This window comes from Calypte anna, chromosome Z (genome assembly GCF_003957555.1).
Source record: "Calypte anna isolate BGI_N300 chromosome Z, bCalAnn1_v1.p, whole genome shotgun sequence".
In the NCBI taxonomy this organism is placed as follows: Eukaryota; Metazoa; Chordata; class Aves; order Apodiformes; family Trochilidae; genus Calypte; species Calypte anna.
In genome coordinates, this window is record NC_044274.1 from 66,859,039 (window position 1) to 67,068,334 (window position 209,296).

General features: G+C 39.3%; 3 protein-coding genes across 5 annotated transcripts in view; all 3 read left to right on the forward strand.

The window, feature by feature from the left end:
• MSH3 (mutS homolog 3) overlaps positions 1 to 22,816 on the forward strand; it is a 96,615-nt gene extending 73,799 nt beyond the window's left edge. The window contains exons 20-24 of the mRNA XM_030467628.1: positions 944 to 1,088; positions 15,167 to 15,353; positions 15,550 to 15,679; positions 18,174 to 18,348; positions 21,634 to 22,816. Of these exons, the coding sequence (XP_030323488.1) occupies positions 944 to 1,088; positions 15,167 to 15,353; positions 15,550 to 15,679; positions 18,174 to 18,348; positions 21,634 to 21,724 (728 nt within the window). The 3' untranslated portion in view covers positions 21,725 to 22,816. The remainder of the gene's footprint in view (positions 1 to 943; positions 1,089 to 15,166; positions 15,354 to 15,549; positions 15,680 to 18,173; positions 18,349 to 21,633) is intronic.
• A 27,624-nt stretch (positions 22,817 to 50,440) lies between these two features.
• RASGRF2 (Ras protein specific guanine nucleotide releasing factor 2) lies at positions 50,441 to 172,414 on the forward strand. Its single transcript, XM_030467765.1, has 27 exons — positions 50,441 to 50,725; positions 91,616 to 91,722; positions 99,818 to 99,965; positions 100,566 to 100,655; positions 102,543 to 102,796; positions 103,954 to 104,033; positions 104,474 to 104,667; positions 106,160 to 106,269; positions 110,067 to 110,185; positions 114,993 to 115,153; positions 116,124 to 116,190; positions 116,962 to 117,098; positions 119,991 to 120,073; positions 122,164 to 122,412; positions 122,702 to 123,090; positions 125,960 to 126,085; positions 129,230 to 129,319; positions 147,932 to 148,038; positions 158,006 to 158,118; positions 164,212 to 164,272; positions 164,930 to 165,033; positions 165,646 to 165,730; positions 166,321 to 166,518; positions 168,414 to 168,493; positions 170,314 to 170,431; positions 171,202 to 171,270; positions 171,975 to 172,414. The coding sequence occupies exons 1-27, from the start codon at positions 50,441 to 50,443 to the stop codon at positions 172,065 to 172,067; spliced, it is 3,717 nt and encodes a 1,238-aa protein (XP_030323625.1). The 3' UTR covers positions 172,068 to 172,414.
• A 7,871-nt stretch (positions 172,415 to 180,285) lies between these two features.
• CKMT2 (creatine kinase, mitochondrial 2) lies at positions 180,286 to 207,056 on the forward strand. Of its 3 annotated transcripts, none has more exons than XM_030466774.1 (11): positions 180,288 to 180,388; positions 186,985 to 187,058; positions 191,115 to 191,287; positions 192,634 to 192,832; positions 194,075 to 194,170; positions 194,901 to 195,122; positions 198,597 to 198,682; positions 201,058 to 201,181; positions 202,567 to 202,701; positions 203,057 to 203,182; positions 206,822 to 207,056. In XM_030466774.1, the coding sequence occupies exons 3-11, from the start codon at positions 191,136 to 191,138 to the stop codon at positions 206,939 to 206,941; spliced, it is 1,260 nt and encodes a 419-aa protein (XP_030322634.1). In that variant the 5' UTR covers positions 180,288 to 180,388; positions 186,985 to 187,058; positions 191,115 to 191,135; the 3' UTR covers positions 206,942 to 207,056. The 3 variants fall into 3 exon arrangements, with proteins under 3 accessions (XP_030322636.1, XP_030322634.1, XP_030322635.1); XM_030466775.1 differs by having other exon boundaries at positions 180,345 to 180,388; positions 186,989 to 187,058; XM_030466776.1 differs by lacking the exon at positions 186,985 to 187,058 and having other exon boundaries at positions 180,286 to 180,388.
• Positions 207,057 to 209,296: the final 2,240 nt, after the last annotated feature.

Sequence of the window (209,296 nt, forward strand, 5' to 3'; positions counted from 1 at the left end):
TTGTGAGAAGGAAGCTCCTGTAAAGGCCAAGACATTTCATCACATAGTCCCTCTTAAGTGGGTAACTCAGTGTTTTGTGCTGTTCTGCCAGCTGGTGGCTGTACTTCTCTTGCTTCTTGTCCAAGTTTGCTCTGCTACTGCTCAGGTATTACCTTCAACAGATCCTGAAATCTGCAAAGCTAAGAGGTGTCAGGTGTTCTATTCCATTTAAATTTGTGAGCGTTGCTCACTCACATGGCAGAGAGCTTCATGTTACATCAAAAAGCAGAATATGAATGCCTGTTTGACTGATGTGGCTGGCAGTCTGCATTTCCATCATCCTGTGAGCAGAGACCCATGTCAGTCATGTGCAATTGGATCCACAAAGGTATAAGAGGAAAGGGCATTTACATATGCCAAAGTGACATTTATTGCATGAGTTACTGCAGCCATCATCCTTTCACCCATATTATTTCTTTGTTGGCACCTGAAAGAGAACCTATGGGAAAGAAAATAAGGGATTGTCTTTGACTGTGCCTTGATATGTTCATGAAAGGATGCAGGATACATGTAGCCTTGACCTGTTCCCATAACCCCTTCAAGAACTTCACATATCTCTGTTTCTGTGATCTGTGTGCAAGAGGTATTTCCCACTGATATATGATACTTTTTTGTTTGTTTGTTTTCCTTGTATCAGAAAGATCTTGTGTATTGTCAATGGCATTATTATCAGCTGAAGAACACAAACTTGAGATGCTGAGGACTCAGGAGAACATACATAATACGGTCAAAAAAAACTGGAGACAGCTTCTGACTGGCATATTGCTCTCTCCTTTGTAGGAGAAGTACAACTTTATTCCACCTACAAAGGCAGAACTGTGACTAGGTGTAGCAAATCCTTACATTTGGATCATCTGGTAGAGCACTCCTAGGTTGTATCTAAACCAGAATGCCCCTGTCACAGGACAGCAGTCTCAGCTTACAGGCTTTTGGGATGGTGGCATCACATGCACCCTCAGTAAGTTTGCTGAGGACACCAAGTTAGGTGGTGTGGTCAACATTCTGGAGGACAGGGAGGACATCCAGAGGGACCTTGAGAGGCTTGAGAGGTGGGCCCATGCAAATCTCATCAATATTCAGCAAGGCCAAATTCAAGGTCTTGCACCTGGGTCAAGGCAATCCCAAGCAAAAATACAGGATAGGCAGAGAATGGATTGAGAACAGCCCTGAGGAAATGGATTGTGGCTGTTAGCTGGTGACAAGCTATGAGCCAGCAGTGTGCACTTCCAGCCCAAAAAGCCAGCTGTGTTCTGGGCTGCATCAGTAGAAGAATGCCCAGCAAGTTGAAGAAGGTGATTCTTCCCTTCTGCTCTGGTGAGACCCCCACCTGGAGTATCGTGTCCAGTCCTGGAGCCCTCAACACATGAAAAATATAGAACACATGAAAAACAGGGAACTCACCCTGGAGTGAGTCCAGAGGAGGGTCATGAAAATGGTTGGAGGGCTGGAGTACAGTGTGAGAGAGTTGGGGTTGAGAAGAATGCTGGAGAAAAGAATTCTCAAGGGTGACCTTATTGTGGCCTTCCAGTACCTGAAGGGGCTACAAGAAAGCTGGGAGGGACTTTTTGTAAGGGCATGGAATGATAGGATGAGGGGAAATGGTTTCAATGTGAAAGGATAGATTTAAGTTGGATATTAGGAAGAAATTCTTGACTGTGAGGGTGGTGAGACCCTAGAATAGTTTGCACAGGGAAGCTGTGGCTGCCACCTCTGTGGCGGTATCCAAGGCCAGGTTGGATGGGGCTTGGACCAACCTGATCTGGTGGGAGGTGTCCCTGCCCATGCAGGGAGGTTGGAACTAGATAATTTTTAGGGTCCCTTCCCACCCAAACACCGTTCTTTTAGGCTCTCAAATGCTTACCTTGTTTTGGCATGGGACTGGAAGATAAGATAATTTGGAAAGAAATATTGTTAAAGCTAGAGCACAGTTTAGGGATGAAAGGTTTATTCAAAGTAATCTAAAAAACCAAAGAATACTCAGCCCTTAGTAATCCATGTTTCTTTAAAGGCTGTGCATCAAATATGCCATAATGCTTTCTTCTGTATTTTTTATTCAAAATGTTACTTTGTCAGATCTCTAAATCATGGAATTGGCTTTCAAAAAAGTCAGATCTTACAAAAGATATACTTTGAATGTTACCTCCCTAAATACTTTAACAGCTATTTAATTCTGACAACTTGACAAACTTATATTACTGTTTTGTCAGGAGTGTGTGGAGCTAAAAGAAACTAGCAGACAAACCTCACTTTTTTTTTCTCTAGACAAACATACTTTCCTCTAACTGAATGAAGTGTAGATAGCTGTAGCATCATTAAAAGTTTTAATAAGATTAGAAAAGCAAATATTGTGTTAACATCAGCCAATATTTGGGAAATAATCTTTTTTGTGTTTATGGATATTTTTTCTTTGCTTCATTCTAAAGACATCACTGTCATTAAAATTTGAAAGATATTTAAAATTGTGTGATTTACTGTAATAGATTAAAATACTCAAAGGATTGTTTAATAAGAAATCTTGAGAAAAGCAGAAATCACAGGATGGAGTGGCGTGTGCAGCAGGAAAGAGAGAATATTTCATTTGGAAAGGAAATCTAGTGGAAGATGTTTTCCAGGTGTTTTTCACACAAAGTTAAAATCTGGGGTGAATCTCTTAAGAAAAATATCAAGGTAGTGCTTGCAAATATTAATGGAAAGGAATGTTCCATTGATCTGGATGGTGGTGGTAAAAGAAGAAAAAATGTCCCAATTTTTTGTAACTGGGCAAATAATCATAGAATCATATAATGGTTTGGGTTGGAAGGAACCTTAAAGATCTTCTACATTCAACCTCCCTGCCATGGGTAGGGACATCTTCCATAAGACCAGGTTGCTTCGAGCCCCATCCAGCCTGGCCTTGAATATTTCTAGACTGGATAATGTTGCACTTAATCTCACTCCAGTTTTACCAGCTGATCAATTATTCCAATGGTTCTGCACAGGAGAAGGGAAAAGTTTTGTATTTAAAACAGTAATTAACAAGCTTCATTGTATCACAGTTGCACAGCAGACATGGTGGGTTTTGCACCACAATAAGCAAACTAAGGTTAAAAAAGGAAAGTATTTTATGACCAGAATGCAGCTTATTATGTTGTTTGATACTTACGCATTGCTCCATTCATGGATAAGCTGAATTAGCAAAGAGACTGCCCACGAACTCACTTGATTAAATATGTTTCTGAAGAATTTTTCATTAGAAGTCTCTACATAGTAATTTCACTTAACACAATACAAAAATGGACCAGCTCCATCGTATTTAAACTTTACTGCTGAGGGGGCAGTATGCTGGTGACAAATTCTCTAGTATTATGCCAGAATAAGCATTAGCCTCTCATTTTTATAACAAATATAAATATTTTTGTTCTTTACTTAAAGGATCATTTACCAAACTAAGAAATTACTTAGAATCATAGAATCATAGAATTGGCTGGGTTGAAAGGGACCTCAGAGATCATCGAGTCCAACCCTTGAACCACCGTTGTGGTTGCTAGACTATGGCACTGAGTGCCACATCCAGTCTCTTTAAATATCTCCAGGGATGGAGAATCCACTACTTCCCTGGGTAGCCCGTTCCAATGCTTGATCACTCTCTTCTTAAAGAAATTCTTTCTAATATCTAACCTAAACTTCCCCTGGCACAACTTAAGACCATGCCCTCTTGTCTTGTTGAAAGTCGTCTGGCAAAAGAGACCAACCCCCACCTGGCTCCAACCTCCTTTCAGGGAGTTGTAGAGAGCGATGAGGTCTCCCCTGAGCCTCCTCTTCTCCAGGCTGAACAGCCCCAGCTCTTTCAGCCTCTCCTCATAGGGTCCGTGCTCGAGTCCCTTCACCAGCCTGGTTGCCCTCCTTTGGACCTGCTCCAGGACCTCAATCTCCTTCCTAAACTGAGGGGCCCAGAACTGGACACAGTACTCGAGGTGTGGCCTCACCAGGGCTGAGCACAGGGGCAGAATCACTTCTCTGGACCTGCTGGCCACGCTGTTCCTGATCCAGGCCAGGATGCCATTGGCCTTCTTGGCCACCTGGGCACACTGCTGGCTCATGTTCAGCTTCCTGTCAATCCAGACTCCCAGGTCCCTTTCAGCCTGGATGCTCTCCAGTCACTCTGTCCCCAGCCTATAGCACTGCATGGGGTTGTTGTGGCCAAAGTGCAGGACTTGCTTCCATTTCTTGGTTTGTTAAGCTTTATTGATTTCTTTGAGTCTTATGGGGTAGGATTATGAAAATTAGTTTTCCTGTCTGTCCTAGAAATACCTAGAAAAACCACAAAACCTGGCATAGAGATTCAGCTAGTCATCTTCTTCATACGTGTATTACAGAAATATAGGAAATTAAATTCTAATCTTGAGATGACAGCAGTGTTTGTCATGGCATTCTGCAAGCAAGGCATCTTGTGTAGTACAGAAATAACAGGAGGCTGAGTACTGAAGATGAACTGTGGAAGACTTTATCTCAGCAGAGCAACTTTTCTGTATGTTACATGTCCCTTTGGCCAGAAATGTGGCTGATACCTTATTAGATCATTTTTATTTTAATTATTCACACCTGAAGATAAATTTTTTTATTTGCCACTCAGATTCTTCTGTAAACAAAAACACCTAGAGTCTCTCGATTTACCTGTGCAGTTAAAAAGAGTAAAATAAATTAAAAGAAAAAATACTTTTTCACATCTTTGTTTGTTTTAGATATATCTGTAATAATGCCTACTGGTTTTAACATAGACATGAGTTTATGTGTTGTGCAGAAAAGAAGGGAACTGTTTACACAAAGCAATCCCAAGTCAACACAAGAATTTTATATACTGATATGTTAAACATGAATTGTTTGTATTGCTCTAGAAAGCAACAATGACAGTCAAACACAACTTATTACTTGTCAAGAACACAAAAGTAATTTTCAGAAATGCTTCTTCTTTATGGCACAGTAATTTGTTTCATTTTGTTCTTGCTTAATTGTATTTGTGTTTATTGCCAGAATAACAAAAATTGCTTAGGCCTTTCATTTATGCTTACAGTCATAAAGTTACACCTCTGGGGCAAATTATTCCTAGCTTTCACGGGGAAAATAGGATGGTGTATTAAATTCATTGCACCTATTTTATGTCATGTGGAGGTGTTCTTTTTGAAAAAGAAGTGGGTAAGTAGAAGTTGCTTTTAGAGTTGTTAAATCAAAAATTACTTAGTTCTTTTTTTTCTAGAAAACTTGTGTGTTGGACATACCCCATTACATTTGAGCTCTGTCAGGCTGGTGGTATTTGCCTTTCTAAAACTCTCCCGTGCTATAACTTAACCTGGTCACAATTTGAATTGGATTTTCTGTAGCATCCACAGGTTTAAAGGGGAAAAGTTCACTTGTGCTGAATGCTTCAGCTATTGTCCTTAGTCTGTTGCTATAGTTTCTGCTTTTTAATCCCCCCTTGGCCTCAATCCTTCAGCTACATATGCCCATTAACTTAATTACCTTGAGTTCCCTTGCTGGAATCTGAGAGTAGTAAGCATAAACCTGTGCGTGTATTAGGGCTGGGTTCTTTGTGTTCTTTATTTTTCTTCAGGCTAATAATGTTGATGGCTTGCAAATACACACCCTAATTTGAGTATCTATGCCTAATTTGTCCTTTGGCAAAATGAATGTATGTACTCTGTTACTCTCTTGACCATCAATATCATTGCATAAATGTTAATGGTTTCCTGCAGAGAAATCAGGGCAGAAGTGTGTATTTGGACCTCCAGTTGCCTAATGGAGCCTTCATACACTTCTCCATCTATTATTGACTTTATGGTATGCACTGCCTGTGCAGATCTCTTGGTCAGAGGGAGAAGCTGCAATAAAAACGTCAATTTGGTGCCTCTGTACAGAAAGAAATCATAGCTTCCCCACCGAGGGCAAGAAAAGGCAATGCTTAGCTCTGTGTTTGAGTAAATGTAAAAGCTGATGGATCTGTAGAAAGCAATGCAGTGATACATCACTTATAAAACCATTTGCATGTTAGGACATGAATTTTAAGCTATTGCTATTGTGTCCTTGTTCTGTTAGCAGACACCAGGTCTGCCAAGAGCTCACCCCTTTTCCCCTGACAAACATCTGGTGTATTGTGGCATGGAGAAAGTGGAACTGAGTCTTGAGCAAACCCAATTTTAAAATACAGCTCAAAAATTTAGAATTAAGCAGAAATATGCTGGATTATTTTAACAGTGAGTGATGTATTTGCCGTAGGTGATACAACAAGTATTTTTAAGGAACTCTCATATTATTGAGGGTATTCTTACTGAATTCAGGAAAAGAGCTTTTCTTTATGTAGTGTAAGCTTGTGGAAGAGCAACTGAATTTCTGTTGCTTTAGGAATGAGAGGATATTGGTTACTTCTTGTCACTCAGTGACTGTGTTGACTAGACTGATATTTTGGCTTCAGAACCCAGTCCTCTCTGTTCTGTCAGTCAAACTGAAGCTTTTAGATATTGAAAGTTCACTGCAATCCATGGATGTTTGTCTTTCCTCTGGCTTTCAGCAAAAAAATCAATGCAGTTCACATCTTCAGAGCTAATCCTGTCAGATATGTTTCTTTTAATATACTGGGGTGTTCGTGTGTGCAGAATGCCTTTGTTGGCCAAGTCTATAAGGTAATGAGGATTTAAGTGATTACCTATTCTGGCTATTTCAGTTGCTTAGTGATACAGGAAAGAAAAAAAAAAAAAAAAAAAAGGTAAAAAACACTATGAAACTGAGTATTAAAATAGCTTTGGCATCGCTTTTCTTTCCAGGATAATGCAAAGCATGTCTCCCTAGTGATCTGCAGTTTTTACTAGTTTCATTAACTTTCCAGTGTCTGAGACTATGATATGTCTACAATAATTTACAAAGCAAAAATTTATTTTACATTAAATGTGTAACGTATTTTGTCAGGCTTTTCAAAACAGAATAGAGCAGAACAACTGTTCTTCTGAAATGGGTAACCTACTGTCAGCATTTCTTCATTTAAAATTTGTAAATTGAGCATGTGTGTTCATGCTGACTGTCAATAGGTTAGTGTCATGAGCATCTGCTGATCTCCTGTCATCACTAGCCATGTAACTTCACACAGATTTACTTCTTAAAGTTGCCCATGAATAAATTAAAATGATTATCCTGGTAACTATGCTTTCTGTTATATTTAGGATAAGAAGTCTGTAATTGCAGTTTCTGCAAATTGTTTTTCTTATTGACAGAATTTGGTTTGAATCAGTGAGAGTTTGATGGAAATCAAGTGACTGATTTACCAGTACTCTGGGGGTGTGTGAAGCATTAGTTTCTTGCCAGTGAACTGTTATAAATTTGCAGATGCTGTCTTCTAAAACATTACTTGATAAACGTTCATTGTCTGTGGAAAGCAAACAGGTATTACAATATCCCAGTTGGCCTACTTTTATACTAACCACTGAGAAATTCTCGTTACTTGTCCAAGATTTTCTAAAATACACAGGGTTTCAAAAGCTTTTGTGGGCAGAAGTGGACAATTGTTCTGGTGAAAGGTGTTGGGATTATTGAGCTGCAGTAGGAGAGGACATGCAGTAATCAGCCTGCCAGTCCTCTGTTTAGGATGCCTGTTTTAATTTTCTTGCAGATCAACTTGCAAACTACTTTTGATTTTTAAACCTGTGAAGTCTCAATAGGTGCCTACTCAAAAGTCAATAACTTAGTTCAATGGGAGAAGATTTACAAAGGTGTTGGAATGAAACTCTGCTTGTGTTCTTCCATTCATGTCAGGATCAATATATAGTTTTCCTGTTCTCACGGACATAATTTTCAGTTAATAATCACACTTTTGCTATAATTTGTTTTCTGCAGACACCACATGAAACTTCAGCTGGGAAGAGTGTTTTCTGAGAAAAAATTTAAAGATACAGTTGTTATGAAATCTTTTTAAAAATATTAACTGTATAGTGTTGGTTCAAAATATGTAGAGAACAGTTCCATACAAGAAAAGAACCCATCTAATCCTTTCTTTTTGTAAACTAGTTATTTTAATTTGAATAATTCCTGTTCAAATACAATGATCTTTGAAATGACATTTTGAAGGGTTTTGTGTGAGGGGAGTGAGTGGATTCATAAAGTCATATTATGAATTTATTTTATTTGTGTTTTTCTCAGTGTTCTCTTTGAATCACAAGAGGAATGTCTTTGTCATTGGTGTTGTGAGAGCCAAATTCTGCACCTTACATTTCAGATTCTCAGAGAAAAGAGTAATTTTCTTTCAGTGCTAGTTGTTCTTGATGAATAAATAATTTGACTGTGAGTACATTCTGACACTAAGCATGACTTCAATTCTAATCCCTGGGAAGACAAACCATACCTGGAAACCTGAGTGCCTTCTCTTGAAAACAGCAAATGCAGTATGTAGAGACTATATTAATTAGGTTTATTCTTCAGTATCAGGTGTAAGGTTTCATTTCTCCAATAAGTATTTTAGATAAACTGTGAAAAAATCAAGGTCAAAAGTTTAAATTTAATTTTTTCCCAGCATTGTGTATTTATATTTTTTACTTACAATAATTTTTATTTATTTTAAGTCTTAATAAATAGCATGAAGATGTTGACAACTGTATAAAAGTAAGGCTTTAGGGCATGGTTTTGCACTCTTGTTTTCTAAGATTTGTTTCATGCCATCTACTTTTCATTACTACTGAGAGCTTTTGGGCTGCTTTTTCCTTCTCAAAAGCCATATGAGGTATTCACATAAGAGAACAATAAAATACCTGAGGTCCACAAAATGCTCTTAGTTTTATAACCAAACCACCTTAGAACACATTGGATAACTGGCCTCAAAAGGTAGCATGAAAAAAAGCCTTTACTACAAGCTTCTGGATATCAGATTAGTTTTTCTATTGGTAAATATTATTTCTTTTTTTTTTTTGCTGCCTTCTGTCATACTGGGACACTTTCTATTTTAAGTAATGTGTCATCCCTTTCACCCCTGGACTGCATAGGGTATCTCTAGCTCTCTAGGGATCTCTGCTGTGCTCCGTAGCAATGTATTGGGTTATTCTGTTGATCTTATGCCACTGTTAGTCAAGTCTGCCAATCTGTTCTCTTCTCCAGGATCCTCTGTTTTTTTCTGATGGTAGTAATAACAGGATGTTGAGAGAAGAAGCGTCAATAAAAGCTCAATAGTCTCGATTTAAATGTCCTGCTTCCATATAGATTTTTCATGGATGGCTGTCAAAGCCCTCGGACACATCTAGTTGGTCAAAAGCAAGAAAGCACCAGGCTGAGTTAACTTTCAAGGACACTCAGTTTTAGCAATATCAGTTTCTGCCTGTTGAGAGCAATGAATACTGATGACAAAATAATTCCTGAGATTCATGGAAAAAAGTTGTGCTCTTTAATTGTAGTGGTTTCTGAGTGGTATCGTATCTTGTATAATTGAAAAAAATGCAGACTTTTTTAGAGGCTCATATCACAAAATATAGGCTATCTTCCTGGGATGGTGAGCACATGCATTGGAAAAAGTCAGCATATATTGGCTTAGGAGAGCAGGTTAAAAATCCAGCCATTTGAATGCTGCTACTGAAGCACAAGAAAATCTGCATAATTTTCTCTTAAGAGTTCAGATACAGGTTAAGCATACAGCATTAGCTGGTTTACATAAAGCTAGCTACTTCTGCATATCATCTAACTTATCCTCCAAAAAGTAATTTAAGGAAGCACTGCCTCTTTTGGGTTTTTTTCTGAGGCTATAGACAAAAATCTTTACCACTTGAAACCTAGCACTGAAAGGAGATAATGCCTCCTTTATTTTTTTCTTCTTTTTATTTATTTTTTTTCCCCATTTTTTTTCTTATTCTTTTCTTTACATAATAAATGTGTGGAACATTATAAGATGAAGAGCTTTTAATTTTGTGAAGTTTGGTTGGCTGTTGAAGAGACATTATAACAAGTGGTTTCCAGCCAAATTGCATTTGCTAAGGAGTGATGGATCTCTTGCCAGCACTAAAGAGGCACTCTTCACTTTGGATATCTGCACACTCCTTGTGGGCAGAACACAGTAATCTTTCTGAACACAGACATTAGAAATTCCATAGCAGAAACTGAATTTTTTGTTTTAACTGTGTCACGAGTTTCAGCAGCTGGGGTTTTAACAAAGAGAGGAATAGAGCTGGTGAAGTTGGGTGGCATTATTCTTGCTCTAATGGTTTGCTTGTGTGGCTGTCTTATTATGTTTTAACCTTTTTTCCAGGATGCCTATTTATTTTTTTCCCCCTTTAATTAGGGAAGAAAGGAAAATTTGGGTAGTACATAACATGTCTGCTGCATCACTCAGGGATGACTCACACCTCTTCCTTCACATGTTTCACTATATTGTTGTCTACAGTAGTAAGGAATGCAGCATTAAAATGTAACAAAATAGTTATCTTTTGCATATTTAAAAGTTAGGAAAATGTCTGATCCTATGGCAGTCATCTTTCCAGAGAAAATGAGTCTTGACACTTTATTATTACTTTAGGAACACGTGTAAAAGCAAACAAAAAAAATATGGCTAAAGTGCTGTTAGCATTAAGGCTAAAAGGGGTATATGTAACATTTCTTTTAGCATTTTTACCCTTGTAATTCATAGGAATAGAATCCCAGGTGTTACCTATGGAGTGGCTGTTAGCAGTGGTAAATTTTCCAGATTCTATTAAATATTATAGGAAAAACAAATGTTTTGATGTATAAAAATACTTAGAAGGCAAGCTACATTGAAATGTAAGTTCAAAGCAACTGAATCTTGTAGAATTTTAGTGGGATTTATTACAGCTGTTTTAAACTTGAAGAAGAATGTTTTAAGAAGTTGGTGTTTTGAATCAAAAACTTTATTGTAACAGGAATATGGCATACAGTTAGGGAGCAATGCTTTGATATATATTAACTGTTAGTTTTATGAATGCAATCATCCGTGTTAAAATAGTTACCTTTAATTGTTTCTAGGATAATATTGCTTATTATGTTGGTTTAAAAAGCAGCCATGATTCTTCTAATGTTAAGCACAGAAGCAGAAAGAATAATTTTATCAGTTTTCAAAGGCTGACATTTAAGAGTTTTTATGTCATCTGTAGATAAGCCTGAGTTGGATTTGAATGTTTTAAGATGCTGGAAAGAAAGACTTCTCTTGCAGCTGTTGCCAAGAACAAGAGAAAGATAATACTCATTTCTGTTTGTATCTTGAGCATTTAGTGAGAAGCTCTGAGAATTATTTTTGTGAATGTAAATTAGATACAAAATGACTAAATGATTTTGAGGTCTCTATGGAAATGATGTAGTCCAAGAGAAAAATAGAACTGAGAAGTCTCAGTGTAATCATCATAGGTGTAGAACAGACAGCTGGTTAGCTGCTGTCTCTGTAATGAAAAGCTAACTAAAAGTGATAAAATAATAACACTAATAATCCTAGGGTTGGAAACTAGGGTTAAAGTTGCCCATTATGGAGCCAGAGATTGTTCTGATATAAAAAGTATTTGTCATTCTGGGGAACTTATTTGTAGCTAATAATGTTAAAATAGATCTAATTTACATTGTTCTCTGAAATCTGTGCAATGTTTCAATAAAGAGAGATTATTCTATTTCACAGTTGTACCATGATGGCTCAACCAAGCTAGAAAAGAAGCTGAGATGTGTTGGGGGCACCAAGAAATTGAGTAGTATGTTCATAGTTCTTATCCCAGTATTTAAAGGGATTACAGTAGTATGTGGCTTAATAAAATGTTAATTTCCCAATAACTCAGTATTGTGAGTCATATATTTAATTCACTGAAATTAATATAAAGTTTAATTAGCTTATGTGTAAAGCCAAATTTCTTTTTAAAGTATGTGGGAGTATACCTACTGTGTGTTAATGTAAGCACATACTCAATGAATTAAAAACACTCAGTTTGATGATTGTATCAGAATACCCATCTCCTATCAAAATTGTCTTATTGAAGATTTGTATACTGTGAACTTATGCATGCCACCATAACAAATTTCCAGGGCAGAAACCATATATCATGTAGAAAGTGTAGTTGTACTGTCTCCAGCCCACCAGGTTTTGGTATTGATAGTCAATTACTCCTGACAATCATAAGATCCTCATAAAATGATGAGTACCTTGCTAGTGCTTATTTAGGCAACAGAAGCAATTATATTAGAGACATCTACAGGAAAAGACTATGAGAAAAAAAGGCTATATTGGGATTCTCTTTATAGGTTTTCATTGGCTTTAAATATAGTTGTGGCCAGCTGCTGTGTTTGAAAATGTAATATGCTATGGTGTGAGTCAGTTTTCCTTAAATCAGTGTAGCTTGTATATATATTATTGGCTGATGAGAGTGAACAAATCAATTTTTGCAGACCTACACAGTAGTTTACTAGTGATAATCTATATCATAATGTAATGTGATTAATGCAACTGAAAAGTATATAGGAAAAGGAAATATTATTTCTACCACACAAAAAGTGTATTAATTGAATAGGTAAGGAAAGACATAGAAGAAGAAAAAAACAGGGTGTAACTACCAACAGGCTTCTGAGATCAAAGCTGTAGTTTCACAATTTGAGATGAAACCTGAGGATTCTATAAGGCTCAGTGCTGGGTCCTGCATTTCAGTCACAACACCAGGCAATGCTACAGCCTTGAGGAAGAGTGTCTGGGAAGCTGCTTGGAGAAAAAGGACTTGGGTGTGTTGGTTGACAGCTACTGAAGATGAGGCAGTGTGTGTGCCCAGATGGCCAAGAAGGCCAACAGCATCCTGGCTTGTATCAGAAGTAGTGTGGCCAGCAGGACTACAGCAGGGATTATCCCTGTGTGTGTTCAGCACAGGTGAGGCTGCACATCAAATCTTGTGTTCATTTTTTGAGCCCCTCACTACAAGAAGGACATCAGGGGGATGGAGTGTGTTGGGTAGAGGGCAACCAACCTGGTGAAAGGTCTGGTGAGCAGTCCCAGTGAGGAGCACCTGAGGGAACTGGAGTTGTTAAGTCTGAAGAAGAGGGAGTTGAGACCTTATTGCTCTCTACAGCTACCTGAAAGGAGGTTGTAGTGGCGTAGATGTTTGTCTTTTTTGTGACAGAACAAGAGAAAATGGCCTCAAGTTGTGCCAAGGAAGGTTTAGGTTGGATATTAGGAATAATTTTTTCACTGAAAGCGTTGTCAGGCATGGGATCAGGCTGCCCAAGGCAGTGGTGGAGTCACCATCCCTGAAGGGATATAAAAACTGAGTAGATGTGGAGTTGAGGGACATGGATCAGTGGTGGACTTGGCAGTGCTGAGTTAATGGTTGAACTTGCTGATTTTAAAATCCTTTTCCAACTGAAATGATTGAGTGAAGCTGAAACATTTACAAAAGACTTGTATGAAACATGAGGGACTTTTTGTGTGTGCATGTGTGTGTGTGTGTGTGTGTGTGTGTGTGTGTGTGTGTGTGTGTAGCAGAGAAGCTAACCTGCACAGAGACTGGCAAACTCAAGGACAGTTGTGTGAAAGGTTGAAGAGAAATCTTTGTCTTCAAATCATGTAAGCATGCTAGTTTAATTGTGTACCTGTGTGATTATGTTAAATGATTCTTACTTTGTTACTGCCTGTAGGAACTAACTGATCTTTCTGGATGCACAAATCCCTGGTCACATGAGTATCCACTCTACATGGAAATTCTGATATCTGATGCTTTCAGGTGTTGCTAATATTTTAAAAATACCAATCCAGGTCCTTGAACTGAACAAAAAAAAGTAAAATTCATTTTTACAGCTACCTTTGCTGGAATCCTCCTAGTGAGCTGATTGGTCTGAATTTCTACAGTCTTTTTTAAGGGAAGTGCAGGCTGCCTTGTACACTTTGCCAAGAAGGAAGAAATGCTCATTCTCCCTCAGCTCTGTAGTTGGCATGGAATGCTGTGATTTCTGCTCATGCAGAATCTTGGGACTAGATTACTGATGGTCCAGAAAAATTCTTTGCTGTCCCCATGGTCTTACCTCAGCCAGGTGTCAGTAGGATCCATATATATATGTTCCCCTGGGGAATGCATGCAAGCCATTATTTAATGGTAAATGAAGAGTTCCTTCTGGGCTTTCAGTTGTGTAGAGTACCCTTGCACCTGCACTGTGTGCTGTTGCTTTTTCTCCAATGCAATAGTTTTTTTCTGGAAGGTGAATGCTCTACCAAGGTTTTTCTGGTCTGCTTGGAGCAGCAGGAAGATATCTGCAGTAAATGGTTTCAGTATAATTTTTTTCAGAATTTTCTGGCATGTTTTTTTTTTTTTAACTTAAACTGATAACATGAGGCTTAGCAAGGCCAAATGCCAGGTCCTGCACTTTGGTATAACAGCAACCCCATGCAAAGCTACGGGCTTGGGGATGAGTGACTGGAAAGCTGCCAGATGGAAAAGGCCCTGGGGGTGGTGGCAAACACCCAGCTGAATGCAAGCCATCAGTGTGCCCAGGTAGCCAAGAAGGCCACCAGCATCCTGGCTTGTATCAGGACCGGTGTGGCCAGCAGGAGAAGGGCAATGATTCTGTCCCCATACTCTGCACTGGTGAGGTAGAGTACTGGGTGCAGTTCTGGGCCCCTCACTACAAGACATGGAGCTCCTGGAGTTAGTTCAGAGAAGGGCAGCAAAGCTGGTGAAGGGTCTGGAGAACAAGACTGTGAGGAGAGTCTGAGGGAATTGGGAATGTTTTGTTTAGAGAAGAGGTGACTGAGGGGAGACATCATTGCTCTCTACAACTACCTGAAAGGAGTTTGTGGGGAGGTGGGTGCTGGCCTCTTCTCTCAAGTAGTGATGGGACTAGAGAAAATGGCCTGAAGTTGCACCAAGGGAGGCTTAGCCTAGATTTGAGGAAGAATTTCTTTATTCTCAGAGTAACTGTGCATTAGAATGGGCTGCCCAGGGAGGTGGTGGAGTCACCATCCCTGAAGGTATATAAGAGCTGTGTAGATGAGGCACTTCAGGACATGCTTCAGTGGGCATGGTGATACAGATATAAATAAAGGTATTTTATATATTTTACAGGTGGGGGGGTGGGGAGTGGATGTTGATCACTGGACGTGATGATCTTAGAGGTCTTTTCCAACCATGGCAGTTCTGTGATCTCTTGTATCCCAATGCAGAATGGGTGCAGCAGACAACATTTACAAAGGCCGAAGTACCTTTATGGAAGAACTGACAGATACTGCTGAGATAATAAGAAAAGCAACTTCAAGATCACTAGTGATTTTGGATGAATTGGGAAGAGGCACTAGCACACATGATGGAATCGCTATTGCTTACGCTACACTTGAATATTTTATTAGAGATGTAAGTGATCAATCATACATATTCTTGTGAATGCTGTCCTATAACAGACTGTCTTTGACATGGTCTGTATTTCCTTGTGGAAATGTGGCATGACTAAACTCAGAGCAAAGAGATATTAGATAATAGATACCAATGCTATGCTGCTTTAAAAAAAAATAAAGCCAGACTTCCTTATGTGCCTTTTTCATCATTGTAGGTGGAGTCACTGACACTGTTTGTCACTCATTATCCCTCAGTTTGTGAGCTGGAAAAGGCATATCCAGAAAAAGTTGGTAATTACCACATGGCTTTCTTGGTAAATGAGGAGGAAAGTCCTGAACAAAAAGGTAAGGTTACATCTGCATGACACTTGGCACGATAGGGATAAGCACATGTTACAGTAATTTGAACCTCCACCTTAAAGTGATACATCCAAACTCATTACAATATCAGCCTTCACACACACTTTGGAGGGCTTGAAAACTGAACAACCATTTCCCTCTCACACTTAGTAGAAGGATGACTGAGCTAAGTCAGAGAAAAGATTCACTTCTTCCACTATCCAGATTCTCACCGTAGCCAAATACAAAGGATTAGGGAGCAGGGATTAGAAATCAAACGTATGGCAACTCTTTCACTTAACACTTGCTAGTTAGGAAGACTCAAGAGGTGGATGTGTTTTCTGCATTTTAGTATCTTCATTGGGTTTAATTTCAATGAGGTTGTCTGTGAATCCTGAGTATACTTGTATACTCTTAAGCATCTCCATAGTACTGTGTCATGCAGTTCCAAAATTCAATACTAGTGTGAAGAACCACCTCCTCTTTCTTGTTTTGAGATTCTTTTAAAATGTGTAGCTTCACTTAACAGTCCCAGTTCTTGAATGAGAAGAGGCAGAGAAATAATCTCTGTTTATCCTCTCTGTGTCATGCCTAATTTTGTAGATTGCTTATCAAAATCCCAGTCTGCTTGTTCTTAACAAGTAGAAGACTTACAGCATTTCTTCTTGTCACTGTTGCTCTCAACTGCTATTTTCAGTAAAGTTTGTTAGATGCTTTTTTCATTTGATAATGGGTACACTGAGCAGCTCTGACTGCAGTGATGGTCACCCTTCGTGGTGGGAGCTGACCTTTACCATCTGTTTTATATCTTTTAACCAATTATTTACAAATGCAAGGGACTTCCTTTTAGATTATGGCTGCTTAGTTTTCAGAGGAGCATTTGATGTAGTAAAGGTCAACAGCCTTTTAAAAATCCACGTAGGGTTTATCCACTGGATCTCTCTTACTCACGTCTTCCAGATTTGTAATGTGGGATTTCTCTCCATGTAAGCTGCTTGGATTTTTTTTCTCTTGAAGTTTCAGATTTAATGAGGTGCTGAAGAATTCTGTTCCCTGAATCATTCCTAGAATTTTTTTAAGAATTGATGTATTATTTGCCAGTAGCTTTCCCCCTCATTCATTCTTAATATTATATTGTCTGTATATGTTGTAGACTAATCAGGACAGGCTACTTAAGTATTTGCCACTAAGTAAATTACTTAAGTATATACCTCTCATTTTAAAATTATTTTCAGAGAGTTAGTTAAAAAACTATAAGAATTTTGCTGGTGGGAGACTTTAGGATTTGTATTCTGTTTAATGTTAGTAGCAGGGATCCCTGAATCTTTAAGTGCAAGTAGTTCAAAGTAATGTGTTTAGATTAGCACCAACTAAACCACACTGATGTTCCCAGTTAAGAGCATCACTCTCCTGAGGACCAGCATATCCTTTTCTCACAATGTTCAGTATCTGAACTCTTGATCTCTGATACTATCAAGCTGATGGGATATTGTCAATAATCAATATTCACTATTTCTTAACTACTGGGTCCATAAAACCCTTTGTTATGTTTCACTCTGCTGCTTCAACATTTCTACTTTCAAAGTTGGTTGACCAGAACCTTCAGGCCATGTGAGTCTTCCTTGCTTTGCTGCATAAAGCACAATGGCTTTAGTACCATAACCTGTGAGCAAAACCATATCTGTGTTTCTCACTCTGCCTGTATCTTTAGCACCTGTTATCTTAACATTCTAATTTTTTTTATTTAAAATGAGCTTGTGGCATGTTTTTTTCCCAGTCTTTGGCTTGAATCAGTCAGATCAAAACATCTTGAGTCATCAGCGTTTATGGAACTTTCCATTGTTTCCAAAAACCTGCATTTTTAAGACAGAAAAATGAGTGGCAGTGAATTACACCATAGTTTTCCTGCTCTTTACACAAAGCCTGTATTATGGAGAGATGCAACATCATTCTAAAGGAGAAGAGGAAGGAGTCATCAGATTTATAATGATGGCTCTTATGTTTCCATCTTATTGTCAGTGAATAGAAAGAAACCCTAGCAGAAGGTCCAGCATCCAAACCTTTGTTTTCTCCTAAGCATTTTTTTAAGGCTGCTAGCCTCCTGGTAGGCAGCACAACTTCTGCTGTGCTGTAGTTATGACAGTTCTGCTATTCTGTCATTGTTCAGCAGACATGAGATGCAATATCCCAGTTTCAGCATCACTAACTTAACTTGCAAAAGTAAAACAATCTGACATACAAAGATTCTAAGTTTTACACACACACACAACTCTGCTTAATAGGGTAAAAGTATAGTAAGGAGGATTTTTTCAGTCTCACAATGTTTAGGTAAAATATGAGGTGTCAAGGAAACATTTTTCTTTTGAATTTCTCAAATGGAGTAAGAAACACAGAAAGCATGAATGATAATGAGACCACAGTCTTTGCCATTTCCATCTTTGGTCTGCTACATTTTATTAACACAATAGAAGAGGTTTTAATTTTGATTTTGTATTTTCAGGATGTGAAGATGAAGAGAATCCTTCGTTTATCACTTTTCTTTACCAAATAACTAAAGGAGTCTCTGCAAGGAGTTATGGGCTAAATGTTGCGAAGCTGGCAGATATTCCTGAAGAAATCTTGAAGAAGGCAGCTTACAAATCAAAGGAATTGGAGACAACAGTGAATATGAAAAGGTCAGAAAAATTGTGATTTTTTTGTTTTGTTATGCCTCCAATAAAACATCAGCTGTGAATCAGAGAACCTGTCTTACCATGTGCATTAAAAAGAACAGTAAGAGCTTCTTTGAGTATCTTCCTGCCCTTAAGGGAAGAGACAGTGGAACAAAACTTTGAAAAAATATTTAGGAAATTCTTCTCTCCATTTCAGTCAATGCTTTAGATATTGCAGTTCTGTATTATGTCAGAAGTTAATTGCTGCCTTCTAAAACAAAAATGGTAAAAATAAATGAACATTGAACTAATGTTAGGAATAAACTAATTTTTATTATGGCAAGTACTAGCAAATACTTTCAGGTATGTAGTTTCACTGTTTGCAGGAAGATTAGTTTGAAATATAACTGTCTTCTAATAACTACTTCTGTTCTCACCTGTAGTGGTGAAAATATTAATATATTTTAATTCAGAAAATACTTTACCCATTTTGGAACTTGAAAGTGTATACACATACTACAGTGTAGAAGGAAATGCAAATATTCTTCTTGTGTAACTTAAAAATAAGTATTTTCAATGTATTATGATTGCACTCCCCAAACACACAAAATTTTACTAAGTCTAGAGATTTAATTTTTTTTTGTATATAATAAATTTTAATTTAGTATGTTACAGACTAGACTAGTTTTGAAAATTCCCATATGTATCAAATAACATGACCTTTGTGCAACCTGTAACATTATATATGGATTACATATAAATATGTGATAGTATTCATATTCATTTCCACTGAATTATTTCTTTTCAGTGGCAGTCCTATCAACACAATTCAAAAAGACCTTTTAGAATATAACAAATCAAGGTCTTTGTTGCTTAATGTCCACAGATAATCCTGACAGAATAATTTAATATAGGAAAATTTTAAGTACTAATTATTTGTAAGTTCAAGCACTTTTTTTGGAAACAAAACAGTGTTTAGTACTTAACACTAGTTTTATCTCTTTTTAAGAGGGTAAAATAAGCACATTCTGCTGAAGATACATAAGAGATTATGGGGAAAATAACTTGTTATCTTGTGTTAATTGCAAATCACAGTCTGCAGTTGACAAAAGTCAACAACAGCAAATTACTGGCAGTATCTTAACTCTGTTTTAGGGTATGTTTGGTTCTAAAATAAAGAAAAAAGTTGCTGTTAAGAAAGGTTAGGGTCTTGGGTAGAAGGCCAGAGCTATTATTTAATAAAAATAAGATGTGAAATAATATATGTTCCTTTGGTTTATCTTTTTTTTTTTTTTTTTTTTTTTTTTTTTTTTTTTTTTTTATGAAAAACATTCCAGCACATTACTTGGGCAGGACACAAATACAGTTCTAGCATGTTAAATTCTCCATTGCTAAAAAAGAGCGTTAGATGCACATAAAGCCTATGATCAGTAAAAACTATGTGCCATGATGTTGTTAGAGGGCTGATTTACAGTGCCCATAGAGGGGCAGAGTGAGAGGTGACTGAACAGTCTTAATTATGGAACTTAAATTGTGTCCCATTTTTTTAATGGGACCAGGCTTTGAATATAGAATCATAGAATCATAGAATTGGCTGGGTTGGAAGGGACCTCAGAGATCATCGAGTCCAACCCTTGATCCACTGTTGCGGTTGCTAGACCATGGCACTGAGTGCCACATCCAGTCTCTTTTTAAATATCTCCAGGGATGGAGAATCCCCCCTTCCCTGGGCAGCCCATTCCAATGTCTGATCACCCTCTCTGTAAAGAAATTCTTTCTAACACCTAACCTAAACTTCCTCTGGCACATGTAACCTACCATCTGTATTTTACCCTTCAGTATGTAATTTGTTTGTGTTCTTAAAGTGAAGAAGAATAAATACTTCATCTGTAGCTGTAATGAGTCCTAAATCCTGACTTATCACCCAGGCTGGAAGCTCTGCACCCACACTTCACTGCTCCATGAGCATGCATCCCTGGGAGGGAGCCTCTGGAGCAGGGTCCCGAAGCCCACCTCCTTCAGGATGCTCCTGGAGGGCATGTTTCTGGCCTTTTTCTCTGAGATGCCAAGTCTGGGTTCTGGATGACCACAAAACAGGCCAGGTCAGGGACTTGATCCAGCTGGGAAAGTGGTTCTTTCTCCAGTATCACACAAATTAAATTTCCTGGTGTTACATGTGAACAGGCATTACAACCCAAAGGACTGGAGCAAGACAAAGAGAAGGGCACTGATTCTGGCAGTGGAGTAAAGCTAACCTTGAGACTGCAGCCCTGCCTGCCAGACCAGCCTGCCCCATCTGTACTTTGACACTTTTGCCTCCCCTTTTAATGAGAGACAGCACACAGCAGTTGTTAATTCATTGGGATTGACCTGTACCAGGTTATTCCTTCACTGTAGACCACTTGCATACACTTTGGAGGGACCCTCATGCATCTATATAAATCTGGAGCTTAAGTTATTGAAACTGAAACAAATAAAAGTCAATGGTGTCAGTGATTTCACTGTGCATAAATTATTATAATTATGTAACTCTTAATTCTTCCAGTTCTTTTATGTAAGTCATTATAGAAATATTTCATTTATATGTTCCTGTTTATTTTCTCTTATTGCCATGATGTGATCTAAATGTCGTAGCATTCCTCTGTACTTTCTCCCCAAAAGAAAAATAAAGAATTTTTTAAAAGCATATGATAATTGGTAGCAAATGAAAATTATCATGATCCTAGGATTTAAATGCAGACCTCTTCGCAGTAGTATATGTGTGCTGTTGCAATAGCCACAGGCCAGATGCCTTCTCTCTTTTTTTTTTTTTTTAATATCACTTTCATATTCCTTAAAAAAATCCACTGGACAATTCCACACGGGCTTCACATGTTTTTCATCAGGAATTTTGTGTTAACCCATTTTAGATGTCTTGGTATTTGTCACAGCTCTTGTGAACTCTTTAAAAAATAATAACCAAAAAAAACCCAAAAAAACCCCAGGATGAATATGTGGAAGTGAATGCCAAAAAAAACCCAAACAGTAATACCATAATAGTGTTTATTTCCTGTAATGGTTTACTCACACTCATTGTTTTATTTCATCTTGTCAGTACTTATGGGTGTGTTAGTTAGTTATAAGATTAAATAGGTGACTGTCCTGAAGCTGGAATACATATGCTGAAAAATGTTAAATGATTGAGATATGCAAACTACTATTTTTGACTGTATATAAAATTTTTACAAAAGAATGCATGGTTTTCTAGGTCTGATGTCCCAATTTCCAAAATATTTTGATATTTTATTGGATTTTTTTTTCCTACCACAGAAAAAAGCTAAAGTCCTTTACGGAAGCATGGAAGATAAATGATTCTCAAGAACTACAAGAATGGAAAAGTATGTGTGAACCTGAAGATTAAAGAAAAGACAGTTTTTAATCAAATTCTCCTTAAAGATGGAAAATATTTGAGACACAAAATATGGAGGAGATTAGTAGAGTCTATCAAGGTGTAGTTTTGGTGCAATAAATTGACTTTTATGCCTTTTGAGAGACAAGAGTACTGCATTGTGTTATGATGTCCCACCTCCATTCCTGGTTATATGCAACTTTCTCACTCCGTGTTACTTCCCTGAGGTGGTTTCCAGCCTTTTCCTTAATTGCAGAATGTCAGCTGGCATTGGATTTAGTTTCTAATATATTTAGGAAACATTGAAATTACCTTGGTAAATTATTAGGCAAATGTTTTATAAATAAAATGATGTCTTTTAACTTTATTGTACTTCAGTTTCTAAAGAAATATTACTCTGCTTTGGGAAAATATAGCTGAATCTTGACTAGGACTTACTGCTTTGTAATTGTTAAGAATGAATATCATGTGAAACTTTCTTTTTGTTCTAATATTAATTCATTTAAAAATCACTGGGTTTGTAGAGCACCCAATTTTTTTTGTGCATAGTGAACTTAGGAAAGTGTCTGTTATGAGGCTGGATAGGAGACTGATGATAGTGCAACTAGTAGTTTTCAAAGCAGCAGCACGAGACTTGCATTAACTGCAATTTGTTTTCCCTCTTTTTCACTTTCATGGACTGTTTCCTTTTCAGCTTCAGTTTTTCTCCTGATCTTGGCCCTCTCTGGCATAGTCTGAAGTGTAACTCTAAATAATGTTAAGGTATTCTAAGATGAGGTGAAAGAAGCAATTCAAACTATGCAACTCCCTCTCCAGTGCTCTGTCAAATACAGAGTAAATCTGGGGAAAACAGAAATATTTTAAATTTTCTAAAATTTGCTGTTAATCAAGTCTAAATTTCAAATGGGAATGGGGTACCCAAATTGGTTTTCCTTTATAAACATAACCAAGTGAAATATCTTGCTATGAAAATGGTTCACGTGCTTCAACCTTGGCAAATATTTTGTTGTATTAAAAATATTTTATTAAGTAGTAAGAAATGAAATAAAGTATCATCTTGATTTTGCTGTAAGGTAAAGAATAAAATGAGGTTTTGTAATGAGACAGGAGAATCTTTCTAATTTTTTCAGTAAATGAGGGACTTTTTTTTCAAAATAATGCACGTCAGGTGAATATGAAATAACATCATCTCTGTGTCATCATTCAATATAGAAAACCTCATGCAGAAAAGTGTCTCATTTTCTTAGCTGTGATATACAATTGCTAACCTCCACAGAATACTTTTCTATATATGTTCTATATATGACAAGGCATCACTTGTACAAATGGTTTGCCTGCTACTCAAAAAGCAGGAACCAATACAAACCTCTCCTTCCACAGTGTTGCTATGTATTTATATATACTGAAAGAGCTCAAGAAGAAAACGAGCCTTTCAAGGTGTGGTTACATGTGTATTTATCTGTGCCACACATGGTGAAGCACAATGAGCCTAATACACCATTGTTAATGCACACAGATGCAGTGCATTGGATTTAAGGACCTCTGACCATAGTCTTCAAAGGGAATAAATGAGCCATTACTAAACTCCCATCTGTGCTAAATGTGCTTTTATTGAGACTGTGTTTGCCCTCAAGGGAGCATTCAGACTGTGCTCTTGACAAGAAAAAAACACCTGGATGCAGTCTGAAAAAAATAAGGAAGTACAATTAAGAATTGGGAAATGGACCCAGCATTACTGGGCTGCTCATACTATCAAGTAAAGAGCAGTTAAAACAGGCTTTTCTCTAATGTCTGTGGTCGTGTTGGGTTTTAGCCCTGCTCATCTTACCAAGGAGGCTATCTGGCTATCCCAAGAAGGTTTCTTTAGAGCTACTGTTTTATTCACTGCTGATTATTGTAATTCCTACCAGGTACGTAAGAAGTTGTGACCATTTGAGAATACACTATAAGGAGACACAAAAAGTTGTTACGTGTGTTTAGCCCTGGTTTTAGGATGCATTTGTAATGAATCATAGGGTACAGTACTCACTCACCTAGGTACAGGGAAGAATTTCCTTTCTGAGGGAGTAGTGGGGTGTTGGAATGGGCTGCCCAGGGAGGTGGTGGAGTCACCATTCCTGGAGTTATTTAAAACCAGTGTAGATGTGGCACTTTAGGACATTCTCTAGGTGGGCACCGTGTGTTTTTCTGGGTTGATGGTTGAACTCTGTGATCCTAGAGGTCTTTTCCAACTGTGACAATTCTGTCATTTCTGTGACCTTGTTCTGATGTGGAGCAGCCAGGCTCTTCAGCAGAGTGAGTGCCATGGGAGAGGGATTCAGAACTCATTGGGGTGAGATTTGCAGAACATGAGATCAAGTGTAGCCTTGGCAAGACAACCATAAAGGGATTCCTCTGGTAGCACAGAGTGCAAGAAGTGTATAAAGAAACAAGGACTTGCTGGAAAACAGGGAAAGGCATTATTTTTATTGGAGGCTTTTTAATTTCTTTTGTTGTGGTAAGTTGGGAGTTCTGTGTCTGTCATAGCCGGAGTCGTGCTAAGAGACAAAAAGATGAGAAGCTGCTCTTCTGTTTATCTGTTGGTTTGGGTTTTTTTCTATTTCCTTTTAAAATTATTTTCTTTTAAATTCCAGCACTCTAAGCCTCATCTTGAAGACAATTTGAAGTGCAGTTTTGGTAGTGGTATGATCTTGGAAATGAGCCATGTTTTTAAGCCAGAGTAACAAAATTTCAGCTGTGTACTGAGTCAGCATGTACTCTCCTTGGATACACTCCTGTGTATTCCTGCTTGTCAGGTAATGTAAGAGTACAGAAAAGGGGTAAAGAAAAGTGACCTGTACTTAGATGGTACTTGGTTGCAGGGGAATTCATGCTAGGCTTGAGTTTGCCTTCAGGAATGGAATGTCTAAATCTCTTTGTCTAAATACTATTTGGTTTGGAAGCCTGCACAGAGAGGGGCTCCTACTGCCTGTGCCAGCATGTCAGCAACATCATTAAAATTTAATATTGATGTGAAAAATACAGCTTTTTGCTATACATAAAGATACAGTCTGTATGAAAGACTTTAGTACTGTACGGCTTCAGTAATTTTTTTTTAAAGGTTTAACACTTTATTAAGCTTTTTCATTGTTCTCTGTTCCCTGATCTTAACATAAACTTTTGATGCCTTTTTGCATCTTTTCTTGAATGTGTTGCCTTTAGAAATCACAGTACCACAGATTAGCAACAGAAACTGGTATTTGATGGAAGAGTAGGAGTAAGGTCTTGATACACTGTCACTGCCTTTTTGTATTTGGTTAGTTAGAATGTTATTAAAGAATGCACAAAGTAAAATACATTACCACTAGCAATTACCTTTCTTTCTGGCATACATCTTTCACTGCATTAGTTCTCAAGAGGATTTTTCTTTGTATTGCAAAGTTTTCCAGAAGCACTTATAGAAATTACATTGATTTACCATCCAAGTAAGATTGTAACACATATAAACAAATTTAAAGATCACTGAAATGTCAGATGAGTCAGGTATTGCAATAAATATGTTCACTGCAATGAAAGTGATGATTATTTATGAAACATATTGAAAAGTCAGTTATCGAAATATTTCTACTATATGCAAAATTTAGTGAGAATTTAATTCAATTATTTCAGCTTCTCAGTAGTCTTGATATAAATACATGTTTCACAGGGTTTGCACTCAGAGAAGGAGGATCCAGAACGTGGATCCGGAACTTCAGAACCATTGTTGGAGAGCCTCCTGCCCCAGTCTCACCTCAAGTGGCCACTGCAATCTCCACCACAGTCCTGGCACACTAAGTCTTGGACAACAATCTGAAAAGTAATGCTGAGCTGCTTGTCTTTTTCCCTCCTTTCAGGTTTGGGAGCATATAAATGGAGTGGATGGTTTGCATCACCGTTTAATTGCTCCTAAACACAAAGGCCACAGCAAGCTGAAATTCACCAGCTCACGTTGGTTTTCCCATCTGTTTTCAAAGCTTTCCTCCAACTGCAAAATCTCTGGCAATCCCATCTAGATCAAATATTTGTTAAGTCCCCATTCAGTTCTGGGGAAAAAATTGCAATCTGCTGATCTGAATTTTAAGAAAGCATAGAGGCAGAGCCCCAAAAGAGGATTTATCTCCACTTTGTGGGTCACATGCACAACTGGTGTTATCGTTACTCGGGAAGGAGAAAGAATTCTTGCTCTTTCCTCAGCCCTGCACAGGGTCAGCAGAGAACAAAGTTTAGCCCTGAAATACATAACTTAGCCAGTCACTTAAATATGCATGTGTAAAATACTTTTCAGTAAAATGGCATAGTTTTCAAATATCTATGTTCTTTTGAACTGGCAAGGAATCAATAATAACATTTTCACTTCCATCCTTCCAGTGTTTGCTTGTAAGCAAAAGCATTTTAAAGGAATTATTAATTAAAATACTGGTAGCTGCATCTAGTACTAATAATGAAAAATATCTCTGATTTCCATGTGTTTTTAAACCTTTTTTCCCTACCCCCTTTTTTTTTTTTTTAAGCAGCCAGTTTTCATTACTTACATGCTATAAGAAAATGGGTGATTCCTAGGAAATAGGCCAATAAAAACCCCAATACACAGCAAATTTTAAGTACACAGTCTGCAGCAAGGAAATAGAAGTCAATGTTGCTTTTTACTTATAATAATCCAAATATCTAGGGTGGCATAAAACTCAGACTGTCCTGAATACTGGGAAGATTACTAGATATAATTATCTCACTTATGTAACACAAAAGTTTCAGTCAGGCTTCTGCCTACATACTGAAATATTTCTCTGCATACTCCTCTCTGGATAAAGCATTAGAAACTGACTATCATCTTACAGCATTTCAGAATGTCTCATGTATTGTCTGAGCTCATATTTATAGTTCTTCCAGTGCAGAGTGGGGAGAAAAAAAAATAATAAAAAGAAAATCACAGCAGCATGATGCTAATCATTAAAGGCAAGTATCCCTGGAATTCTCATGCAGGACCTCGTTTTGCTGGAAGGTTTGTCAGGGTGGTGGACTGGTAGCTGCTTTTACTTGGCTGTGCTGGACTGTCTTCCTCAGCCTGCCCCAGGGCTCTGGTCCTCTAGCAGGACCATGTCACTCGTAGGAGAAGAGGGAGAGCCAGGGGGGAGCACTGTCCCTCTGTGGACATGGGCACAGTGAGCCCGGGGGATCCAGCAGGACAGAGGGACCAGGCTGGTGTCCTCAGAGAGCAGGGGGGGTTGTTTAGTCAGCTGAGATTCTTGCTGCTGGGGAGGCTGGGAGAGGGGAAAGGTCTGTTCCTTGGTTAGGCTGAGTTTGATGCACCACAGGGGACAAAACCACAGATGGGATACAGAATGCAAATATTTATTTTGCAGTGAGAAGGCTAAAGATCAATCTTTAGATCCCTACTTGGATGTGCTAAGTCGGGCAGCTTGTCAGTCCCCCCTTTGTGCCTGAAACATCTCATTGGTAAACACTGGAAAAACAAGTGCTTCAGGGAGTGCAAAGAGGGGCTGGGGTGGGTACTTAGGGAGAAGGCCTTGAAAGAGCAATTTTTCTTGATTTGAGCTAGCCTACCCAAAAAGTGCATCCCCAGGGGGTGATAAGACTTGCAATTTGGATGTTTTTTAAAACTGATCTCGAAGTAAGTAAGTTATGTTAACACTCTGCAACACAACACCAGGGTATACTGGGCTGGCTTTTCTGTGCAGTCTAAGAATATTCCCAGCTATTACTGACACTGCAAGCAGTGTGGTGTCCAGTGAGACCACCGTCTTCCCAGCTGATTGGTGTCTGTGGTGTTTATGATTCTCCTTAGTTTTATGCACATTTCAAATTAATCTCATTTCATTGTGGCTCACAGTGAAAGTATGTGTGTATTAAGGGAAATACTGTGTTCTATTTGCAGCACTTAAGCAAGGACTATGTTAATGTGCTAAGTGGCTATACCAAATGATCTCATTTATGAAAGTTCCGGTTCTTAGTATTTTCCACACAGGAAAAGAAAACTTTGCTGGTCCTTTAATTAAATTTGCAACATAAAGTTGTGTAAACCTTTGATCATTTTGTTTTTATTGATAAGCCTTTAAAAGCAATCTGAAGCATGGGGCAGGTGATACACTTGGCTTGACATTGTGTTATGTCCAACAAGTTTGTGGGCTGAGAAGCTGCTTCTTTCCTTCTTTTTCTGTCCTCAGCAGTAAGAAAAAACTCCATCTGGTTCCCAAGTGATGTGTAGTATGCATACAGCATGCATGCAACTGTGTGTTGCACACAGGTTTTATCCATTCCTTCAGAGCTTCATACAGAGTCACAGAATCATCTGGGTTGGAAAGCACCTCTGAGATCATCAAGTCCAACCATTAATCCACTGCCACTGTGGTTCCCAGACCATGGCACTGAGTGCCACATTCAGTCTCTTCTTAAAAACCTCCAAGGATGGAGAATCCACCACCTCCCTGGGCAGCCCATTCCAGTGTCTGATCACGGTCTCTGTAAAGAATTTTTTCCTAATATCCAACATAAACCTCCCCTGGCAGAGCTTAAGTCCATGCCCTCTTGTCTTGCTGGGAGCTGCCTGGGAGAAGAGCCCAACCCCCTCTGGCTCCAACCTCCTTTCAGGGAGTTGTAGAGAGTGATGAGGTCTCCTCTGAGCCTCCTCTTCTCCAGGCTGAACACCCCCAGCTCCCTCAGCCCTTCCTCACAGGACTTGTGCTGGATCCCTTCACAGCCTCCTTGCTCTTCTCTGGACCTGCTCCAGCACCTCAGGAATGTCTTAGTTCCACTTTGGGCCTCTTCCAGGCACCTTTGCATCATAACATCCTCTCTACCCTCACAGACAAAATTCCCTAGGATCTTACTCTCTTTTCAGTGGTTCTAACAGGTTTCATGTCTGTTCTCATATACACTGTTTGTGTCTCAGCTGGAATGTGCTAGAACCATCTCATCCATTATTGCCTGACAGTATTTTGCTTCCTCCTGGTAAAAATGAAGGTTTTTCACCAAAAAATAAAAAAACCCCTGATTCTGCTCATCCTTAGGTGAATGGGTTCTGCAGTCTGTCTTTTCTTCCCCAGTTTCTGTAAAGGCCTCATAATCAGATGTGGGATTAATGGGACTGGTCACACAGTAAACAAGCTGTTCAGCTGCAGGGATCTCTTCCCTGCAGATTAGCAGACACTGGACCACATGTGTGCTTCCACCTTGCCAGTGTGAGTGATCTTACTGCTATCTGCAGTTTCTTAGCAGATCCTCAATTCTAAAAGTTTAATCTTCAGGGCCTCCTAAAAAGGCTCCCAGGGACGTTAGCAAGAGTAGATTTAGATTCTAGGTTAGAAATTGTTTTCTTATTTCCCTTGTGTAGCACAAAATCTCAGCTAGAATTGTCTGTATAGCTTTGTTTTTAACTTGCACCATATCTTTTTACACTAGTCTTCTGTATTTTGGAATTGCAGGTAAGAGAACAATAGGGAGGGGCATTTTGGCTCTTTACTCCACCTTCACACACCTTACACCTTAACACTGTGCTTATCACCATGGTATTAGAATAAAGGAATATCTGAAATCATATTTTCAATACTCAACCTCCCTTGGTTTCTCAGTTTTAGATCCACTAAGTTTTGAGGCAAGTTGAAAGCAAGTGGTCCAGTGCTGGGCATGCATTTCCCATACCTTGATTGACAGATTAAGCATTTAAAATTTTTCCCTTGCATTTTCCTGTCCCATTATCTTTTTGTGTAATAGATGACTGCCTTGTAAAGCACTTACTCAAAATAGGGTTTTGTTGTGTTTGTTTTGTTTTGTTTTTAAATGGTTTCTGTTTAAGGCCTCACTAATTTTCTGTAACAGACCTGACAGTGAAGCTGTATTACCACACAAATGCAGCTGCCTGGTGTCTCAGAGCCAGGCAGCTACACAACAGGGAGCACAGCACTGCAGTGAAAGAGGAACAGAGAAACTGAGGTTGACTGATCACATTGATATTGTACATTAACGAGCAGGGTGCTCCTACAGAGCACCACACAGGTGGGCAGTGCTCTAGGCTTGGACACATCCACGGTCTTGAAGGAGAGGAGAAGGTACCTGTGGTGTGTATATATACTGCAAATTCATGACGTTGCTTAAACCCCATCTTTCCCTTAGGAGATCTACATTGGCTTTATGTGTAACTCATTGCACAGAAGGTACATTTCCCCCAGTTAAAACTACATATCCTGATAAAAGATTTGTGCCTTATATATGGACTGGGTTTCCAAGTGAGGAAATGATTGCTTATTAAAGGACCCAAGGCAATATAACCTCTTCTGTGCTGGTGACAAGTCAGAAGTGTCAGGCTGGTTGATCATTTTCCAAACAGGGAGAGGAGGTGAATTATTTGCTAGAAATACTGGTCGTGTACAGGTGTCAAGTGGTCTTGTCACAGGTTACAAGATAAATGGTGTATTCACTGCTGCCTGCTTGCCTTAGAGGTTTGCCATCTATTGCAAAAAAAGCGATTGACATACTGAAGCTGCATGGAAGAGTGCACTTTTTGGTTACCTGACTCCATTCTTTTAGAAACCAAGGACTATACATTTTGTAAATGCTTTTTAACTGTCTCAAGGCAAGCACTGTAACTGACTGCAATTTTGGGCCATGTTTCACTTTATGAAGAAACTGATACTTAGGTAAGAGTTCACAGTGCTTTGGAGTTTGTGATAGGTAGGGATTCCTCTGAAATAAATGGGTTCGTTCATGAACTGAGGGTAGAACTGCCTTTAAGGAAGATTCAGCATTTTCAACAAATGCCTCAAAAAAGCCATGAAACTGGAATATTTGCTTTATGTCTCTGTGAGACTCTCCAAGTCTCTGCCTTAGAGGTAAAGCTGGGCAATTTCAGCATAGGTCAATATTCTGACATTCCTTCATGCATCACGTCAAGCTACTCTAAGGAACGGACTTTGTGATGGTCTCCCACCACTGTGGAAGTATGTGTGAGCCTGCTGTTACTGTGGGTGTGCTAAGGACAAAAGATTAAAAGAAGAAATTGGGCTTCTCTTAGAAGAAATTCTTTTGAAAATACGTTGTTCTGATTAGATTACATTCTTTCTGGATGCAACCATTTAAAAGTTCCCATTGGATTTCCTAGCACTGTGAATAATGCAGCACGTGTGAGTCCAGTCAGGGTGGTTTTCTTAATGACAAATGTCATGGCTCAGTACTGGCAGATGTGAAGGGTATGAGCCAGCTACCTGCACACAGGCAACCAATGCCATTTGAAATGCCCTGGGATAGCTGAGACATCCTCATGAGGCTGGCAGGTGTGGCAAAGCATACAAGAAAGAACCAAGCTTCTCAGCAGAGGTCTTGTCCTGGGGCATTTCAGAGAGGCTGAAAATACTACAGTTGACTCTATGGGACAGTCAAGCCCAAAGTGGCAGCAGACATTTTCCTGGCTCAGCATTTCTCTGGTTGTATCTGCAGCTTGTTTCATTGAGCAGCTGACACTGCTTGTGTAGGCACCTTGCTGCAGCGTTGATGAGCTAGGCCTCCTCTTCTTCATCTTTGACCATCTATATCTGGCCTCCCTCAGGTGACTGTGCCAGAGTATCAGTGCCATGGGTCACAGCCATTCATATGCAAAGAACTGCTCACAAAGTAAGATTAACTTCTAATACTTCCACTACTTGCTTGTTTCTAAAGGTAGACATCTGTGCAGAAAAGCACTGAAACAGGTTATACTGCACTGGTAGATTTATTTATGCAGTAAAATTCAAACTCAGTTCCCAAGATCTGTAAGTAACGTTTCAGTGTTTTGGCAAGTCACAACAGCCAGAGGTGCAAGGATTTAGTCATCTGGGCTCCCCAAGTCCATTCCAGAAAGAGAATGAGACTGAAGGCTTCTTTTACCCTAAACAGACCTCCTGTATGCAAACCTTCTCTCACATAAACCTTGTTCCTTCCTCTCTAAGATGCTAAGTAGCTTCAGCATATGGCACATCAGTGTATAATATTTTCTGAGCACTGCTGCCTGCTTTAAGCTGTGTCATGGACAAGATGCACTAATTGGCTTTAGGGGCCCAACGTCCCTATTGCTCCTCAAACAAGATCAACAATAATTCCTACTGAGAGACATCTTGCTGTTTTGATTGTTACCAAGGCTGCTTTCCTCCCCTCCCAATTAACCAGGAATTCATATTGCACTATAAACAAAGCATAACTCAAGGATTTTTTTTAATTATTCTGAGTGCTAAGCAGTGTGTTGCTATGTAAAAACTGAAAGTTTTTAAGAGGGCACTTTATTAGGACCTTCATGGAAAATACAAAACCAATGTGCCTAACTCTCAGCTGAGAATTATTTGTGTACTGTGGCAGTTAACTTGGCATAAGCCTTCACCTCATACATAAATAGTAGGTAACTGTCAGTCATCTCCTGTAAGAGTAGATATTTTTTGTCTGGCATTGGCAGCAATTTCATTTTTGTGCAAACTTGTCAGGGTAAATCTCTCCTAGGTGCACAGTATTTTAAACATTCATGGAAGCAACAGCATTATCAACAGTTTAGAGCCCAGAAACTGGAGTTTGCAATCAGAAATCTAGATTCTTTTCTCAAGATTTCTCTTCACTGGCCACCCATCTGGGCTTCATCTCCTCCATCTCCTTCATCTCTCCACTACAGAAAGGGAGATAGTGCAGGTGTAATTCAAAGTGGCAATGCAATGAGTGTTTGGTATAGGCTTTCTTGTAACATGCCTTGTGGAGTGGAAAGCAGCAGCTTCTAAAGGCAGTAGTCTGCATTGATTGAGGTTAATCAGGTAAATATTTTCAGCTTAGAGCTTACATAAAATAGGCATGTTGTGCCAAAGAATACTTTGCCTCTTTATCTCTTGTCCATGTTTTCCACAACATTTTTCATCTACTGAATTTTAAAAAAAAAAAAAACGGGGACAGAAATTTCCATGTCAAAGCATGGGTTTAGACCAAAGAGGCCCTCTTTGCATATGGCCAGGACATGGGAGAAGAAAACAGCCCGACATGGTCCTGTGGTGTCTGCTCTGTCCTGCATAGAAATTATCTTCTCCAGAATAACTTTTTCTCCTCTTTTGCCCAGTTTAACAGTCAAGAGGACCAACAAGCTTCTCCAAAAGATTGTTTGTCTCCAAAACCAGCCACAGATAGGGAGTAAGGTATGAGGCATGTGGCATGTTACAAGAAACTCCAGGTCATATTTCCTGCCTTTAAGTTCTCTTTTGGAACTTACTTGAAGCCCAGACCAAGGACTTTAAATGAGGGGAGTATTTGGGGGGGTGTGACTAGCTGTGCCTGCCACAGGCAAGTCCCAAAGTCTTCCTTCAGGCCGGATCTGCTGATGGGGCAGGATTCCCTCTGTGGTTCAGTGCTTCTGACAAGAGTCAATATTATGCAGCAAGTCATCTTTGTGCTGAGCAATTTTTATGCGACTAGAAATGTGTGTATGTAGACAAAGGAATGTAGGAGAGAAAACCTGGACTGAGTGGAGCTTAAACCCAATTACCTTGTTTTAACACAGTCCTGGACTTGGTTTAGCCCCACTGAGATGAGGTGAGGCTGGCTGACCTCACTATTCATGCTGAAACATCTTTCACCTGGTATGTTGCCCACAGGAACACAGCTTGTTTCCTTTCCTGCTCAGCCATGTTCTAGTTTATTTAGTTGCAACAAAAGTCAAGATTTAACCACCATTGCTACCCAAGATCTCTCAAGTGGCATAGCAAGTGCTTTGCTCCTGTCAGATCTGGAGAGCTGCTGCTTAAAAAGGACCCAGGCAGATCCTTGTTGCTCAGGGAGGTTCATCAAGGGAGGTTCAGCCCAAATCATTCAGTGATCGTGAAACAAGGGATTCAGCTTCCTGCTTAAAGGGTCCTCCTCTCACCCACATTTGCTGTACAGCAGCTCTCCACTAGAGGAGAGAAGTTAATGTTAAACTCATTATCTCACTGCTTTATGTGAGGAAAAAATTCAGTTATTTACAGATAATAATTTTATTAGGTTTTTAATTCACATAATTAATGACAGGTATGGTAATTTTTTGTTCTCATAGCTTGAGAGCTTTGCTCTTATTTATGTAATTATATGTATGAATGAAAATAAAATCTTGTGTCTGCTCTCATGCCTTAAAAAAAAAATGGCATTTTTGCATCTTGGGAATGAAGTAATGTCTCTGAATTTTTGGAGTGGCTGGAACAAAAACCAGCAGCTTTTAAAGTCAATAGCTTGTAATAGCACCTTGCTTCTCCCCACCTCTCTGTCATGAACTTGGGTAAGTGCTGTGTAAATCTGGGAATAGAGAGCTGCTATCATGGGAAGGAAATAACTTCAGGCTGAGCAAGCCTGTGGCTGCTGTGAAAAACACCATTCCTAAACAAGCTGTTTCAGGAAATCCTATGTGACAAAACTCCCAAGGAAAGAAACACCATTCCTGAGAGGACAACCATGAGATGCAGGAGTATGACGGGAAGGGCTTGTCAGGGATGAGCTCCCCTTCTTTCCAGACTATTGCTGAACAAAGTAATGGAAGCAGTGCCTGAAAAGGAAGCTTCAAACCTTTCTGTTCATCATGCCTGTGTCTCCTCTTACCATGCATTTAGAGGAGCAGGTATTGTTTCTCCAGGCTCAGGAGATTTTATTTTCTTGTGCAGTGCTAATTCCTTCAAGACTTCAGCTGTTTACGTATTCCCTACAAACACCAGTTGCAAACCAGATATCATCAATGTGTGCCTCAGCTTGGGTGGAAGACAAAGGTAACTTCCATTCCCTGGAAGTTAAACAATTTGTGCTGGTAGCATTTGTATCTTCCCTAACACTGAGGATGAGAAGCAACAGGACCTGCTGACAGTCCTAGGAGATTCTCTCCTGCTTGGTTTTTTATGTGTAGAAGAGATAGTAATTGAACCAAGATACTGTTCTGGATTGGGGCACACACACTGTTTTTTTCTACAGAACAGCAATATTTTAAAAATACAAACAAAATCAGTAATGAGGGAAACATACAGTGGCAAAAGAAAGGGCAAGGTGGAAGCTACATAGGGGATAAAAGTAGGTGGGATTAAGTTTAATTTAAATAGTCCACAGGACTCATAGAAGAAAATTTCTGTAGCAACAGAAAGATGAAAATAAATGTTCACGATACTGTGTAAGCTCTGCTGCAAACGTATAGAAGGTTTGGGGTTTTCAGTTTTCTGGATTTTTTCCTTCTGCACAGCTTTTCTCAGTTTGTCAGATATCAAAACCACATTATTCTAATTAGAAATCGGTTTGTTGAACTTGCTCAGAAGAACCACAGATGCATTATTTCAACAAAAGACACAATAAAGAGGTTCATTATAAGGTTCACAAATGAAAAAAAATAATTAAATTACTGTTTATCCTGATTTCAAAGCAGAATCTTACCACCTCGATTAGCAAAATGTAAGAGCACATCAAGATTTCTTGATATTACTGACTGGTGAGGGGGAGTTTTCACAGCAAATGATAATGATAAAAATAAAAATAATTTTTAAAGAAAGAGTTGATAAAAATATCAACTCTTTTTTTTTTTTTTTTTTCAGCATATGGAACCAGCAGCCTCTTATAACTCAGCTAAATTTGTTAAGAACTGAAGGCAACTGATGCAATACAATCTCAAGGGTTTCAAGATGAGTTTTTAATGCATTTTGCAAATAGAATAGCGTTGATTTATTTCAGAAACAATGAAAAAATCTATCTACTTTCGCTAATAAAACCACGGTATACCTCACTACAGTTATAGGCTGAAAATTACATTTATTTTTCACAAAATAAATTATATTATGTCAAGTTGCTAAAATGAACAATAGTTATTGTGGGGAAATAGGTTTAGATAAGTTGCGCAAACAACACTTCCTCCCTTAGATTTCCCCAAATTGAAATTGCAGATTTTGGCCTGGGGACAAAGTGTACTCTGAGCTCTCAAAATAATGGGAGATTCAGTTCGGGCTCATTTACATGGGTCTGTCAAAGGCTGTGAAACTGCCCTCAGCAGACCAAGCCCACAAGGTTTCCCTTCTCACTTCTGTCCTGAGACAGTCCTGCAGGAAATCAGTCACTGTTTTTAGTGATGCTGCCCATGGTACTTTGCTGTTCTTCAGACAAGGTGCCTGCACAGAAGAAATTACAGCGTGGGTGACACAAAATCAGATCCTCTTCTTTGTCTTGTAGCTGCAGAGCTCCCAGGAAGAGGACTGTGCCCACTAAAGCCATGAGAGAGCACCAAGGACTTGGGTCCATTTCTGTGTGTGGCCCTCAGTACAGCAATAGCCACAGAAATTGTGCCAACTGCAAGACATCTAATTAGGCTGTTTTGAATAAGTGCATGAAGCATAAACCAGCACCAGTGCTCTCTCTGGCTGCATGGCCTTCTGGTTTCCCTCTGGCTGACAGTAACTCTCAACTCTGCAAACCCCTTCACTGCATTTCCTGTTATAACAACAACAATTAGAACAGTAGCACAAGTCCCTTCTTATTTCATGAATAAAGCATATCAGTAATTAGATTATTCTTTCCCCCCAATATAACTAAGCCTGAACATCAAGATAGCAGAAAACAAAGTTTTTTGCACAAACTGGGTAAAACACCATGTCTAATGAACATCCAACATGCAGAAGTGTCAGGTGGTGAGTTGGAGGGATACAGCTGTAGAAATAGTACAACCACAAGGGACTCTTTAGTTTTCTAGATCAGTTATTCAAAACCTGCATTGAGAGATTTTCTCACAGGGAATAAAGGAGGGGAAAAGAAACTGCTGTAGCATGCGGCTGCTTCCGCCTGTCCCCACCCTTCGTCAGGTTTCCACCTGGTATGAGTGTCAGGAGTGTCAGCTGGGATGCAAGGAGGACACAGACACCATCACTCAGGTTTCTTGAAATGGTTATTTGTGGTTTATTTCATCACTCTCTCTGTGTCCATCTCCCACCTACTGTCAAAAACATGTTTCAGGAAAGATGATACAGGACATTCTGACATCATCCTCCAATTCTTTAGATGCCTGAGGTCCCGTTCCTCATTCCTTTTCTCTTCTCAGGCAGGTAACTAGCTGAAGAAAAATTAAAATGTGCAATATTTTCTTCTGCAGAGATTTACTGAAGTTTCTGCTGAATTTTCTGTAGTATGTGTTGGTCGTTAGCCATGGCCCTGTAGTTATAGAAAGGCATTTACATTAGTTAACAAATAAATATAGTTCCTTAAGTAATATTTATTAGCTAAAACATCTATGCACAGAATATCCTTGGTCTTTAAAGTCACCTTCAAAGTTACTGGGAAAAGAAGGTTGTATATAAACACCTTCTCACTCCAGCTGTGATTCAACTTTTCATGCTCTTAGAATGAAGAAATAAGAAATAAGCCCTAAAACTATGTTATAGAAATTTGTGCCAATTTTCCTGTGGAAAAAAGTTATGATTAAGTCTAAGGTATGTCTCCTGACCTGAATTCACTGAGGTTTCTGAACAAAAGCTTATGTTTGAAGATGAAGGAGGTGCAGCTAATTGTCTATAAAAGAAGACGGAAGAGAGAGAATAAGCTCAGCTCTGGAACTGCAGGAGAAGTCACTCAGTCCTGTACATGCTCTGCAGCCAGGAAGTGCCAATATTTTTAAAAGTTCTTTTTGGCAGTGAGGTTTTGTTGCCAGTTCACAAAGATAAGGGTTTCGTTTCATTAAATGGAATTGTGTCCCCTCCAGGACCTACTGCTCCCACTTAGAAAAGGTGCAGCTTCACCATTGGCTCAGATGCTCAAAGAGACACTGCTGCTGATGGAAGCTGTGTCATCCTCCCACTCCAAGCCCTGGACTACCTCCTTTTTGCATCACTGCTGACAACTGAGTGTCTGGAAGGCAAGAACTACTAATAGCTTTATTACTTGCAAACTGAACCAATGTACTTTACAGCCATGGGACTGCAATTGCCTAAATAAAGCAATTAGTAAAAATGTGTAGCTGTGACAGGAGAAAGGAAATGGTCTAAAATGAGAGTAAAGCCACTCTTCTTCAAGAAACCTGTAGTATTATAGCAAGTCTTGCTGAATGACATATTGTGCCTGAAGTGATGTGCAAACCTGGGTCGCCTGAGGCTCCAGTTCCACAAGCCTGTTTTTTCCAGAAAAATATCTGTGCTACCAAGAAAAATGGTCCTACTGTTCTCCATGCTCTCCCCTCCTATGAAATGGCCAAACATTTGTTTAAAATTTGAGGAAACTGATTGCAGGACCCCAAAACTGAACAGTTTGGAAATTGGTTTGTTTGGCTTTTTTTTGGTTGGTTGGTTGTTTTGGGTTGGTTTGGTTTTTTTTTTTCTTTCTTTTTTTCCCCCAAGCCTTACAGCCTTAACAGCAACAGTTCATCCTACAATCTGGTTTAGGTAGCAGTTTGCAGAAAAAAAAAAAAAAAAAGAAAAAAAAAAAAAAAAAGAAAAAAAAAGATCCAGAGCTTGTCATCAATCATCAACTGAATATGAGTCAATGGCACCATGCTGCTGTGAGAAAGGCAGACATTGGATGGATCTCAGATGAGTGCATCCTGCCAGACAGGTGACATCACCCTCCTGCTGTCCTCGGTGCCAGCGAAGCCGTTGAGTGAACGCCTGGTCCAGCTGTGGGCACCATTTCAAGAGAGACCATGGACCTACTGGAGTGAGACCTCAGAAGGGATGGGTAATGATGGGTTGCCTGGAAACAGGGCCAAGGGAAGTCCGTGCAGTGGTTTAACCTGGAGGAAGGAAGACATGGCGACAGTCTCCCGAAAGGTAAAAGGCTGCTGCAAGCACGAACCAGGCTGCTCTCCATGTCCCTTGGGGCTATGGAGGGACAGAGGCTTTGCTTTGTGGCAGCAAAGAAGATTCAACTCAAACATTATGGGAAAACTCCTAAAGGTAAGGTTAGCTGATCACTCGAACAGATGGTGTGGAGCACTTGGGGAAAATATGGTCTTGGGGACGGTGGAACCTGGTAAGATGAACACTGATCAGAGAAGATGCTGGCTTTTGCTGGAAGGGATTAGCTTTTTTAGTCCTTCCAAACTGTATGATTTAATGTCATCATAGTTATTGTGTGCATGTGGGGTTTCATACATACACTAATGAATAATAAATTCCTACATCGTGTACTACTATCACTGTGTTTTTGCAGGGAGTTTGTGTTTGTAGCAAGCTCGCTCGTTTCAGCAGTTGGGAAGACTGGTTTCCTGAAAAAAACGTTTCTCAAAAGCTAGAGAGTGTGTGATTTATTTGTTTTTTTTTTAACCACAGTAGGAAAAAAAAATTAAACAGCTTTGTAACAGAATAAAACAGAAGGTCCTCAATGCTTTTAGGACTTGAATTTGATGATGTGAATCTTTTCTGTCTCCTTACAGTACTACCTAAATGATAAAACTGTCTGCTGAACTCAGTTGCCTGTGTCACTCCCCTTCAAGAATTTGAAGCAGAGGAGTTGAGGGGAGAGCCATATGCTCTATTTCTTTCCTGATGAAATGTAGGCTCTCCTAGGACCAGGAGAGCACTGAAACCTGCATGCTTTCAGTCAGGACTAGCAGTTAGTCCCAGGCAGCATCCCTTTGCTATCATGTGCTCATCCTGCCAGCGCTGCAGCAGCCACGAATCCGCACCAAAGGGGCTCGGCACACGCCGATGGGAACAGACACAGCATCATCATCCAGACCTCTTGGCAAGGGCATGACAAGGTCTGCTTGGGGCTGCACATCCAGAGTATCTATGGCCAAGCAGCATAAGCCACGGCAGGGTCAGGCTTGCAGAAACTTGTGTGAGTTTGTAAGGTGCAGAGCCGGAGGAGGTGCCGCTGAAGATGCTTCAGTTGTAAGAGAGGGGTGGGAGAGCTGCTAAATGCAGCAAGTGCCTTTGCCAGCTGGGGTGCCTCTTCAGACACAGATGAAGAAACAGCACTGCCTCTCAGCCCAAGGATGACTACAGTCTGTTTTTTCTATGCAACCCTATAAAACAGACTGTAAAAAAAAAAAAAGAGGATCTTGTTTTCCGGGCCCTTTGAGTCTTCATAGTCTCTTAAAAAAAAAACCAAAACAACAAAGGTCTCAAAATAGAGTCGAATATGTTACTCAGATCATACACTTGTTTTGTGGACACATCTTGATTTATCTGGGGGAAGAGAGGAAGCAGTTGTAACTTCTTCTATCCATATGTGACTTGTTTGCTGCATTATGACACTACATCTCCACTGATATTTTTTTAAAAAACTGTTTGGATTTCAAGTATGTGATTGCCTTTATCACAAACTGTGTTAAGCCAAAACTTTCAATGCAATTGATTATAATGAAATGAATGTGTTTAGGGAATAAACTTTTGTTTTTAACGGAAATAGAGTCAAATTTCTGCTCATTTTTTCTAGATAGATGAGCGCTGCAGGAAATCTGTGCATAGGTGTATTTTTATTTGATTAATTAAGAAGGTTAGGTCAGAAAAATATGTTTTAGAGGTAGCAGAATAAACAGGCACATTGAGAATTTTTATCTTCCCTGAATATTTTCTTTAAGAAGAGTTTTGCTGTATCTGGGAAGAAAATAGCAGAGAGAATGACAGGAGTGACTATTACTAAGAAGTCTGAATGAAACCAGCACACTGTTATTTCATAATTTTGCTTTGTCCTTGTCTGCCAAACTCCTGTACTGTAAACTCCTGTAACTCCTTTTCTTGTCTATTCCTCAGCTATCCTAGTACTTCTAATTTTAACAACTATTCTGATGTATATATGTTAATAGACTTATATAACTGAAAGAGTACATCCCAGTAAGGCTGACAATGTACAGCTCACAGCTCAGCTCAAGCTAGAGCAGTATCTCAAGAAAGCACAGCATAAAATTTTGCAAAGAGAAATTAAATCAGAACTATTATTTTAATATTAATTCTATACATTTCGTCTATCTTTCATACCCTTTTTATGTAATAATTTTCACCATATATGATGCTTCTAATTTTAGGCAATTAGTATCTTTTAGCTGTTGTGGAAGAAGGGAATTTTGATAAAAAAAGATGGAGTGGCATAGAACTATAAAACCACTCTTTTCTGCACATGTATGTGACATATCCAAATGTGAGCCAATCTTTTCATCACAGTTATAAAGTATTCTGGCAACCATAGATGAACAAGCAATTGCAACATCATAAAATTAGTCCAACTGTGATGGTTGCCTAAAGCTCCTGCAAGCATGTAGGTAGGATTAATCATGTAGGATTCATTTCATTCCTGCCTACAGAGCTAGAAACAGGAAAATGCTGAGCAAATTTTATTTATTTATTTTTTAAATGCTATCTTCTGATCATTTAAGTACCATGACTGGTGCCATAGATGGGCTGGAAAAGGGGAAATGAGATGCTAAATTCACCAGCATGAGCCTGTTTGCACTTGTAGGATTCACCAGGGAAGCATTTCTCCTTTTTTTTTTTTCAAAAAAAAAACAACTTTACACCAGAGGAAGATAGCTGTAAATTGGGAGAGAATGTGACTTGACAGAGGTATCAGGCACTTTGACCTCCTCCATGATATTTCTCTTCCCCTTTCCATAGCTGTCTGTGATACCAAACTTCCTAGAAACAGGCAGGCTGCATTCACTCATTTACATTGCCTGCTGACCAGAGATACCAGAGAACAATTCAGAGACAAATGAGCAGTCATTTACTCCAGTGGAAATTCTATAACGTGTAGCAGGATTCGTCCTAATTACTGCCTTTTACTGAATATGAACCAGAAACCTGAGGGCATAAAGCTCTGTATCCCATTACTAATTTGATGAGCCATTCACTTACCTCACTTAGAGTATTTTAAAAGCTTTTCTGAAAAATAGGTTGGAAAACTTTCAGTACAGTGGCACAGACCCCACAGTCTATGCAGCCAAGCTGGCTGCCTTCTTTTGATGCTACCTGAGAAGCATATAAAAAACCTCTTATCAAAAGAATTTCAATACATCCTGTGTCTGCCAAATACACCAGTGTCCTGTACTATAGACCTTTCATTTTCCTTTCTTTCAGTTTCATTGCTTGTCAGCTTACATTAGATGAGTAGCACAGAAACACAAAGACATACCCTCTGGAAGAATAAAATGTGGTTTTATATCATGAACAAGTTCAATCATATATAGAAATTATATCAGTAAGTGGTAACAAGTGAAGTATCCAAAAATGCTACTTAAACCCAGTGGTCATAACATTTAAAAGATAAAGATATGCATAAATAACTAATAAAGATAATTACAATCCACATGAAGAAAGTGTACATCAAACTCACATACATATGAAAACCGTTCTGTCAAAAATGTCAGTAGCTGTTTCTCTGGGATACAAGTTAAAACTGTCTAAGAAGTCAGAAGACACCAGATGCCATGAAGAAGAACACAGGATGTATTTTACCTCCACAGGCCATCTCTAAGGCCAGTGACCTGGAAGAGAAGCAAGGTATCATGCAAGGAAGGTGTCACGAGCTCTTCAAACTGATACTAGTGGTGATTTTTCACAAAAAACCCACCACCACCACCAACAACAACAACAAAAAAACAAACAAAAAACCCCACAAAAAGTAAAAAAGACCCAACTTAAAATTAGGAAAATGCTTCTTGATTTTACACTTCCCCCATACTGCAGGATCACATTCCTACAGGATGTGTTAATTCCAGACCTTTGCTGCTCTTTCTGAAGAAGACTGGGGCATTGCCTAATAAGCCTCTTCCAAATATCTGACGAAATTACTGTTTAATAGCTATAACTGGTCTATATATCTACATATATGTCAGAAATTCATATTTAGTTCCTCAAAGCTATTATAAACCACAGCAAAAAATAAAAATAGCAATATAAATCAACAAGAGGAATATTTTCACATTACCTCTTTCTTTGGTAAAAAAAAAATGTCACTCAAACATGAAATAAGCTTACTTAAAATTTCTGAATGTTATACATCTAACTTCATGATCAAAATAAGAAAACAGGACTTCAAATTGCAATAAATACACCTTTTTACTTCCCTCAATACCACTAGTACTTAGCAAAAAGGCTGCGTAAATACTCAAAACAATACAGCTGACCCCCAAAAAATAAAATAACAGCCATACAAATGAGTGAACACAAATTTTATTTTTTAAATGATAATTTTTTTTTCACTTACATGCTTAATAGACATGCAAGAGGAACCAATGTGAAATAAATCATGACTTCTGCATTAAAAATGATTAGGTGTATTTTTATGGGCATTAAGGCCTCTACTCACTTTAGCATGGGACAGCACAATAAATGTTATTTTTGTGCTCTGTTTAAAAAAACCTATGCATTAATATGAAGTGCAATTAATATACTTCTACAGTGGAAAGCGTTCTACTATTTGTTTACATTTTTATGTGGTATTGAATATAATTGTAGTTGGATATTAGTTAGATTTTAAAAATTTTATTATTATCCCTTAGTTATTTTTCTCCTTTGTTCTTTTATTTTTTCTTGCTTTTCCTTTTCATCTCCTCCCCCCCCAAAAAAAAAAAAAAAAAAAAAGGGTATACTCCATAGCTCCCAAGCACCTTTGTGGTTTACCAGCTGAGAATCCAAACAACATAAATCTGGAACAGGAGGAATGTGCATTAGAAACAGCAGGTTGGAAATCACAGATACCTGCTACCTGTTTCCCACCTGAACAGAAATAAATCATCAAAACAAACAGCAACTGGATCTTAAGCTTAACTTCTTTCCTTGTGTTAAGCCAGATTCTTGTTTGGTGCCTTTTTGCCTGCATGTGTGGGGTGATAACTTTGGCTCAGACTGCTGTTTTCAGGGCTGCTATGCCTACAGCCTTTTAAGATAATTTTTTGTATGTGTGTGGTTACATACATTTTCTCCAGGTGTTTGTATAGTCCCAGCTGCATCTGAATGGATTCATTAAAATGATTTTTCAATGTATTGATTCTGTATTAAACATAAATGCAATGTTCTCATAAAAAGGCATAGTCTTAGAAGTCTCACCTGATCTTGATGTAATGGGGTACTCTGCAATGTTTGATTTCTATTAAGAGAACAGTGGATTCCATTTCCCATAAAACTGATTTTCAGGGTATATGGGTCTGCCTGCCTACAATGTAAGGTGCTGTACTTCTGGAAGCTGTTCAGCTGCACAGTACATTAAATGTCTCTCTCAAGGTGACGATGGGGAATGTTACTCCTAGTTTATCAAACCTATTTCTACTGAATTATGCACCTCTGTGGCAGATTATTTGCAGGCTTTATGCCAGATGGATAGAATTCTATCAGTATCGAGCCTTGTAAACATCACAAATTCTTCCCAGGGTTACTTACTTATTCCAGATGGCACACGCTTCTCTCTCTGTATCTTTCTTCCAATCTGTGGGGCTTATATTTTCCCAAGAAATGAGAATGCTTTTAATATTTTACATGTTTTTCCTATTTTTGTGCCAATGTGTTTGAGAGCATCTTGACAGAATAATCAAAAAGTAATTTGCATTTGTACTCTGTCCACACTGAGTAAGAGGAAGAGGAAATTTTATCCTACTACATCTATCTTCTTAATTCTAAAGTAATTTTCCTAGTTACCAAGGGCTTTCTGAAAGTTATAGTAATCATAGCCTAGTGTCTACTGAACCCCTTCTTCCAAGAGCTCACTCATCAGGCTGTCTCTCTTGACTCACATTTGGAGAACATTATGAAATCTGTGTTATGACATGCCAATGTCTTTGGAACATTTAAAGTACTAGTTTAAGCTGTCTCCCAAGAATGTTGAGACAGTTTCATGCTTTGGCTATTTGTGAGCTGTAGGACAGTGCTCTTCTTAAGGCTACCACACTAATCACAAGGTCTGTGAAATTGTCACTGCACAGATCTCAGAACAGGAAGAAAGAGCAATCAAACTTTAAAAATCAAGGCTCAGCCCTGACAATCATATTCCCCCTACGTGTGTATGTGCCTGAATATGAAAATCTTAGCCATGTGAAGAAAGTTTTAAAATATTATTTTCACTATGCTTTGCATCACAGATCTGATTCTTAGTTTATGTTTGTTGTATCTGAATTACATAAAATACTTCTGGAATTTTTAGTTAACTGAGAATGCCTTTAAACTGCTGGTCCACCAGCTGCACACTGGCTCTTCCATTCTAAGGCCCATCAGGGAAATTTGCTGCCTCCAGGGTAAAGGAACCAGCTGAAAAGAGGCTTAAGGAGAAAAGCTGTCTGCCTCTGCCTTTTCCTCCCCGTGTAATTTTCACACTCATTTGGACCATCAGTATTTACACATCTGAAATGCTGATTTCTTTTTCTGTGTCACCCTTGGTCTAACCCCTTCACTTCAGGGGCTGAAATGAACTGACTCTGCCCAGCTCTCCTCTTCCACTCCCAAATTACTGCCTAACAACCATCCTCAATCAATTGGTCTCATTTCAAAGTCTCATCCTTACCCCTGGGATCTCTGCAGGTGGTTTCCAACTTTTTTTTTGCCAAAAACTTGACTGCATAGGCACAAGTCTTGTGCTCAGTGGTTCCCAGCTTTGTCTTTTCTCCACAACTCTCTCTATCCTCAGCTCCCACTGCCACCCTCCTCTCTTCCTTGCTGTTAGGATCCTTGTGCTGCCTTCTCAATTCCCCAGATACTCTCAGCCCTCACTTACTAGCACTGCCTTCCTCTGCTCTTTATCTACTGTGCTCTCATTAACATTAGTCTGCCAAACAGGCTGAATTCTTCGATAACCCACTAGCTTTTTGCCTCCTAACTAAACAGTGCTATTTCTTCAATTTAATCGAGTTCCTTGATTCCAACTTTTGTCAGGCTTTTGTTTGTTATTTGTTTGGGGTTTTATTTTTGAGGTTTTTTTATTTCTCAGGTTTTTTTTATTTCTCAGGTTTGCTTGGTGGTGTTTTTTTGTTTGTTTGTTTTTTATTTTGTTTTTGTTTTGATTTTCTCCAGCCTGTGAGACAGCTTCTGCCATGCATTTTTTTTCCATTATTTCAATCATCCTTTCGTATTTTTCCATGCTCTCCCTGACCACATCAAAGAACTCCACTATGACCCCTACAGATATACCAAACCATTTCTTACAAGAATTCTTCTAAAACCTTCTTTTGCTGTTCTTCTGCCCAAATCTCAGCAACCAGCACACTAACTGTGTACAGAAGACACTGAATATCACACCAAGCAGTGCATTTACTAGTCCTTGTACTTCTTTTGACTGACCCTGGTGACCTAATCTTATGCTATACAAATTTGTTCCTGGCACAGATCCTTGTCTTGTGTTTATGCAGACATTAGCACGAAGAGACTTAGGGATTAAACCATGATGATAATATCTTCACCTGCATAACAGGTAAATGGTCTGCAGTTGCCTGCCTTCTGCTAAGGTCTCCCACTAAAAGAAAAGGTCTTTTTTCTGCCCTGTAATATGGCAGCAAAAATCCTTTCCTTAGAGTTTGCAAATGGTGTGAATCTGTGTTTGTGGATCTGTAAAAGTTGTGTGTGTTGTAATAAGGTGTCTCTGCCACACACGGAACTTCCATGCTCTTTTTGCTTAAATTGAGCCCAAATGCTCTGCCTTGGAGGGTTGTACAAGTGAACATCGGAAGTTCTACTCATGCTTTGCATGGAGTTGCTGTCAAATTATTCTCACTACCACTTTGTGGAAGACCTGGGAGGGATTGGCCTGGGATTCCTGAATCACAGAATCATAGAATTGGCTGGGTTGGAAGGGACCTCAGAGATCATCAAGTCCAACCCTTGATCCACTACCGCTGCAGTTCCCAGCCCATGGCACTGAGTGCCACATCCAGTCTCTTTTGAAATATCTCCAGGGATGGAGAATCCACTACTTCCCTGGGCAGCCCATTCCAATGTCTGATCACCCTCTCCGTAAAGAAATTCTTTCTAATGTCCAACCTAAACCTCCCCTGGCACAACTTGAGACCCTGCCCTCTTGTCTTGCTGAAGAAGGGAGGAAGAAGGGGATCTCATGAACAGTTGTTCCACTCACAAGATTGAGGGGTAGGTGTAGACATATCTCTCCCACAGAAAGGCTGAACCCAACGTTAGCTTCCAGTTGCTAAAAAATATGCAACCATAAGGAATAAATTGCTATGACCAGGTAAACACAGTCGTTTAAAATTGCTTAGCCAAGACAAACCCTCCAGTGTCTAGGTAAAATTGGACAAGTGAATCGTCTCGAATCATATCAAAAGCTAAATTAAGCAAGCACAAAATTGTCTGTAGTCATTTAAAAGGAGAATGATAAAAACTAAATGACATTTCCACACATATGAGAATATCCTGTTATTTTCAAAACTCAGGCCTTACTATACCAGTGATGTATCATATAATATAAAAATATTGTTGCTTTATCAGTTAACTATATTTTAGATGAATACTATAAATACGTATCAGATAGCCAAAACATCCTCTGCGCCTCAAAGAGTAAACCTTTATGTCAGCAAATGTGACAAATAACCATTCCAAATATATAACATAAATGCATGCAAGTTCAGACACAGGAACAATAGTGTAACACTTCTCCATTGCTTTAATCATTTTTTATTACCATTACATTAATAACACTTTTTTCCCAGGTGTTTTTCAGAACAGAGGCCTAAATTTTGCATATTTTCTGAAACAGGTTTTCCTGGCACCTGTCACTCAGAAGAGTTGCAGTTGTCCCCCAAGATCTCATGGTCACTTCTGGGTACCAGAATCAACAACTGCACTGTCATACCATGACATGTATTTTGTTATTTATGAAAGCTTTAAACAAAATATAATGAATTAATTCCCAATGGAAATTTCATGGTAAATGTAGGCTAAATGTACTAGATTTTCTCAGCTGTGTGAGAAACATAACATTCTCAGATATGTGACCACAACTTTCCACCATAGTTTTACAGAAAGCTCGTTGGAGCCTGTAATGACACAATACTTGAGAGTGTGGTTCTAGAAATTAATCCTCTGGGATGAGAATATATAAAAAGTAAGGGTTAAGGAAGATAGAAAAATAGTGTGCTCATCTTTATGTTCTTTTCTTGAGAGGCCTATGGAATAAATTATATCAGAAGATCCCTTTACATCAGTTCTCACATAAAGCTTGACCATGTTCATCCAAATCATTTTGGCCTATATTTTTTTTTAAACCACAAACAACCCCTTCTTTTTTCTTGGTAATTAAAAAATAAAGAAAACATCTTTACTTATATGTCTTTAGATGTATTAGATAGCATATAGGTACATATATACATGCAGTAGGTATTTAAAACAATATAAATATAAAACAGTTGTGCTGTGATGATAATAATCAAATAGTAAAGAAAATATGATTGAGAGAACTAAATCATACACTGAACAATAAATCACAGAAATTCATGACAAACTGGTGGTAACACTGTCAGTGTTCACTGTAGTGAACAGGAACACTAGATGCCCTGTAATTCCTGTGAATTGCTGTGCCATGACATACTCAACATTTTCAGCTTAGGACAAAGGCCTAAGAGAAAATTATGAAGTAAAAGGAAACCTTATCTTCATTTTGAGGTTAAGATTTAACTCCTGTAATTTTTTTTAGTGTATGTCTCAGGTGTTCTGAAAGACTAGATGGTGCATAAATAAGTTCTGTTTTATTAAAAATCTTTATTAATGTAAAAATTACATAACTCATGGCAAAAACTTGCAACCTGACCTTGGCAAAGATGGGTTCTGATTACAGCATTTAGTCATGATATACAACGTGTTTCTTTTGGAAACCACTAGTTATTCACTTGAAGTATTTGAAAACTCTCAAGTTGCAGTCTGCTTCTTTTTCTGGGTTTTACTGCCTTGCCACGAGATTACATCCAGAAGTACAGTGTCCCATGAAATTTCACACGTGGAATTAATTCTGACTTGGAATCAGTCCTAGCTGAATGAAACTTTATTAAAGATGCAAGTAAGTACCCTGTCATTGAGATGCATGGATATGAATGCAAATACATACATGCAAATCATCCAAATGACCCTCAGTCCCCCTCCCAAACTTGGACTTCCCTGGATATTACATGTTAAGCTCAAACTGCTTGATATGGAGCCAGTCCCAGCAGGATTTGCACATCTGTTTGCTTCTAATCCAAAGTCCTGTGTTCACTGAATGAGAGCCTTAAAACTCCACACGGGTCCAGCTCCTATAAATAACATTCAGAGTTGTAATTGCTGCCAGAGATCACACAGGGAATGTTTTCTATCTGGTTCTGTGCATTATACAGCATACCAAGTATTGTAACTTTCACATTTTTGCTTGGACAGTCAGGAAGAGAATAATTTTTCTTCCTTATTCATAAGACTCTGTAAAGCAAAAGAGACAGAGCTACACATGCAAAATACATTTTCAAATGAATTTCAAATGCCTTTCATGAAAGAACGTGAAAAAAATTGGGAAATTAAAGGCACGGAGTCCTCTAGGTGGAAGAGATTTCCATATTGCTTATGCTTTATATAAAAACATGATTGATATCAGCTCCTTTGGCAGAGCTTATTTTTTATAATTAACGTCATCCCCTGCCTCATTTCACTGTCCTGATTGCAGAAACAAATCCTTGCCTGCTGCTCGCCTTACTAAACTCGGTGTGAAAATAAACCTTAGGAACTCCTCTCCACACGCACCTCCCGGATTTGCTTTTCGAGAGGTGATGAGCCACTGTCTCCTCCCAGCTGTCCCCGCACACGCATCCCCCCGCACCCTCGGGAGCTGCAGGCTGTCCCCACCTCGATGCAGCTTCAGCGGCGGCATCAGCAGCCAGGTGGGATCCCTGCGTTGGTTCTGACACACGGCAGGCTCCCTGCGGTCTCTGCCGGGTTATTTGCTCGCAACACGGATGCTCAGGAAGGTGCGGGCACGTAGTTCCCCGGGGTGAGACCTCATGCAAGGCTCGCCTCCCCCTCCTTGCCTCTCACTTGGGTTTCACTTCTTGCATTGCTTTCACATGCCAGGCAGCACGCAGACGAAGTTGCCGACTCCCGCGGCCGCGTTCGCCCACCCCTGACGCTTCCCAAGCTTTTCACTCCAAAGAGGCGAAAACTATCGGGAAGCCAAACGCAACCCCCGAACCACCCAGCCCCTCCCGCCCCGTCCCGTCCAGCCCGAGCGCACGGGCTGCCCTCAGGAGCCCCATCCGACCCTCCCTCCTTCCCCATCCCCCCCACCCCTCATCCCCATCCCCATCCATCTCCATAGCCGCGCCCGTGCGGTGCCTCCCGTGTCGTCCCCCCCCTCCTTACTACCCCCGCCGTGGGTCGGGAGGCGGCTCCGCCGCCGGGCGGAGGGAGGGACCAGGGAGTTGCGGCGGCGACTTTGCTGTTTAAATCGCCTCTCCAAAGCGGATTACAGCTGATCCCTCCACGGCACGTCACGTCGGAGTTGCCCGGGGGGCAGTTCGCCGCCAGCGCCCCCTCTCCTCCCGCGGCGCGTTGGAGAGGCGAGGGCCGGGCAGAGAGAAAAGAGGAGGAGGAGGAGGAGGGAGAGGGAGAGGGAGAGGGAGGCGGGAGAGAAGGGGGCTATTTGGAGGTGGGGGGAATGCCGCGGCGGGTTTAGCAGCATCAGCCTCCCCCGGGGGGCGGGCAGAGGGGGGGGGGCGGGGGCCGCCCGTCGGTGCGGGGAAGCAATAAAGGGCCCGCGGAGGCTACGCTGAGCCCGGCGGGCTGCCGGCTGCCGGCCACCGGCCCCCCGGGCCACCAGCCCCCGGCCACCATGCAGAAGAGCGTGCGGTACAACGAGGGGCACGCCCTGTACCTGGCGCTGCTGGCCCGCAAGGAAGGCACCAAGCGGGGCTACCTGAGCAAGAAGACGGCGGAGACCAACCGCTGGCATGAGAAGTGGTTCGCCCTCTACCAAAACGTGCTCTTCTACTTCGAGGGCGAGCAGAGCGCCCGCCCTGCCGGCATGTACATGCTGGAGGGTTGCAACTGCGAGAGAGTGCCTGCTCCCAAGGTTTGCGCCTCCAGCAGCTCCAAGGATGCTGCGCTGGACAAGCAGGTACCCACCGGGGGTAGCGGGAAGGGGGGCAAGGGGCAATGGCCTCGTGGGAACAGTCGGAGTCCCCCCGCCGTCGGGGCGCCCGGGCCGCCTCTCCCCTGGGGGGAGAACAGTGACCGCCCGCGGTCCCCAAGTCCCTGCCCTGGCGGGGAGGTCAGTGCCTCTCCTGGAGCTCTCGAAGAAGAACTCAGAAAATGTCAATGCCAGCGGCTTTCCCATCCCGTCGGATGGCTCATCCTTCATCCTTGACTCCTATTTGTTCCCCAGTGTCTGCATGCCCTGGGCGTAACATCTCACAAACTAGTTAGGTCACCTGACGCTGACCGTTCTGTGATACATTTCCAATCAGAGCCATCAGGGGGTCTGAGTACCATAAAAGCATAAAGGAGCCAACTCACTGAGGCCGCCCCTGGGCACCTGTGAGGCTGCTGCCTCTCTCAGAAGCGCTCTGAGGGGTACCAGTCTCTCGACTCCCCCGCGGGAACCCCACCGACAGCCGGGCTGGTGTCTGGAAGGTGAGAGTGAGTGTGTCTCCTGATTTACAGCCTGTGCCATTCAGCAGAAGTTTTTAGCCCAGCAGGTATTGTAAAGCTGATGGTGCTGGAGGTAGAAACAGTGGCAGAGTGCTCGGGGGAGATCTGGAGTGGCTTTCTTTCCTGGGGTGAGGAACGCTGGAGGCTTTGGTGGGATGCGTTCCCATCAGGGGCGATGGTTCATAGGGTGTGAATTGCTGAATTCCCCCTCCAGGAAGATGAGCAGTTTGACATGTCTGTGTCCAATGAGCGGATGGTTAAATACTCACAGAGTATTGCATAACTGTGAGGAGGACACAGTAGCTGTTCAGTGTAGATAGAGATCAGGTACCTTAACCCCACACCTCCCTTTGCCTCATGTAAATTCTTGATCTTGTTTGCTGGCTGGTGGAGATTGGTTTGAATCTGTCTCTGGTGTGTCCTTGTGCCTTCCTCCCTGAACAGCAGAAACCAAACAGGTGTCCCAACTGGTTTGGGAGAGTTTGGGTAACCATAAGGAGGGTGGTTTTGAACTGCTGGCAGGTTTTTCCTGCTGACTGCAAGAAAGGGAGATGGACCTAAATCAGGTCCTGAAAACCAGCACCTCCACTTGCTGTGTGAGCCTGAGAACTTTGTGAGGAACCCTCAGAACCTTGTCTTAAGTTCGTGCTTCTTTGCCTATTTAGAGCAAGTACTCGTGTGCTTAAAGGAGCCTTTTTGAGATGGTACCTCAGATAAGGAAGTGAACTCTGGGAAGTTGGGATGGTTGTAGTTTTGTCATATTTGTCACGTTCTTGCCTGTTGCTTTGAGTCATGGTTTTGTGTGCATCAGTAAATGAAATACTGGAGGATTCCTTAGATTAAATTAAACACGAACATTTCTCTTTCTGCTTTAGATTGGCTTAGTGCATTTGTTTCTTGGCAGTGTTGTTAAATTGTGGCTTGACGAAGAGAACTGTGTGAAAACAATGCCTTTCCGTATCTGTTCCCTGGGTATCTTGTGCTTTTATAGTGATGAGTGTCTGGGTTGTTTGTAAGTACATGTAGTGTTGCAGAGACAAAGTAATTACAGGGAATGTAGCTGAATTTTGCGTTTCTTTAAACATCGACTATGTTCATGTTTGTAACAATAGTAGACTGCTATAAAAGAGGCAAAACCCTTAAAGGTTTTTTTTTCTTTTTGTGGGATCCTAGTCTGAATTTTTGAGGAAGATCATCCAAAGATATCTTCATTCCATCCCCTTTTCATATGATGTAAAATAAAGCTTTTGAGTATGAGTTTTTTCAGATGTTTACTCATTAAAATACACCCTTGTTTGTATACTCATATAGACACAAAGAATTTCTAAGGTGTACAGGAAATTCCTTCAGCAACTGAACCTGATCAATCACAAGATAAAAGGGAAATATTTGAAAACCAATCAGTCCCTTTTATTAATAAAATGTGCTCATATTGTTATAGGTGTAAAGTAATAAACTGTGAACCTTCAGTTTATTAACAGAGGAAGAGAAAGTTATTTTAATCAGATGATAATGAAAACTCAGTGCTGTACATCTTAACTACTGTCAGTGTAAAAATAATGCCTAGATTTAATTTGCTTTGATTTACACAGTGTGTTAATGATTGAGGGAAAAAAAAAAAGCTTTGTGCCAGTTTCTGAAGAACCAAATCTCTCTTATCCAAGAGAGAGAAGAAAAAAATAATCTCTTTTAGTTTGGGTTTTATTTACTTAGGTAATTTAGACATTTGGGTGATATGTGCTATAGAATTACAGAAATGAGTGAGACAGGAAGAATTAATCAGGAGAGGTTCATCAGCATCCTTTGAGTGGGTATTTGAAAAAGCAGTGCATTTTCTTTAAGTTACATAATTGAAGATCATGGAACAGACATGCAGAACAAATAGTTTTTGTTTTCCTTAGTTTGCAGATTCTTGTAATTTTAGTTATGAGCAGTTTAAGTATTGCTTGTCATGTCATATGCCAGGTAAGAACTGTGCTGAGAAGTAAGAGTTCAGTGGGGAGGGTGTCAGAGCAGTACTTGCCTATACAAGAGACTGTTTCAGTCAACAAATGTCTGTAGGTTTGGGCAAATATCTCCCTGCAAGTCCACCAGCTGAATGATTTCACATTTAAGCTCTCTTGGTACTGCTGTGCCCTTCCAGCAGTCCATCATGAGGAGATATTAAAGCATGTCAGGACCCATAGCACTGTTTTCCAGAAGATGCCAAATGTTTTCCTAAGATTTGCTGTAATACTGAAGTATTAAGAGCTTGGGAAAAAAAATTGCAATGACAAAATGGACTTTTTTTTCTTTTTTTCCATTAACATACTAGTGTATTTTTTCCCCTTCAGAATGTTGTTGGCTACAGAATAAATTCTTTTAAAAGTACAGTACCTTTCTTAGTATTAACAAACTGAAAAATACACGAATCAGTTGATATTCTGGGAATATGGGATCAAGTTGAGTATATTTCAGATACTGAATGATTTGTAGGGTGAGTTTTTATTTTTCAAAAAAAGCGTTTTGATCTCCCTCAGATTTTAGAGGAGTTTCTGTAAATGCCACATAGGTATTGCTACCCACTCTGATTTCACATTTCAGAGAAAAAAGATCTATTGAAAGAACAATGATGTGGAAGAAGCTGAGTTTCAAAACAGCAAATTAAGGTATGAAAATATTACATGTGAAAAGCTTTGATTCTGATACCAGTTAGATTGACTCTCCCTGCAGAAACTGTAGTCTGAAAACAAGTGCAGCTCCCAACAAGTCCTGCACTGTGACAACGACAGACTTGATGAGAATGAGTTTCAGCTTTTGTTTCAAAAACCATGGAAAGAGAATGGCTTTGTCACCATGACTGGCCAGTCTCTTTCAAAAGTAAAGTAAAATGCCTGAAAAATATGCTTTCTGCAGTGTTTCATAGGAGACTGGAACTTTTTTATCCAGCAAATTCACAGGTTTTCTTTTTGTTTGTTTGTTTGTTTGTTTGTTAGTTTGTTTTGGTTTTTTTTAGGACTATTGGAATTAAGAGAATAGAGGAATGTAAATATTATTATTATTATTATTATTGTCTGCATAGGGAGGAGGCTTATATGTTTGGTTTCTTTCATAACTGTGAATTGAATACATGGAAATGTTCTGATATGGTTATTAATAACTGTCTTAGTGTCTTTAAGCTTGTAAATGCTACATGATTTGATAAGAGACTATTCTTTGTATCTTGCCTACAATAATCTTCCTCCCACCTAGCAAAATTAAATGCAGTAGTAAGTTGATGTCCCCACAGATTAGCAGAATCCAATTATTTGAATTTTTCTGCTTGCTGTAGCACTGTATTTAGTTTTAAAAGGACATAGTGATTTCACAGTGTTCAAACCCTCTCTATTTTACATACATTCCTTGAAGCAATAGGGCAGACATACGCCACCATCAGCTTTTGCTATACCTTTCTGCTGTGCAGTGTGTATATAAAACCCATCAGTGGTGTGTAAGCATTTTTTCTCTGAAGTTGTAAAGAATTAAAAGTTAAACTCTTAGTTTTGTAAGGAGCAAGAAAAGCCCCATGTTGTTCAGCATCCTCTTATACAAATTAGATGGCTGAAAAGTGGTTTAACTTTCTGGAAAGACAGCTTGCACCTTCAGGTATACTGTTGTCCTTTAATCTCACTGCTGAAACTCCCTGGGATGTCCCAGTGCAGAGGCCTTCCAGAGATGCTCATGTTTTAGAAATTTCCCACAGCATTTAAAAAATAATAATTGAACTTGTCTTCCTGGTATTCTGAGAATAAAAAAAAAAAAAAATTAAAAAAAAAAAAGTGGTTTGGTTTTTTTTCCTTTATGTTTTTGGATGAACTACCTTCAACAGAAGGTGCTAATTAAAAGATGGCCAGTGGAAAAGTTTTAAGATACTAGTGCTGCTAAGATGGGTGTTTTTGTAAAACCTACTGGTGAGGGAGTCTCTAAATGGTTCTTGCATGAAGACAGCTTCAAAGTAACTAGTTCTTGTTTACTTTCCTGGATACAGACTCTGCTTCTGCTGTCATTTGGTCACTACCATCAGATGGTATAGTTTGTGAGCACATTATGCAAAGGCATTGGTTCAAGATGTTTTGATGTGCATTTAAGGAGTAACTGAAAAAACAAGTATTGTGCTTAGGAAAAGCTGCCTTGAAGTGGTTGCCTCAGGCTCCTTATGCAGAATGGTGAAAGTGAATTTACAGTGTGCTTTCTGGACCAAGGCAACAGGCAGTTAATAAATAGAAAAGTATAGCCCTTGTGATCTCTTCAGGGACTGAACTTTTGTAATTGGTGTTTTGTGTTTACCTGCTTGTTTAGCAATGAGCACTTTATGGGCATATAGAGAAAAACAGGAAATCTGGTTGCTGTGTTTATTGCTGTTTTGCCAAAATGCACACACTTCATTCTGATTCTTGGAAATGTAGATTTCTGGTGTGGTGTTAGGAAGCAGGCAGCTTGTAACTTAGTGGGAAATGTACCCAGCTGAGAAGTGAGCTACAGGTAGAACTAATTTATTTTTGACGTGCCTTCCTCTCGGGTATTGGTGCCACTGAACAATTTAACATTAAACCTTTGGCTACCTTAATCCATGACAAGTGACTCTGGTCAGGAACTGGAGATTGATCTGTTGTTTTCCATTCCTGAGTGTCTGTCATGCTTGAGGACAAAAGACAACAAAAGACACTGCCTGGATATCTTGGACTGAAAAGTAATTAAAAGAAGATTGGGACAGATGGTAATAAAACCAGATTTTGGTGGGACAACACATTATTGAAGAGAACCCACACAGTGAAGTCTCTTCACATTTCTCTGCTAACTATTGTAAGATCCTTAAATATTACCGTATGCTTTAACAGAAGTGCATTCTCCTTAATTAAGTTATTGGAAAAATAATTAGATCCCAAGGCAAATGACATTTGGCAAAGGCTTATTTGTGGAGTTGCTGGGAAATCCTTTTAGCTAACAGGTGAAATGTCAGCAAGTGAAAGACTGGCAGCAGGTTAGAACTAGATTAGAAATCCATCTGAAAGCTTAAAAACCAAAAATGTCACACCAACTCTTCACACGTAAGAATATTGTGCTCCACCTTCTCAGCTTCAAACATCACACACAGGCTGTGCAAAATGATCTGAACCCACATGCAGCAGTGTAGGTCACAACTGATGTGCATATGCAAATTGCATTTAAAATACAGTATTATGACAGTTTGAAACTTATTTCATTCTTTCACCAGTCTTATAGTCAATACTACTACTTTTTTCTTCCATTTTGTCTCCTTTATTGACGGAGTTGCATTGATTTTGCTTGATATGGTTAGTTCCTCAAATGGAAGACAACATTTCTAGACAATTAAAAAACTCTGAGCATAAAAAACGCAAGTTAGTCTGGAATTTACTTTATAATTATACACGATTTGTCTTAATTTGCCTTTATTTAAATTTTAAAGTAGATTCTTTTTTTTGTTTGTTTTCATCATCGTCTGACCATCAGTAAGGTGCATACCCTCTTCTCTGGTCACATTTTAATTTCTCACTTTGTAGCTGATTAGAAGATCCAGGCAGATCTTCTGTTTCTGTAGTAATCTGGCAACATTATCAGTCTTTATATAGTCATATATCATGCATTGCAAAGTCATAATTAGTAGTACAGCAGCATTTTTTTTTTTTTATCTACTTACTGAGGATTTTCCATCTTTAGAATCTGTGTGTACAATAAAAGCTCACATCATGGTTGCTCAGTTTAGCCACATATAATTACCAGTCTTGTTTTTCCACTTGCAATGCTTCTGCATTACTGAGGGGTTTGTGCAAGGAGGGAAGGGATGGTGCATGTTTAGGTGCATCCTGTTGTGATTCCTGGCAAGCACACCCATGCTGCACCTTGAGGAACAACAGCCCAGCCCTGTGGGTAGTGCCTCATGCATATGCAGGGAGCTGATTGCTACAGACCAGATGAACACCAGAAATAATCCCTTCAGTTAATCAATAACATAGACCTCATGCAACTGCTGAATATGGTGAGGTCTGAAAATATCAATCCACCACTTTTGGTCATTGTCAGCCAGCAGAATTTGCTGCTAGCAGTAGCAGACTTCTCCAGATCTGGTACTTCAGACCAAGTTTGGCCTCACAGAATGTGATGCAACACAAACTCATTTTTCAGTGTGAATGCTCTAAGCATGCTCATTGTGTGCTTCCTGAGATGTGATGGACTGGCCAAATTTAGGTACTCTTTCATACATTTGCTGCAGGCAGGGGTGTGAATATATGTTTTTCTGCATTGAAAACATTATTGATGCTTGCTTGTTGCTTGATCACTCACAGCAGTTCAGAAAGCCAATGTCACCTGCTTGTTCATAGACTTCAAGGAAAGTCAGATGCCACTTAATACCTCTTTTCAGTTTTTTCTCTCTACTAACCATTACTGATGCTGAAGATTGATTCAGGGACAGTTTTTTTAACACTGTGCTTCTGCACTAGGTGTCTAGGAACATGTGCTTACAATCTAGCTTCCAATATATATATCTATTGTTTTAAACTTATGAATCCCATAAGGTTTTCTGTTTGAGGCACACAGTCAGGATATAGAGAAGCAGAGGCTTCCACAGTTTAATCCAGCTATTTTAATCTATTGCATTTTCCATGAGTTCAGAACTGAGTTTTATTAGGAAATGTTTATGAACTCCTAGATCTGAACTGAACTGTATTGTTATGAACAACTTTACTTCTCCTGTTTTACAGTGGAAGCTTTTTATTGTGGCAGCTCTAAGCAGTTCCACTTCTTCTTTTGAAAACACAGATAGTGTTTTTAGAGTTAAATGCTGTAGCTATCAGAAAGAATCTATGGTTGTATTCTGTCTCCCTCCTGAAGTTTTCTCTTTTCTTCTCGTGGCACTGTGGAACGGTGACTTTTGTCCATTTTTTTGTCTATTGAGTTTTTGTCTGTGGTATAATGGCTGAGTAATGTGAATTATTTGTTGCTTTTACCTTGTGTAGTTCAAGTTCCTAAATTACTGCAAGATTTCCTTTGCACTACAGTGCTTCCTTTACAATCTTTTGAATTTGGCAAGATCATTATATTACCTTTTTTAAAATATTGTGCCTCTATTTAGCCTTCTGTGGATAAATTTTAAACTCTGTAAGTATCTGTATATTTGCAGCAATGGAATGTGGGGTAGTGTGCTACTCATGCAACTTTAGATGCCCCACACAAGCACATCCTCTGGCAGAGTCAGTGCAGTCTAGAGAACTCATCACCCTGCCCTAAATGGCCAATACTTGTTAAATTAAAAAGAACTTGGACATCTGGCTCACCTGTGTCCTGGGCACCTCAGATAATGTGTTCCGGTGCTTTCATGGGGGATATGTAATATTTTTTAACCTGCCCAGCCATGGGATTTTGATGCTTGTGACTCTAGACACAGTTATAAAATCTCCCGTGCTGGTTCCTAAAATTTACGATGTTATTGTTGGTTTGAGTTTGGTGTTTTAATTGTATACTGGATCCTCACATATTTTTAGGAAGTTTAGGATGATTGCTGTTGGTTCTTTTTCTTTCTGTTTTCAGTTCACTTTCTCTCCTTTACACAAGCTGTTTCTCCTGTTTCAGCAAATGCCAAAGATTTTATACTGTGGAGATTTCTGTCAGAGCTCTTGAGCTTTGACAGAGTCCCTCTGATGGCCCCTGGAAGGAGATCAGGAATTCAGTTTTAACCCTATGCATTCAGGGATTCTCAAGTATGACAAGAAAATTGCAGCTTTCTTTTCCACTAGTCATAGTCCCTTCCATTTGGCATTCACAGAACAATTCTAGAGAAAAATGAAAAATGTGTTTTCTAATAAACCTGTTGGGGAGAATGTAAAATTTATAGGCCACCTGCAAAACTGTCTTAAGAGAAAGATGAAGAAAAAACGGCAGAAGTGTGAAAGGGTTCCACATTGATATCTGTTCAATATCATCACTTGTGATGCAGATATTTGTGCGTTCAAAAGAAGAGCAGTACTGAATGGCACTGAGGTGATAATACTGCTTCTGCATTTCAGAGATAGCCTTGCATGTGTAATTTAAGAAGTGTAATTGTTGGTTTTGTGACTGTGGGTTCTTTTGGTCATAGCTTTCTGCCCTTAGGAGGGGTGAAGGGAACAGCAGGTATACTGGGGGACAGTGACAGGGGGAAAATACAGATGAATTGGTGCTTCCAGACCTGCAGAATCCAGGATTCTCCATGTTTTTGTGACAGCAGAGGTGAGGTGTGATACCTTCTGCCTTTTCCTTCTAGTGGCTATCGCACAGTGGGATGCTAGCCCAGCTACTGCTGTCATGATGCCAGCTCAATGTTGGACCCAAGTGTTCCTCACAAGTAATAGTGTGTGTTTGTGAATGTTCTCTGCATCCTTTGCTTTTCTGTGGAGCCCAAGGAGTTGTGTGCATGCACAGGGTGTATGAGCAGGCTGTAGGGATGCAGGATGGAGTGCCCAGCAGTCAGGACAAAGCTGTGACTCCTTGAACAGCTTAGCAGTCACTTTCTTCTATGTTACGATGAGCTCTGCAGTTTCAGGAGGTCTTCTTTCATTGAACATCTTTCTCATAATGTATCAAAGAGAAGAATTGCAATTAATGTCCTGAAGGAGGTAATTTTCTGCAGGGCTTTTCTGTTTGTCCCTCCTCCTCCTCTGAGCATTTTCAGGTACATGGGGTATGAGGCTGCAGGAATGGAAAAATTATTTCATGGTAAAATCAGACCACCACCTCTGGGGACTACATTCTGTCTTTTTGGCTATGATCTCTGTGAAAAATTGCATAAATCACACACATGAGGTGTTTTATGGTAATTAATAATTTCTTTTTTTTTGGGACCCCTCTTGGTATGAGAGAGCAGCACACAGGTAGAAAGCAGTGAATCTGTGAAAGCAGTAGTTGAAACAAGTAGAAGTGCCACTGAAACACTAAAGCTGATAATTTTTCAGATCAGTCATCCAAACTGAGTTGCATCTGAAACTGCTAATTTTTAAGGTGACTGTATTCCTTAAATGACTGTACTCATTCCTTCTTACCTCATTGGCTGTTGTGAAAGTAAAAGCATTCGTTCTAAGGAAGCATCTGCAAGATACTACGAGAAGTTTCACAGGACAGCATGTGGGAACTTTCTGAACTCTGCTGATGAATCTGCAATGGGTAAAGCAGGGTGAGGTGCATTCAAGAATTAAGATAAAGCATAATATGAAGTCATGTCTGACCTAGATGTGGTAACTGAGCTAAAATCTCCTGAGGGAAGAGTCATGTACTATAGAAAACTGTGATCATTATGCTTTCACACATGAGACTAAATTAACAATACACAAGGGAGCCTCAAACGTGGCACTCCTCCTAACTAACCTCTGTGTACCAGCATTTGCAATCTAATGCCAAAAACTGTAAACCAAAACCAAACAACCAACAAGAGCACATACAAAAAACCTCCAAACCCCAACCCAAATAAAGCAACCGGTACAAAAGGAAGGTGCAAATGGTTGTAAAAAAATTAATTTTTTTACCCATATGATTATCCTATAGAAACAACCAGATAGTGACAATTTATTTTGGTGCAGATTTGTTACTGCAGTAGGTGTAAGCTTGCAGGCCCTTGGACTAGTTTTTTTTTCTTGTATTTTTGCTGCCTGCTGCAGATGGAAGTTTCGTAAGTGCATTACTTGGTGGCCTGAGGGGAAGCCTAGCTAGCTGGTGTCCAGTATTATACAGTCCAAAATGTGCAGCGACCTGAGAGAGCTCCATCATCAGCAGTATGAAAATTTCAGTGGACCCACAGAGAAGTCATGTCTGTACAATGTACACTAATACCAAAATGCTTTCAGGAGAGATCACTCTTCCCTGAATGCTGCACTGCATTCTTGTAGCTTAGCAGCAGACAGCCTGGCTGCATGCCAGCGAAGTGAACCAAGGCGAGGCAGTCACTCAGATGTACTTGACAATGTGGGGTGATGCCAGGTGGTTCCACATGAAATAAATAAATAGATAAATTTTACTTTCAAAAAAAAAAAAAAAAAAAAAAAAAGAGAGAGAGAGAGAAAAAAAAGTTCATTGACATTTTGCAGATACCACTTCAATTTTTTTGTTTTTCAATTTTTACCACTTCAATTTTTATGTTTCTGAAGACATCTGAATCTCACTTGTGTTCATAAGTTGGGTGATATAGAGCAGAAGAATAGCTTTTTGTGTTATATATATGTCCTGGGTACATTTGCTTCCTCAGTCCCTCACTCCCTGTGGCTTCCTGGTGAATCAGTTTCTTGACTGCCTTACTTTTGCAGTAGTAAAACAGGCCTAATGGTGTTTCCCATATGCTAGCATATGGATAACACCATCTGCATGGGGATATTTGTTTATCCTTGTATTTTAGGGTGTTCAGCTGCAGCTGAACGGGCGAACACACAAGTGGTTATCGAGTTAGTCATAAGGTGTAACATGGATGTTTCTGCACACAGGAAAAGCACGTGGTAAGACCCGAGTAGTGCCTAGTCCTGCAACCTACAGCTGGGGTACTCCTTGTGTAAATCATTACTTTATTTCCTTCTGTTGGATCTGTTGGATATGCCTTGCAGTTTTGTCCTTGCAGGCAAAATGCTCTCACTGGTCCTGTTGACCTGAACTGCAGAACTTACTGTTTCTGGCAGTTTGGTTTTGATGCACTTAACTGATATTTGAAAGAGTATCACAAGAGTATTACAGAATGCTAGGGGCAGGAAGAAAGGTCTGGAGATCATCTACTCCAATCCAGAGCAGATTCACCTAGAGCAGGCTGCACAGGATGGTGTCCAGGTGAGTTTTCAATGTCTCCAAAGTTGGCGTCTCCGCAGCCTCTCTGGGCAGCCTGTTCCAGTGCTCTGCCACCCTCAAAGTAAGGAAGTTCCTCCTTGTGTTCAGATAGCCCTTCCTACATTCAAGTTTGTGCCACTTGTTCTGTCACCAGGCACCACTGAAAAAAGACTGTCCTCATCCTCCTGATACCCACCCCTTAAGTGTGTATAAGTGGGTGCTGAGACATATATAAACAATAACATTAGAAGGGTTGGACCAGATGATCCTGCAAGTCCCTTCCAGCCTGACATTCTGTGATTCTGTGAAGTGCTGGGAAGATCCCCCCTCAGTTTCTCCAGACTAAAAAGACCCAAGTCCCTCAACCTTTCCTCTTAGGGAAGATGTCCTGGTCTCCTTAGCATCTTTATATCCCTCTGCTGTACCCTTTCCAGTAGTTCCTTGTCCCTGAATTGGGAAGCCCAGAGCTGGACACAGTACTTACAATGTGGCCTTGCACAGGAGGAGAAGAACCTCTCCCAGCCTTCTCTTGACACTCTTCATGTTGCACCCTAGGATGCCATTGGCCTTTTTGGATGCAAGGAGACATTGCTGGCACGTGGTCCCATTCATTCTCATACTTTTTTGTGAATGAGTTATTTGTAATTATAATATGTCTGCTTAATACTGCTTACACTAGAAGGGTGTTTCTTCTCTGTTAAGACATGGGTTTTGTAATCATTGAAATTAATTGCTAGGCCAGTATTACATGGTTGTACACACATTTGCTTCATCTCTCTGCTGTCCTCTTCTTTTAGTCTTTCCCGTCTGTCTTTGCTTTGCCTTGTGTAAATTTCAAACTGCTTCTTTAGTTTTGTTTTCCTGGTCTAGCTTCTGCCCCACAAAATACTAATGCAGTGCTTCTGAGTTGTCTTGTGTGTGGGGAGCTGGGAATGCTGAATAACTTCACTTGGTCTCTTTGTTCCTCTCATTGAGATCATATTAGAATATGATTCAACGTGTTAGGAAGAAGGGACACAGGAACAAAACCAAGTACCTGTCTAAGATGTACTTTGTGATTTGTGTCCTTTCTCTTGGCCTTTCAGATGCATTGTGTCCTGCTTTTACAACTGTTTTCGTAGCTCCCAGGGCAAACCTATTTTATTTCTTGGTCTGCTGAGAGATCCTGGCTTTCTACTGTTGCTTTCAAGGTGGGTGGAGGAGTGTAGGCAACCAAGTCTTCTTATTCTGATAGTGTTGTGGTACACAGGGCATTACTTCAGAAACAAAAGAACTCCTGTGCTTCACTTAGCAGAGATCTTAGAGGAAAGCCCTGTGGTGTGAGGCCCAAGGAACTGTTGCAGAGAGTGTGCTGCAATGTCTAGATTACACCTGAGAGACTACAGCTGTAGTATTTGTAATGTCAATGGGAGTCCTTGGGTGTTCATGTGGCTTCTCACCTGTCTCACACTAACAGGTTTGTTTTCCGTGGTGGACACCCTTGCAGCCACAGTCCACTTTCTGATTCAGCCCCTTTCTTTAACTCATGCCTTGGCTACTTGGTCTTGCTATTGCTTTAATTTTCAGTATCAGTCATTAGATTTCCAAGGTGTGGGGAAAGTCTGAAACCTCAGGTGGAGACCTGATGAACTGTCTGTGTGACAAATGTAGGAGTCAATGTTTGGCTCTGCTTTAAATGGCTCATAGAATAAGCTAAATTTCCAGAAGGAGCTCTAATTGGTTTGACTTGCAAAGGTCATACAGAAACTTCAAGTCATTTTGAAAGCAATTCTGATTTTTATTGCTAATACTGTTTTTGACCTCTGTGGAGTGTGAGATTTGTTACTTAAATCTGGCAAGACCATGCAGCATGCAAGGTATCTCATCCTTTTGGATTGTGTTTTTTTCATCTTTCCTGATATCTCTAAATTATTGGACTTAGCCTTCTTACAGTAATGTCTCTATTTAACACATATATTCACATATATAACACATATATTCACATATATTCATATTTTCTTCCCTATAAATTATGCCAGTTTAATTAAAAAAAAATTTCTAAATTCTTGAGTTACTCAAGAACACAATTCTCCTTTACTTTTAATCCATCCATAGTCTTTAATAATGTCTTAATGCCGTTCAGTGGTATAGAATCATATCATAGAATTGGCTGGGTATCCAATTTTTTTCTTGCATGAGCCTTTTATCATAGGCTTGAAGACTTTTAAGGTTGCAGGGTGGTCTTTGTGAAGTTTCTGAAGTTCCTGAAGGCTGGAAGAGAGCAGGTATCATTTGTATCTTCAAGGAGTGCAAAAAGTAAGATCCAGGGAAGCCCAGGCCTGTCAGTCTCACCTTAGTACCTGGGAAGATGGTGAAAAAAATTGTCCTGAAGAGCATATCCAGCCATATGAGGATGAGAGAGTGATTTGGAGTGGTCAGCATTGATTTATAAAGGGGAAATCACACTTGACCAACCTGATAGCCTTCCATAATGAGGTGACTGACTTGATGGACCGGAGGAAAGTATTGGAGGTTTTTTTCCTTGGGCTCTAGTAAAGTCTTTGATCCCACAACATCATCATTATGAACAGCTGACAAAGCATGGGTTAGATAGGTGGACAGCAATGTGAATTATAAACTACCTGAATGACCAGGCTCAGAAAACAAGGTAAGTATGTCAGAGCTTCACCCAGGACATTTAGTTCTAAGACAGAGCTGCTGGCTTCAATTCTTTTAGTAAGTGAAAGTCTGTAGAGGAGAGGTCTCTGAAGAGACCTTCCAGTATCTGAAGGGGGCCTAAAAGAAAGCTGATGAGGGACTTTTTAGGATGTCAGGTAATGAATGATAGGATGAGGGGGAATGTATTCAAACCAGAGAAAGGGAGATTTAGATTCAAGAAGTTCTTCACCATGAGGGTGGTGAGGCACTGGCACAGGTTGCCCAGAGAGGAGGGGGAAGCCCCATCCCTGGAAGATTTTAAGGCCAAGCTGGACAGGGCTCTGAGCAACCTGATCTGGTGGGAGGTGTCCCTGCCCATGGCAGGAGGGTTGGAACTGGGTGATCTCAAAGGTCCCTTCCAGCCCTGACAATTCTATGATTCTGCAAAGCTTCCCACTTCACTTTGCTATATTTTCCTGTCTGCTTGTTGTCAGGAAGTAAAAACATGGGTGAAAGGAAATACATATTCCAGGACATTGTTTTAAGTTGGTGTGCAGTGATCTGTCTTTTCTTTCTCTGGAAGAAATTACTATTGGCTTAGCATCTTAACTGATGTGTTACTGAGACTCATGATAACAGTCTGAATTCAGAATTTCCAATAGTTTTCTGAAAAGTAAAAATATGAAAATTCTTTTTGTCTTTTGGTTCTGGTGATGTGGGGTTTTTTTGTTTGCTTGGTTTTTTTTGCATATAGTAGTGCAGTGTGTGTGTGACACATATTTTCTTCTTTTCTGTTTTGGAGGGGAGTGACTGGGGTTGTTTTCTTTTTAATAATTTCCCATCTGATTTAAATTTGAAGTAGTAGTTCTGGTTTAGGAAACTTTTAAATTGTAGCAGGAAAAAATTGTGCAACTAGAATAAATTTAACTTTAAACTTTTTGCTGTAATGAGCAGAGTGTGATATAACTGTTGCCAACTAAAGCTGAAGCCTTTTTTTTCTTCTCTTAATGTACTCGTACCGTTGCCATAATTCAGCATGTTTCTGCTTTGCTTTCTACTTGTGCTGAGCAGTAATAATATTTAAAAAAATACTTAGTTTTGCTGCCCTGGGAAATGTAACATAACTTCGGATCTTATTCAGGTTGTATTTATAGTAAAGAGAGAAGGATAGAGGAGCATTTGGTTGTGAAGCTTTACTTTATTCAAGAAACTATCAGAAGGGCAAGTGTTGGCTCTAGTGTGTATCACTTTGTTACCCTTTTTCTTCCCTAATTTCCTCTTATCCTTTCTGTTGTTTACTGCATTTGTCAGGTGACTTTTTCTGTCTGGTTTTTCTTTTTTTTTTTTTTTTTAATTTTTACCACACAGCTGCATAATGTCTAAAACTGGAACACCCCTGAGCACAGCTAAAGATTGAAAAGGTTTGTTTGTTCCTGCTTCACTTACTTTTACAAAAGTACTTTCGTGGTGGTTCTTACATCAGAAGCATAGAAGTAAGTGTCTCTCGTTCGCAGTGTGTGTGTATCTGACATAATTTCACTGGAGTGGATTATTTAAACTAAGTGACTTCAGAGTTTAGACTCTTCTAAATATATCAGGTGGGACTAGGTGCCTGATCTGCTTTAATGCCATGTACCTTTTATTAGGGTTTGATCAGCTGCCATTTCCATTTATATTTCCTGGTGTTCTTTCTTGATTCAAGGTTATTTTTAAGCAACCCAGGTCAGGAAGGATACGAGTGGGGTGGAGTGCAGTGGGAAATGGTGGGCAATTAATGGAAAACATTTGGAAGAGAATTTTGGGAGGTTCCAAAGAAGTGTATTCAGATGTAGTTGACTCATTCTTATCAGGATCAGGCTGCTCTTAAAGACCCCTGAGGGTAGCTAGAGCAAATTATTTATTACTGAGTGATATGTATCACTAACAGGATCCAGTTCTGCATGTATTGTATATATAACCTGCAACTTTTATTATGGGTTACTCATGTCGAGAGAATGTCATTGTATGTTAATTTCTAGTTATTATTTGGGATGGAGGAGTATTTCAAATCTACCTAAAATACCTGCAGTTTTCCATGAACCATTTTGAGAAAAGCACAAGGAGACTAAGGTAAAATTATGGAAAGTTTCAGGCTAGAGTTTGGCATTCTCTCTTGTTTACAGTGGGGTACAGCAGAGCACAACATTTGTTGTTGTTTTTGTATTTTTTTTTTTTAATTAAGGACTTAAAAGGTAACAACTAGTTTAGTGAGATACTTAAAACCTATTTTGTCACTGAGGGTAGGCATATCTGTGTAGAGTGTTTATGTTGAACACAAGCTGTCTCATAGCACAAATCACTCCTGTTACAGCTGTCAGTGGACTATAAAACCCCCTTCCTACCAGCACATCAAGAGTGGCACCAGAAAGTCTCAGTTCCTCTTTGTCTGTAGCTGCACTGGAAATCTTAGATCTCTCACTGCCTTAATAAAGTCCTCTTTGGCAGGCCAGTGTAACTGCAGGTTTTTGTTATGCAGACAACATTATCTGTTCCTAAACCCATCTCTTGCAAGTAACTGAGAAAATATGCAGCAAAATGTTCTGACATGAAAGGCTTGGTGTGTTGGTCGGGACCTTGGTACTCCCAATGATGATTGTGTTGGGCAACCTGTGAGTTCATCCCAGTTCCTGGGCGAGGTGGGTGTGGGGACAGTGTTGTTTGTAGAGATGTCATAAAAATTTTTCAAGTACCCTTAGCAAATAACCTCTTCCTCTTTACGTAGTAGCAGCAAATATTTACTTAGTAGGATTGATTAATTTAAACCTGTATCAGCCATTTGAGCATGCAGGAAGCCCTGATCAATTTCAGTGCCCTCTGTTAAATACTCAGAGAAGCTAAATTAGAAGATAGTGCTTGTATGTGTGTGTAGGAGCCAAAGCTCTGTAACTGTGGGCGTTTTAGAGCTCGGCATGCTTAGCTTACCATACATAGACACAGGAAGGCACAGCAAGATACAGCAGACATTCCAGATTGGATTAAATGGAAGTGTTGGCACCTGTTAGCATAATAAACATAGAGTATACAGCAAAAGTCCCTGTGATCAGTAAAACAAAATTTGCAATATGGGCTTAGAAGCATGGAGGGATGAGTTTGGTTTGTTTTTTTTTTTAAAGTTGATGTTGTTGCTGAAAACAGCTCTTAGGATGTCCTCAAACTGAGCACTTGAAGTGCTTGTTTTAAAATTAATTGGTTTTATGTACTGCTTAAGCAATATTGGCCAAATTTTTTGAAACATATGCCAGTACTCACTTTGAGTTGTTTCTGGAGCTGGAATACTGGAACACTGGGGTCTGCAGGTAAATTGAAGTGCTTAAAAATACCTTATTTTGCATGTTATTAAATAGTACACAAGGCTGAATTCATCTAGTGTTGCTAGGTATGAAATATACTAATATTTAGATCATGTCACTAAACCCCAAAGGTCTGGAAAATTCTCAAGTAACATTTCCCAAGTAAACACTGTTAACCCTCTCTCATCACCTAGAACAGCTCCTGCTTGAAATCCTGAAAGGTAGTTGATGAAATGTAGTTCATTAAATGTATTTTATGAATTCTTGTCTATTTAGCTATTGTTGTCAGGGACTTCTGCATATAGTAGTAATAATTCGCACTTACTGTACTTGGCACTCCTCTCACACTAACGGTTGTTCAGTATGTTTAAAATTAATATATAACTTTGCTATCCCTCATGCAAGTCAGGGTTTAAAAATAAAGGCTTGCACATCTCCTTTATGCTTAGCCTCATTACTAGGAAGCCAGCTAGATTTACCAGAATCAGTTGACAGCCAGCAAGAGCAATATGATTGTTTCAACTATATATTATCATCTAATGTATTAAGAAAAGTTCTGAAAATTTGCATTAAAATCGATTTCCTAGTCACACACCTACACTGAGATCTGGAAAGTGATGTCTGGTGGCTTGCTTGAGATGTTCTTACAGTTGCAGAATATTAGATAACTGACAATTATGGCACTCTTACCCAGCTAAACATTTCACAATAGATAATAAATCTTTGGAGTGGTTTTTTTTTCTGATTTTCTGCTCTAGTGATGCATCTTTGTCTAGATATGGTGAAATGCTGCTGCCTTCTCTTAGTTCTCTTCACTCTTTTCTTGAGACATTGTTGATATCCTGGCCATTAAGATCCTTACCAGCAATTTATTTGAGAACCTTTAAGTGGTGAGGATTGCATATGGCTAGAGACCTTTCATCTTAAAGCATTTTTCATCGTAATAGATAAAAGGGAGTGCCCCGTGTCTGTAGTGATGTCACATCAAACAATTTGTGGTTATCAGATAATGTTTGCATCTTGACTTGCCTCAGAGATGAGTGAGGTCAAAAATACCAACAGACATAATGCAACCCAGTTGTGTTAGCACTGCTCAAGGCAAACCACTGTGTGTTTGCTTTATTTAGCTTGTGGATGAGGAGATTACGGTGAATTAAGTAAGAATTCTCTTATAAGAATGCTCAGGGTCTGAGGGCACCAGACAACTTTTGAAAAGCTGTCACACACTTTTACTATCAACCCTGTGCTGTAAATCAGACTTAGTTACATGCCATTATAAGTGCTACATAATTCATTTTACAGAACCTTGCTTCTTTCTTGTTCCAGCAGCAAGAATTGAGTATGACACAAGTTTCAATAGAAGCTTGACCACCATCAGTCAGAAGTTTACTGAGCTCAACCCACACTCTTTCTCAGTGTATCAGGGTGTGTTGTATCAGGGTGTATGTGATGCTTTCTACAAAAGCTGCCTCCAGCAGCTTGCAGTCCTCAGACCCTGAGATGAAGTTCATGCCTTTGCAGTTAAGAGACATTTTTCTCCTAACACCTTGCCAAATGCCTTTGTGAATCCCTTCATACTTACTTGGAGAGTCTTCAGTGGCTGTTGCAAGTAGTTTTAAGTCTCACTGCATGTTATGATAAAGAAGCACCTTTCAACTTCTAACCAGCACCTTAATATTGTACTGGTTATCTCTGATTAATCTGCTGCCATGTCTGACTTGTATCAAGGCACACAGCCTTTGTGGCCCCATCAGAGCTTGGCCTGGACCTTCCACCCCCTTCAGGATATCAGTCCTCTATTTGCCTCTGAGGTGATCTAGAGAGCCTTTCCACTGACTCTCCTGGATGGGTTTCTCACACTATGTATTATTTTTTTCTTCTCCATTTTCTTCCTTCATGCTGTAGAATCGCAGCCTGTATAAGCATATTTGTACACAGAAACCATTTTACACCTTTCATTTTTTTCCTCTGCAACTTGCAGCTCTGTCCTTCCCTTACTGAGACGGACAGTCACAGACTCAGAATGGTATGGGTTGAAAGTGACCTTTAAAAGCTGACTAGTCCAACTTCCCTGCCATGGGCAGGGACATTTTATGCAAGATCAGGTTGCTTAAAGCCCTGTCTAACCTGTCCTAGAGCACTTCCAGTGATGGGGGACTTACAACTTCTCTAGGCAATGTGTTCCAGTGTCTGACCACCCTCATCATAAAAAAATTCTTCCTTGTATCCAATCTAAATCTACTTTCCTGCAGTTTCATTACAGGCCCTGGTAAAAAAATCTCTCTCCATCTTCTTGGAAGATTGCTTTCTATACTGAACAGCTGCACCAAGAAACCTGGGAAGGAATCTTTTAACAGGGCCTGTTGAAACAGGACAAGTCGAAATGGCTCTAAACTGAAAGAAGAGGAGTTAGACTAGATATTAGGAAGAAATTTTTCAGTAAGAAGGATGAAACACTGGAACAGGTTGTCCAGAGAGGTGTCCAGAAGCCCCCTGCCTGGAAACATTCAAGGCCAGGCCAGATGGGGCTTTGAGCAACCAAGAATCATAGAATGTTAGGATTGGCAGAGCCTGAGCTAGTTCTATGTTACTGAACTAGTTCTAGTCCCTGCTTACTGCAGGAGGGTTGGACTAGATGGTCTCTAAAGGCCCTTTCCGGCCCAAACTATGCTATGATTCTGTGATTCTAATTCTATCAGCCTGTCTTCATAGCAGACTTGTTCCAGCCCTCTCTTCATCTTCATGGGTCTCTTCTTGACTCGCTTCAAGAGCTCTGTGTCCTTATCTTGAGGGTTCCAGAACTGGACACAGTACTGCAGGTGGGGTCTCATGGACTATAGGGTATTAGAGGGGCAGAATCACCTCCCTAGACCTTCTGGCCACACTTTTTTTATATGCAGTCCAGCAGATGGTTGGTTTTCTGGGCTGCAAGCACACATTACCAGCTGATTTTTCATCTACTAGTACCCCTGAGTCCTTCTCTGCTTTTTTACCTGCCCACCCCTTAGTCCTGTCCAGGTCTCTTTAGATGCTTTCCCTTCCCTCTGGGTAACCAACCACACCACACAGCTTGGTGGCATCGAGCCAGGGTCTGCCTAGCACTGAAAATGTAAGGTCTTTTTCTGTTTTGGTCCCGTGCTGTTACCAGGATGTCTTTCTGATCAGTACCAAGACACAGATGTGAGTTTTTCCATTACAGCCCAAGGCCTGGTAAGTGCATAGTCAGCTCAGGGTTTGTTATTATGCATGTAAAGTACAGATTGTCTTTCACCATATACTTCTTTCCCTGTTTATTTGCACTGCATTTTGGCTGCTGTTTTAACATGCAGTTGGTTAATATTGTAAATCTTCCCTGTAGGTATTCAGAGGCAGTCTTGTTCTTTGCTACACTGAATACTAAATCTGTCAAGAAAACTACGCTGTTTGGGACATAAACTGCTAAGATAATTTATTATATCTTTTTCTTAGAGGAATAGTGACGTAGATATGAAGAAATATGTTACAATTTAATTAAAATGTGGTTATTTTTAATATGGATTTGCCTCCTACATTATAGTTTATGATGCATCTGCATTTGGGTCATCCTTATGCCAAAGTTCAGTGCATCAAACTGGTGGTAAAGTAATTCTAGTTTAGGTAGAAGTCTATGTTTTCTGTGACTAAGTGCCTGGGAACTAATTCAGTATCAATATATGCTTGTTTACATGTATTCTAGATGGCCATTTTGAGCATTTTCTGTTTTTTTAAGTATATAACAAGATTTGGCAAAAATTGACTGAAAATATCTTGAACCGCAGACTAAAAAGCTCACTGCTAAATGGAAAAGCTGCTAGCATTTAGGTTTATATGTGATTTAAAATTAAAATAAAAGTTAAAGGCATCTTGTGGACACATACAAAAATGTATTTACCTTAAAGTGAATGCCCCTTTTGTTATGTAACTATTTTGTATGTTTAAGTCGTGATGCAGGAAAAGAATTGTTTCTCAAAAGACGTATTTCAATTTTATGCAATCTATCTGATTCACATAATTGACTAGAAAAATGTTTTGTGTGTCATTTCAATTCTGAATAAGTCATATGTGTGCAAACAAGCATTGCAGTGATGGTGATCCTATGTCAAAAATAGTTCATTATCTTCAGTGATAAGTCTTGACAATAATCTCTACTAGTTTGACAAATGATATAGTTTAGTAACATGAACTCAAAGCTTTTTCATGTATCTGTATCTACATACATGGGCAGCAAACCACTTTGTTTGATAATCATAGCAAGGAACTTGGCAAATTTGGGCCAATGCTAACTAAAAACACAAGACAGACTGTAGCCTCCTAAGGATCAGATTTTTTTTTTCTTATTGCTTAAATTACCTGCTATAAAAAGTTTATGCTTTGCTACCCTGAAATGAGCTTTTTTTCTCAGTGCCTTTGGGGTCAGGGCTGCATCAGAGAAGAATTTTTTTCTTCACCAATGCTATGAGGTGTAGCTGTGCCCCATAAACAGCTGCATTCTCCAAGCTCTGGCATTCTGTACACTAGAGTGGAACAGTGTGCCCTTCTGCGGAAATGTTTTAAAGTAGTCTGCCCAGTAGTTTAAAACTACTATTTCATACTATTATGGTCTGTGCCTGTTTATCTGGTATTTGGCGTTCATTTGATGTTCCTCCTATGCTTGAGCAATAGTGGCTCGTGTGGGTTGTAATGGGCTAGGAGTGGCCTAGGATGGTGCTAGGAGATTGCTGTGCCATAATTGCTCCTAACTGGTCCTTCTGCAGGGGCTGAGAAGTGCTGAGTAATATGGCCTTAAGGCAGTAAAACAGATGAAGTTGCAGGTGGTCTAATATGACCTGTTAATCATGTTAGAGCTTCATGTTATGGTGAACCCAGTTGTGCGTCACAGTGGGCCGTGAAATGACTGATGCTTATCCTCTTCAGATACATTTCATAAAGTCATGAAATGACAGGATGAAGGGGAATGTTTTCAAGATGGAAGAGGGTAGATTTAGGTTAGACAGTAGGAAGATGTTCTTCCCTGTGAGGGTGGTGAGACACTGGCACAGCTACAGGGAAATTGTGGATGCCTCATCCAAAAGGCCAGGCTGGATGGGGCCTTTGAGCAACTTGGTCTATTGGGAGGTGTCCCTGCCCCTGCAGGGGGTTTGGATCTTGATGATCTTTGTGTCCCTTGCAACCCAAACCAGTTCGTGAATCTGTGATTCTGGTTTAAAAATCAGATTTTGGCTAGTGCTGAAGATAGCTTACTGATGTAGATAAATATTTACTTTTTCCAGGGTGACCAACTGAATTACCAAATTGACTAGCACTTCATTAGATCTTAGGAAGTTCCTCCATTACATAAAAAAAAAAAAACCTAGCATTTTATGTGTCTATAAAAAACTTCTTAAGTTGATACTAAACTTTTTTATTCTTATTTCAATTTGTTATATGAATGAGCCTTATGTGTTGCATGCATTTTTTTCCCCTCTAATACTCAGGGATGGAAAAAAAAATATCCAAGCAGGTGTAAGATATGAAATTTGTTTTCTTTAAGGTACTTGTAATTACTGCTTCATAATTGTAAAACCTGCCTGTGTATCTGTGTTTACACTTTTTGCTTTTATGTTTTGTGGCTTCTTTTTTCCAGAGATAATAAAATCTTTAGAACTTTTTAATAATGGGCTTGCTCTTCTGCTGGCTGAATAAATAATGCATGTCAAATTTTGGCAGTTTTCGTTTAGTTCTAGTTTTTAGTTTTTGCCTGCAATGTGAACTGCTTGCTTAAGGCATGCTCTCTCTGTGTGTAGGTTCTTTTAAAATTTGAGATGAGGGTAGTTTTTAGTGGGGGTGGTACACTGAAGGGGCTGCACAAGGAGAACAATTAGGTTGTTCAACATGATGGATTTTCAGTGTCTAGAAAATTCTTCAGGAGTTAATGCAGAAAGTTAGAAGGCTTAAAAAGGAATAATGAGTGATATTAATTGTAATGGCATCATTTTTACCTCAGGGTAAATGAAATAAGGGCCAGATCTAGAGACCCCCAAATACACTGCATTAAATAGAAGGTTTGCCATTTTTTTTGGATGTGAAAATATTTCATCCCGGCAGTTCTGATTTAGCCAGCTAAATGAGAGGACTGATACATCATTAGGATTTAAGCACTCACTATTCTTCATTGTTCTAGTAGAGCCAACAGTGCTGTGTGATCAGTGTTTTTCAGAGACATTTTGAAAATATTCATCCCAACTCTGTCTAGAAATATAAATGGCTGCATTTGAATTACTGACTTTCTCAGCAGGACATGGCATGTTCTTGCAAATTATAACATGTTACACTGGGACACCTCTCACCTTGTTATATCGCAAACTCATCTTTAGCTTGTCTTGTGAGAACTCTTGCTTTATAACTACTTTAGGTTAATGTCAGTATAATTACATTGCTGGGTCTTTTAGAAGAACAGGAATAAATTGCGCTTCAGTGGTTTCAATCCATGTGGCAGTGATTTAGCTGGATCAATGGTTTAGATTGGTACCTGTGTTGCTGAAGTGTAAAAAATTGTCAGAGATACACATTTACAAGAGATAGGTCTCAGTGATAACTTGAAATGTTTAAAAAGAAAACTTTTAAAACATAGAGCGCTGTGACATCGCTTTTACTGTTAAAATTTGTTCAACAATTAAGGCTCCTTTTGTAGTAGAAAAACATCACCTTTTTAATGATTGAGAGGTAAAAATGGTTAGTTGGTTTGCAAGAAAAGCACATGTACATACCTCTTAAGAAAATAATCATCTTGCAGTACTGATGGTGCAAGTAAAGCATTTAACATACTGTGTTTTGTTATGCCACATGCCTATCTTTTAAAATTATTAGAAAGGAGATAACTCCTGCTTCTCAAACACAAGATAGCCGCTGACAGCATCCAGGAGGTGGTGTTTTGGTAGTTTTATTGCTCAGTTTCACAGACAGCTTGTTCTTCCCTCTTTTTCTGAGTAATTTCATAGAAGCACAGAAAAGTTTCAGTTGGAAGGGACTTTAAAGATCATCTGGTTCCAACCCCCATGCATGGCCATGACCACCTCCCACCAGACCAGGTTGCTCCAAGCCCATCCAACTTGGCCTTCAACACTTCCAGGGGCGAGGAAGCCATAGCTTATGTGGGCAACCTGTGCCAATGTCTCACCACCCCCAAATTAAAGAATTTCTTCCTAATGTCTACTCTAAATCTTCCCTCTTTCATTTTAAAGCTATTATCCCTCATCCTGTCACTACCCGCCCTTGGAAAAGGTCCATCCCCTGCTTTCCTTGAAGTATTGAAATTTCCTTGAAGTATTGAAGTATCTAAGTGTTTCCTTTAAGTATTGTAAGGTTGCTACAAGGTCTTCCAGAGCCTTCTCCATGCTGAACAGCCTCAACTCTCTCAGCCTGTCTCAGCCTCTCATCATCTTTGTGGCCTCCTCTGGACTCAGTCCAAGAGCTCCGCATCCTTCCTGTATTGGGGCTCCAGAGCTGGACACAGTATTCCAGGTGGAATCTCACAAGGGTGGAGTAGGGAATCCCCTTCCTTGACCTGCTGGCCACGCTTCTTTTAATGCAGTCCAGGTCATGGTTGGCTTTCTGGGCTGGAAGTACACATTTTTGGCTCATGTTGAGCTTCTCATCAGTCAAGACCCTAAAGTGCTTTTTGAGATGCACAGCCTGTATTTGTACTTGTGGTTACTCTAACTCAAGTATAGGCCCTTGGACTTGGCCTGTTGAACATGAAGTTGGCATGGGCTTACCTCTCTGGGCTCTCAAGGCCCCTTTGGATGGCCTTCCTTCCTTCTAGAATATTAACCATACCACCCAGCTTAGTGTCATCAGCAGACATGCACTCACTTCTACTGTCCATGTCTCCAGCACATTATCAATCAGTCCCAGTATCAACCCTTGAGGAACAGCACTTGTCAGTGGTCTCCATTTGGACATCAAGCCATTAACCACTACTCTTTGAGTGTCACCATCCAGCCAGTTCCCTGTCCAGTGAGTGTTCCATCCATTGAGTTCACGTCTCTCCAATCTAGAGACCAGGATGTTGTGCAGGACAGTGTTGGATACTTTCCAGAAGTCCAGGTGGGTGTGTTAAAAACTGAAAACTGACACTTGCCACAATAGATAGGTGGCTAATTTGAACCAGGATGGCAAAACTGATAACCACAGGATGTTGACTGCCGTCTGTGCCCATGTGCTGTGTTGTTTTATAATGCTGTTGTATATCATGCTCTCACTCTGTAGTTTGTCTCCATAGAGCCAACAATGTTTTCTCGTAAAGAAACAGTGGGAGCAGAATAAAAATGGCCCTTTGGGTCTTGACTAGTGAGTTTAATCTAGGTCATGTGCTTGTTGATTGCATTTTGAATACCTTTGAGGCAGAAAATATGAGACAATCTTTCACATGTCACAATGTGCACTGGAGCTGTTTCTTTACATCACCTTGTTCCCAGGCTCACCTGAGACTTAATTCACTCAGTCTGCACTCAGACTTCTCTGTGCATCTCTTGTGCTCCATCCACAACTGAGGGATGTGGCCTGCAGCATGCTGTCAGCTCTGTACAATAAACTAACCTCCTAGCTTTGTATCTTGATGGGAAGGAATTGTTGCCTCCATATTTAGGCAGTGAGCAGTGAAGGCATAATTAAAGGTTGCACTACCTCAAACAAGTGTGCAAAAGTTATTGCCAAGAGTGTTACATTTTGCTTGAAGTGTTATTAAAGGTCAGTTCTCTATGCCTGCATCAGGCAGAACTTCCTCATACTATTCTTAATGGAAATTTGTCTGTATATGCTTACAGTGATGGTAATGTCACTTGGAAGCTGGAATTCTGTTGAAGGGCATTCTTCTGATTTTTATTTCCCATTGCAGCTGGCTATGCCATTCATGTTTCTGTAGCAGGCAAGTAAAGTCATGCATTTTTTATGCCACATCTCTCTTTTTTACATGACAATACAGAAATATGGTCTGTCTTTAATGCTACGAGTCAGTACATGGAAAATGCACTGTAAGCATCTCTATGAAAACAAATGTTTCCCCAGTCGTGTTCAAAAAGGGAACTCTGAAACTTCAATTTCAAAACTGTTAAGCTTCAGTTATCAAAAGCACGGTAGATACTTTTTGCATCTTTTTATCTTTGGAAGTGATAATTTTAAGGGCTTGACAGGGCCTGGTCTGTGAGCTTGGTTCTTCTGTTTAAGAGGCCTAAATGAGGTTGTCTTTCTGACACTGTATCAGGCAGTAGGATAGCAATCTCCCTAATTATTGCAACCTCTGTACTAGGAGTAGTATGCCATTTTTATGCAATTGACAGAACAAAAAAAGTTCTTAGGTTTTTAAATTACAAAAGTTAGAAAATGAGAGTGCAAGAATGAAAGCCACCAGGGTAGAAATCCAGCAAGTATTTCTTTGGATGGAGGTCTTCAACTTTTTTGTTAGAATTATTTTGCATGGAAAAAGTGGTTTCAAAAGATCCAAAAGTATTCTTGACCAATTTACTGCCATTTTCCCTATTTGATTAAGTGTATGTTTTCTGGTTTCTTCGATTTCATAAATCTATTTTTCATCTGACACAGGGTGAAATGTTTGGCTTTGATCTGAGCTGTATTAAATTTCATTGCTCTGTTGTGTTATGGTGGGTCAAGGGTCAAGGTAGCCTTTCACCTTTTCTTGGATATCTTGACTCATCAATGCCTCCAGTGCAGCTGAGAGCCATGTGTCATGGAAGACTTATGACCATAGATTTCCAGTGTGGAAAAGCAGCTTCTACAAGGAGTCCATCTCTGTGGGGCAGGAACTGCATTACATTCCCCTCTTGGCATGTATGGGGTGGTGTGGAGTAGGATTCATACATTGTGAGTTTTGGTTAGTCCATCACAGTTGGTTGATTCAACACAAAGCGTTAATAGCTTTTGGGTTTGTTTTTTTTTTTATTTTATGTTTCTGAGTAATTCTTGATATGATAAAAGCATTAGAATTTTCTGTAAGGAGAGAAATGTGGTGTTTTTCCTGTTACTACCCTCTCCCTTGCCTAAATGTGGTCTAAACGAGAGCAGAAAATGTGAGCATTATTTTTCATCTTACTAAAAATACTCATCAAGAAAAGGTGAGTTTGGGAATATTTTGCCTGTCATTGAAGAAAAAAAATATTCTAAAATTTCAGTAAGAAAATGGGTTGAAGCTTTTAATTGACCTAAAAGCTGTAGCTGATTTTTTTACTGTATTTTGACATTAAGCCACATGCCTGCAAGTGCAGAGAATATGTTCTTTTCATCATTTCCTTAGTACAGGGAATGCCTCTTGTAATCAGTGGCAAAACTGGATAGCTTTTCAGTCCTTAAACACTGCTATATGTATTTCTGTGCCTTTGAAACAGATATTATTCATGTGGGCTACAAAGATTCAAACAAGAGTGAACTGTGAGAAGAGAAACTGGATTTCTGGCATAGTCTTCCCACAACACATTCCAGTGACTTACAAAACAAAAAACCAACAGAAACTGTATTTATATGCAGCTATTGGTGGTGAACTGCTTTTCAGATGTTTTGGTTAAACTCGATGATTTCAGGATGTGGTGGTGTTTTTTTATGTGAACCTTTTTTTGAAAAAATGATCAGCTGTGGTTAAAATAAAAAATAGGCAGTTTATAATTTGAGAGGAGAAAGAATTTCAGACAAAAATAAGATTTTCAAGTGGCAGAAGAAATGTAAAGCAAATTGAATTTCAGCATTTTCCATGTGAATACTTCTTTGATCATTCAGGCTTTAGTATAATATTACATTAAAAATATGAATCATTAATACGATTTTGAGGAACTGCAGTGGGATAGCAGAGATCATAGCTTCTAGAACCTGATGCTGGCAGTACTAAAACAAAGTGCAAAAAACATGCTTTGAAATTATTCTGTTTGTATTCAAGCTGAAGCTGATTTTGTTGCTCTGCTTTTTTTGCCAGCCTAGATTTTTCAGCAATTTGTTATTGAAAGTGTTGTGAAACAGGCACAGTAGAAAGCAGAGCTTCACTTGTAAGAAAAGTTCCTTTGAATGTATGCCGAGAACTGCACATTTCTGTCAAACTGGCAAGAAATCAGTAACATTTGGCCACTAGCCTGCTACAAGAGAAAGATCAGGATGCTATTTTTCACTTCTCAAGCTCAGTCTTCATAGGCTTTACTGTGGAATAGCAACACCACTACTGTGATGGGAGGTTTTTCTTGTTCTAAAATGACCTCAATAGACCCAGATAATCTGCACAACCCAGAGAGGTTCTCCATCTCTGGAGACATTCAGAACCTCTCTGGACATGTTCCTGTGTGATCTACTCTAGGTGATCCTCCTCTATCTGGGGAATGGATGATCTTCAGAGATCCCTTACAACCCCTTAACATTCTGTGATTTCCCTCAGGAGCTCAAAGTCTCTCTGTTTATTCAGGTTAGTTTGAGAAACACAATGCTATCAAGGAGGTGGCTGAATAATAGGAAGCAAAATTTGAGGTTGTATAAGAGGGAGGTTGTGTAAGAAGGAGGAACATAGAATATTCTCTTTGTGGAAAATGAAAAGAAAATCTAGTTTTTCTGATTGCAATTTACGCTTTTGAGGGAGAGTGAAAATGATTCCTGTACTTTTCTGCCCCCTCTTTCCCAGCCATTTTGTGGCTCTTCTGCAAAATGATGATGCCAGCCTAGAATTGCTCTCAGTTCTCACTTTTGCCTGCTCCTTGCAGGGAGGTGATGGTTGACCAGCAGTTGTGCACAGATCAGCAAAGTTGTGTATGCTTTGAAATTCTCAGATCATGTCTGTGGACAGCAGAATCAGTCCTTATCACTACCCATTGTGTGCTGGATGTCCTGATAGCAAAATAGGCTGGATTGAAGTGACATGGCCATGGTCATTGTGCCTTGTCCTGAACAATAAAACAGAGCATGATCAGAAGAGCAAGTGGTGGCACTACTCAAATGGCAATGCAATCAGGGAGTTGTGGAACATCTGGAAGTGTCTCAGGTATCAGAAAGGTTCTTCCAAAGGTCATTACTAACCAACCAGGAGGCAGAATACTCTCATAAAATAGAATTAATGTCCAGCATGAATAAAATTGTTCTTCAACCTTTCTCTTGCAAATCCTTTGGTAAAGGTGCTGTGCAAAAAAAAAGCATCACACCTGTTTGCTTGACACCCTGAATTATCATAGATCCAAGGGAAGAAAGGGTCGATGAGAATGCTTTATCAGTAAATAGATATTTGAAAGTAGTTCGGTAACTTCTTATGGTATATTTGCTTAAAGACCAGTTCTGCACAAGCTGAATAATAGCACACAAAAGGTAGTTTTCATGCACACTTACAAATTTGTTTAGATCATCTCTGAAGGGAGGAGATGCCAGCTGGATAAATACAGCATATTTTACTGTAAGTTGTATCTGTAGAGGCACAAGAGAATAAATTGTCACCCTGAATAAGTAACATTGGTAATGAAATGATAAAATCTGGTACCTATAGCCAAAGAGGGACAGTGGGACAGATAGTTTTGTACCTCTTGAAGGTGTTTTGGCAGTATGCATATGTCTTGCAATGCCTTTATGCAGTGAAGGAAATGACAACTCTTAACATCTTTCTCTCTCAGAAGGTCTCTCCTCTGTTCAAAGTCTCCTCAGTTGAAGCTGCAGGTAATACAATCCCTGCATTAGTAAAACCAGTGAGTTTCAGGTGTGAAATGGAGGGAATCTGGAGGAAATCTGCAGCTATGAAGAGCTGCCCTTTCTCACACTCAGAGGTGAGAGAATTTTAGGTATTTGTGAGGTATGTGGAATTTAAGGTATTTGAACGGTTAAGAGGTCCTGGCAATGGATGTTAAGCATGGTTGAGTAAAATATGCATCCATCTGTGAATAGAAATGTGGATAATCCTGCCTCTCCACCTCTATAGTCTAGAAAGTAAGAAATAGATGATGATTACTACCCTAAGTAACTCCTGTTGCTTTCTGTGTAGAAACCTTGTGGTTTGAGTGATAAAGGTTGAATGATGTGTGATTGAAATCAGAGCATTCACAGACTGTTCTTAGGGGAACCAAAATCTAGGTACTCTCTAAAAGATGTGAAAAGTTTTACCCTGTTATCAGATGATTTGAGTACTTGCTGAATTACTTACAAAGAAAATTTCACTATGTCCTTCACTGTATGCATAGAACCATTTTGGTCAAGCACTGCCAAGACCAGCACTGAACCATGTCCTTCATGACACTGATTTGGGTAAAAAATCAGGAGTAATGTCTGAGTGTTTAAATTACTTCACACTGTGTAAACTGCTAAATATTTTTACTAGCAGACAATCTCTTGAATGTATCACAGCTAATGGTTTTACAGGTACTAGTAAAAACCTGAAAACATATGCTATAATTGCATTTGAGTAGATTTTTGAAAACTGAATGTACTCTTCCACAGAGTGGTGTAGAGTTTATTATAAAAAGTGTGGATTCTATCTCTAATACTGTTGGTTTTATAGCCTAAAAATGATTTTATTTTTACACAAACCATGAACACATTTCAGCATTCTTCATCCAAATTTTGAAAATGGATTTTCAGCTCACCTCTTCTGTGCTACAATTCACTTCTCACCTTTCATATAAATGTTAGTAGATGTGACACTCTTGTCACTGTGAGGTTTTTTCTTATATATACAGCATGGGTTAGTTGATTGGATTATTTTTGGTTTACTGGTACAGCATATCTAAACAGCTTCATCAGTTAAGAAAACTTCCCTGTACAAAACCAAGTTTTGACAGTGGATAGTCAGAAGTTGAAATAACACTACTGAAGATTAGAGAATAATTGTCTTATCATCCTAATTGTTGCTTGGTCACGGTGAGGTGCAGTGGATTTTTAAAAAAAAAAAAAATTTATTTATTTATTTTTTTTTGCCATTCATGAAAACTTTCAGAACTTGGATAGCAGTTACAAGACTGTGTTTGGAAATGTCACAGAGCTTTGATCCAAATATTTCTTGTGGGTGATTTGACATAGCTCATCCACTCTATCTTCAGTGTCCTGAGATGAGGTGAAGGCTTTCTTGCCCTGTGTGTACCCCATATACTTAGATGATTCTGAGACAGAGCTATCCAAGACATTGCCTTGTGGTTTTGAATGTCCAGGTGCCTTAACAGGCTTAGCAGTTCTCTCCAAATGTTTAAGCACTTCTTTTCTACTTAAAGACTTTACAGATGAGCTTGGGAAATGGAAGTTTAATGGAGAACTTGTTTCTGTCTGCGTTATAGTTAGAGAAACACTGTTTTCAGCTCTGTAGAGTTCATGAACTTTTTGAATGCCATTCCTTGGCTTCCTGAGTGTGGTCCAGGTGGGCAGACCAGCCAGTGCTCCTTTTGATGGAGTGTGAGTAAATAGAAGGTGGAGGTATAGGCAGATGAACATGTCTCCGGTGTTGGAATAATTTTCTCTTGCTTAATCCAAACTTCTGTCACTTTTCTCTCCTAGGTTTTTACTAGGTTGTGTCCAGGCTCCAGCCCCTGAGGCTGGCTAACCACAGAGTAGGGCTGCCAAGGAGCGTGGTGGCACCAAAAAGACATTTACAGTGGTCTTTTTTTTCTTCCTCAGGGCCTTGCAAATCTCTGGTGCTGGCAGGTGGACTGTACCAAGCTTGTTTCTTGTCTTAGAGAATACTGAAGCTGATTGAAATTTTGAGTGTTTATTTTTCCTGGAACTGTTTTTAGGTAAAAATGATGATACGTAATAGAGGTGTAAAAAGGCCTAGGATGTGCTGACTTCTTATTCTTGTTTCCCTAGCTTGTGTTGGCTCTCTTCAGGGAGAGAAGTTCTGTTTATAGCAATCTAGAGTTGAACTCATTTACAGCAGATCTATATTTGGGCATCTTTGCACATATCGTTGTGTTTAAAATGGGCATCATAATTCTTACCTTGCAGAGGAGTTAGAAAATTAATTACTGTTTGTAAATAGCTTTAAAAATAACAAATCCTGTGTTTTCATATCTTCAGAATAGAATTAGTCAATTAATCTGCTTCCTAGAAACTAACACTTCAAAATTATTTGCTCTATAAAAATTCTTTGTGTGCATGATTTGGGGTAGGTATACTTTTTTTTTTTCTTTTCGTATGTGATGGTGTTTACTGGGAAACCCAGGCTCCATTCTTGCATTACAGCCTGTGTCGATGCAATCTTCAAAATTGAGGCCCATTATGTAATTTCATTGTTTACCTGTTTACTCATAATTCAAAAGGAAGCTGCATGATTTTATACTTACAATAACTGAACATGGACTCAGGTGGGTTTTTCATTGCTTTTTATGTTAGGTTTCATTAAGGAGGGTCTGTATCTCACTTTGATCCTGTATGTTTGATGCAGGAGCTGTCTAATGAGGTCTTTCTGACCTGTATTAAATAAGCGATCAGACTAGAAGGTTCTAAATGTCCTTTCTGACCTTAAAAATCTGATCTTTTAATTAAAACACAGGGATGTCTTTTGCTTGGCAAAACAAACACTAAGATAGTTTATAGCTGAATTCATGCGGAGGAGTTCTGCATCATTATCAGATTTCAGACAAGCAAGCGCTCTGGCTTTGTTTGGACAAGCAGGCAAGGGCTGTCTGCACATGGAGAAAGGTGAGAGTTGCTAAGAATGGTGAAATAATGAGGTTGGTTAAGAAAAAGAACAACGTACAAGAAGCCTTAATTCCTGAGAAATCTATAAAGCTGCCGCTGATTAGAGCATTCCACGAGGTGTCTTTCTGTCTATTTTCCCATCTGTCCTTTGCCACTTTGACCAGCACAATTTCCTAATAGTACAGCTGTATTGTGCTTGTTTATGTAATAGGGTTCCAGTCTTGATTCCTTGTGCTGTGCTTGAGGAGGGACCAGGACTTGGATTAACTTGACCTGCTCTTTGGCCCCAGTGGAAGTGAAGCTAATGGAGAAATGGAGGCAGGGACCAAAAGTGAGTTGCTGTGTCCCCAGCATCCATGCTGGAATAGTAAGAATAAGGTGATTTCTTCGCTCCTTTTCCATAATTTTGTCTGCAAAAATTCCACTTCAAGAGACCAACGTACATTATCTTATGACACCAACATGTACATGACCATTTGTCAAGCTTTCCACATACAGGCTGAATGTGTGTGTTCTGAAAATGTCTCAATCTAAAATTAAAACTCTTTCAAAGGAAAAGATTTTCCCTTTGCATGCATTGGGAATATATTATAAAGATCCTGAAGACTGAAAGGGATCTGAGGCAATAAGTGGTAGCTAAAATTTAGAGGTTTGATCGCTAAGTGCAGACCTGAATGCCATGTCCTTTTTCCAATTCTTGGGAAGGTGAGAATCCTGGGAATGGGATAGAGGGCATGCAGTGGTGAGCAGAAGGATAGCTACACCATAAGGTATTAGGCAAAATTTTGTCTGTCTTGTTTTAGGCAGATTTGATATGGCTGTTGGTTGTAGAAGAGACTTTTCACTTTATAGAACTTTGGTCTAGAAAAAGTATCTTTCAGGACACAGCTACTGCATCAGTCATCTAAGGAAATCAGGGGTGGAGATTGATCCGTCAGTCCCAGAAGACCTTATACATGGGAGGAGATGATAACAGGTTTGCAGGGAAGCAGCAGCTGTGGGAACACTGTGAATGTTTACTAGTGAACATGCTGGTGTTGGGATTCAGCCCTTCAGGTCCCTAAAAAGTTAAATGATAGGCTTTGTGGATTGCTCTGCCAGACTCATGGGTGGTGGCACAGTGCAAGTCCTAGCTTAGCTGCCAGAAATGCAGTCTGTCTTGTATACAGCATTCCCAGCAAAATTAGACACTTAACCCGACTGTCCTGAATTCCAGTCCTGTACCTTTGTTATAGTTATAATTTTTGTTCAGTGCAAGGCTCTGGAGACAGCAGCAAATAAGGAATGTTGCAAGATGAGGGATGATATCCTTCAGCTAGGTAATGCGTAGCTGTCTAGGCGAGCAGCTTGTGATTTCTGGTAGGAAATTCCCACTGGACAATGTCAGATGCATTCTGATACTGAGGTACCCATGTTCAGTTGACTGTTAGTGAATAATTTAGCTGCACTTGCTTGCTGTGTTGTATTGATTCCTGTGGGCTTTACTTTGTGAAATATCCTTTCGTTTGGCAGAATTTTTCCCTGCTGATAAACTGTTGCTGAAGTACAAATGGTCTATGCTGAAAATACAGCAGATGGGGCCATATTAGCCTGATTCTCTCATCCATGAAATCAAATGCTATAGCCATTGTAATTTGGCATTTTTTGGTGCAAGACAAAAGATTTGCAGGAAAATTAAGGTCTGCAGTGACCTTTGTGTATTCCTTGATTTCTATTTTGCATGCATGTTGGGCGTGGTATTTTATTACTGAGAGATTAAGACTTTATAAAACAGGGTACATTTATGTATAATCTCTCTAATTCCAGAACTGCTGATTGCATACTTAAGTATAATGACCTCAGAATGCTGTTGCTCTTGACCCATACAATATTTGAGGGATTGCTCAGGAAGGAGATTCACTGTCAGACGCTAGAATAGATTTTATGCAGTAGGTTGTAACTTGATTAATCCAGTACTGGTTAAAGAGAGAAGTAATCAAGCCATCTCATCTAACATACAATATATATATACATGGCTATGTACATTTTTATATATATATATATGCATATATACTTACACATTATATATTTGGGAAGTGTTGCACAAAACCCAGACAAGATGCTACAGCCCAGCTCTCAATCTCTTCAGTATGGGAGGTGGTGATACAAACCAGAGCCCCTGGCTTAGTAGGTAAAAGCCCTATCCTCTGTTGCATCCTGTGGATTTCCAGATTTCTACCTACGAGTCTTGATGAAGTAACATTAGATGATAGCAAAACCCAAAATATGCAAGAAAAAAACAGACAATTAGTAGCAGCCAGTACTTTGTGAAAATGCCTATGTACCTTGTTTATAATAAAATGTAAAGCCTTTTGAGGGATTTAGAAGACTTCCATACCATCAAGTGAAGTATTAATTAGCTCCCATAAGACTGTGAGAAAGCTTTTATTTGAGTGGACCAAGGGCCCACCCAGTCTAATATCCTTAGATATTAGTCTTGCATTGTGGCCTCAAGTGCATGCTAGGGAAGGCATCAGCTTAGGTATGTATTTTCCTTTACCTCTCCTCTGAGATGACTTTAAGCTTCCAGTTATTTTCAGCTTCAGGCCTGTCTGAATTTTGAATATGTGAATTTTGTATGTTCAGTACCCCACGATTTCTGAACAGTGAGCTCTGTAGTCTCCTTGCAACCCGCTGGCACTCGATGTGTTTACTGCTTCTTTTGTCAAGGAGCAGCACATTACTACCAGTTGCCTGAGGAACTACTTTCCTCTGCTTGTTTTGCAGCTGGTTTCTATTATGTTCATTTAATAGATTTTTTTTTAATTGGAAGAGAAATAGACCAGTTGATGCTTATCCATCCCTTCCATATCTTTTGTGATACTCTTAATATTGTTCTTTACTTTATTCTGGAGAGTTTAATTTAGTTTTAACTTCTCTGGATATCTAATTTAAACAAGCAAGCATTTGCATACCTCTTTTATCTTTTTCTGAATCTCTCCCATTTTATGATTCCCTTTCTGTTACTGGAGGTACAAAACTACTTTAAAGCATTTGCTGTTTTGCAGCATAATGTGAATGTTTGCTTTGTTCTGTTTTTTTACTAATCATCCCTTCCACTCTGGTTTGTTTTACTTGGCATCTGCTGAGTTTTGGGATGGGGTTTTCATGGGGGTTACTCCAGAAACTTACTCCAGTTCTAGCACCAAGCACAGAGCCCACCTTTACGCGTGTGAAGCTTGAAATATTTTTCCTCACATATGCCATGAAATTTGTGTGCTGTTAATTTCATCTGCCATTTTACTGTGTTGAGTCTACAGTTCTCTGTAACAGGTTCTTATCATTGCTTCCTTGAATAATTAATGAAATTTGTCATCCTGTGTAACCCCTGTCCATATCCTCACTGCAGTTCCCTGAGAAAGTCCATTGATGGCTGCTTTTCATGGTAAGAATGACACATCATTCCATGTGTGTCCAGTTCCATGGATCCAATATTCCAGCACTGTTTCCTGGATTTTCATCGTATTATTTTTTTTATTTTTATTCCTGGAGGGATGTTCTTCTTGTAAATCCTAGATGCTCAGGCTTTTCCCTAAAAATCTGTCAAAAGCATTTTGAAAATCATATCATAATCCAAATACTTCTTGGCCCCTTCAGAGAACTGGTGGGCTTAAAAGACATGACATCCTTATCCAAAAGACTCTTCTCAAGTACATCATATTAATTCTAATACCCACTGATCTAGTTCTCATTATAGCTTCTGTTAATTGGCATGATACAAAGTGTATTGCCTTGGTAGATCACCCTGTAACTCTTGCAAAAACTGTCATGGTTTTCACCCTCCTGTCATCAGTTCATTTTCATGATAATTATCAGCAGTGGTCTACAAATTTCCTGCCAGTGCTAGTGGTACATGAAGTATCAAAACTTGGGAAAACCCAGCCCTGGCATTTGCCTTCTCTTGATTCAAGGCACAATACTTCCTGCTCATGTGGTGCTGATCCAGTGATGGGGAGAGAATGTTGCCTTCTCTCCAAAACGTGTTGCTTACCTCTGCACACTCATCTTTTTGCACCTTTTAGAGGTTCTGCCTTCCTCTAAGTATATTCTCTTTTCCTTCCCTCTCCCCAGGAGGTAAGAAATACAGAATACATGTGATGTTCTGTATTGTACATGTCAGTTTTGTATGTACTGACAGCTAGGCAAAATAATGTAAAGGGGTGCACATCTGAAAACTTAATGAGGTTAAATGTGCTCGATTAGTAAAAACTTTGATTTAGTCTGCAATTTGATGCTTTTCCTGCAAGAATTATTGAGATTTTTCAGTTGTTGCAGTCATTATCCCCTCCTGCCCAGTAATATACTAGTGCTTGAGGCTGCATTCGAGTTTCCAGATTCTGAAGTGTCCTTAGAAGTAAAAAATGAGAAATATTTTTATCTCATAATTTTAAATTTTAATAAATTGCCTCACCCATCTTTTTACCCTCAAAAATTTGTTAACATGCCCTTACAAATATCTGTTAGTAAATATAATAAATCTTAAAAACAGAGCAAATGATTAAGCTTCCTCATGCCTCACACAGAAGACAGACTTTCACTAAGCCTCCTGATTTTTGCTAACAGTCTTTATACACAGAATAATTTTTCACAGTTGTTTTGCATTAACAGTCTCCACTCTTACAAATATTTACAGCTCGAATTTTCTTTTAAAATTACTCGAAGTCCTGGCATGAACCATTATAGGAAAACTGTGCCATAAGTCACTGAATGATCAAGAAATAGGATGTAATGAAACCATGCCTTATTTAACCATTAAAAATTGTATTTTTATAGTATTTTATGGAGGGAATTAGATGTTTTATATTTAGCAAGAATGTTTAAGGAAAAGCAGTTTGTAGGCTATTACCACACAGTAATTATTTACAAGCCTACAGTATGTCAGGGTTCAGTAGTCACCTTGAAGACCTTTGAAACATAATTTGAAAGTTATCTGCCTTGCTGATGGAAGGATAAGATAACAAAACCACTGCTGATCATTTTTTCCAGTGTTTTTCCATCAGACACTCAAAACTGACCAAATTTACGAGGAGCTGAAGGCAAAAGTTTGCAGTAGGGGTTGTCAAGCAGTGTTATTATCTGGGGTAGCAGCTTTTCTGCCTATTAGAGGTAGCACCAGTGTGGGAAGATGAGTGCTCATCCTTCTTAGTCCTTCAGTGTTTTCAGTAGCTGAATTGTTGCAAGCATCAGTGCTAATCTACAGGTGGAAAAGACACGGGCTGCTACAACTGTGCTGTGTTGCAGTGATATGGAAGCTGAGCTATTTAGCAGGTTGAATGGCAGTGCTAAAATTATGTATGTCTATATATAAGTGTAGAGGCCCACTCACATACATCAGCAACTTGAGAATCTAATAATGCATTGCAGATATCATCTTATTTTCTCGTAGCAACTTAGTTCTGTAAATGATCAACTTTTATTTTAAAAAGAGAATTCAAGGTTGACTTAGAGATTCTTTTTAGAGGCATGTTACAATATTGAACTTTGCATACTCTACAGCTGACTACTCTGGTTAGCTGTTGTGATAGCTGATACTGGTGCTTAAGTGCAGCATACATGTTTCAAGGGGATGAAGGATATAGATGAGTTTTAATGTAGCTTCTGGAAACAAATGCATTTTATAATTTAGCTTTTGTTTCCTCTGTGTCCACTCATACTATAGTAGTCCTCTTAAGTTTTTTTGAATTTGTGCATTTTTTTTGGTCTAGCTAAGCGTTTAGACCATGCATATCACCATAGTAACTGCACACCCCTAAGTCTAAATTCTGCAACATGAAATTGATGAACGTCTTGCTCAACAGAAATCTGAGTTATTTCATTTCAAAAGTGAAGAGGACTGTAATATTGTCTCTCCCTTTAGCTTGAATTATACAATGGGGTTAAATCCAGTGCTTGTCTACACTTGTGAATTTATTCTAATTTAAATGTCTCCACTTTATGAAACACAAATAGCTCGTTACATAAAATGCAGCTCTAAAAAGTGTGATTTATCTTTAAATATACTGTTTAAAATAGACAATTCCAGTTTATAATCAGAGCACATTTGTGTGCAGTATTTCTACACTTCTTACTGTCCTGCAGGTTGCTTTCAACTGCATCGTGTTATAAAAGTTTTAATCTGTGTTATGGAGAATCATGTAATAATATAATGCACAAAGTAATAGATTTCTCTTTATGGAATGCCATCAGAGGTGTTCATGTTACCGAAAAAGAAACCAAAGATACAGGTGCACTTCTGTTCACAGAGGTAGCTGGGTTTTGTGAATTTGAAGTCCCTGGGTACAAATATTGGTGCAAATGCAGGTGCACAGACAGGGCTAGAGGCAGTGTAATGAATCCAGGCATCTCGGATATACTGAACCTGCTCTGGGCACACCACACAACCAATTTGTGTGTTGTACGTGCACAGCTGGCAGCCAGATGTTTTGGAAGGGGACAGTGTACGGCTGTAATAGTGTCCTTTTATATGGAGAAAATTATTTTTAAGTGTTTACAGTATCTGCAGCCGATTTGCCATAGGTAAAATTTCATCCTTCTGTTTCTGTTTATGCTTGTGTTCCTCCTGTCTTGGTTTTTAATTCAGGGGTGTTTTGTATTTGCTTGATCTCCAGCATGGTGTTTGGTTACAGGAAGGCTTTTTTCAGCTGAGCTGTGGGTCTGATAAGGAAAGCAGAATGTTTGTTGTCATCAGGTTTCTTACTGCTGTACGCAATGGCTAATGGCATGGGAGAACAAAAAATTATATACCTCGTGTGCTGACTGAAGTGTGTTTGGAATTTGCTGTTAAACACCAGAAAGCAATTGCTGGTTATATTCAGTTCCTTGTTAACTGGGATGGAGGTGGAAGAGGGGTTGAGAAGTTCTAAGCAATGAAAAGAACTGAGTGATCTGGTCCAGAGATTTTTGGACATTAAATCTCCTCAATAATGTTTGATCTAATAACAAGGTGGTTTTATGGCTGGGCAGGTCCCACACAGGTCCCACTGCCCACGAAACAGCTGGCTTACTAACAGTGCATTTAATGCATCTATGGAAACTACAGGTGTCTGCTTAGGTAGAATATTTTCATACCTATTTTCATCAACATTGGAAGTTGGAATGCAAGCTCTGTAAAATAAGGCTGTAAAATGCCGACATTGTGAAATGCATTTTGAGGTAGATAATTAGGAGATTCTCCCCTCCCCACCAGACATTATTATTTTTACTACATTCTGAAAATAGCAAAAACTTACCTGAAATTCTGTGTTCTGTAAAACAGTGACGGGCTACATCTTTCATATAGAAATGACATTGAAGCATATGACATTCCTGTGTGAGTAGCATTTGCTTATGAAAAGAAAAAGTTGTTGCAGTGGCAATTATTGGTGAGGCTTCCTGAGAGGAGGACAAAAATGTTTTGAGAGTGTGATGAATGAGAAGGGACACTCTCTGGTTCTTCTGAAAAGGTCAGGAAATCACCTAGAGCCAGTAGGTGGCAGTTCCAGATTTGTTAATCCCATGCTGACGTCTGTGAACAATGTAAGGTATAAGAGTGAGGGGAAAAAGAGATCCAGACACTCCATGACAGTCACATTATTGTATTTGACTGTAGGAGCTGCCTAGGGAATTACATTCTGTTGTCTTGTATGTGGGAGCCTAAGAGCAATAACTCACAGTAAGTATCACAAAAAGCTATTACCTTGATGCACGGGGGAATATGTTAAGGATACAGTTTCAACTTTAATCCATGTTTTGTGACTAGTAGCTCAAAACGCATTTTCCTAGTTTAGCAATACTTTAGGCTGTGTTTAAAAAGCCAGGGTTTGTGGGGTTTTTTTGTTTGTTTTGTTTTTTAGTTTTGTATATCTATTTTGTTTAAAAGAGTTTGTGAACATTCTTTTTCTCCTTCTAATTTGCAGCATTACTTTACCGTTCTTTTTGGCCATGAAGGGCAGAAGCCACTGGAACTCCGTTGTGATGATGAAGCAGATGGTGATGAATGGGTAGAAGCTATTCACCAAGCGAGGTATGAAACTTGTTTTTTAACCTAAACTTCATTTTATTGCAAATAAGTTGATAATAATTTGGAAGTATAAATTAACTCCCTAAATAGAAATAAATATTACAGTGCATTAGTTGTGTATTGTTTGCCATTCATGGGTATGTTATAGGAAAAAATGCCTATATGATTCATGTTTATGTCACTATATTTTATCTTTCATGAGTGAATGTGTTCCAGTTGAAATTAGTTCAATAGGTATACTCTTGTATTGTAAACAACTCCTAGGATTAGTCCTGTGCTAGAGACGAAGTGTGTTATATGAATAAAGTAGTAAGTGATATGCCAGGTGAATATAAGAATGCTTCTTAAAAAGCTCTTAGATAGAAATATATGTAAGAAAAAAGAGGTAAAGCTATTGTGATATGAAGAGGAACACATAAAATATCAGCTTCAAAAACTGAAGTCCTGAACAACGATCAGTCTTGTGAAAAGGAACAGAGTAGGAATTACAGCCATGCCATTATCTTTCTCTGAGAAAAGGTCTGCAAGGTGTATGGATGAGGTTTACAGTATTATCTAAATGAAAATCATCTGAGGGTTTGTGAAATAGTTTCTGGGGGCAAATCCCTTCGCTGAAATGCACTTTCTCCAGCCTCCTGTCATAGACACTCACCTCAGCTAATCCACAGTGCCATGGTAACGCACAGGGAACCAGGCAGTTCCTGAGTTGCTTAGGACATGAGCCGTGTAAACAGAAGTGATTTTACTTCATAACTAAAAACGAACACCACCAGCAAGTAGTTTTTATTCTAGAACTGGTGAAATAAGGTTCTGAAGCTTCAGATCTTATGTTGCCTGGGCATCCGGTCTTTGGATTTGCGTTCTTTTCTTAGCATTGGTTCCGAACTGAACAGGGTCTTGTGCTTGCTTGGATAACTGGGTTGCGGTACTTAGTGAACCACGTTTTGTGTGATATCCCTCTGAGTGAACTCATTATTTCAGGTCTTGAGAAGACAAAAGGCTTTGAACTTTCAGCCCATCCCAAGAAAAGATGTCCATGAGGGTATGTCTCATTGCTGAGGGAAGAGGAGAGGAGGTAGAGCTTTAACTTGTCTCTAGATCTGGTCCAATTTCTTTTTGGAATACCACTGAAAGGAAGTGAAAAATGGAGCATGATTTTTTGCTTTGTGGTAATTGGATTCACGGCAAGAACAAACCTGTACTTGTCTGTTCTCAGGATAATTTTTTTCTTGTCCATTTCCTGGTATAAAAGGCGTGTGAGCAAGAGATGCTTCATAACACTGAGTTAAAATTTCTCTCTGGGTAGTTCAGTTCATAAACATATTACACATGAAATTTCAAAGCAGAACTTAACAGAAAATTAAGCCAACATTAAAAAAACACACAGCTGAAAATACTGAGACCGTGTACTTGCTAAGAAGAAATTAGTTCCGAGATTCAGTCTTGGCATCCCTGAATTTTGACTCTACCAGAAAGTTGTGGCTGTAGCCTTCAGATGACAGTTGTGTCTCTTGTTGTAGCTTATAAGCAAGATCAGTCTTTTTATCTCACTCCCTTTTACTATTTGACATTTTCCACTTTATTTGTGCCCATCTGAAATGACAGTCCTAATAACATCGATCTATGTACGGCACTGTGAGGGATATTCTCTGAGCACTATATCATTTGGGTTTTTTTCTTAATCACGTTGCTGTGTGGGTCTCTTAAGTTTTGGGGGAGAATTTTTTTTTTCTGGTGGCTTGGACATGGCTTTTCTTGCTCTAGAACACTTTTTTTGAACAAAATATCCAGAAGTGACAAAAAAATTTCTGATATTTAGTTGCTAAACATAGAGTGTTGTATGCTGCTGTGATTACTTCATTGTTCTTATACTCTTCTACTTCACAGAAAGTTGCTTTTATTTGCTCTCCATTGTGTCTAGCAAAACAATGTGTAGTTGCATAATTAGTTACGTAACAATTGGGTCTTTTACCAAAATACATTAAAAAGTAAAAATAATAGTTTTAGACTGTTGCATAAGACTTTTCTTGCCAATGTTATTTAACAAAACGCAACAGATTTGATTCAGGAATTAAATTTTGCATGCATCATGGTTAGACATTTTTCCTTGAGTTTGTATTTTTGGCAAATGACACAAGCTTTGGCAACTTCTTCAGTGTCCAAGTGCATTTGAAGCTAGCACAAGACATTTCAGACCCTTTCCTCAGGTCTTTGTTCTGAATAGCTAAATGGCGTTTTGTGTACACCTTTGATGAAAGTCTTCTATTGTGTCTCAGATGTCTTAGGTAAAAATTCTAGGAATTACTGAGAACATTCCCCCTCCCCTTAAATTGAAAACAGGCCTGGAAATAACCTTTGAGTAGGTTGGCATTTGTGAAATGGAAATATTTAATTGCTTTCTGGAGGGTGTCATCCCCGAGAGCAGCTGTGGTAATCCATGTGTTTTAGCTGAGACAAAGTACTTGAGGCTTCTGTCATTTTTCCTTTTTTTTCTTTTTTCTTTTCTGAGATTGACATGTGCAAAATCTAATTTTGGATTGCTTTTTATGACTTTTTGCCAAATATGTGTTTGCAGCCATCCATTTTTTAAATTTATTTTGCAAGTATAAGTAGGCTATTAAAAAAATAACATGGTCTGACTGCATCCTGTGCCCCACTGTGGATAAATGGGTATTAGGTATGCATATTTGTTCAAGTCCTGCTTTGATTTCACCCCAGGAGTTGTGTCTTTCAAAAGAAAAACTGTTTCACCCTCAATACACTGAGGTGGACTTTTCACCCTCTCAAATTCTTCCATGGTTTTAAAATGAATTAATGTTTTTGCATTTAATTAAAAAAAATATGCTTCTTTTTCTTCTATATGGATGCAGAAATTGTAAAATTTGTTGCTCTCTTCTCTAACTTTGACTTGGAAAGTATTAAACTAAGTGCTTCAGGCTGTGGTTCCGTGTATGCTTTAGTCCTTCATAAGCCCACATTGCTGCTGAAGGAAGCAGCTGCCATTCTCATAAGTCAGCCATTCATTCCCACACCTTTACCAACCCTCTGCTCATGCAGGCACAAGTGTGAACTTAATTAGGAAACTAATTTGCACTAAAAGAATTATGAGACATGAGGCTGCCACCCTACCCAGTTTGAACCAGAAGTGATCCAGGACATGTAATTCCAGTACAAATGTGTGTACTGACAGCAGCAGAAAGCAGGGATCAGCACAGAGACATTCAGCGCTCAGTCGGGCACACACACCAGCAGCCTCCTCCCTTTCCCATCCCTGCCTGATCAGGATGAAAGTATGTTAGTGCAAAATACACACAATGCCTAGATACAGTATGGGTGTAAGTAGCCTAGCCATGAAATCTGCCCAGGAGCTGGTCCTAAATGCTCTGGCATTTAGGTTGCTGGCATCTGGAAGCACAAATCCCCTGTGCCTGCAGACCTTCTCCAATTGCTGGTACTCACAGGTTCGCATTCTCCCCTCTCCAGCACACTGTGCACCCCCAGGAACTGGTCTAAGACACTTAGTCTACCCCATGTACTTCCAGTTGTGAGTAATATGAGTAACATATTGGCTAAGGAGATGTGTTTTCAGGATTTTTTTCTTCTCACACAAGGGTAGCAGCCCCCTCCTCACACACCCCTGGTCCTAGAGTAAGCTATTCCCCAGCTGACATGCTTCAGATACACAAAACCACCCATGGTTGTTGGGGTCACCCTTCTGAAAGAGTCTCTATTCCAGTTTTGATTTTCCCCTCCCAGTTAAAAGGATCTTGTAGTGAAAATCATCTGGCATGTGGAATTCTCATGCTTCCTAATATATCACACAGTCCTACATACAGTCACCCCCTCTGATCCTAGTTTATGAAGTTGTTCAAATCTCCATCTTCCATTGCCCACCTGACTGGAAATCAGCAGACCCCTCTTAAACAGCCTTTCTGAACAGTTGTTCATGTGTTGTCTGAAAGCCCATCCTGATTTTGTTCCTTCTGGTAAATCAGCTCTGTAACCAGTACATAGGTGTCCTGTGATATCTCATGCCATGAAGGAGTTAATGGTACTTGGGTACAGGTGATCTCCCAAGTAACCTTGGTTAACGTCATAGGGATGGGTTGCATAAATTCTATTTTAACAGTTACTATCTCCACCTCTAGTGAGACGGTTGATGTGACATTAGACTTTAAAACCTGTCTCTAATCTATTCCTCCTCTGTTAAAAGAGTGCTATAGTTGCTTGCAGGTGGTTAATAGGGGCAGATGTAGGCAATGTTTTTTGCCTTATGACCCCCACGGCCCTGTTGCCTGATCTTCAGAAAAAACTGACGTTTGTGTGGTTTGCATTTCAAAAGAGTGATTTGATATGACTATAAATAGTTCTGCTGAGGTCCAGTGCCTGGTTCTTCCAGCTGCCTTAGCAACATTAGTATAGTTAACACAGAGTGATCTGATGGACCATAACACTGGTCTGATTTCCGTATAAAAATCTCATTTTTATACATTTGCTGGTAGCACTGCTGGAGCCTTTATCTGAGAGAACTGGTGAATGAAGATGCTAGGTCACTATCCATCAGATCTGAGAAGTCATGGAAGTTGGGTGAACTTCCTACTGATTGGAAGAGGGGAAACGTAACTTACAAATTTAAAAAGTGAAAAGAGGAGAAAAGAGGAAAGAGAAAAAAAAAAAAAAAGGAAAGGAAAATAAGGGAAAAGGGGGGAATTGTAGGCCAGTCAGTCTCAGCTCTGTGCCTGGCAACATCGTAGAGCAGGTACTCCTGAAAGCTGTGCTAAACCAGCTGCATCCTCTGCTGCATTAGAAGCGTGGCCAGCAGGTTGAGGGAGGTGATTCTCTCCCTCCCATCCACTCCTGTGAGATCCCACCTGTGTCCAGTTCTGGAGCCTCAGTATGGGAAGGACATGGAGCACTTGGAACAAGTCCAGAGGAGGGACACAAAGATGGTGAGAGGGTTGGAGTGTCTCTGTGACGGAGGGAGCAGTCTGAGAGAGTTGGGGTTGTTCGTCCTGGAGAAGTGAAGGCTCTAGGAGACCTTACAGCAACCTTCTGGTACTTAAGGTGGCCTACAGGAAATCTTCAGAGGGACTTTTTACAAAGGCATGTAGTGATAAAAAAAAAGGGTAATGGCTTCTGTCATGCAGAGGGTAGATTTGGATGAGATATTAGGAAGAAATTCCTCACTGTGAGGGTGTTGAGACATGGGCCCAGGTTTCCAAGGGAAGTTGTGGCTGCTCCCTCCCTGGATGTTTTCAGGGCCAGGTTGGATGATGCTCTATTCTTTTTATAATCTCCAAAGAGGAAAAACGTTTACTTCATGACAGCTATGGGAACCTATTCAAAGTATTTTAAATGAACTTTTTTTCCAAATGAAGTGTTGAATTTAATAGCTGTATTGGCCCCCTCCAGTATATAACAGCACTACTACTGATTTAAAGGGCAATAAATACATACAAAAAAAGATTAACTGGAGAGAATGCATGTTACTTCACTGTAACAAGCCTCATTGTATTTAATAGCAAATGTTCATTTTTTTATGAGTGCTGTAAGAAGTAGAAAGAAGTTTAAAAGGGAAGAGATGTGAAATCCAGAGATTCCTTCTGTCAAATGCTGTGCTAAATTGACAGTGGAAGAACATATGATAGCATTTTCAGTGCAGTATTTGATGAAAAAACAGTAACAGATCCCTTGTCAAAGATTAGGGCTGTATTTTTTGCAGTTTGATCTTTATTTTGTAGGGTTATTTAACCTCAGAGGATTACAAAGAAATTAGAAAAAGTGCATTTTTTTGAGTAATCCCAAAGTGGCCTAAAAGCACAATAGGTGTTAGCAAACTAAAACAAGTTATGGTGGAAATTCTTCCATAAAGAGATCTAACAGGTAAAGATAATAAGAAATAGTTCTGATTAAGTGCCAGATGTTCCCTTCAAGTCTTCCCAAAAGATGAAAAAAAGAGCAGCCCTTAAAATAAATACATTGAATTCATAGAATTTCTGGGCTTAGCCTGAGAACTAGAAGCTCATAAAAAGATCAGTGCAATTACCTCACTATCAGTAACTGGATACTGGGAGCCTGGATACCACTAGTGCCTGTGTATTAAAAGGATATTGAGCAATGTAAGTCAGGATGATCTGTGATCAAGCTATTCTTTATATACTAAGCCAAATAAACATGGTTTTACATGTTTGTAATTCGTAGAATGTTTATTGTGTAAATATAGAGCTGGCAAAAGCCCAGCTAGAACTCAATCTGGCCACTGTCATGAGACAACAAAAAAATGTTCTTACAAGTACATTAAATGCAAAAAGAGAGCCAGGGAGAATCTCCATCCCTTAATGAATACAGGGAGAGGGAGGAACATCGCAACCAAGAAAAGGCTGAGGTGCTTGATGCCTTCTTTGCCTTGGTTTTTAATAGTCAGACCAGTTATTCTCATAGTGTTCAGCCTCCTGAGCTGCAAGACAGGGATGGAGAGCAGAACTCCCCCATAATCCAGGAGGAGGCTGTTAATGACCTACTACAGCACCTGGGCACTTGCAGGTACATGGAGCCAGATGAGATCCACCCAAGAGTATTGAAGGAGCTGGCAGAGGAGCTCACCAAGCCTCTCTCCATCATTCATCAAGAGTCTTGGTTAACAGGGTAGGTCCCAGACAACTGGAGGGTTGCCAATGTAATGCCTTCTACAAGAAGGTCTGGAAGAAAGATCTGGGGAACTACAGGTCTGTCAGTCTGACTTTGATGCCCAAAAAAATTATGGTGAGGTTCATCTTGACTGCACTCACATTGCAAGTGCAGGACAGTCAGGGGATCAGGCCCAGCCAGCATGGGTTCAGGAAAGGCAGGTCCAACCTGATCTCATTGTGTGACCAAGTGACCTTCCTGGTGGATGAGGGAAAGGCTGTGCGTGGTGTCTTCCTGGATTTCAGTAAAGACTTTGACACCATCTCCCACAGCATCCTCCTAGAGGACAGCAGCTCGTGGCACAGGCAGGTGTGCTCTTCACTGGATAAAAAGCTGCCTGGAGGGCTGAGCCCAGGGAGTTGGAGCAAATGGAGTTAAATCCAGTTGGCTGGCAGTCACGAGTGGTGGGTCTTCCCCAGGGCTCAGCTGAGGGGCTGCTTGATAAATATCTTCATCAGTGATCTGGATGGGGGCACAGAGTGCTTCTCCAGCAAGTCTGCAGATGACACTAAGTTTGGTGGGAGTGTTGATCTGCCTGAGGGTAGGAAGGCTCTGCAGAGGGACCTGGAGATGTTGTACCACATGGATCAAGGCCAATGGTATGAGGTTCAACCAGGCCAAGAGTCAAGTCCTGAATTTTGGTCACAAAAACCCCAGGCAGTGCTACAGCCTTGGAGAAGAGTGGATGGAAAGCTGTCAAGCAGAAAAGGACCTGGGAGTGTGGTGTACACCCAGCTGAATGTAAGTCAGCAGTGTGTCCAGGTGGCCAAGAAGGCCACCAGCATCCTGGCTTGTATCAGGAATAATATGGCCAGGAGGAGCAGGAAGGTGATTTTGCCGCTGTACTCAGCACTGTTGAGGCTGCACTTCAAGTACTGTTTGCAGTTCTGGGCCCCTTGCTACAAGAAGGACATTGAGCTGCTGGGGCTTGTCCAGAAAAGAGCTAAAAAGCTGATGAGTGTCTGGAGCACAAGTCTTACGAGGAGTGATGGAGAGAATTGAGATTATTCAGTCTGGAAAAGAGAAGCTTAAGAGGGGACCTTACTGGTCTATACAGCTACCTGGAAGGAGGTTGTAGAGAGATGGGGGTTTGTCTCTTCTCCCACATAACTAGTGAGAGGAAATGGGCTCATGTGGCACCATCAGAGGTTTAGATTGGATGTTAGGAAAAATTTCGTTTTGGAAAGAGTGGTCAGGCATTGGAGCAGACTGCCCAAGGAGGTGTTGGAGGTGTTCAAAAAACTTGTGGATGGATCATTTGTGAACATGGTTTAGTTGGATGGTGGTGTTGAGTTGATGGTTGGACTAGAGGTCTTTCCCAACTGTAATGATTCTATGATTCTTTATCTTGTAAGAGGATATGGAAGACAATATTTGGCTATTTGTGCTAAATTAGTGTTTTGTCTTTTAGTTACTCAGATATTCTGATAGAGCGGGAGGTGTTAATGCAGAAGTACATTCATCTTGTCCAGATTGTAGAGACTGAAAAGATTGCAGCCAACCAGCTTCGACATCAGCTTGAAGATCAAGACACAGAAATTGAAAGACTTAAATCTGAGGTACGTGCCAGAGCCATCAAACAATTGCTTATAGCATTTTGCTGTGTTCAACATTTCTATAATGTTTGTGAAAATGAGGGAACCCACTAAGGTTAAGATGTCTCCCTGTGAACCCTTGACAAAATAATTTTCTTAGAAATACTGGAGACTGTTAAACTGATCAGATTGCTTCATTGTCAGGGGCTTTAAGATGACACATCGCTTTGCAGTATGGGTGCCACTGATTGCATTATTTCCTACCTGGCTTCACACAAGCAGTGTTATCCTGGACACATTGTCTTTTTTTATGGCAGTATTGAGAGGTATTCTAAATTGCTTTGTTTAACAGAATGTTAAAAATTTTGTTGCAGTCCTGAGGTGATAAAAGGCACACTCTGTTTTGAGAGGAGAACCAGCTGTCTTCTGGTCCTCCTCCATCTGGACCAAAAGCCTTGCTGGTTTTCAGAGACCTGTGTTCATGTCCCTGTGACCAAATAAATGCTTATCATTTTGTGCAGCTTTAATAGACTTGAAGAACGGGAAAATATTTTTCTGTGAGTTCTGTAACTGAGAATTTCATTAGCTTGAGAAAGCATCTAATGAATGTTTGTTTTTTATCAGATTGTGGCTCTCAATAAAACAAAAGAAAGAATGAGGCCCTATCAAGGCAATCAGGAAGATGAGGATCCAGATATTAAAAAAATTAAAAAGGTAAACATGAAGTCTTCTGTGCTTAACAGAACGGTGGAATGTGGGATGCACTTCTCTACTTTAGACTGTGTAGTTCTGTCTTTGTTTGCTTTCATTAAGTACAGTCAAACAGCAAGATTCCTTTTCCTTTACTTAAATATCTTAAATTATATCAGCTTCCTGTGCTTCAGTGTCACATTTATGCCATGGTGTATTTGTTGCTTAAGTATTAACCTTTATGTGGAAGATATATATTCAGTTTCATAAAGAAGCTTGCATTCAACTGCTTGTAAAGACTGAAATTAACTCATGGGCTATGTCCTGTGGGAAACAAATGTATAGTGACTTTATACTCCTTTCTTACAAAAATGCTTATAAAGATATGAAAGAATGACTTACATTGTCTCACTGCAGCTGGAATGCAAATACTGAAAATGCAAAAAGCAGTCTCAGTTTAGGCTGTCAGCCAGTCTGTTTCACAGTGGTTATTCTGGGACAGTATGGCCAGTGCTTTTAATAAGAGGGACAGAATTGTCCCAATCTGTGTGGCATTCACATGTGCAACTTCCAGTATATTGCTTAGGTCTGGGAATAACCAGGCTACAGAACTCTGCCTGTCACAGACTCCCACAAATCCTAATGTATGAGCTTGGATGGAATTCATGTTTGAAGATGGGGTCCAGTATGGGTCACCCTTGATTTCAGTGTTCATTCTGGCAGTGGAACAAGCACCCCAGGGAAGTGGTCATAGTACCAATCCTGATGGACTTTAAGAAGCACTTGCATGATGCTCTTAGGCACATGGTGTGATCCAGGGGGTGCCTTGCACAGGGACAGGCGTTGGACTTGATGATCCTGATGGATTCCTTCCAGCTCAGCAGATCCTATTACTCTATAATTCTGTTAAATTGCATAATATCATTTATGGTATGTGGACTTAGTTTCTGACTCTGAATCATACAGTCTGAGCAAGGGTCAATGCTTGACATGGTATCCTTGTGTGAATTTTCCTTTTCATATGGATTAAACATCTTGAGTGTTTTGATAACTGGGCCTCTTTTTTTTGGAAGCTCTTTATTAAGAGTAAACTCCTGTCAATCAGATTTTGCATTTTCTTTCAAGATGAATGATTTTCACATCATGATCAGGGCAAAGACATACTGAAATTTTCTGTCATCAGATATAGACCTTTTCTGTAATCTTGAATTCACTGTGTAGCTTTAATGGAAAAGGTAGATTTTAAGTAGATTTTTTAAGTAGATTTTCCCTCAGCATAGAAACAATTTTTTAAGAATGCCCAAAATCTGCCTTTACTGGGTAGCAGTCTTGATGGCCTAGGTGTCTGATGCCAAGCAGTATATTTAATCTTAGATTAAATACATATGCTAACTCATATTTATTCATACAGAAACTCAACTGAGTTTTACACCTACTTTAGGATTATGTCAATAATTATATAGCGTTAATAATTATATGTATGTCAATAACTATATATATATTCACTGCCTTGAAATGTGTTACCTGGAATGGTTGCACAACACTTCCAGGAGTATAAGAGAAATGTGTAAGAAGAGGCAGAAGAAGTTAAAAAACCTGCACCGTGGGTAGCACAGTTATGCTGGTAGGAAGGGCATATATGGCCTTGCAGTAGAAGGTACCTTGGCATGTATGTAATATCTTTCCAATCTGTTTCCTGGCAACAAAAATAACCAAGTAATTTTGAGGATTTGATTGACAAAAAATTTTTACATGTGCAAATAAGGAACAATTATTCATCAACAAGAACATGAGACTTTTTGTTTTTTTAAATGGACACATTTCATTTAGAGGGTTGTTTCTGCAATGAGGAGCTTCTCAGTTATGTAATATTTTTTCTCTTTTTTTTTTTCCTGTTTGGTTTGTTTTTAGGTCCAGAGCTTTATGCGAGGCTGGTTATGTAGAAGAAAATGGAAAACTATTGTCCAAGATTATATTTGTTCTCCCCATGCAGAAAGTATGAGAAAAAGAAATCAGATTGTTTTTAACATGGTGGAGGCTGAATCTGAATATGTGCATCAACTTTATGTTCTTGTGAACTGCTTTCTGCGTCCCTTAAGGATGGCTGCAAGTTCAAAGAAGCCACCTATCAGTCATGATGATGTTAGCAGCATTTTCCTCAACAGGTATGGGGGGTTCTCTGGCCATTTCTTTCTATTCTTTTTGCAGTAGTGAGGTCTGACACTGTTCTTTGGGTTTTTTTCTCTGATGTAAGCAATGTCACTGAGGTAGACCATTTTTCTAGGGGTAAAAGGAAAGGTGCAGTTGGTGATGCTGTTTGAAACCAGCTGGACCTCTTTGCCTCTGTGTATTTTATTTCTTCCTCTGCTAGAGTAAGAAAAGGACAAATCGTGCCTCTTGGGGCTGTTCTCCTAATGTGCTGTCACCTTTCCTGTTTCTTTTTCTCTTAAAAGAGCAAAATTTGATTTAGTGGCCTCATATGATCCAGATAAGATCCTGAGGATGAGTACACCAAATTTGCTATTTTCTGTTATCCTGCCTGAGGAGCCTCCTTCCCTCTCACTAGTCTTCTTATATCATGCAGAAAAGATTTGTTCTTTGCATTAAGCATCCAAGTACTATGTAATAAGTAATACTTGTAATAAGTATGTAGAGATGAACCAGTGGGCATCTAACATTTGATACAGGACTGGGATTATGTCCAAGTCTGTCCCAAATTTATAAGAAACATGACATGTTCCTTCAGTAATGAGACAAATTTCCACTTCATAGTGCATTCATGATCAATGTTCACTTTATGGCTTCTCTTACAAATGGGTTGTCCCCTACTTCCTTTGATCTCATCAGCTTAACCACAACATTAAGTTTCTATGTTTTAGAAAAGTTGTAAGCTTCAAATCTTAAAGCAGCAGCAAGCAAGGGTATAGATGACTATCATTGGCTTGAGATTTCTCCATTTTACAGTCCCTCTTAAAGCATTGAGCTCGTTGTCAAAGTTATTCTTGGAAAAACTATTATTTAAACTGTGTAGAACATGTTATTTAATGAATGTTTTTATTTAAAATAACTGAATATGTAGTATGTATAATATAATATATAATACATATGTAGAACATACTTTCTACACCAAGTACTATGTATTTTCAGACATACTGTACTAACATTTTTGAGCAGTACAATAAAAGGAAGCACTTACTTTCATAATAATAACAATCTTGCCTTTTTCTAGGAAAGTGCAAAACATACTGCTAATCAGAAATAAGTGTTTCCGTGTGGATTATTAACCAGGAAATAAAACCTGAATTGTCTTTTTGTTTTTCAGTGAAACAATCATGTTTCTTCATGAGATATTTCACCAGGGCTTAAAAGCAAGAATAGCTAACTGGCCTACTTTAATCCTAGGTACGTTACTATATTTTCTTTAGTGGTAAAGTTTTGGTATTTATTTTTCAAATTACAGTAAAGTCTTTTTTTAAAGAGAGGAGTTCTTTAAATTCTTTTTTTGAATTGAATGTGTTTCCAGAAGATCGTGTGTAGTGGGAGTCCCATGTGGGCAGTAATGACTGTCTTTCAGTCTGTAAATGAAAATTCCTCTGCCCTAAGCATTGATTAGACATGGGCCCCTGAATTTTTAGTGATGTCTGATGTCTGATCATTAGCTAACCAGAACAACCATGTTTTGTCAGGTGAAAGAGCCAGTTTTAATGTTTCTAAAATCTCAGTGTATTGGAAATAGAGATGATTACAGTAATTCACTTCTAGAGAACACAATGATTTCTTTGAAAATATATTTCAAGAGATGGGGAGCTGGGAAAACAAAAGCATTTCTTGACTTTTTCTAGCTGACTTATTTGACATTCTGCTGCCAATGCTGAACATATATCAAGAATTTGTTCGGAATCATCAATATAGTCTACAAGTACTGGCAAACTGTAAGCAAAACAGAGATTTTGACAAACTCTTGAAGCAGTATGAAGCCAACCCAGCATGTGAGGGGCGAATGCTGGAAACTTTCCTTACTTACCCCATGTTTCAGGTAGTCTCTGTATATTTTTTGTGGCTGTTTGTTTTTAATGTTCGGTTGATGCATTTTGTGATACTAAAATTACGACTGATTGAAGATTCTTCTTGGTTAACTAAAAGTACTCTCATGCAAATTAGTATATTTTTCATTTATTTTGTTATTGTACTGAAACTCTGCCTGTATTGATCTTTTCTGCAGCTATTCTGACTCATGTCTATTTAGAATCTTACGTATATTGAGGGGGAATATGTGGGATGAGGACTAGGGACAAAGGAAGAAACTGCTGAAAAACAGTTACTTGACTTCTTCCTGCTGTAGGGTTCTGAAGTAGTCTACAGAGGGATAATACACCTGGTATCACAAGTTAGAACAGCCACAAGCATTTAGCTAGGAATGCTTTTTGAATTTTTCCTCCTAGTTTGTTGTCCAGTTACCTAGTCTTTGAAACATATAGTGCAAATGTTTTAAAAACTTATTTAACTGTCTGATATTTTGTCTTCATCTGCCTGGATTAATTGTTTGTGACTGTTTTAAGAGGTGTGATACCATGTCTTTCACATTTAGCCTAGCATTTTAGTCATCAAGAGAACAGTTTTGTTTAGATCCTGGAAAACCAGGTAAAGAATAAAAACCAACCAAACAAAAAAGGTGCATGTGTGTTAGTGCTAGTTATCCAGATTAGCCTGAAGGGCCTCTGGCATCTGCAACAATTTTTTTTTCAGCTTTGGGCTTATATACTGTAAAGTTTTGGGATTTTTTTGGCTGAGCTGAAACAAGGCTGTAGCATCCTAGAAGGGAGAAAGTCCTGTCCCTGTGTGATGGAGGATGTAATTGCTGATGACTTTTCACTTCAGCATCACAAAAAGTGATGTCTTGTTCTCCCAGGAAAGTTCTATTTTGTGAAGGCAAGTTACACTGCAGTATCAAGTGTTTCTAGTTGCAAGCTTTGAAACTGCTTTAAGTAATAATGAGTGGATTTGGTCCTTGAGATGCCCTGTGCCCTTTGGTACTCATGTATTGACAAGTATATGCATGTTCTTCAGTGTTTTGATAGTGCAATGTAAATTTGACTAAATACTAGCAGGTCAGCTGGCATTTCCAAAGACAAAAGAAATTTAGATTCATGTATCCTTTAAAATTGAGGGAAGGCATATATGAATCTTCTAGGGAGCTTTGGAAGTGTTCTCCATTGAGATTTGGATATCAGCGTGAAGCAATGAAATTCAATGGCTTTTTTTGTGGCTGCCTCTGATCTGTTCTTTTGTTTAAAATGTAATGAATACATTGTGCGCTTCCCCAAACTGAAAACATGTTTATGCAGTCTCTGTCATCCAAAGGTTCAGTATTTTGTTGGCAATAGTTAAATTTAGAATGCATGTTTAATCATTTAGTTGTGGATATTAATGTTTGCAAAACATATTTTACAAGGCCAATATTTAACAAAAAGCTGTATTGGAATTATTCTTTTAAGGATTTACTGATTCTATACCTAATTTGTTTTAAGATTCCGAGATATATTATAACACTTCATGAACTTCTGGCTCACACACCACATGAACATGTTGAGCGAAAAAGCCTGGAATTTGCTAAATCTAAACTAGAAGAACTTTCAAGGTAAGATTTTATTACCTTACATTTAATAATCTTAAATAAAGGTTTTGAAATATAAAATCTGTTTTCTTTATTTTGGTTTAGCTTTGTTCTTTTTAAAAAAATTATTTTAAGCAACAGGGTCAAAACCAAAGCAAAGAGTATGAACTAAAACAAAAAAATACCACAACTTAATATTACTGTGCTTCTATTTTAATTTTTTTTTTTTTTTTTTTTTTTTTTTTGGCTAACATAGATCTACAAGTGTCTCCTTGTATTTTGAGTAGGGGAGAATAGGAGTTGCTATAGGAACCACCTACTCCTGTGTTCATAAGCCATTTGCATTACATAGAAAACTATATATTTTTTCACAGTTAAAGGAAAAAAGGGCATTTCTGTGCACTGTGTGACAACGGGAATCAATCATGATCTTGAAAAGTACCAAGCTCTCAGTCTGTATTATAGTTTACGTGCATTAATGGAACAACTGATTTTCACATGCTCTTCAAACTAGGCCTGGTAAACAGGAATTAAAGATTTATATTGAGAACTGGTGCACCCTGTAGAAAGTGAATCTTTCCCCTGAATTCCCAGGCCATTCTCAGATGTTCCCCTCTGTCAACCTAGTAAGAAATTTGTTTGTTATCTCTCCAAAACAGAATTTTCTGCTGTGAACAAAGAAATGCTGTTTGAACTGCAGAATATAAATCTTGGGTATCTGGAGTATTCACTGAAGATGTGCTTGGAGAATCTTTAGTTGTAAAAGAGGGATCACTTTATAGCTGTTGCTAATTGCATGATCTTGTCTGCTCTGTTTTCTTTCTCTGTTATGATGATGTTTAAGCCTAGATAGAATTAAATCTGGGACAACAAGGGTAATAAGAGGGCTTTCTGTAGGTACATCAGTGATAAGCCACAGATAAGGGAAAAAGCGAGCCCTCTCCAGAAGGAAGCAGGAGGCCTGGTCATGTGGGATATGGAGAAGAGGTACTCAATTACTTTTTTGCCTCAGTCTTCACCAGCAAGGGGCTCTGGCCACACCATCCAAGTCACAGAAGGCAAAGGTGGGCACTGGGAGAAGGAAGATCTGCCCACTGCTGGAGCAGGGGCACCTAAAGAACTCCCTAAAACCACCTAGGGGTACCCAGGGGCACCTAGAACCACCTAAAGAACCTGAAACGGCACAAGTCCATGGGACCTAACAAGATCAATCTGTGGCTTACTAAGGCAACTGGCAGATTAAGTTGCAAAGCCAGTTTCCATCATATTTGAAAAGTCATGACAGCCTGGTGAAGTTACCAGTGTCTGGAGAAGGGGAGGGATAGCCCCCATTTTCAAACAGGGAAGAAGAGGGAAAGAAGACCCAGGGAACTACAGGCCAATCAGTCTCACCTCTGTGCCTTGCAAGATTGTGGAGCTGATCCTCCTGAAGACTCTGCTGTGGCACATGGGGGTGGGGGTGGTTGGTTGCAGCCAGCAAGGCTTCACCAAGGGCAAGATAGTGCCTGAGAAATTTGGTGGCCTTTTATGATGGTGTCACAGAGTTGGTGGTCAAGGGAAGAGCAACTGACATCACCTACCTGGGCTTACATTCAAAAATGTCCCACATGATATCCTGGTCTCCCTATTGGAAGGATATAGACTCAATGAATGGGCCACTTGGATAAGGAATTGGGTGGATGGTTGCATCCAAAGAGTGGTGGTCAAGAGCTTGATGTCCAAATGGAGACCAGTGATGAGAGCTGTTCCTCAAAGGTTGGTACTGGGGCCAGTCCTGTTCGACATCTTTGTCAGAGACGTAGGACAGTGGGATTAAGTGCACCCTCAGCAAGTTTCCTGACAACACAAAGTTGTGTGGTGTGGTTAACCTATTGGAAGGAATGGAGGCCATCCAGAGGGACCTTGGCAGGCTTGACAGGTGGGACCATACAAACCTCATCAAGTTCAGTAAGGCCTAATGCAAAGTCCCGCACCTGAGTTGGGGACAGTCTCAAGCACAAATCCAGGCTGGGTAGAGAATGCATTAAGAATAACCTTAAGGAGAAGGACTTGGGGGTGCTGGGTGATGAGAAGCTCAACATGAACTGACAATGTGCACTTGAGGGGCAGAAAGCCAACTGTGTTCTGGGCTGCATCTAAAGAAGTGTGGCCAGCAGGTCAAGGGAGGGGATTCACCTTTTCTGCTCTGCTGTGCTCTCATGAGATCCCACTTGGAGTACTGTGTCCAGTTCTGGAATACCCAACACAGGAAAGTCATGGAGCTGTTAGACTGAGTCCAGAGGAGGGCCACAAAGATGATTAGAGTGCTGGAGCACCTCTGTTAGGGAGACAGGCTGAGAGAATTGGGGTAGTTCAGCCTGGAGAAGAGAAGGTTCCTCAGAGAGACCTCATAGCATCTTTTCAATACTTAAAGGAGGCGCACAGGAAAGCTAGGAAGGAACATTCTGTAAGGGCATGTAGTGAGAGGACAAGAGGTAATGGTTTTAAGCTAGAAGAAAGTAGATTTCTGTTAGATATTAGGAAGAAATTATTTCCTGTGAAGATAGGGAGACACTGGCACAGGCTGCCAAGAGAGCTTGTGGCTTTCCCATCTCTGGAAGTGTTAAGACCAGGTTGGATGGGGCTCTGAGCAATCTGATCTAGTGGTTGGTGTCCCTTCCCATACAGGGGCTTTGGGATTAGATGATCTTCAAGGTTCCTTGCCACTCAAACCATTCTGTGAATCTGTGATTTTTATTTTTTCCTATTTGTCCTGCTACATGTTTAACAGAGGTAGCTGTCTGAGCCAGGTCCTGTTTTGCCTCCTCTGCAAGCTCTTCAATCTCTAACTTAAAGATCTGAGCAAGCAACATCTCTTATGGAAATGTCTGTATTTGACTCCTCCAGTGTTTAGCAAATTTTGCACTTTTTTTGAGATGATCTGGAAACGACATCTCCTTTCCACTAAAGGAAGCAGAGAGTTTGTCTGACCAGGGTTATGTGTACAAGCAGATCAATCAGCTTTCCCTTGGCCTTATCTAATAAGTCAGAATTCATTGCTGATTCAACTGATTTGTCACTGAACATTCAGAACTGGAGGGTGATACTGATTGATCCTCTTCTGCTCATAAGGCAGGCAGTATAGACCATAAATGTAAAACTCTGTGACTCAGTTCCATCACTTTAAGGTAGTTCTGAGGGAGGAGGAACTTTCAAATAGCACAGTCCAGTCTCAGTTTAAAAAAACACCATATACATCAGAAAACCAGTTAAACTTCTGGGTTGGTTTCAGCCCTTAAAAAAATCTGCATTTCTCTGTGTAAGGGGAGGATGACCGTGAAAAGAAGTAGAATGAAATAAGTGGTGAGCTGTGGTTTTTACAAGGAAGCAAGGGAGAAGTGAATAATATATTGAGATGTAAATTGAAGAGGAGCAGAGTAGCAACCTAAAGACATGGGCAAGGACTCTGTGATGGGCTAAAACTAATACAAAATGCTAGGACAGAGTTGCCCGTTTCTGGCAGTCTAGTCTATTAAGAAGCAGTATTCTGTCATCTGTGAAGAGTTTTTAGCTTGGTGTGTTCAGGAGCACTCTAAAAAACAGTCTGCCAAAGCTGGTTCCACCACTGAAAAAATAAAAGGAATTGTTTGAAAGGGAAGGCAAAAATTAGCAAGAATTTTTTTTTAGGGTGATACTGTACTGCATGGATGCATCAGTTTTGGAGTAGGTGGCAAAGGACATCATCTACCTTCTGTGTCTTCATGGTGCTAGTGGAAACAAACACAACGGGTGCAAGATACATTTCAGGGAGTTAAAAGTGCATTTTCTATTGTGTCTGACAGGGTGATGCACGATGAAGTGAGTGATACAGAAAACATCCGGAAGAATCTAGCCATAGAAAGAACAATAGTAGAAGGCTGTGATATATTACTAGATACCAGCCAAACTTTTATACGCCAAGGTAAGACGTTCTTCTTTAAAATTATTTCTATGATCATGAACAGAATTGTGTTAAAACCAGCAGTATTCTTGTTGCTGTCATTGGGCAGGACACCACACATGGTAGGCAGCATCCTAACACTACCCCATGGTGCCTGGAGACTAGATCACAAAATGCCCAGGTAACTGTTAAATGCAGGCTGTGGTTGAAACCCCTTTCTGAATTTTTTCCTTCAAGAACCATGAAAAACAGCAGCCCATGAATGGTGAAGCACCCATGGGACAGCACTATATTCTGCCTGAGCTGTGGTCTTTAAAGGGATGGAAATTAACTGCAGCTCCACAGAGACCATGGCTACTTGGCTAGTCAACACAGTATTGCCAGCTGATTTGGGCAGAAGCCCAGGAGAAACTTGAAGCTTGTCAGTGGTAAAGTGTTGCTAGGAAAGAAAAGAGCTGTCTGTTATTCCCATTTTTCCCAGTGCTTTGGAAGCATCTCAGATTGGTAGTGCAGGCATAGTTATAATACCTGAGCATTCTCACTTTGCCTCTTGAGAGAGGCATTTTTTGCCTTTAGTATAACTGCAGGACAGATACAAAAAAGCCTTTCTGCAAGAAGTCAGGAAGAAAATATCTTCTGTTTTGCCGGGAGTTTAGGACTGCCTCTAATACCATAGTTAGAAAAACGAGAGGGGAAGAGCTGTACTGCATTATTTTCTGTCTATTCTTGGTGCTTTTGGAAACTCTCTCTATTGAGACTTTATTATAGCAGAGGTAGAATTTGTTGTTAGGTTCCACAAAATTCTGGTAAAATAACTTTTCCATTTAAAATAAGTCCAATTTTACCAAGTACTGCAAACTCATTGCACTTTTTATTTGGTGAGGTTTACTTTAATGTGAAACCAGGAATTGTAAAGACTTTATAACTACATATCTGTAATAATTTACTTCTGGGTCTTTTAAAACAAGTTCATGGGTCTACATGCAGTAACTATGGATCTGTAGTATAGGGTGTTAAATGGGTAAAAATGTGTCTGAAATGCATTAAGTGGATTTAGGAAAGGTTAGGAATATAATACAGGTGCATCCTTTCATGAGACCTTTCCAACGTAGCCTCAGCAGAACATTTGATATTTAATAAAGCCATATACACAGCTGGTAACTAACAGGCTTTCTCTATATTTTGAAATCCATTCTGTAGTGTTTCTATACTCATGTGGCCAGCTATGAAATTTTCTGTAATTACTTCCAAGACTATCTGTACAACAGGCACTACTGAATTTATTTTTTCATCACGCAATAAGTGCATTTGTTATAACTAAGGTATTTCAAGATTTGCGAATATGGCTTTGAGCAAAATATCACGCTGTTGTGTTGCATCTGCAGCCAGAAAATTACAGTGATTACCCCAGACTGACTTGTACAATCCAATTGATTTAAATTTTATAATATTTTTTCATGATTAAGATGATATTTTGTATTTATATACTGGTTGGATATTTTTTCCCCCTTAAGATTGGCTGGTATTGCTTTGTCTGTGTACCTAGTGTTTGATCAGTAAAAACCTGGGGATTTTTTCTGAGGTATTCAGTTTGCAAGAGATTTCTGTTGGAGTGTTAGACCCCAGTCAAACCCTTAGTTTAGGTAAATTAAATTCAGATTTATTTCTGGACACACAGTCAAAGGACAGTAGACAAGACTGTATGTTACAGAAAGCTGTATCACAGTTTATCTTTTGGAAGATCCATCGCATGTGATACTAGGTGAAGAAATTTGAGTGGAGCCAATGAAGTACTATAGAGCCCATTTTCCTTTCACACATGACATCACACTTAACTGTGATATCCATGTCCTCTGATTTCACTTAGCCTCTGTTCTTTGTGTTGAACGGTGTAGATGGATACAGGAAACCTCAGTTTAGAAAGGCTGAGAAGTGCCTTTCCCTTTGTTCAGGCTTTTTTCGTGAAGGTTAATTACGCCTTTGCCTTATGTTTTATACTTGACATTTATAAGAAAGGATTTATTCTGTTGAGTTATACACATTGAGGACATAGGGACTATCTCTGGAAGTACTTTGCATTGTACATTGTGCAGTACCCTTCAGTGTTCTTGAGGCCTCCTTTCCTGTCTGGCACACTACGCGTAATCACAGACACTTAAAGAACTTGAAGGGTCTAAAGGGAACACAAGGAGTCTCAACCAGCAATCCAGCATGACACCCAGACAACTGGGCATCTTGAGGTCCTTTAGATGTCTCCAAACTTTATTGTTCCTGCCATCAGCTGCTCTTGAGTTTACCTCTCCTGATAAATATACTACAATTATATCATCTTAGGAAATTGGAAGGGGCTTCTGGAAATTAACCAGTACAATCTCACCTGCTCAAAGCAGCATCAGCTTGAGAGGATTGCTTTGTACCATGTACCAGGTTCTGGTTGCTTCCAAGGCTGTAAACTCCAGAGCCTCTCTGAATGAGTAACCTGTTCCAGTGTTCGACCATCCTCGTGGTAAAATTAAAAGATCTCCAGAACACAGAAATCCAGACTGAACTGGTAAATCAGGAAGTTACATGGAGGCTACTTTTTTATTTTTTAAACATACAATGGTTTTATATTTCTTAGGTTGAAAAAGAGTAATAGAGTGAGCAGTCTGGAAGAACTAAGTACTGCCTGTACCTGGATAAAAGTTCCTGAAATTACACTGATCTTCCAAATTGTACTACTAATGAATCTTCTAAAATTAGCCTCACTTGCTCATTTCAACTGTACAGTGGCCAGTCATGACCATTTTTTCCTTAAGAGGAAATCCAGTAGAATACATAGTGAGCAAATGCCTAGTTTCATTAATCACAAAAGCTTGATAGGAATGCGTGAGGTCCTTGCTTGATGTCAGCCATGCTGCATATATAGGACATGTATTTCTCTCTGTAGATATTGAATATCAAAGAAAGATAATGCTGTATCTCTTTTCTGCATTAAAAAAAATCTTTTTTTTTTGACTAATCTTATTAACCAGTAACATTTCAGCTCTGTACAAGAGTAATGTTATACCTTTAGTCCATTTTAGCAGAACAGAATATGGTATTACTGAAAGGAAATTTACTATTCTATTAATTTATTACTCTAAGGTAATTAAAATAAAAAAAATAAAGTAAAAATAAAAATAATTTTAAAAGAATAAAAAACAAAAGAGAAAAAAATGTAACATTTACAATAAAATCTACCTGTAAAGCTGTATCTGTAAGATTCTCATAGTTATACAGATAATAATTCCAAAAAGCAAAGCAGAAATTAAACAGAGAAGTTGTCTTTCACCGCTGAGGCAGGTAGGTAGTTTTGTCCAGGGAAAACATACATCCACCAAAAGGTATTTATGCATTTTACTAAGAAGTCAAGTGAACTTAAAGTTGCAAATTTATAGAGTATAAAGTATAGAGTATAGAGTTACTGTTTTGTTGCAGTGACAGAAGTCACATTCTACACGTTTGATTTAAATGTGAATTGAGTGTCCTTAGCAGATTTACTGGTGTATGCTTTTCTTTGCCAGACCATATAGGCTTAAGATATATTAATAATTTAAGTATAACTAAATACGTAGAGGAAGATAAGTGTCTGAAAATGTAGCTTTTTCAGCTTAGTTTCTGTTTTTCTTAATTTAAGACTGTGTATGTGAAATTTGAACATGATTTTTTTGTAATTATTAAGAACTACTAATCTGACATCTGATTATTAATTCTTTTGGGTTTTCATTGTGTCAGGATGCTGCAGCTGGTTTGAGTTTTGATATAGGTGTGCTAGTCCAATACCTTGTTTTTTCTGAAAGAAGCAGGCAAATGCCCATCCCTTCATGCTTGTTCTGATGCTGCTACCTCCTTTGCATCATCACTGGTGCTTTTTTGACTGTGCACTGTGGCATGTCAGGAGCTAAGTGAGCTGCTTCTCTACTCTCCTACTGGTTTAGTTCAATTAGCTAGCTAATGTTGAAATAAGATGGGAGACAGTGTAAGGGTGATAATAAGGATAGATGTGTGGGAATTAGATTAGGAGGCCTCTGGGCTGCCCTGTGTGGTTAAGCAAGTTCTATCATATAATCTTTCCCTTTGATATGTAGAGAAATTGCACTTCACCTCCAAATTTAACTCCAGATCCAACTCTGGAAGTGATACACATGGTAATATCAACCTGGAGAAGTTGGTCAGAGACTGGTTTTGAGGTATGAAATGGCAGAGAAGCAAAGCTGTCCCCCATCTGGAATTCTGTGGACCACAAATTCGGACTTATGTAACAAGGTTCAATTTAGTTCAGAAGTGTTTCACTGGTAACACATTTTAGATAAGCTGTGAAAGCACTGAAAATTATGTGGGATAAGATAAGAAGAAGAAATGTGCTTCATTTTTGTCTTTCATGCTTACAGGCAGACACTCATACACCAACTCTTTTCCTTTGAAACCTTACCTTTAATCCTCTTTGGTTTGTAAATAATATAATTTTTGTAAGTGTGCCTGCTGTCAAAATGCAGCTTGCTGTTCATTTTCTGGTCAGTGGACTATTGTGAGCTTAGATTGTGTAAGAATTTGTCCAAGATCCAATCCTGCCATGTATGTAATATCTAGAATGTACTTGCTGGAGTCTGTTCATTGCAAAAATCAAAGCGAACTTTTGTAAAAAATGTTCATCAACTTATGCTTAAAATAGATGCTGATGTATATTGATACTTACTGCAACTGCAGATTGCATTAATTAAGATCATAATATTCAATGCATTTGCACTTTAAACACTGCATACTAAATATTACTATAGAACAATAAATCTTGTGTCTTTATTATCAGGTTCCCTTATTCAAGTCCCTTCAGTTGAGAGGGGAAAACTCAGTAAAGTGCGCCTGGGATCATTATCTTTGAAGAAAGAAGGAGAAAGGCAGTGCTTCTTATTTACAAAACATTTTTTGATTTGTACAAGAAGTTCAGGAGGAAAACTGCATCTTCTGAAGGTATAGACTTTACATTCTGACCCAGTGGAAGTGCAGCTGCAGTGGAATGTCAGTATTTATTATTTTATGGCTAGAACTGGAGATATGCATGTGTTGTATAAACAGAGGCTAGATGATGTGCAGTGGCAAACTGCGTTGTCTTCTCATGTTTAGTGAAAAAAGTTAGCCAAAGTTCTTCCTAACTAAAATTTTTTTTCTAAAACCATGTAATTATAATAAACTGAGGGTTAAAAACAAGATATTGTAATGCCTGTTTGTTTAAGCTAACATTAAATGTAAGTCAACTTTCAGTGCATAAATCAGTGATTACAATCCCGTGGAATTATCAAAGAATATTTTCCAGAATATTTTCTAACAAACTGATTTTGAAAGTCTATTCTGTTTTCCTTAACAACATATTTTCTTAAACTGAAAGCTGTTCTAAGAACAGTCTGGTTGTATTTGTTGAGAATCATGTTTTTGTGTTCACTTGCAAATGAAGAGTAGTTTGCAGAGTGGACTATGTTGAATAGAGTTTAATTTGACAAAGATGTCTCTGAGGGATCATTACGATTATTTGTATGCTTTCTCACTTTGCATCTCTTAAATAGTCCAAGTATTTTGCAAAGTAAAAAGAGTACAACTGAACCTTTAAAAAAATCTTATGTATGTTCACTTTAAATTAAGGAGAACATAAAATTCTAGTTACCTTTTTTGAAACCTGTGAACAAGTATTCAAGATAAATCATAGGATGAAAGATATTTTGTACTATGATTGTATTATTGATTTGTTTGATTAAGAAAGATGCTATATTTAATCTCTCTGAGTTTAGTCCCTGAGGAAAAATGTGTATCATGAAATTCATGTATCTTTCTAAGAGCTCTCTGTAATGTAAAATCTTAGAGTAAGATAAATCAAAGTTTAAAAATAACTATAATGACAAGTGGGAAGAAATGTCAAAATTTGTAAAAATGTGCTTTGTTTTCATAGACAGGAGGTGTTCTGTCTTTAATGGAGTGCACACTGGTTGAGGAGGCAGACACAAGTGACGATGATTGTAAGTTAAACTCAGCAGTTTATAGTAAGTGCACTTTCAAGTTTCTTAAAATTGGTACCCTTTGTTTATTTTTCATGAGCATTTTTTGTGTTCTCCATTTTCATGAAACTAAAAGAATACAGCTTTTAACTAAAACAGATGTTTTAATAATGGGCATGCTGACCTTGGCGTTGTTTTGTTTTGTTGTTTGTTCTTGCTGTTGATATCCTAGAAAAGATTTTCAAGTGGGCTGGCTGAAGGAATGTGTTGCTGACTATTGTCAAAGGATGTCTTGAAAGAAGAAGCAGATACTTTGGTTTCTCAAATACATGGGGGTTGAGTGACTTGGCAGAATTAGTGGAAAGTTTTTGTCTTGGACAGCCTACAAACGTTGGCTGAAAGCTTTCTCAAATGATACAACAGAACGCATTCCCAAGCTGATTTTATTGTTACTCCTTTTGGCTGCCATCCTGCAGTTTTAGGAAAATTCTGCATGTGAACTGTGAAAGTCATTAATTTTATTAGTTTGCAGAGTATATAAGTGTAGAAGTGCTAGAAAGAACATTAGCCTTATTTGGTATTTTAAAAAGTAATGTATAGCTACTGCACCATCGCATGCTTGCCTTCTGTGTATGTGGAAAAAAAATATCAGTTTTGAATCCTCAGTTGGATTTGCTTTTTGTCAGATAAAAGTTTTAAATTAACTCCCATTTTAAATCAAGCCATTATTTTCTTTGTCTTATAGTGTGAAGTCTCTCATTTTTATTTTGTTTTCTCCCTCTGGTTGTAAAGCAAAAGGTTCTGGACAAGTGTTTGGACACCTTGATTTCAAGCTTGTAGTTGAACCTGCAGATGGTCCTCCTTTTACTATTGTCCTTTTAGCCCCATCACGACAGGAGAAAGCTGCATGGACAAGTGATATAAGTCAGGTAGCTTAATGCATTCCTCATCTTCTTTGTATGGAAACTTATTTTGTTTTGTATTTCTGAAAACTAATCCAAAAGAGGAGTGTTGATTTCTTGAGGGCTGATTTGGTGTGATACATATGAAAAAAACACTGGTGTAAAGTGTTTTCTTTAAAATTTTGTCTTTGCATTTGAGTGATCAGTGAAATGTGTTTCTCAGTGACACAGATGGTATATAAATACCCATAACCATCAGTTGAAAAACATAATACTAATGGTAGTAATTTTTATGTCTGACAGCCCATCCAGATACATATTTTGATTTAAGGAGGATAGTGCTTGTTTGTTCATAACCATCATACAGATCAAAATATTCCTGAGAGTCCTGAGAGTGAATGATACCATATCACATCAATAATCATATCCTATTCAATGAGAAAAATTATATATACTCCATCTTCCACCAAAAAGAATACTAGGAAACCATTATACATAATTGCTAAGCATTCTTACTCTGTATACAAAAAAGAAAGATTTGGGATTTTTTAGTGCTTTTGTCTAAAAAAAGTAGTAGATGAATTTTTATCAGAAGATACTTGGGGAAACAAGTTGAATTAAGTGAATGTACTGTGATAAATCTGAACTATCAACTAACCAGATCTGAATTAGGTTGTTGTTATTTTGTTTATTCATGCAACCAGCGGGTACATAGTTCTTTCACAGTTCTGAATTTGAGTCCTATCCTCTGTAACTTCAAGAGAAAAAGTTGATTGAACAAGTACCAGTGCTGAATTTGATAGCTTTCTAAAGATGCTTCTGTTGCTGGCAGCATCTGTAGATGAGTTATCATGATAATGAGTAGAAGAGTTAAGGGGTCAAATATTAACTGAAGCTTGTCAGTGAAAGCTTGAGAAAAATGAGATCTATTAGCACTGAGAGACTGAAAAACATCTCCAGCTCTTCAAGGGAAGGGAAGCAAGAGATGCTGAGGGGATAGACAGCAGCTTAAGAGAGTGAGAAGAGGCACAAGATGCTGTGGAGACTGCAGAGACATTTTGGGCATGAATTGATGCTGTTGTTTACAAAGATCGACCAAGGCAATTAATTTAGTGCTTAGACTACATCTGGAGAGGAAGAAAGAATAAAATAACACAAGAAGCTCTCTCCACCTTCTGCTGGAGAGAGAAGGTTTGGGGTGAAAATTTAGATAATGCATGAGAACTTATAAACAGTCATGACCACTGGTCTCCTGAAAACCAGACTGAGTTTCTGACTGAGCCCATTGCAAGCAAAAACCTTTCTTGCCCAGAAACTTTTTGCTTTCTAAACCTGGCTACAGTCTTCAAGGAGAACATAGGAACTATACTGACAAAAAGGGTATTTAAAAAGTAATTTTTTAAAGCAAATATGTGTTCTTCTGTTTTAAAGTAAAAGAAGTGTACAAGTAGTTACTGTTCCCTCACAGCATTAGTCTTGCTGTCTGAATTACTGCTTCTCATTAAACTACATGTGCATAAGACATATAAGTCAGATTTATCTGTGTGTTCCTATGAGACTTCTTGAATTTATATTCCTTTCATACAAACCATGCACTTGTGAAAAATGTGTGGATTTTGTTGATGCTAAGGAAGCCTCCCCTCTTCTAGTTTGAGCTTGTTGTCCTTCAGCCCTACAACCCCGTTACACTCATTGCTCAGCTAGAATGATAGTATCTATCAGGGAGGTGATAAATGCCAGGCTTGTGCACACTGAGGATAGCAGTGCTGAATTGCATCAGGCAGTTTTATGATTGGTACTAAGGGCTTTGCAACATTTAAAATTCACATGGGGGAAATTACTTAGTTTTGTTAGGTGTGGTTTTCTCAGTGCTTTTAGGTAATTATTTGATAAAATCATAATGTTATTTGTTACAACTCAACTTTTCAAATAATCTTAAGTACTTGAATTTAAAGAGTAGACCATATTTTAAAAGTATAGCTACTCAGATATATTTTAAACCTTCAAAAATACCTCTGGTTATCTTGTTTGACCAATCTAACATCAGTCATTATTTTCTGAGATGTTCCAAAGCTGTCAGACTGTTTTTATTCTTGAAATCAAGGATAATGCAGATGATAATTTTGGAAATTCATTTTGTCTGAGGTACAGAAACAGTGTTTTATGTATGCATGTATCTTCTCCATGAATAAAATTACAAAATATTTCAAAGAGCTGAGTTCTGTAGTGTTGGGAAGCAGGTACTTGCTGCAGACTGCATAAGCCTGATCCATGGCAAACTGAATCCAAGATTAAGGCTTGTGGTGCTGTGTTACTGTAACTAGGCAGAAGGACAAACAAGAAGATAGTGATGTGCAAATAAATGGCTTTGTGCTATCCCTTTGCACTACCAGCACTGAGCTTGAAGAACAGTTTTTGCAGCACTCATTTGTAGACTTTTGCTGGCCACAGGACAGCCTGTAATTTCTAAAGCAATATGTGCTGCAGCCATACCCTGAAGTGTCTTTCCAGCTTCTAAAACCCAGCCCAAAACATTTATCCATGAGCTTTCAAGAAACTCCTTGAGCAGCATCTTCGTAGCTGTGTTTCACAATGACAGCCCCACTTTTCTTTGTGTTAACAAGTGTCTTTCTAGAAACTGTTTCTATTTCTTTTGGGCCTTTTTTGCATGGTGCAAAGGTTAAAGTATTAGTGTATTGGTCTGTGTGCAAAGCATTTGAAGCTTCCTGCAGTACTGACTCCTCAAGCTTAGCATTCATTCAGGAATGCTAGGGATGCTTAATTTTGTTCACTTTCAGAGGAAATTCAACAGAATGTTCACTTCCAGATAAAAATATTTAATCATGTGGGGAAAAAAGTGTGAAAGTAAGTCTCCTTACTGTGTGCTTTAATTTTGACTGTTTTCAATGTTTTTCACAGTGCATTGATAATATAAGGTGCAATGGTTTAATGACAATAGTGTTTGAAGAAAACTCCAAAGTCACAGTGCCACATATGATCAAGTAAGTGCAGATTTTTCACAGTGAACAAAAGAGCTTGCTGGGTTCTTTTCAATATACATTGTATTTGGAAAATACACCATTTCAATTAATTTTTTTCCCCACCATTTTTGTTGATTGAAATTAATTCTGCACTGCAACACAAATCTTTTAAAATCTCTCTCTAGAACTGTTTAAGGCAAGATTGGATGGGGCTTCAAGGAATCTGGTGTAGTGGGAGGTGTCCCTGTCTATGACAGGGGGATTGGAATTGGGTGATCTTTAAGGTCCCTTCCAAGTCTGAACCATTCTACAACTCAAGCATTCTAAATGGTAGAGTTTAGGGCAGGGATGACTCAAAATGGTAGGCCTAATTCACATTATTGGACTGTATAAGATCAGAGCTCAGATTTCTCTATAATTTGTAAAGTTTCATTCTCTATTAGCTTTTCACTGTCTTAACACTCATAGTTTTAATGGATATATTTTTAAATGTATTTGAAATTTAAATGCCTGCAGATAAGTATCATTTTGGTGTATAAGCCAAAATTTTTCTATTCTTTGTTTCCCTTATTTCTGAGAAAAAAAATATTTTTCTTAGAAAATTTTAACTGATCACAGCAAAGTAACGTAATTATTTATAAATGTTCTTCCTTCACCCTTGATTCTTTCAGTCATTTATTGTTTTAAGTAGTTCTTATTTCTAGAGAGTGATTTTCAGAAAAATTATTCTAGATTTCTAACCCAGTTCTACCTCTTGGATACTCTACAGATCATGACTCTTACCAACTGTTATCCAGTATAAATATTAAGGAATAGAATATAGGTATAGAAATATAATTATTTATAAATATTTCTGTCACTAAACAGTCTCTCCCTCTCATGGTTCTCAAATGCCTCTTTTGTAGTTGTTGTCTCTCCTCTCTCTGTATTTGTTTACAAATGAAAAAGAGATAATATCTATGGATACACTGTTAGTGGTCATATGTTTAATTCCTGGAAAGAAGGCATTTTATTGTCCAAAACATTGAATATTTTGAAATTGTAGAGTACAGCATGGTCTTAATCCCAATGTCAAGAGAAAGAAAACAATTCTAAGTAATATATGGGAATTTAACAGACACAAACTTAATGTTGACTTTCTGAGATTTTACTGATCTGATTTTTAGCACAGATTGACTTTTAAAGTCAGATGTCTTTGGAAGAATGAAAATATTGCTTTTCTGAGGATCCGGCTTTAGAAAAACATTTTTTTGTTGTTTCTTTTATGCAATGCAGTGTAGAAGCGTGTGGAATATCTTGATGCTGTACTCCTAAGACAATCCAGTCCTGTTTAACAAAAAGATCAGGCAGTATTGAAAGATACTTTATTTAGTATCCATGTCATTTTTTTAGAAACTAAGACTTCAACTAGACACACTTAAGCAAAACTGAATTTGGAAAAAATCCATCATGTGTGGGGCTAGGTGAATGAATGATTTTTGTTTTGGTGTCAAAACAAAAGTTTGTTGATTTTTTTTTTTTCACTGAAACAAAATCTCTCCATGGCTTCTTCTTTGAAATTAAGGAAAAAAAAATATAATTCTTGGAACCTGAGGTCAGATACTACCTTACAAGTGAGTCTTAGGCTTACCTAAGGGGTTAATTTTCCAGTCTTTTGGTAGGGTTTACTTTAGATAAAACTAGATCCTAGCAGACAAAAATAGCCATCAGTGCACTTTTGGTCTGTAGTGAGCCTCAAGTAATACTGGACTACAGGCCACAAAAGCCTGAAGGAGTCAAGAAGGAACAATTCTGCCTCCTCTTTCATTTCAGACACATAAGTATCATTAATGGCTTTTTAGTCTTTGAAACGTAGTTATTTGCCAAAAATAAATTATAAAATTTAAATCCCCTTTGTTGTGGCATATAGTTTAACTGAATGGAAACAGGTATCAACAGAAGTTGAGTTTTCTTGTGTTTATGAATACAAAAAAGCCATATATATTTTCAGCTTCTGTGTTGACAGGAGCAGCTAAAGTGATACCACTACTGTACCGTAATCTCTGTTCCTCTTTGGTAAAATGTTCTAAATCTATTTTTTTTTTTAATTTATTTATATTTTTTATGTGTAGATCTGATGCTCGTCTTCATAGAGATGACATTGATATCTGCTTCAGCAAAACACTGAATTCCTGCAAAGTACCCCAGATACGTTACGCGAGTGTCGACCGCCTTCTGGAGCGGCTGACAGACCTGAGATTTTTAAGTATTGATTTCCTGAATACTTTCCTACACACTTACCGCATATTTACTACAGCAGCTGTCGTGCTGGAGAAGCTTTCAGACATATACAGACGGCCCTTCACATCCATTCCTGTCAGGTGAGATTTGGGGTTTTTCCCTTTTACCATAGGTTCACTAAGGAATTAGCATGGCTAATCTTGTTAGGCTTCTTTAGCCACGATTTTCTGTTGTATAGCCTAAAAGGAAAGCTCTTACTTTTTTTAGTAGTGCATAAGATGTTGTGTAATTCTGTCTTTTTTCCTGCCCAGGCTTTGAGGACTAATTATGCAGTGCCACAAAAGTTTGCATAGAATTTATTTGTGTTTTCACTTAAATCTATTGTGTATTTGTTATAATCTGTTGCTTCTCTTTGTTTCTTGCTCTCAGGTCTTTGGAGTTGTTCTTTGCTACCAGTCAAAACAACAGAGGAGAATACCTGGGTGATGGGAAGTCACCACATCTCTGCCGCAAGTTTTCTTCTCCTCCTCCACTGTCACTCTCCAGAACTTCTTCACCTGTCAGAACACGAAAACTCTCACTGACCTCACCACTCAATTCCAGGATTGGTGCCCTTGACCTCTCTGCTTCGTCTGTGGCAAGCAGTCCTACCTCGTCCTACAGCCCAGCTACCTCCCCACCACCAACAGGTAGCAAAGTACCACTGGACCTTAGCAGAGGGCTCTCCTCTCCTGAGCAAAGCCCTGGCTCCATAGAGGAAAGCTTGGAGAACCCTCGTGTTGACCTCTGTAACAAGCTGAGGAGAAGCATTCGAAGAGGTATTCACTAAACACTGAATGTTACCTTTGATAAATAGGGTAGTCTCTAAGGTAAGGCTTGACTTTTACCAGATTGCTGCAGAGCAGTTGTTCCTCAAGGGGAGATTCACCTCCTTTGACTTTCTGGCCATGCTTCTTTCATTGCAGCCCCCACTTGGCTTTCAGCAGCTCACATTGAGCTTTTCATCAACCAACACCCTCAAGCCCTTCTCCTCAGGGCTGTTCTCATTCCACTCTCATGAGACCCCACCTGGGGCACCATGCCCAGTTCTGTAGCCCTCAACACAGCAGGGACATGGAGCTGATGGAGTGAGTCCAGAGGAGAGGCATGGATATAATGAGGGCTGGAGCACCTCTTCTGTAGTGGCAGATGTAGAGAATTGGGGTTGTTACACCTAAGGAGAAGACTTTTGGGGGACATCATAGCAGCTTTCCAGTACCTGAAGGGGACCTACAGAAAATCTGGGGAGGGACTGCTTACAAGGGCATGGTAGTGACAGCACAAAGGGGAATGGCTTTTAACTGGAAGAGGGGAGGGTTAGGTTAGACATTAGGAAGAAATTACCCACTGTGAGGGTGGTGAGACACTGGAACAGGTTGCCCAGGGAAGTTGTGGATTCCTCATCCCTTTAAGTGTTCAGGGCCAGGCTGGATGGAGCCTTCAACAACATGGTATGGTGGGAGGTGTCCCTGCCCATGCAGGGGGTTGGAACTGGATGATCTTTAAGGTCCCTTCCAACCCAAACCATTCTATAATTCTGTGATTCTATGAATGTCTAGATTGAATCAATTAATTGCTCCTGTGCAAGAGCCTGTTTTCCTCAGTGGTTTGTGTAAGGAACCTTGAAATAGCTACCACTTCTAGAAGGCTGAGGTTAGTTGATATAAACCTCACTATGAACATGTGGAGTGGGGTCATTATACATATAGATAGCAAAGCAAGAAAGTAGCTTTGATCTCATAGGCTTCACAAGTGTGTGCTTTTTTCTTTTTGGTCTTTGGGGATGGTCTTCCTGGATGAGAAGTATATAGTAATTTTTTATATTTTAAAATTAAACAGAAATGAGGAAAATTTTTTAGAATTGACATTCCTAAAATTCACATTTAGAAATTATCTGACATTCTGAAGAATTTGGACTGTAAGTGTGAAAAATTGTAGCTCAATTTTATTGCAAGTAATGTAACAATGAAAATTGATATAACCCAAGAGGAAAGAAGAAAAAATTACCAAACACAAACTAAGAAATACAGTGTTGAAATCTTATGTCGGCTGAATTGGATGAATTGGAATATGTGTACTGGTAAGAAATTTGATTCTATATTAAGCAGAGGGATTGTTTTCACAGGTTGTAGTTTATTATTTGACAAAATATTGACAAAAAACCAGGCAAGTTAGCCACATGAGCATTATAGGAGTCTATTTGTGCTTTCATACTTTGTGCTTTCGTACAAGCTGATTATTATATACTATTAGAAGCTATTATACTTAATCATTATATTTCTTTAGGCAGGATGTTTTTAAATTAATAGCATAACAAGATTTCTATGTATAAAATACAGTATTTACTCTGTAGAGTTGAACAAATTCTTCCTGTGCACTAGTGCAATCATATGCAAATCAATGTGTGTTCCAAAGAATAGGCCACACATTAAAATTTATTGTACACAGGTAAGTGCAGTTTTAGGATTAACAGTTTTTAGGATTTTTATATACTCTGTAAGTAAACTAGTAAGAGTGGGTTGTTCTGGTTTAGTGGTAGTACTAGGCAGTGTTGCTGAGGTAATTCATATTTTGCGTTCTAGTCTGTCAGTGCTGGAGCTATCATCTGGGTGTCTTGAGGAACATTCTTAAATGGCAAGAACCTCATATAAATGCTAAATTTCTGTGCAGTGTCTCCAGTCCCTTTGGGGATCTCCTGCTGAACAGTTCACACTCAGCTTGGAGGAATTTGCAGCTAGGTAGCTCCATTCTGTGGGGGAAAGTCCTTTAGTTACATGGCAGCAAATGGCATGTTGAGGAAGAGGAGGAAGTTTAACAAGAAATCCTACAAGGACCATGGAATAGGGTAATAAAAGAACTACAAAATGCTAATCTTCATGTTTTCTATCAGACTCAATGGGATTCTTTGTTTCTGAGACCAGTCCTGCTTCATCAGGAGCCACCAACCCATTACAGCTGACATTGTTGCTCTGCTACTGTCAGATTTCCAAAACTACTCTGGCTTGCTCTAAATCCAGTGTAGCCGTGCACATTCTGTTCCCCACCACATATTATTATGGAAGTTGTTGTTCTCTCAGCCAATCTGGAATGTCCACTTTCTTGGTCCAAAGTTTTTGTTTGTTTTCAAAATGTTTTTGTTATAAAAAGTTTTTGCTTCTATATACTTCTATATGTACAGGATTTATGCTGCAGGCACAGCTGTCATTCATGTCAAATGTAAGATATGTTTTACCAGCTTATTTTCCCTCCTTTTGGAACAAGAATTTCTGCAGTTCCTTTTTTATCCTTCTGCCAGAACTGCTCTGTGGGGTGACCTGCTATCCATTACATTTTAGCCACTTTATGTGGAAGCTTTCAATTACACATAGTCGTTGATTATTTTTCCTATCTCTTATAAAACCTGTGAGTTCAAGCATCCCTATTACATATGCATTTCACTGCATTTTCTGATGACTTAAAGTGCAGTCTTACCACATCTATTTTTAAAACTGGCAGCTTGGTCATAAATATAAGTTGTTACATATTTATAATGTAGCATAGCATAATGTATGGCGTTGTATCATATCATATCATATATCATTATACATCAAAGAGTTGTAGCTTGTGAAAGATCATCCCAGTACTAACATTTACTCTCTTTTAAAGCAGTAGTTCTTGATTCTGTGTCAGTGGACCGTACTATTCCTGAAAGCAGCTCAACAGTGGATACTACAGAGCTTTCCCCATGCAGATCCCCTTCAACTCCACGGCACCTCCGCTATCGTCAGCCAGGGGGTAAGAACCTGATATTTATTGTCTCTGTCATTCACACTGAAGAGTTTAAATAGTGTAACCACTGCACGGTATTAGAAATTAATAATGTTTGAATAATGTGGGTTTCCTTGCATTTTTCCTAATTTTGGGAGTATTAAAAAAAAAGCCATTAGAATGCAAATTACTCTGGTTGATGTGTACAGTAATAACAAGAGAAACTTGGAAGCATATTGGGACTTTGATGAAGTGTTCTTAAACAGCTCAAGCAGGCTGTGCCCAGGTTGAAGACTAATACTGAATCAGTTCTGTTCTCACAGAACTCTTGAGACTCTGACAGATTATTTTCAGCTAGTAAGGGGACATATTTTGGTCACCATATGTAGTCACGAACTACATAACACCCATTATTGTCAATGGGGAGTGACTATGTCTGCTTCTTTGTATAACACTGAGCATTTACAGATGGTGTCACGTTATTTGTTCCAAAATCTGAATAAACTCCACAATTGAAGAGGAAAAGTGGGAGATGAAGTTCCTCAAATAGCTCTCACATGGCTCTTTGAAGTCATTAGCAGAGCTGTGAGCTACATCCGTAAACACTTAAAATGCCGCCATCTCATGAAAGCTGGATTTCTAGGTAGTTATTTCATGGCTATGATTAAAAAAAAAGACCAAGCAGAGAGTTCTCAACTGTTAATAAGTTGCTGAGGTACTTTAGTTTTAAACCAATAGAAATCTTCAGTTACAGGGCATGTTAATAGTGAAATGGGAGGATCTGGGAACTGGAAACTGAGGTCAAGTGCCATAGTACCAGAGTGCTGCTCTGAAGCGGTGTTCATAACATTCTCTATAACACTGGGGAATTATAGAATGATAGAATGATGGAGTTATTTCAGTTGGAAGGTACCTTTCCAATCCGCCTGCATGGGCAGGGACACCTGACCCACCAGACCAGGTTGCTGGAGGTTCCATCCAGCCTGGTCCTGCACACTTGCAGGGATGAGGAATCCACAACTTCCCTGGGCAACCTGTTCCAGTGTCTCACTGCCCTTATTTCTTCCTAATGTCTAACCTAAACCTCCCCTCTTCCAGTTAAAAGCCATTCCCCTTTGTGCTGTCACTACCATGCCCTTGTGTCACGGTTTAATACTGACCTGGCAATTAAACCGAGTAACAGATGCTCTCTATTAATCTCTCTCTCCTCCCTGATAAAAAAATGAGAGAGAATAAGGGAGAGAGACTGATGGGTTGGAAACTAAACTACACAGCTTTAATGAAACAGTAGTGATAAATAGGAAAAATTACTAAATATATACAAATATACAGGAAAATGGAAACGACATTCCTCCCCCCATCTCTCCCAATAACTCTCACGTCACCACCGAGGCTGCAGGGCAGCCCTGGGAAAGTCCAGGCTGGACTCCTGGAGTCGGGAGCAGTCGGGAACTGGAGGCAGGAACACACAGATATGGGCTGGCACGGATCAGGACCACAGGCAGACGAACGGACGGAATCCTTCCAGATTCCGGGTGAAGGAAGGGAAGCAGGAAAAGGCATGAAGGGCAGGCAGCCTGAAGCTGGAAGCCTGAAGCCTTGGCTCTCATAAAGGCTTGGCTCTCATGATCCCTCAAATTTATACTGAGTATGACGTGTATGGGATGGAATACTCTGTTTGGTCAATTCTGGCATCTATCTTGTCTGTTCCTCCCCAAAGGAGGGCTCAGGTGGGACCTCTTGCTTCCTTCTGGAGGGTAAAAGTTTTCCTCAGAGCTGAGCAGTGTCCTTGGCTCTGCATACCAGTCTCTAGCAGTAACTATAAACATCAAGTGTTATCAGTCCTAGAGGCAGACACTGGCTGAGAAACTTGCTGTTAATTTCATTAAGTGCAACTACTTACAAGAGACTTCGCTAAAAGCAAAAGTACAGGACAGAAAATCACCTTTATCTTGGCCCAAACCAGGACAGCTTGTAAGCAGTTCCTCCCCAGGTTTTCTGTAGGTCCCCTTCAGGTATTGAAAAGCTGCTACAATGTCTCCCTGGAGCCTTCTCTTCTCTAGGCTGAACTACCCCAGTTCTCAGCCTGTGTCCCTAGGGGAGGTGCTCCAACCTTCTGATCATCTTTGTGTCCTTCCTTTGGACTCACTCTAAGACCTCTGTGTCCTTTCTGTGTTGGGTATTCCAGAACTGGACAGTCCAGGTGGAATCTCAAGAGAGACGAGCAGAAGGGGAGAATCCCCTCCCTTGACCTGCTGGCCACACTTCTTTAGATGCAGCCCAGAACACAGTTGGCTTTCTGCACTGCAAGTGCACATTGTCAGTTCATGCTGAGCTTCTCATCACCCAGCACACCCAAGTCCTTCTCCATAAGGCTGTTCTCAATCCATTCTCTACCCAGCCTGGGTTTGTGCTTGAGATTGCCCCAGCCCAGATGCACAACCTTGCACTTGGCCTTGTTGAAACTGATGATGTTTGCATGAGCCCATCTCTCAAACCTATCAAGGTCCCTCTGGATGGCCTCGCTTCCCTCTAGTTTTGTGTTGTCAGCAAAATTGCTGAGGGTGCACTTGGTCCTGCTGTCCCTGTCTCCGTGTTAGACAGCACCAGTACCAACCCTTGAGGAAAGTCACTCATCACTGGTCCCCACTTGGACATCAAGCTGTTGACCATTCCTCTTTACTGTCCAGCCAACTCCTGACCCACTGAGTGGTTCGCCCTTCAAATCCATGTCTTTCAGATTTAGAGACTTTGCAAAACTGTACTAATCCTAGGCAGTGATCTGGCATGATGTGTGAATCTCATGATCAGAAGTTGGTTAATATGCTTAGTTCTCTGACATGATCTTTTCTTGTTTATGCTAATTTTCCACATCATTGTTTCTTACCTTTTTTTTCTTTTTTCTCTTTCTGTTTGGTTACTCATTCTGTTTTATCTTGACTTCTGTTCCATAGCAACATTAATCGTACTGACCTGGACTTAAAACTCGAATCACAGATATGATCACAGTATTTTTATTTCCCTTAATATTAAGTCCTCTAGTAATGAAAACATAAAATGTTCATATTGTATAAACATTAGTGAACATTTTAATTATTTTTGTTGCTTAACTTGAAAAATATGAAAAGTATGTAAAGGCTGTTAACTTTTCTCTGTCTGTTCCCTTCACAGTACAAGCTGCTGACAACAGCCACTGTTCAGTTTCTCCTGCTTCTGCTTTTGCTATTGCTACAGCTGCAGCAGGGCATGGGAGCCCAACAGGTAAGAGAAATGTGCTAAACAGGAGATATCTTTTCTGTTATCTCTAATAATAAAATTCCTAGGTCTCAAAAGGTGATGCCACTCATTTAAAAGCAAGTGAAATTGACCCACAGAATGACTAGAATATAAAAAATATTAAAAATGTCAAAACTGTTCAGGTACATCCACCCTATTTCGTTTCCTGCTTTGGCAGTCTGAAATTTTGTACAATAAATAAATTCATGTCTCCAGAGAGTAAAGCCATCTTTTAAGCTGTTTATATATTAAACACCCTCTCCTTTTGATTTGCCAGAGACCATAGTCGTGTCTGCTTGAAAGAAAGAATGGATGAGAATAAATTCAGAAATATATTTTAGAACAAAATATGAAACCTAACAAAAAAAGAACTGCATATTATACCACATACTTTCAAGAAAATTATGTGAACTTCGTGTCTTTGTTTTGTGGGCACTAAGTTGTTGTAAAACCATTCAGTGAGATTTTGAACTATCATGGTATAAACCAATTACAACTTTTCTTGCTGACATAAATCAGAATTACATTTATCACTACATGTCTTTAGTTCATTTTGTATTAGCTGAAGTCATGTCCTGTCTTCAATATTTCTAGTTCAACCTATTAATGGAAGACACATTTTGCTGTACGAAATAATTCCAGTGTGTTTACAAATTGTTTAAAAAACACAGTAAGAACAAAAAATACTTTCTTTCCTCTAGGACAAATTCAATTAAAAATTACTGATTTTTTGTTGTTAAAAGCACAGCTTTTCAATATTTGTAGTATTCAATTATGAGAGAATATGAAGTCTACAAGTGTGTAGTCAACTGAATGAATATCAAAGCCTGAAGATATTGAAAAAAGAAAAAACAAACATTCCTAATATTCTTAAGTACTTTTTCTGTTGCTCTTTAAGTTAGTTCTGCATACAAAGGTCGTTCTCTTGAGTGATGTAAAAAAACAGTAAGAAGGTTCTGCAGCAAATCTGACAAGACAAGTGTGTGGTGAGGAATCTCAGGAAAACTGAGCAAGATTTTGTGATTAAAACAAAAATTCAAAGCTACAAAACACAGCTTAGACAGCTGAATCACCCGTATGGTAACTTGATGGAATCAATCGTGGTAGAGATAGAATTAAAGTTACAGGAGTCACACAGCTCAAATCTGGGTAATTCAACTAGTATTTATTTACTTCCCTTTATATGTGTTATCATAACTATGTGGGTTTTTTTTTTAAAAAAACACTGTGCTTCTATCAAGTTCATGGCATAGTGCTGACCTGATCCCTCAGTGAATAAGGTCTGGGTAGTGAATGAGAATTCGGGCTATTTTCTTTTTCTGTTTTTCCAGTTGGTCCTTGGCCTTGCTTCTGCAGACATTGTGATGTATGCCATTCAATATACTCCTACACAAACATAAATAGTATTACAAGTGAATTTCAGTGTTGATATAGATACTGAGTGATGCACATGAGGAAAAACAGTCTGACCTCTACACTTGAGAGGATGGGCTCTGTACTGGATGTTACTGCTCAGGGCTGAGCTCTGAGGATTACAATAGGTAGATAGTGTTCAGAAGGAGCCAAAAAAATAAAGGGAACATCAGTAATTGTTAGGAAAGGAACAGAGAACAAAGCAGAGATGACCATCATGCTACCACAGTATAAGTCCAGAACTTAAACAAGTATTGAAGACTATGTATGGCTGTGATGTGCCCTGTTTGGGATGAGGCAATGAGAACTATGGAACACTGAGAGTTTGCTATCAACTGAATTGTGGGATGGCTTCTGTGCATTGGAAGCTTAGAAAAGATACAACTTGGAGTTTAGATGAGAAAGTTCTGTGAAATCTGGGATGTCAGAGAAAGAGTTAGTTGGCATTTGTTACTCTTTTTTGATTCAAGAGGTTGGTAGGCATCAGATTAAAGCCCAGGTTCAAAACAAACACAATTATGCTGTTATTTGTGCATTGAGTGGAGGGCCAATGAGATTTTGCTGAGGGTTGTTGTGAAGGGAAGAGGTCAGGTTAAAAAAATGAACAGCTTTTAAAAAAATGTTTTTAAACAGCTTTAAAAAAGTTAATAGAGTCATTGGCAGATACTAGACAGGCAAAATAGAACAGATTAAGGAACTGAAATCAGTTGAGGTTTTAAGTATTAGGAGGCAAGAGACATCTGTGTGTCTTCTGTTCTCACTGTTCCCTGAATCCTTCTGGCCATTTTATTTTGGTTTTCTTTCCCAGGGTATTATCTCTAGCTGTTTTCAGCTTTCCATCTTCCAGATCTGACTGTTCAGGGGTGAACTGAGACAAGCTGGTTACCAGAATCATTGCAAAGCCCTATAGTCACACACTCTGCCAGATCCAGACATGAAGTTTATTCAATCATCTCTTGTGGAGAGTGCTGGCCATAACATTTTATAATTGCTGTCACCATGCAAAGATCAGTTTATATACTGATAAATATTCAAACCTCTGAACAGCTCTCCCAGGGCATATGCTTATTTTATTATAAAAAATGGTGGAAATGCTGCCTCTGTTGCACTAGTGTATGAACTTCTGAGGAGAACCATAGCATTGCTCTGCAGCATGTAGAGGTTCCTGCAGCAGATGGAACCTCCCTTTGAGCCAGGATAGTTCAGTTTTCATGACCTCCAGCAGTTTTTTTTTTTAATCTTACTAATTTTGTTACCATTAGTTTTACTTGTTTTACAGGAGGCTTTGGCCTTTATGGTGCCAAGCTGCACTACTTGTCCTAGTGTTTAGTCCATCAGTCTAGCTAAATGTTAATCTCCTTGTATCTTAAACACGTTTTCATTTATTCTTTTCCAGAAAAATTGCATGTTCTTTGTTTATTTGAAAAGCATGACAGAAATAAATAGAAATACCTAGGAGAAAGTGCAGATAAATAAAGCACTCCAGGTGCACTGTTTGGTGCCCTCATGAATGGTAATATGCCCAGTGGGGATAAATACAGCAAGTTGTGTCTTTAACGTGTCTTTTCTCTTTAGAGAGATGGGAAGGATGGCTTATGTCTTGCTGTAGTTTTAGTGCTCTGTCACCACTAATTGGTTGCTGCATAGCTTCATTCTTTTCCCAGGGTAACAATACTAACACATTCCATCATAGAAATGGACAGGTCAGATGATTTATATTCTCCAGTCTTCCATATCTTTCTTTCCTTTCATGGCACTAAAGCTCATTCTTCAAGCAAGGGAATAGAACAAAGTTATGCAAGCATCTTTCTCCAGAGTAGTGAGATACTCTTAATGACTGGATGTAAACTGACATCAACTCAAATTTTTGATACAGGAACACATATTCTTTACTTTTTCTGAATTATCATTTTCCTTCTCATGACTCTTTGTCATTGCTCCTAGCACTCTGGTTCACCCACATGCTTCTCAGAGTGGTAGATAAGCCCAGAGCAATCACACACATCTGCCTGCTCAGAGGCATCACTTTCTTTGCCCTGCATACATATGCCTCTAGAGAATTGCTTCTTAGTTTCTGCCTGAATCAGTGACAGATTCCAGAAGCAGCAAAGAGGTTATCCAGCAGCTCTGCTCCCATGTCTGCCTTTTAATATGGAAAAGTTCCTACCAATATGTTAATGGTCTGATCCTTATGAATGTCTTCCTGATCTCTTCTGCTTTTCAATGAGAGCTCAGTAGTTCCCAAGTGGAGCTGCAGTGTCTCATCAGGAGTGATCCTCCTTCTCTTCTCTAAAAGTCTGCCACACAGCCAGTAACAAAAAAAAAAAAAAAGGAGTGAGACTGGTAATGTAGGAGAGGAGCCTCCTGCCAAAAAGCTCACCCAACACTGGTAGTTTTGCTGCAAACATCCTACAGATGTTACAGAAATTCAGGAACAGCAATATAATTTATGAAGCACCCACACAGACCCTAATTAAATAGCAATTTGTATGGAAAATTTTTTTCTTTGATCTGTGACTTGTAGAGCTTGGTTTCCCTAGCTTATCTTTTTATAATTCTTCAAACATATTATGTCCCTTTTTAATTTATGTCTGTTGGGCAGAGAATTGGAGCACCTTCTCTGAATAAGTAAGATATGATGCACTGATTTTTAAAGAAAAACATCTTTTGGTGTCCCTTTACTGGACTTAGTTGCTCTGCATGCAGGTCCTTGTACTTAAGAATAAACGTAAACCATGAAAATGCACTATATGACTGGAAGAGATTAAAGCATTACTCAGTATCTCTTTAATAGTTGTATGAGTGAAGCCAAAGTAGCAAAGTAATGCTGTGTTGTTTTTGTAAAGGATGAATAAAGTAAAAAGTTCTTATATAAGCTTAGCAAATGTACAAATTTTTCTCTGCTGTGAATGTCTGACACATATAAAAAATATTTTTAAAATTGATAATTTTATTTGTACACAGCCCTACTGAGCATGGGCTTCAAGGGAACTGTTTTTGCAAAACATAAATTCAAGACCAAAATTGATCTTGTATACTCTTTATATTTTTAGTTTTCATAGCAGATATACTGGAAGAACTCATTTCTTCCTCAATTCAAACTCGACACGCAAATCTCCCAACAAGGAAAATGAATGTTAGAGAAGAATCGAGTACTCAAACCCAAACAAGCAGGTTGTTCCCTGAACATAGCTGCTTTATTTCAAAAGCTCTGTCATCCAATTTTGAGCTGGGTACGTCAGTATTTCCAGCGTGCCACATGCTTCAGAGCTGCCTTCCTCCTCCCACAGCAATGCCGATCCACGCTGTAGAGAATGTACCATTTTTCACAGGAACAAGGTGACATATTATGGGAGAGGATGGGAGTGGGATGGAAACTTGTGGTTGGCAGGAGGGCCTGGCTTCGTTAGTACCAGCATTTGTGTTTTAAAACACATGTTAAAGGGAGAAGAGAGAGTGAGAAAGAAGTAGGGGAAAAAAAGTCTTTGGGGGAGTATCTCTGACAAATGTGATTTGCACGTAGGAAAATCTGCCCCATTCTAGCAAGGAGGAAAGATGGTTTTATTCTCTCCAATTTTAGTGATTTTAGAAGCAATTATAATAACAGAAGCTTTTTGGCATCTGCACAAAAATTGATCTCTTATATACTGTCCTTTCAGTTAATTGCCTGCACATATCTCTGGTGCTAAATTACCTTTGACTTGAGAGGTTTACTTGAGTATTATTCAGGAGGGAGAATTTTTCCTAAAGCTTCTGGGTTTTGCATCTTGTATCCTGTCAAAGAACATTTCAAAAGATCTCTCAATCAGCCTGCAAATCCTTTCTTATGCAAAGAAACACCACCAGCTCCTTCCCTTTTCACAAGTGCATTCCAGTGGCTCAAGAAAGCAATCTTACTCTAAATTACCCTTAGTTTTAGTCTAGCAGAACTGATCAGCCTGGTTGCCAGACCGTTTTTGTGTATCATCTGCTTTTCCATAGCTCTTACAGTCTGTCTGCAGAAGTGATCATTCAAGTCCTGTGCAGCTGAAGCACATTGCCAACAAAGCAGGGCTCAAAACCTGATCCATTAATCTGCTGCAGCTGCTAAGTGCAAGCAGTATCTTCCCTTCAAAGCAATTCAGTGTGCCTGGGCATTGAAAAGTACCTTCTGGAGCTTCTTCCATGCACTGTAACTGAGTGGTTTCCGCTGTTGGCAGGGGATCTAATGCAGTCTGTGACTTCTGGATTGATGGTCCTGTGGCTACCTCGGTGTCTATGGTCAAGCTTCCTTCCTAATCTTATACTTCGTGTAAAAACTTAGTTATATGCTACTTTCCACTGATAAACAATTATGCATTAGTGCATTAATTGTATGTGTAAGTTGGATGCATAAAATGGAAAAGATGTATGGAGACAAGTGTATAATCCCTTTAAAGGACAAACATCTGATTTGATATGAGTTGGCTATTTTTATACTCATGATCACTGCCTGGGATGAAGCATTTTAGGCCCTTTCTGTCCTGTGTTTGACCAACGAAAGCTGCCAAACCTCTTGAATGCTTTTGAGAATAAACAGTGCTGAGATACTGATGTGAATGTATCAGCTCCAGAAGCCACTGAAATGAATACAGTCCACATCTCCTCAGAAGTGCTATAGTAGTTTGTCTGATGTAACATACCCTGATTGTGACAGTAATTACAAATATAAATGGACTTTTGTCAGTTCCAGCTAAGTTTTCCAGAATTTATAAGCACTGAAATGGAGCCAGATGACTTTCTGTGCGTTCTCAGCCTGACATACTTTATCCATGCTTGATTACTGTAAGATACTATATGGATAAAAATTAGCTAAAAGTAATAATTCATGTTTCGTAGGGATTGAGTTTATGCAGTAGGTCATGCGTAGGTCTTTCCATTCTGATAAATAAAACACAGATTGTTTAAGACTTATTTGAAGAGGCCAGAATTAGCATGAGAAAGCTTAACAAAGTGTTTAGTGAGAGCATCTTAGTTTATTTTAGGTTGTGACCATGGTGCTGTTCTGCAGTCATTCAAACAACTGGCCAGCTCCCAGTGTTACAATATTTTTGGTTTATTTCTTCTGGCACAAGCACTAATTGGAGTAATGGAATGACACAACTTGTGCCAAGTGATACAAGGGAAATGCATTCTTTGTTCCCATTTCTGAATCTGTGTCTCTGTGCAATAGAAGCTACTGGAGCTGCACGTGCTATTGCCAGGTGCATTCAGCACTTAAGCTGAATAATGTGACCTGGAGGTTGTACCATGCAAAATAATGAAGGCATACACTCCCAGTGGGATCCCACTGATCCCTGAAATGGAAAAGCATGTAGAAACATACATTATGCTTTAATCAGATAGGGTATTTTCTCACTGTCTTGCACAAAGATTTGTCAATTATATAGGTCCCTGATCAAGCATATCAGCTGTTTAGTATTTCCCAGATTCTGAAGAGAGAAATAATAATGTGGCATTGCAGCACTATGTTTTCTGAGGCGAAAATTCTGGAGTAGGCAGCTGAGATAGTATGGAATCTACTAAATATTAGAATTTAGGGAGGTCAGAAAAGGGGACTAATTTTTTTTTTTTCTCCGCTGTGAGAGGGCAGGCAAAGAGAGATTTCCTTGCTATGAGGACTGTTATGAGAAAGATGAGTGTGTATCTGATGATGTAGAAATGGGTCCTACAGTGTGTGGATAGCCCAGTAATGCACCTCTGTGTTCTGCTGCACTAAATGCTTCAAATTACATCAGTGGTTACAAGCTAACATTTAGAGTAGTATGTATGTCTTTCTGGCTTCTACATAAGTGTCTGTGCCTAAAGTAAAGCCAGAGGATGTATGGCAGTTTCTAGCTGATGCCCACTGAGATGTCATAAGCACTGCTATTAGCAGTAGTTACAGTAATTTTGCACTCCAGTTATAATTTTCTCAGATATAACATCTCATTCCCTGTACTGTAAACACTTCGTGGAACTTTGTTCTTCTGAGTCCGCTCCTGAATCAATCAATACTCAAGATGCAAAGAATTTCATCCTTTTGAGTCCGCATCTTATCCCAGTGGGACTCTGCTTCACAGGAGTAAATTGGCACTGCTGCAACAAGTAACACACAGACTGTTCCTGACCACTTGGAAGCAGACCTTAATTTTAACTGTAGTTCTTCAGGTTATGGGTTACCATGTGGAACTTCAAGATTGAATCTGCAGGTATCTAGTGTTTTTTCAGAGACATGGATTATACTCAAATCATTCAAATTATTCCAGGCATGGTTATCAGTACTGCTTAAGTTGTGACCCTTCCCAGTTCCCAAGTTTTATCAGGGATATGAGATTCTTAGTTCCAAAAAAAAAAAAAGAAAAAAGAGTTGGTGTAGAATTTGTTATCCTCTCCTGATCCTGTACACAGGACAACCGAGGTTTTTCACGTGTTGTTTTTCTTTGACTTGACTTTCTAGCCAGGAAGTGGGAAAGCGAGTACTAATTTCCTCTTGGGAACACTTTTTAATGATATTTCCAGACCAGTTTGAGCAGCTTCAGGGAGGTTTGATAAGCACTGAGATCTGACCACTGAATTTCCACAGAGTTCCCCATTTCCAGTTAAAATACTCCAGGTGGAAAGTACCCATTGACCTGCCTACAGCTGGCACTGTTTTCTTTCCTTCCTTGTGGCTGGAGCATTGTCAGGAGATGAACCAGGGCTCATTACCAAAGTAGAGGTGGTCAGTGCTAAGGTTGTGACAACCCCACAGAGCTGGCTGGGGGGCTTGAGGGCTGTGATGGATGTAGCCCATGGGGACTGACAGTGCCCAAGCAATGAGGGGAAATGGGTTTCTGTTCCAGGCTACATTTTTAACACTTATTCACCAGGCTGTTTTTATGAGACATTTGTGTCGTATCCTCCTGCCAGAGGGTATTTTTCTGGGAGATGAGTAGCAAAATGAAAACAGAGATTAAAACTAATTTGTTTGGAATCTGCTGTCTAATTCAATATCCCTGAATGTTATTCCTTTCTTCTGAATATTCACCTACTGTAGTTCATTAGAGTAGACTTCTCTTTTTTTTTTTTTTTTTTTTTTTTTTCTGAATTAGGAGACCTTTGAATTTAACAAATAGTTACTTAGCAATTTCTTTAACTGGATAAACATTCTTGTTAAAGTGGAGTTGAATCTCCCCTTGCATTTTTCTCAGAGCAAAAATTTTGGATTAAAACAATGACTTAAAGATGGAAGTTATTTTTGTCCCAAGTGGTCCCTGCTCTTGGGAATGAAGAGCCAGGGGAAAATTATGATTTTTTGTTTGTTTTTCACTTCAGCAGAAAATCAAGATCCTCTTTTTTCTTTTTTTTCTTTTTTTTGTTTTCTTTTTTTTTTTAATGTGTCCCTCTCTTTTAAATGGTTTTCTTATTCTCGTTCATTAGAGAAAAACTCAGGAAAGAACTACTTTCTCTGGGCATTTCCTAAGTGAGACACTGTGCTTTGTGTTTCTGGACCTGTTGCAGTCCTGAGCAGCTGGAGGGAACTATTCCTTCTTCATCTAAGAGGGAAGACTGATGCAGTCCCTATTCCTGCCCCTCCAAAACCAGGGGGGGATGTGTTGCATATGAGTTTTCAGGTGGTTCTGCAGCAAGCTCTTGGGTGCTTTGTTCTTCTGCTCTCCTAAGGTGAGGAGGAGAGTAGCTGGGACCTCTGCATGCAGAAAACCAGATCCAGGATGTTGATGTTGCAAGTGGGGACTTCAAAGCTCAAGGTCTGGGTTCATAATGAGGGCAGGTTTGCTTAGATCCCCTGTTGTCTTCCTCATATTTGGTGTACTCCATGGTTTGCTTAGGGTGGTTTTCCCCCCAAACCCTAAATGTTGCTCACCTAAATAATATTTGCTTATGATTCTATTTTGTTTCTTGATTTGTGGCCCAGTCATAAGGGTCTGGAAGCTGTTTGTGAGACAGACATTTTGTTCAGAGATTTCCATTCTGCCAATTTTTGTTTTGCATGACAGTCAAGTATCCATTCACAGATGGTCTCAAAAATCATAAATTTGGCTCTTTGCAGTTATCTCCTCCATTCCATTTAACCTTCACTCCTATTTTCATTCAAAAATCTAAACAATTTTGCAGGCTATTTCCTTGAGTTTATTTAAAAAACACAGACCAACTGAAGAAAAAAATTACACAATAATTTTTGGCAATTTTCTGGTTTTAGCTATACATTGTCAGTCTATTTTAACTTTTTATTTGTGATGGGGCATATGGAGCTGAAAAGTCTGAGAAGCTTACTTTGGATAGTTCTTGAAAAGAATGTGAGCATTATTCAAAAAAGGTCTGCTATGATCTTCATATTGCTGATAGAGCAGGTTGAGAATATACACCCGGTGTAATTAAAGAAATCAAGAGCTAGAGATCACTTGAAATGTAGCAATAGATCAGGAGGCTAAAAATTGCTTATCTGTTCCCCAAAGACTAAGAAACATAGTGGAAACACAGGCAAATGCACTTGGCTTACATACAAATTTAAAGAAATGTCAACTGCAGTATTGCCATTCTTGTCATTATTCATGGAAGATAAACATTACTGCAGTAAAACTAAACTAAAACTAAACTAAAGTGTCTAAGATGTACTAAAACAGTCACAAATATAATTGGCAAGGTAGTCTACTGAAGAAGGCTTTTCTTTGACAATTGTTCAAACATTTTTTTCATGTAGATAAGTCATGGAAAAAAATGTTGCTGTCACATTTGTCATTTGTCATATTATGCAGTAGGTAAACACAATTGTCAACAACAGTCTTTGAAATTCAGGGTCTGTTTTTTTTTTTTTTTTAGAGATACACCTATAAATAAAGATTTTCAGGGTTTCACCTAAAACGTTTCTTGAGAAACTGGCACAGGAGTTTACACATGCCTGCACACACACATATTTCCTGTGAGCAAACAAAAATTATTTTGAACACATATATAGGTACAGCAAAATTTGGCATTGATACTTACTACTTTCTGGCTCTCTCTGCCCTTGCTGAAAGAAGGAAAGAGTAGGATGTTGTCCAATAGTAATGGAGCCATCCTACAAAGGGCAGATGTCTAAAACTCCAGATACTCACTCTAAGTGTTGTTTCAATGTACATAAATGCTTATCCACACTGATGTTTTTTTTTTTCTTTCTTTAGTAAAAGTGAACAATGCTATGTTCTCTGAACCCATGGATTTATCAGATTATGCCAGAAATTCTGTCATATCTTACATTGCTGCTGATTTGCATTTAGGAGGGGAAAAAAAAAAAAAGCAAACTCTATGCTATTATAATATTGTTTTACTTCAAAGATGAGCAATGGATTTTTAATAATAAGTTGTGTAACTTCTAACTGCAATATGTTTTCAATCTTTAGCAGTTTTTAAGTGATATTCTTCAAAGTGTGAGACTCTATTATGGTCTCCTGAGAGAATAACTGTTAAAAAAATAGAGAAATCCCAAGACTGTATGCCAGTTATAGCTATAGCAATGAAATAACCCCTGTTTCAAGTATTTTGAAAGGACAAATTTTAACAGTTCTTTGAGTTTGAAGAAATATTTTCATTCTTCGTGGTACTCATGATTTAACCAAACAATCTCAAAGATTATTGTAATTCTCAGAGCAACCTTAGGTGTAGGAGTTAGAATGGTATATTGATCTTAATCATATTCTTTAGACATTTTGTGTGTGTCCATTAAACTAAAATTATTTTTTACTGTACTGACACTTCTTTAGATTTCTGGATCTAGTTCAAGCTTACAGCATAATCATGACATAACTTCTTTATCTCAATGCTGTATTCTTTAAATTTCTCTAATTAAAAAAAAAGAAAACTTTCCAAAACAATAGTAATTTAAAAGCAGTTTATCAACCTGTCTCTGAAATATTTTGCAGAAATTAAACACAGTCACTATATCTCTATCTGTGTTAAACTACTGTACATCAGCTGATGCATGTGAATCCATGGGATTTACTTTACTAAGACTATAATCCCTTGACTTGATTCGATAGTTAGATTGTGTTTGTGGCAGAGGCTTTAGGCAAAAGAATCAAATACATACTTAGAATTATTTCTGACGTGGATGGTCACAACAGGGATTTTCAGGGGCATAGTTCTTAGAAAAAAATAATTTCATATGTCCCAAGGACCAGTGAAAGTGAAATTAAAAGCCTGAAATGCACTGGACCCTTGATTTCTTGTGCTTTTTAATAGAATCTTCTTCTGAAATTGTGTGAGTTTTTGTGTGAAGCAAACTCCAACCCTGGCATACTGGCCAAGTTAAAAATGCCTGTCTCTTAAACTGAGGTGGCCCAAAAGTAATTGCTAGACTTGTTAGCCCCTACTTTCAAGCCTCAGACTGCTCATGTGATCTGCTCCATTATAAATCAGAATATGTACATTTCATGACTGTTATTTCATATAAAAAAAACCCAAGCAAAAAAACCTGAACTGTATTATTGATCAGCTACACAGTGAGTAGGAGTTCATCACCTGTATGCTAATTTAACATTAATAATCGATATTATATTATTGTAATTTGTATCATAATTATTTTGATAATCATTAATATTAGTAGTTTAATATTGTTTTCATTTCCAGTTTTTTCATTTTTCAGTTGGCTACTCTGTGGCAACCTGATACCATAATTAAAGAAACAAAGAGGAGAACAGAGTCATAGGCAGTTTCTTATAGATATTAGGCTCCACACTCTGACAGATTTCTTTGAAAATATGTGAATCCCAATGGCTTGCTTGAGAATGTATGTCAATAATGATGACTATCTTTGAACAGTCATCTCAAATATTTTAGCTATGTCAAGGAAAAGAATTTATTATCAGTTTTTCTATGATGCATATTTATTGGGAAGGCTTTTCTTTTGTGCTGAATATACTGGAGGTCTTTTGGGTTTTAATCTGTGGATGAAAACTGCTTTTCCCCAAGCCTGGGGTTTGTGTTTCATTCTTTATTCAGGTCAGAGAGTAACACGGATGTTTGCTGAGCCTAAGCTGGTAGGATTTGAGCCAGGCTGAATCACGAAACTGGCAGATAACTCATGAGTGTTTTTATCAGAAGAAAGAAAGACAAGAAAAAGCTAACCACAAGACAGAGAACTACATTTGACAATTTTTTAATATATATTTGTCATCTGTTTCATTATCCATGAATATTCCCACTTCACCTCCCTGAGAGTCTGTGGAGTTTTCTGTGGCTGATGCTAAGTGCAGTTTTCTCCTATGTTAGGTACCAACACAGCTTCACTGCACGATTCCAGAGCATTTCAGTGGAACTGACACATAAAATATTTTTCTGAAATGAATGTTTTTGCTAGGAAGGACACCAGAAACTTGATGAAGTCATTCTTCATAACTTCGAAAATCTCTAAATCCTCTGAACAGAAATTATTTTTTGTATAGATAAACCTGCAAGAGTAGATGTATAATCAAAACTTCTGACAAATCATCATGGTCAGGAATTGTGTCCTGCTGTATTAATGCAGAAAAACAAAATGCAGAGGATAGAGTTATTGTAACTAGACTGAGTTTTCAACATCTTAAGTGAAATAGATATTCAAAAATCCATAATTTAATTTCTTTAATCTCCATTGAGAAACTGAATGAAACAAATAGTTCATTTTAATTCCCCACACACACTCTTTGACTTTTGCCACCATCAATAATAGAATTTTTTATATTTATATTTATATATACAGTGAAGAATATAATACAATACAAATGTTCTTGGGTGAGGTGTGTTTTAATAGGACGAGCTATATATGTAGAAGCTATTGTCATAATTCAGTCTGGTTTTCTCTGCATCATCCTTTCAGCATTTTTTTTTTATATATAGTGGAAGCTATTACGATAGTATATTTGACTATAGTGCACATAGGAAAAACATCTGAAGGTGAAAATGGATTTTGCATAACATAATCTGAAGACAAGTACATGAGCAGAATGATTAAATTGTGTTGAAAGAAGTAATTCACTGAAACTAGCAATGGTGGCAGGTTAACGTTGTGTTTGACAGCCTGTGGTAAAAGTTCTGTATTGTTGTTATGTGAGGAAACTACTTCTGCTCATATTAGTCTTGAGAGATACTGGGGAAAAACATACTTTAAAGTAGCACTCAGTGGACTGGCTGCCCACTGAGATGATTAATGACTATAAATACTCCTGATATTTCTGATGTAGAAAGATTGTTTCTGTGAGGAGTGAAACAGATGTTAACCATGAAGTATTTCAGGTTATTTCAGCATGGGGCCTGGGTGTGGGCAGTTCCTTGCAGAATCATAATTGAAACCTTGCAAACTTTGGCATCCTCCTAGAGAGGACCTTTCACTTCTTTCCTCTCATGGAACCCCAGTAAAGATGAGCTTAGAGGAAATCATGACTTCCTCTCCCAGTGATCTAAGTGTAATATGTGCAGGCAGTCCCTAGGCTGCTCGCTGCCAAAGATAACACACTGCAGAAAGACTGAAGAGTCTTTTTTTTTTTTTTTTTTTTTTTTTTTTTTTTTTTTTTTTTTTAATCTTATGAAGATTTCTGAACCTTTTGAAGATTCATTCCAGAAGGATTTGGTTCTGGATGCTAAGACTGACAGAATCTCATCTGATCAGATACAGCTAATTTGTTAATCTTTCAACCCACCTATATTTAAAGCCTGGATGGCTAAGAGTGCCTCAAAGTCTGAGTCACGAAGGGGAGTGATTATTATTCTAGGGACTGTATAATCAGAAATAAAACCTGTTCCTATCCCTCAAATAGGTAGGAAAAGTATACAGGGAATACTAGAGTGCATGCAGCAGTGCGAGAAGAGTAACTGGAAACTAAATGATTTATCCCTTGTTACTCACACATCAACATCTGTCGTGAAGCCCTGGCTGCCAGATCTAGTCTGTGGATCAGCATCCTTTGTGCTATCCACCTACCTGAGCTAAACAATGACAAAGTTCAATATTTCATACTTTTTATAATCACTTAATGCAGATCCACTTCCACACCTACATACTGCTTTCACACACTTACTCATGGGTCTCAGTGCCATGCTCTGGGAATCACAGTGGATCAAGGGTTGGACTTGATGCTCTCAGAGGCCCTTTCAAACCCAGATGATTCTGTGATTCTGTGATATGGACAAATGGAGCAGGTGATGTGTGCCCAGCAAGGTTCTGGCTGTCTGCTGTGTTTTTGTAGCAGGCTAGGTAGCTTGGAGTTCCTGCTGGACAAGCACCACTGTCTCCTTTTGCAAAAATAGACAGGACTGGAGGATTTGGTTTGTCTTTTGCAGTGCAGGCAGCAGCAGGCACATGGGGTATCTGTAAGTGGTGGCATGAACCTGCAGAACCAGATGAGGTTGTATATTTGGCTTCTTGAAATATGCATGAACAACTATTCTCTGCACATGGACTAGTTAGAGTTGTCATGGTGGCTCAGAGTTTTGTTTGCAGTTATATTAGGAGAGGACTAGGTGGGCAGGAGACAGGAGGAAGTAAAAAGGAGCAGTAAAGCTGGGGTACTGAAAGTAATTTGAATCATAAACAGTGCAGGAAACAACTGATGGGAACATCAGAGTTCACTGGCACCTGCTGAGGTAGCTTCTGTAGTGGCTTCATCAGATCTTGGTCAGATCTCTCCTTTGCAGTTACTGTCCCACAGTCCAAATGACTTTGAAAGTCAGGAGGAGTAAAGGCAGTGCTAATTAAAGGCTAATTTTTTGCATGTTTCTGCTTCTACATTAATGCAGCTGTGGCATTAAGTTTTCTGGGTTTTTTTGTTTTGTTTTCTTAGTGTTTCCTTTATACCTTCCTTATCAAAGTTAGAAAACTAGAAAGTAACAATATTAGTGATCTTTTTTGTTTGAATCTGACATTTGTTTTATGTTTTGTAAGATCCTGAAATTAATATCACTCTATGCCGTTTCTTGAGATTGTTTTTTCTTGTATGTTTTTACCTTTTGGTTAATGAAAAGATCTATTCAGTGACTGTAGGAACTTCTGAGGTTTCTCTTGGTGTCTCTGTCAATATTCAATAACTTTAGTTTAATAATATGACATAATTATCCTGGTATTGGGAAGGATACAATATAGTACTTTGACTTTTGAGGTTTTTAGCTGTTGTTGTACTGACTGGAAGGGAGCTGTCACATTATTAATAGATTTGCTAGTATCAAAGGAAAACTTTACAGTTATGTAATCTTCTGATATATAGGTGAACAGATCAGAGAGAGTGTCTATTTTCTACAGTTTTAATGAAATAATTCATGTATATAAGCCCACATAACTTATCTAGTGAACAGTAGCAGTAATCAAATAATTTCTAATTTTGAGACTACTCAAATTTCCTCTGCCTGATGGGCATTTTGAGGATGTGGATGGTACCTGTCTCTGCCACATGCTGTCAGTCCTGGCGTCTGCTTCAGTTACAGGTCATTTTGGGATTGAAACACTAGGAGCGAGCAGTGTGCTAAACACCACTCCAGAGGTTCTGCAATATCTTCTGGAGTGCACCTGGAGGAGATCATAACACTTTGCTTCTTCAGATCTCTCCATACCAGTCAGTGATGACTTGCACACCTCTTGTCTTCATGAGGGGCAGTTACTCATCTTCATCTCCCTGGCATTGCCTGGAACACTGTCACTTGTTTTTATTGTGGGAGTATTTTCAGGACCCTTTGTCCTGTGTTCCTTCCGTGCTTAAGCAGAAGTGTTTGCTTAGAAATAGGGTGGTATTGTAGGAAAGAGCTGCTGTCAGTGGCTTTTTTTTTCTGCACACTAGAACCAGTAGCTTGTCCTTCAGCATCTGTTGTCTCAAGGAGATCCAAGAGCTCCATGTATTGTCCTCCAGAATACCTGGCTCTTGGCTTTTAGGGCCCAACTGTGCTGAGCTGTTCTCAAAGTTTCTGAATATGGAGCCTACTTGAGGAGAGCTGCTGGTCAAAACAAGTTTTGAGGGACAGCTTTGAGGTAAAGCCAGACATCCAAATGGCACTAAGTCAGAGAATATTGAGTATTCTGCTCCACTCCAGTTCCATGGGAAAATGACATAAACATGATATTCTTCAAACAGTGAGTGTTGCTTGAGGACTTGTGGCTTCTCTTTTGTTTCTTTAAAGAAAAGTAAATTTTGAAAGTTGTGCGAAGAAGGAAGGAAACATATCCTGGGTTTCTGAGTTGTTTGGTATTTAAAAACAAAATCAGAATAAAGGCTAGACTAGATACAGATTTCCAGTATTATTTAATTTTTTTTTCTGATTTAGTGATTTATTTGAAGTCTCACACCTGGAGATGTAGAGTCAGTCTTAGAGTTTAATTCACACACTTAGAGTTTAATTCACTTAAATTCACAATGTTCAGCTAAATTAATTTCTTACAAAACTGGAGATCCCCATGTATAGGTTTGAGACATTAAATTCTTACAATATGGATCTAAGTAAATGTGTGGTGCTTATTCTCTACAAGATAATTACTGTTTAAAAATTGATGAAATTCTGAGGACCATAGAAGTTTGCTGAAGTGATCTCAGGAGGTTTTCCTTTTTCCTTTCTTGCTCCTTTTGTTCTTTTAGTAGCTCACTGAAAACAGTCTCTGTAGCCTTCTTTCTGTTTTTCTTCCAGCTTTCTGGAGCTTCTTTCTCTTAATGCTACTTTGATAAAGATTTCACTGCTTTAATATATAATTTTCATTGTTACTTTCATTGCTGCAATTAAGTGCCTAATTGAACAGTTTATAATGTGTATGCCTAGCTGCTTCTGCACGAGGTTAACTGTGAAAGACACAGAAAATTAACACACAAAATGTTGCCTAGGTTACCTTTTAGTGAGTAAAGCCGCAGAGATTTTGTTTACTTTACTGTTTATGGGCAATGAAACTCCTGAAGATTTTTTAATATGAAGCTTCCTTCTTAGATGTCAGCTACAGTGTAATCTGTCATAGTTTAAAAAACTTCCATGAAACATAGGTGAAGAAAGTACCTTTGGGTCCAACCAGCAGTAAAAGTTGTAAGACAGCAATTAAACATTTATTTTCCTGCTTATCGTTCTAAAAACAGAGCATCAATTTGTATTTCATTTTTTGTCTTTAATAGAAATAAAGCAAAACTAATACTCACCTCTAAGACCACCTCTAATGGATTTCTCACAGAATAAATAGAAGTTTAATCTGCCTTTGCAGATTAGACACATTGGAACAACTGTTATACTGAAAAAATAGTGAAGTACTGGTAATGTGGAAGGATGTTTCTATCTGTTTCCCTGGATTCTGCCTAGAAAGAATGGAAAACATTAAATCAAATCTAAGAAAAACTTAGAAAAATATAAACTTCTCAAGTGCATCTTCAGAGCTGTTTTTTTTTAGAAGCAAGGGGTTTTAATAGCATAATTTTCTTTTTCTAAAATAATGTAGTTATTTAATATAGAGGTTAGGATACAACTGCAGCAAAATGAGAACAAGGAGAAGCAACAGTGTGAATGCAAAAAGAAACATTTTTTTAAATTGTTTAAATATAAGTAAATAGTGCTGACTAAAAAAAGTTGTCTTTACAAGATATGTGAGGATATGCTGCAGTTGGCAAATCTTTATTTTCAGGCAGCTGAGATTGTAAATGTGTTTTCTGTATGCCTTCCCACTTTCTTGTCACCACAAAGGTAAAAAAACAAAGAGCTTATTTGAAGAGTCTCTATTGACTAGCAGAGCCTGTACAAAACTGCTTTTAGTAAGGAACATTTCTCACGTTGACCTTCTCCTCTGTGCTTAAACGTTATCCTCTCATTTCTTTACCATTTCTGAACTTTACCACTTCCCTTTTCTAAGGGATGCTGCTCACTTTCCTTCTGTAATCCCCTTGATTACAAGCCTTCTACATTTTTGGTCTGCTCCTGGTTTTTACTGTTACATTCTCCTGTGAACTAAGAGAAACCTTGATGTTAATGAGGCAGGGAAATACTCTTAATCTTTCTAAAACTGCATGCTTACCCACTCAGTGTCTGTATTAGTTGTGATGGGCAAGGCTCTATTGTATTGATCTTGCAGAATTCCAGCAGTCTAAATGGTCATTGAAAATATATGTGTGTCTTTTACTACACATAAATGCTCTATGAATTTTTTAGCTTACCACTGTTACTCATACTGTATTTTAATTTCTGCTACCTCCTTTAAGTCCAACGTGTGTCCTTTCCTCACAGGATTCAACAGCTCTGAACGCATGTGTGACAAAGAGTTCATAATACGCCGAGCTGCCACAAATCGTGTCCTCAATGTCCTGCGCCACTGGGTCTCCAAGCATTCCCAGGTATTCTCCTGTTGCACTCTCCTCCTCTCCATCTGTACTGTGCCCACATTCTCCTTCCAAAATACATTTAGGTGGCTCTCCTGTGCAGTAGTGTAGCAGAGGTCAAACAGCCTGTAAAGTCAGTTTTGTAAAGATAATATTGAAAACTAGCTTGTAAAAACAAACTGCTGAGCAAGTGAAGAGTCCTTCATCCTGCCTTGCAAAGCTCTACTGGAAATACCATTGCAACTTTATTCTTGCTACCATTGCATGAGTGCTTTACTGTTGCCAGGTGAGTGGTGATGATACATGCACAGTGGGTTAATCTTCAGATTGTCAGCATCCATGCTAAAGGCAGCTTAGTTCAGTTAGTCTGATCAAATGGATTAAAATGCTTGTGCTTGCCTACATATGCTTAGTTATTTGTTGTGATGCTTATGTGGAAGGAGGCATCAGTCCTTTATGTTGGTCTCTGCAGCCATGACAGGACTGTGGGTGTGATGTGCAATGATTACACTGTGTTGACAGAGGGAGGGGGGGAAAAAAGGGAAATCTGAGCAGCTAGTGGTGTTCAGTAGATAGTTGTGTCCTTAGGGCTGCCAGAGGAGGCAAATGTTAGAAGATTTTGGCATGCATGCAGAAGACTACCAGGAAAATTATTAAAAGGAACAAAAAGGACCTCTCTTACTATCATGGGAATGAGTAAACACTTTGAGTTATTGAAAACAAACTACATACACTGAGTTCTCTTTGAGTACTTGCTAAATGAAAATTGCATGTCAAACTCTTGAGCTGTAGCAGGAATGGTGGTAATGTTAGGGCAGTGTGCTGTACCTGCTCATGGTGTCCCTGCCAGAGTTCGTATCAAGTAACCTCTTTGAGTTGAGCTGAACCTGTATACTAACTAAAGAATGTTTAATTAATGTGATTTTGAAAAAGTTAGGAGCCAACAGACTTCGTCTACATTAAAGCAAACCAGTTAGATCGAAGTTCAAGTTTTAGAGCTGCCCCTGATTGGGTTTTGATGATGATCATAAAGACAATGCAACTGTGAAGAGTGCAAGCTCTCTCATTGTAGCAATTTACAAAAACACACTTGCTTTCCTTAAAAATACCTGTTCTCTGTTTCCATTTCATAACTACCCATGATATGCAGGAATATAATACTGTTCTGAATAGTTTCCCACATATTTTACATAATGTTTACCATTAGTATTTCTTTAAAAATATTAAAAGTACAAAGGTAGTGAGTAAAAATTCAACACTGCATTTTCAAAGAGGAAGCTATTACCTGTACTCCCTAGGTTCTCTCTGCCTTTTATTTTTTTGTTATGGCAAGGGTTGCAGATTTTAATTTTATAGCTCTCTTAACCCAGTATTCCAATATAGCAAATATTTTAAAATACAAGGGCTTTGGTGTAGAAAATAATGAAAGCTACAGCAACAGAGCATGTAATCAGCTTTTTGTGTTGTTTACTTGTGAGACCAGGGAGGGAAAAGGGGCAAACCAGAAATGTCTGACTGGTTTCTGCCAAAAAAATATGGGACAGGACTCCTTTAAAGAAGGCAAGTGAGGAATTACTGTCTGGACAAACAGTATGAAATGTTGGCAGTAAAGACACAGAGTCCTGTGAGAGCAGTAGCTCAGAGCGTCATTTTACAGTAACAGCACAAACTGCAAGTCAGAGAACCCTTAGCCACCAGTGTCTGGTGAAGAAATGGTTATTAGGTTTTCAAAATGACAAAACACTGTAAGCATTAAAATTCTATGAGATCATCAGATCTGCCAAAACATTTATTACATTTTAAGGTATTTACATCATTCCCTGGCCACTTAGTGCATTTGAGACATCCTTCACCTTCAGCAGCAGCCAAGGGCAGGTTTTATTCTCTTATAAAAAACAAAACAAAAAAAAACCCAAAAACCCAAACCATAAACTAATTAAGTTGATATTCACAAATATAAATTTCCTATTCAGTATGCTTTGCTGATACTGTTTGCACTCCACTTGGCTTTGAGTTTGATTTGGCTGCAAAAATTCCATCATCAAACAGGCAATTTCTGCCCTCTGTGGAAGAAGCTTCTTCACTTCTCCCACTTTTCTCCTTTTGATGTGCTTGAGATCCTTGTGGCCGTTCCTATCCTGCACCTATACAAAAGGTCCCCTGACACACACATCTTTTTCTGCCGGATTGCCATTTCCTTATATTCAACAAGAAGCAAAGGCACTAGATGGGTAAACTCTGGGGCTCTCTTTAGTTCTCATTTTAGGATGTGAGATGCTACTACACAGGGGCTTAATGTTGCAGCATGTTAGTAACCCTACAGCATAACTAACTCTGTTCTGGTGCTCTGATCCCCAAGTGACAGTCAATTCTCTACAGATTTGTCTGCCTAAATTATTCCACTGATTTGTTGTGTTCCAGTTCTCAGAGCAGAGGAGCTGCTGCACAGTCACACAGAACTGTGCAGGCTATCTTGAGAAACATGTGCAATGTAAAGAAAATTGTGTACAAACGTCTGTTAAATGTGCTGCTATACATATCATCCCACTTATTTCTCCCCTGCCTTCCATTCCTTTCTCTGGGTCCCTTTGGCTTGCTTTAGTGTGCTGCTCTCAAGTGAAAAATAGCATGGGTCAGGTATAGTGCATGATCTGAGGAATGGAGGCATTATCCTAACAAGTGGTTCAGACCCTTGTGTTCCCTCACTCTCTTCCAGCAAATTCTTGGCCAGGTTTTGGAAGGTCTTTCCTCTGAAGGTCTATGGAATTAATTAACTTCCTACTATATGTTGCAGCTGTGTCAAAACAGTTGTGGGTGTTTCAGGGTTTGTGTCTGTTATTTAAAGTTTCACTCCATCTTCATAATATTTAATATATGAGATAGTCTGTGGACAGAAAACAGAAGCATTAAAAGTAAGAATTCAGCCTATTCAGTGAGGGTGTACTTTTATGAAGGAGGGGTTTTTACTTGAAATCATACAAAACAGTGTTTAGAAAAAGGATTAATTAAATTTAAAACTTGGGTCATACTCCCTAGGATTCTCACTTAAATTTCAAGTAAATATATAGTGAGAATGCCAAAACTGGAGCCCTTTCAGGAGGGCAGAGGAACTAATTAATGCACAGATAACAATTTGGAAGAAAACATCCTCACATAATACAACACATATATTTTGTTTTTCCTGCACTTAGCAAGAATAATAAAACCTATACTGTTCATCAGCCAAATCCAGCACAGTGTGAAACATATCTTGATTAGGTTTTCCAGGAGCTTGTTTACATTTTTTCTTCTTTTCACCCCCTCTCCCTCCTTTTTCTTTTTTCCTACTGTTCTCTGTCTTCTTCACTCAGCTGCCTACAAGCCAATAAATCTACCTTTTTTCCCAAAGTAACAGCAGAATGTTCATGATTATGTTTTTGTTTTGAGATGTAATTGAGAACAGTGTAGGATTCTCATGTTGTAAACAGTGAGAACACAAATGATGAGGCAGTAATTGTAAAGACAAGAGTGTTGCTGGGAATGAAGAGGGCTCAAGAGGAAAAAACTCGTTCTAGCTCTTGTAAAGATGGAAAAACACAAGGGAAAAGGAAGTCAAGAGGAGGAAGTCTCTGTATGATTTTCATTATCCTAGCAAGGTCTTGCAGCTTCATTTTCTTTGTTTAACAGTACTTCCATGCCTTTTATCTCAACATTTCATGTTACAAAATCAAGTTTTTCCTGCTTCTGAAGCAGATTGAAATGGAGCTTGTCCAGGGACAAAGCTTTCACATCCGGTGTTGAAGAAAGAGAGGTTGGCTTCTCCAGACTTCCCAGTTTTGAGTGACTGCTGGGTGCTTGTTCCTCTTGCTTGGCTTCTTTGAAAACAGGATAAATTGACAAATCTTAACTCTTACAAACTGCATGGCTACCAGACAGTGTCAGTGAGTTATGAGTTTGCCACAGAGTCCAGGGAGAAGATCAATATGGGCTTGAATTTCAGGAGTATAGGTCATGATCTCATGACCTGTGCCTCTCTGACTCCAGCTGTAAATTTATTACAAGTAAAATTCTTTTTTATACTGGCAAAGCTGTGTAGAGTTTTTAACATAACTTCTTGCAGATGTAGTTAGGGATAGCGTCTAGGGATTGTGGAGGACACCTGCGTAAAGAGAATTTTCCAAGCAAAGATTATTTCAGTTAGTTTAAAATAGCTTAGTGCACATGAATTGGCCAATTCCATTTTGTGCACTGGAATAAAAAAATAAAATACAGTTCTTTTATAGGAGCCCCACTTGGGTTGTGCTTAAATGCATAAAGTAATGAATGTATTTCCTGGGAAATTTATAGTAAGTTTATTGCAGTAATGCAAACAAACTAAAATTAAGCCACACTTACTGTATAATAGCAAGATATTCAGTATTTTAACTAAATTTCAAATAAATCCCTAGAATATATGGCCTTGAAACAGCAAAGAAATTTAATAGAATCATAGAATCACAGAATAGTTTGTGTTGGAAGGGACCTTATAGATCATCTATAACCCTCACCCCAGGTCCATGGCCACCTTTTCCTAGACCAGGCTGCTCCAAGCCCTGTCAAACCTGACCTTGAACACTTCCAGGGATGGGGCAGCCCCAGCTTCCCTGGGCATCCTGTCTCACCACCCTCACAACAAAGATTTTCTTCCTAATGTCTAATCTCAATCTGTCTTCTTCCAATTTGCCCCATTCAATTTGCTTGCACTATCACTCCATGCTCTTATAAAAAGTCCTTCTCTAGATTTCCTTTAGGCCCTTCAGATCCTAGGAAGTAACTCTATGGTCTTCCTGGAGTCTTCTCTTCTCCAGGCAGAACAACTCCAACTCTCATCCTTTGCCAGCCTTCTCATGATCTTTGTGCCTCTCCTCTGGACTTGCTCCAACATCTCCATGTCCTTCCTGAGTTGGGGGCTGCAGAACTGAACACAGTACTGCAGGTGGAGTAGCAGAGGCGGAGAATCCCTTTACAATTTGACCACGCTTCTTTTGATGGCTTTCAGGGCTGCAAGTGTACGTTGCTGGTTCATGTTGTGTTCCTGGGGTTCTTTCTGAAGTGAGTAATGACACAAATTGTGAACTGAAGAAACAAAGAAGTTGCCCCAGAGAGTGACAGACCTAGGGAACCCTGAGCAAGCCTTCCAACTTGCCATTGATCACTTGGTGGAGAAATCAAGTTTGCTTCAACTTCTGCCCTTTGTAGAATGTAATTATGCACTGGTAGCAATACACTTAATTGTTGCTATGAACTGTCCAAACATTGCAGGAGCATAAGGGTTTATTATCCCATGACCTTTCAGGGAACCTGAGTCACCTAAAGAATGGTAGCCAAGCTTGCAGTCAGACACAGTAATCAGCTTTACTCTGTACTCTCTGCTGCTGGAGTCTGGCAGGTCCTTCTTCACTGAGGTCTGAGAATACCACATCCCAAGACTTAGAGGCAGGGATGTCACATTTCTTATAGGTCCTCAACACTTTGATCTAAAAATACCAAATGGCTAAAACCAGTGCTTGGATAAGGAGAGGTTTATAATGTTTGTGATTAGAAGCTTAGGATTGCTCAGTTGTGCTCATAACACAGCTTAAATTTCCATCAGGTGTTTCAGGCTAGTGCTGATACTGTGGAATCAGGGCTGGTGCTCTTCCCCAAATGGCGACTGTCTCTTTGTGTTTGAAACTATTTGGAAGACAAAGCTGTTGTCCTTTGCTTGCTTCTTGAAGTTAGCCAGACTTAATTCAAGTACAGGGATTAAATTTCATGAGAGCCAATCATTATCTCTTCCTTCCTCCTCATTTTCTCTTATGTGTGCTTTATGGGTTGAAAAATTCTCACTGTGTAGTTACAAGATGAAGTGTTTAGGAACAGACTGCAGTGCACCAAGTGTTCTTTCTTGTGATGATAATATCAGCTACATCTGGGAGCATCTGTGGAAAGGCCATGGGCTGTGGGTGCCAAGGCTGGGAATCTGTGTTGGAAAGCAGCCCGCTCCTTTCTTTCCCACCTGGAAAAAATGTGTCCAACCTGGGAGGTTCTTGTTGATCTGGCAAGTGCTATCTTCCTGTCCATGACAAGCCCTGCCAGCTTCGGGTGTGATTCTTGGATGGGTGGCGTACATCTACCTGTGCTGGCACAAGCACCTGGAGAACCTTCCATTCTCTGGCCCCTTCAGAGCATAGCACAAAACATTAGGCTTTAAAAAGAGAAACTAATAAAATGAGTCCAAATGCATTCAGCAAAGCCTGTCATGAGGGGGTAGTGCTACATTTATCCTGACAGGCTGTGCTTCTCCTTCTTCCCCTGTACATGGCAATGGCAGGGCACTGAAGCTGTCCAGACACTCTTTTGCCTTGTAAGCAGGTGCCTGAGGAGTTGAAAAGTTGGCTCTGGTTTCAGAGCTAAACTTGGGTGAGATTATTTTTACATGAAGTATGTAGGGTTATGTTGACATTGGCTGATGTTACTCGGTAAAAGGGTTCCCTCTAGAATTTCATTGTGGTTTCTCCATGCATGGTTCCTTCCCCTCTCCCCTCCTTTCTTCTTGCTTTTTTCTGCCTCTGTTGCAGTCCTTTTTCTTCTGGCCAGTAATTCGCAATCCATCATCATTTTATTTTACTTTATTTTATTTTATTTTATTTTATTTTATTTTATTTTATTTTTATTTTTATTTATTTTATTTTTACTCAGCTGGAATAGGTTGCCACTGAAGGACTTCTCATTCTGCAGTACAAGACCAATCCCTTCCTCCTGGCAAGGGATTGTACTTGCACTTTGTAAAGAGAATATTTGTGCATGGTAGAGATCAACAGTCTGGTTATGAGTCTACTTAAAATGAAATCATGCCAATTTTGGTGCTGTATAGTTCCAAGGGAGGCTTTTTCTTCTATAGTGCAGGTGGATGACAGCAAACTTCATACATTTCTCTATGCCACTGCAGTTTTTTTCTGCTGAAAACTTTGTTATGTGGTACTGAATGTGGTGCACAGTGCTTGTGATAGGTTGGGAACTTCATACATCCTGTTCTTACCCAAGGTCACTGTGGTACAGACCTTCCACTTAACTCATCAGCTGTCATTTTTTCTTTACCTGCACATTTCATTAGTGGTTTTGCTGTATAAATATTAAATAAGTAGGGAAGGAAAATATTTCCTGTTACTGACAGTAATGGACTTAAAAATAAAAGTTTAAATTTAGCTGTTTGTCTGAAAATTTGGGCTTGGTTGCTAAGTGTTTTGGTGTTTGTCTAATGCTCATGTTAACCTTCCTCCGTAGAGATAAGTAAATGTACATGTTTAAGTGGAACAATTTCCCTAGATTATTTATGTCTTGCTCATCACACTGGCATCCCAATACACATGAAATCATGAACTTCAATGGAAAGACAAATTAACCCTCCATTTTTCTTCATCATTTCACCTTATTTTCTTTTTTTTTTTTTTTGTCCTCAAATTATATGAAGCAGCTGGTGCATTGCTATAAAAAACCTAATGCATCTGGGCACAAAAAAGAGATTTCATAAGACAACAGCTTACAAAATTGCATGGACAAAGAGCCAGGTCTGTCACATGGCAGGGCTGTGCTGTGAAGTGGCATTAGTTGTGGTCAGGCTGACACAGAGATGTGACAGCAGCTGGGACCAAAGGAGTCACACAAACCACTGCATCCTCTGTTGATAATCCCTAATGGTTTGGACTGCCTACACTGATAAGGGGTCAAAGATCTCCATTTTTCTGTGGCTAGAGATGTGGATTTTTCCACCATGAAGTCCCTTCCAGTGTAATTGAAAGCCAGTGTAATTGAAGTCGAAGATAGCCTTAACCCTAGGAACCAAGTGTTCATATAGCTTGCTGGATGAAAAAAAAAAAAGAACCAAACCCAAAAAAACAAGTCTTGAGTTTTTCCAGTGATTCCAGGACCACTCTCATGTGGAGATGACAAAATAATCATGTTTTGCTGTCCATGCATAATGTATTCATTCTCATTACTTATAAGAATTGTAAATTAATTGCACAAAAGGTAAAGTGCTTCGCTTTTTCTGAGTCCGAGATTAATAGGTGAGGCTCCCCCCTTTGAATAGCTTTTAACATAGAGACTTTCTCGACAAATTTAGTTGCAATAAAGCAAGAGAAATTTTCTCTTCTTGAGGAAAGTTATCCTGTGATGAAAATAGTCATCCCATTATGGTGGGAAAACTAATGGCCCCCGTCAGACTATAGGACAGACAGTACTGCTATTAATTATGCTGATTGCTTAAACTTGTGCAGACTCAAGGTTTCTGTAGCTAAATTTTTATAGTTTCAAATTCCAAATGGTTTTCTTTTAAAAAACACTGGAGTGAACAGTATGCTCATGTAGTTCAATTACATTCCTTATGCATTCACGGATGAGTCCTGCTTCCACGCCCTAAATAAATGAATAAAAATCTCTGTCATCTTTTGAAAACTGACTAAAACTGTTCCTGAAGGGGGAACTGCTTTTGGACGTTAGCTACAAGAAATATATTTTATAAAACAAACACAAGGCAATACCCTTAACTTTTTTTTTTTTTTTTTTTTTGCTAGTTTTTGAGGCATATTCAAAGCCTAATACTGCACAAGTTTCTGTTCTCCAGCATCCTTTAATATACAGAAACACCACTTAAAACTAAGACACAGATACTATTGGTTTTAAAATATGTATTAGCTCTGGCAGAGTTGAGACTTTTGAAGGGACATAATGGGGTGCCTGTACCAAGAAGAAAATGCCCAGGGCAGCAGGGAATTTCTGAGCACTGGCATTTTGAGCAGTAAGTTTTTTTAAAAAGTTCTGTAAGCATGGCTGTGACACCACTTTCTGTAAGAAATGTGCATCCTCCTTCCTTAAGTATTTAATCCCTTTTCCAAACTGAGCATCACCTTCCTGTGTGACTTTGGGTGCACTCTGACACTCAAACATCCCCTCAAGAGAAACGAGTGGTGTGAGAACGTGAGTCTTGACCAGAGGTGGTTCTCCTTAGAGACATATATCTGAAAAAAATCATCTGCCAATTTAGAAGCCTGTCACAACAGAAAGTGTTGTACCTGTTTCTTTCGGAAAATTAACATTTTTCCAGTTTGAGTAACTTTGTGGGTTCTGTTGCCATGGAAACAAGCAGGGGCTTTTTAGAAACATGGTCTTGCTTGCAAGTAACTGTGGGATATCAACGAAGATCTATTATGCACTACAGGACTGAAGGTTTGGGGTTTAGTTTTCTTTCCAAAAGCTCAATAAAAGCATTTTTGAAGTTTACTCCTGCCCATTCCCACCTTAAAGCTCATACATTGTTCTGTTGGATTTTCTCCAATATCAGAGATCAACAGAAATGGTTGTTGAGTTTTCCCCCAGTGTCAGATGTCAGACTGCCTCAGAAATAATTAAAATGCTGAAGCTCTTACGTGCAGTGCCAGAGAGCACTACTCTGATTTATTGTGCTTATATTAGGCTGAGCACTCCACTATGTGGAACAAAAAGCAGACCTTTGCAAAAGGGTGAGTATGAGATAAGAAATACTAGAGTGGGAGACAGATAAACAAAGAAACTTGAGAAAACAGTAAAAAATCACCAGTGTCTAGACTTACTAGGCAGTGGTCAGTGTTGCAGTTAAACTGTCCCTCTGAGAAGAGAGAACTAGGCATTTTATGTGTGTTGGTGAGATGCAGTTCCTACTTCAGAAGAGAAAGTTTAAGTGATTCGCCCATTTCCACACAAAAAACACAGGTCAGAAAACAAAGCAAACTACAGCTTTTTGGGCTCTCACTTCTGTAGCCTGTTGACTAAAACAGCTCTTCTAAATATTTGCAAAACTAGTAGCAAAAAAATCCAAGCAAGCAAAAAACCTAATCTCACAAAGCTATATTTTTCAGTTACTTGACCAACATTTGGTTGGCTTGCTGTTGGTTGTTTTGGTTTTGGCTTTTTTTTAAAAAAAAAACAAAATGTTTTTTCTTTGCAGGATTTCGAGCTGAACAATGAGCTAAAAATGAATGTGTTAAATTTGCTGGAAGAAGTCCTGAGAGATCCTGACCTTCTGCCACAAGAAAGGAAAGCTACTGCAAATATACTGAGGTAAATCACATTTCCAGTAATTATTGAAATGTTATGCTAACTATAGCAGGTAGAATAGTTAGGGGATCATGTGTCATAGTATTAACAGGTGGCTTTTTTTTCTCCAGAGTACTTGATTTTGAAGAATTACTAAGTGTTTCATTAACTATAAAACAGAATGTGCTTTAAAGTTCAATAAATAAAAGTATCTGCATTAGAAAACTCTTGCAGCAGAACAGCTGGCAGACATGGGCTCAGTTTTTCTGCAGCAGAGAAAAATGCTCCCCAGCAAAGCAACGAGGCCACTGCTGTGTGCCTGGAGTAGTGAGGGATGTAGTAACTATCTGAGTAACTACCCAACTACTCTGCTAAGCTCAGGAGAGGCTTGTGGTAGCCTAATGACTTGTGACATCCTAACAAGACCATGCTCACACTCTCCTTTATGTTAAAACCATGTCTAAAGTTCCTTGGGTAGCTTACAGGGAAGAATTTTTGCTTAATTAGTCCTGGGAAATAAAGAACCTCTAAGCTGCTTCATAACTCCAACTATTTAAATTAGGGTCATAGCACCTTATTTTGTTTCTTAGGGTTGGTATTACATAGTGGAGTGTATCTAGTCATGCCAAAGGGACAACTGTTTATAAATATTTATCAGTGCAAACATGTTTGCCTGTTAAATTTGAATGTGATACAGTGATTTTTAGGTAAATTCTTTTACATTACAAAGGAGCAGTAAACATTTAAAGAGTTGTCAGTTGTTAAAATAAGATACAAATTAAAAACAGATAAATCTGTGGCCTGCTTTGTTGGTTTTTTTTTAAGTGTTCTGCTGGAAAGGCAGGAAGGCTGCAATCAATGCAGTGTGTCTGAACCATTAGACAGGTTTCCCCATTAGATGATTACATGAAAAAGAATGTCAGAAAACTGAGGGAAAGGTTTTTCATCTGCAAGAAAGAAAAGTCAAACAAAGGATAGCAAACAAAGATAAGTTCTCAATAAAAGTAATTCATGTCAGTGTGATCCTACTTAATTTTTACATAAATAAAAATAATCCTTCTTTTTAATTATACTCTATCTGCTGTTACCTGAAATAAAAATAGCAAGTTTGCTTCAGGTATTTCCTTGGAAGAAACTAAACCTGCATTGGCTGTTCTTGGCAGAGTAATGTAATCCACTTACAGGCCTTTAACACACAAGTTTGTAAGCAATTTCCTGTATCCAGTTTCCAATTAGCCAGTTTCCATTAGATGCTGCATAAAATAATGGAGACCTAGGTAATTATGTGCAAACTTTGAGTTGCCCTTCCTTGCATCATTCCACTGCTAATCTAGGAAATGAGAGATATTGCTTGCACTCTCCTTCCTTCTAGAACTTTCTATTTTATTATCTAAACATGCTATATATGCTACTGGTACAATTAATCAGATACTACCATTAAATATTTTAAATTAAGACTGAATTTTTTACCATGGTATGATTTTTCATTAAAAAAAGAAAATATGAAGTTCAATTCAGTAAAAAATGAGAGTTTGAAAAAGTTATTTTTTTTTTAAACTGAGGAACAGGAAGAAGAAGATGGAAAAAGAAGGAGTAATGAAATAAATGGCTTTTTATTCCATTGTCAAGTCTCCCTCAAAGATGTCTCTGAAGATTACTACTTACTGTAGTAGGGTTAACCAAGACTAACTTCCTCTAGACCCAGAGCTGATATGCTTGAAGCAAAAGCTCACATGGTGCTCTGAGATGTTGTGCAGTTCTACAACCAAGTTCTACACCAGTGTAGCTCTAAAATGATTGTTTTATTTTTTTCTTCATCAGATTACAAATTTTCTGTCATTTGCCAACATGGCAGATTACAGTAAGTAAGTTGAATATTAAGAAAAGGCCTGTAATGGAAAAAAATATATATTTTTCTGGTGTTTCTTGAACTCTCCCTAAGTTATAATGACACCTCTCTGCATGGAGTTAGAAAAAATTCTACGGTGGGACCCAGTGGGTCTAAATGAAGCACCTGACATGAAACAATCTGTAGGCAGCTCACAAAGTACCCCTTCCAAGTTATCTGCCTGTCAAGAAGGAGATCTGTCCAGAACTGACTAAAGTGAGGCAAGATGACTTCTGCTCCAGAGATCACAGGACACAGAATAGAGGCAATGACTTGTGGAGGGTCTAAAACCCACCCTGGATGTCCTAAATGTATCAAGAGTCTTTCTTATAGAAACATGTAGAGGTTCTCCCAGGTGTGGTGTTCCTTTTTTGGTTCACCTACCAGTGCCTGGTTCAGTGAAATGCTGCTCAGAACATCACCACCCCATTCTTTGGTATATCTTTGTTATCTTTTTGGTTCTCCTCTAGAGGTAGGGATTTCATCTAATACTAATACTAATAGAGGAGGAATTTAAATTATGCACCTGGAACTGAGGGGATATTTTTACTGTTGCTAGAAACAAATTTGTTTGAGGAATTTTCACAGCATGTATATGAAAGCACAGAGTTATCGTAATTGGAAGTCTTGATTAAACTATCATTCAAAGGGCTTCTCTGGGACAGGATGAAAATGGGAAGGAGGGGTGAGCTTGTTCATATTCCCCTCATGAAAATAGCAATTCACTTAATTGCTAGCTAAGTGTTCAAAAATTGAATTTTTAGTGGTTGTGAAGAGGTGCTTGTTGCTGGCTTTTATATGTAAATGGCCTTATCAAAATATTTAGTCTATCAGAATTTTGGCTTCTCACCCTGTAGGCCTTGATTTCCCCACATTTCTGTATTCATTGTCGACTCTCAACTCTGAGAAGCAGAGGAATTCAGAGTTTAACAATAATTTCTTACCAAAATTCCGATTTCTTACCATAAGTTCCATTTTTTTACCATAAATCACCGAAGTTCGAACACTTGTGAAGGAAAGTTCATGCTTTCTGAGATGAAGTATAGGTATATTCCAAGGACTGTGTCCTTGAAGGATATTGGGTACAAATGCCTGTTTTTACAGACTGACACAGCCTTTGAGTGTATCTGTGGAAATGTACACACATTTCTTCAAAATCAGTGCCTTTGTTAGCAGAGACTGGAGGAGCAGGAAATGTTGGTTTGTGTTGTGGAGATGTTATGATCAGCTCTGGGAAAGCTCTGGATAGAATATGAATGGCAAGGAAAGTGTTTATGAGAGATATTGAGCTGCCTCATGCCTTCCTGAGTCATCAAACAGAACAGCTGCTATTTCTTGTGGGATGAGATTTTTTGCTGAATGGACAGGCAGGGTTTCTCTGATGGGTAAAAAAGCTTGGGTTTTTTCTTGTTATTCAATATCCATTCTGAAAGCCCAGCAAATTTACTGAATTATGTTTTGCTTGAGATTTTATCAGCCTTACTTACTAACTCCTGAAGTCTGAGTAGATTTGTATTGATGGTGAAGCAGGTAGGTATGAAGAACACCGGTGAGTGACTTTGATAAACATACCTATGTGAAGACAAAATGGGTGATTCAAGAAACAGTTCCTCTTACTTCTTCCTGAGAATAAATGCAAATTAAGTCCAGTGATATTCAGAGGTCAAAATTTGATGGATAATCAACTTTCTGCCTTGGATGATCTCACCAGACAATGCAATTCCTACGAACTTACACCAGTTCTAAAGTATTTTAAAATATTTTATGTATCATAAAGGGATGAGGAGACAAATTTTAATATTTTCCACAAGAAAATCACTTTAATATTTGTAAGACTAACAACCAATGTGTCCTCCCAGAGAGGGTACTGTTAAACACTCCAGCAGAATCTCTCCTTTGCTTTCTCTCATAACTCTATTCACATGGACTTTTTATACAGTTTCCAAGAGGCTGTCCAAGGAGTGGAATGGGAACTGCCCAAGTAGAACTGATCAGCTCAATGTACCTTCCTAGACTTTGTTGAAACTAGGCATCCCAAAGCTGACAGCAGGGCAGACTGAAGTGGAAGCTTCTATGGATGCTATCAAAAAGTAGCTTAATCCAGTCTAGAGATGGGTTGTCCTCTGCAGATTTAAACATGGAACACTTATGGATAAAAGGACAATTTGTTTTATGAGACACTGTGTTTAGAAAAAGAAAAGAACCAGTCATCTCTTCAGAATGAGGGATTATTAAGTCTACATACAATCTAAGATGTCATGTTGGAGTGTCAGGAAGCAAAGATAAGGACAAGTTAAATACTTTCAGCTTCTTAAGAATCTCATGTTTGTGATTTTGTTTTTAATTATGCAAACAAAATATTTTCTGCATCAAAGATAAGAACTCCAGCAATATAAAGTTATATGTCAGGAACATGAGTGATGATTTCACAAGATCCCTGAGAATACCTGGGGCAGAAGGGCAAGCCCTCTCCCTTTTTATTGCCAGGAAGCACATGCTCATGTCATATGATGAACAATTCCTTTCTGCAGACAATGAGTCCTGAGGTACAGCACAAAATAAGCTGCTCAGGAAAGACAGACTGCCAGTTTGTTTACAGTTTCTGAGGCTACACAGTTATTATCTGGAGAAGAATCTTGGGGTTCTCCTGAAGAATTAGACATTCAAGATTTTGCATGGCTTGCCCAGCAAACGTAAGGTATTTCCCTCTCCTTTTCAGAAAGGTCATTTGTGTGGATTTGACAGGCTGAAAATGAAGGCAAGGATGTTTCTTAGAGCCTTTCTCTTTGTATTTGCATTTGATTTCAACTTACTCCTCCAATTTGGCAAACCAAAAGGAAACAACAGCAACCCACAACAGAAGAACCTCGTGTACTAAGCATTAACACTTCCTCCCCACCCACATAGTACAAATGCCATTATCTTACACTCATATCTAAAGTCTCCAGGCAATATAGTCTTTTTTTTTTTTTTTTTTAACCCTTTCCCGTTTCCTTTTGTCTGTTGCTACAGAGTGCAAAAATAAAGAAGGGACTGTGAGAAAGTTCCAGTTACTGCGCTTTGCAGAATGATCACTCGGGCTGAATCTTCTTTGAAACCGGTCATCTAACCTTTCCTTGAAGGTTCAGCTTATGAGTAATTCTACACCTTCTGCAGAAAGCCTGTTTCATTGCTCACCCAGACTTGCAGTTGGAAAATGGAACTAAATATTGAAACTGAATCTCCTCTGATGTGAATCAGCTCCAGTGACTTCTTGCCATGTCATTAATATTTTTATAAGCAGTCTTTTACATGCCAACATACTGCACTGTCTCCCCAAATCTTCTATTTTCTGCACTATACAAATCCAGTCTATTCAAGGTTTATTTGAATCTGTATTTTCCACACAAAAGAGTAAGATCTTAGAATTATATGTCAAGATAATACATCAAGGTAGATGGACTTTGATGAGTACTTTTTACTTCTACTGGTTCATTTTTGTTGCATTACTCTGTGAGTAACCCTAATAGTCATGGGATTTCTATAGCAGAATTGGAAGCCTCAGTTAACACTTGTATTACTGAAAGCAAATCATGTACTTTCTACAAGTAGAATCTGCTAGCAATCTGTTGTCTGTTTCCACACTCACAGCTGGTTTTGTGGGGCACTGAATTGGACAGTATAGTGCCAGTAAACAAGAACACTTCCCAATGAGCTACTCGCTTTATGCATCCCTTTACTTTCACTGTCCTTCCTTCACTTCTAAAATGTTGATATTCGAAACATTTCTCCAAAGTACCATTTAGCACAGTAATTTAAGAATCTGAGAAAAGGCTTGAGATGTAATTTTCCACCATTTGGTTTTCTGGGATCATTCACAATTGAAGGCACCTGGTTAATAATAAGAACACCACCAACAAGCAACAACAATAACGTTAATGATATTTTATATTGTATAGTTTCATATTATTATTATTATTCAAGTAAGTACAGTAGTTATTGTAAATGATAATTCTGCAGTATATGTGGTTCTTAACACAGAGATTTTAAGCCATCATTAGCCTCATTTTATCTTATATGACAGGTGTTCTACCATTTTGTACACTTTTACTTAAGACATGAGATTTTAGGTACCACTATTAAGATTTATTTTAGATAAATTTATTTTAGTATTGACTATTTGTGATATGGATTTCCATAACCAATGCCCATTTAATTTATAAATTATGTTCTGCTACTTAATTTTTCAGAGCTCTTTCTCAGGATGATCAAGACGATACCCATTTAAAAATAGAGGATATAATTCAGATGGTAAGTTCATCCTGTAATTTAAACATAAATTCTCCTATAGAAATGTCATGGTTTAAGTCATTAAAATGTAGCACAGCTGCAGCTTTACATCTGAACAGAAGTACTGTTCCTTTACATCAGGAATGTACATTACTTTTTAGTGAGAGTAAGAATTTGGAGCCCATATTAAAGATAACAGGACAAAATTTTACAGTTTGGATTTCAAAAAAAGGATAGAAAAGGGGGAAATATATTAATATACATGAAGTAATAAACATTTGCTATCTCAGCTCCCATTAGAACCATAGCTGACCTTGACCAACAATGCCCATCCTCCAAGCTGTAGTCACTGGCACTGCATAGTGCATTGCATTGGTCTGAAGAAGAGTGCGGTCAATGAAGTAGATGCAGAGTGATAATGTGGAAAGTAATTCAGAATGCACAGACTCAAGCCTCTAGACATACTTATAATTTGCAATGTGCCTGTTGTCCTGTGAATTTCCAGCCTGATGTTTACCCTTATGTTGCTAAAAAATTTTTTTCCTTCTTATTTCTTTGTAGCAAAGAAGTTAGTGACAGCTCTGTGTTCAAAGTTCATAGGAAGTTCCTAATGCCCTGTGCTTTGAAATGTCCTTTGATGCAAAAAGAGATCATTAAGTGTTCTCCTTATTTTTGCAGTCCGATTGTCCAAAACCAGAGTGTTTTGAGACTTTGTCGGCCATGGAGCTTGCAGAGCAAATAACCCTTTTAGATCACGTAGTTTTCCGAAGCATACCCTATGAGTAAGTGTTCTCCTACGAGTGACTGAAGTGAGTGTGGTGGATGAGTTACTGACTGGCAATGTTAGGCACTACACTAATTCATGATAGTGACAAAAAGGTTTGCATATATAGCAGGATAATGTCCTCTGGCTGTTTTTCTCATTGCTTCTCACTGCCGTTTAATCTGATCGTGTTTTGAAAGACTGAGGTGTTTGCTAAGAAAGAAAAAAAACCAAACAAACTGTGTTCTAAGGCTCTGGGGGTGAATAGAGAATAGAAGTGCTGAGCCTCTAGGGAGGGAGTGTCAAATCAGCTTCTTTCATACAGCAATTTAGCATGGATATACCCATGTAAGCTGACAAGACCAGTTTCAAATAGGGTCACAATGTTGAAATTTGGATGGGGGGCCAGGGGAGGGGATTAAAAGAAAAAATAAATCTTCCTTATAATATTTACTGCTTCAGAAGACATTACAAGTGGTAGAGTGAAATGCTGGAACTAGTGTAAAGCTGTGTTATTAGCTTCTAACAAAATGAGGTAGACTTGAAATCCACCTTGGTTATGGTTAGAGACAGAGGCCATACTGTGTTTATTAAAAGCATTTTTGTTTGTTTCTCTCCCCTCAATTTGTAGAGAGTTTCTAGGGCAAGGCTGGATGAAAGTGGATAAAAATGAGAGAACACCCAATATTATGAAAACCAGTCAGCATTTTAACGACGTAAGTATTCTTCAGGATAAATTGCTTTCTAGGGAGTGTATTGGCACTGTCTATGACCTCTGGGACAGAAATATCTGTTTTCTTTACAATGTGATGCAACTTCTTATCTAGTAGTGGCTGAATGTTAAAGTTTTTTGTGATTAAACTTTTAAATCAAAGCACATGAAGATTCTCATTTTCAGGAACCTGCACCTATCGCATTTCAATGGCAATAGAGTAGAACATATTAAACTACTACAATGTCTTATTGCTTACAGAGGAAACAAAATTTTCTCCAGAGAGGGAAAATACAGCACCAAATCTATGTAATGATTTTTTTTTTTTTTTAACCACAGACACATCTTTGCTCTTTCTCATTTTTCTTGGATTTTACTGAGTGACCTTCCAGTTAGGTTTATTACTTCTTTCTTTTCATCATTCCCTTGTTCCAGTTGCCCCTACCATGCTGTTCTCAATACACTTTCCCTGGCTTTATTAAGAGCCATAATTCTGCTGTGCTTTAGGTTTTTTCTGCCTTGTTCATTAAATAATTATAGGCTGAAAGGGATTGTATTTAAATGTCCTAAAATTCTTCCACTTTCTTTGGCCAGATGAGTAACCTTGTTGCCTCCCAAATCATGAATTATGCTGATGTCAGCTCTCGGGCTAACTCGATTGAGAAGTGGGTAGCAGTAGCTGACATTTGTCGATGTCTGCACAATTATAATGGTGTGTTAGAAATTACATCAGCCTTGAACAGAAGTGCAATCTACCGACTTAAAAAAACTTGGAGTAAAGTATCCAAACAGGTAAGAAATATTCAATAACAAGTTGGGTTTCTAAATTTCGTGGGTTTATTGTTCAGAGAACAACAGGTTGAGAGGTGATTTGCCCTGTAAGTGTTGAGGCTTTTACAATACACTATTTGCTGCAAGCACTGAGTGGTACCAGTATTCCACATCAAGGTAATTTTTATTTAATTTTTCCTTTTTAAAATAATTTTTAAATGTCATTAATTAAATATCTGTCAGAACAAACTGGATTTCAATGGAATTAGCAGGTGCCTGAGACTACACTTGAGCCTGAAATATTGAAATATTTGAGAAGATTAGATTTGGATGCTTTCAGATATGCACATCTAGTTGGTTTCTAGTTGTAAGTAAAGTCAGGTCAGCTGCCTGAAATAGGAGCCATCTTTCCTTGTCTTCAGAAAACCAGTAGAGGTGCCAGCATTTCTTCTCACTGTGTCAAGTGTTTTGCTACACTGGAAGAGACAACCAATCTTTGCATTTAGAGGCCCAAGTTAAACCCTTGCCTTGCTGCTGAGGCTGTCAGCAGCATGACTAAGGCTGTGAGAAAGACTATCAGTAAAAGAAATGAGATGGACAAAGAGACGAGCCAGCTTGAGAAGTATCCAGTCTTTTATGTTCTCTGTTTTAAATGGTTTGGCAAAACTGGTTGAATAATTTAAATCTCATCTTTCTGCTATTTGAAAGAAAAGTAAGTGGTTTAGCACATGGAATAGCACAGCAAGGAGGTAAGTAGGACAGACTTGTAGTCAGACAGTCATTTATAACTTAGGGAGCATTTGGATAAATAGTGTACGTAAGCTACTTGGAAGATTTCAGGTTGCCCATTTTAGATCTGGATAACTAACATGCAAAAGATGGACTTTTGTCATAGCCTTTCCTCCTCTGTGTGTTTCTGCAGCTTTTGCAGATCACTAGAGTAACCCAAGCAATGAAATCCACTTAAAATACATTCTGACTGTACTGCCTTCTCAAGTCAGCTTTTATCACAGAATCATAGAATCATAGGTGGGAAGGGACTTTCAGCTGCTTTATAGATGGTGCTGCATTGTTTTACTCTGAAATATATAAAATCCTTTCAATGTAGACTGTTATTTAAGACATTATCTATAGAAAGTTTTATGTTTACAATTTGTTAGATTTTTAAACTTCTCAATAAAAAACAAGTGAAAAACAACAATGGATTCATGTTGTTGCACAATTCTCCAGTCCTTACTGGAAATGTAATCTGAGCTTACTATTGAGAAAAAAAAAAAAAAAAAAAAATTGTCTGTTTCTGCCTACAGCTTTTTCTTAATTGCAAATTCAGTTTCAAAAATGACAAATTTCTCATGGTTCTCTCTACTGTCTGTATAAATAAACTACAAAGAATATTTATTTTGATGTAACCAAACTCTGATAGTGCTTGCTGAAAGTAATCTATGTAAACAGCAATATACAGTCAGACACATATTCAGCTTTTATCAGAAAGATAAGGTAAAACCAGCTTAGTGTAAACTGCCAGACTGTAAACATCCTTTATTGTCCTTAATTTCAGCAAATGGAACTGAGGGTCCTTAGCAGGATGCAAGATCCTCTCCCTGATGCTCTTCTATGCACAGTAAACTGAATTGCTGACCATTAAGTTAATGAACTTGTATTTTTTCCTGAGTTTGTAGGCTAATATTATTAGCATAGATACAGGTTCTGTGTATCACTTGAAGGAACATCTTTAATGCTGCTTCATCTCCATTTTCAGAAATAAACTAGGAGCTACAATAAAGCTAAATTGCTAATGCCTGTTGCTACTTTCGAAAACAGGGTGCAGATGCTAAGTGAATTTCACCTTTTGTAAAATTTAATCCCTGCCATTTTTGTGCAGCAGCTATGACATTTCTAATGTATTTTCTTTCTAGACAAAAGCTCTCATGGACAAGCTTCAGAAGACTGTCTCGTCTGAAGGAAGATTTAAAAACCTTAGAGAAACACTCAAAAAGTATGCTTCCCTACAGTATACAATTACATTTTGTTATAAGCCGTGGAAAATATATGTTGAATTTGCTGATTGATCTTTAATAATATTTAATAATATTTTAACCCAATAACCTTTTAAATCCTAGCTTTACTATATCTGTCATTATTGTTCTGCTGAGTATCCTGTTAATCAGTACCCCTGACAGATAAATTCAGTATCTCCAGAGAACTGCTGAAACAGATTACACTATTATTCTGTGTGAATGTCTCCTCCTGGGGTTTTGCTTACACTGGTAAACTTTTTCAATAACCATAAAGCCAGGTTAAAACTAAAACTTCTTATTCAAAACCTGGATTCCAGGGTCCTTGTTCCAGATAAGAAGTTAAAGTTTAGGACTAAGCTTGGGTCAGATCAAAGAACCTTGATCTTGTTTCTGACAGTGGCCAGTGGCTGATGAGAGGAACATAAGAACAAAACAAATGTACAAGGCTATTTCCTCTCCTTTAGCCTCCCAGACCCCTGTAGTTTGCCACCCTGCAAAACAACCTGGCTTTTTTGCACAGTAGTCCTTGAGTGTTTTTTTCTTAAATTGATCTGCCAGAATGTGCTGGATCTAATGCAGTCCTGGTATCCAAAATATCCTGTATCCAGGATTCTACCATTTTTGTATCAACACCAGATGCATGAATACAAACCCTGTGTTTTTTCAGGTTCTGGAATCAGAAATAGACCTTCCAGGATTGAGTGCTACAACTGCTTTGAATCATCTTGAGACAAGCAAAGAGCTGAATTACTAGAATAGTTACTAGAATGTTTCAAAATATGTGTAGTTCAAGTTAGTGAATTTTTACTTTTACCATACTGTTGGGACTTAATACCTTTTAATTAAAAAAAGTTTCTACTCACTATGTACGAACAGATATTTTTATACACCTTCCAGTTACTATGCTGCTTTTCTGTGTACAGCCATCACCCATCTAGCATAAAAAATATACAGAATTAAGTGCACTGCTAATTGTTGTCAGCAGTCTGCCTCAGTTAAGAGTACAGCTATCACATTGCATCCTTCTTATGCCAGAGCTCCAGAAAACAAAGTTTGCTACTATTTCTGCTGGGCAAGAATCAGTCAGTGCAAAGCAGGTGATTATTGCAGTAGGGAAGCAATCTTTATCCCAGTCCTGTCTCAAATAAAATCAAATCAAATTGTTTCTCTTCCCAGTTTTTTAGTTCACCTTTGCTACCCCTCCATCTCTCTTTATTATGTGCTTACTGTTGAGGAGGCCTGAATAGATTTTGAAAGAATGGTATATACATATATATGTATCCATACTCATCTGTATATGCATCTATATATGTATATGTAAGTATATGTATAAGAATGCATATATATCTCCTATGTTTTCTGCACACAGGTGCACACATGCTCACTCACACATACACAGATCCTTGCATATCCTTGGGTGCTTACACAACTGCAGAATATCAACCCCTCTAAAGCAGGTCCACATGTATTTGCAGCTTGTGTGTAGGATCCATTTCTGAGATTATCTGTCAGACAGGAATGAAAAATGCTTGAAGGTGTTCTTTGGTTCCAGACTTTACCTGTCCTTCCTCTCCATCCTTTCCCTATTCCACCGTTACTAAAGGTTATCTGCCATTAATATTGGCCAGAAATCATTGAATTTGCTACAGAGAATTGCAAATACAACTAAAGAGAAGCTCTTTGTTTTAGAAATTAATGTAACCCATTGCTTAGAAATACATAAAGTAATAGGGAATCAGTGTGAATTATTAAAAGTTTTCAAGTTTAGCTACAGGAAATGTGATTTCTTTTTTCACAGTTGTAACCCACCTGCTGTTCCCTACCTTGGAATGTACCTCACGGACCTGGCATTCATTGAAGAAGGAACACCAAACTTCACTGACGATGGCCTTGTCAACTTTTCCAAAATGAGAATGGTAATTTTCAGTTCATTATATAGCTTCCCCACAGGTATTTAATTTTTGTGAGTTGATCATTGATTTAAATAGTTTCATTCCTTTGAATTTAACTTCTAAGATGAGCAAGTATATTGGTATCATGCAAGATAGGTAGCTATTTGAAAGCAATTTCTTGACACAGTCTTATATCACCACCCTCTGGTAAACTGAGTGTTTTTACAGGATGAATTCTCTCCAGTTTATTCTCTGAGAAATAATGGACAGAAAAAGCATCTGTCCAAAGCCAGGCTTTTTTTGAAGTAACCAAAATTAAAGGAATATAGTGATTCACCAGAAATCAAGTGTTAGGGTCTATTTAGAAAAGTATTTTAAAGTTGATTTCAGTCCAGTTCTGTCCAATCTGACACATGTTCTGTCTGATTCTGTCCAAGTAATTATGGTTAACAACAATGACTCAGAAGGAAGCACTGAAATTTCTCATCTTTGCTTAATGCACTTCTTAGAATTACATATTCTGGAACTCGAGGCAAAGAGAGGACAAGTTATCACTATGGAGAGTGGGAGGACAAGGTTTCTCACTTGAGGCTGACTGAACAGTAAATGGTTAATTTAGGGAAGTGAAATTTAGGGAGATGACCCTTACCCTTTATTTTCCCTTTCTTTGCATCCTCCAAGGATAATTTGCATAATTTGGCACCAAATTCTTACTATATATATATATATATATATGGCTTACCTGTAGTCAAAATGCACTTGTACTTACTGATATACGTGTTTTCTTTTGAAAGATCTCACATATTATCAGGGAGATTCGCCAGTTCCAGCAGACCTTCTACCGCATCGAACATCAGCAGAAGGTAAGGCTCTTTTTAGGCACTGTTCCCTACTAATAAAATCAAAGCTTTGGTAGCAATTATTAGTAAGGTTCAATTGTTACTGGAAGCTAAAATCAAGCTTTTCTGCTCCCACATACAAAGGAAAGAGGATGTACAGAAATACAGGCAGATCCTCAGAGCCTGTAATACCTTCACCCTGGCAGGTACTCTTTATTTGGCACAGTATAGAGAATTAAGTTTTTCTCTCTGGAAGCTCTTTAAAGATTTCAGCCTTGGTGGGTCTGGGGTATGAGGGAGCAGGTTTAAGGGGAAATGTGTTCTCCTGGTCCAGTTGAAAGGATAGTTCCCCAGAGTCCCACAGTTAAGGGACAAGATACAGGCACAGACATCTGCTGGTGCTCTGTGCACCTTGTATTTTTTTTCCCCTTGTCCCTCATGGAAGTGATGAAAATTCACCCCAAGACATTCTGTGCCTTCAGAGATTTAATCTCAGACTTCAGAAGACCAGTGTGGCCTTAGGTAATTTCAGTTGAAGATTTACCCCTTCCTAAGAGTCTGTACTTGATTCCTAGAGCACTGCTGGTGTAGCTTTATACCATTCAAGTGAGGTGTTGTGTCTCTCAACATATGAGGGGATCCAACATGGGCTGAAGTGTGAAAGGGAAGCAGACGAGTTTTTATGAAGGTAACATACAGTCTGCTCATCTGTGTTTTCTCCATTGCAGGTCACTCACTATTTACTTGACAAGACACTTATCATAGATGAAGATACCTTGTATGAGCTCTCCCTCAAGATTGAACCCAGACTCCCTGCCTGAAGAGCCGGCTTTGCCTCAGAGTCTACAAAAAGCTTTAGTACCATGAACAAAGTACAATGACATTTTAAGGGGGCAGATTTAAATGGTGGTAATATACTCAGGTATATTATGATGAATGAGCTAAATGAGATGGCAGTGATGTGATCTGTGTTGATGACTAACTACATGTTCACTGAGGCAGTAACAGTAGTGGTGTCTTCATATCAAGCTAACTTTGTAGAGCTTAACATTCATCTGCTGTCTTGGAGTGACATTAAGGTAGTGTCCAGCATCTTCAGCTCTGCAGTTGTGCAAAATACCTGCTACGCACTTAATGCTACCCTTTATAAAATGTTAACTCCTTTAAATGTCTTCTCAGGCTTTTCTGAGGTGACTGGCTTAAAGTGTGGAAAGCAAATGAGCTAGTTAAATAGCTGTAAATATTTGCCAGCCTTGCAAGCTTCAGCTGGGAAATATGAGGTTAGGACCTATAGCTGAAACTCAAGATATCTGGATGGATAGTGACTGGGATGGTTAATCATGTTGCACATAGCCCTGTAAAAGGCACTTTATTTTTCTGCACCTCCTGCAGCTTCTGTGACAAGTCAGGCTATAGAGCACTTTGTGGACACACTGTGGAGAGAAACACATTTGGTCTGGCAATGGGCAGTGATCAGCAATGAACACTAGGCACTGGAATGACAGTTTTGTTTCACATGAAATCAGTGGTTTGAAAAATGTTTTGGTTTGTTGTTTTTGTGTTTGAGGGGTTTTTGCTTTTTGTTTTTTTGGTTGGTTGGTTGGTTTTTGTTCAGCCATTTGGCACTGGCTTAGCTCTGAAATCATTCACATCAGTGGCAAGCTTTGAATGCCAGCAAGTGCAAACTATATTTTTTTCTGAGCTAGTAGTTATCATTTGCATATGGGTATATGTTTAAGAAAATATGTTATTTGTAAACGTTTTCTGAGCCTATGCTTGTGTGACATACTGGGTAGATAGATGTCATTTCTACATCTAGCTGGTACTTCATAAATTTTTCCTGGTCAAGGGTGGCCTGATGTAGCTGCATGGAAAGTGAACTCAAATGCACACACTATAAGGTGCATCAGAGTATAAAATGCAGGTATCAGCACTGCTGATAAAAAAAATGGCTGGAAAAGTGTCCTTACTTTTCCAATGATATTCAGCCAGTTGAAGAAACAGGGCTGTATCACTGTATACCTCCCTTAAATGCTCTCAGGGAGATAGATGTTTTAAAAAGATTGTGACCTAGGCCTATTTGAGCTGACATTTCTTATCATGATGCTTTGCAACACTAGCAACAAAAACCAGATCTGCCTGGCTTGTGTTTTTTGTCTTTATTTGCACTTTAATTATCACTGGCCCAGCCCAGAGCTGCACAACAAATTCCATTTGTTCTGTCTGAGTGTAATTGCTAGCATTTATAAATGTACCTTAGCAACTGTAAATTTCATTAAGGTTCTTCACCACAAGGACCATCTCTTTGTAAATAACTGCATGAGAAAGCACCACAAGTACTGGAAAATTCTTCAGTTGGAAAGGCAGTCAGAAAGAGAAAACGACATTCCATAAACCTTCTTAAAATAGTTCTGGCTAGTGAATGCTATAGAAACAAACTTGCAAAATGTTACTTATAGAAGCTTTTTATTGTCAAGTATGTGCTTGTTGCTTTCAGTAATGACTGACAAGAAGCTGATTGCATGATATGAAAAAAAAAAAAAAAAAAAAAAAAAAAAAAAAAAAAAAAAAAAAAGCATGGGTTATTTGGATCACAACTTACTGTGTATCTTCTGTAGAAAAGCAGTTACTACACAGTAGTTTCATAACACGCTTTGAAGTAAGGAAGAAACTGGGGAAAAGTGGTCCAAACTTTGGTTCCTAACTTGGTTTTGTTGTTCTCTGTTAACAAAGAAAATGTGTATTAACTGTTGGTGTTAATTGGCATCTCTGTTGTATGCTATTAACTGCTGCTTTATCTGCCTGTACCCCATTTTACCAAATTTCCTACAAGTTGTTAGGGTTACAGGGTACAATTCTTCATCATACTCTTTTCCCCACTTGTTGTTTTGTATATCATATGGGTTTATCAGTTCTTCAGAGTTCAAAGCATTCAATGTGTTTTAATGGCTGCAAGTATGTAGGGTTGATGCTGTGCTTGTGCTACAGTATTGCAAATGGACAGAGAGAAGGTTTTGATGTGGTCTTTTTTCAAAGGTGCTGAGCATCCACATGGTAAAATCCGTAGATAATGTGGTCGTTCAGCCACCTTGGGAGAGCATTTACTATTTATATGCCAAAAGTTACCTCTTGGGTCAGTAGCACCATTTAGATTAGTCAACAGAGTAACTAGATACTTGATTTCTGTTCAGAGCAACAAAAAACAAAAAGAAGGAAAAAAAAAATTGATGGTCACAGTAATTTGATTTGTTGGTGACTATTACTAATCTTTTTGATTGGGGATACAATGCGTTCATTAAAATACAGGAGGCAACTGCTGAGTCAAGTGATCATGCACCTTGTTACCCACAACCCTCAGCCAGTGTTGCAAGCCTCACCAAGACTGGGAAGCAGCAGTTCTGCAGAAATCCTGCACACTGAGTGTAGAGCAGTGTGTCTGCTCTGCAGTCATGTTGTGAGCTTCACCTCTGAGTGGCTTGAGTGCCTCTGCTAAAGTCCTGCTGCAGCGGTGGCAAAAATCAGCGGTCAGCAGCAACCTGCTCCGTGTGAGGCTTTGCCTGGTACATCCGTATAACCAGCAAGTGCAGTGCACAGAGATCCTGGAGCTCCGTGCTACCAGCTTCTCTGTGCCACTCCACCACAGCCATACAATGTATAAAGGTGGGAATCCCAGTCACTAAACACCCACTATTTGCCTCTGATGTTTTAGGGAGGATGTCTCTTTAAGAGAGGACCTTGTCATTTGGATCTTGCTGTCTTTTAGAGCCTTGTCCATCATGGCTTTTTACACTGTGTAAGCAGAGCAGAGTTGCTTTTCTGCAGCTGGAGCTGACTGAGGATTTGGAAGAAAGAGAAGGGCTGAAGCACCCATTAGTTGCCTTTCTCAGCTGCTTAGCCCTGCCAGATGCAACAAGAGTTCTCACGTTGGAGGGGCTGCTCCCTTCAGCACTCTCTGGACAAAAATGCCTCCGGGTGTAGGGGCTGGCCAGCTGCCATGGGGATAGCATATTCCACCCAATGCTTCAGCACTGGGCACCTTTGCCAGCAAAGTCCGAGTGGAGTCTTGGGGTATTTTTTAATTGCGTAAGTAGCAGCCTAGATTCAGCCGTAGTTATCTGGGAAGCTGGGCAGCAGCACAGACACGTCCCCTTCCATGTGACAAGGCAGCACTTGTCACACGCTGATACGGGGTTAGAGTTGCCTTCACCCCAGCCTTCACTCCCCCCATCCCTGCCCTCCCCCCACTGAGTTCACCAGTTTTGGTAGCAGAATGAGCCCGTGATCACTCATCACGTGGGAGAAGGCACAGATCCTCTGAATTTACAGTGGCAGTAAATGTATATTCTGTCACTGTCCTTCGGATAGCCCTGTAACACACGTAGCTTAGTGGTGAGAGAAGATACTGGGAATGATCACCCTCATGTAAAACTAAGGAAGAGGTGTCTGTCCCCTTCCTGCTTTCCTGGTTCTTAATCCCAATTATAGTTCTGTAGGAAAAAAACCCAACAATTTAAGGTATTTATTAACTTTAACCACATTGATTTTGATTTCCCGACGTTCATTATCCCAAACTTCATAATTATTATTTATTTTAAGGGTTTTACAAAAACACTGTTTTATTTGTATGGATGTTCAGTCTTTCCTCCTTACAGTCTTATCAGAACCATTAGACTTAGACATGTGATTTAAAATTCTCATTGGTAGAGACATTTTTACTCACTCATAATTGTTATTCACTAAGAGCAAAATCCTTCAGACCTCATTCTGATAATACCTTAGGCTTCACTGAGAGCTCTACATAAGTTAAAAATTGGGGATCTGGCTCTCAGCTATTTGCCTGTAACAGTTTTTTGCCTCCAAAGGTTAAATGTTTCTGTGTAGAATGCTTTGTGTCCAATATGCTGCTCAACTATGGGTGTTTCATTGTACCTTTAGTTTTTAAATAGTCTCTGAAGTTTTGTTCTTTAGGAGAATAGATGTATGTTTATTTGACTGATGTACCTATATCTAACTTGTTCCTTAGTGCAAAATCCAGATGTTTTTTGCATGTGTTGTAACTTATCTTTTGACCTGAGGTTATTGCTTTGTATTGTTAGTGATGCATATCAGGCAGTGTGTTGTGCCTATATGCTAATTAAACATTCTTTCTTCGTGAGTTTCAAGAGTCCTTACTGCTGTCTGTTAAATTTTTTACCCCTCAGTGGTGAATAATTAAATCTACTTCTGAATTAACAAATTCTATACAGAAATATGGGAGGGGGAGTGACAAGCTCCTAGTAAGAGAGGCAAAAATCAGAGAAAATTCTGTGTCTCTTTACTGGGAAGGAATGGTTTAGTTTACTGCATTTTATTCTTTGTTTGCTCATGCTGCATTGCAGCTGCTGTAGGCATCACTGGGAATAATAGTCATTTTAACTTGGAACAGAGATTAAGCCTACTTCATGGACAACTAGAAATGCAAATCTGCTCTGGGGTGTACAACATAAATAACTAAACAAGACATTTAACAGATAAAACTGAACCAGCTGCACAACTCATTCTTCAGCTGCAAAAAACCTCTCCCACACCTTTCATCCCTTTATAGAAACGTACAAGCAGGTGGAGGTTAAATATCATTTCAGAAGGTGTTTAAGGTCTTTCCATTTCAACAGAATATTGCTTTAGGCAGAAGGCAATGATTTTAATCTCCAATAAGAAAGCCATCTAAAAAAGAGTACCTTTTTCCTCCTCCAGCCATGCCTGCTGGAGTTCTGATGGCAAAAAATGCTGTATCAGCATGGTGAAAGGAGGGGAGGTGCCCAGAGTTCAACATGCCCAAATATGTTTCTTGAACATCTTGGCTGTGTTTCTTTAGTTATTACTCCTTTGAATTCCCCAACAATGACAATCTCAGAACTAACTAATTTCACCTTTTGATAGTCTTCAATTATCTGCTGTGTTTGCAGAACTGTTTTATGAGGGGGATGAGTCCCACATATGGAAAGATTAGTGTTGGAGTTGCAGATCCATGTGTTTCGAGGAGAAAGCAATGGTCTCTGCACTGTGAGCCCCCATCAGCAGCTGGGGCTCTTCTGCACCCTCTGTGAAAAACAATGAATTTCCTCTGCTGGGATGGAGAGCTGATGGTATCAAAGTCACCTCATGTAAAGCAGTAATGTTTGCTTCTAATCATGTTCTCAAAATATGCCCTTGAGGGAAAATAACATTTCCATGAGATACAAGTACTCTCTTTCTTTTTCTTTTAACTGAGAAAAAAGCTTTGCCAAAATGTCACTTCCAGTTGTTTGGGACTAAACTGTCACCCCTTTCACGTGCATGATTTACACTAAGTAATTCCTACCTTCAGTCTTGCTGCTCTACTTAAAAATACATGTATTGTGATACTGTGCAATGCAGTCTGCAGCACCACTGGCAGAAATAGTGCAGTCACTTCTTAAGCAATTGCACTGAGAGTGTCCTGTTGTACATATTTTGGACATTCCTGCATTTCCAAAGGGTCAACTCCATTTTTGGGAAAATTTTTACCCTCCCTTTGCCCAGAAAACATGTTGCTAATTATAGAGAACCTTTCCTATAGTATGTGGTGGATGTTCTGCAAAGAGCAAGTTCACTAACTTAAAATAACTGGGGTTATTTTTAACAGTTTGTTTGGATCTAGTTGAGCTCTTTATTTAGTAGAGATGAATTAGCACCTCGAAGTGCCTTTCTTTGGAGTAATAACTGCAGGAGGACTGTTCTATGTCTACTTCTGCACTTGGTTGTGATGAATTCTTGCTCCCAGGGAGGTGTTAGAATCAGCATCCCTGGGGGTGTTAAAAGATGTGCAGATGTGGTGCTTAGGGACATGGCTTAGTAGTGGACTCAGTGGGGTTGGGTTAATGGTTGGACTCAATAATCTTAAAAGTCTTTTCCAACCAGAACTATGCTGTGATCCTGTTTTATGAGCTCTGCCTCCAACAGCAAGAAAGATGGTGATTACTGTTCCTGCAAGGTCTTCAGAACAAGCATCCTCTGATTCCTAATTTGCTACATACACTAAGTAAGAATAACTAGGTTTGTAATTTCTGTCCTGATTCCTTTGAAAACTAATAAATTATTTCCCACATATGGAAATTTGACTCTAGAGACATTTCCTTTGAAACAAATGTGCTAATCAGAAAGGCCTTCCCATAAACAAAATTACCTTTACCTGATCTGTATAGGTAACTTCTCTGTTCAGCAGCTTCCACAACAGACTCCAATGGGACACAAATTATTGCTGAATTTCAGCTGAACTCCCTGTGCAGGGACAGATGGCATTAATATGAATACCAGTTGAATTAACACTCAGCTACTGCTGACTCCCCAGCACAAGCAATGAAACCAAGACAACATTTTAATTGGGAGATTTCCCATAAATATTTAGGTTAGCTAGAGATTAAAATAGGCATTATTTATGGATGGTACTCAGTATCTCAATTATTACAAGATAGATCAAAGAACAGTAGTAAGACCAACCTAATTTTAAGTATTAATGATATTTTCTTCAGAAATCATAAGGGAACTTGCTAACCCTGTTGCCAGGTGTTTGCAATGTTACCTAGCAGACAAATCTTGTTTACAACTTCTGACAAATAACTTGAACATCTGCGTGAGCCAGCAAGGCATTCAGTTCATGATGCCACCTACTTCGAGGTGAAGGTCTTTGTGTTTTCAGGGGCCTTATGAAAAAAAGGTTAAAATGAGGTATGAACCTTAGTTGTGAGCTGCTAAGCTGCAGGGTGGTGACTGCATTGCTGACCAGCGGGTGGCAGTGGCTGTGGCAGGAGTGTTGGCACACAAAGCTCTACTTTAAATGGAGGGCTCACAGCATCAGCAAAAAATGTGACATAGCCACAAAGGAGCTTCCGTTGAGCATGAAAAGTTTCTGCTTTCTTTGCCCATTCCTGCACAGGGGTGGATTCATTGTGCTCATATTTCTGTACTCACTTTACCTCAGAAAAACATCAATTGGATTTTTTTTTTTCTATCAATATCAGAAATATAATGTTGGGTTGATAAAAAGCAGACCAGGTAAAGAGAGGGTGTTTCAAATATTGGTCATCATATTGGTCATCCACAACGCATTGTTCTGGTGTGTCTCTTTTGTTTTTAATCATGGTGGGAATTCATGGCTCTCGATAATCCAAGCAAGTCATGACTTTTGGAGGGAGAGATTTCTATGCTTTGTAAAGTTTCCAAAATCTGAGACTGGGATTTAGGAGATTGCTATGTATAATTGAAGGAATGTACACAGGAAAAAAACATTTTAAAGTCTTGGATTTTAAAAAGGTGCAGAGTACTGGCTCTGTGTTCCTCTGTCAGCCTCAATAAATGTTCAGCTTCAGTGAGAGCAGAGCTAGGTAAAAGCATTGGTAATGCTTTTTTACTTTCTAAAACGTTGCATGTTATTTCTTCCAGTACTTTACCACTATGTCAGTATAGTAATTCTAAGTGGGAGGTTTCAGATATCCTCCTTTTACATTACATGTTTCTGGAACCCTCCGCTTCAGAAAGAGTCAAGAACTAACACTGAATTGAAAAGACAAGAAGGGAGAGAGGGGGGGAGTGGGGAGTGGAAAGAAAATAAAAAAAGCCCACTGTGATTTCAGCTCGTTCTGGGTCCTGTTCCTTGATCTGACCCATTTGCATCTGGGATATGCGCAGGTGGATTTACCCTGCTCTCAGTGTCTCTCAGGAGTTTCTTAGGCAGCACAGAAGCTCCTCTTGACCTTTCTCTTTTGGCTGTTACTTAATTGGGCCCTTGGGGGTGAACCAGCAGAGATGCAACTCATTGCAGTTAGGAATCTGGCCAAACATTTGCTGACGTGAACGCTTTCCCCTTCAGAAGTGTTGGAAAGATGATGTTGCTGTCACCCAACTGCTCCATGTCCCCCTCCTGCCACATCCTGCTCACATCCTCAAGGGCATCCTTGTGTGAGCAAATGTCATTTGGATAACCCTGTGCAATAGGATTGGTCACTGCTGCAATTATTTTTGTTTCTCTCACCTCCTTTTTCCCTTCTCATATTACCTGGTCTACTCTTCAGCACACCAACTTGTTGCTCCCTTTACACTGTGGGCTCGCTGCAGGCAGTAGGACGTCTCTACCTTCAGCTCCAAGGTCAGTTGGACTCCTTATGTTGCTTTTCTATCCTGGAAGGGTAGCATTGCAGATACAAGGATTGTTAAAATACTAAATAGAAGCACCATAGGATGCGGTGCAATTTGGTTATAATTTTTTGATTCGCTTGTCTATTTGGTGGAGGAAAAAAATGTGTCAACCCACTGTGCAGCTGAGGATGCTGACCCTTAAGTAACAGTTTAAGGAAGGGAAAAATAAGTCTCTTGGCATATGCATAACAAGTTCAGAAAAAACTTGTTAGAAAAAGCTATTTTTTTTAAGAAAAAATCTCTAGTTTTGTTTTTAAAATTGTTTGTAGCTCTGTGCACTACAGAGTTGAGGGTTTTAGACTGTAATAAAGTGTCAAATTGGCTCAGAAGGGGAAGAACTCCCTGCACCTTGGTTGGATTTCAGTAGGAAAATTTGAGATTCAGACCCTGACCATGTCAGGTCTGACCGGACAGACTTCCAGCTGATAGAAACCAAAAATAATGTTTTTTTACTAAGGGCTAGTTGCTCAGGGTTAGTTGTCTGATCTATGAAGAGTCATAGTCTTTTCTGTGTGATCTCTAGTCATATGAGTGTATTCATAGATTCAAAGTTTGGAGGCTTTTAGTTTTGTTTTTTTTAAAATTATTATATTTTTATAACCATTCACTAACCTCTGGCATTACAAGGAGAAACTTAAATTAATTGTTCCTAGAGATATTCCATGCTGTGATTAGGGCATAGTTAGAATGGTGTCTGCACTGGCATTGTTTCTGCATTCTAGAGGCTATGTTAAACCCAGAATAGTCAACAGGGTTCAAGTGTTGCTCAGGGTGGGCTATGAGAAACTGGAGAAATCACCAACATTCTCCTAGGAAATTTAATAGTTTATAGCTTGTCCTCTAAGCTTGTAGAGTGATACAGAAAACCAAGGGCAATTTAAACTGTTTTCTAAAAATGGTCTCTTATGCACGCAGTCGCTTGTGACATTTATTGCAGATGTTTCTAAGGTGCCAGCAACTTCCATAGAGGGGCAGAGAAAACTTTCCACTGGCATCTATAGGCTTTAGATCAAGCTAAGGGTGACTCAAAGGAATTACTTCTCAAATATAAAAGACCAACCTCCTTCTCCTTCCACCACGTGAAAGTTCAGCTCACTGCAGTGATAGGGTTAGCTAAATGGCTTAGCAGTTGAAGACCTGTGTATGGATTTCTCTGTGTCTGTGAGCCTGTGTGAACTTTAGCTGTGACTCTGCCATTCCTCTAAAATGTCGCCTAGGATCACATGGTGTGGCAATTAATACCACCCATGACATGGCCAAATATTTAATCTGGTTCTATTTCTAGAAATGTCACTGTAACCCTTGTACCTTCCTTCCCTCCTTGGCTACAAGCACATGTGCTGTCTGGTGTGAAATATAGGGTAACCAATACCTGTCTTCAAATAGAGTGAGACAAAAAAAGAGCTGACAACTTCCTCTTTAAAAGGACTTGCAGAAAGAAAAGAATTAATAGCAAAATAATTATTTTTTTTTAAATATTACAAGTAGTAGTAAAGTTCACAAATACCTTAAAGGGTAAAAAAGAGGCAGCTTGTGCATTTCTGATTATTCACTCTCCTCTGAATTTCACAGAGAGGGATGCAGCATCTTCACCTCTGTGCCAGGCACAGGATCCCCATGTCCAATGGGACACAGCTGAGGCACTCCCAGCACAGTGGGATCTGTGAACCAAATGTCCTGAGGAACCTCTGGCCACAGTAGCAAAAGAAGTGTTGCTGTGTCAGATTTTTCTTGAGTTGTTGATTTGAAATAAGGATCTTTTCAGTGTTGGTGAGGGACCTGCAGTACAAAAGCCATATCTCTCCTGGAGGATACCTTCAGCTTTAACAGACTTCAGTCCAGGTGTACAGTGAATAAGAGGAAAAAGTTGTTAAAGGTTCTGAAATAAGCATTCTCCAATTTATTTTTTTTTTCATGCTGGGTTCAAACTGCTGTCACAAACAACACTTCCACCTTAAATGACACTTGGAATCCTCTGGGCTGTTTCACAGCCAGCATGAGATTTACAGTAGTGACTTCTGTTAAATCTTGCTACTGGCTTTTGTCTCCACCTTCTGTGCATGGTAGCTGATACCTACATTAAAATACAGTTTTAAAGCCAACATAGACTCCTGGCAGGATATTAATGTCCTGGAAGCTGGTTATCTGGGCATGTTTTGGGGCAAAGCAGAGAGGTGAAGGCTATGACCTTTAAGATCATGACCATTCACACAGGTTTTGCTGATTCAATGACCATAGGTCATCATGGTATATAGGAATACTTCTTTGGAAAAGGCAACACCATTTTGACTCTGAAGTTACGTACCTTTTATGGTACTGGTGTGGTGAAAGAATAATAATGAAGAAACCTTGGTTTTGCGGACACATAATCCTGTGTTCTGGATAGCTTAGTGGTTGCTACTTTACACCAGTGTTGTGTTTCATAGAATTATAGAACAATTTGGGCTGGAAGGGACCTGCCATGGGCAGGGACATTTCCCACTTGACCAAGTTTCTCGGAGTCCCATCCAACATGTCCTTCAACACTTCCAGGGATGGGGCAGCTGCAACTTGTCTTCTTCAGCCTGTTCCAGTATCTCACCACCCTCACACTAAAGGATTGCTTCCTAATACCTAATCTAAATCTCCCCTCTTTCAGCTTGAAACTATTCCCCCTTTTTCTATCATTCCATGTCCTTGTAAAAAGTCCTTCATCAGCTGTCCTGTAGCCTCATCAGGTATTGGAAGGTTCTTTAAAGTCTCATCAGAGTCTTCTCTCCTCCAGGATGAGCAACCCCAACTCTCCCAGCCTGTCATCACTGGAGAGGTGCTCCAGCCCCTCAAGCATCTTTGTCACAATAATTTTTTCTTTCTCCCAGTAATAATACAAATGACCTTGGAAATGAAGCTTTAGGGACTTGTTTCCAGTGACAAATTCCACACCCATGGCTACTGACCTGCACTCCATGCCCTGGCCTTGGGCCAAAGGCAGGTGTAATCCTGAAGGCATACAAAAGACATCTCAAATAGTTATCACGAGACAGTATCCAAATTATGAGTAGCATGACATAATAAGAGGGAAATGTGCAAGGCAAGTTGCCCGGGCATTTCTTAAACCTGTTAGTTTCAAATACCAGGGGCCTTCAAAGTGTCTTGCAGCACATTTGACTAATAAGGAAAAATACTTAAACCTTCCCTGACCTGTAGAAAATCCAACTGATGCTGAACACCAGATGAAACATCTCTTACCCTCCACACTCAGCACCTCAGGAGTGCCCAGTTGCGGGCACTGCTCAAGTTCTTGCTTGCTGCAAAGGAGAGGAAGACAGGGGTGTGTTGTAATTGCAGGGTGAGTGCAGACTAAATCAGCCCTGACCACAGGGAAAATCAGGAGATAAATTACTTGAAGGGGACCATTACATGAAAGCAAGCAACACTGGCTCTTACACTGGGGAAATGGTGAGCCAAATCTAAGAGTGATGTCCTGTGCAGAAGTGGGTGCATCCTCCCAGCTGCAGCACAAGTGAGCACTTCAGTGCTCATGAGGTGCAAGTTTTGTATTTCTGCCATCTGCTAAGGGCTCTGAGAAGCTCAAGCTGTTTCCTGATATCCCCTGCCTGCTCTTCTTTCAGAGCTGTCCTAGTCAGAGGACTTGAGCTAGTGCTCCAGTTTATGTCTCCCCACTGCAAAATACCAGTTCTCATTTATTCCCTTTGGTCTCCTGATGTGTCAGGTTCTGTTGCTCCGCATACAGAAAATATACAGTGTTCCAGCTTCATCACAGGCTTACACTGAAACACCTAAGTATTTACATCACACCTCTGAATATGTCTTACACAGTATGTTGACATCCCTATGTCACCAAATTAGTAACAAAAAAGCTGTCTGACTCCTAATGTGTCTTTTTGTAAAAAAACAAACAAACAAAAAAAACCCTAAAACAAAATAGTCTTGTTAATAACAGAGTATTATCTGGGTAGCACATGCTTGATGTCTCATGCCATCAATCCTAAGAATCTTGTTAAAATCTATTAAACAAAATTACTAAGTCTTATAGCTCAAAAAAAGTGTTGTGTCCCAAGTCCAAAGAAATTGGACCTCATTTGGACAACTGCAGAAGAGATGTTCCTGGAACCAAAAATGAATGCAGGTTTAGTTATAGCTAATTCTGTTGGATGTGTTACTAAAACAAAGTAATACAAATTCACATGCAGCTTGTGGTGCATTGAAAGAACCTAAAACTTCTGCAAGGTTGTTGCTGTTGTAAATCAATTAGCAAAGAGTGTTTAAATAGAAACAATTATAATTTGGAACCATTTAAGACTATTTTATCAGTTCATTCAGGACCCCAAAACAGAGAGAAAGCTTCTCTGCCTGTAAGAAAGCATTCCAGTTTACAGGGAAAGTGAAAGTGCGAGTAAAAGAATTGATGGGACTAATACTTAAGTCGATGAGGATCCTGCTATTGCAGACAAACCCATCTCATAATCTTACTCGGAAATGTCTCTGTGTCCATATCAGATGTAGTTCCCTGACTGCTCCCACCAGGAAGCTCCCTAGGATACCAGGTTGAGGATTGTAGTCATCACTCGTAACCACAGTTCCCTGACACAGGGAACTGCCTGACTCCAAAGGCAACTGTGTGACTCCCAAGGGGAGACAGCACTTGGCAGGCAATGACCATGGAGTGAGCTTATGGTGAGCCACTGTGGTCCCCTGGGTCTGATGTGACCTCTGTATGTATAAGCTGTTTACTAGAGAGATTTTCTGCTGCTGCCACGCTGGGGACCTGGTGTGAAAGATCTGGTATCAGGAGGATGTTGAGGATGAAATGAAATGGAAAGAGTTCAGGGTAGGGCCAAAGAGTGTTTAGTAAATTTGAAAAGATGATAAAAAAACCAAAAGCAACTGGTGGAGAGACATTTTAAAAAGCTAGTTATTACGTAACTACATGTGGTAAAACAAGGAGTAGAAATGCCAAGAGCAAACTTAATAAAATTAATAAGAAAGGCCAGTGATTCAAACTAAAGACAAACCAATGCAGGGCAGAAATAATTTAATAGATTTGTGTGGGTTTTTTTAAACACAGGTTTATTAGCCCTGGGAACTCCTTTATCTTCTACAGACCATATTATCTCTGAGAAGTTTTGGATGCTTTCCTAATGCAAGTGCTTTCCTCCCAGGACATCCAAACACTCAGTTCCTTTTCAATGGTTAAAACTCATAATAACAAATGTTCTCCTGATCTTGAAAAATCATTCTTTTCTCTTGCCACCTGTGCTACAATAGCTCTGTAGGAATCTACAAAAAAATGAGTTTTCTATCATCATGAAGCCAAGGAAAGATCCTTAGGAAGTTCCTATTAAAGAAAAGTGTGCGCTACCATTTTTGAGGCCACATAGTGGTTATATATCCCTGATGAAAGTGAACCCTTACATTGGAGACCTAATGATAGTCTGCAGTGAAACCTGAATCACAGCATGGCAATTCTGGCAAAGTGTTCTCCAAAAAACCTTACTGCTATTATGATACCTTTGGATGGAGTAATTACATTTCTCTGAGTCCACAGAGGTGGTGATGTTATAAACTTATTGTAAGACAGGTTGACATTTTCTGTAGGAAAACAACCCAGTTGAATATGTTAATGACTTGATGTCAGATTTGATAAATAGCTTTGATAGAATTCTTTTCATTTGAAAGCATTCCATTCAGACTCTTTCAAAATGGATTTTTTGAAATGTTTTCTTTGAACCAATGTGTTAGTATGAAATGCTTTTTTTAGGAAGGAAAAAAAAAAAAAAAAAAAAAAGGAAAAGCAAAACAAAAGGGTCTTGTTTCCTGTCAGATAAAGTGTTTTGTTTATTATGTAGAAACTTTGTTTGCTGAACTTGTACACCAGTTTTTTTTGTACAAGTCTATTTTTGCTCTTTGGGTACAAGGCACAAGGCACCACCCGGGCTGAGTTTATGCTGCAGTGTTTATTTGCATTGATATTAAGAACCATAGCCCACCCTTGTGGCGAGAGGTGTTTATTGAATCAGGAGTTAAGACCATTTTGATAAAGAGGCTTACAGTCACCTTTCCACAGCGGTCCGGATGATGTTTTTCTTCTCCTAAGAAATTCTAACTTTCATGTTCCCCTAGACACTTTGCATTTGACAGTCACAAATGATGGTCCCTGCGATGGCAATGCCACGCTGCAGTCAGAAGGTCCCAAGGTCCCACCCAAAGGAGCAGAAGATGAGAGCAGCTGTCGTCTCCCAGTTCCGGCAGGCAGCAGCCGCGTGATGCTATGATTGATGCCTGTCAGGTCACCTTCTCAGCAGAGTCACCTTTTCTGCAGGAGTGACTGGTTTTAAAAAGCTGAGGCACTGACTGGTAAAGACAGAAACTGAACTTCTCCTTACAGAACTGCAAAGTTTGGGGAAGAAAATGTTAGGGCTAGGAGTGCTGGGCTTCAGTTGTAACAAGAGATGTGTAGTTAGACATTAGCTTTAGAAAAAGGAAGAAGAAAAGCCTATTTTACTCAGATTTTATTTATTTATGTATTTTTATTTTTTTTCTTAGGTAGGTAACCTACGCAGTCTGTGGCATCCCCAGTGTTGGAGGTTTTTAAGAACTATTATAAAAGCATCTGTCAGGTAAAGTAGAGCTTGCCTCAGGGTAAGAGAAATTTTTCTGTGATCCAACAAAGAATATCCTGGGTGACAAGGCATGCAGGCACAATGGGAGATAACATTGTCAACAAGAAAAATTCTTGTGTTATGACACCTTATCAAAACTCAGAAAGTAAAACAATTTCATGACGATGCAATCTGCTTTAGATCAGATGTCCAAAAGTCAATGATTCTTTTAATGCGTCAGTCCCTGAAAAGATGAGAAAACTGCTGATGCTGCCCCAGCAAGAAGTCAATGAAACTGTCTGTGCTGAGAGGGTCTGCTTCAGGCATTGAATCTCAGCATTGCAGAGCCAGACAAAGACAGACATAAAAAAGAGTGAGGAGGAGGTACTCATACTCACTTAGCAGAAGTAGTCAAGTACAGCATCCCTGCATTTCCCTTCACCTTTTGATTTACCAAGGAAGTGCCTTTGCCTTTTCAAAGTGGATCCTTTCCCCCTAGGTTCATCAATTTCTTTTTCCAGGTAATTTATATCTCTTTCTGTGCATGGGCTGTGATTTTTGTCACAGCTCTATCCCTCAGGCACGGAGTGTAGTTCAGCCTGAAAACCAAGGATGCCAAGATATCTGCAGCCACCCAGGCCACAGCTTGCACACCACGTTTTGCAGAAGGTTTTCTCTGCTCAGCTGCTGTCAGATTCAGACTCTCTCTTATCCCTTAGCTTGCTGAAAGGGTAAAGAGGAGCACTGAATAAGTAGCTAAACAACATTGAGATTTTATCAGCTTCAGGAAGCCTGGTTTGTCTCCGAGATAAATCCCAGAGTGCAGCTTCTAGCATCGTCACCCTTGCAGAATTCCCATGTACTTCTCAGCTCTCCCAGAACAAAATAATGACAAGCACTGAGCAAAGAGCACATTGTGCTTACCTTCCAGTCCCAGACCTCAACATGTTGCTGATCCAGAGAGTAACTTTCTGGCTGAGATGTAGTGTTTATCCTTTGTGCATCCTTGATCACTGGAAAAGTCTCAGATGGAGAAAAGTATGCAGCCAACAGATGCTGTTACAAAGGGTGGGACTTTCCCATTGTGTTGCATTAGTACAAGGAATGAAGGTTATGTGAAAACAGGAGACAACATTGCAGGTGAGTAACATGTTTAAATATAATGTCCTGTTTGAGGCTCGAGTCAAACAGGTGCATTGCTCTCCTTGCTTCTGAAGCACTGCAATTGCACATTTTATTTAATGTGTAATTTAATTTAATTCCTCTAATTTAGTTCCTTTAATCAGAAGTATGGGCCAGATTTGTCCTGTAAAGCAAGATGGGAATTGGAAGCTCCCCAGAAGGGACTGGTGGAAATGTTGATGAGTGCCTGCTTGGGCACAGATGAAGTCATAATGTCATTGTCTGCAAAGGGATTTTGGTGAGAATTCTTGTTTTCAAGACAGGATTCTGAATCCCAGCCAATTCCTTGCAGTAAAGATGGGATCTACAAAACAGAACTATAAATACACAGAGCTGATATGAAAATATGTGTATTGTTTCTCAGACACTTTGGTATAACAATAACAGTTCTGTGAAGATTAGTCACAAGCAAATATTTCCAGAGTGTAGGATGGGGATGCTATATTATGAGAAGGCACAAGAACCATCTGCTAAATACATAGAAAAGAAGGCAGCACACAAATCTCTGTCATAAACCTCATATTTGATCTTGATTTAGAGTCAAATATTCTCCCACTGCATCTTCTGTGGGATGAATCTTATTGCAGTCGTGAGAACCTGCCCTGCAATTCACCTAAAGAAATCCATGGATGGAGAGTAGGCACTCCCAGGGATAAGATTATGGAACTGCTGGTGATCTGCCTCCTGTCCCAGACCTGTGTCATGTGTTTTTCAATATACACTCATGCTGCACAACTAATTCATGAGGACTCTGAATAGCTGAAGAAATCACAATATGGGAAAAAAATGCCTTCCCTGTGTGGTCTCTCCTCATTCCTGTTTTAGAGAAATTCTCTCAGTGAAAAAATAGTGACGTTTCTGTCAGTTAGTCAATTTTTTCTGGAAGGAGAGTTAAATCTATGTATATTACATATTGAAGGGATGGAGGAGACAGAAAAACAAAAATACAGGCATAAAATTGGTCAAGCAAGATATAGGACATGAAACAAATCACCCTCAAAACAGAAAACCATGCAAGAAGGTGAGAAGATCTTTTTACTAAGTGACAAGATACAGATGCAACATCACCTCTGCCTTTCGACTGGAGAAGAAAAGGCACAGAATTGCAGTGTTTGGGCTCTAACCAACCCAGACTTATGTGAAAAATGTTGGATATTGGAACACTGTTCACTAAAAATAAAACCAAATTCTTTGAGCTGTCTAGTTTAATCTCTAAAAGAAGGTGAAAAGATTACATAAACAATTATTTTTTAAAAAAAATTTTGAAAACTCAGCTGCAGCATATCCTGAGAGAAGGTTCATGATTTCCTGTAACTCTTCTATGCCCATTTCTCAAATACAATTTCCCAGAATCCAGTTTTAAGAATACACTGTTTTCAATGACACAAATTGGGATTTGTGTCCTTTGTTTAATCAGAAGTTATAGCTGCTCAAAGACCTGATGGTCACAGAAATACTATCTAGACTTTGCTAGATTTACAGATCTCCTTGTCTCTAGACACAATCCCAAAGCCATAGCAGCTCTATGAACCCAATGCTGAGAAAAAGTGGTAGAGTATACAAATTTGAGACCAGGGAATTTTCGCAGAATAACAAATTCATACACTGGTAAGGGCTGGAAGAGGCATTTAAAAATTATGTAGTCCACCTTTCCTCTTGTGGGCAGCAACATCTCTCATTAGACCAGGCCGCTCAAAGTCCCATCCAACCTGGTGTTCAATACTTCCAGTGATGGGGCAGCCACAACCCCCCTGGGCAACATGTGCCAGTGTCTCACCACCCTCATCATAAACCACTTCTTCCTTGTATCCAACCTAAATCTACCCACTTCCATTTTAAAACTTGCCCAGGTAAAACCTGTCACTACAGGCCCTGGTGAAAGTTTGTCTCCATCATAAAAGGTGTCTTTCAGGTACTGGAAGGACTCTAATAACGTCTCCCCAGAGTTTTTTTCTTCTCCAGGCTGAACAACCCCATCTCTCTCTGCCTGCCTTCATAGGAGAGATTCTCCAGCCCTCTGACCACCCTCATGGACCTCCTTTTGACCCTCTCAAACACCTCCATGTCTTTTTATTGCTAGCCTGTTTCTCTTTTCTGCATAAAGCCTGCAATTAATTTCTCTTCCACATGGTTGTCCAGTCCCTCACTGAAGCGATGCACACAGTGCATCCACATCAACCTTCAGTGAGGTGTTTTATAAGTCTGTGAGCACTGGGGTGAAATGCTGCCCACCTTTGTTTTGATGATTGCTCCCACTATCTCCATTTGATGGAATACATTCAGATATTGTAGAAGGCAGAGAAGAGTTGATCTCTAATCTCCTGTCGCAAGACACTGAGGATTTTTTGGTCCCTAGTATATCACCCTTCCCATGCTGTCAGACACATGATGAGTTAAAACCTACCCCAGCTCATATGGAAGAAAAGGCATAAAGTGCTTACCAGGTCAAGCCACTATAGAAGAGACACAAGAGTTTCTGTAGGTGATAGCAACTGAAAGGAAAAACCCAGCTAATGAATATCCTACCACATGTCAACATACTTCGCTGTAACTTTTAGGCCATTGAAAAAATATCTCTATGTAATGTGTTATTGCTTCAAAGCAAGCTAAAGGATTCAATTGTAGCCTTAGAGTCACTGAAGCAATTGAAATACTCTGGGTGTTGGGATTAGAATTGTGTGCTCAACACAGCACCAAAAAAATGAAGTAGGTTACAGGCATGAAATAATACACATACTCAATAACCATTTTTCTGAACACTATGTAAGCGCAAGCCAGCAATAGAAATAAATTCCTCCTATCACAAGGATCGCATTAAAAAACCGAGGGTTTATTTTTCTTTCCCATTGTATGAGGACTTATGGGTTGACCATGGTGTGTCTCCTCCTGCAGGCATCGTATCCTCGGGGAGGAATGGCTGGCACCTTCTGCCGTCTCCTGGCTGGCCGTGCAACCACTGCCCTCTTTGCGGCCGCGGGCACGGGGGTGCTCACCACTGGGTACCTGCTGAACCAGCAAAATGTGAACGCTGCTGTTCATGAAAAAAGGAAACTCTTCCCTCCGAGGTAAGGACTTGGGGTTGGGCAGCTGGCTGAGCACAGAGCCCTGGCAGCTGGGCCAGGAGAAATGTGAAGATTTTGGAGGAGGAAGATCCTCAGCAAAGCTGCAGAGTCCTCGTGTGTCTGCCCATGGGCTGTGTGACCTGAGAAACAGGACCCTTTATTAATCACCACGGCATTAGGTAGCATCAACCATGTCCTTTGAGACCAGAAAGCAGGGATGTGAGATAGTAGCAACACTCAAAAAAAAAAAAAACCAACCCAAAAAAACTCAATTGCCAATGACAAGCACACTAAAATCTTTAAATTTTAGGCATAGCACTATATTAGTCCTTATTTTATCTCATTAGCTATAAAATGCTTTACTATCGAACTGGCTGAGTGTACAGACTTTACCATTAGGAAATGTGAAAATATTTCCAAAATGCAAGTAGTAAATAAATCTCCCATTCAACTGCTGTTCCCTATATACCCCTAATTCTGTCCAGACTGGCTGGCTGATGGTTAGAAATTAATTACAGACCTTCTTCACAATAGACTGACTTTTCTGGCCCCACTTAAAAAAAAAACAATAACAAACTAACAAGATACCAAAACACAAACAAAACAAAACACCAACTCAGGCTCTGACAGATCATTTTTTGTTTGCTTGTTTGTTTTTAAGCAGTGAATTGTATCCTAATAAAAAGATATTATTATAGAAATAAGAGAGCTGTGCATAAAGAAAATCACTAGCAGTACAAGGTAGATGTTCTGTGACTCAGCTGCAAAAATGTGTAGCTAAAGAGCTTTAGGATCTTTATTTTCCCTGTCTTGGTACACCATGCAGCTTTCCGTAAATAATAAAGCCATTAAAGCAAACTGAGATATTGTAGAAGAATGAGCTTCACAGCTGACATAGATCAGACAGTTCCAGTGATGTTCACTAAGCCGTGTCCACTGGGCTCTGAATCCAATGAACTAAACTTCATTCCCTTCCAACATGAACAAAAAAATGGTACAGCTCTTTTATTTCTGGGGGGAAAAAAAAAAAGTCTCAGCAGAGATTAAATGGAGCTTAGTACAGTTCCATAGCTCGCTGGGATTCATTTTCCTGATGGCCTTGAATAGCAGAAAGATCCAATTGCCAGTCTTCTGAGGGGTCCTGCTGGCAGGAAACATGGGGTACTAGCAGTGACCTGCATCTTCCTCCAGCCTAAAATGCAATGCAGCACATAAACCATGAACTAAGTAAACTTTTAAACCACACCACATTCGCTGTATCTCACGATCCCTTTAATAGATTCATGAATTAGAAAGGATCGCTCTTCAAAGGGGCCACATTAATTATTTGGGATTCTTCTTCTCTTCAGTGCTGACTATCCTGATCTCCGCAAACACAACAACTGCATGGCTGAGTGCCTCACTCCAGGCATCTACTCCAGGCTGAGGGACAAGATGACTCCCAATGGCTACACCCTGGATCAGTGCATCCAAACCGGGGTTGACAATCCTGGCCATCCTTTCATTAAAACTGTGGGCATGGTCGCAGGTGATGAAGAATCCTATGAGGTAAGACATTTCCACAATACTCTTGCATTTGGCTCAGTTTTTGTGGTATTGCTCACAAGAGCTCTTTGGATGAAGACAGAGTCCTGGTAGGGTATGTGCTTCCACGAAAAAATTGTATCCCACAGAGTACATAAGAGGCAAGCCATGTGCATAAAGATGTTTTTTTCCCTACTCTTCCACATTAGGAAACACATGAACATGAGGTGTTACCACAGGTGCCCTCTCTGCTGCAATTGAAGTTAATAAAATGTACCTGCTCGGGAGCAGCTGCTACCTGCCTCCAGCGGCTGCCCTCCTTCCTACGACTAAGCTTAGTTTATGGCAAAGCTATGCAACCCTGAGACACACAAAATGAAGGTAATGTGGAAATTACATTGTGGAACAGCAGAGGCAGAAGTGAAACAAAAAATGTCTTCTGGGAAGTGCCATACATTATTAAGCCACAGCTTTTAGGTCATGATGAAAGTTGAAGACAGCATTAGGATGGGCAGGTTTATTTAACTCTGGAATGAGGAGAAGAGAAAAGAGATAAAAATCCTTATTTGTATTGAGCTCTGTGGTCTGCTTCTTTCAGTCCACCATACAATGGTACCTTTTACTACACAGTCTCCTAACAACATAACAAACACTGGGCTGCTGAGGATGGACTGGGACATCTGGCATTCTGTACTACCAGCTCCTGCTTGGTTTATTCATTTAGATGTGCTCCTCACCTGCATGAAGGTGTGCTTTTGATTAGTGCTGACACACCTGAGCCAACTGACTCTAATGAGGGCTAGTATCCCATGGCAGTGAAGACATAGGGTACTCCTGCATGACCTAAAAACAAGAGGCAAGGTGTCAGGGACTCTGGCTGTGTGTCCTGAAACCTAACCTGGTTGCCACCACATCCTGTACTTGTCTGTGGTAACGAGACTAAGCTTATAACTAATCACAGAATTGCCAAATCATGAATGATTTGTGTTGGAAGGGAGATTATAAATTATCTGGTTCCAACATCCCTTAACTAAATAAGGTGTAATTACACCTTCCATTTATTGTGAAGATGAGCAACTGCTGCAGAGCACTGTTTAGATCAAAATCACCCCTCTTTTTGTATTTACTCTGTCTGCATTTGCAAAGCCCCTTTCACATTTGTCACCCAGGAGCCTGTGCCAGGGGACTTCTCATGTGGCTGAAGCTGATGCATTTAAGTGTTTCTGTCATGCTGCAGACTCTTTCTAGATTCTCTTGACTCTGTAGGTGTTTGCTGAGATTTTTGATCCTGTCATTAAATCAAGACATAATGGCTATGATCCACGGACAATGAAGCACCACACTGACCTGGATGCATCCAAGGTAAGATTGAAATAGAATAATGAGGCAATCAAGGTTCAGGGCTGCTTCTTACAGCAATGATACTATATGAAATATTAATTTTCTTTTTCCTGGTCCAACTCCAAAGATAGTTATTTTTCAGTCAAGGACAGCGGGATGCCAATCATAGCCCTAATTGTAACATAGCTCCATCTTTACCTTGCTCCTAGCAGAGGAGTCCATCCCAACTGGACCAAGGATTTGGGCCACAGTCACCTTTCATGAACTGCCAGATAGCCTTGTGTCTTAAGGGCTGGAGTGAAAGCAGGAGCTGATTCCACTATGCCTACATACATGTAATCAGACCTTCAATTACATTGTGATTTAGCAACTTCTTGGGCTTTCCTTTTTCAAAGGATCTTCTGTACCTGGCTCCAGCCTGCTGCTTCAGCCCATATCTGTATTTCCAATAACCACGCAGATTCCTCCAAAATTTGGGATAAAGGACTAGATGGTTGCACTGCCACATTGATCTAGCCAAAGAAACTTGTTGTTCCTAAAAACACTCTGGTGTCTGAAACTCTGAGGAGAACCCAGTATCCCAAGTATTTGAGATCTCATCAAAATTGATCTGGCATCGTCAAAGACAATTTGATGAGATCTCTCCTCAAAGATGCCCCCCTTTTTGTGCCATGGAATTTATTGTTCTTTTTAATAGTGGAGTGCAACACGGGGGGTCTACGTGTGAACTCATGAAACCTTCTCCCCCCAGATCACCCATGGTCAGTTTGACGAGCGCTATGTCCTCTCGTCACGGGTGAGGACCGGTCGCAGCATCCGGGGCCTCAGCCTTCCTCCTGCCTGCACTAGGGCAGAGAGGAGAGAGGTGGAAAATGTGGTGGTCACTGCTCTTTCTGGGCTGAAAGGAGACCTTTCTGGAAAGTACTACAGCCTGACTACTATGACTGAGAGGGAGCAGCAGCAGCTTATTGATGTAAGTACTGGTGCTGATGTAAGGAGGTGCTGACACCACCTTCATTTCATCTTAGTCCTTGTCTTTCCTTAGAGTATATGCTTTCCTGTGTAGCTAAGGAGGGTAATCACAGCATTAACCCAACAATTAATGGTCTGACAATATTGTTAATGTAAAGAAAAATCATCCAGTGTCTATATTATGGTTAAGTACATAACTGTGCCGGTCAGAAAGTGGAGTTATATTCCAGACAAAAAGATCTGTGTCAAATAAAATATACATGCCTGCTGCCACCTTTTTGGACAAATAATCAAGTATATTTAGGACTTTTTCAAGGTTGTTTCCTTGAGTGAAGATTGGTATTTTCTATGTTAATAATCATTCTAACTAAAAATGTCATTGCACTGAGATAAGCATTAGGTATTATCTGTATTCTAGATTGTCAGCTTTGACCATAATTTCTTTATGTCAAAACTACAGTAATTCCAGTTTCCCCAAAATGGTAGTAGCCAGTTGCACCCAGGAGGCCTTTTTCCAGGTCCGCTGGAACTTCAACCTTGTATTTAAGGACTTGAAGGATGATGCCCATTACAAGAGTTTTCATTGTCACTCAGATAGGAATGTGATTATTTTTGTCATGGATTTTGTCACAGCATGTGACATCAAACAAACCAACAATGTGCATGTTAAAGATCCAAAGGAATGGCCGTATCCTGTTAGTAACATTCCTGGCACGTTTATTCGTAACAGCAACCAAAAAAGAGCTGATGAAGTAGCATAACTATTTATAATCCAGGCACTAGGTGTCACAGCCAGGATTAACCAGGAGTTAAGAATTTATATAAAGTCAGTCACTTTTTTAATTGAACGTCCTTTATTGACAAGGTATTGATGACAGAACTTTCTTCTTCAGAAACTTATGGCACTTGGCTTGGTTAAATATGCCCTGCAGTGGATTAAAAAAATTGTCTGGATGGTTGAGCTGAAAGAGTGCTAGCGAATGGAACTAAACCTGGCTGGTGACCTGGTCATGAGTGGTGTCCCCCAGGGTTCAGTGCTGGGGCCTCTTCTCTTTTATCTCTTCATTAATGATTTGGATGAGGGGATTGAGTGTGCCCTCAGTAAATTTGCAGATGACACCAAACTAGGTGGCTGTGTGGATCTGCTGGAGGGTAGGGAAGCCTTACAGTGGGACTTAGACAGGTTGGACCAATGGGCCAAGGTTAATTGTAGGAGGTTTAACGAGGCCAAATGCCAGGTCTTTCACCTGGGTCATAACAACCCCATGGGGAGCTACAGACCTGGGGAAGTGTGGTTAGAGAGCTGGAAGTTGGAAAGGGACCTGGGGGTATTGGTTGACAGTCAATCTGAGTCAGCAGTGTGTGCAGGTGGCCAAGGAGGACTATGGCATCCTGGCTTCTGTTAAGAACACCGTGGCCAGCAGGAACAGGGAGGTGATCATCCCTCTGTACTCAGCTCTGGTGAGGCTGCATCTTGAGTGCTGTGTTCAGTTCTGGGCACCTCACTATAGGAGGGACACAGAAGTGCTGGGGGGTGTCCAGAGAAGGGCAACAAAGCTCATGAAGAGCCTGGAGCAGAATTCCTGTGAGGAGTGGCTGAGGGAGCTGGGGGTGTTTGAGCTGGAGAAGAGGAGGCTGAGAAGAGACTTTAGAGCTCCCTACACCTACCTCAAGGGATGTTGGAGTGAGGAGGGGAAACAGCCTCTTCTCCTGTGAACTGTGATAGAACCAGAGGAAATGATGGAAGCTGTGCCAGGTAAGGTTTAGGCTGAATGTTAGGAAATATTTTTTCACTGGGAGGGTTGTCAGGCATTGTAATGGCCCAGGACAGTGGTGGAGTCACCATCTCTGGAGATATTTTAAAAGCATTTGGACCTGGTCCTTAAGGACATAGTTTAGTAGTTAACTTATGGTGTTGGTCAAAGGTTGGACTGGATGATCTTGGAAGACTCTTCCAACCTAAAACATTCTGTGATTCTGTGACCTAGTGTAGGTTTTATTTCATTGCTGTTTTCCAGCAGGATAGAGCAAATGTCAAAATAGGAATGTGGAGAATATAATTCTTTCATGTTTTAAGGCTAAGTCCTTTGGGAAGTGGAAAAGATTCCACTGATTCATATTTTTATCTTGTTTTGTTTGCCTTTATTGTAATACAAGCTTAATGAAATCAGGGCATTGAATGCTTCAAGCTCAGGTCCCATCTGTAATTTGTACCACTGATTGCCTCCTCCAGACCTTGAACCTCTGTGGTACCCAGCTGGCAGCCAACCATTAACAAGCACCATTAGATCTCAGTAAGATCAAACCAGTGCTAGATGAGTGGCATTGAGCACAGAAGATATTTGGTAATTTACAGATTTGGGCCATATATACACAAAGAAGACTAATAGTGCACATCTGTTTTTTTGCAAGAGGGAGATTTTTTTCTTTCAAAAAAAAAGTGGAGTGCAGCAAGCTGAGGAAGGAAATCTTGTACCCATGTAATGAGCAAAGAGAATCCCATACCTTTTCTTTTTACTTGGTTGGGGTTCTGCCTGCATCATGCCCATCACAGGGTATTAGAAGATGAATACCCAAAATTCCATGCAAAGGGGGAAGAAAACTTGTCTGACACGTCATATTTTTTTCTAAACAGCTACCGTCACTATTCTTAATTAAGCTCTAGCTTACAAAACCCAACAAACCCCCCACTCTCAAGCCCCCCACACAACATGTGATATGTCTGTGTTTGAGGAATTAAGAACTAATAATTTTTCAGCACACATGAAAACCAAGTACTTATTTGCTTTTGGAAAAAAACCTCAACAGCCCAGTTATTAAAAAAATCTAAATTATCTGAAATGTGGCAAGTGGGTAGCACAGCAAATGTTACATTTATTAAATCAGAAATAGCATCTCTGTTAAGAAACAGAACAAGTCTGTGACTCAAAAGGTCAAACATGGCACTGATTTAATTCCTACCTTGACTCCATGAGTGCGGGAGAAATAACTTTTCAGAAATAGCATTTTTAATTTTTTTTTCCCAATCTTTAAGAACTTGTTGCCTTCTACCTTGGAATATGAATGTTTGCAGAAAATATCTGGTGCAAGCAGTCAGGTCCCCCCAGAATACCCTTTGATTCCCACTTTCCATTCCTCCCTACATTTGAAAAATATCTTTGGCAAAACATGGCCATAATGCCAATGATAGTGAGCCTCAAGAAAACTGGCTGGATAAAGTGCTTTTAGTTTTCAGAAGAAAGAACCAGATTCACAAGGGGTACTAAGTGATTTACTTGCATTGATTGTCTTCACATAAATAGTATTAGAATTATTCTGCTTCCTTAATAAACCTGGATTTTGTTGGTAATTTTTGTTTGTTTCTTTGTTTGTTTTTTTGGTTGGTTGTTTGGTTGGTTGGTTGGGGGTTTCTTGTTTGTTGGTTGTGTCTCATTTTCTCTCTCTCTTTTTGTCTGTGTCCCTTTTCTGTATCTAGGATCATTTTCTCTTTGATAAGCCAGTGTCCCCTTTGCTAACATGTGCTGGGATGGCACGTGACTGGCCAGATGCCAGAGGAATCTGGTATGTTGTGTGACATGCAGAAGCTTGTGTCATGTTTTAAAGACTGTATTACAAAATTCTTTTCTTGTCCTAACCTTGCAGCCTCTCTGTACCCGTACTGATAGAATGTTCAGCTTTCTTTAAAAAAATATTTTCTTACTTAATTAAAAAAAAAAAGACCAAAAAAACCCAAATGAAATTCAGAGATAGGCAACAGAATGTTTAAGACCTTTATATTCAAGAAGATATCACTAATAAAATCCACACAACACAGCATCACAGGCTTCCCTCTTTTGAATTTTTACTTTAATTTTTTATTTCTTTTTAGATAAAACTTTGATTTGGGAAAGAGCCCATGAGTCGCCATGCAGCTGGCAGAGCTGAGGTTACAAAAGCAGCTTTAACACCAGTCTGCAGCCATGCTGTCACCTAGGAATCACAGGCCACACAGCTGCAGGACATGGGATTGCTCATTCCTGTCCCCTTTCTGTCAAAAGACAGAGTGTTACTTAAATTCCCAGAGCTGAAAGTAACCCTTTCTTTCCCAATGAACTGGACAGGAAGTTGAACTTCCTGTTTTGGTCTAGGTCTGTATTGTCACAATATCCCTGATGTATTTTGTGGCCACATCCTGTGTTTTCTGCAGAGAAAAAGGGATAATAGATCAGTGCACAAACCTTCCTAGATGAAGGCAGCTGTCCAGCAAATAGCGTCTGCATCCATCCTGGTATACTTCTAGGCATTACCAAATGCTGTAATTCTCAAAAATCAGGATAAAAAAGATTCTGATGAATGACTGAGCCTATGTCCTTGCCCTAGGCAGGTTCAGGACTTTCAAAGATGATGGCACTTTATGCAGTATCTGTCAGTGCTGGCTCACATTCAGAAGCATAGCCAGTATTGCTGTGATGAGCTAAACCTGATTTCTGCCAGGGTGCAGGCACACTGAAACCTGATCACCTATGAAAACAGACGACCTGCTGTAAGGTTTATTTTTATTTCCACAAGCTCCCTAGTCCTCATATAAATCTGAGGAAGAGGAAAAAGATAAAGCTGAGGCATCCCATTCATTCTTTCTGCAAACAAACAGAAATACAAACAAGATGGTTATGATCCAGCTATCTACTTAATAAAACAGATCTGGGTTTTGGGTTTTTTTACATGTGAAATGCCAGGCACAATGGAAAAAAAAATGCTATTGAAAAGTATATCAACCAGCTACATTTGCAAAGCCTACCTTTCTCTTGCAAGAAATTCTTGTCAGAAAGAGTACACACTGAGGGAAACAATTTTGCTTAAAATGATTGCAATCCTGTCCTTGCTGTGGGCTTTGGGACATCAACCTCACCTTTGGTAATGGCAAAGTTTAAACACACTCAGCATGGCTGAAGTGGTCCTTAAAGCAACGGGGGAGCCTGAGTTAATTAAAGGGAGACCCGAGTCAGGCCAACTCCAGACTGTTTGCAAAACCTCTCCTGTACATTTGTAGGTGACTGAAGCCAAGGTAAACAGACCCCTGGGTGACTGTGATGTATGGGCACATACAACACCTGCTCAGTGTTGCACTGGCAAATTCCAAGTGCAAACAGAAGGAGGTGCAGTAAAAGACCAGCAGAAACTGAGGTTCTTGGTGAACTTGAACTTTCAAATTTCATGTGTATCAAGCCCGGTAATATTCCACTGTCTCTATGAATGTGTCTGATCTCGTCAATCACCCTCTACATGCTGTAGTAGACAACAGAGAAAGTGGAGAAAAGCAAGGAAAAGTGGCCTCTGGTCTGACCCAGTACTTATTAAACCTAGTGATAACTGACCTGTTCAAACCAAGAGTGAAAACTCCAGGCATTTTCATCCTGACTGACAAGGCAGCATCAGTCATGGGCTGTTCAGAAGCAATGTGCATCTGCTTGGACATGTAACCTGATGAACGTGACAATTCCGTGCTACCAAGAGATAAAGAGACCATGGGGATTTGATTCAGGGGAGAATATGATTAAGTGAGGGCATATTGCTTGCCCCCCAGCAGCATGTAAATGTTTGTGATTTTTCCTAGCTTCACAGTTTGCTAAGGACAATGGAAACCATCCCTGCTGAGAGAGGATGCAGAGCTTGGCTTCTCCCTTTGCTGCACTTCCCAGCTGTGCTCATGCTCTAGAACAACACGAATTTCCTTGCTCAGCATCACAGCAGCATGATGTGATCAGAAACCCATGTAAAGCTATTGGCATGAGGATACAACAGTTAAAGTAGCTCACATCCCTAAATCTGTAAAATATTTTTCTGTGCTTAACCTCTACACAGCCCTGAAAGACTGTAATAAAGCTAAGGATACTGAAAACTCTTCCTCGGGGCTTTTCTTTTTAAAGATATCCTTTTTTTCCCCCCTTCTCAACCAGGCATAACAACGACAAGACTTTTCTCATCTGGATTAATGAAGAAGACCACACCAGGGTGATCTCCATGGAGAAGGGTGGCAATATGAAAAGGGTGTTTGAAAGATTTTGTCGTGGTTTAAAAGAGGTATTATCTCAATTAATTTATTATTCCTCTTTATTGTTGGGCTGTTGTCAGCACTGCTTACTGTGGCTCATGCTGAACTGATATATCAGGGAGCAACAAAAAAAAGTAACACCAATACACACAGCAACCCACACAAATGCAGTTAAAGAAGGGAACACAAGCAAATAGCTAACTGAGTTGTAGGGAAAAATCAAATGTCTTTGCAGCTTTTTCCATTAAAATCATTCACACAGGCTGGCAAAAGAAATATTCCCTTTTTGCCATTTTCTGCCTGAGGGCTGTAAGAATTAATAAATTAAGCATTTTATTTGGGTTAGGTGATTTCCTTGAATGAAGAATTTATTTGGCCCAGCTTCCTGATTCTCATCCCTGATGGTAAGAGCAGAGTGGATGCTGCTGGGATTGTGCACAGGACTCAGAGCTTAGGACATTGGTTCACTGTCATTTTTTGGGAGATATGGGATTTTCTGATTAAAATGATAAAAACTGATAGCCCAGGCCCCTGGCATCACTATTAATAAAGACAAAAAAGGCCTTCTGAGTTGTTGTGTGGCTTACAAGTGTTTTGTCAAGCCATTTCAGGTATATCTGCAAGTTGTCTCCAGACCAGTGCAGCTCTGGCACAGAAAAGGTTGCTTTAATAGAGAAAGAGGTTTTGGATCTCAGAAGTCTATGGAGTGTAAATGAGCTAACAGAGTACCAGCCTACCTGAAGGTCAATAGACTCTTGTGATTTTTCTGTGGTTATTTATTTCATTCTAGATCTGCTAGAGTAAATCTAGAGATCTACTCATGGAAAGCATTCTATACAAGCTATTTCATCTCCTTATTAGGAAAGTGTGGCTGCTAATACTGGCATTTATAAGTCGTGTGCCCTCCTTAGAGAGTCATGGCATCACCTTGAAAATTACAGAAAACTCAGCTTCAGCACCTTTTGTTTGTTTCATAGTGTTTCAGACCTTTGGGCTTGTATGTCACAAAGTTGTTCCAAAAACACCAAGGTCAGAAAGTTATGGCAAAAGCCATAATTCTTAAAGTATATCTTCATGGGCTAGGGTTGTACCAAACCACCATGAAAGAGAGCTTTGTGATAATGTGACAAGAGTCTGCAAGCTAGGGGTTGTGAGAAAGTGAAGAAGACATTATTGTAACATGGACAGTGGGGTTTCATCCTTGATGAGTGCAACCATTTGTATCAGATCCAAACCACACTGTTTTATAGTGTAAATTTATAGTAACACTGGTGTCAGTGATACTCATTATCAACACAGATACATGGTGAAAAGACTCTCAGCCATATGCAGACATCTTAAAACAAAACCTTTTTATGCTGCTCTTTTATTTTCACTTGGGTTTTGTTTTGATTTGGTTTTTTTTCTATCACAGGTGGAAAGATTAATTAAAGAAAGGGGATGGGAGTTCATGTGGAATGAGCGTCTTGGATATGTTCTGACCTGTCCTTCCAACCTGGGAACTGGTTTACGTGCTGGAGTCCATGTCAAGCTTCCCAAGCTTAGCAAGGTACATAAATCATTGACCAAGCCAGTGACAGAAGTCAGCTCTTCTGACCTGTACAGGAACAAATTAAAAATGACAACTTACAGTGATTGCACATTAGCATGATGGATGTGTAACAAGGTCCCAGGGATAATGCATGACTAATCAAGCATAATTTTATTCTGCAAATCATTGTATTTGTTATGGATATTAATCTACTCAAGCCACCAAAACATATTGTAACCCAAGGACTGAGAAAACTATCCATCTCAGCTTGTCTTTCTGGAGATGTTATCAAATCACAGATAACAGCACTGCAACAACACAGCACAGAAGGCAAAGTAAAAGGCAATAAACTCAAACCTATTTCTTCTGATAGGATCCCAGGTTTCCAAGAATCCTGGAAAACCTGCGTCTGCAAAAGCGTGGCACTGGTGGAGTGGACACAGCAGCTGTAGCAGACGTGTACGACATCTCCAACCTGGACCGCATGGGCCGCTCAGAGGTAAACCTGTTCTTTTTCCTCTTGCTTTTAGCTCAGGTTTGTACTGATATGAGTCAGTTTCCCTCTAGCTGGGTTCACTCTGCTGACCTCAGTGGAGCCATGGCAGTGTTCAGTCCTTGAAAAATATTCCTGTTACTGCAATGAAAAAAAACCCCAATCCTCAACAAGCTACACAAACGTGACTTGTTTCTACCATGTGCTGAGGATCCACACTGAGCGCACACAGGTGCTGAGAAAATTTGGTACCAGACATCCCTCAGGACAATTTTTTTCAACTGTCAAACCTGCCTGCCCTCTACAAGAGGGTCTCTGCAATGCACATGAGACATGTTGTACACGGGGTACTTAATTAGCTGCTACATACAGGGTGGTACCAGCTGTACCTCCTGTAGTAGGCTGGGGAAAGAAGGAGTCATTGAGTCCTAACCCACCTGGGGTATCAGGAGCTAAAAGGTTTGAAGTGTTGTATTTATTCCTTTTAGTATTGGTAGTCATGCCCTTTCTCCAGTTAGATAGCAGGTCAAGGCCAGTCCTTTCACTCAAAAGTAAATGAGAAGGAGCTAGGGCCATCTTCACAAGTCCTATGTGACACTGAGCTGAGGATGCAGAAGATCTGGGCTGAAATCAGAGAAAAAAATATAAATTGTCAGCTCTGATTTGTGCTGCAGGCTACAATGACAGAAGTTAATTGCAGACATTTGTTAGGAGATATTTCGGTTTGAATGAATATTTGTTGTGCCAAAGAGTGGAAATGTCCCAACAGACTGGTAGTGTTGCTGCTCTCCTGGGAGTCTTGGGTCTCAGACCTCATTCCAGTCTCATATTTAAATATTTTACAAAGCAGAACATCTCCTAAGAGCAAATCTACTGGAGAATGGGTGAGAAACAGCCATGTCAATGAGTTGCAGCCTCTTCCCACTAGCTCTGCCTCAGCCCAGCCCTTAATCCAGGTTCCAGACTGCAAGTCCTGTGGGACCACCTCTGATTCCCTTACCTCACGACAACCAAGGCTGTGTTCACCCTTGGCTGAGTCAGGAAAAAATGAGACAGAAAATTGCCTTGCAGGCCCCTCCAAGTCCAGTGATTCAAGCACTCTGCTAGCAGACAAGGAACAGAGCTTCAGAGCTTCAAACCTTCTGTCAGCCATGTCCTTCATCCCCTTGGTGCATTTGGTCTCAGATATGGTAAACCAGGCAGACCCTGGTGGGACTGATGTCTCCTCAGGTCCCTTTTGCTTCACTTGCAATAAATGATTTGGGCTCAGATGTCAACCTGCTTGCACATCAGGATTTGAAGGGCTGCCTGTTTATCCAGCAGCAAAATTTTAATTACCTTGGGGGTTTTGCTGCCCAGTTTAAACTTGTTTGTGGAGAAAAGCATGCTGTCAAGGTGTGTTTACCAACACCACCACTGAGGAGTTTTGGCAGCTTAGATACAGATGCAGTTTGGTGCTGCTGTTGCAGTGCAACACCCAAGTTCAGCCTGACTCTTGGTAGGTTTTCATGACACAGATACAACCTTGTGACCATGCACCCAGGTTACAACCAGATTCAAAGAGGCTGACAGACAGCCAGCTGGCTTCTCTGCCTCACTCACCTTGGATTTTCTACAGCTGGGATACAGCCAGGTCAGGGCTTCTTTACTTTCTTATCTGAATACAATCTTGACAGTCTTCACAGCCATGGCTTCTTTGTACAGGGCTTTGGAATTTTTAAATGTTAGAGTTCGATGTAGCCAGCTATATTCCTTTGTATCTAAACTGAAATAAAGAGGAATCAAAAGCTATTAAACTCTACTATTTGCAATAACAGAACATGATGAAGACATTTATTAATACCTGAGACACTATGTGTGCTTTACACTAGAATAACACTAATAATACAGAAAGATTACACAGCATCATTAACTAATACATGTTAGGACAGATAGCCTAAGCCTAAAAAATTTTGCTTATTTGAAGACTTCCACTGAAGTCAGTCATTTGTTGTATGGGATGGATTCAAAAGACTGTCAACAGATAAGACAATCCTTAGCTTCAAGACTTTGAAATCTAAATAAGTAAAGACAAACTCAAGGGGACAGAAATGTTTTATTATAAGACACATTCTTTTTCAGTACACAATAAGAAAGAATCCATTATGTGGTAAATGTGTTTGTAGAACTGAATTATGTTCCCAAATGTGCACGATAAAATTGTTTGTATTTTTGCTTTGTTTCAGTTACTGGTCAATGCAAACTTAATATGAAATTCCTTTTCTCCTGGAGGCAGCAAATTCAGACCTCTGATTTCCCAACACAGCTGGTCTGCAAAAGACAATAAAATAAACTGCTAAGCCACTGAAATGCTTTATAGTGAAAAAAGTCCCTCGAAAATCAGCTACTGTCACAATAAAGAGACAATGGGATTTAGTCTTCACATTTGGTGTTAACAGACTAGTCATTAAAGGTTGTTAATGAACCATTTCATGAAAACTAAGAAAAATCAGTGCTATAGCTTGCTGGCTAACAATGCCACAGGGCCTGTGGTCCTCTCATGCCACCACCTGTGGAGAAAATCTGCTGGGGACAAGGCACCTTCTATTCCACAGCAATTGAGAACAGTTATAAAGGCACCACTACCCCCTGCCATATAAAACTACAAATTTTGGTTCTGCTCTTGCTGTGGAGCTAATCCCACCCCTGTCAGTTTATATCAAGAGCTGTAAACAAAGGAGTGATGGATGGTGTAGAGCCAGCATGACTTTAGAGTGTGTCTGCTTCAGACATGTGGGTCCTAGGCTTGGAAAAACCACCTCAGCAAAGTCAGCATGCTAGGCAGAACGAATTGGATGATCACAGCAGGGTTCATGGTCATCTGTAGGGGAACATTTGGTCCTGAGCCACTCCTGTGAAGAAGTACAAGACCTCAGTGTGACAAGCTTCCTCAGGCAGTCTAAATGTCTACAGGCAAGCAGGTGGTCCTGACATCCTCTCAGTCACAACCATGTCAAGGACTCACACCCTGTGCCTCCATCAGCACTAGGGGTGTGTGAACCCATGCTATGAGTCTTCCTTTCCTGGCACCACCATTCCAGTTAGTTTCCATCTGACTGTGCTCACAGAAATGCTCCTGCAAGCACAGGAGCTGGGAAGACAGCTGCTGCTTCAGCTAGAGCTGCCCAATGGTGTTGAGCCTTGACACCACTGCTGTTTTGGTTTCTTCCTCCTTGTACATAAGAGTGGGAAACACAACATACAGGCACCCCTACCTCTGCTGGGCATTACTTCCCAAAAAATATCTGGGGAATGTCCTCCACCTTCATGATAGTCACAATTTCAAATTGTGCCTAAACATTTTATATAAGGATTTTAATTGTTTGCTTTGTTCCTACAGGAATATAGTAGAAGCAGAATTTGGTAGAAGTTTAGGGGCATAACTGAAAGTTTCTGGTGGCCCAAATTCAGAGCTATCAGGAGAAGGGAAATACTGTGGGATTCCACTAGACTAGCATGACCCATAGTTCCTGTGGAACAGGGAGATCTCTAAGGCTTGTTACTTTCATTGTTACATGCTGTTGTTGCAGTACAAGACAGTTTTCCCTTCCTCTGTGAACAGTATTATATAAAACTTCTGTTCCTATTATTTTCTTCTTGTTGCAGGTGGAGCTAGTCCAGATTGTCATTGATGGGGTCAATTACCTAGTTGACTGCGAGAAGAGACTGGAAAGAGGTCAAGACATCAAAGTGCCACCACCACTGCCCCAGTTTGGCAGGAAGTGATCTTGCTGCTGATGGTGGCAAGCGATGGCAAATACGGTGGCCACTCTGACAGAAGGGCACCTCTGTATATCTCTGTATAAATATCTTGTGTAATAAAACACTACCTGATAACTGATGTCTCCTTAGATGCCTGGTGGTACTTGCAGAAGCTCAGTGCACCTGGTGTGCACTTGGATGCACCCAATACAATGACTGGTATGTGTTTTTGTGAGGACTGCTTCCCTTTCGTTCTTGGTTGGTGGTAAGGAAAATACTACCTCAGTAATGAAAAAGCATAATCTCTAATTCTACCCTGCATTTGCACTTAGGGCAATACTTACGAAGTCTCCTACAGGCACCCTATTTTCATTCATTCCTCTCCAGCACCTGTCCAGGCAGCCAGAATCTGCCAGCCTGAGGGGCAGCTGCTGTGAAATGGTCATTGCTTTTTCAGTATCAATTGGACATCATGGTGAGTTCATCAGTTAATGAGCAAGCAGCTGCATGTGCCTTCAGTCTCTGAAGTCTACCACTTAATCTGTCATCAGGAAATCAATGGTGTCTCTGCATGGGAGCTTTCTCTTCTCTGTCCAAGACTGGTCAGCACATTAAATTCTTTACCATGTCATCCCAAATCCTCATAATTTTTAACTCCTGGAAAACTCAATGGATCAGTTCTCAGATGTTTTCCCTCCTGTTTCCATTTCTGTCCTGTGGCCTTGGGCTGCAATAAGATGGCCCAAAAATTATCAGGGAAATGAGTTCGCTCATACTCTGCATCCAATGTAAACCTGCCCAGTGGCTTGTCCCACTCTTCCCTTGCAGTTTTTGGGCACCAGGCTCTGCTAGCCTTTCTTCATCAAAGTGCCTTAGGAAGTACTGCCATGCTCAGACTGTTCCACATGATGAGAAAGTTGGTGGAAGGAAAAAAATAGAAGATTCTAACAGTCCCATTCATAGTTTCTTTTTTTGCATGTTGAAACATAGTCCGTATTTCACAGGAACCAAATTCGAAACACCAGTTGGCAGGAAAAAAAAAAGAAGTCAAAACCTGCTGTGATGCATGGGCTGTCTGTATTGCTGTTGAGCAGTGAGTGGTATCAGCAGAAGTTTCTGGTCTGTTTGGGCAGGAAAATGGCACTGCTGAAGTTCCCATTGCTCCTGTAGGTATTGATATGTCTAGGACATGCAGCCCAGTAGTGCTGAACTGCTGCTCTGGAGTCCATTGCAGCACCTTGAGCAATGCCAGTCTAGTTTATAAAACTCATGCAGGGTAAGGTCTGAGAAAAGACTGAGAGTACATTTATTATTTTAATTTCCATGAGGTAGCAACTTCCCTAACAAAGCATCCATCACCAGAAACCTCTCTGCTGACATCTACTGTACAGTGCCAGACTGGTGCAAAGCCTATTTAGAAGGTTTTTCAGTGAATCATATATGAAGAACTGTGACTGAATAGCTAGGCCACAACCAGTTACAGACTAGAAGTCACAACTGGAAGTTTACAGAGAACTAGAAGGTGAATTAGCAGCTCTTGGAAATCATGGCATGGTGGGCTCATTCTTGCTCAGGGGAGCATATTCAGTGGTCTGGAGGATCCATATGATTGATGTTTCATTCACATTGATGCTGGGTACATTCCCTAGAATTCTGCTACTAGCTTTCTTAGTGATCATTAAATAATAGCAACTCTGGGGGAAGGAAAGGGAATTCTACTGATTTCATGGTCAAATTAGTAAAACTGTAAAGACTTCACTGCTAGCTCTTCAGATTATACCTTCTACTTGTTTTTCTCCTGCTGACCTGCAAACTGATTATAGACAGCAGTAGAAACTCTATCTGGCAGGAGTTCAGTAGTAGAATTCCTGAGGTGTTGATATTGGAACTGATGATACTAGTTTAACACCTTAAATAATGACCTGGATGATGGGGTGCATTACACACTCTGCCTGTTCACTTCTGGTGCTAATTAAGAGAGAGCAGCTGGTAAACTGGAGAGCAGAGCTGCTCCTCAGAGGGCATTTGGCTGTAGAAATGAGCTGACAAATACCTCATGAAGCTCAACACAGCTAGGAGGCAAAGTCGTGCACCTGGGATAGGACAATTTCATGCAAAAGCACAAGCTGGGGGACAACTGGGTGGAAAGCAGCTAAGACTTTTGCAAGGACTTAGCATCCTGGTGGACAGCAAGCTGAACATGGTGTGGTAGTATGCCTATACTGGGGTTTGTTGCATGGGTTTGGTCAGTCTGGAGAACAAAAGGCTAAGGGGAAATCTCACTGCTGCCTAGATCAGATGAGGAGAGAAGCTTAAGACTCTTCTTGGAGGTGCACAGAGGCAGAATAAGAGGCAACAAGACACTAGGTGGGACAGGAC

Coding starts and splice junctions, on each gene's coding strand:
- CKMT2 (XM_030466776.1), top strand. CDS start 191,136: ATGGCTGGCACCTTCTGCCGTCTCCTGGCTGGCCGTGCAACCACTGCC. Junction 194,171..194,900: donor CTGACCTGGATGCATCCAAG/GTAAGATTGAAA, acceptor TTCTCCCCCCAG/ATCACCCATGGTCAGTTTGA. Junction 198,683..201,057: donor CCAGATGCCAGAGGAATCTG/GTATGTTGTGTG, acceptor CTTCTCAACCAG/GCATAACAACGACAAGACTT.
- RASGRF2 (XM_030467765.1), top strand. CDS start 50,441: ATGCAGAAGAGCGTGCGGTACAACGAGGGGCACGCCCTGTACCTGGCG. Junction 117,099..119,990: donor GGACAAGTGATATAAGTCAG/GTAGCTTAATGC, acceptor TGTTTTTCACAG/TGCATTGATAATATAAGGTG. Junction 123,091..125,959: donor GAGGAGAAGCATTCGAAGAG/GTATTCACTAAA, acceptor CTTTTAAAGCAG/TAGTTCTTGATTCTGTGTCA.